This window comes from Chiloscyllium punctatum, chromosome 10 (assembly GCF_047496795.1).
Source record: "Chiloscyllium punctatum isolate Juve2018m chromosome 10, sChiPun1.3, whole genome shotgun sequence".
Lineage (NCBI taxonomy): Eukaryota > Metazoa > Chordata > Chondrichthyes > Orectolobiformes > Hemiscylliidae > Chiloscyllium > Chiloscyllium punctatum.
Window position 1 is genome coordinate 55,868,688 of NC_092748.1, and position 238,609 is coordinate 56,107,296.

At 39.5% G+C, this 238,609-nt stretch overlaps 1 protein-coding gene across 1 annotated transcript; it reads left to right on the top strand.

Annotated features, from left to right (window-relative positions):
* The first annotated feature begins 8,744 nt into the window (after nucleotides 1-8,744).
* ola1 (Obg-like ATPase 1) lies at nucleotides 8,745-225,292 on the top strand. Its single transcript, XM_072579197.1, has 11 exons — nucleotides 8,745-8,869; nucleotides 9,350-9,453; nucleotides 41,559-41,702; nucleotides 63,386-63,513; nucleotides 129,819-129,994; nucleotides 132,141-132,221; nucleotides 132,527-132,624; nucleotides 199,154-199,294; nucleotides 203,976-204,072; nucleotides 209,827-209,949; nucleotides 224,420-225,292. Exons 2-11 carry the CDS (start codon nucleotides 9,353-9,355, stop codon nucleotides 224,519-224,521), a joined length of 1,191 nt encoding a protein of 396 aa, XP_072435298.1. The 5' UTR covers nucleotides 8,745-8,869; nucleotides 9,350-9,352; the 3' UTR covers nucleotides 224,522-225,292.
* The last annotated feature ends 13,317 nt before the right edge of the window (nucleotides 225,293-238,609 follow it).

Sequence of the window (238,609 nt, forward strand, 5' to 3'; positions counted from 1 at the left end):
GAGGAGCAGGAGAATCGATGTTTCGGGCATAAGCCCTTTATCAGGAATGTTGGGGCAAAGGGGGCAGAGAGATTCTTGTGGAGGAAGGAGGAGAACTTCGTCAAGGTGGGCATCCTTGGAAGAAGTTTCTCAGTAAAGTTACAGTGACTAGAATAAAGTGAGAACTGCAGATGCTGGAGATTAGAGTCGAAAAGTGTGGCGCTGGAAAAGCACAGCAAGTTAGGCAGCAAGGTGATCATCCCTTTCTTATTTCTGAGTTCCATCTATATAGCTTCACTGGATGATCCCTCAGAAATATCCTCTCTAAGTACAGCAGTAATGATTTCCTTATTCAAAAACAATACTCCTCTTGCCTCCCTTTCTATCCTTCCTATAGCATCTAAACCCTGAAACACTGAGCTGCTAGTCCTGTTCCTCCCTCAGCCATGTTTCCGCATTAGCTACAAAGTCCCAATGCCATGTTCCCACACATGCCCTGAGTTCATCTGCCTTTCCTGTAAGACTGCTTGCAATGAAATAAATGCAGTTTAATTCATCCGTGTTACCTTGTTCTCTAACTTGCTCTTGCCTGCATTTTCTAATTAACTTGCTCATTTCAAATTCAAAACCATCTTCATCTGTCTTTCTATTCTCACTACTATTTAAGATACCCCTACCCACCCTCCATACTGGTTTAAAGGCTCCTGAATAGCATCAGCAAATCTCCCTGCCAGGATATTGGTCCCCTTCTAGTTCAGGTGAAATCTGTCCCTTTTAAACAGGCCTTTTCTGTCCTGAAAGAGACCCCAATGATCCAAAAATCTTAATCTTTGTCTAGTGCACAACCTATTCAACCAGTCATTTATCTGCTCTATCTTCTTATTCTGACTCTCACTAGCATGTGGCACTTTGAGTAATCCAGAGATTACTATCCTTGAGTTTCTGCTTTTTAACCTTCACCAACTTCCTATATTCTCTGCTGTTCCTTCTCTCTTCAATTCCTTGATCCTTCTTTTCTTGTCATCAATCTCCCTCTCTTTCCTCTTTCACTTGCTCCATTTTTTTATATTGCTGTTTCTCTTCTCATATCATTTGTCTCCCAGAATCTCCCATCCTCACTGATCTCTATTTCCTCCTTTCTTTTCTTGTTCTCTTGTCCCATTCTAATGTCTCTCTTCTTCTCTCCTCCACTACTGTTCCTCCTCAACTTCCCTCTCTCTACTGTCCACCCCTCTTCATCTCCCCCCTTTTTCCCCTCACTATTCCACTTCCTTTCTCTCCCTCACCCCTCTTCCTCCTTCAATCTGCCTGCCTTCTAACCCTGCTTGATATAAAAAGTTACCTTGAGATGGATTTCCTAAAATAAATGATACAGGAGGTACAGTAGCACATTATAAATGCTAGTATTGAGCTAAACATAGTTCTCAAGGGGTTAACTTCATAGGACAGCAGGATTGAAAGATTATACAAACATATAAATTAGGAATAGGAGAAGACCATTATATTACATTTAGATTAAATTAGTTTCAGACAGTGAATTTGAACCAGATTGCTGCAGAGAATAAAAAAAAATTGTTTATCATTTTATCAATCATTTATACTCATTGTTGCTGTGACAATTCTATTTATTTGAACACAGTGGGGATCATTATCAAATTGGGTATGTTGAATTCTGCTTTTGGATGGAAGGCTAGGTAGAACTAGACAGCTTGACTAAACATTGACATTGGATTCAGGCTGAGAAAGAGCAAATGATAAGATACTGTAGGAACTGGAGGCTTTACTTTGACTGAAGGATGGAATGCATACAAGTTATTGGGTTCAAAACAAAGCTTTTTAGTGCTTATCGTCTGATGCTTACAGGTGTCATTCAGGGAATGCATGCACACTTCTGCTATGAATCACTCCAGACATCTTGATGAGGCTTTAATGTGTGCACAACTAACAACTGCCAGAAATATGCAGAGCAGATAACATTAATTAGTTTGAAATGCTGATGTGACACCAGTAGAGCCACTTTGGAGTTTCATGCTGCAGCCATTGCTCGTCTTAACCTTGCGCAGGTGAATACATGTTAATTGGAAGTAAGAATCCCCAACAGCACTACTTCAAAGGATCATCAACTACTTACAGGTTTATGTAGTGGCTGTTGCTGATTCCACAAGTGTTTGGAGCTTTCTATAATTATTTGACATTGAAAAGTCTACAGAGAGTGTTTCAGCAGGTGCTAAGAGAATTTCTGCTGACTTCAAGTAATCTACCCAAACTATTTCTTGCTAGACATAGTGCACCAGTTTGTAGTCACCTTGGAATACATTATGACTGGAAGCATAAACAGGGACCACACAGAGAATGGTAAGCTTGTGGAAGAGTGGGGGCTAGGCTCTCAGTAAGAGGTCATATCTGATCATGATGTTTTAGCAGCAGTACTCCTCTTTGAACATGTGAGAGGAATAATTGGACTTTAATAAATGGGATCGCATTGACATGTGCAACCTTCAGCAGCAGTGGCAATAGCAACCTCAGAGCTGGTCAAGGACCACATTATCAATGGTTTTGAAAGTGACCAAGTTCTGAAACACTTTAGGCTGAAGTTGGATATGTTTTCAACATTTTTTCAACATTTTGCAGTTTACATGAGGAAGGTCACTGATCCTCTCTATACAATCAAAGCTAAATACATTTCATTCTGGCTTGCTAGAAAGCAGGATGTTGGATTGGGGAAGCAACATTGTGAGGATTGCAAGCTTCCCATGGTGCAGGGTGTTGATGACTGCACACTCTGGATGCTGAATGTCAAATGTGCTCAGTACTAGAACCGAAAGAAATCCATCCCCTGAGTACCCAGCTGGTTTGTAAACATTGACAGCGCATCATGCAGATCAATGCCCAGTATCCTAGCAGCAACAATGATGTCTTAATTCTACATCTGCGACATCTACTTCTGGGCAGCTGCAGCAAAAGGATGACAGCTGACGACAAAGGCTATCTGCTGATGACATAGCTCAGGACTCTGATGTGCAATTAATGAATATGTGCACACTTCAACAATGAAATGTATGATGTTACAAAAAATGTAGCACAATGGATCATTGACAAGTTCAAACAATATGTCTACCTTTTGGAAGAGGTCTGCAGTTCTCAGTGGAGTGTCAAGATTAATGGTGGTCTGTTGCAACCAGCCATAAGACAAGCACCTGAGGAGAATAGTATGAGGAGGAGGAAGCAAAGGGAGATGAAAGTAGGAGGCATCTTGGACAATACTTTTCTGCCTAAGCAAAAACGGCATCCCTGATTTTTAAGCTACAACAATTCCCTCTGTCACTCGTGGTATAATGGCTTACTTGCCATCAATACAAGAAAAAATACCACAGTAAAATAAACATTCTGAACAAAATTTATAAAAGAAAGAATGAAATCATGTTGTATTGCACACAAACATAAACTAAATAACTAAATTTGTTCTTTAGTTTCTGTCTTCTGTATATCTTTGCTTGGCTTAGTGCTCTATTGCAGATCTATCCCAGTGGCTGCATGGCTGGTAAAACCTAGCAACCTTTGGTAGTGAAGGCTACAATTAATTTTAATGGCAAGGACACTGGTGGAATGGGAGGGTGTGAGGCTGAATGCTGTCTTCCTGAGAGGACAACTGACTCATGATCCATAGTGTCACTATCACCCTCCTGGGCTATCTGTTGAGGACAGATGTTGGACTGCTGTAATAGTATGTGAGCCATTTTAAGTTGTAATCCACAACTATGATGGCAGAAAGCTGAGCTTGCAAGATCGCAATCTGACCTTACAATGTATCACCCAGGCATTGGAGGAATACTGCCTGTTCCGCAATCAACATGCCATGTAATTCTTTTTTATTGAGGTTGAATGATTTGTTTAAATTTATGGGCCTATTGATTTTTTTTTGTATGGCCATGCATGCGCAGTAACTTGCAGATGATATGTGCATGACCTGCATGGGAATTTTCAGTTTGCTATGCACTATATGACCATGCAACTTACAGGGAATGTTAGCTATAATAGAAGTTGCAACATCAGCTATCATGGTTGGGACCACAAGTGCATGAATGACTGGCAAGTGTTTACATGGTGAAAAGGATGGTCTCCAAATTGTGCATGAATCCTTCTGCCAAGATGGTATTTAAGTTCTTCGAGTTCATTGATATTGGAAGAATTCCGGGGTGGTTTCTATTCTATATTCTGTGAATTTGAGGTAATTCAAAACTTAAGTTCGAGTCTTAAGTGACAGATAGATAGATTCTGGTTGTTAGAGGTCAGGCATTTCAGCTCCAAGATATCTCTGCAAGAGTTCTTCGGGGTAGTGTCTTAGGCTCAATCATCTTAAATTGCCTCAACAATGATCTTTCCTCCAACAGAAGAGGGGTGTTTGCTGAAGATTGCACAATTTTCAGCACCATTCACAACTCTCAATGTACTGAAGCACTCCATGTTTAACTGCGACAAGATCTGGAAAGTTTCCAGGTTTTGGCTGACAAGTGGCAATTAACATTTGCCCCACATAAATGCCAGGTAGTGACCATCTCCAGTAAGAGGCAATCTAACCACCTCACCTTGACATTCAATGGTGTTGTCATCACTGAATCTTCCACTATCAACATTCTGAGGGGTAACCATTGACCAGAAACTCAACTGGCCTCACCATATAAATGCAGTGGCTACATCAGCAGGTCAGAGACTAGGTATACTGTGGCTAATAACTCATCTCCTGACACTCCAAAGCCTGTCCACCATCTACAAGGCACAAAGCGAGAGTGTGATGGAATATACCCCACTTGCCTGGATGGGTGCAGCTCCAACAATATTTATAAGGTTTGATACCATCCAAGACAATGAAGCACACTTGATTGATACCACACTCAGAAGCATCCACTCCCTCCACCACTGACGCGCAGTAGTAGCAGTGTGTAGATTAGATTACATTACATTACAGTGTGGAAACAGGCCTTCGGCCCAACAAGTCCACACCGACCCGCAACCCACCCATACCCCTACATTTACCCCTTACCTAACACTACGGGCAATTTAGCATGGCCAATTCACCTGACCTGCACATCTTTGGACTGTGGAAGGAAACCGGAGCACCTGGAGAAAACCCACGCAGACACGGGGAGAACATGCAAACTCCACACAGTCAGTCGCCTGAGGCGGGAATTGAACCCGGGTCTCTGGCGCTGTGAGGCAGCAGTGCTAACTACTGTGCCGCCCAACACCGTGCCGTGTACTTTTTACAAGATGCACTGCAGAAATTCACCAAATATCTTTCGACAGCACTTTACAAAACCATGACCATTTCCATTTTAGAAGGCCAAGGACTACAGATACATGGGAACACCACCATTTACAGGTTTCCTGCAAGCCACTCATCATTCTGACTTGGAAATATATTGCTATTCCTTCAGTGTCACTTGGTCACAAATATGGAATTCCCCTTCTAAGGATATTGTGGGTCTACCAACAGCACATGGACTATAGCAGTTCAAAATGGCAGCTCACTACTACCTTCTCACGAGCAACTAGGGCAGTCAATGAATGCTGGCCCATCATTCCAGCAGTGAATAAAAAAAACTCCTACCTTGCACCAAATCCTCTTCACCCATCTACACTATGCTCACTGACCTGGTTTAGAGCTTCCTGTTCACTTGTTTTATCCTTCTGCACAGACTGCCAAGGTTTGTGCCTGGCGATGACTTTTGGTTCTAGAAGTCAATGTTGCGAATGGTGTTAGCAGACTAATTCTCATTGTTGGATACTCAGACAGTTGTGCAACTTCGAGGGAACATTGCTGGTTAAGCAAAACTTCACTTTGAAAATTCTCATCTTTTTGTTTTCAAGTTTCTTGTTGGCTTCATCTCACCCTTTCGCTGTAATGCTCCCCAGCCCATAACCCTTCTAGTTATCTGCATTTTTCTAATTGAAGCCTCATTTTCATTTCCTACATCCTAAACTCTGGTTTTTCCTTTCCTAAATCTTTTTTCTCTCTACCTCATTTGCCTCGTTTATGACACTACCAAAAAGCTTCCTTTTTTGATCGTATACCTTAATACCTCCTTATGAAGCTTAGTGTTTTATTCTTTCTTATAATGATATCTTGCCTCGTCTTGGGATACTTTATTATGTTCAAAGTACTATGTAAATACAAGTTATTGTTATTTCTGGTCAGCTTTGCACAGCACCTAGCACTTTGTGGCACACACCCACCAGCAGTCATCTGGTGGCTGATCTGTCAAAATCCTTCTTTTGAGACCTCTGCATCAGAAGACTGTTGTAGTCCCTCTAATATATGGATATCCACAGTGCTGTTAGACAGTTCCAGGACTTTTATTTGTTAACACTGACAGAGCAATGATATACTTCTAAGTCAGGATAGTGAATAGCTCAGAGGGGAAAATTGTGATGATGGCCTTCCCATACATCAGTTTCCCTTGTCATTCTACAAGGTGGAGATGTGGGATGTGGACAAGGCTGATAAAGGTTTGGTCAGATAAGTGGTTTCCAAGGACAATCTTAAACAATTGGACTCTGGTGATAAACAAGCAGGAGACTGTTAAAATAAGATTACACATGTGCTTTTAATCTTGCTTTTCCTAATCATAAACTGCACTTTTGGGCAGGCAAGCATGGCATTCACAGGGAGGAAATTGAGTTGTACTTTCACTTTGTATACAGAATTTGATGATTTCATCAGTATCTGATTTGTAACATTAATTAGAGACGAGTGGCTAGCAAAGATGCACCATCCTCTCTGCCCACTGCCAGGAGCCAGTATAGCGACTCCTTACGTAAGTTCAAATTTTTGTTTTAGATTTTCTTTTGGCCGAGAAGCATTTCTCTGGGCCCTAGAAACATTGTGGCTCCATAGTTCTATGCTACTTCTTACTTTCTTCTTGGTATTTGACACATGCTTCTCACGTATTACTGACCTTTGAGAAAGGTTTCCTCAACTCTTCCTCCTGTTTCCATCTCCTTTGATTTATGACAGAGGCTTCCTTCCACATAACAGCTGGGTCTGGTCCTTCACAGATAGGCAGGAGGATGGAAGAACACAGCAAGTCAGGCAGCATTTTCTTAAGGATAGTGGAATCAAGGGTTATGGGGATAAGGCAGGAAGAGGATACTGATTGAGGATGATCAGCCAAGATCATAATGAATGGTGGTGCTGGCTTGATGGGCAGAATGGCCTACTCCTGCACCTATTGTCTATTATCAGGAGGTGGAGAAGTTGATGGTTTGGGTGTAACCATTCAACTGGAGCATTTCGTCTAGTTCAGGGCACCACACTTTAGGAAAGAATGTGATGGCTTCAGAAAAGGTGCAGAAAAGATTCATGAAAATGGAAAGAGGATGAGAAACTTCAGGATCTGTTTTGGGTCCACTGTTGTTTGTCATTTATATAAATTACTTGGATGAGGGCCAAGAAGGATGGGTTAGTAAATTTGCAGATGACACTAAGGCCGGTAGAGTTGTGGATAGTGACGAAGGATGTTGCAGGTTACAGAGAGGCATAAGCTGCAGAGTTGGACTGAGGGGTGGCAAATGGAGTTTAATGCAGAAAAATGTGACGTGATTCACTTTGGAAGGAGGAACAGGAATACAGAGTACTAGGCTAATAGTAAGATTCTTGGTAGTGTAGATGAGCAGAGAGATCTGTGTCCAGCTACATAGATCCTTGAAAGTTGCCACCCAGGTTGATTGGGTTGATAAGAAGGCACATGGTGTATTAACTTTTATTGGTAGAGAGATTGAGTTTCGGAACCATGAGGTCATGCTGCTGCTGTACAAAACTCTGGTGCGGCCACATTTGAAGTATTGTGTACAGTTCTGGTCACCGCATTATGGGAAGGATGTGGAAGCTTTGGATAGGGTTCAGAGGAGATTTACTAGGATGTTGCCTAGTATGGAGAGAAGGCCTTACAAGGAAAGGCTGAGGGACTTGAGGCCATTTTGTTAGAGAGAAGGTTGAGGGGCGACTTGAGACATATAATCAAAGGGTTAGATTGGTTGGACCATGAGAGCCTTTTTACTCAGATGGTGATGGCTAGCACGAGGCGGCAACCTTTAAACTGAGGGTTGATAGAAATAGGACAGATGTCAGAGGTGGTTTTTTTACTCAGAGAGTAGTAGGGCCGTGGAATGCACTCCCTGCAACAGTAGTTGACTTGCCAATTTCAAGGCATGAGCCCTTCTTCAGGCTCATGCCCGAAACGTCGATTCTCCTGCTCCTTGGATGCTGCCTGACCTGCTGAGCTTTTCCAGCAACACATTTTCAGCTCTGATCTCCAGCATCTGCAGTCCTCACTTTCTCCTTGCCAATTTCAAGGGCATTTAAATGGTCATTGGATAGATATATGAACACGAACTGAGTAGTGTAAGTTAGATCGGCTTCAGATTGGTTTCGTAGGTTGGTGCAACATCAAGGGCTGAAGGGCCTGCACTGTGCTGTAATATTCTATGTTCTACTGAGCACCAACCTGTGTGTCTTTTATGTGCGTGGTAGGGACCAAAAGGAATGAGTCTTTAGTAGCTTACTCACTGAGCCATCAGTGGGGATAGCTTTTGTCCTAATCCCTCACCATTCAATCTATACTCCTGTCCTCTCTCACATCCTCTGACTTTCTCGACTATGTTCTCTTCTTTCACACCAAGTTACTTTTGCCCTGCTCTTTAATTGGCCTGCTGTCAGCCAATGAGTGATTGCGTAATGCGCATGCTCCAGGTTCATTTTTCCATTTCCCCCCCCCCACCCCCCTCCGCGGCTGCTCGGCGCGTGGACTGTGAGGGAGAGTAGTTTTATTGCTGTTCCTGGGCTCTCTCATTACAACATTTATCCCGTCCGCAGGAATCGCGATTTGATCAGGTGAACACCGCACTGTGCTGCTTTCGTGCTTCGTCCACGTCGTTCCTGACAGCCTCACCCAGAAAGCGCTTGTTTTTATTAAAATTCTATTCGGGCCTTCCCTTGTGGTCCTGATGAGTCAGGCCTGCGCATCCATGCGCTTTCAAATAGCTTCTGGTGTATAAAACAAGAATCAAAGTAGATTTCACAGAGTAGTAGTAGTAGCAGCAGTGTCAAAGCTGGATGAGTAAGACGTTCTGTTAAAAAGGGCATGACTGAGCTCCCCCAGTTGTCAGTTTTGATTAGGTTATAAATAGCATATGTGTTTCCTTTTTGAGGCTTCTCAGTTTGTCCAAATGGATTAAAGTTCATGTATTTCTTATTTCATTAGTGTTTTTTCCACATCTCTATGCAAAAGAGATGACATTCTCTGAGTGACTGTAGTATCTGATCTTTTAAAAATTTATAGTACAGTTATTCATTTGCCAGTTTGTGTTTCAGAACATGCCTCCCAAAAAAGGAGATTGTGAACCTAAGTTACCACCCATTATTGGACGATTTGGAACCTCATTAAAGATTGGCATTGTTGGATTGCCAAATGTAGGGTAAGTTAATTAATGTTACACACCAATTATGTATTACGTTAATGTATGAACAACAGAGACCTATTTGTGTTTGTTATGCAGTAATGCTTTTGATCAGTGCCAGTCCAGTGTGATTAGGGCTGGTAATTTCTGAAATACCTGGCTGGCTTTGCATTGCCCTATCTGAGCAAACTCTGCACATTGTTTTGCACAATGGGTGAACCTTTTAATGAGAGAAAAAGGTAAAGGAGTTATATATAAAGTTTAAAAGTGAAGTTTAAAGGCAACTAGGTGAATGTTGAACTAAAAATTCTTGTTCCTTAGATCAAACCTGAACAGCATTTCTGATGTGGATTGCAATTTTGGATTCCCTAACTTGCTGCTTATCTAATATAATCTAATGGTCATCTGCAATGTTATGGATTCTTAATATTGTTTATAATAATAAGTTTATAATTAAACTAAAAACGCAAATGTTTTGATATTGTACAATGTTGCAATGTCATTCTCGTCTAGGTGTATAGATTGTTTGTTTGTTTGCATTATGTTAATGCACATTATTGACAGGAATTGAAAGCAGACAGAAATTTGGAGGATATCTCTTCTACATCTGAATCATTCATATTAGTAGTACAAATGTAGCATAGTAAACAAAATTACAAGTGTTGGTAATGTCTATTGCCTATTGTCATTATGATCCGATAATTATATGCGGAGTGTGTTCTGACTTAGAAATATGGTTTTAAAAACATGTGGGAACAGGCTCTAGGGGTTCGGTGGCCTGTCCCCATTCCAATAAAACAAACTTTTGAGGAAAATAGATAAAAAATATGTGAGATGTCATGGGAGGAGCAGGTGAGCACTTGAAGAGCTTGACATTAGTGTGGAGGAAGGACCTGAGGTAGTGATGGAGGTGGGAATGAATGATCAGAAAAGGAATGGATAATGGGAAGGATGGGTTATCGGTGAATGAGGAAAATAGAAATGAGTGTTTAGAAATGGGTAATGGGAGACGAAATGGTAGGAGGGATGGGAGTGAATGAGAAGGGAACTGTTGATTGCAAGAATTTTCTTCGCTACCCACCTGATATCCTTCTCAATATGGTCTATGAGGAAAAAGTAAAAGATGGACATTTTTTAAGATGATTAAGGAAAGGTGAAAGAAAAATGAAAAGCTTAGCCAGCTAGAAGACAGGCTATTTTCTACCTCACTTGTACATTACTGCAGTCGATCAACTGTGCCAGTAATATATGTTGGAGGGGAATTATTATTTTTAGTTTGGCCTGCTGTCCATTCATAAATCAAAAATAGCCACATTGAGGCATCAGAAGTTATCATACTGTTTGGAATCATTCAACAATGTGAATCAGTCCATTCAAATGGAAAGTAGATGTAATTTTTTTGGCTGGAACCAAATGTAACAACTGATATTGTAGAAAACTTTTGTTCATAGAGGATACCTATAATTAGTCTTTTGTTTACCAGTTAATAACTTTAAGTTTGCTTGGTCACATGCTCAGCCCTTTGGAGGATATTATTTTCCTTTAAATTATTTCTTATATAGCATATCTTGTTTTTCAAAAGCATTTTCAATTTTTACAATTTATTCTAATGCCTGAGAAATTTGATTATTTGCATTTGTGCTTTCTCCTCAGTCACTTGATGCATATTAATGGGGGACTTCAGACTGATCAGGGTTATGATTTGGTGCCATCTATTCACGAGAGATAAAAATTCTACTTGTAAAAGACAGTGACAACTTTCTTGGCTCTGGGGGAGTGGTTTGTATTGGTTACAGGATAAACTTATGTCATGGAAGACTCTTGGCGAGTTATTCATATTAACATTTAAATTTATTCAAGAGACGTTGGCATTATACGTTCGGTCAACATCTATTGCTCTGGGTGGACTTCAGAGTGTAAGCACATCCAAGATTACTGGCAGGACTGGAATTCCAAGATTTTAACTAGGAACCACGATAGAACAGTGATTATTGTTCCAAGTCAGGAGAATGTATGCTTTGGAAGGAAACTTGCTGGTTGTTGTGTTTCTGAACGTTGAGGTGCCTTGTCCTTCCAAATGCTAGCAGTAGTTGCAAGTTTGGAAGTTGATGTTAAGAAAATCCTGGTTGAGTCACTGCAGTGCACCTTGTAGATGATGGACACTGCTGCTGCAGTGTGCTGATGGAGGAACTGAATGTTGAAAGCGGTGAAATGAGATGTTAATCAAACAGATTACTTTGATGTTAAGCTTCTTGAATATTGTTGAAACTGTACCTAACTGGCAAGGGTGGTACGGTGGCTCCATGGTTAGCACTGCTGCCTCACAGTGCAAAGGACCTGGAGACTATATGGAGTTTGCACATTCTTCCTGTGTCTGCTTGGGTTTCCTTTGAGTGCTCTGGTTTCCTCCCACAGTCCAAAAGTGTACAGGTTAGGTGGATTGTCTAGGCTACATTGGCCATAGTGTTCAGGCTAGGTGGATTATCCACGAAGTGCAGAGTTACAGGGATATGGTAGTGGAGTGGGTCTGGATGGGATGCTCTTTGAAGGATCGGTGTAGACTTGATAGGCCAAATGGCCTGCTCTCACACTGTCGGGATTCTGTGATTCAGGGAAGTGGAATGTATTCCATCACATTTCTAACTTCTGCTTTTGTGGATGCTGGACAAACATTGGGAATATTCCTGATGAAGGGCTTTTGCCTGAGACGCGCCCCTCCTGCTCCTTGGATGCTGCCTGACCTGCTGTGCTTTTCCAGCACCACTGTCAACTCTAATCTCCAGCATCTGCAGTCCTCACTTTATCCTAGTAGACAAACATTGTGAGACACATAGAGTTATCCATCTCAGTTTGTAGCTTCTTATTTGCTTTTGTGGCTCCAATATTAAATGGCTGGTCCAGATCAGTTTCTGGTCACTGGTAATCCCTCAAATGTTAACAGGGGAATCAGCAATGATCATACCATTATATGTCAAGGGGAGATGATTAGTATCTCATTTTTTGTTAGAAATGGTCATTAATTGGCATTTGTGTGGTGTGACTTTACTTCCACACCGTAGGGTCCCTACAGTGTGGAAGCAGGCCATTTTGCCCATTGAGTCCACTCAGACCCTCTACACAGCATCCTACCCCCTATCCACCTGATCTACACATCCCTGGGCACTGTGGGTAATTTAGCATGACCACTCCTCCATTAGGCTTCCTGATTTCCTGCTGCACTTGTATCCTAGCTTTGTGTTTTGTGCATGAGTATCTCCGTCCCTTTGTATTGCGGCTTTCTGCAGTTTCTCTCCATTCTGTTCTTTAGTTCTCCCTTTCAAAATTAACAATTTTGCATTTTCCCATATTTTACTCTAGAATCGAGAGTTTTTTTTATCCATTTGTTTAACCTATCAATATCTCTCTCTCTCTGTAAACTGTATTCTTTCACAACCTGCCTTTCCATCTATTTTAGTGTCCTCTGCAAATTTGGCTACAGTGCATTCACTTTATTACTCCAAGGCATTAATGTATATTGTAAACAGTTGCAATGATCCCTGTGGAATGCTGCAGGTTGTGGGTTGCTAACCTGAAAGAGATACCTTTATCCTCACTTGCTGTTTCCTGTCCATTAATCAATTCTGTATCCATGCCAATATCTACCTACAATGCTGTGGGCTCTTACTTTATGTAAGGTACCTTGTTGAATGCCTTCTGGAAGTCTAAATTTAAAACATCTCCTGGTTTGCCTCTATGAACTATGGTTGAGACTTCCTTGAAAAACATGAATAAATTAGACATGATTTCCACTTCATGAAGCTGTGCAGATCCTGCTTGAGTAGATTATGACTTTCCAAACGTTTTGCTATTACTCCCTTAATAATTGATTCCAATACTTTTCCAACAATAGATGCTAGACTACTTGGCCTATATAGTTATCTACTTTTAACTTCCTACCTTTTTGAATAATGGTGTCACATTAGCAGTTTTCTGATTCTCTGGTACTTCTCTAGAATCCAAAGATTTTGGAAAATTGCAACCAATGCATCCCACTGTCTATGTAGCTATCTCTTTTAGTAACCTAAGATGCAAACCATCAGGTCCAAGGAACTTATTTGCCTTTCACACCGTTAGTTAGTCTAATACTACTACTTCATATTTGATCAACTGTTAATGTGTCACATGTAACTGTGTCAAACAGTAAATACTGCTTGCCAATGGTATCTGCAAGCCAAGAATTTTTTTTTAAAAGGAGGAAAAATTTATGTTGGTCAACGTGAGGAAAAAAGAAATGTAAAATTGTATATATATTCAAAACTTATGTTAGAGTTGAGAGAGATATTGGGGAAGAGTATCTTGTATAGAATATACATCAAATATTTCAGGTTGAGTAGTTAGGAATTTGTATATATGAGCAGTAAATGAATTCAGTTGTTGATTAGTTGTTAAACTGAGACATTGAAAAGAACTAGCTACAGATTATGTACATATTCGTGTAATGCTTCAACTAGTGCTTGTTATGAAGTGCTTCCCTTGAGATTCTAAGTCTACTGTTGCTTATTTGATTTGTGATCTGTGGATTTAATGCTTGCCACTACAACGGCAAGTCAAGTGCAACAATTGACTTAGGCCAAGTAAAGGAAAATAAGGTGTAGTTGTACCCACGCCTGATGACTATATACAGTATTCCCTGCTGGAACACCTAAGTGTGCACAACATTAATATCATATCATATCATTAGATGAGAATGTGGTAGGCCAGAGTTGAGGATCTGTAACTCATTAATATCTTACTTGTGACTTTCAATCTTTTCCACTTGAAAGTTATCATCATGAAAACGAGCTGAAAAAAAATTGATGTGAGCTAATAGAAAGCAGACTTAATGGGGATTTACAGGATAGCAACCTGGAACTAGAGGAGTGTCACAGTGCTGGGGGCACAAATATTAAGGACATGTGTTAGTCAAATGGCTGATGGAAATGAATGTAGTATTGCCAAGTTTGCAGATAACAAAATTAGGTGAAAAGGCAAGTACTGAGGATGACAGCATTAGGAGGGATATAGACAAGTTAATTGAGCGGGCAGAAAGGTGGCAGATGGAAGGTAACATGGGAAAATGTGAGGTTATGTATTTTGGCAGGACAAATAGAGGAGCTGAATATTTTAACTGTGGGAAGACTGCAGAAAGCTGCTGAATAAAAGGATTTGGATGTTTTCATCCATGAAGCACACAAAGCTTGTTTCCAAATTCAGCAGGAAATAGGAAAGGCAAATGGACTGTCAACCTTTATTTGAAAGGAAATAGTGTATAAAAATAGGATAGCTCTGCTAAAACTATACTTGGCACTAGTCAGAACACACCTGGTACATTGAACTGTTTTTTTGTATCCTTATCTAAGGAAAGATATACACTGGCATTAAAGGCAGTCCAGAGAAGTTTGATTTGATTTTTTTTTTGAGGGATTTTTTATGAGTAGAGGTTGAGTAGGTTGGATCTGTAGTTATTGGAGTTTAGAAAATTGAGGGGGGACCTTACTGAAACACTTAAAAATATTAGCGGACTTGACAAGGTGGATAGGGAGAGGTTGCTTCCCTTGTGAAGAGTCCACTACCAGAGGCCATAATCTCAGTAGTGTTTTTTCTACTTAAGATTTAGATGAGTAAGAGTTTCTTCTTTGAGCAGAGTAAATATGTGGAGTTCTTTACTGGAGAGGGCTTTGGAGGATTAGTTGTTCAGTGTACTGAAGGCTGAGACTTTTAATTAAATGAAACAGTCGAGGGTTATAGGGGTAAGTGAGGAAAGTGAAATTGAGGGTTCTCTGATAAGCCGTGGTCATAGTGAAAGGTGGAGCAGACTTGATCTCTAATGGCTTACTTTTATTGAGTCCTAGAGCCGTATTGTATGGAAACAGTCCCTTTGATCCAACTCATCCATGCTGACCAGATATATCGGGTGATGAAGGAGCAGCGCTCCGAAAGCTAGTGCTTCGAAATAAACCAGTTGGACTATAACCTGGTGTTGTGATTTTTAATTTTGTACACCCCAGTTCAACACCGGCACCTCCAAATCATGACTTTTAAATGTTGTAATTGTACCAGTCTCCAATACTTCCTCTCGTAGCTCATTCCATACAAACGTCATCCTTTATGTGAAGATGTTACCCCTTACGTCCCTTTTAAATCTTTCCCCACTCACCTTAAACCTATGCACTTTTTTTTCTGGACTTGCCTATACTGGGGAAAAGACCTTGTCCATGCCCCTCATGGTTTTATAAATCTCTATAAGGTAAACACTTAACCTCTGACACTCCAAGGACAGTAGCCCCAGCCTGTTCAGCCTTTTAGAATATCTCAAACACTCTGGCCCTGGCAGGATTCTTGTAAATCTTTTCTGAACCCTTTCAAATTGTTTATACAACAGGGAGACCAGAATTGAACACAATATTCCAAAAGTGGCCTAACCAATGTCCTGTACAGCTGCAACATGACCTCCCAACTCCGATACTGAATGCACTGACCAATAAAGGCAAGCATACCAAATGTCGCCTTCATTATCCTGCCTATATGTGACTCAACTTTCAAGGAACTATAAGCCTGCACTGCAGGACAAAGGTCTCCTTGTTTGGCGACACTCCCCAGGACCTTACCATTAAGCGTATAAGACCTGCTGTGATTTGCCTTTCCAAAATGCAGCACCTCACATTTTGTCTCAATTAAACTCCATCTGCGACGACTCAGCCCATTTGACCATCTGACCAAGGTCCTGTTGAACTCTGACGTGACCTCCTTCACTGTACACTGCGTCACCAATTTTGGTGCCTTCTGCAAACTTACTAGCTATACCTCCTTTGTTCACATTCAAATCATTTATATAAATGTAAAAAGCAGTGCATCCAGCACTGATTCCTGTTGCTCACTGCTGGTCAAAGGCCTCCAGTCTGAAAAGCAACAGTCCCACCACCACCCTCTGTTTTCTACCTTCACGTCGGTTCTGTATCCCAATGGCTGGTTCTCCCTGTGATCTGACCTTGCTGGCCAGTCTACCATGAAGAATCTTGTCAAATGCCTCACTGAAGTCCATATACATCACATCGACCGCTCTACCTTCATTAGTCGTCTTTGTTACTTCTTCAGAAAACTCAATCAAGTTAGTGAGATATGATTTCCCAAGCATGCAGCCATGTTGACTATTCCTACTCAGCCCTTGCCTTTTCAAATACATGTAAATCCTGTCTGTCAGGATCCCCTTCAACAACTTGCCCACCACTGATGTCAGGCTCACTGGTCCATAGTTCCCTGGCTTTTCCTTACCACCTTTCTTAAATAGTGGCACCATGTTAGCCAACCTCCAGTCTTCTGGTACCTCACCTGTGGATATTACATCTACATCTTATGGTCTAAGATGACCAATTAAGGAAACCCAATTTTGTTTTATTGAGATATTCATTTATTGATTTTAAAAAAATGTTTCTACACTGTTGGATGTCAAATAGCATTTGAAGATCATTTTGGAAAATTGTTTTGCCGTTGTGCTCTGGAATTAAAAGTTCAAACCTTAGTGCTTGACTCAATGCCAGAGGAAATGCACTTTTAGAATTCTCCAGGATAAAAGTTATTTAAATTGAAGGCACCTTTTAATATTTAGGTGGTATCCAGGTTCAACTTTAAAAACAAAAGTGCTTTTTATCAATTTATGGGATGTTAAAACTGGGTTTTGTTTGACTTCCATGAATGAATTTTAAAAATTAGGTGGATGTGGAATCACTTCTGGGCAAGCATTTATTGTTCATCCCTAGTTAGCTTTCAGAAAGTGGCGGTGAGCTGCCTTTTCGAACTTCTGAATTCCATTTGGTGTAGATATATCCACTTTGCCATTAGTTGGGGGCATTCCAGGGTTTTGACCAAAGAGACAGTGATATATTTCCCAATTATTATGGTTTTCAGCTTGGAAGGGTAATCCACCTTGAAGGACATCCACCTTTTTAGGTAGTGATGTTTCCATATATTTGCTACTGTGTCCTTCTGGAAGGTAGTGGTTGTGGGATTGGAAAGTGCTGTCAATGGACCCTTGCCGAGTTCTTATAGTACGTTTTGTAGATAGTACACAATGCTATTGAGCATTGGTGGTGAAGGTAGTGAATGTTTCGAGATGTGGTGCTAATAAACTGTTGTTTCATCCTGAATGGTATCAGTCTTCTGAAATGTTGTTGGAGCTGCACTCTTCCAGGCAGGTCAGAGAGTCATATTGTACAGAAACAGACCCTTTGGTCTAACTCGTCCGTACTGACAGACAGCCCAATCTGATCTAGTCTCATTTGCCAGCATTTGGTCCACATCCCTGTAAATTCTTCGTATTCCTATCCTTTTAAATGTTATCTGCTTCCACAGCTTGTCCTATACATGCACCACCCTCTGCGTGGAAATGTTGGTCTTCAGGTCCTTTTCAAGTCTTTCTCCCCTCACCTTAAACCTATGCCCTCCAGTCTTGCATTCCCTCATCCGAGGAAAAAGTCCTAGCCTAGTCGGCCTCTCTGTATCGCTCAAACCCTCCAGTAAAGGCAATATCCTTGTAAATGTTTTCTGCACCTTCTCAGGTTTAAGAATATCTTCCCTATAGAAGGATGCCAGTATTCCGTCACACTCCTAACTCTGACCTTGCATTATGTGGACAATCTTTAAAGAATCAGGAGATGAATTATTCACTGCAAGATTCCTAGCCTCTGATCTGCTTTTGTAGTTGTAATACTTATGTGGCTAGTCCAGTTGAGTTTCTAGTCAGTGGTGACCCCCAGAGTGTTGATTTCAGTGATAGTAATGCCATTGAATATCAAGTGATGATGGTTTGTCAGGCACTTGGGTGGTGGGAATGTTACTTGCTCCTTGTCAACCCAAGCCTGAATTCTGTCCATGTCTTGCTGAATATGGACATGGATTGTTATATTATCTGAGGAATAGTGAAAGGTGTAGAACATTGACTGCATAATGAACGTTCTCACTTTTTACCTTACAATGAAGCAACTGAAGATTTAGATTCCCTACCATGTGGAAACAGGCCCTTCGGCCCAACAAGACCTGCCGAAGTCCATTCCCCTACATTTACCCCTTCACCTAACACTATGGCCAATTCATCTAACCTGCACATTTTTGGACTGTGGGAGGAGACCGGAGCACCTGGAGGAAACCCACGCAGACACTGTGCAAATTCCACACAGTTGCCTGAGGCGGGAATTGAACCCAGGTCTCTGGCACTATGAGCCAGTAGTGCCCACCACTGTGCCACCGTGCTGCCCAAGGTTGGGCCAAGGACATTTCCCTGTGGAACTAGGGGTTTCCTGTGATTCAGTGATAGTGTTCCCACCATGGCTAGAAGGACTGGATTTAAGTCCCACCTACAGTAGGGATAAGAAGCTGAATGGCCCTGGCCATACCCAAATTGGCTGTCAGTGAGTAGATTATTGTTGAGCAGGTGCTGGTGATAGCACTAATGGACTCTCAAACTCTTAACATTCGCCTGTACCTGTGTTTTTGTTTTTGCCACTGTTTACCTATTATTTACTATCTATGCTACTTGTGATTTGCCTATATTGCTTGCAAAACAAAACTTTTCACTGTGCTTCTGTACACGTGACAATAGATTCGATTCGATTCAATTCAAATATATAGAGTTGTCAATACAGTGACAAACCACTAAACTATCACCCTTAAAACAAAAGGTGATGAAGAACACCAGCTAAAAATTGAAAAGACATTCTCCCAACTAAATGGCACATAATCTGATTGACTGTCAGAATCTCGGTCAATTTCTTGTTTTTAATTTTTTTCTTGCGGACTGTAATTCAAAGAACAGAAAATTTACAGCCCAGGAACAAGCCCTTTGACCCTCCAAGTCTGAGCCGATCCAAATGTACTGTCTAAACCTGTCGGTCAACTCCTAAGCATCTGTATCCCCCTGCTCCTCACTTACTCATGCATTTGTCCAGATACATCTTAAATGAATCTACCGTGTCTGCCTCTACCACCTCTGCTGGCAACGCGTTCCAAACGCCGATCACCCTCTATGTGAAGTACTTGCCGCGTGTATCCCCCTTAAACTTTCCACCTCTCAACTTGAAAGCGTGACCTCTCGTTATGGAATTCTTCACCCTGGGAAAAAGCTTGTCTGTATCCACCCGGTCTATACCCTTCATGATTTTGTAAACCTTAATCAGGTCCCCCCTCAATCTCCTTTTTTCTAATAAAAATAAGCCTAACCTACTCCACCTTTCTTCATAGCTAGCACCTTCCATACCAGGCAATATCCTCGTAAACCTTCTCTGCATCCTCTCCAAAGTGTTCACATCCTCTTAATAATGTGGCGACCAGAACTGTATGCAGTATTCTAAATGCGGCCGAACTAATGTCTTGTACAATGTTAACATGACTTGCCAGCTCTTATACTCAATACCCCGTCCAATGAAGGCAAGCATACTATATGCCTTCTTGACCACGTGTGCAGCAACCTTCAGGGTACAATGGACCTGTGTTCCCTGATCTCTCTGCCCATCAACTTTTCACAAGGCTCTTCCGTTCATTGTATAATTCGCTCTAGAATTAGACTTGCCTAAATGCGTCACTTCACATTTGTCTGGATTGAAAGCCATCTGCCACTTTTCCGCCCAACTCTCCAGTCTATGTATATCCTCCTGTATTCTTTGACAGTCCCTTATACTTTCTGCTACTCCACCAATCTTTGTGTCAACTGCAAACTTGCTGATCATATTAACAGTACTTTCTTCCAGATCATTTATGTATATTACAAACAACAGTGGCCCCAACACTGACCCCTGCGGAACACCACTGGTCACCTTTCTCCACTTCGAGAAACTCCCTTCAACCACTTCTTTATCGATCTAGCTAGAACACCCTGCACACCACGTGACTTCACTTTCTCCATTAATCTACCATGGGAAACGTAATCAAACACCTTACAAAAGTCCAGGTATATGACATCAACAGCCCTTCCTTCATCTATCAACTTGGTCACTTCCTCAAAGAACTCTATTAAGTTGGTAAGGCACGATCTCCCCTGCGCAAAACCATGTTACTTATCTCTGATAAGCCCATTCTTTTCTAAATATAAATAGATCCTATCCCTCAGTACCCTCTCCAGCAACTTTCCCACCACTGACATCAGGCTCACTGATCTGTAGTTATCTGGAATACCCCTACTATCCTTCTTGTATAGGGTAACAACATGAGCAAACTTCCAGTCCTCCGGCACCTCACCTGTAATTACGGATGCCACAAAGATATCTGTCAGGGCCCCAGCTATTTGTTCTCCTGCCTCCCTCACTGGACCCTCATCCACACTGTAAGTAATCTAATCTAATCTAATCTAATCAGCAACCTGGGATAGATCCCATCCGGTCCTGGGGACTTGTCCACTTTAATAACCTCTCACATACTCAACACATCTTCCCTACTTACGTCTATGTGATTCAGAATAATCAAACTTCTATCTCTAATTTCAACATTCATCATGTTTCTCTCCTCAGTGAACACTGATGCAAAGTAATCATTCAGAATCTCACCCATTCTCTCCGGTTCGACATACAGCCTTCCTTTACTATCCTTTATTCCTTCGTTCTACCTGTCTGACAGATGAACACAACTCTATTCATACCATAGCTCATGATTTATTGGCTTTGTTATGCACGTTGGAATAGCAGAGTTGCATGCATTAAATCTATTTTGTAGGTTCCTGTAATATTTGAGAGATTTAGCATTTTCTGTGTAATGGATATGATGCTTTTCACTATTTTTGTCGGTTTAGGGAAAATTTCCGTGTTACAAATGATTGTCTGCAGTAAGTGTGTTTGGTTCTGAATCCTATCAAATTGCATGGATTGGTTGGAACAGCAGTTAGAGTCAATGAAGAATTTACAGGAGTTGGAGTGGGTGTGATGGTGGCAGCTACAGGAAGGGAGAAAAACCACAGATACAGTCAGGTAGATGAGTTACCACCAGGAAAGGTAGGAGAGGGAGGTAATGCAGGAGTCTCCTGTGGCTATCCCCTTTGCAAACTAGTATGCTGTTTTGGCAAATGGAGAGGGTAATAGACTCTCAGGGGAACGTAGCACAAACAGCCAAGTTTCTGGTACTGAGACTGGATCTAATGTAACGAGGGATACATCCGGTTCTGAGCGATTGATTGTGATAAGGGGCTCTGTAGTCAGGGGCACAGACAGATGTTTCTGTGGCCGACAGCGAGAAATCAAACTGTTGTGTTCATCCCTGGTACCAGGATCAATGATATCTCTGACAGAATTCTGAATATTTTCAAAGGGGAGTGGGACCAGCAGAATGCTGTTGTACATATTGGGACTAATGACATGGGAAAGGAAAGGCATGAGATTCTGAAGGGAGAATATAAAAAGATAGCCTCTAGGGTAGAAATATCTGGATTACTCCCAGTGCTATGAGCTAGAGAGGGTAGGAATAGGAGGATAGAGCAGATGAATGTGTGGCTCAGGAGTTGAAGGCTTCACATTTTTGATTAGATTTCCTACAGTGTGGAAACAGGCCCTTCGACCCAACGAGTCCACACTGACCCTCCGAAGAGCAACCCATTCCCCTACACCTAACACTATGAGCAATTTAGCATGGCCAGTTCACCTAATCTGTACATCTTTGGACAGTGGGAGGATCCGGAGCACCTGGAGGAAACCCATGCAGACACAGGAAAAATATGCAAACCCCACGCAGACAGTTGCCTGAGTTGGGAATTGAATCCGGGTCCCTGGCGGTGTGAGGCAGCAGTGCTAACCACTGAGCCACCGTGCCACCCGATTCGATCATTTGAATCTCATCTGGGGTAGTAGTGACCTGTATAAGGAGGACGGTTTGCACCTGAATTGGAAGGGGACTAATATTTTGGCTGGGAGATTTGCTAGAGCTGCTTGGGAGGATTTAAGCAAGTAATGTAGGGGGGGGGGGGGAGGAGGTGGTGAGACTCTGGGAGATAATGAGGAAAAAGATCAGTCTGAGACTGGTACAGTTGGGAAAAGGAGCAAGTCAAATAGTCAGGGCAGGCAGTAGCAAAGCAGAGAATGAGGTAAATTAAACTGTGTTTATTTCAGTGTAAGAACTCTAATAGAGAAGGCAGAGGAACTCTGCCTGGTTAGGAATGTGGGATTGGGATATCATAGCAATTAGAGACGTGGCTCAGGAATGGACAAAACTGGCAGCTTAATGTTCCAGGATACAAATGCTATAGGAAGGATAGAAAGGGGGGCAAGAGAGGTTGGGGAGTTGTGCTTTTGATAAGGGATAACATTACACCTGTACTTGAGGAAGTTATTGTAGGGGATTTCAAATTTCCAAACATAGACTGGGACTGTCATAGTATTAAAGATTTAGATGAGGAGGAACTTAAGTGTGTACAAGAAAATTTTCTGATTCAGTATGTGGATGTAGTTATGAGAGAAGGTGCAAAACTTGACTACTCTTGGGGAAATAAGGCACATTGGGGCCAGCGACCATAATTCTATTAGTTTTAAAATAGTGATGAAAAAGGATAGACTGGATCTAAAAGTTGAAGTTCTAAATTGGAGAAAGGCCAATTTTGACAGTATTAGGCAAGAACTTTGAAAAGCTGATTGGGTGCGGATGTACGCAGGCAAAGGGACAGCTGAAAATAGGAAGCCTTCAAAAATGAGATTACAGGAGTCCAGAAATACTATGTTTCTGTGAGGGTGAAAGGCAAGGCATGTAGGTGTTGGGAATGTTGGATGACGAGAGAAATGAGGTTTGGGTCCAGGAAAAAGAAGGAAGCATATGTCAGGTATAGACAGCAGCGATTGAGTGAATCCTTGGAGTATAAAGGCAGTAGGAATTTACTTGAGAGGGAAATAAGGAGGGCAAAAATGGGACATGAGATAACTTTGGCAGATGGGGTTAGGAAGATTCCAAAGGGATTGTGCAAGTACATTAAGGGCAAAAGGGTAACTGGGGAGAGAACGGGACCCCATAAAGATCAGCGTGGCAGCGCGGGAGATAGGGGAGATACTAAACAAGTATTTTGCTTCAATGTTTACTGTGGAGAAGAACATGGAAGATGCAGAATGTGATGAATTAGACAGTGATATTGTAAATAATGTCCATATTACAGTGGAAGAAGTGCTGGATGTCCTAAAATGCATAACAATGGACAAATCCCCAGAGCCTGATCAGGTGAACCTTAGAATTCTGTGGGAAGTTAGGAAAGCGATTGCTCGGCCCCTTGCTGAGATATTTGTATCATTGATAGTCACAGGTGAGGTGCCGAAAGACTGGAGGTTGGTGAACATGCCGCTATTTAAGAAAGATGGTAAGAAAAAGACAGGGAACGAGAGACTGGTGCGTCTGACATCGGTGATGCAAGTTGTCGCAGGGACAGGATTTCCATGTATTTGGAAAGCCACTGATTAGAGATGGTCAACATGGCTGTGTACTTTGGAAATCATGTCTCACTAACTTGATTGAGCTTTTTGAAGAAGTAACAAAGAGGATTGATGAGGGCAGAGCGGTGGATGTGATCTATATGGATTTCAATAAGGTGTTTGACAAGGTTCCCCTTGATAGACTAGTTACCTCATGTGGAATACAGATAGAACTAGGCAATTGGGTACAGAGCTGACTTGAAGGTAGAAGACACTGGTGATGGTGGAGGGTTGCTTTTCAGACTGGAGACCTGTGACCAGTGGTGTGTCACAAGCGTCGATGCTGACTCCACTGTTTTTTGTCATTTATTTAAACGATTTGGATATGAATATAGGAGGTATAGTTAGTAAATTTGCAGATGATACCAAACTTGGAGGTGTGTTGAGTAGTGAAGAAGATTACCTCTGAGTACAACAGGATCTTGATCAGATGGGCCAATGGGTTGAGGAATAGCAGATGGGGTTTAATTTAGATAAATGTGAGTTGCTGAATTTTGGAAAGGCAAATCAGGGCAGGACTTATACATGTAATGGTAAGGTCCTGGGAAGTGTTGCTGGTCAAAGGGACCTTGGACTGCAGGTTCATAGTTCCTTGAGAGTGGATTCGCTGCTAGATAGGATAGTGAAGAAGGCATTTAGTATGCTTTCCTTTATTGGTCAGAGCGTTGAGTATCAGAGTTGGGAGATCATGTTACAATTGTACAGGACATTGATTCAGCCATTTTTGGAATATTGTGTGCAATTCTGGTCTCTCTCCTTTTGGAAGGATGTTGTGAAACTTTAGATTGTTTACAGTGTGGAAACAGGTCCTTCGGTCCAACAAGTCCACACCGACCCTCTGCAGTGAAACCCACCCAGACCCATTCCCCTCTTCACCTAACACTAGCGGCAATTTAGCATGGCCAATTCACCTGACCTGCACATTTTTGGACTGTGGGAGGAAACCGGCGCACCCGGAGGAAACTCCACACAGACAGTTGCCTGAGGCAGGAATTGAACCCGGGTCTCTGGCGCTGTGAGACAGCAGTGCCAACCGCTGTGCCACCTTGCTGCCCACAAACTTGAAAGGGTTCAGAAAAGAATACAAGAATGTTGGAGGGCTTGAGCTTTAGGAAGAGGCTAAATGGGCTTAGGCCGCTTTCCCTGGAGCATCGGAGGCTGAGGGATGACCTTAGAGGTCTATAAAATCACGAGGGGCATGGATAGGGTAAATACACAAGGTGTTTTCCCTGCGGTGGCAAGTCCAGAACTAGAGAGCACAAGTTTAGGGTGTGAGGGGAAAGATTTAAAAGGGACCTATGGACAACTTTTCCATGCAAAGGATGGTGCGTGTATGGAATGAGTTGCTAGAGGAAGTAGTGGAGGCTGGTACAATTGCAACATTTTAAAAGGCAACTTGATTGGTACGTGAATAGGAAGGGTTTAGAGGGATATGGACCCAGTGCTGCTAAATGGGACTGGATTAGCTTAGGATATCTGGTCAGCATGGATGAATTGGACCGAATGGTCTGTTTCCATGCTGTACATATCTCTGACTCTAGTCACAATACTAAATTCATAGCCATTACTATTTGTGTTCTTACGTTTTATGCCAGAAAAGAGACATTCATCTTATTGTGTTTGCAGCTGTACGTTTGGCTAGAACATAGAAACGTTGAAAATAGGAGTAGCAGTTCAGCCCTTCAAACCTGCTTGGACATTCAATATGGTCGTGACTGATCATCCAACTCAGAACCCTATTCCCACTTTCCATATCTTTTGATCCCTTTTAGTTGTAAGACCTACAGTTGTAACTCTTTGAAAATATGTATTGTTTTCACCTCACTTCCTGCAACAGCGAATTCTATATCCTCACCACTCTCGGGTGTAGAAATTACTCCTATCTCAACCCGAAATGGCCTACCCTATGTTCTTGGACTATGATCCCTGATTTTGCAATCCCTGGTCATATGGAGTATCCTGTATTCACTGTGTCTAGTCTTGTTAGCATTTTATAGATTTCTGTGAGATTCTTCCCTCAATCTTCTAAACTTCAATGAATATAGTCCCAACTATCCAGTCTGTCTTCGTGTGTCAGTCTGCAATTCCAGGAATCAGTCTGTTATACATTTGTGTCCATAGCCAATGCATTTATCTATAGATGAGGAGAACGAAACTGCACACAGTACTCTGTGATCTCAACAAGTCCCTGTGGAATTGCAGGAAGTTATCCGCACTCCTATGTTCGAATCTTCTTGCTATGAAAGCCAATTTGCTGCCATCACTGCTTGTTGCCCCGATTGCTTACATTCAATGACTAGTGTCCAAGGACAGCCAGGACTTGTCACACCTCCCACTTTCCCAACCTATTGGCCATTCATATTTTTTTAAAAAATTGTCTTCCTCTTTTTGTTGCCACAGTGGATAAACTCACATTTATCTACATTACACTTCACCTGCTATACATTTGCTCACTTATTTACCTTGCCCAAATTGCCCTGAAGCATCTCTGCATCCTCCTCACAGTTCATCCTCCCACTCAGCTTTATGTTGTCTGCAAAATTGAAGATATTACATTTGATTCCCTGAACTAAATCATTAATATATATTGAGAGTGGCTGGATTCCAAGAACTAAGCCCTGCTGTACTCTGAGTCACTGACTTGCTCTCAAAAAGTGACCATTTATTTCTACTGTTTCCTATTCTGTCAACCAGTCCTCTATCCACATTTGTACAGTAACCCTAACCCCATGGTTTTAATTTTACATTCTAATCTGTTACGTCGGAGCTTACCGAAAACCTTCTGAAAGTCCAAGCAAACCACATCCACTGGCTGTCCCTTAACCACGTTGACTGTTTCTGATAGTTTCACTGTTTTCCAAGTGTCAGACTCTTAAATCTTTTACAATGGACTCTGTCACGGGGTCCAGATGTAACCCAGATTTAATTTTACACAAGTTGATTGGCAAAAAAAAACAGAGGCAACATAACGATTGACATCGGATTGTTATGTTTTGAAATATACTCTCCCTGATATTGTGGGACATACAGATTGAATTTAGTGTTCAAAGGGAAATTGGATAAATACATGGATAAAAGTAGGTAACTAACTGGATTTCTCTTTGAAAGACTGACCCAAACCTTGATGGACTGAATGGCTGCCTTCTTTACTGCACTATTCTGTAGGACTCAAGGTGTATTGTGAAGGTGCTTGACCGAACCTGTCAGGTGCCAGAAACCAGGGCAGTACCAGGGCCCATGATTTCTTTTCCTAGCCCATGGCAAGTTTACATGAGCAGTTTCCATTACAAGCATGTGTATCATTAATGGAATTGACAGGAAATAGAGACTTTTAAGCCTTTTTCATGTGATACACGTTGATTTATTTAAACTATTTTGAGTATCCACATACTTGAGGAATATGGTGATTGGTTATAAAGCAATAGAATTAGCTTTGGATAAAGTTGAGCAATATACAAGTTATCTTCTACCCAGATCTCAAGAAAATTCATGTGCAAAGGACTCTCTTGCTTATTCTTCAAAAGACACTTATTTAAATAGAATTTGTTTAGAGCATCTTTTCTTGCTTAGAACCAAGAATGCATGCTAGATCTGAATGATGAGGCAAGAAAGAAGAAACTTTAGACAGGTCCTTGAATACAGTCAGTTCTGCTATAATGTGGTAGTCGCATTCTTATGCAATCCTGTGCTATAAGAAAATTGAGTAATGGCTGCACCATTTAAACTAATGGGGCTGGAATCGCCTTGTAATCAATACACACTTCATAGGTTCACGCTTTAGAAATAGTGTCCACAGTTGGTCAATTGCGTTATAGCAAAATCATGTTAATGAAATTCAAACTATAGCAGAACAAACTGTATAGCATTTAAGACCATAAGACATAGGAGTAGAAGTAAGGCCATTCGGCCCATCGAGTCCACTCCGCCATTTATTCATGGCTGATGGGCATTACAACTCCACTTACCCGCATTCTCCCCGTAGCCCTTAATTCCTTGTGACATCAAGAATTTATCAATCTCTGACTTGAAGACATTTTAGTGTCCCAGCCTCCACTGCACTCCGCGGCAATAAATTCCACAGGCCCACCACTCTCTGGTTGAAGAAATGTCTCCGCATTTCTGTTCAGAATTGACCCCCTCTAATTTTAAGGCTGTGCCCACGGGTCCTAGTCTCCTCGCCTAATGGAAACAATTTCCTAGCGTCCACCCTTTCCAAGCCATGTATTATCTTGTAAGTTTCTATTAGATCTCCCCTTAACCTTCTAAACTCCAATGAGTACAATCCCAGGATCCTCAGCTGTTCCTCGTATGTTAGACCTACCATTCCAGGGATCATCCGTGTGAATCTCCGCTGGACACGCTCCAGTGCCAGTATGTCCCTCCTGAGGTGTGGGGACCAAAACTGGACACAGTACTCCAAATGGGGCCTAACCAGAGCTTTATAAAGTCTCAGTAGCACAACGGTGCTTTTATATTCCAACCCTCTTGAGATAAATGACAACATAGCATTTGCTTTCTTAATCACGGATTCAATCTGCATGTTTACCTTTAGAGAATCCTCGACTAGCACTCCCAGATCCCTTTGTACTTTGGCTTTATGAATTTTCTCACCGTTTAGAAAGTAGTCCATGCTTGTATTCTTTTTTCCAAAGTGCAAGACCTCACATTTGCCTACATTGAACTTCATCAGCCATTTCCTGGACCACTGTCCCAAACTATCTAGATCCTTCTGCAGCCTGCCTGTCCATCTAACTTCATATCATCGGCAAACTTTGCTAGAATGCCCCCCAGTCCCTTCATCCAGATCATTAATATATAACGTGAACAGCTGCGGCCCCAACACTGAACCCTGCGGGACACCGCTTGTCACCGGCTGCTATTCTGAAAAAGAACCTTTTATCCCAACACTCTGCTTTCTGTCAGACAGCCAATCCTCAATCCATACCAGTCGCTCACCTCGAACACCATGGGCCCTCATCTTACTCAGCAGCCTCCTGTGTGGCACCTTATCAAAGGCCTTTTGTAAGTCTAGATGGACCACATCCACTGGGTTTCCTTGGTCTAACGTACTTGTCACCTCCTCAAAGAATTCTAACAGGTTTGTCAGGCATGACCTCCCCTTACTAAATCCATGTTGACTTGTTCTAATCCGACTCTGCTCTTCCAAGAATTTAGAAACCTCATCCTTAATGGTGGATTCTAGAATTTTACCAACAACCGAGGTTAGGCTAATTGGCCTATAATTTTCCATCTTTTGTCTTGATCCTTGAACAATGGGGTTACAACAGCGATCTTCCAATCATCTGGGACTTTCCCTGACTCCAGTGACTTTTGAAAGATCTCAACCAATGCCTCCGCTATTTCCTCAGTCACCTCCCTCAGAACTCTAGGATGTAGCCCATCGGGGCCAGGAGGTTTGTCAATTTTAAGACCTTTTTAGCTTTACTAGCACTATCTCTTTTGTAATGGCAACCATACTCAACTCAGCCCCCCGACTCACTGTAATTGTTAGGATATTACTTATGTCTTTCACTGTAAAGACTGACGCAAAGTCTTATTAAGTTCTCCAGCTATTTCCTTATCTCCCATCACTAGCCTTCCAGCATCAGTTTGAAGTGGCCCAGTGTCTACTTTTGCCTGTCGTTTGGTTCTTATGTATTGAAAGAAACTTTAGCTATCATTTCTAATATTACTGGCTAGCCTACCTTCATATTTGATCCTCTCCTTCCTTATATCTCTCTTTGTTATCCTCTGTTTATTTTTGTAGCCTTCCCAATCTTCTGATTTCCCACTGCTCTTGGCCACTTTATAGGATCTCTCTTTTTCTTTGATACATTTCCTGACTTCCTTTGTCAGCCATGGCTGTCTAATCCCTGCCTGGATAATCTTTGTTTTCTTGGGGATGATATATATTTTATGGGAATGAAATATATATCATGTCCTGCTTATGTCTTGGTACCTCTTTCTGTCTGACAGTGAAGTCCTCCTTTAGAGCATTGTATTAATATACACTACAGTGAATTTTCTCTGCTCCTGTTGTCCTCAGTCACTTGTTTTTAAAAAAAAATGGACTAGGACTGGTTGAGACTTGAAACAGTTCCTCTCAAAATTGAGAAAATTGGTAAAAATTATAGAAGGATTAATTCTGATTATCTCCTTTTATAGAATATTGTCACATCAAACATTGAAAAGCTTGCTCTGTACTCTGTTTCCAACCCCATAGGAACAGAATGTTTCTTGATTTTGTAATTAGTTTATTACCACAGTTGGGAATCATCATTTTAATTGTTCTTTTGCAGTTTCATGGTTAATTTCCTGTAAATAAACAGTATGCAAGCAATCTCTGTTACACCTTGATCTTTTCAGCTTTGGGCTGGAGAAGGGGTAGTGTGGCGGTGGTGTGGAGGGGTGATGATGGGATGTGTTTGTACTTCTCCAATCTTTTCATAACTAATTCCTAACCCTTGGTAATAACCAGTGAAAATGTACTGCTTTTTTCATTGCTTTTATATTCCTTTTTTAAGGGGAAACATAAAACTATATGTAATATTGCAACTGTGTAATGTTCTAATATTATATTTTGTTCTGTCTATGAGCACTTTACATCAGACAGATGTAGCTAACATTTTCAAGGAAGTGTATTGTGTTTGTGCATTCATCTCACACTTAAAACTGATGTGCTGTGTATAGATATCAAAAATGAATGAGAATAACTACAGATGTCGTGGTTGTTATTCTGATGCAAATCATTAGCCATATTTTCCAGGATGTGGTTGATAGGAACAATGTGGCATCTTGTAAGGGAAAACTCCATCATTGTTCATTACCATTTCACATCAGCAATGGGGAAGGCTTTTGCATTTTATGTGTCATTTCTTGACAACATCATTTCCAAAGTGCCATGGTCCTGACAGTGTTTTGACATTTACACACTTGGTTCTTCTGTTGTTGATGGGTCATATGGTACAATAGTTTACTGGTAAATGAATTGAGAGGTCAAAAGTTCATTTCATTTCCTAAACTGCCACAAAATTATGTGCGTTGATGCATGGATTTCTGATAATCTAGCTCTAGTGTTCTGCTTTTATTTTCAGTTGAAATGTGTGTAGAATATTATCCATCAGGTTTTAGTTAACATTTTAAGGTTTCCAATGTGGATAAGCCATGTGGGAACAATGCATTCCTTATACCTGGCCCTTTTTTAATCAGAATAAAATTGTCCATGATATGACAGGTGTGATAGCAGACAATCCATTACAGACTAAGTGGTTCCCATTAAAGAAAAGGTTGATTGTTAGTGTCCACTGCTAGCCCAATTTGACAGAGTTTTAAATACTTTTGGCTGCAGTATTTAAATAAGATATTTATGAATGAATTTTACTGTACTATCCCCTTTAGGGGCACATGTGGAATGAATTGAATTAATCATTAAAATGAGCAACATCTGAACTATTGGGGCCAAAAATAACTGATGTGGGTGTTGTAATTACTATGATTGCAGCAGATGAAATTACTTACATTAATCTTTTGAGTCTTAAGGGAGTATCTTTAGAATTGTTACATACTATAGTAAATGGTGCAATAGATGCAACACAGTATAAACTGACTGCAGAATGTGATCTTCAGTTCTAAATTCAAATACAGCCACATTTTCTGACATCTTTTGACATCATCATAAATTGTATTCATGAATATAATCATTGGTAATCAAAAACACATGGCCATAAAATTCCATTTTTTTCATATCTTAATTGTAGTTACAGTTGGAGGTATTTGTTTTTTGAGTCCTCCACCGACCTGTTGACAATTCTCCTCATGTCATCATTATACATTTGGAACATCATGGTGTACCTGGAAAGGAGTGAGTATGCACAGCTGCATTAGAAAGTAGTTATGCTCAATAAGTAGACTATTAACAAACCCCTTTGCATTGATTTGGAGGCAGTATTTAAATTGAGGAGTGGGTTTATTTATGAGTGGTTTTATAACATTGAAAAAATCCTTGTGGATTCTTCCTATCCAAATTATATTACTGAAATAATAGACGTAAAAGTGTTGCATAGAATGTATTTTAATAAGTTGAAGTGAACAGCTCTTTGCCATTAATATAAATGATTTGGAGGTGAATATGGGAAGCGTGATTAGTAAGTTTGCAGCTGACACCAACATAGGTGGTGTCATAATAATGAAGATGATTATCTCAGTACAACAGGACTGTGGTCAGATGAGCCAGTAGGCTGAGGAGTGGCAGATGGAGTTTAATTTAGATAAATATGAAGTGCTGCATCTTGTAAGGTAAGCTAGGGCAGGGCTTATACACTTAATAACAGGGTCTGGGTAGTGTTGCTGAGCAAGGAGACCTTGGGATGTAGGTGCATAGTTCCTTGAAAGTCTAGTTGCAGGTAGGCAGGATGTTAAAAAGGTGTTTGGCATTCTTGTCTTCGTTGGTGAGGGCATTGAGTAGTGGAGTTGAGACGTCATGTTGCAGCTATACAGGACATTGGTGAGGCCACTTTTAGAATACGGCATACAATTCTAGTCACCTTTCTATTGCAAGAATGTTGTTAAACTTGAGAGGGTTCAGAAAAGATTTACAAGGATGTTGCTGGGACTGGAGAGTTTGAGTTATAGAGAGAGGCTGAATATTCTGGAGCTTTTTTTCCCTGGAGTGTCAGAGGTTGAGTGGTGACCTTTTAGAGGTTTATAAAATCATGAGGGGCATGAATAGTATGAATAGCCAAGGTCTTTTTCCTTGGGTGAGGGAGTCCACAACTAGAGGGCATGGGTTTAAGGTGAGGGGGGAAAAGATTTAAAAAGAAACTGAGGGTAACTTTTTCATGCAGCGGATGGTCCATGTGTGGAATGAACTGCCAGAGGAAATAATGGAGGCTGGTACAGTTACAATATTTTAAAGACATCTGGATGGATATATGAATAGGAAGTGTTTAGAGGGATATGGGACAAGGTCACATTGGGATGTCTAGTTGATGTGGATGAATTGGATTGAAGGGTCTCTTTCTGTACTGTATGAATATAACTCTTTCTTAAACCAGTATATATTTAAAAATTTATACTGAGAAATAGTGATCTTAATGTGGTTTTCAGTGCTCCATGATGCAAACTTCTCTCTTAAGATAGTTAGCCCACTGTGCACCACAAGTGTGCCAGTGACACTCCACTCTCATCTCCACTCATTCATGAGGCTCGGTTTGCTTGGTGAATGCTTCCACTTTTTATTTTTGAGTACTCTTGGAAAATCTCTGAGGAATCCCAGATCCCTGTTTGAGAATTGCTGTAACATTTCCTGTTGTTTTTAATTGTCCCTTGATATGTCATAACGCAAAGAAAGAGGAAAAGACATGTTTTCTAATAATTTTTGATATAAACTGGTATATCTTATGATATTCTTGTTATGTTGCCAAATGTTTTAGGCTTCTTATTTTCTCTGTTTTATGATCAAATTACACACTTTTTAGCATATTGGTTCAGAGATGAATATTGGAACAAATTTGCCCTCTTGGCAGACTAAAGTAATGTAAAATTTGATGTTGTGTAAGCTAGATTCAAAGTAAAACTCTCTTCACTTGTATCAATGTGAAAAAATGTATTCTATGCGAGGGATTGTGCCAGTTGCATTTTGTGAACTAGTGGAAAATTATTTGACTTTTTCTCACTTTCATCATCACTTCCTCTGTAAGCTTTTACTTTAGTCTGAAGAAGTAAAATTAATTGATTCTATTCACTTTTTGTTTATCATAAGATGCTATTGAGTTGTCAGAAACTAGTGACATGCCTTGATAGGAGACAAACAATAACCTTCACCTGGGTTTAAAACTAAATAGAAGTCTTAATGTTTACCTTTCTCTTACTATTTGATGGTTTGTATCTGATTTTAAAAAACTAACCAAATGGTATTAAAAATGTCCCTAATGTGAGATGAAAATAGTGTTGATTGAAAATAGTCAATTGCTAACATGTCGTAAACAATAATTTGTTTCAAAGTTTTGAGAGTGTCAACTATTGTGAGCCTGATTTGTTGTGTCTATACTAGGAAATTCATGGAATTATGCATGTTTTAAAATATTTTAATCTGTTCCTGAGTTCTACGCTATTTCCTATGTGTTGAATGATAAGGCATAATTAACCACTTGTACAATGCACCAGCACAAACATATGCCATCTTAACGTGCACCTTTGAAAATGGAGTTTAAGAATGCCAGTTTCTCCCATCCCTTGTTTACAAAACTCAAATGGGAAAGTGAAAATTTAGAAATGGGAGCCTATAGGTCATTGTAGAAATTGGTAAATTTACCATTAATTTCTTGTGGATCAAATACATATTCTAATTTTCTAATTTGAACAAACTTTTGGAGATTTATAAATTGGAATAAATTTGAGTAAGTCATTCTCATTATTCTGATTCTGTGTTTTGTTCAGTGTCTCCTATACTTTGCTGAATGTCTTCCTCCTCAGTTTGCATGGTTTTTATCTGCTTAATATCTCTGCTTACCTGTGCTTTTCTTCATGCTGAGTATTTGTTTACTGCAGAAAATAAACACATTTTGTCTTAGTTTTTAAATTTTGAATTCATCAGGGCATTTCCCAAAGGGAAAGCCAATGTTTATGCCACAAGAGAATGCTTCTTGGTTGTGAAGTGGTCTCTGGTAGAATCATTGTCATAGAGAATGAACCAGTTTGTTGATTGACAATTAACTATCAGATTTTGTTTAACTTTTTAAGCCAAGCACATTGACTCTGTTTGATCAGGGTGTAAAAAGACTGATCAGAACATTTCTTCCTGTGTATCGCAGAAATTTGTTAACAGCTTTAAGGCAGTCGTTCTTGAAAGCTACCTTGTCTACCTGGGATTACAGTAATCCATCTCAAGAGTTTGAACAATAGATTTCACTCTACTGCTATGTAATTGTAAGAGGAGTGGTGCTGACTATTAACAGGATGGTGCTATCAAGTCAGCAAAAGCTTCTGCCCATCACACAACTGAGTAATGTGCTATGTGAATTTATTTCAGTGTTGGTCTGAACCCACATATGTAGGCTATTTGTTGAAAGCACTGGTAGATTGTATCAAGGGGTATGTGCCTTCGGTTGTTCATAACATGCAAGGCATTGACTATGCCCAACTAGCCTGTGTTTGCAAATCGTGCACACAGTGCCCACCATTGGATGCAATTCAGCAATTGAATATTGTTTGCTGGATAATCCTGAATGTGTGAGGAATTAGACTGGTAGCCAATTCAGGAATTGGAACATGCAGTGTGGCGCACTTGTCTGGGCTGAAAGCAATATAATATTGCGTTGGACGCTCTTTCTTTATAGACAGAAAGAATGTGTACACACTGTTTCATCTTAGCAAAACAGGGGACAGCCAGTAGCTTTTTAATTTCTCTTGGCAATATGTCATCCCACCTGGTTTAAAATAATGAGAGTCTGCCTGTTAACTATCAATTAGAATGAATTGTTGCATTCTCCATGCAAAGACTTTAACAATCAAAGTTCACTTGCCAACCAATCAGCACTTTCCTGTAATGTGTTGAACTTTTTCCTTGAATTGATGCTCATCGAACCATAGAGATGTAGAGCACGGAAACAGATCCTTCGGTCCAACATGTCCATGCCGACCGTTTCTAAATTGATCAATTCCCATTCACCAGCATTTGGCCAATATAGCTCTAAACTTTTCCTATTTATGTATCCACATAAATGTTGTATTTGTACCAGCATCCACCGTCTCCTCTGGCAGCTTATTCCATACACGCACCACCCTCTGTGTGGAAAATGTTACGTCTCACCTTAAACCTATGCCCTCTAGTTTTGGACTCCCTATCCTGAGGAAAAGACCTTGACTACTCAGCCTAACCATGCCCCTCATGATTTTATTAACCTCGATAAAGTCACCCCTCAGACTCTGATGCTGTAGGGAAAGTAGCCCAGCCTATTCAGCCTCTCCCTATAGCTCAAACCCTGCAATATTGGCAACATCCTTGTAAATCTTTTCTGAATCTTTTCAGTTTTCACAACATCCTTCGTATAGGAGGAAGACCAGAGCTGAATGCAGCGTTCCAAAAGTAGCCTAATTAATATCCTATATAGCTGCAACATGACCTCCCAACTCCTGTTTTCAATGTAAACCAGTAAAGGCAAGTAAACCAATTCTTGTTAAATGTCCTGATGAATGTAAGTCTGAAAGCTTTGAAAACATGTTGTTTTATAGCAGTATTCAAGTTCTGTACTTACAAATGACTACTTGAGTAGCGAATTGCAAATAGATTCAGTTCTGGAGTTCATTCGCAATTTGATTTGTATGTAAGTAGGAACACAATGCTGGACGGTGTAATGCAGCTGTTATAAAGTACAGGATATGTTCATTCATCGAGTCTTCAAAATTACACCCCTGTGAGGGATTGCGTCTGTAAGTCTGAGCTCTCATACTGCGAAGGTTTAGAAATTAGGAACCCCTTTATCGTCCCATTCACCTCTCACTCAAAGAAAGATGCTCAGAGCCACTGTATAGTTTTACCTTCTTCATCTTTATTGCAGGCCCTGGAAGGAGAGAGAACAATCGCCCATGTCCACAGAGGCATGAGTTCACGGTCTTATCTAGAACAGTAGTTTCTCAATGAACTATATAGTCATTTTATAGGGAGGAGCATCCAGATAAGGCAACAAACATATTCATTGGGTGACTGTTACAATCAACGAGTATCAATAGCAGAGGCCAAGCCCCTTACTGTTATACAATGAATGTTCTTAACCTTGTTAACTGGATTCATCCAATGGTTACTTTTCACCTTGTTAGCTGACCTTGTATACTCAATGCTTCCAATATTGTTAAATGGTTGTACATAATGAATGCTTTTCCACCTTGTTAACCCATTACTCTTGCCTCCAGTACCCCCACCATTAACTGTAAGTGCTTACCTGATCGGAGTCATGCTCAGCTGAACTTCTTGTTTCACAAAATTCAGAACGTAACTCTTTCCTTGCCTGCTTATACCCTTACACATTCTCACCTTGTGCTACTTATTCCTTGCCAGCCGCTCTACTATGCTGGACTTGGATCACTTCACTCACTGTCTACCAAGGTAAATTCTGTGCTGAGTTCTGTTCAACATTCCCTTCCCTTTGTCTTTGGAAGAGATCTCTCAATAGAAAAATCACAGATATGCTCTGGATGCTTTATGTAACATGTTAAGCTGCATCATAGGGATATCCTTTATCTCAAATAATAACTGAAGTGGATAAAAAACATGAACCTGCAGTAGAATGTTGAAATTTAAATGCTTTGTTGATTTCTCTAAGACTATGTATATAGAGGATTGCTTCCATAAAGTGCCAAGAATTTACACTATTTTCATAGAATTTATTTTTTCCACAATTTTGTCACAGCTAGGTACGTCTTTGAATGGAACATATTTCTCCTTTTACACCCAATGTAATTTAATTATTTCAGTTTAGCAACAGTCCAACAGTGCCTTGCAACATTCAACAAATGAGACAATGTAGCAAAGAAACTGGAGGCTATTGGCTCTCTTGGAAGTCTCATTACGAGGAAAAACGGAGAAACTTGGATTCTTCCATTTATAAAGAAGTGATCATTTTCTACAAGTGCTGAAGTATAGAAGTAGCAGTTTGTTTTTAGATATGTGATTCTTTAAAAAAATGACTAAGTTTTTTAAATTACTGAAATACAATTTTAAGATAAATGTGTGGATGGTTCCATACATTGATCAGTGCATGCTCTGATAGAGCAGTGGAAGAGGATATTCAAGAGTAATTTAAAAATGAATTTGATAAGCTGAATAGACACACTTATCTCTCATTAGACTGCAGTCTTGAAATTAGCAAACTGATAAGGGCTGTAAGTTCAAGATTATGAAATGCAAGTTTACAAAAACATCCTGGAGGCTATTCTGTTATCTTAGATAATGCCACAAAAGTATACTTTATCAGTTCAAAGTAAATTAGACAAACATGGAAAGGAAGTGCAAACTTCAGTGTATGTCACCAAGACTGGCTTGGTAACATTAGAAGGGTCATATTAACCAGACTGGGTCTGTGGTGAGAGATCCAGTAAGAGTGAAAAACCTACTCCCCCTCGCCAGTCTAACTGTTCAAATGCATCTGTCCATGATAGTATCAATATGAATGAAGCCCACAGAGTCTTTCTGGAGATGAAGCTGTTTTGTTATACTGAGTGCTTTATTGATTGAATCTCTCGGTGGCATCACCTTGGGCAGAAAAGGAGTGGCAGAGTATCTTTCTCCTTTTTAAAATCCTTCACCTCCCTGTTGACCTTTGCATTTCTTCAGAGGGTGTGTTTTAAATGTTTTTTAATGTTGTAATTTTACTGATCAGACAAAAAAAACTTTTTGCTAAGTTTAAATATAAAGGAAAGATGATTTGTTTATTCACACAGCACCAGAATTACAAATGCAATGCAACACTAACTCCCATAAACACATTTGTGTGAGCACATGCAAACTAGTAGATCAGCCTTGGTTCAATGAACAGTGTGTGAGTGTGCATCAGATGTTTGTAACACAGGACGGTGTGTGCTGAACAGTGAAACCTGGATGCTATAGACAGAACTAAGCAATTTCAAACAGATCAGATCAAATCTCTGCAATCCTGCCAAATTCATTTGTCAACAGACAACAGTTAACCTAACTGGAGGAGGAGACTTCACATACACCTGTATTCTTAATGAGTGGGGAGCTAAGCCCATCAGTGAAAATGAAGAGGCTTAATTATTTGCTAACCATCTTCAGCTAGATGTACCCATTAGCTGATTTAATCTTCTCCCTTCTGAGGTCCCCAGCATCATTGATGCCTGAATTCAGCTAATTTGATCACTCCATGATTTAAAGAAATAGCTGAATGCACAGGTCATATGCCTTTGTATCATCCAGTCAAAAGACTGAAGACTTGTGCACCAGAACTAACGACATCCTAACCCAAGCTGTCACAGCACAGCCACAATACTGAGATTGATCTGACATTGTGGGAGACTTCCACATTTTTTTTTGTTGGTCTACAAAAACGGACCATAAGATGTAGAAGCAGAAATAGGCCATTCGGTTCAGCAAGTTTGCTTTGCCTGTTATGGCTGTCCTGATCATGCTGCATTCCTGTCTTTTGCTCTAAACCCTTGAATCCCTTACAGATGAAAGGTCTCTCTGTCTCTCAGCCTTGAATATACTGAATGACCCAGATAGACTACTCTGCTTATTTCTGTTTTAAAAGGGGAACCTCTTACTTTGAGATGATGCCATCTAGTCCTAACTTCTGCCACAATGGAAAGAACTTCTCTGCATTTACCCTGTGAAGTGCCTTCAAAATCTTGTTTGTTTCAACAAGATCTCCTCCTGTTCTCTTAAACACTTATTACGACCCCAACCTACTCAACCTCTCATTAGAAAATCCCTCCATACCCAGAATTAACTTGGTAATCCAGACAAAGTTAATCTGGTTTATTATCGCAAACATCAGCAACGTGTTGGAAAATATTATCAACCCCCAATTAGTATGAATCTGATGTTCAATGCAGAGTTTCTGTTGCACCAGGACAATTGAGATAAGTTTTTGCCCAAAGGTGGGGGAAGAAAAGGTTGCATTTCAGTTGGGACGCATGAAGGAATGCCCCTGACATTTAGGCAGCAATTGAATACGCCATAGCAAATTTGAAATCCATGGGAAAACTGTCCCCAAGTGGAGTCAGATCTCATCAGGATTATTGGAGGTCAGTTATTTGAGACCCAGGACATTGCTGTCCTTCATCCTAGATTCCTAGGTCCATCTTCAGCTCCTTCATAAATGACCTCCCCTCCATTACAGGTTGGGTGGATGTTGATAATTGCTGTGATATGAAGGTGCCAGTGTTGGACTGGGGTGGACAAAGTTACAATCTCTCAACACCAGGTTGCAGTGTTCAGTCCCATTTGCAACTCCTTCATGCCTAAATGGACAACATTCAGATTTGGCAAGTGAGGTTTGTTACCCAACTGCACGCCGCGATCATCTGCAAAAGAGAATGAAACCATTGCCTCATGAGATTGCCATCATCATCAGCACCCTGGTCATTACCATTGACCTGAAACTTCACCAAGCCAGCATTATAAACATTGCAACTACAAGAGCAAGTTAGAGGCAAGGAATGTCTAGTGAGTAACTTGACTCCTAATTTTCCTTATGTCTGTCCACCATTCAAGGTGCAAGTCAGAAGTGCAGTTGAATAGTCAGCACTTGTCTTAGTGTTAATTTATACAACACTTTGCATTCGTCATCTATGGCAAAGCAGCCAGCTTCATTCATATTGTTCACTACCTCCATTAATAGCCCGCAGTAAAGTAGTACGTGTGCCATCGACAAAGTGCACTGTTGGACTTGCCTAAGTCTCTTTGAGTAGCACCTTTCAAACCAGTATGCTCTACCATCAAAATTGAGGGTTGTTAAGATATTGTGATGCTTCCATTTCAAGTATCTCTCCAAGTCTCATACCATCCTGACTTGAAATTATGTTGCTGTTTTGTCATTGCTAAGTCAATATCCTTAAATTCTGTCATAACAGTCTTGTGAGTATACCTTCAGTGCTGGTTCTGCAGCTATTTAAGAAAGTTCCTCAAGGGAAATTAGAGATAGGCATTCCATGAACAAACAAGTAGACCTCCTACCTCTTGTGTTGCAAATGCTATGATCTTTTTGAATGTCCTCACATAAATAATCCTCATGGTTTCTATGATTGCTTGAAAACTTAAACCAAATTCTTAGGGTTAGCTTTCATATTTGTGGCCTGGACTGGTTGTTACAGAATCTACCCAGTTTCATCCTTTTGTTTTTGTTGTTAATGCATTGAAAATTTAGGTACCTCCTGCAGATTATCCCTGTTTCCCTTGTGCTTGTGTTTGCCCTCTACTTCACTCCATACTTTTTAACTGTAAATTAATAGTTCCATTCATAGGATGACTGAATTTGGGGATAAAATTGATTATTGCTTTGGTATAGTACTTTTTAATGCTAGGGTTTAGACATATTATTGGATCAGTGTTGAGGATTTTGTTTTATGCTTCTGACTAGCACTAGACCATCCAGGGAAGTGCTCAGCACTGACATTAAGGGCAGAAAATAAAAAAAACACAGAGGGCATTGATTTAAAGTAAATGACAAAAGAACCAAAGGTGACATGATTATAAAACCTTTTTACACAGCATGTAGTTAGGCTGTGGAATGCATTGCTTGAGAGCGTGGAGGACGGATTCTGTGATGGCTTTCAAAATGGAATCAGATTATCTGAGGAGAAAAAAAATTTATGGCTGTGGGAAATGGGCAGAGGAATGGGACTAGTAATGTTGCTTTTGCAGAAAACTAGCAATGATGTGACAGACCAAATGATCTCATTTTGCTTAAAATAAATCTCTGTTCTCCTCAAATCTCTGCAAATACTTAATTCAGCTTATTATTTTTTGTAATGCTTCAATGCCCCAAACTAGTGCTCTGTTTTTCATGACTGTGACCTGTTCAATATTGCCTAAATATGTCATGTAAAGTTATAGTCCCTTGTCTTTATATATTAGACTTTGCTGTATGTTGGGCAAAATACTATTGTTTCATTGTATCTTTTCTCAGAAATGCTGGTCTTTTAACTATTTTTTTTTTCTTTGTGAAACAGGAAATCTACATTTTTTAACGTTCTAACAAAAAGTCAGGCAGCTGCAGAAAACTTTCCCTTCTGTACCATTGATCCCAATGAAAGCAGAGTGCCAGTTCCAGATGAGCGGTTTGACTTTCTCTGCAAGTACCACAAACCTGCCAGGTATATTGATGTATTTTAATTACACTGTTTTAAATAGGAAGTAGATTTTAGAAAATTGAAGCATTTTTGATTAAAATTTATCATAATCTTAAGAACTATTAACAAGATAAAATAAATTTAACTTTTCTGTGGACATTGAATGGTGAAAATGTTTCAGATTTTATTTTGTTTAACTTTTGAAGTAACTTCCGTAACTGCTGACATTTTATTTGCTTTAGACACTTTGGGATGCCCTGAGTTTAAGAAAGATGCTATAAAATCACAAGTCAAAAATTTGTGCACTGTTTTATAAATTCTTTGGTTGTTTGCAACTTCCAGTTGTTTTGATAGAAAGTTTGAACATTTGAACGCTGATTTGTAAATTGATGTCGGTTTTATCAGCAGTGCTCATTCAGCTATGGCAATTGTTTGCATGATAATTTTAATATAATGCCTGCACCCATTCAATTTCTCAACTCCTGTCCTTCCTCTATTTTTTGTTTTAGATTCTACCCATTCAATATCAATCGTCTCCATATTTCTTCACAAAACTCCTTCTAATGTTTTTTCTCCCCTAAAATCAGTAAAAAGCCATGCTAATTCTGTAATTTCTTCACTTTTTCAGCAACCTCATCATTATCGTTGTCATTACTTTTTAAAATCAGATTTATTTCACTAACCTACGCTGGCTATATTTGCTATATCTACTGTAGGAGCACTCTGGATTGTAGCAGCTATAAAGGATGATTATTGAAGGGTATGTGAAAAGATCATGTTGGTACAATAGGAATCAACCTTGAGTTTAGCTAAGTTGAACTTGCCACACTGAAAAAATAGTTGGCATGTCTTCATTTCCTAAGTTTAGCATTAACAAAAACAGTTATTCATTTAATATTGGGGTGGAATCTTATCAGTGATCTCCATCTCAAAGCACCCTGTAGTCAATGAATGATTTATGAAATATACTTTTGAAACATAGAACAATAACAACTAATTTGTTCACAATGGTTGAAGATGTTTTGTTTCTTTGTAGAGTTCAGTAGCCAATTTTGACTTTTTAGTTAATAAGTATTCTGGCCTTTCTGAAGAATTTCATCTGGTTCATTAACCACTAACCACATGATGAATTGGGAACATAGATGTGGAAAACCACCTTTATGATAAGTTTTTTAAAAAAAATTGGTAAACACATGTGATTTCAATGTTTGTATTTATATAATTTGAATTTTGTTCTCAGATTTTGGGTGTTGGTGCTAGGGAATGAAAATTGACAGTTGATGTAGTCTGAGGCAACTGTCTCATGAGAGAGAGCACAAGAAAAATGAATACTGGTGAGTTTAACTAGAAGGCAACTGCCCCTCCGGCAAGGGGTGATGTTGAGAGGGGTCTTCATGAGGACTTCATCCAGTATGGGAATTGAACCCATATTGTTGGTATCACTTTGTGCCACAGATGAGCTGTTCAGCTAATAGAACTAAGTGTCTTATGATTACTCTGCCTTGTGTTGACAGTGTGCCCTGGGCTATATTAGAATACTTTCTACTGTACCAATGTGACAATTTTCCCTGTTGGTCTCATCCCTCAGAGTTTGGAGATTAGTGTCACATTAGGCTGGTATTATGTTTCATTTGTAAGTATGTTGGCAGTGTCTTTTTGGTACTTCACTCCTTTGGAACTTGCTATGTGATCACCTTCGGTTAAACATTTCCCTCCCTACTGAACCAAAAATTCTGTCTTTCGCTACTAAAGATCCTCTGGCTCAAATAGTTGGTCATTTGAGTCTAGGTTATGAGTTCAAATTTACCAATGTAGAATAAATTTCTCAACTCCTGTCCTTCCTCTATTTTTTTGTTTTAATTGCATGCTCACATTTGACTTCGTGACTCCTGGATTCCTCTGCGATCAGAAGTAGGCTTTTGTAAAAGACTTCGCTAATAAGACTTGGCTGCTGCAAATTCTGTTACTTGCAGTTTCAAGTTTTAATAAACCTATTTGAGCTGACACCCCAATTCTCCACTAGGTGCTATTTCTCCAATTTATTTTAATGCTTAGAGTAATAATTTACTTTGTACTGAATCAAAGTATATTTTTCATTGAGTTCTGGACTTTTCTAGTGACCTTCAACATCAACACATTCTACAGGTACAATTCTCTGATGAATAGCCTCTTTTCTAGTACTTGGCCTTCTCTTACCTTCTCAATTTTCTGCTCCTCTGTAGAGCAGTTTTCACTCACTTCTAAGCTAGATGATCTGTTTTTATTGAATCTCTTGCTGCTGCATTGTTGCCAGATGATCCTTGGAGGCTTATGGAGAGCAAATGCCAGTATTGCTCGGAAGTAACTATTTTGTCTTTGAGTGTGAAAGGTTTGCAGGCTTAAGTTCCATTTCAGAAACTATTGTTTGAAATTTTTAATTGGGGCTTCTGGTGTCTGTTGAGAGGGTGCAGACATTTCATAAATACTGCTTTAAAGATCATTGAAATTATTTTTAATATCTCTCCTAATATTAATCTCATTTAATATAACTAAAATATTATCTGGTTGTTTATTTAATTTCTGATTTTATAATCGGTAGATTGTGTCTTTGGAATCTTTTTCCTTCAAGCACTTTGCCTTATTTCACTTCTCCTCTGTCTCTTCTAAAATCTTAATTCTCTACCTTCTCTCAAGCTCCATTTCAAGGTCTTTGGCGATATCCTCGCCCTTTTTCTTTCCCACCTATGTAATGAGCCGTTTCATCTCTGTAATTTAAAGCCCATCTCAAATTATCTTGCTGTCTGTACTTTGAATTCACTTCTCTCCTTCTGTATAAACTTCCCAACCCATTTAACAGCCATCACCTTGACCATCTCATCTCATCACACTGTGATAAGAACCACAGCCAAAGTAATTTCTGCTCACCTGCATCTACTCAGTCTCCCTTCACTGTTAGACCCTGGCTTTTGCTCAATTCACTCAGAACTGATCCTTTAAGACAGCCTATTATTTAGCTATGATCTCCATGAAATATCCATGTATATAGGAAATGACAAATAGATTTGTACTCTCTCCCTCTTCCTGTCACAGTCTAAGAATCTACCAATAGTTAAGACTAGAATTTGCAAAAAAAAGTAGCAAAAGTATAAAACTAAAGGCTATGTATCTGAATTCATGTCTCATTCAAAACAAAACTGATAAACTGCAAGTGTAAATATTTAGTATGATTTGGTAGCCATGATAGAGACATGTCTGCAGGGTGACATGGACTGGGCTCTGAATCATGAAGTGTACAGGATGTTTAATTAGGAGAAGGTGGAGGGGTGGCTCTAGTATTTAATGATGGCATTAGGGATGATCGAAGTTTAGAAACCCTAATTGTGGGAACTGTTTGGGTAGAGAAGAGAAATGATAAAGGCAAGAAAACACTTGAGTATGGTGAACAGGCTTCCTAACAGTAATCATATGGTTGGGTTGGTGGTGATCATGGGAAATTTTCACCTGCATATAGTCTGGAAAAGTCAGATGGGCAAAGGTGTAGCCTAGATGAGTACTGTACATAGAACACTTTGCACAACATGTTCTGCATCCAGCCAGAGAGTAGGCTATGAAATTGGATAATGTGCAATGAGATAAGCTGTATTAATGATATCAAAGACAACACCCCCAAGTAGCAACCATAATTTAATTGAATTTTACTTTAGTTTAAGAGAGAGGTCAATGGGCCTGAGAATGTTTTAAAACAAAAGGATCATTATGTGAGCATGAAAGTAGAGCTAGCTGAAGTGAATTTGCAAATTAGGTTAAAAGATAGGTTGACAGAGATGCAATGACAGATATTTTAGAGGGGATTTCAGAATATACAGAATGAATGCACTCAAATAGGTAAAAAAAATTCCAAGGATGGATCCTTGGTTAACTAGAAATGCTAAGATATATCAAAGTAAAATAAAAAGTTGTGCAAATAGAAGTGGCATGTCAGAAGATTGTACAGAATATTAAAAAAACAAAAATTAGACTCGGTAAGATGGCAGCGATTCTGTAGGACTGCTGTGGACAGCCAAGGCATACCAGTGTTTTTTTCACCATCCCTGGCCAACTTGTGTGGTGGAAATATTAGTTTAAAACCTTACAGAACACATTTTGTTAATGTTTGGGAGTGGGAAGGATGCCAAAGGGAAAAGGAGCAAGCAAACAGCAGCAGGGAGCAGCCTATCCTGACACCCCCCCCCCCCAAAGCCCTGACAGACTCTCAGGAATTGGCTGCAGCGATGGAGAGACTTAACTTGAAAGTTGTGGCTGCGATTGAGGAAATCCATAGGGAGATTCGTGCCTGGGTGCAACCTATTGCATCCACACTGCAGAAGTACGAGCAGGAGATCCAGGGCCTCGGGGAGAGGCTGGAGGAGGTGGAGGGTCGAACTAAGGCCTCGGAAGCTGCAATGGAGTCCTCATCCAGTCGGATCCAGGTGCTGGAGCGAGAAGTGCGGACCTTGCGAAACCATATATTGACGACCTCGAAAATTGAGGTTGGAAGATAAATCGCCAAATTGTCGGGCTCCCGGAAGGTGAGCAGCCAGCCAGTTTCTTTGAAAACTAGCTGCTGAATTTTTTGTGCCTTCACATTGAGTCCAGCAGACTTCAGATTGAAAGGGCGTATTGGGTTACAGCGCGCAGGTCAGGGCTGGTGCAGCATCCCCGCCTGCTCCTAGTGCACTTCCACTCATATAAGCACAAGCAAAAAGTCATAGAAGCTTCCAGATCCCTGGGAAAAGATCTGCAGGCGCTGCTGTACAAGGGGTCAAAAATCGTGTTTTTCCAGGATTTTTCAGCAGCTGTAATCCGGAAGAGGAAGTCCTTCAATGAAGTTAAAAAGAAGCTGAGGAACCTGGGCATCCAGTTTTCTATGAGATACCCTGCAGTACTTTGTTTCAGCCGTGAGGGCTAAGTTTATACATTTGACTTGGTGGATAAGGCTAAAAACTTTGTGAACGCTTTTAGAATAGATGGATTGTCCTGAAGAATATGGTTAATGTTTGTTCTCTTTTCTATTTTTCCCCATGTTTTCCCTTTTATTCCTTTCTTTCTCCCTAATAATTTCCTTTTTGGAAAGGGGGCAAAAGACTTTGGAATAAGTTGTTCCTTTTTTTTAATAACTGGATTTTCTGATGGAAAATTTTGTGGATGTTCTTTGTTGTCTCTCTCCCTTTTTTTTTTGTTTGTTCTGCTTCTCTTTTAGTCACAAGTAGGGGTGACATGAAGCCAGGGGTGGGTGGAGTGCTCATCCTGACTTTGTCTTCTGATTTAAGGATCATCTCCTTGTTTTTTTTTCCTGGCCTAAGGCTGGGGCACAGTCCAGGTTTGAAGGAGCTGTGAAGGAGGGGTTGGGTAGGGTGAGTGCCCCTTATGGGCAGGAGGAAGAGTCTTCCATTCAAGGTTCTGTAGTTGGTTTTCTTTGTAGTTTTTTGGTAGTAATAGTTGTTTATAGTTATGATAGAATAGTTTTTGTATATGTAGTTTTTTGATTCTGAATCTTTACTTACTTATGCTCGGCGCTTTGTAAGCAGGGTTCTCCCTCCGAGGGGTTCAAGGGTTTCTGAAAGGGGATATGGCTAAGGGTCTTATTAAATGGTGCACCTGGAACATTAAGGGAAGTCATTCGCCTATTAAAAGCAACGAAGTGCTTTCTAGCCTTAAGAGGGAAAGGGTTGATATCGCTTTGTTGCAGGAAACCCATCTTGATGATGGGGAACACGTGAAATTACAACGGGGGGGGGGGGGGGGGTTTATGACTGGGTATTCTTTTCATCCTTTACTACTAAAAGTAGGGGAGTGGTGTTATTTATTCAGAAAAATCTTCCATTCAGATTATTAGAGCAGGTGAAAGATGAGCAGGGATGGTTTGTGATACTTAAAGCCCTGATACATGGGGAGGAATATGGCATTTTAAACGTCTACTGTCCTCTGGCACATTCCCTCAAATTTTTCGTAAGTACTTTCTCTAAGTTGAGTGCTTTTGGAACATGGCACATTATTATAGGGGGGGTTTTATTTGTCTTTTGGATCCGACAGTGGACAGGATACCTTGTGGGCCCCCAACTATTTCTTCGCAGGCCAAGCAGGTTGTTGACTTATGCGAGGAGTTGGGGCTGGTGGATATTTCTTCATCCTACCAGCAGGGACTTCACCTTTTTTTCAAACCCACATAAATGTCACACAAGGATTGACTCTTTCTGGCTGCCTCGGCCCTTCTGGATTCAATTATGGGTTGTAAAATTGGGAATGTAGCTATCTCTGATCATGCGGTAGTATATTTGGAGGTTAAGGCCAAGAGTGAAGGGCTAGATTTGCAGCACTGGCATTTGGCCCCCTTTTCTCCTTAAGGGTTCCAAATTTGTGGGATACTTTTTGAAGGAGTTTCAGGAATTCTTGACTATCAACTCCGGCACGGCTAGTAGTCCGTCCATGCTATGGGAGACTGTTAAGGCCTTTGCTAGGGGATTAGCTATTTCCTGTTTGGCTAGCTGGAAATGACAGAAGGAGGAACAGCAGCGTCTCCATGAGACGCAGTTGAAAGCCGCGGAGGCAGCACATTTTGTGCGGCCTTCGGTGACTAAGTTACAGCGGATCACAGCCCTTTGGGCTGCCTTGAATTCCATACTGACACAAAACGCAAAGAAAGAATTTGCTTTTGCTAGACAGAGGCTGTTTGAATATGGGGATAGGCCAGGGAAGTATTTCCTGACTCGGAAAGAGCGTGCTCCCCAATCTATCTCTGCAATCAGAGACAGCGCCGGGGTCCTTACATTCGATGCTAAAAAGATTGAGGCTTTTCGGAGCATTTACTCCGAATTGTATCGGTCTGAAGGTTGCGAAGACAGGAGTGCTAAAATTGAGACTTTTTTTAAAGAACCTGGACCTCCCAGGGGTAACCTTGGAATGGGCCTCTCTCCTTAATGCCCCCTTGATAGTTCAGGAAATATAGGAGGCAGTTAGGCAACTTCAGAGTGGGTAAGTGCCTGGCTCTGATGGTCTTCTGGGTGAGTTTTATAAGGAATTTATAGGGATTCTGTCAGGGCCGATGTTGGAGATGTACAATCACTCCTATATGCATGAACGCCTACCACTATCTTTGAGAGAAGCTAATATTTCCTTAATTCTTAAGAAGGGGAAGGTTCCTGAGGATTGTGCCTCAGACAGGCGATTTCTCTTTTAAACTCAGACTTCAAGATTTTGTCCAAGGTCCTAGTGCTGAGACTGGAAAGGGTGTTGCCCCATATTTTTAAAGAGGACCAGACAGGCTTTATAAGGGGCTGTAGGTCCTCTGATAATATTAGAAGGTTGCTGAATGTGGTCCACGTTTGTCAGCAACGATCGATTCAGGGGTTGGTGATTTCCTTAGATGTAGAGAAAGCATTTGACCGAGTGGAATGGCCGTATCCTTTTTATGTCTTAGAACAGTTTGGGTTGGGTGGAGTCTTTGCTAGGTGGGTGGAGGTTTTATATCGCGACCCTCTGGCGGCGGTCATCACCAACGGGGTGAAGTCTGGGAATTTTTAGGATTGGTAGGGGTAGTTGGCAAGGTTGTCCCCTCTCACCATTGTTGTTTATGTTGGTGATAGAGCCGCTGGCAGAGGCTATTCGTCAGAACGTCCACATAATCGCTCCGGAAGTGGGATCGAGGGCACACAAGATTACACTGTACACGGATGATGTCCTTCTGTTTTTATCGAACCCGATCATCTCTGTACCCCATTTGATACAATATATCAATTCATTTGGGGCTATTTCAGGATATAAGATTAACTTTGCAAAATCGGAGGCTATGCCTTTGGGGAACCTTAAGGATGTGCCAGAAGTTGAAGGTGGCTCTAAGTTCCCTTTTAAGTGGTCACGGACAGGGTTCCAGTACCTCGGCATTTTTATTACCCCCAAGTTTGATCTGTTAGTTCGGACTAACTATGCTCATTTGCTCGACAATATTAGGCGAGATCTCTAGAGATGGGAGGCTCTTCCAATTTCATGGCTGGGCCGAATATCTCTCATTAAGATGAATGTTCTTCCTCGTTTGCTTTATCCCATGCGTATGCTCCCTATAATGTTTCCCAGGTCAACGCTGTGGAAGCTTATGGGATGGTTTGGTTCCTTTGTCTGGCATTGTGGGCAGCCCCTCATCAAACTTACTAAATTGCAGTTGCCTAAAGGAGGGGGAGGAGTTGATTTCCCAGACATTAGAAGGTATCTGTTGAGTTCCCTGCTGTCCTTTGTCTGCGATTGGTAGGTAACGAACCAAACTCAATATGGCTGGATATTGAGGCCTCCCAAGCAAAGTGCTCTCTTATTAACCTAATGTTCATGGATAAGATGAGGCCAGTTATGGACCATTACTGGAACCCCACTGTTATTAGTACAGTCGAGGCATGGAGGGCGATGCGTCAGAGTTGAGGGTTGTTTATCCAAGACTTCGCCACTTATACCTATAGTTGGCATGCCAGGTTCTGACCAGGGATGATGGACTCAGGGTTCAAACTATGAGCAGTGAGAGGAGTGTCTCGTTTGGGAGACTTGTTTGAGGGGGAGGTTATAATGTCTTTTGAGCTGCAAATATGGGTTGCCCAGCAGAGACCTTTCCGTTTTTTTTCTTGTTAGGGATTTCATCCAGAAGAAGATTACATTTCTCACTAAGCTCTATTAGCCCAATACAGAGAGGTTGTTGCTACGCTCCACAAGTACCCTTTCGGTTAGTGCCCTCTATCGCCTGTTGGGTGGCAGGGCCTGGCAGCACATTAACCGGTTATGAGAGGTCTGGGAGCAAGAGCTGGGAGTGGAGATCCCCTTATGAAACATGGGAGAACATATGGGATAATACTCGCAAGGTCACAATCTGTAGCAGGACATGCGCTACGCAGTTAAAAGTTCTGCACAGGGTTCATCTGGCACCAGACTGTCTGTCAAAGTTTCGAAAAGGGATATCTTCAGTGTGCCCCAAATGTAAACTAAGTGTAGGTACTCTTACCCATTGCTTCTGGACATGCCACAGGCTCCGTGTTTATTGGAGCGCTGTGGCGGGAGAGATAGGGAGGATAGTGAAGTCAAAGTAGACCCGATATCTCTCCTCTTAGGTCTACCGAATTTATCATTTTTGGCCAGGCATGGGAAGAAGCTATTTAATATTCTTGCACACTGTGCATGGAAGAATATTCTGATGATTTGTGTGTCTGAGAACCAGCTGGGCTTGCTGGGATGACAGAAATTAATTATGGAGCACATTCCCTTGGACTTTTTCACAAACATGGTGCACCACACAACAGACAATTTGTATAAGACATGGAAGCCCTATTTGAGCTATTTGGATATAGGTTTGTCAGTTATCTTAACTTGTGGGCGGCACGGTGGCACAGTGGTTAGCACTGCTGCCTCACAGCGCCAGAGACCCGGGTTCAATTCCCGACTCAGGCGACTGACTGTGTGGAGTTTGCACATTCTTCCTGTGTCTGCGTGGGTTTCCTCCAGGTGCTCTGGTTTCCTCTCACAGTCCAAAGATGTGCAGGTCAGGTGAATTGGCCATGCTAAATTGCCTGTAGTGTTAGGTAAAGGGGTAAATGTAGGGGAATGGGTGGGTTACGCTTCGGCGGGTCGGTGTGGACTTGTTGGGCCGAAGGGCCTGTTTCCAGCCACACTGTAAGTAATCTAATGTAAGTAATCTAATCTTAACTAGGGCATTTGTTTAACCAGGATGATTTGGGTGTCTGAGAATCAGCTGGGCTTTCTGGGATGACAGAAATTAATTATGGAGCACATTCCCTTGGACGTTTTCACAAACACGGTGCACCACACAACAGACAATTTGTATAAGACATGGAAGCCCTATTTGAGCTATTTGGATATAGGTTTGTCAAGCCCTTGGCCCTGGATGGGGTCTCCCGAGTTAATATGGGTATGTATACAATGCTCCTGTTCCTTTGTTTGGGAGCCTTGCGCCACGCATAGCTGTTCTGTATTTTGTGTTTGTTTTTTGGTTGTTTTTGCTTTTTTTTTGGTGTTACTTTGCACAGTGTTAGGGTTTGTTTTGTATTATAGAGTAGGTTAGTAGTTGTATTATAATTTGTTTTTTTTCTTTTTATTATACTGATATTTTTGATGTTTTTTTCAATTATTTTATATGTTTGTAAAGTTAAAAAAATTGCTAATAAATATATTTACAAAAAAAAACTTTACAGGTGGAAATATTGGGAGAAAGCTAGCCATAACTATAAAATAATTAGTAAGAGTTTCTAAAATGATCATATAAAAAGTGTGTCTGAGAAATTCATAAAAACGGAGACAGCAGATGCAATGAATCGGCATTTTGTATTGGTCTTCACTAAAGTTACAAGCAACATCTCATAAGCAGAGATAAATCAACTGATGTAAGGGTGGGATGAACTCCTGAAAATCACAATCATCAAAGAGGTACAGAATAAATTGTTGGAACTGCAGGCTGTTAAGCACCTGGTCCTGATGAACTTCACCGTAGGGTCTTAAAAGAAATGGCTCATGAGGTAGTTGATGGTGATTTTAATTTTCTAAAACTTATTGATTTGGGGATGGTTCCTTGAGATTAGAATATAGCAAATATAAAAGTGGAGGGAGACAGAAAGCAGGAAACTACAGGCCAGTTAGTTTAACTGTTATCATAGAGAAAAAGTTGGAAGTTATAGGTTACTTACCAACTTTCAAGGTGTTGGGCAGAGTCAATATGATATTCAGAAAGGGAAATCACATTTGACCGATGCTTTGGGAGTTCTTGGAGGTGATAATGTGCTGAGGATAAAGAGGTGGTGGATGTACTGTACTTTCGACTTCAAGATGGCATTGGATAAAGTACCACATCAAAGGTTATTGCATAAAATAAAAGTTCACAGTATAGGAGGTAGTATATTGGCATGGATATAAGATTGACTGACTGGTTCACAGGAGATATAATTGAGATTTTTCAAGTTAACAACGTGAGTGGTGTGCTGGGAACTCAATATGACTTGGCTGAAAGGACGTAAGATATGGTTGCCAAGTTTGTTGATGACGCAAAGATAAGTAGGAAAGTAAATTGTGAAGAGGACATAGAAAGGTTATGCAAATATATAGTTAGGATGAATGGACTAAAGATGTGGCAAATGGAATATACCGTGGGAAAATGTGAAATTAAAAAAAGCATTTTTAAAATTTACTTGTGGGATGTGGGTGTTGTCTAGGCCAGCATTTATTATGAACCTGTAATAAAAAAATTTGCAGAATTTGTCTTAAATGCACACCCCCAATTCTAGATTCACCCATAATGGGAAACATCTTCTCCACATCTACCTTATCAAGAACCCGCAGGGTCATATACGTTTCAACCAGGTCACCTCTTACTCTTCTAAATTCCAAGAGATTCAAACCTAGCCTGTCCAGCCATACCTCATAAAACAACCTTCTAATTCCAAGTATTAGTCCTTCTCAGAATATTGACATGCTTCCTTAAATAAGATGACTGATACTGTGCGCAGTGGATATTTGCCTTTGGATACAACTGAGTAGATTGTTAGATCGTTTCAGAGGGCAGTTAAGAGTGTGGAGTCACGTGAGCCAACCAGATAAGGATGGAAATTTTGTTCCATAAAGGACATTAGTGAACCACATGGTTACTTATCAAAATTGACAATGGTTTCATGGTTGTCTTTAGACTTGGAATTCTATAAAAATCTGGAATTACATCTCTCCCATCTGCTGTGGTGAGATTCAAATTCTGGTTTCCAGGACATTACAGGTCCCCACATTACCAGTCTAATGGCAATGCCATTCGGCTGTTGTCTCCACTGTGATTATCTAAATGCTGAGACGTATCTAAATGGTAAGAAGTGTAGACTTCTAAAATGCAGAAGGACCACATGTGCCACACTGACTTACTAACCTTATGGTAATTTAAGTAATTATGAAGACTTATAGAATATTGTCATTTATCATGAGTGAAATTGAATGTAAGAGTTTGGGTATCATATCTCCGTTATATAGGGCACTAGTGAGATTGCAGCTGGAGCACTGTTCTCAGTATCAGTCATCTTATTTAAGGAAGCATGTCAATATTCTGAGAAAGACTAATACTTGGAATTAGAAGGTTGTTTTATGAGGTATGGTTGGATAGGCTAGGTTTGAATCTCTTGGAATTTAGAAGAGTAAGAGGTGACCTGGTCGAAACGTATATGACACTGCGGGTTCTTGATAAGGTAGATGTGGAGAAGATGTTTCCCATTATGGGTGAATCTAGAATTGGGGGTGTGCATTTAAAACAAATTCTGCAAATTTTTTAATTACAGGTTCATGAGTCTTTGGAATTGTCATTTTCTGTAAAACGATGTATGCAGTGTCCCAGAATGGCTTTGAGAGAAGTAGACAAATCCTGGTTAAGCGAAAGGGTGAATGGTTATCAGAGATTAATCAGAATGTGGATTTGAGGTCACAATTGAATCAGTCATGATCTTACTGAATAGTCTACTCCCATTCTTAATTTGTATGATCGTATCTCTGCAGCTGTTGATCTGCTTAATCATTTCTTTTCCTTCCTTTTGGACTCCCTTGTTCTTTTTCCTTCCTCCACATCATGTACACTGGTGTGAGAAGCTTGTGTACTTGCTATCACAAAGTGAGCTCACATTTGTTATTGGTTTAATCTCCATAGGCACTGTAATTTTCCATTTCAACCTCTCCTGAAAAACCACAATGATCCCTCTGCCCTTCTCAATACCCCATTTTTAACCTATGTCTCTCTTCAAGTTCTCCAGTGTTTTCAAATTCATGCCAGTTTTCATTTCATTTTCTCAGCCAAGCTTTTATTTTAGTCATAATGTTGAAACCGCCTAAATCAAAGTCATGTTAAATCTTGCATGACTGCTACCATAATAGATTATTCTCTCCCTTCTACCTGTCTGCAGAATTTTTCATGGTGATTGAATGATCCTTTTACAATGCCCCTCCTGTATGACCAGCTGTGAGGGACTAACCTAACTCAATTCCACTCTTGCATATTGAATTGTAGCCATCAATGTTTTGCTACACTGCAGTTTCCCATGATTAAATCTTGGCCTTTTCCAATTATTCCTAGTATTGTTGTTCTCATAATCAAAAGACAGGCTATCAGGTTCCACATTTTCATTGACAAACCCAGCTCTAACTATTCATCACCCCTCTCAACCTCTCCAGTATCTTTTAAGAAGTCTTTCTGCATTTTGGACAACTAGTTATAGATGCGGAGCAATCTCCCTTCAGTTGAACATAGGAAAGATTAATAACATTCTCATCAGGCTCTGCCTTAAGCTCTACTCTCTTGCCATTGATTCCTATTTGATGCTGCTGAGTATCCAAACCCATTTCCTCTCTTCTACTAAGTCAGCCTACTTTCATCTCTCTAACATTGCTCATTTCATTGGCTACCTCCCCTTATTTGCTTTTGAAACTCTGATCATGTTTTTCTTCATTTCCTGATGTACAATACTATTCTAGCCAGATTCACATCCTCAATCTTGTGAAAATGAGCCATTCCAAAGGTTTGCTGTCTGTATCCTAATTTGCAGCAAGTACTATTCACCTATCACTCCTGTGTTTGCTGACCTACATTGACTTTTCGTTAACCAAAACCTTGATTTAAAGAATAGGATCGCAAAGTTGTCAATCTCCTAGATTACCCCCAGAGCTGTGTGCTCATCATTAAAGAAATAAGATAGCAGGGATGAATGCTTGGCTGAAAGTGTGATACTGAAGGAAGAACCTCAGATAGTGAAACTAATTATGGAGTAGGTGATACCTTTGCAAGTCAGAGAGTTTGCACCTGAACTGGGCTAGATCAGTGTCCACATGGAGATGATACTAAGTGCTTTGTGGTGGAATTCAACAGCTCGAAGGGGGGAATCACAATGTAAATGCAGAGCGGAGGGATGGGGTAAATAAAACATTGAGAGGCAAGCATCCATTGAATATATTGCAGATGCACCAAAATTTGATAAAAGAAAAAGAATTGATTAATATATTTGTGTCAAATTTCAGAAATGATAAAAATAATACAGCAGTAATAGGAGATTTTAATTGGCCTAATACAGACTAGGAGATTGCAGTAGATTGGGCAAGGAGGGAGAATAATTTCTAACATCTGCATAGGAGAATATTATTAATTAGTTTTCCTTGACCAAATTAGCCGTGCTGGATCTAGTCCTAGGAAATGAAGTAATGTAAGTGTTTCAGTGGGAGAACATCTGGGTAATCTTGAGCATAATAAACTATAATGAGTATTTACTGTCAGCAAACTTTAATGAGTTTAGGTTTTACATACTAGATATTTTCCTGAAACCATGGTGTTTCGTGTGACCATCAGTCGTATAGTCATAACAACACAGGCGAAAGCCATCGTGACTTTTGGTTTGCAACAGAGACTGTTCCAAGATCAGTGATCGTCTCTACCTTTATGGCCATTTCAATGAAGCACTGTTGTCACTAAGTTCTGGGTTCTTATCACGATTGAAACCAACACATTTGCATCCTATTCTGCGATCTCTTCTAGTGTAAGCTACTGACGGAAACATCTTGATGTAGATTGTGTATAGGATAGTAAATTTCATATTCTCATCAATCGTTTGAGGTAAATAGTATTAATGGATTTAAGAGAGAGCCAGTGAGGGAGAAAGTAACAGAAGGCTTTTTTTCCTTCATTATTTTGATGTGGGTGTCTCTGCCACAGCAAGCATTTGTTGCCAATCCTTAATTTTCCTTCAATTGAATGACTTGCTTGGTCATTTCAGAGGGCAATTAAGAGTCAAATACATTGCTCTTCTCATCCCTAAAAGACATTACAAGGATGGACTTTGACAACAACTGATGACAGTTGACCACTGTTATTAAGACGAGATCGATATTCCAGGTTTTAGATGGTGAGTGTAACTGATTTAATTTGTATTGAGAGTACCTAATAGGTTCTGGTAATGGTTGTTAAATATCCAGTAGTTGAATGTTGTAAGCTGAGCTCATCCTAGGTGTTGATTAGTTAATTATACTTGATGTGTTTATATAATGTGGCTGATGGGCATTGTGAGGGATGAAGTGCTTTATTTCCCCATTAATACTTAAATTGTATTCCCTAATTTTCGAAGTTGCAGTGCCCACTGCCAAAAAAAGAATTGACTGTGTTACTTGGGATGGGTGGGTGGGTGCAGGCAAGAAGGAGGACCTCCTTGTGAGACGACTCCTGGACCTAGACAAAGTGGCTATTAATAGTTGCAGGAACTAGGCCATGGAGGTGGTTGTATTTCCTGATTGCCTACCTGTCTGGTTTTGCTAAAGGGTACTTAGATGTGTGGGTAACTAAGAGACAGTCAGCACTAAGGTGGAATTGTTTAGAGTGCAGAAATAAGCTATGGCAATCAATATTCCCGTTTTGCTGTATTCTTCAAATTCTGACAGTAAATACTCATTATGATTTATTATACTCAAGATTATCCAGATGTTCTCCCACTGAAACGCTTACATTACTTCATTCCCTAGAACTAGATCCAGCATTGCTAGTTTGGTCAAGTAAATACTAATCAAATTGTGTCCTACATTTGAGCAGCAAAGGTGAACGTAGCAGACTCTCTGATCATAATCTTTCAATCCTTTAGATATAGGAGTGGTGGTAAAAGAATGTAAAACTGTAAACATTACATCTTTTCTCAAAAAGGGGAATGATGAGTTTTTGGTAGGCTGTCATGGAGAAACTGACACTGACCATTGATGAGGACAAAGTTAATTCTGACTGAGAAACAAAAGGAAAGAATGATTGTCTGTATGTGGTCTTCTATGATGTCACTAGTAGTTTTGGACAAAAGTGAAGACCTGAGACATTCACATACAGTTAGATATTAAATATTGTATAGTTGAACGCGGGACAAGTACTCCAAAGTTTAATGTTGCTTTAAGATGTATCTGCTTTGTTTGAATATTCATCAAGCAATAACATTGGTAATATTAAACATTTAATCAAGTTGAGTTGTATATTTCTGTAAAATTCCATCTGTGAATTCTCTGATGCTGAAACCGGTGTTTCTCTTCTTGAACTGGAGCACTCTACTGTTGTACTGTCAAGTACCTATGCAAGTGTTTTCCAAACTGTTTTCTGCTATGAGCCCATTTAAACACAGGAAAATTATTGTGAGTCCAGGTGATAGCGAAAAAAAAACACCCAGTAGAATATCACCCATTATACAATCTTTAAAGTCTCTTCTTCTAGGTTTACACATCATAGTTCTGCATAAAAATATGAAAATTTTGTCGTCTTTTAATGGTACTTTGGGGGAGAAAAATGTTCGAGTGTCGACATCCTGAGGTGAAAGCCCCAGAATGTTGACAGTAAGCAACAAACGCGTGAACTGATATGTATTGTTTCGTGTTTAATGTCTCCAAATAATCAGGTGTGCAATTTATTCACATGAAATCAGAGGCAGTTAGTTTTAATTTCAGGTCTTCTCATTTTAAAAAAAAGTTTATCTTCTAACATGGGAAACAATGAAAATCATAATTGCTTTCCTGCATAATCAATCAAAAGTATTTAAAATTATGATGATTGAAATTTTTATTTTTATTTGTGATGAGTACTTCTGGTTAGTCTGGCATTTATTGCACTAATCACCCCAAAACAGTTAAGAGTCAACCACGCTGATTTGATTGGTTGACTCGTTGAGTGGATTTGGAGTCACATAGGCTAGGTCAAGTAAAAGGGGCAGACATTAGTGAATAAGATAGGTTTGATGATGGCGAACAGTGGTTACATGTTAGTTTCTTAATTTCACATTTTTAAAAAATGAATTCAAATTTCAACACCTGCATCACCAGCCCTCATCACCATTCACAATGGGATTTGAACTCATAACTTCAGAACATCAGCCTGGGGTTCTGGATCACCATTGACATGACCACTGTGCCACCTGAATTGCATCAAGGATATCAATAGAAGTCACTCCTTCATATTAACCATATGTATATTAATTTCATGTGATTATCCAGCTTTACAAGTAGTAATGTTCATAAGTCATAGGAGCAGAATTAGGCTATTCAGCCCATCGCGTCTGCTCCACCAATAAATTGTGGCTGATATGCTCCTCACCCCATTTTTCTGCCTTCTCCTCATAACCTTTCAACCCATTACCAGTTAAAAATCAAGGTTCTCCTTAAATTTACTCACTGTCCTGGTATCCACCGCACTTCGGGTGGCAAGAAGAGAGTCTACTGATCATTGATATTATTTTAAAGGCAGAACAAACAGTGAATATCATGATGACAGTTGCTGGAATTACTCAATATACCTTGCCTGTATTTGTACTACATTGGATTTAATTAGTCTAAACTGATCCAATTTTCCTCAACCACTTTAATTTAGTGGGTCTTCATCTAAATTGTTAAGTGTCAATATTTTAATGTTCTAATATGTCTGAGCTGTACAACAAGCAGATAAGAGTATAAATACTTTATGAAGTTTAAAGTAGCCATCCAACTACTTGGCTCAGCTATGTGACCACCTGGATCTTTCTGCAATCAGTCACTGAGTTACACTTATTAACCTAAATCTTTCAGTGTACACAGATCTCAGACCAGCTTCACAGTTGCTACTCCGTGTTTCCTAAGGTTTAGAGAGCACTCTGGGCTTGATCACCTTTACTGTTTGGTGGCAGTAAAGGTGAGCAAACAATAAAGGTGTCCAGAGCTGTCCAACAAGAATTTCTTCTCCATGTTCACTATTGCAAATTTAGAGGAGAGGGAACCTATGACACCCTAAAGCCAAGCCTGTAGTTCCCATGAGGTATCTTTACCTACAGTTTGGTAACTCCTAATTTAAATCATTTCTCTTTCAGTCTATAATTTTCTGCTTATCATGTTTGTTGCAGGTAGGATTTTAGCTCTAAGGCTCTACTTTTATGGTAAAGAATTACTAAAAGGTAAAGAAGTAGTAAATAATCACAATAGATAACATTATTTATTAGAGTAACATAAATCAATTCTCAATACATAATTATGAAAAAATAACTTGACTCATTTTTGAGACCATCTGGACCAGTTGGACTACACCTCAGATCTGAAGGAGAAGGTTAGGGACATTGGTGGTGATCTTTCAGGAATCATTGGGGTCAGAGAAGGTCCCAGAGGGCTTGAAAATGGCTAATTATACCAGTAGTAGGGAAAATTCTACATTCTATTATAAAGGATGATAAATAGACAGCTGATTGATGATAATGATTTGATTAGGCACAGTCAGCATGGATTTGAGAATGGGAATTAATGTTTGAACTTAGAGTTTTTTGAATATGTTATCAAGTGGTTAAAGGAGAGGTAGTAGACGTGGTACAGTTTGATTTTAAAAGGCTTTTGATAAATCCCCCCCCCCCCCCCCCCCCCACCGGACACTGGTTAGAGAAATTATAGCATGTGGGATAGGAGGTAATATACTGACATGAATTCATGATCTGTTAAGAAACAGAAAAGACAGTATAGGAGTAAATAGGTAATTCTCAAACTGGCAGGCTGTGACTTATGGAGTACTGTAAAAGATCAGTACTTGGGGCTTCAGCTTTTTGCAACATATGTCAGTGATTTGGAATTGGGGACCAAATGTGATATTTTCAAATTTGCGAATGATCCAAAGCAAAGTTTGAGGAAGGTGTGGATTTCGACTGACCTATGGAATGGGCTAGAACATGCCAATTGGAATATTAAGTATAGAAACAAAATCTCCTCTTTAGTAGAAGGAACATATGTATGGAGTATTTCTTAAATGGTGGGTGATTGGAAAGTGTAGATGTGCAAAGGGACCTAGCTGCCCTTGTGTATAAATCACTGAAGTTGAAAAATGTGGTGCTGGAAAAACACAGCAGGCCAGGCAGCATCCGAGGAGCAGGAGATTCAACGTTTCGAAATATCGATTCTCCTCCTCGGATGCTGCCTGGCCTGCTGTGTTTTTCCAGCACCACGTTTTTCAACGCTGGTACTCCAGCATCTGCAGTCCTCACTTTCTCCTATAAACCACTGAAGGTTAACATCCAGGTGCAGTAAGCTATTAGGAGAGTTAATGGAATGTTTGCCATTATCACAAGAGGATTTGAGTACAGGAGCAGTAAACTCTTACTTCAGTTATATAGGTGGCTAGATTGACCACATGTGGAGCCATATGTACAGTTTTGGGCTCCTTATCTCAGGAAGTTATCATTGCCACAGGGAGTGTGAAAGTTCATTAAACATGATTGCAGAATAGTGGGAATGTGCTATGAAGAGAGATTGGGCAAACTAGGCCTGTATCCTGTAGTTTTGAAAAATGAGAGGGGATGTCATTGTTCCTTCTAGTATTTTGCAGGTTTCAGACAGGGTAGATGCAGGGAAGATCTTTTCTCTGGTTGGGAAGTCTAGAACTGGGGAACCATATTTAAAAATAAGGGAGATTCCACTTAGGTCTGAGATGAGACTTTTTTTAATTCATGGAGTTGTGAACCTCTGGAATTCTCTGCCAAAGAGGGATGTTGAGGCTCTGCTTTTGAATATGTTTAAGGTAGTGATGGTAGATTTTTTTTTAATACCAGTGGCTTACAAGGTTACGGGGATGGAATGAGTGAAAGGCATTGATGTTTGACCAGCCATAACTACATTGAATGACACAGCAGTCTCAACAGGCTGGATGGTCTCCTCTATTCCTTTGTTCCTATGAACAACATTTTTCTGTTAAAATCAATGTAAAAGCTGTGTTTGGGTCCAGTTGGACCATCCTAATTAAGATTTTTCAAAAACATTATGCCCTGTAAGTTGAAATACTTTGCTAAATCCCTGTATGGTAAATGAAATATATTTATATCCTTATTCTAAAATTTAAAGGAAATAAAAGTATGATAACTTTCTACTTGATCCTTTGCTTGCTGCCGATCGTGCTTCCTGAACCTCACTCGTGCCACACATTCTAATCTTCATGGTTATGACATGGAACCGCACAGTGCAGGAAGGGCCCACAATGTTGTGCTGAACATGATGTCAAATTAAATTAATTCCTTCTGCCTGCCCTTGTTCAATATCCCTCCATTTCATGCATATTCATGTGCTTATCTAAAAGCCCCTATCAAATGTTTCCACCGCCATCCCCGATAACATGTTCCAGACACCTGCCACTCTGCTTTTTTTTAAAAAAAGGCTTGCCCTTTGAACTTCTCCCCTTCTAACCTGAAATGCATGCCTGTCAGAATTAGATATTTCAACTCTGGGAAAAAGATTCTGTCTTATCAACCTGATCTATACATCTCATAATTTTATAGACTTCTATTAAGTCTCCACCTCAGCTTTTGCTGCTCCAGAGAAAACAAACCAGCTTTTCTAGCCTTCTGTTGTAACTCATACTCTCTCTAATCCAGGCAACATTCTGGTAAGCCTCTTCTGCATCCTCTGTAAAATCTACACACCCTTCCTGTAAAGTGGTGACCAGAATTGAGCGCAGTTGTCTAATTGCAGTCTAACCAAAGTCTTAACATGACATTCTGACTCTTGTACTCAATGTGTCCATCAAGGCTAGCAGGCGTAGGTTTCCTTACCACCCTACATAGTTGTACTTTCAGGGAGCTATAGACTTGAACCCACAGATCCCTCTGTACATCAATGCAATTCCGGGTCCTGCCATTAATTGCATACATTTCCTTAACATTTGATCTCCCCAAGTGCAGCACCTCATGCCCAGATTAAAATCCATCTACCATGTTTCAGCTTCTATCTGCAACTGATCTATGTCCTGCTGTATCCTTCTAAGCCCATGCACGATTCCACCAATCTTTATGTTGTCTGCAAACTTATTAACCCAACTATAGAGGTTTTCAGCTAAGGAAGGTTGTGGAAGACTTGTCCTTTGAATCCCATTGCTCCCTAACCAACCCCCATGCTACTAATTATCTGGTTTTATGACTCACTTTGTCAATGATCCTTGCTTTTGTCCAACCTCTAGCTCTCCAACTCTTCGCTTGTTTGTGAACCATCATTGTGAGCAAGGGACTCCAGAGATGAGCAATGAGAAGGAGGAACAACAACGTTGAAATGATCTGTGATTACTTAAGAGTTTGAGTGATCAACAATCTGCATTCATTTCACAAGGCAGCACAAGATGGAGCCATGTGTAACACAATATCATGATAACAAGTCAACATGACTTTGCTAAGACTAAGTTTGTAAGTTGTATGCTCAAGTCCTGCACTAAACAATTGACAGTGTAATCAAGGCCACCACTTACCTGCAGTGTTAAATCAATGTGCATTGTTGGATGTAGTATGAAGCAGAAGTCCAAACTGACCACTGAGCAGGCACTACTTAACTAGAGCAGCAAAATTGCTCTGGTGTTTTGATATAATTTATTTCATAACTAACACAAATAGCCTAACTGGTTACCCATCTTGTTGCGATTTGTGAGACTGCTGTAGAGAAATTGATTACCACATTTGCTGACAATATGACTAGTAAGTGTATTTAACTACTCTCTCTGTCTCTTGTTTTTAGCTTCTATTTCTTCTTGTTTGCCGTCTTTCTCTTTCTCCCGCTGATCTTTTATGAGTTCTGTGACTTGTATTAGAAAATATTTTCAATACATGCATATTTAGGTTTTGGATTTGATGTAGCATTTTTGATGTGAGTCTGAAATATAGATGACAGGAAATTTTGACTTTATTAATTAACTTTTCCAGTAAAGTACCGGCATTTCTTAATGTGGTTGACATCGCAGGACTTGTGAAGGGTGCCCACGCTGGTCAAGGCCTTGGAAATGCCTTCCTCTCTCACATCAGTGCATGTGATGCTATCTTTCATCTTACAAGTATGTATAGCTGCAAGTGAAATTCATTATTACTTGAAATGTCATTGGTAATAGTATTATGTAAGTCTATATTTTATCTTTATTCCTCACCTGTGTAAATTCATGTGTTTACAGGGTAAGATACAGGCAGGACATTGTCCTCGGATTCTAGATTTCCCCCAAACAAGACCGTGTCAGAATAAGGAACTAACCATTTTGGAATATAATGCGGAGCAATTTTATCAAAGTTTGTGAGAAGATTTGTAGCTCGGGTGCTCATTGTTGTGGTTCTGTTCGCCGAGCTGGGAATTTGTGTTGCAGATGTTTCGTCCCCTGTCTAGGTGACATCCTCAGTGCTTAGGAGTCTCCTGTGAAGTGCTTCTGTGTTGTTTCCTCCCGCATTTATAGTGGTTTGTCTGTGCCGCTTCCAGTTGTCCATTCCAGCTGTACGCTGCAGTGGCTGGTATATTGGGTCCAGGTCGATGTGTTTGTTGATCGAATCTCTGGATGAGTGCCATGCCTCTAGGAATTCCCTGGCTGTTCTCTGTTTGACTTGTCCTGTAATAATATAATAGAGGATGGATTGGTACTCGTTAGAATTTAGAAAATTGACAGGCGACCTTTTGAAATATACAAAATTCTGTGGAGATTGACAGGATAGATATTTGGAGGCTGTTTCCCCTTGTAGGAAATCCTAGGACCAGAGGACACAATCTCAGAATAAGTGGTCACACATTTAAGACTGTGTCAAGGAAGAATTTCTGCTCTGAGGGTAGTGAATCGGTGGAATTGATTGCTGCAGAGGGCTGTCAAGGATGGGTCATTTAATATATTTGAGACTGTGACGGAGAGATTTGTGGATTATGAGATCAGCATGATCTCGCTGAATGACCTGCTTCTGCTCCTATGTCTTATGGTTATGGTCTTACAAACAATGTGCACAATGTCATAAATTCATCATACAATCCCTACAGCATGGAAAACAGGCCCATCGGCCGCACAAGTCCACAATAGCCCTCCGAAGAGCAAAGCAGCCAGACCTAGTCCCCCACCCTATCACTTCATATCTATCCCTGACCAATGCACACAACCTACACATCCCTGAATACTATGTGCAATTCAGCATGACCAATTCACCTAACCTGCACACCTTTTGGACTGTGGGAGGAAACCAGAGAACCCGGAGGAAATCCACGCAGACACCAGGATAACATGTAAACTCCACACAGTCACCTGAGGCTGGAATTGAACCTGGGTCCTTGGCGCTGTGAGGCAACAGTGCTAACCACTGAGCCACTGAGCCACTGTGCCGCCCCGTTTGCTCTCTGGGTGAGCTTTCTAAATACTGAGAAGTTTTACCAAATTTGCCACAATATTTATTAGCAACTTGGTGATCATGCAACCACCACGGTGAAATTATTTTAGTAATAAGGGGAAATAAAGGGAACTTGTTAAGCTACATACCTCTATCTATGTTTGGAATAAATACAGCATTAATTTCAGAACATTGCATGAAACTCATCTAAAGACTAAGACTACAATGTCCATGTTCTCACTTAAGTGGCACTTCCACACCCTCTGCACAACCACTCCACTGCCACCATCCCCTCCCCCAGCACAACGTTTAAATTCTAAAAGCATGCTGATCACTTGTCATCCATCAATGGTAGCATGAAAATTACTTGTGGTACAATGCTTGCAAGAAAATCTTTTGTGTGTTAGACATCAGCTTTGTTTTACACAATTAAAGTATTACACGCTAGAATAATTTAAGTTGTATGCGCTAAATGGTGATGTAGTCTTTCTGTAGACTGAATTTGTTTGCTGATGCTGGGCAGCTGTTGAATTATCTTTTGTGTGAAATGGCTTTGAAAGCAGTCATCTTACTTTGTCACTTGTGGTTTGTACTCTAAGCCTACATTTTATATAAAATGATGTTACTTTAAATTTTCAAAAATAAATCCTAATGTCTTTATTTTGTAGTTTCTCAAAGAAGTTCTGAAGCAAAATTACATTTTTGAACTATTAATCAATTTGATTTTAATGCAACTTGACCTATAAATGTTTGGTTAGGTTTCCTTTCTAGAAAAATAAGGATAACGTTCAAAAGAATTAATCAACAATCAGTGAGCTTTAGAGGAATTTTATGTTGTAAGATTTGATGTGTACTAAGTTCAAGTGACATGGGATTTTTATGTTTAACATTCCCATGTACCATGAAGAATGCAATGTATTAAATTGCTAAAAAGGAAAAGGATGTTGTATTTTATGTATTTCTGGAGAGACCCCATTTGGTGAAACAGTATAATTGATGTGATTTCAGAGCTTGGTTTCTCTTGCTTATAACTTATAACTATTGCATTAATTGTGAAGAGATTTGGAAATAATATTGATTTTTTGTTTACCTCTACCAAGTACTCATAAAGAAATACATTTTGACTAGATAGCATCCTTTGGGCAGCACGGTGGCACAGTGGTTAGCACTGCTGCCTCACAGCGCCAGAGACCCGGGTTCAATTCCTGCCTCAGGCGACTGACTATGTGGAGTTTGCACATTCTCCCCGTGCCTGCGTGGGTTTTCTCTGGGTGTTCCGGATTCCTCCCACAGTCCAAAAATGTGCAGGTTAGGTGAATTGGCCATGCTAAATTGCCCGTAGTGTTAGGTGAAGGGGTAAATGTAGGGGAATGGATCTGGGTGGGTTGCGCTTCGGCGGGTCGGTGTGGACTTGTTGGGCCGAAGGGCCTGTTTCCACACTGTAAGTAATCTAATCTTTGTTTGTAATTATCTGAGGGACCTGCAGTGACTATGTCTTGAAGAGCTCCTTTACTCTGCAAAGGCCAACTATTCTCCTTGGCCATTATTTTGCTTCCCATTGCTTTATCCTTAATATTTTCTTTTGTGCTGACTAAAGCCCCACTATTTCTGTCAAGGCAACCTGGCTTAACTATAACAAATTCTCTTATTATTAAATCATGCTTTATGTAAATCAAGGTTGACAATCTCTAATTGATTTCCAGAAAGATGAACTGCCACATTCTGTGACTTGGGATCACAGTCAAAGATGGCTGCACATTTGCATCAGTGTACCTTTTGATATTCCAATCCCATTGAATTGGAGGACATGTGTGCAAAGCCACACTAAGAACAGATTTTTGCCGGAGTTTGAATGGAGACCATCTCCTGTGATTAGCAAATGGTGCAATCACTTGAGTACTTGACTGGGTTGAGACACTGTTAGATATAATGACAGTTGGACAATGAGACTCTGGCTATGAAAGGACTGCGCTTAGACAATCTCAACATGTAAACCAGTCAATTAGATTATCATAGCCATGTCCGTATTTGTGTTGCTTGTCAGTTGGAGAAAGAAGGTTAGCTGACAAACCAACTAGCCGTCAGCATTTAAGTAAATATTCTTTACAGACAAGAATAAAGTGAAATGCTGAAGTAAAATGCTGGCACTGAGGTAATGATGTAAAGATGTAGCCAAAATAGACATGTAGGACCTAGATCTCGGTCTATTTTGGTTACATCTTCACATCATTACCTCAGTGCAAGGATTTTAAAAGTCCTAGAACAGAAGAATTTGGTTACAGCCCTGAAGGAATTACTTGAAGTTGAGAAAGTCTAAGCTCCGTTGCATGAAAACTTCGGGAAGAGCTATCAGATTCTCAAGACAGGAAATTGAAACCACAGTTAAACCCTGCAAATGTGAAAGGCAAGGGCAATTCTGTCTGAAAAGAGTGCAATAATGGATTAATGGATTATATTTCATGATATTTTCAAATTTTAATTTGTTTGAAAATAATTTGCTTTTTTTATTTTAATTTTTTGCATAATCAACTTCTGTTTCATTGTTAAACTCAATCTACAACATTGAATTTTTGTGGAAGATCATCTTTTGTTGAAACAAAAAGATAAACATGATTTATCTAGTCAGGTTTCAGTTTTGGATATAACTCAAAGTAATTGCATCAGCTAAGATCAAAACGGCAGGATTTTGAATTCAGAGGGATCTGTAACTTACATTTAAAGTAATGGGTGCATGTCAGTCTGGAAATAAAATAGAAATTTCTGGAGAAATTCATCAAGTCTGGCAGCATGTGTGGAGAGGAAGCTAGAAAAACGTGGTATTAACATGAAGATAAAAGGTGGAGGGGTAATAAAAATGTATATGTAAGTTTGTTTTTGGTTTGTTGATTTTTGAGTTAGTAACATGGGTTTTCTGTGTGATATGAAGTTAATAAGTAACTTGTAAGTATTTCAGTAGAAATGGTAATTTATTTTAAAATACTTTGAGATTAGCTTTGGTAGTAATAGGTTTTTATGTACATTGGTAGCATTTTATTACTGAATGAGATGAACAATCCCCAGTTCAGAAAGTTAGGAGAAGTTTTTTTAGCTTAAGGGAAAGACCCATAGCTTATTTATATTTTGCATTTTGAGTTGTCCCCTAAATGTTTTATGACCATGCTCCTGAAAAAGATGGAGTGAAACTAAACCTTTTCAGACCAAACGTGTTGGGATAAAACTCTGAAGCGGTTACTTAAATTTGGAAAAGTTTAAGTCCAGGTATGAAACCTATCAAGGTGTTAGAGGCAGCAGTCTTCTGAGAGTACTGTACAAGTGGTGTTGCTGGTATTGTGCTGGGGATATGGTATGAGTACTGCATCTGAAAGATTGTTTTACTTTTCAATTTCTCAAGGATCATTTTGGGATTAATAGGATTATGCTTTCACTGTTTAAAAATCTTTGTATAACAAACTTTTTGTTGATTCTATTTTGTCTTCATTTCTTTTGTTGTTAAATTTTTGTTTTATATGCATTGTGTGCTTATGTTTCAGGGAGACACCACTTTGTTAAAACCAGAACAAAATATGATTTATCAAGCCAGGCTGTCTTGTCCATTACTAATATCAGCTGGAATCGTATTCTTCTTTTCTTATGTTTCACAATACAAGTAGTTCTGCTATTAAGTAGTAGTTGTGCTCCTGTGAGACTCCATGCTATATACAAAAATTATGCAATATAAATACACTTAGTGTTGGTGATGTAATTGCATTATAGCCAACACACATTTTAAAAGTTTGCGTTTTAGAAAAAAGTGTTCCCAATTCACCCAATCACATTACAGTCAATTTGCATTAACAAAAGATTCATTATAGCAGAACTACCTTTTTATAGCTGATATTTTTACCTGTTCTGTCTGAGGGCTACAAATTGTGTTCCTAGCATGTGACTGGTTAAATCACTTGCTGTTGTGAAGCCTCCATCTTCAACCATTGTTTGCAAGATTATCCTGAAGGACAAGACTATGTATTGTTTACTTCCTCCATTATACGGTGTCTCTTCAGCTCCTTAACCTCAACCTCAAACTAAAAGGAAAACTGTGTAGCTGCTTCTGCTTTGTCAAACTGGAGTGTCTCTACCTTGCCTTCTTTGAACTGATCTCTTCTATGAGGCTTATTTCCTGCTTTGAAATATTCCTATCCAACTCCTGATCAGTTATATTTTCTATTGCTCCATTTTCCCTAATATTGTTAATCACTTGTGTTGCCCATCTCTGTTTAAAAATAGAGACTGGTGTTTCATTTGTGCTTTATAGACCTCCAGTATGTTCCCCATGTGTATGTTTATGTGTAATCCTACATGGTGATCTGTAATAGTTTTTATTCAACTACGTTATTAGACCAATCTGATTTCAAACTCCCTGAAGGTATGTTGCCTCCCTGGTGCCGGGATCCGGGATGTTGCTGATTGGGTTTACAGGATTCTGAAGGGGGAGGGTGAACAGCCAGAAATATGGTACATATTGGCATCAGTGATATAGCCAGGAAAGGGATTGAGGATCTTAAAAGTGACTATAGAGAGCTAGGTTGGAAGCTGAAGAGCAGGACGAGTAGAGTAGTGATCTCAGGTTTGCTACGAGTATTACGCGACAATGAGGTGAGGAACAGTCAGCGAGTGCAGCTTAACACGTGGCTGCGAGGCTAGTGTAGGAGGAAGGGCTTCAGATACTTAGACCAATGAGACACCTTCTGGGGAAGGTGGGACCTGTACATGAAAGACTGGTTGCAACTGAACCGGAGGGGCAAAAATGTTCTGGGTGGTAGATATGTTTGTGTGGTTTGGGAGGGTAAAAATTAGTTTGGCAAGGGGGTGGGAACCAGAGCTACATATCTGAGAGGGGGAGGGTAGTTGTAGATGGGGCAGTGACAGGATGTAGTGAATCTATTGGGAAGGTTTTTCATGTGATGAAACAAAGGAATTGATTAAAGTGTGTCTGCTTTAACACAAGGGAGTGTCTTGGGACTATGATGTTGTGGCCATAACAGAGACATGGGTTTCACAGGGGCAGGAATGGTTGCGAGATATTTCAGGGTTTAGAACGTATAAAAAGAACGAGGGTGGTAAAAGAGGAGGGGGTGTAGCATTGCTAATCAGAGAGTGCATCGCAGCTACAGAAACAAAGGTTGTTGAGGAAGGTTTGTCTACTGAGTCAGTATGGGTGGAAGTTAGGAACAGCAAGGGACCAGCCACCTCATTGGGGGTTTTCTACAGACCCCCTAATAGCAGTAGGGAGATTGAAGAACTTATAGGCGGGCAAATTTTGGAAAAATGGAGATCTAGCAGGGTTGTTGTTATGGATGACTTCAACTTTCCCAATATTGACTGGAACCTCCTTAGTGCAGACAGTTTGGATGGAGTTGTTTTTGTCAGGTGTGTTCAGGAGGATTTCCTTACTCAGTATGTAGGCAGACTGACGAGGGAAGAGGCTATTTTGTATTTGGTGCTTGGCAATGAGCCAGGACAGATGTCAGATCTCTTGGTGGCAAAAGACTTTGGTGACAGTGACCACAACTGCCTCCCATTTACCATAGCCTTGGAGAGGGCAAGGCGCAGTTACCAAGGGAAGATATTTAATTGGGGAAAAGGAAATTATGACGCTATCAGACAAGAGTTGGGAAGTCCGATTGGGCGCAGTTGCTCCACAGAAAAGGCACAGCAGACATATGGAGACTGTTTAAGGAGCAATTGTTGCGAGTGATACACAAATTTGCTCCTCTGAGACAGGCAAGAAGGGGTAAGATTAAGGAGCCTTGGATGACGAGAACAGAGGAGCTTCTCGTCAAAAGGAAGAAGGCACCTTATGTAACGTGGAGAAAGCAAGGCTTTAGAGAAAGGAGCTCAGAAGTGGACTGAGGAGGGCCAGGAAGGGCACTAAAAAGGCTTGGCAGGAAGGATTAGGAGTGCCCAAATGCATTTTACCCACACGTGAGGAATAAGAGAATGATCAGGGAGACGGGAGGGCTGGTCAGGGATAGTGTAGGGAACTTGAGCGTGGTGTCTGAGCGGATAGGGGAAGCCCTAAATGAGTTTATTGCTTTGGTTTTCATGAAGGAAAAGGACCTTGTGGTGAATGAGAACTTTGAGGGGCTAGGAAAGAGGCTTGAACAGATCAAGATTGATGAAGTTGATGTGCTGGAAATTTTGGCAAACATTAAGATTGGTAAGTCCCCAGGGCCAGACCAGATTTATCCAAGGTTGCTCCAGGAAGAGGGAAAGGAGGTTGCTAAGCCACTGGCGAAGATCTTTGCTTCCTCACTCTCTACGGGGGTTGACCGGAGGATTGGAGGGAGGCAAATGTTGTTCCTCTTTTTAAGAAGGGGAATAGGGAAATCCCTGGCAATTACAGACCAGTCAGTCTAGCGTCTGTGGTCATTAAGGTTTTGGAAGTAATTCTGAGGGATCGGATTTATGACTATTTGGAAAAGCATAGTGTGATTAAAGACAGTCAGTATGGCTTTGTGAGGGGCAGGTCATGCCTCACAAATCTTGTTGAATTCTTAGAGGAGGTGACGAAGGTCGAGTCGTGGATGTGGTGTATGTGGACTTCAGCAAGACATTTGATAGGGTTCCCCATGGTAGGCTCATTCATAAAGTCAGGAGGTATGGGATACAGGGAGATTTGGCTGTCTGGATTCAGAATTGGTTGGCTGAGAGAAGGCAGAGAGTGGCTGTAGATGGAACGTGCCTGGAAGTCAGTGGTGGGTAGTGTTCCACAGGGCTCTGTTCTTGGGCCTCTGCTCTTTGTAGTTTTAATGAATGACTTGCATGAGAAAGTTGAAGGGTGGGTTAGTAAATTTGCGGATGACACAAAGATTGGAGATACTGTTGATAGTATTGAGGGCGATTGCAGGCTGCACTGTGACATCGACATGATGCAGAGCTGGGCTGAGAAATGGCAGATGGAGTTCAACCTGGATAAATGCGAAGAGATGCATTTTGGAAGGTCGAACTTGAATGCTGAATATAGGATTAAAGATATAATTCTTGGCAGTGTGGAGGAACAGCAGGATCTTGGTATTCAAGTGCTTAGATCCCTCAAAGTTGCCTCCCAAGTGGATTAGGTTGTTAAGAAAGCGTATAGTGTTTTGGCTTTCATTAATAGGGGGATTGAGTTTAAGAGCCACAAGGTTTTGCTGCAGCTCTACAAAACCCTGGTGAGACCACACTTGGAATATTGTGTCCAGTTCTGGTCACCCTATTATAGGAAAGATGCTGAGGCTTTGAAGAGGATGCAAAGAAGAGGATGCTGCCTGGACTGGAGGACTTGTCTTACGAAGATAGGTTGATTGAGTTCTGGAGAGAAGGAGGAAGAGAGGTGACCTGATTGAGGTATATGAGGTAATGAGAGGCAATGATAGAGTCAGTAGCCAGAGACATTTCCCCGGGGCAGGATTGACTGGCACGAGAAGTCATAGCTTTAAGATATTAGGAAGGTATAGAGGAGATATCAGATGTAGGTTCTTTACGTAGAGAGTTGTGAATGCATGGAATATGTTGCCAGCGGTGGTGGTGGAAGCAGAGTCATAAGGCTCATTTAAGAATGAGGTGTGCATAGGTTAGGTTATTTTATTTTAGATTAGGAATAATCCTTGGCACAGCATTGTGGGCCGAACAGCCTGTTCTGTGCTGTACTTTTCTATGTTCTATGTAATGTATTATTCAGATTAGCTTGAGTGGGGCAACAATGTACATATTCCACACTTTGTATCAGATTATCAGAAAAGTAGAATCATCAAGGGGAATTTTAGTAAAACCGAAGGAAGTCTGTCAGTTTACTAAATGCAATCTGATTTCAAACATCAAAGTGATCCCTACTTCTGATTTTATGTATTTTATCTACTTGCAAACCTGAAGACAGCAAGGGTGAAGCTATGCTTCCTCTCGCGCTCAACACAAGTTTGATTACTTAAACCACTGTGGAGTTATATCTTTGGATTTCCTGCCACCATGCAATATATAAAAAGTGAAGAATTTGATGTTTGTTTGGTGCAAAACCAATCATAGTGAGTGTCGCAAACCATATTTATGTGGCAATTTTAGCATTAAGCAAGCTTTTATAACTTTGAACATTTTTATGCACATTACCTTGCAAGAATGCAGCATTGTCACATTTTGCCCCTGAAAATGTACAGAATGTAAACCATGATAGAACTTCGTGAACCAGAACAATCATTGAGGTTTGAGGAGGGGATCACTGGATCCAAAATGTTAACTCTTGATTTCTCACCACGGATGCTGAGCTTTTCCAGCCATTTCTGCTTTTGTTTCTGATTTCCAGCATCCACAGTTCTTTTGGTTTTTATTCATTGTGGCCTGTACTGTTGCAGTGGTTAGCAGACAAGCCTGATGGCTTAAAATATACGGTAATTTATATTGAACCAGTACTGTCCACATTTGCTGACTGCACTAATTAAAAGTTAATTTGCAGCTGAGGATAGAATATGAATTATGTATTTTATCCATTTTGCATGATTTCTTTCAATCTCATTGTGATAATGCAAATGGAATCCTTCCAGATTGCTGTGTATTTGGATGCAGCAAACTAACAATTGTTCTATGTAGCAAACATTCACTGATTATTTGCCATGTACATGAGTTACAATCTTGTACAGCCTTGTTCTCTGTAAACTGAGACGAGTAATATTAGACAATAATTTGTAACTTAATTCAGTGCCGTAGGTTGCTTCACTAAGATCGGAAGGGCAATCTGTACTTCTTTTGAAGCTCTTCCAGAGGTTTTCAGATTATCACAGTGCGTGCAGTCAGCAAGTGATTTTGCATCCATCTGCTGAACATTAGTGATCAATTGTGCAGGTTTAATGAGTCAAGCATGGGAATACTCAAAATCAATCAAACAATCGTATCTGCATCTACGATTTGAATTTAATTATTGTTTTAATCCTGTGTGGTCTGCTATTTCTTTAAAAAAACGTTAATATCTGTTTAGGATGTTGCTTCAAATGGATCTTTCTCTGGATTGCTCCTCATTAGTCTCGTCTCCTCAACCCTAGTTCTGGTCAACTTTTTCAGCCTTTGTAATACTAAATACCAAACTCAACAGAATTACAAGAATAAAGATTTATCTTGTGCATTTATGTGCACAGCTGAAAATGTGAAGTTGAAAGGAGTTGAAGAACTTCAGTAAGATTATAACTCAAAATTCAGATTAAAATCTGTGTTAATAATGAACCATAAGAGTAGAATACAAATCAGAAAAAAATCATGGGTCCAAGTCTTAAGTCCACAGCAGGGAAATCTAGACTCAAGCCTGTATTGTACATCAGGAGCTTGCAGAGGTCTGGATGTGTGCAAATGCACTGTAATTGTCCAGGAGAATTCTTCTGATGGCCTCATTTGCACTGTCCCACACCCTCCGTTAACACCTCCGACAGTGAGCTCTGATGTGGGCCAGGTGCATGGGATTTACTTGAATACTTTAAACTGGTTAATATTGTATCAAACTCTGACTCAGCAGCGCAACAGAACTGAATAAAAAAACCGGAAGAACTGTGGTGCTCACAATCCGAAACAAAAGCAGAAGCTGCTGGAAAAACTCAGCAGGGCTGGCAGCAACTTTGGAGAGAAAACAGAGTTAACGTTTTGGGTCCAGTGACCCTCTCTTAGAACTGATGGTAGCTAGGAATATGTTGGTATTTATGCAGAAGATGGGGTAGGGGGAGGAGAAAGGAGTAAACGATAGGTGGAGATGCAACCCAAAAAGACAAAAATAGTTAGGCAGACAAAGGACTTAGCAAATTTCAGCTTGGGAGAATGAATAGCTGCCAATAGGGACCATTAGTAGCTGCCATTGGGCTGTGAAGACAAGGCCTGGTGTGTTGGAATTGGGGTAAAGACATGGGAAAAAGTGCTTAAGCCCTAAAATGGTTGAACTCTATATATTGAAACTAGAAGGCTGTGGAATTCCCTAGTGGAAAATGGGGTGCTATTCTTCAAACTTGTGCTGACCTTGCTGGAGCAATTCAGCAAGCCTGAGTTAGAGATATTAGCCAGGAACATGATGGTATGTTGATGTGGTAGGCAGCTGAAAGCTCAGGGTCACTCTTGCAGTTGGTACAAAAATTTTCTGCAAAGCAGTCACTCAGACTGTGCTTTGTTTCTCCAATGTAGCGGAGAACACGTTGTGAACAGCACACACAGTAGACTTGATTGAATGAAGTGCAGTGAAGTGCTGCTTCACCTGGCAGGTATGTTTGGGGCTTTGATTGGTGAAGATGGAGGAGATAAATGGGCAGGTGCTACACTTTGTATGATTGCATGGGAAGATGCTGTGGGGGTGTGAGGGCATGTTGGGAGTGAAGGAGGAGTGGACCAAGGTATCCTGGAGGAAACAGTCCCTGAGGAAGACTGACGGGAGGGTAACATAAGTCTGGTGGTGACATCTGTTGGAGATTGTAGAAATCTTAGCTAGCTATCCAATGGATGTGGAGGCTGATAGGTATGGTAGGGGAGGTCAAAGGGAATCCTCGCTATTGTGAAGGGGAGGGGTGAGGGCTTAAGTGTGGGAGATGGGTCGGACCCAGCTGAGGACCCTGTCAACAATTGTGCAGGGGAATCCTAGATAGGGCAAGACGGGAACATTTCAAAGGTCACCTTGTCAAAGATGGCATCGTCAGAACAAATTGAGGTGGTGAATTTCCCAGTGCTGAGGATTCCCTGGCACCATGGTTGACAGGGCCTTCTCTTGCATCTCCTGCACTTTGGCCTGATCCCCTCTCTTCCATCCCACAACAGTGATAGATGCTTGGATGCTTCAACCTTGAAAGAAGACAACTGATTTAGAGAATTAAATTGTGGAAGTATTAAGATGGGAACGTTACAATCTGAAATGTGACAACAGGGAAAATAGATAATCCTTTCATCGAGTGCAAGACAACTTTAGTGCTAATGTCTCAACGCTCTTTTAACAATGACCAAAAATTGGAACCTAATTTTGGGTAGACAAAATTAAGATAAAATCATAATATTTTGGAGCAGAAGTAGGCCATTCATCCTATTAAGTATGTTTTGCCATTCAGTGACATCATGGTTAATTTGATAATCCTCAACTCCACTTTACTGCCTTTTCATGCTCAATTCCCTGACTGTTGAAAAGCATGTCTATCTCAACCTTGAATATACTTATTGATCCAGCCTCTACAACCCTCTGTGGTAAAGAATTTCACTAACCTAAAATAAATTCCTCCTCATTTGTGTCTTATATGAGCAACCGCTTTTGAGATTATACTGTCTGGTCTCAGATCCTCCCAGAAGTGGATACAGTGTCTGTGCTTCCAGTCCTGTCCCTTTAGAATCCTCTTTCATACAAATACACACATTTGAGCAAGGATCAAGAGCAGGCCACTCATGCTTTCAAACCTATTCCACCACTCAATAACATCACGATTGTTTGGATTTTAATCTCAATTGTGAATTTCTGCATATCCCCAATAATCTTTCATCCTTTTGAAAAATAATAATCTGTCTTCCCATGAAAAATATTTAAAAATTCTGTATCTACTGCCTTTTGAGGAACGGCATTTCAAAGATACTCACTGTCAGAATATTTATTTCCTCACCCCCATCTTAAATGAGTGACCCCATATTTTTAAACTAAGACCCCTGGTCAGTTGCCTCAGGATCTTTTATGATACAATCAAGTCACCTCTGACTTTTCTAAACTCCTTTGTTGGAGAAATAAGGCAAGGCAAGTTGCAGAGATGACAGTGGGGAAACCGTTTAGGGCAAGTGACCATAATCTATTAGCTTTAACGTAGCTATGGAAAAGGTTAGCACTGATCAAAAAGTTAAAGTTCTAAATTGGAATAAGGCTAATTTTGATGCTTTCAGACGGGAACTTTCAAAACTTGATGGGGACAGACTATGCACAGGTAAAAGGATGGTTGGGAAGTGGGAGGCTTCTAAAAATGAGATAAACAGAGTTCAGAAACCATATGTTCCTTTTTAAGGTGAAGGGCAAGGCAGGTACGTATAGGGAATACTGACAGAAATTGAGGCTATGGACCCCTGGATCCCCTGTGATATAACTTAGCTAACCAGTCTATCATTGCAAAATCTTGCCAAGAGCTTTGCTGAAGTCCATTTAGACAATGTCTACCGATCTGCCTTCATCACTCTTCGTTGCCACTTCTTCAGGTATAGACAGCTGGGATTGAGTGAATCCTTTGAGGAATATAAGATCAGTAGGAGTATACTCGAGAGAAATCATGAGAGCAGCAAGAAAAGATGAGATAGCTTTGGCAAACAGAGTTAAGGAGAACTCCGAGATTCTGTAAATGCATTCAGTGCAAAAAAGGTAGGGAGAGAATAGGACCCTTTAAAGAACAGCATGACCATTTCAGTGTGGAATAATAGGACATGGGTGAGATTCTAAATGAATATTCACGTCCATATTTATTGTGGAGAAAGATATGGCAGCTAGGGTACTTGAGGAAATAGTGATGTCTTAAAAAGAGTTCATATTACAGAAGAGGAGATGCTGGAGTTTTTAAAACCTATAAAGGTAGATAAATCCGTGGCACCTGATCAGGTGTTTCTCAGAATTTTGTGGGAAGCTCGGAAAATGATTGCTGAGTTCCTTGCTGAGATATTTGTGTCATTATAGCCACAGATGAGATGCCAGAAGTCTAGAGGTTGGCTAATATGGTGCCATTATTTAAGAAAGACTATAAGGAAAAGCCAGGGAACTATAGATTGGTGAGCCTTATGTCAGTGGTTGGTAAGTTATTAGAGGAGATTCTGAAGAGCAGGCTTTACATGCATTTGGAGAGGCAAAGATTAATTAGGGATAGTCAACATAGCTTTGTGCATTGGAAATTGTGTCCCACTAACTTGATTTAAGTATTTTGAAGAGGTGGCAAAAAAGATTGAAGGCAGACCAGTCGATATTGTCTACATGGACTTCAGCAAAGTGTTTAGCAAGGTTCTGCATGATAGTTTGGTTAGCAAGGTTATATCACATGTGATCCAGGAGGAGCTAGTCAATTGGGTGTAAAATTAGCTTGAGTGCAGGATGATAGGTAGGTGTTCATAGAGGGTTGCTTTTCGGACTGGAGGCCTCTGACTAGTGGTGTGCTGCAGAACTCTGTGCTGGGTCCATTATCTTTTGTAATTTATATAAATAATTTGACTATGTATATAAGTGATGTGCTTTGAAAGTTTGCAGATGATACCAAATTAAGTGGTGTAGTGGACAGTGCAGAAGGTTACCTCAGTACAACAGCACCTTGATCAGATGGGCCAATGGGGTGAGGATTGGCAGATGGCGTTTAAGTTAGAGAGATAAGGTGCAAAATTTTGGTAAGGCAATCCAGGGCAGGACTTGTACAGTTAGTTGTAGGGTCCTAGGATGTGTTGCCAAACAAATAGACCTAGGGATGCATTTGTATAGTTCTTTGAAAGTGGAGTTGCAAGTACACGAGGTGGTGAAGGAGGTGTTTGATGTGCTTACCTTCATTGGGCAGAACATTGAGTATAGGAGGTGGGAGGTCATGTAGTGGCTGTACAGGACATTGGTGCGACCACTTTTAAAAAACGTGTTCAATTCTGATTACCCTTCTAGAGGAAGGATGTTGTTAAACCTGAGAGAGTGCAGAAAAGATTTACAAGGGGGTTGCTGGGACCGATTGGTTTGAGTTAAAGTGAGAGCTGAATAAGCTGATGCTTTTCTCCCTGGCCTGTCAAAGGTTGAGTGTGACCTTATATAAGTTCATAAAATCTAGGGTGAATAGCTGAGGTCTTATTCCGAGGGAGTCCAAAACGAGAGGACATAGGTTAGAGTGAGGGAGAAAGATTTCAAAAAGGACCTGAGGGGTAAGTTTTTCCATACACAGGGTAGTGCGTGAATGGAGCAAGCTGCCAGAGAAAGTGGTGGAGGCTGTACAATTACAACATTTTTAAAGGCATCTGAATGGATATATGAATAGGAAGGATTTAGAGGGATATCAAATGGGACTAAGTCCAATTGGAATGAATGGTTGGCTCAGTAAATTGGACCAAAGGATCTGTTTCGGTGCTGTCCTACTCTGACCCTAGAGGATACAGGCCTAGCCTGTATACCATTTTCTCACAAAGTTAAAAATCTCACACCATGCTATAGTCCAGCAGATTTAATTGGAAGCACACGAGCTTTCGGAGCGATGCTCCTTCACCAGGTGATTGTGGAGGGCTCGATTGTAACACAGAATTTATAGCAAAAATTTACAGTGTGATGTAACTGAAATTATACATTGAAAAATTGATTGTCTGTTAAGCCTTTCAGCTGTTAGAATACAGTGATAGTTTCACTTCTTTCATGTGTAAATCACAAAACCCTTTTTTAAAGTTGCATTAGCTGTTAACAATGGTGATAGCTAGACATTATGTTGAAGGTGTTAGACCCCTTTTTTCTCTGTCTATGACCTGATGTTTAGATTGATTCTAATCTAAAAAGTGAGATAACGGAGTTTTACATAAATTCATGCAGTTTTTTGAGCAAAGTGCAATGTAACTCTGCAAGTACAAATTCACCACACAAAATATATGCGTGCATGTGGGTCTTTGTCTGTCTGTGTGTGTGTGTGTGTGTGTGTCTGTCTGTCTAGGGTGAGGGTTGTGAGTGTGAGAATGTGTGTGTGTGTAGTGAGTGCAGTGTCTTAAGTCTGTGAGGGGGTGTATGTGTGGGAGTGTGTATCTATAAGTGTGTGTGTGTGTGTGTGTGTGTGTGTGAATATCTGTGTGTGTGTAGAGCAATGGTGATCACCTGTAATGTGACATGAACCCAAGGTCCCAGTTTATGTAGAACTCTGAGCTCAAAAACTGCATGAATTTATGTAAAACTGTTATCTCACTTTTTACATTAGAATCAATCTAAACATCAGATCATAGACAGAGAACACAGGGGGCTAACACCTTCAACATATTGTCTAGCTATCACCATTGTTAACAGCTAATGCAACTTTAAAAAAGGGTTTTGTGATTTACACATGAAAGAAGTGAAACTATCACTATATTCTAACAGATGAAAGGCTTAACAGACAATCAATTTTTCAATGTATAATTTCAGTTACATCACACTGCAAATTTTTGCTATAAATTCTGTGTTAGAATCGAGCTCTCCACAGTCACCTGGTGAAGGAGCGTTGCTCCGAAAGCTCATGTGCTTCCAATTAAACCTGTTGGACTATAACCTGGTGTTGTGTGATTTTTAACTTTGTACACCCCCGTCCAACACCGGCATCTCCAAATCATTTTCTCAGAAGGCATTCCACATATTAGTCTTGTAAAATTTCCCTGAACGACCAATGCATTAACATCCTTCCATAAGTACAGTACAAAATACTTCAGATGTCATTTCACCAATGCCCTTTCTAACTGAAGTATAACCTCCCACTTCTTGAATTCACTGAAATGAAACATAATCAAGCAAACCTGTAGAATGTTACTTGCATACAAGTATATGCATACGAACATAATTTTGTAATGTATGACCTTGGACACCAAGATCTCTCTCTGTCTTGGCGCTCTGTGACGTCTAACCATTTAGTTAATGTGCTTTTTATTCCTTCTGTCAAAATGTAAAATTTAATAAAGACACTCTCATTTCTTCTAAACTCCAATGAGTACAGGCCCAATCTACTCAGCCTCTCTTCATTAGAGAAGTTTTCCATATCTAGTGTACTTTCTTTAAATTGCCTCCATTGCTAATATATTTTCCCTTTAGATAAGGGACCCAAACACACAGTGGCACAGTGGTTAGCACTGCTGCCTCACAGCGTCAGAGACCTGGGTTCAATTGCCGACTCAGGCGACTGACTGTGTGGCGTTTGCACGTTCTCTCTGTGTCTGCGTGGGTTTCCTCCGGGTGCTCCGGTTTCCTCCCACAGTCCAAAGATGTGCAGGTCAGGTGAATTGGCTATGCTAAATTGCCCGTAGTGTTAGGTAAGGGGTAAATGTAGGGGTATGGGTGGGTTGCGCTTCGGCGGGACGTTGTGGACTTGTTGGGCCGAAGGGTCTGTTTCCACACTGTAAGTAATCTAATCTAATCTAATCAAACTGTTCACAGTATTCCAGGTGTGGTTTAGTTATATCTTAGATAGTTTTATCAAAACATTGCTATATTTATACTCCATTCCCTCTGAAATAAAAGCCAACACTGCATTTATCTTCCAAATTACCAGTTGAACTTGAATGCTAGCTTTTTGTGACTTGTTCATGAGAGTTCCCATATCCCTTTTTGCTGTAGCTTTCTGTAGTCTGTCCATTTTTAAAAAAAAACTCGATCTGTTCTTCTTGCCAAGTGCATTTGCTCACACTTCACCACATTATATTCCATTACTAAGATATTGTCTGCTCTCAACATGTTTATATATCTCCCTTTAGACTCTCATCCTTGCCACTTGCCTTCCCATCTATTTTATGTCATCCACAAACTTGATTCACTTTCCTCATCAAAGTCACTAATTTATATTGTAAATAATTGTGGCTGCAGCACTGATCTCTGTCACATTTCACTACTCATTGATTGCCATCCTGAAAGTGCTCCCCCTGTCCCAACACTGTCTTTTGTTCATTAGCCAATCCTTGATCCATGCTAAACACTACCAAAAGTTCGATGGGCTCTTATGATGTGATGCTGATGTTGGACTAAGTCAAAAATCACATGACACCAGGTTATAGTCCAACAAGTTTATTTGATATCACAAACTTTTGGAGTGCTGCCCCTTCATCAGGTGAAGAGAAAACGGCACCCAGGCACATGTCATGTTACATGTGACCCTACCATACTGTTCTGTTAAAATCTACCTTATTGTCCTTTTTTTTGAAGCCTTGATAACTTATGATCTCTCTACCTTAATTTGTTTGTACAGTTTTGGATTACTTGTTACTTTGTTTAGACCCTCTACATGTGACTCTTATACCTAGCAAGTTATTCCAGTCATTTGGTTTGTCTCCAGCACCATCTTATTTTTAACTTTTGTCTTGCTGCCTCAAATAATCAGATTCTAAGTCATCCCTTCACTTGTCATTCAGCTGATGACACTTTGCTCACACTGTCCAACACTCTTGATCACCTGCAGAGACCTATCATTCGGCCTGTCGACACTCCACTCACATTATTTGTATGATCTTTTAATCTCTCTTATTATGAAGTCTGTGCTTGGGTGCTCTCATTACTTCACAGTGTAGGAGTTGGGAGGACATGTTGTGGTTGTACAGGACATTGGTTAGGCCACTTTTGGACTATTGTGTGCATTTCTGGTCTCCCCCCTATTGGAAGGATGTTTTGGAACTTGAAAGGGCTCAGAAAAGATTTACAAGGATGTTGCCTGGGTTGGAGGATTTGAGCTGTGGGGAGAGACTGACTAGGCTGGGGCCGTTTTCCCTGGAGTGTTGGAAGCTGAGGGGTGACCTTCTAGAAGTTCATAAAATCATGAGAGATGTGGATAGGATAAATAGACAAAGTCTTTTCCTTGGGGTGTGGGAGTCCAGAAGTAGAGGGCATAGGTTTAGGGTGAGAAGGAAAAAACTTAAAAGGGACCTAAGGGGCAACTTTTTCACAGTGTGCTATGTGTATGGAATGAGCTCCAGAGGAAGTGGTTGAGGCTGGTACAATTACAACATTCAAAAAGGCATGTGGATGGGTATTTGGATAGGAAGGGTTCAGAGGCATATGGGTCAAGTGCAAGCAAGCGGGACTAGATTAGCATGGGTGAGTTGGACCAAAAGGTCTGTTTCTGTATGTCTCTATGATTGTCTAACCTGATGAAGGGACAGCACTTCAAAAGCTTGTGATTTCAAATAAACTGGTTGAACTATAACCTGGTGTTATGTGACTTTTGATCTTAAGTAGGGTCGAGTGTGTGTTGCTGGAAAAGCACAGCAGGTCAGGCAGCATCCGAGGAGTGGGAGAATTGACATTTTGGGCAAAAGCCCTTCATCAGGAAATACTTCTCTTAAGTAGCCTCATGCATGGTACTTTTGTCTCCCCTTTTGTATAAATGTGTCAAATTGATGGTTTTCTAATCCTTTGGCATGCTTCCAAAATCTAAGGATTCTTGAAAGATTAATACCAGTAGCTACTACTTTTAATCTACTAGGATGTCTGGCATCACATCTAGGGGTCATAATGGTCTTCAGCCCCATTAGTTTCTCTGTCATTTTTTCTGTACTGATAGTTATTGCATTTGCTTTTTCTCTCCTTTTTGCTTCTTGATAATTTAGCTGATTTTTGTTGGTGAGGGGAGTGAATGAGGAAACTGATAATTGTGGAGTTGTGAATTAGGATGGGTTAAATGTCTTTTCTTGCCTGAATTGTCACAATACAGAGGCAAAAGAAATAATAATAGATTTTCTTTTTAAAAAGAAAAGGCAGTTGTTCTGCTGCCTGAAAGCTCCTTGCAGATTCATTTATAAAACTCTGAATACAGTCATGTAGCATTTTGTCTGCGCACATAGTTCTCTGACCAGGATTTATAAGTAAAGTAGTATTACAGAGTCTGAAAATATGTAACTTTGGTAAACAAAAAGCATTTTGTGTTCTTCAGTGATTCCATGGAAATTTTAATTTTGCACTACTCTCTTGCATTTCTCCTTGGGAATAATGTAAAATGGGCCATAGTACATAATAGACTTGAATGGTAGGTGTGGTTTAGTTTGAAAATATTGAATGAATAAAGCCAAAAATTTGAATTACTACAGTACTGAGACAGTTAAAACATCCACTAACAAGTAAGACAGCTCAAAATGCACCTTCATAAATGATCTGATTTGTCTTAAAAAAAAAAGTTAAATATAGTCTGTGCCTGCGTGGGTTTTCTCTGGGTACTCTGGATTCCTCCCACAGTCCAAAAATGTGCAGGTTAGGTGAATTGGCCATGCTAAATTGCCCGTAGTGTTAGGTGAAGGGGTAAATGTAGGAGAATGGGTCTGGGTGGGTTGCGCTTCGGTGGGTCGGTGTGGACTTGTTGGGCCGAAGGGCCTGTTTCCACACTGTAAGTAATCTAATCTTTGTTTGTAATTATAGTTCTGCCTCAGGATAGGTATTTTAATTGACCTGTTCAGAGATGTTTATAACATACTTCTGACGCAGGTATGATTTGAATCCTGGCCTCTAGGCCCAGAGATGGGGACATTACCACAATAGCTCCACAAATGCCCTACTTCATCAGGGTAATCAACCAGTTCAAAAATGTTGTTGTACACATCTGGATCAGGTGGGAGTTCAACGTGGGCCTTCTGGCTCAGAGATAAGGGTGCTATTATTGCACCACAAGTGCCCTGTTCCTTAGAGTATTGTCCTTGGCCCAACCATCTTCAACTGCTTTACCAATGATCTTCCCTCCAGTATATGGTTAGAAATAGGGATATTCACTGATGTTTTCATGATGTTCAGCACCATTCACTTCATCTCAGATAATGTAGTGATTAGTGACATATGCAGCAAAACTTGGACAGCATTCAGGCATGAACTGAAAATGGCAAGTAACATTCATGCCACTCAAGTGTCAGGTAGACCAACTTTAACAAGAAAAAATTTAACCTCACACCTTTTTATATTCAATGCTGTTAGTGTCTCCAACAGCACTGAAGCATGTCAAAACCATCCAAGTTACAACAGTCTACTTGACTTGCATCCCATCCAACAATGTTTGCTCCCTTCATTACTGATGCACAGAGATACCAATATGTTTTGCAGAAGGTTCCTACATGAGTACATTCCAAACCTGTAACCTTCTCCACCGAGAAGGACATGTTAGGAGCTGCATCGGAACACCTCCACTTAGAAGGGAAATTCTAAGTCACATACTGTAGTGACTTGGAACTATGTTTCCTTTACTGTTGCTGGGCCAAAATTCTTCCTTCCTAACACCACTGATGGTGTCCCTCCACCTCTGGGATTGTAACGGTGAGCTGCCTATCAAACTATCAACTTCTCCAGGACAATTAGGAATAAGTAATAAATGCTAGCCTAGCCATTGGTGCCCAAATCCCATGAATACATAAAGGCAAAATATAAATTTCTTTATATATTGTACATATTACATTCTGCTCAATTGCCAAGTATAATTGGCAATAAATTGATGTTAATGCAATGGTTATTATCATGCCAGTTCACTTTATAGTTTTTAAAACTGAAAATAAAAAAGAACTTTGTAGTATGGCCCTTTTACATGAAGGAAGCATGAGATCTGCAGGAACATTCTCCTTGAAATTTCTTTTTAGCTAGCTTCACAAAATCTATCTCTTAAATGTTATTCTGGTGAAGGAGGGATATTGACATTGCAACTTTGAGACTTCTAGTAGCATAGATTGCATCTGGTGTTTTTGCAATCTTCACTTCTAAAAAAAGGCAGTAACTGTGACTTTTCAGGTATCTACAGTTCCAAACTACCTGCTTCAAGATTTACACTGTTACTTCAGGGTTGGTTCTGATACATTTTTTCCACTTTATAGAAGTAGACTACGGCTTCTACTGAATGGTTTCTCATGATTGAGCTCAGAATCTATCATGGAGTGGAGCCTCATCTTCTGTTTCCAAATCATCTAATTTACAATTAATTGGTAAAAGAATACATTTGTGATTAAATAAGTCCAAAATTCAAATAATGCTGCAAGTCTGTATGACTGCTGTTAAAATTTTCACTGACATGTGAGTTACCAGGGATTTGTGGAGTGAACAAACTTGTATTCTGACTGTCTTTTGAATTTGAAATATGTTGACAAATTAAAGTCATTTCAGACTGGCAATTATTTAAGTAAAATAAGAATTGACTTTCTATAGTCCTGTAAAATGAATGGTTCTAAGATCAACTAACTTCAGTCATTTGGGATTAACATTTTCTTATTTGTGGATAAAAATGCTTATTTTCACAAAAATAACTACTCTGCTGTGGGAGGGCATTCAGGATTTGGTGCTGAGGGGCCTCTGCTTTGACACCAATTGGGAATTCTGCTTTATTATTCTGCAACCTTTTTAACCTTGAATATATCTAGGTTGAGTAAATGGAAATTTACGCTATAGACTGTCAAGAATTGCACGACGCAAACCTTCCAATGTCAGGTTTCAGAATTCATATTTGCTTTTGGCAGAAGCTTCAAATAAAATAGTACATGGTGTGTTTTCATTGCCTGTTGAAAGACTTTCATGCAGTTAAAATAAGCATTTTGATACTGGTTGAATTACAAGATTTTGTCAGTCTGTTCTCATCATGGATGATTAGACTAAAAGGTCTGCTTGTCTTGACTTGAGATCACCACAGCTTCAGATAACATGCTTCGTGATTGAAGGTCGAAATATTTTGAATTCTAATAGGCTGCCAGATGAATTGCCTGAAATAGACTGTAAAATTTCAAGGCTTCCTTTTCCATCTGCTGTGAAAAGAACCGTTGGGAATGGCTGAGCTTGATGATCATAGAATTACTAGATGGTGATTCTAAGACCCTCAAAGAGAAGTTGCTATGGAGATCAGTTCCAAACTGTGAAGTGATTCACCTCTGAAAGGCTTGAGGGTTTGAGAAGCTGCATACATCTTTGTTCAGGTGGTCATTGGTTAGGAAATTGCTGTTGCCTTTGTAATCTGTGCTCCTGTGATGGTTAAAGATCTAAAAAGGTTTGTTCTTCGAATGATGTGGGACAACCGGAATGTACATAAGATGGCTTATTTCTTTCATTGCTGAAAGAAGTACAGACATAACCTCTCTGATAAGTAAATTTGAAAAAAAAAAGATTGTGAATTTAAAGTGTATCCTCTGAAATTATATTTCTAAAAATTCTAAAGTTGCATCATATATTTGAATTGTTGTAAATGCATTTGTACTTGATTTAGATTCTTGAAGCCCTTATATTTGTTAAATGGTATTTTCCATTGAAAAGCTACAAATGTTACTCATTTAGAAATTAATATTTCAGCAGCATTACTATTTGTTTATCTGAACACTTCATAGATCTGACAACTTAAAAATAATCAATATAGTAATCTGTTAGTTCTGTGTCTAATATCCTTAATACTTGAAGAATAATTCAGTTTCTTAACGTATTTGGGGGAACAGTTTGTGGTATTGCCACTTCTCACCAAAAAAAGTGTGTGTTTTTGACTGCTTGCAATTTGCTGCATATACAATTAACACGTGGAGCATTTTTTAAACAAATAATTCAAAATAATGTTTGCACTGAGTAATTAATCAACAGCACAAACTTAGAATCTTGCACAAAGTGAATTGTCAGATAATTGTGGAATAAACAATTTTGCATTTAGTCATTATGACGTTTGTATTACTCGATAAAGTACTGCTTTGTTGCCCACACATTTGAGGGACATCAGATATGCAGGATTAAGTTTTTTTTGTGCTGAGCATTTCTGTTGCATCTCTTTTTGTTCTATCTAGGAGAAATGAGGGTTCAATTAAAAGGAAACAGAAATGACAGATCTTTTGTATTAGAATGTTAATAATTATTCTAATATTAACAACTAGAATATGAACAATAAGTTTTTTTTGATACCAATGATCTGCTTGCAGTTTTTAATCTTCAATTGTGAGACCAACTAACAATAGTACATTCCTAAGGATTATCTGTCTTAATTTCTGAAAAATGTTGCCAACTACCTAAAGCGAATTAGTGTTATCGTTTGAAGAATACAATTTTAATCAGTATTTCTGAGAATAAATAATGTTAAAAGTACACAAAAATATTGACTTCTGGAGATGACTGGGCAGAAGTCTCAAGGACATGGGGACTTCCTGTGATCTCCCACAAACCTATTGCTTGTGGGGTTGCAAACTTGAAAATCTGTGTTTGGTTTCTATTTTTTATTTCCTTTTGTCTGTGAATGAAAATGAATGGAATTCAATTGTAAAAATATTTTCGAAGATTTAAACTTAATGGCTAAAGAAATGAGAATTCAGGAATAAAAATTAATACATTTGTATGGCAGTTCCTCAACTATTCCAAATTTTATGTTGACACCGTCTCACATATTACTAATTTCTTTTCAAGGTAAAGATCTCTTCATAGTTCAAATATTCTAGCTGGAATTAGAGCCAGGTGTCTTGTATTAACAAAATGTAAATGTTTGGCAAAATCTATTTCTTCAGACAAAGCCATCTAGACCTTCGAAGAGAGACTGGGATGACTTTGTGAAAGTGAGGATATGCTTTGTGGTATTCTGAATTAAGCTGGTTAATGCATAGGTTAAGAGAAATGTATGGTAATTTCACAGGCAGTTGTTTAAGAGATGGGATTGTCAATGGACAAGTGTTGTACAAGTAGATGATTATGTTATTGAGTGTGAGGAAAGGGAACCCAAGATTTCAAATGCCCATTCAGCGCTAGTAGCTGGGTGGTTGATGCATTGAAGAACAGGGGCATATAGCTGTTTCTTGGAACCAAAAGTATGATTTTAAGTTGAAAGAGATATAAGATGGGTAATCAATTTGGCAAAAACTGTTGCTCTGATGGAATGGGCAGAAGGTAATATACAAGTGGAAGTTAATCATCTGTATTTGGATGAGTGTCATAAATTTTACTTTTAAGAGTGGAAAAATATGATGAGGACTAAAAGCTGGCCCTTTGGCACATTTGATGGCGATAATTGCAGACAGCAAAGGAGAAACTATTGGAAGCAGTCGAAGGTACTGCAATATCTGTTCTGCAACTGTAGCAAGGGAAGATTGGGTTACAAAAGTGGATTCCAGGTAATGGGCACTGGAGGCAGATAAATTGGTTAAGAGTTTGTGGCATAGAGACTAAAGAGATTGAGGAAAAGCAGAGTTTACCTTAATCCAGAAGTCGAATTGGATGAGCCATGTAAATATTACGTCTATAAGAGCAGGTCAGAGGTTAGGAATCTGTCAAAAAGTAATTCACCACCTGACTCTCCAAAACATCTCCCCTGTCTGCAAGGCACAAGTCAGGAGTGTGATGAAGTATTTGACAATTGCTTGGTCGAGTGCAGCTCCAACAACAGTCAAGAAGCTTGATACCACCCAGGATAAAGCAGCAGATTGATTGATTGGTACCACATCTACAAACTTTTAACCCATCCTCCATCAACATTCAATAGCAACAATGTGCTTCATCTACCAGATGCACTGCAACAACTTGCCAAGACTCCTGCAGCACCTTCCAAACCCATAATTATTACGATCAAGAAAGAAAGACAGCAGGTACATGGGGTACTACAATCTGAAAGTTTTGCATCCAAGCCACTAATCATCTTGATTTGGAAAATATCGCTGTTCCTTCAGTGTTGTTGGTTCAATATCCTGAAATTCCCTTCCTAATAATATTGTGGGTCTGCCTACACCAAATGGATTGCAATGGAATAAGAAGACAGCTCACCATCACCTCAAAAGCAACAAGGGTGAACAATAAATTGGCCTATGCACTGCCCACTTCCTTACTGAGCAAGTAAATAAATAAAGCAGAATACAAGCAGAGGAAGAGATGTAAGTGAATAGGTGAAAGGCTTGCAAAGATCCTTTGTATATTTAATTCTGGTTATAAATTCCCATCCACGTTACTGCTTTGAGACCAGTCTGACTCTTTTATAATAATATTGTTGAACAGCAGGGGGGGAAAGAAACTAAAAATCAATTAATTATCTTCAATCAACCTGTTTGGATATGCCATGGCATACCTGCAGGGCAGGTGGAACTTGAACTTCTGGCCCAGAGGTAACATGAATTGTATCTTTGCTACATCAGGAATTTCTTTATGTAAGATGGAAATCTAGAAGCACTTTTAATTTTGCAAGCTGTTTGTTATGTACTTTAATAGGCATAGCAGCTAAAGCATTGACGTGAAATCAGATAAATAAGGGAAACTTAATACAAATGTAACGATTAATTAAAGTGACGTTTTTGACAATTGTAGTGTAGAGTGTGTTGTCCAGTGGAAAACCATATTGCAAGTATTTTAATTTAGTGAATTATTTGCGGTATGCTTACTATATACTTGGAAAGGAAAACCTTGCAAGAATATGGAGAAAGAGCAGGAAAGTTGCATTAATTGCATTATTCCAAAAAGCCAGAATAGGCTTTGGGCTGACTGGGCACCTTCTCCATTTTGTGGTTCTGTGATTGCTCTACATCTCTGAATGTGGTTTATTTCATTTCCAATCTGACAACTTCAAGATTTGCCAAAATACATAGAACTGTTATTGGATGAACATTTAATAATATGCTTTGATTTAGGTTGGACTCTCAACAGCACTCATTTTAAACGAGAAATGTGTGATGGCTGTATTTTAAATAATTTATTAAAAAAATTGTGTTCTTTAGCCATTTCCTCATTGTGGGAATGAAGTATGGCAGTATTAACTGTTAAATCTAAATGATTGTCGCGTTAGTTTTATGAATCAAAATTCTCAAGTGAGGAGCGACCCAGGTTGTCTCATTTGGTGTTCACTATGTGGCGCATTGAAACATATTCCAGTTTATAACGTGGGATATGTGCCATACTGGTTGTCAGTAATAATACAATAATGATGACTTCTGATTTATTAGAAGTCATTCAAGGATCTATGTTATCAGATGCTTTGAGGATTGGATTATGTAACCATGATTTTTAGATTAAAAGGCTTTATTTTGCTCTTAATCTTTTTAACACCGTATAATTTCATTTTTATTCTTTCGTTAAAGCTGAGAATGAAGAAAAGCAATTGGCAAAAAGATATCCTCATTTTGCAATTATGGCCATTTGGGTTATTGTGTTTTCTAGTGCTGTGGGTTAGTCCTAGGATTTGGCAGCTTTTGAATGTCTATTTATGAGCTTGGATTTTGGTGAACGTCCTCTGTTCTGGTCAGACTTTGGAGATTGAATTCGATATTTGGCGAACCTAAAACTGGGGTACATCAGCTTTGAAAAAAGGTTAGATATTCTGGATCATAACTGATGGTAACTGAAGATAATAATGTCCAAGCTGGTTTATACATTTCTAATGAAATTCCTTAAATAATTATGAAGAGATCAGCAAGGAAAAGTAATATTTTCTTTGGATAAATGCTTCATATTCAAATCCAGTGCCTCTCCAAATAATGAGCATATAGCTGCTTAAGATGAACACAGGACTGCTTTAAATTTTTTTGTCTTTTAGTTTTCAGTTGTCAAAACCTGACTAATAAATGTTTTTTATTTGTTGGAATGTAGGTGAGAGTTACTTGTGCATGCAATCCACATCCTTTGTAATAACTAGTGTTCCTGTAAATGAGAAAGATGCATAGATTCAAAACTTTTGATACTATGTGCTAATAGGACTATTCTGTTACTTATGACTAGTTGGAGGAATTTATGCTTTTATAATAATACGGATTATTATATGGATCGTGTGACAGCAATTAAGCATGACAGTGGTATGTGCTGTATGCAAGACTTAGAAAACATTATGCTAATATACAACAAAGTGTGTCTAATACGTGCACAACTGTTTTTAAACCATTTACAGATCACAGGTTTTATTTTCTCAGCTTGAGTATAGGGAGATACTGTTTTATAAGGGGGACCTTTTATATTATGCAAGTCCTTCCACTGGGGTCGTTGAATTGCAAATACTTGAATAAATCATGACAATTTTCACCGGTGTCAGATTCTGTGCTTTTGTTGATAAATATGGAATTTAAAAAGAAGTATGTCTATATTCATTTACAGAATAAAGAACATAGGACATGGAGCAAAAATTAGGCCATTCAGCCCATTGAATCTGCTGTGCCATTCAATCCTGGCTGATAAGTTCTTCAACCCCATTTTCCCGCTTTCTCCTCATAGCCCTTGATCCCCTTGATGATCAAGAACCTATCTATCCCCGCCTTAAATATACTCAATGACCTGGCCTCCGCATTCCATAGATTCACTACTCTCTGGCTACCAAGAATCTTACCATTAGCCCAGTATTCTCCATTCCTCCCAGCGCTGAGCCTTGTGGAAAACTGCTTTGTCACCGGCTACCATCCTGAGAAGGACCCTTTTATCCCCTCTCTGTGCTTTCTGCCAGACAGTCAATCTTCTATCCATGCTAGCACCTTGCCTCCAACACTATGGGTCCTTATCTTACTCAGCAGCCTCCTGTGCAGCATCTTGTCAAAGCCCTTCTTGAAATCCAGGTAGATAGCATCCATTGGCTCTCCTTGGTCTAACTTCTCATTACTTTCTTGAAGATTTCCAGCAGATTTGTCAGGCATGACGTTCCCTTGATAAAACTGTGCTGACTTTGCCCTATTTTATCATACACTTCCAAGCATTCAGAAATCTCATCCTTCACAATGGACTCCAAAACCTTACCCACGACTGAGGTTAGGCTAATTGGTCTGTAATTTTCTGTTTAATTATTACTGATCATTTTGACGCTCAGCGTAAATTAGAAAATGATGTTAAATTAAAAAGTTTAAAGTATGTATCTGATATTAATTTGGGAGAGGACAGTTTAGCTCAACTGAGTTTATTCTCAACTTTTAGTCTGTGCTCCTGGAGTTTAGTAGAAGTGACATGGGATATCAGGCTTCAAAATTCCTTTGGCTAAATACTACTGCAGTATAGAAATTTGGGACTGACTAGACGAATGAACTAGGGTGCATGGATTGGGTGCAATTATTTTTTTTAGATTAGATTACTGAGTGTGGAAACAGGCCCTTCGGCCCAACAAGTCCACACCGACCCGCCGAAGCGTATACCACCCAGACCCATACTCCTACATTTACCCCTTCACCTAACACTACGGACAATTTAGCATGGTCAATTCACCTAACCTGCACATTTTTGTATTGTGGGAGGAAACCGGAGCACCCGGAAGAAACCCACGCAGACACTGGGAGAATGTGCAAACTCCACACAGAGAGTCGCCTGAGGCGGGAATTGAACCTGGGTCTCTGGCGCTGTGAGGCAGCAGTGCTAACCACTGTGCCACGTGCCGCCCACGGAGAGAATTATGGAGAGAAATCCGAGATTTAGAAGAGTTGGGATAGGTAGAATATGAGATTAGCTCCATCATGTGTGAAATAACTCCACAAAGTTTGGTATCCTGTCACTCAGTCACCCTTATTTATATTTATGTGTTTCTGGATGTAAGTTTGCTTGCTGAGCAAGAAAGTTTGTTTTCAGGTGTTTTGTTTCAGATGTTTTCAGATACTAGGTAACATCATTAGTGAGCCTCCAGTGAAGCGCTGGAGTTATTATCCGCCTTCTATTTCTGTTTTTAAGTTTCTTTGTGTTGGTGATGTCATTTTCCTGTGGTAATGTCATTTCCTGTTCTTTTTCTCAGGGTGTAGTAAATGGGGTTCAAGTCGATGAGTTTGTTGAGTGTTCCAGTTGGAATGCCATGCTTCTAGGAATTCTCGTGCGTGTCTCTGTTTGGCTTGTCCTAGGATGGATGTGTTGTTCCAGTCGAAGTGGTGTCCTTCCTCGTCCATATGTAAGGGTACTAGTGATCATTGGTCATGTCTTTTTGTGGCTATTTGATGTTCATATGTCCTGGTGGCTAGTTTTCTGTCTGTTTGTCCAATGTAGTGTTTGTTACAGTTCTTGCAAGGTATTTTGTAAATAGCATTCGTTTTGCTTGTTGTCTGTATAATACAAGGCACTAATTAAGCTAGCACAGAGTGGACGGAAGTCCTGACACTCCTGTTTATATGTCAGCTAGGGGTCTTTGATTGGATCAGGTTAACAGCCCCAATGAGAAATCATAGTCTGAGATCCATCTGGCTGACATTGGTCCAATCACTACAATGTGTTTTGATGCTGGTCAACAGTAAAGAGAGAACAGAAAAGTCCAAGGCACTTCAGTTAACCTGGTCTCAAAGCTGCTGGTTCTGAGAGGTATTTGTGTGTATTGGTTTTGCTGATCCTCAATAGTGTTGAATAATTGTTTCTACCTCCTTTTTTTTGTCTCATGCTTCTCCTTTCTAACATTTTCTTTTGCCTCTATCCTTTTTCTCTTATACAAGTATTGCTAAAGGTTCAAGTACCACCTTTGTTGGAGGAGTATTTCAAATTCAGTTGTGTATATTTTCTGTTTCCACCTCTTGGTTTCATTCTCTCTTTTAATAATGTAAATAATGGTGTGACCTTTGCGGGTAGGCCTGCATTTATTGTTCTTGAAAAGATCGTGAATTCCAGAATTTTGACCCAGCAACACTGAAGGAACAATGATTAGGATGGTGAGTGACTTGGAGGGGAACTTGCAGCTCATATTATTTCCCTGTATTTGCTTCCTTTCTCCTTCTAGATCTAGGTGCTGAATTTGGAAGATATTGGTCTGAGGGTCATTTGGTTCACATTTTCTTGTGTTAAGATTAGATTAGATTCCCTCCAGTATTGAAACAGACCTTTCGGTCCTACAAGCCCTCACTGACCCTCTGAAAAGTAACCCACCCAGACCCATTCCCCTACCCTATATTTACCCTTGACTAATACACCTAACACTATAGGAAATTTAGCATGGCCAATTCACCTGACCTGCGCATCTTAGGATTGTGGGAGGAAACCGGAACACCCAGAGGAAACTCACGCAGACACGGAGAATGTGCAAACTCCACACACAGTCGCCCGAGGAGGGAATCGAACCCTGGTCCCTGATGTTGTTAGGCAGCAGTGCTAATGACTGAGTCACTGTGCTGCCCTAAAATTAATCTGTCACTTCCACAGATGCCTTTCTTTAAAAAATAGTACACATCTTGCCAGAAAACAAATTTGGAAGTCATCCACTAGCTTTGTTTTTAAAAGCTGGATGGCAATCATTGTGTTGGTTGCACTGATGAAGACCTGAGGTATCCTCCTATAGTCTCACACTATAAATACTTAAAATTTCAAAATGTGTCTCCATAGTCACAACTGTAAATAAAAATATTAATGTCAAACTCTGGTTTTAGGGTGAGATCTGAGGTCTTAAAGTAAAAACATGGGTGTTTTAAAATACAAGAAGCTATTTTAGTGGTTACTTTGTTTTATTGTAAAATGCAATTGCTTGCTACTTTTGTTTTCTAAGACCTTATCGGATATTTGAAATGTTAGCTATGAAGAGGAAAGGGAAAATTGAAGACTTTCAAAATTGCTTTGTGATTCGATTAGTTCACCTTTTTAAAAAATGGCTGGTGAGTGGTCAATCAGTATCGGTTGCTCGCAAGTTTGTAGGTCCTGATTGAGCCATTGGAAACCTGACACCTTGCTTTTCATGTACTCTTTGCAACATTGTGGTTCTGATTTGCTGCTGCTTTTCTTTGAGCAATGTGAAATGTTATTCCCAATGTCGTTCTTTTCCAGTGTGTGTCAAACTTAAAGTTCATTCTGGTGAAAGATTATTAATAATCTATTATTGGTAACAATTGAAATAATTTGGACTAATATTCTAATATTGTTTTGGAAGCGGTTTTAGAAGAAACACTCGTGGATATTGAATTATAGAGTTATCAAAATTGAGTGGCTTATAAATAAAGGTTTTAGAAGAAGATTGAGATTCCTTTTTAAAAATAAGCTTTTAATAAACTACTATTGGCAAATGATCTTGTTGAAAATAAAATTCAGCTCAAGTTGTATAATGTTAAATGTCGTGATAATTTACTTTTGAAGCTAGTATTTTTATAATTTTTGTTCCTGCTTTGTTTTGTACCATGGTCTTTTAACTTCTTTTTTATTGGCCAGCTAGATGCAATCATTGGAGATCTAATTGTAGTGATTTACCTTGTATTATATATGGAACAGAGCTATTCAGGTTGAATGAAAATTGTAAGAAGGATGGGTTCTATTTGCTAGAATTAAAGTAAATTACACTGGAATGTGCAAGTCTCAAAATAGAAACCGTCAATATGTTATAAGCTGCTTTGCATTCAGCTGCTCATTAGAATTCCCTAAAGTGAGATTTTAATTATTTTAAGAAAAGAATAAATCTTGTGGTTCTGGGAATGTGAATAAAGGAATGGTTTGTTTGCCATTTCCAATTATTGGATTTGAAACTTGGAACAAAGTAATTCTGTAACAAAAATATATGAATTTTTAAAATCAGAGTTATAGGGTGTACTGTACATAAATTGAGGCATAGTAGAAATTTACTATTAATTATTTTAATGATCACTGCAGCTTTTATTTAAAACTTTTTACTAGGATGTATTGCAAGAAGAGTAGGATTCAGTAAACAGTTTAGTTAAGGATCAAGAACATACAAAATGTCTGAGATTTTATAGGAGAAAGTGAGGACTGCAGATGCTGGAGATCAGAGCTGAAAATGTGTTGCTGGAAAAGCGCAGCAGGTCAGGCAGCATCCAAGGAACAGGAGAATCGACGTTTCGGGCAGAAGCCCTTTTTCAGGAAGAAGGGCTGATGCCCGAAAAGTCGATTCTCCTGTTCCTTAGACGCTGCCTGACCTGCTGCACTTTTCCAGCAACACATTTTCAGCTGAGATTTTATAGGCTAAGGATAATTAATTTCATCCTTCTGCATTGTAAAACATAGTTTTCTCTTCTAAAGTCTCCAGTTATTTTATCTGTTATCAACATAATATATGCACACTTCTTAATCTGCTAGTGAAAAATCATAATGCCCATCTTTATACTTTCAGAAGTGTATTGCAGTTTTTCACTTGGCAATTCCTGAATAGATCATTTAGTCTACTAGCTTTTGAATTCATGCTTATAAATAGAATTAGGATTTTCCTACAATGGTTTGCAAGTGTGGTACTTCGATATCAATCTAATCTTTCATATTTTTACTATAAGCACTTGCACAAAAAGGGCAAAGATGTATTAATGTCCCCGATCACTCCGTTTAGAAGCCTGTGCTGACTTCTTATGTGAAAGAAGTATAAAGTTACCTGCAAGTCTTATATGCAGTCTAAAGCATTGGTCACAGAAGTGTACCAATTCAGGATTTGTTTTCTGGGAAGTATTTTTATCTGCCTTTTTGCTCCATATGCTGAAGCAGTGACTCTTTGCTGGCGTATGAATCTGCATTCTTGGCTTCTAAAAGAGGTAACTATAAAGAGTTAGCTATACTTGTAGAAATTGTCTCAATCTAACGATGTAATGTTGTGGATAGCAGTTTGGCTGTTAAACGAGTATTTACTTCCAATCAATTACAGTATATAATTAACTAGCTATTTTAACTTGTTTGAGTTAGTGAAGCTTCTACATGTGAGAGACTCTTACCAATCCTCAGTGTGAAGTTAAAAGTGCTGGTTAAGAGTTTCAAAATGAATAACATGGTTAGTGTTGTTTCCTAATACGTGGTACAAAAAGTTAATGCTTTTAAAAAAAAGGCATGTTGTTGAAGGTTTTTGTTTTTACACAAATGTCAATTGATGCTGCAGCATCAATGTCAACTTTAATTCCTTCTTACCAGCTTGTGAAGCCGCAATGCCCAGATTGTATTTTGACAATCTTAGGAAAAACAAAAACATTTTATTCCAGTATTCTAGTGAAAGCAGTTGTTCAAAGGTTGTCTCTCCTTTCAGCAGTAAGTGCTGCTGAAACTTTTTTTCTTGCACTCATTTGGCATTCTGGCATTTGCCATTGTAAAACAAGCCTAATAATTTATCCTAAAGGAGAAAATGTTGCTGATTGGTTGGCAGTAGAGTCTGGCCATGGCAGTGGAGAAAGCAACAGGAAACAATAGGTTCCCCAAATTCCTGGGTAATTCAAAATGGCAAAAGCTTTGAACATGTATATATTTTAAATATGGGACTGGGATATCATAGCTTTTACAGAAGCATGATTGAGGGAGGGACAGGACTGACGATTCAATGTTCTAGAATATAGATGCAGTAGCAAGGACAGAAAGAGAGGCAAGAAACCTCATTGCTGTACTTAGTGAGGAAATTCCTTCAGGGTTGTCCAGTGAAGTGATATGGGTGGAACTGAGAAATAAGGGTATGATCACTTTGGGACTGAACTATAAGCCCCACAATAGTCAGTGAGAAACTGAGGAGCAAACATGTAAGGAGATCTTGAATATCTGTGAAAATAATAAAGTTGTAGTAGTTGGGGATTATAACTTTCCAAGCATCGATTGGGACTGCCATAGTGTCAAGGGCTTGGATGGGGAGACCTTTGTTATATGTATGTTCAAGAAATGTTTCTTTATCAATATATAGATGTATCTACTGGAGAAGGAGCAAAATTGTATCTGCTCTTGGGGAATAAGGAAGTGCAATGACTGAGGTGTTAGTGGGGGAGCACTTTAGGACTAGTAATCATAATTCTATTTGTTTAAAACAGTTAAGGCAATCCTTTTCCATATGTAAAAGTTAAAATTCTGAATTAGAGCAAAGTCAGTTTGACAGGATCAGGAACTTTCAAAAGTTGATTGGGGTAGGCAGTTCGCAGGTAAACAGGCAACTGACAAGTGGGAGGCTTTCGAAAGTGAGATAACCAGAGTTCAGAGACGTTATGTTCCTGTTAGAGTGAAGGACAAGGCTGGTAGGAGTCGAGAACACTGGATGACTAGAAATATTGAGGCAGTGTCAAGAATAAGGAGGAAGCATATATCAAATATAGGCAACTGGGATCCAGTGAATCTCTTAAGGCGTATAGGGGATTCCTGAAGAAGGGCTTATGCCTGAAACGTCAATTCTCCTGTTCCTTGGATGCTGCCTGACCTGCTGTGCTTTTCCAGCAACACATTTTCAGCTCTGATCTCCAGCATCTGCAGTCCTCACTTTCTCCTAGGGGAGTAGGAAATCAGGGAGGGTAGCAAAAAGGGAATATGAGATAGCTTTGGCAGATAAGGTTTGGGGAATCCAACTACAGTATATGCTTCAAGTACATTAAGAACAAAAGAGTAACCGGGGAGAGAGTAGACCGTCTTAACAAGGCTTTCTCTATGTGGAACCACAGGAAATGGGTGAGATATTAATTTAATGTTTTGTTGTTGTGGTTCTGTTCGCCGAGCTGGGAATTTGTCTTGCAAACATTTCGTCCCCTGTCTAGGTGACATCCTCAGTGCTTGGGAGCCTCCTGTGAAGCGCTTCTGTGCTGTTTCCTCCGGCATTTATAGTGGCCTGTCTCTGCCGCTTCCGGTTGTCAGTTCGAGCTGTCCGCTGTAGTGGCCGGTATATTGGGTCCAGGTCGGTGTGTTTGTTGACAGTCTGTGGATGAGTGCCATGCCTCTAGGAATTCCCTGGCTGTTCTCTGTTTGGCTTGCCCTATAACGGTAGTGTTGTCCCAGTCGAATTCATGTTGCTTGTCGTCTGTGTGTGTGGCTACTAGTAGGTTGTGTGGCTACTGGAGGTTGTAAAGGCATAAAGGCAGATACATCACTGGGATCTGATCAGGTGTATCCTAGGACATTGTGGGAAGATGGGGAAGAAATTACAGGGCCTCTGGCGAGAATTTTGTATCTTTACAGCCACTGGTGAGGTGATTGAAGACTTGGAGGGTGACTAACGTACCTTTATTTAGGAACAGCTGTGAAGAAAAGTCAGGAAACTAGATCAGTGATTCTGATGTCAATGGTTGTTAAGTTGTTGGATGGGATTCTGGGAGACAGGATTTACATGCCTTTGGAAAGGCAAGGATTGATTAGGGCTACTCAGCATGACTTTGTGTGGGAGTTTGTGTCTTTCAAATTTGACTGAGTTTTTTGAGGATGTGACTAAGTAGATAGATGAGGGTAGAGCAGCAGAAATTGTCTTCATGGACTTTAGTAAGGCCTTTGTCAATGTTCCACATGGTAGACTGGTTAGTAAGGTTAGATCACATGGGAAACAGGGAGAGCTAGCCAATTGGATACAAAGTCGTTTGATGGTAGGAGACAGAGGGTAGTGGTAGATGTTTGGTTGTTTTTCAGCCTGTGACCAACAGTGTTCTGCAGGGATCTGTGCGGATCTGCTGTTTTGTCATTTATGCAAATGATTTGGATGAGAATATAGGAAGCGTGATGAGTCAGTTTGCGAATGACACTAAAATTATTGGTACAGTTGAAAGTGAAGAAAGTTATCTAAGAGTACAGCAGGTTCTTGATCAGCTGGGCCACTTGGCTGAGAAGTAGCAGATGGAGTTTAATTTAGATAAATGCGAGGTGTTGCATTTTGGAAAGGCGAGCCAGCGCAGGACTTAGACAGTTAATTGTAGGGACCTAGAGAGTATTGTCGAACAGAGAAGGGTGCAGATACATACTTCATCCACAGTGACGTCGCAGGTAGACAGGGTAGTAAAGAAGACATTTAGAACAATTGCCTACATTGGTCAGGTCATTGAGTTGGTACATCATCTTGTGGCTGGCAGGAAATTGGTGAGGCTTCTTTTGGAGTACTACATAAAGTTCTATCGGAAGGATATTATTAAATTGGAAAGAGTACAGGAGGGTTTGAGATATCCAAGAGTGAGTGAGTGAGTGAGTGTGTGTGTGTGTGTGTGTGTGTGTGTAGTGGTGGGGGGGGGGGGGGGGTGAACTTTTATGGAGGTTTATAAAATCATGAGGGGCATTGATAAAATGAACAACAAAGGTTGTTTCCCATGGGTAGGGGAGTTCAAACTAGAGCACTGGTTTAAGGTGAGAGAAGAAAGATTAAAAGGGACATGAGATGCAACTTTTTCACACAGATGGTGGTGCAGATATGGAATGAACTGTCTGAGGAACTGGTATCTGCAGGTACAATTACATTATTTATAAGAGATTTTGACTGGTATATGAATGGGGAAGATTTAGAGGGATGGGGCAAAGAGCAAGCAAATGGGACTGGTTAGGAAAGCCGGTTGGACTGGACAAGTCATACAGGTTGTTTGACTCAATGTACTCCATTTGTTTGTAGAGTACAGGCACACTCTATTAATGTATGTTGCTTCTGACCAGCATAAATTATAATACATTATGAGTGTGACCTGATGCTAAGTGTCTCAGTTTCTCCAAGTTGTAATTTGGTTTGTGAAAGATAATTGTGAATTTTTTTCCAAAACCTTTATTTTTTTTTATTGCATTCGTTGAGTCATTTCATGAGTAATTTAAATGGCGATTTGTGACTTATGGAGATTATTGCTTCATCAATGTATAGTGCAGTCAGTTCTTCTGTAACACGATGGTTGCGTTCTTGTGCGACCCTGCATTATAGGAAAATCGTGCTTTAGAAACAGTGCTGAGTGTTAGTGCTGTAATTGTGTTACACCTAACAATTTTAAAAAGTTTGCACTGTAGAATCAGCATCCTCAATTTGTCAACTGCATTCCAGTGAATTTGTTAACGAAAAGCGTTATCACAGAACAACCTGTATGTTTAAGATTCTGCTTAACTTTTAAAGTTTAAAGTCCATCCAGTACAAAGCAGCCAGTTTAATTGGCATTACATCCACAAATATTCATTCACTTCACTGCTGATGTTCAGTAGCAGCAGAATATATTATCTACAAGATGCACTTCAGAAATTCACCAAAAGTCCTGAGACAGCGCCTTCCAAACCCACAGCCGTTTTCATCTAGAAGGACAAGAGCCACAGATACGTGGAAACACTACCATGTTCAAGCTGTCCTCCAAGCCAGTCACCATCCTGACTTGGAAATACATCACTGTTCTTCACTGTCACTGGGTCAAAATCCTGGAATTCCCTCCTTAAGGGCATTGTGAGTCAACCCGCAGCAGGTGGCTGTAGTGATTCAAGAAGGCAGCGCACCACTACCTTCTCAAGAGCAACTAGGGAAGGCAATAAATACTGGCCAGCCAGCAATGTCACATCCCACAAATGAATACATTTCTTAAACAATGGTATGGGCACTTGTTAGACTTGAAACTTGATTATTTAAATGAAAAGCGGTTTTGTTTTGTGGAAGGCTGTTGAATTCAAAAACTGTTGTAAATGACGTGGAATCGTGAAGTAATTTGTTGAATCCATGTACATTTTTAATTGCTACATGAGCGTTTTCATGAAAATGCGTGATCCTCCATAATATTTTATGCTGACTGCAGCTGTTTAACTGAATTTATAGTAAAACCATTCTAATATTTGAATTTGTTGTCTGCTGCATTTTGAATGTTTTTTTGATCTCCCCACCTTGGCTATTATCTTGTGTTTCCAATTAGTCCCTGTATCGAGCTGTCCTCCTTTTGAAAGAAAAAAGCCCAGCTTGCTGACACCTCCACAGAAGCCAGTACTAGTTGCTTCTTGGTGAACTTGCTAGGAACTGCACTTGAACTGTATAGGTAGGGAACCAGTTTTCCCTCGCTGTGTTCAACAGCTGGCCTCTCTGACACAAGTGATTTTTTTTTGATTAAGCCTTGATTAGAACTAAGTGTCACTGTTTTATTTCCCTACTTATATAGTTGTAAGGTAAGCTCAGCACGTCACAGAATAATGAATAGCTACGTTATATAATATGAAGTTGTGCTAGGCTCTTTGGCTTTCTTTGAACGTTTGAACACATGTTACATAAACCTGTTTGCTTTGTTATTTTCTTTGGGTGAGAGAGTAAATCTATCAAACAAAAATAGAAATCATATTTGTAGGTATGTATAAAACAGATAGATGCATGTCACAGTATTGATGACAATATGTTGTGACTCCTTTTGGATTCTGAAGTGTTGTTGACTTGAATTACAATATGAATTCCTTGTTTATTTCTTGTGGTTCATGTGATTTGTTTATATCAGTTAAAAGTATTTTTTGAATTAAAATCAACAGACAGTGTATATTTAAATTATACATTTAAAATAAAATGTCCTTTGACAATATCAAGACAAGTAATCAAAAAGGTAATCAAAAAGAGAGATTTTACTTGACTATAAAAAGAAAAGGAGCAGAGAGGTTTCTGGAAGAATTTCCAGAGCTAAATTTGACAATGATGGGGCAATGGGGTGAATTCTGAATTGGAGGAACACTGCGCTCCCCCTTAGCTGTAGGGATGGAGGTAATTACAGATTTAGAAAGGATCAAGACTTGGAAAGTTTGAACTGGAGGATTTTGAGAGGTGACTGGGCACCAGTAATGGTCACCAAGTAGAGGAGTTGAAATAGACTGGGCTAATGTGAGAAAGAATGCAGATAAGTTAGCTTTGGATAAGATCAGTTTTATGGAAGCCTGCTAGGAGAGCATTGGAATAGATGGGTCTAGTGGTAAGAGAAGGAGAAACTGAAGATGAGTGACATTAAAAGCCTCAGTGATTGGTCTTGCTGATGGAGAGAATGTCACTGGGTCAGTCAGACTGTCTGTCTGGTACAGTTAGTCAGTGCCAAAAGGAGGTGATAGATTTGCTGGATGGGGACTGATATTTGTGGCAGGGCCAGAAGGCAATAGTTTTGCAGGCATTGGAGGTTCCATTTGTTTGCTGCCCTTTCCCTTCATGGTAGTACAGGCTACGGGTTTAGAAAGTGCTGTCACCAGAGGCTTCATACATTTCTGCAATTTGCCATCATAGTTAATTACAAAGGTGATGCTGAAAGAAGTGAAGAAAGGATGTGATTGCACTTGAGAGGGTTCAGAGGGGACTCACCAGAATTTTGGCCTGGGTTAGAGCTTTTTAGCTAAGAATAGAGGTCAGATGGGCTGGGGTTAGCTTGCTTAGAGCAGGGATGGCTAAGTAGGTACTTGACTGAGGTGTACAAAAACGAGGGCACAGTCAGTAGATAGGAAGAAACTCTTCCCCTTATTGGGACCAACAAAGATGTAGATTTAAGGTAAAGGGCAGGAAGTTTAGAAGAGAATTAAAGAAGGATTTTATTCATTTGGGGATAATGAGCATGTGGAATTCACTTCTGAAACAATTGTAGAGGTGGAAACCAACACAATAGTACACAGTATTTGGTGGTAACTTGAAGTGCCATACACCACAAGACCAAATATGTGCTGGAAGATAGAATTAAAGTAACTAGGTCCTTAATGTCTGACATGGACAAAGTTGGGTGAAGGGCCTCTTTCCTTGCTGTAAAAATCGATCATTCAAATGCACCCACAATCTCTGCATCAACATTTTTTTAAGAGTCTGGATGTAGGTTTGCTTGCTGAGCTAGAACATTCATTTTCAGATGTTTCGTCACCATACTGGGTAACATCTTCAGTGAGCCTCCGGATGAAGCACTGGCAGTGTGGCCTGCTATCTATTTGTGTGTTTGGGTTTCCTTGGGTTGGTGATATCATTTCCTATGGTGTTGTCATTTCCTGTTCTTTTTCTCCGGGCATGGTAAATGGGATCCAAGTCAATGTGTTTGTTGATAGAGCTTCGGTTGGAATTCCTTGCTTGGAGGCATTCTTGTGCATGTGTCTGTTTGGCTTGTCCTAGGATGGATATGTTGTCCCAGTCAAAGTGGTGTCCTTCCTCATCGGTATGTGGGTCATGACTTGTTTGTGTTCTGTGAATGCTATTATCTCCAGAAGATGTATCAGCTTTTAGTCCCACTTCACTGCTGTGTACTACGACATTAATAATAATTGAAATTTCTTGCTTCCAATTATACCCTTGATTTCCTGCTATTTCTCTTATAACTTGTGTGTCTTTACAGTGAATTTGGACAAAACATATTAATTTGACACCTGTGCCAGTTTCTTCTTTCCCATTATAATTTATCCTATTTAAGCCTCTGATTTTGTTCCTTTCTGCAGTACTTGTGCAAGAGTATAAAGGCAGTAGGAGTATACTTAAGAGGGAAATCAGGAGGGCAGAAAGCTTTGGCAAATACAGTTAAGGAGAATCCAAAGGAATTCTACATTAAGGATAAAAGGGTGACTCGGGAGAGAATAGGACCCCTCAAAGATCAGCAAGGCAGCCTGTGTGTCAAACTGAAGGAGGTAAGGGAGATACAAAATGAGTATTGACAGTGGAGAAGGACATGGAAGGTAGAGAATATGGGGAAATAGATGGTGACATCTCGAAAAATGTCTATATAACAGTGGAAGAGGTGCTGGATGTCTTAAAGCACTCAAAGGTGGATAAATCCCCAGGACCTGATCAGGTGTATCCGAGAGCTCTGTGGGAAGCGAGGGAAATGTTTGCTGGGCCCGTTTCTGAGATATTTGTATCATGGATAGTCACAAGTGAAGTGCTGGAAGACTGGAGGTTGGCTGACATGGTGCCATTATTTAAGAAAGGTGGTAAGGACAAGCCAGAGAACTGTAGACCAGTGAGCCTGTTGGAGGGAATCCTGAGAGACAGGATTTACACCTATTTGGAAAGGCAAGGATTGATTAGGGAGAATCAACGTGGCTTTGTGTGTGGGAAATCATGTCTCAAGTGTTTGATTGAGTTTCTTTGAAGAAGCAACAAAGGGGATTGATGAGGGCAGAGTGGTGGACGTGATCTATATGGACTTCAGTAAGGCATTCGACAAAATTTCACATGGTAGACGGGTTAGCAAAGTTAGATCACATGGAATACAGGGAGAACTAGCTATTTGGATACAGAACTGGCTCGAAGGTAGAAGACAAGAGTGGTGGTGGTGGAGCGTTGCCTTTTGAGCGTGGAGGCCTGTGACCGAAGGACTTAAGTGTGTCATAAGGATCAGTGCTGGGACCACTCCTTTTCGTCATTAAATAAATGATTTGGATGTAAACATAGGAGGTATAGTTAGTAAGATTGCAACTGGTACCAAAATTGGATGTGTAGTGGACAGTGAAGAAGGTTACTTCAGTACAACAGGATCTTGATCAGATGGGCCAATGGGCTGAGCAGTGGCAGATGGACTTTAATCTAGATAAATGAGAGGTGCTGCACTTTGGAAAGGCAAATAGGGAGCAAAACTTATACACTTAAGGTCTTTAGGAGTGTTGCTGAACAAAAAGACCTTGGAGTGCAGGTTCATAGTTTCTTGAAAGTGGAGTTGCAGGTAGAAAGGATAGTGAAGAAGGCGTTTGGTATGCTTTCCTTTATGGATTAGAGCATTGAGTAAATTAGTTGGGAGGTTGTTTTATCGCTGTACAGGACATTAGTTAGGCCACTTTTGGAATATTGTGTGCAATTCTGGTCTCCCTCCTATCGGAAGGATGTTGTGAAACTTGAAAGGGTTCAGAAAATATTTTACAAGGGACCTTAGGAGTCTTTTTCATGCAGAGCATTGTGCACGTATAGAATGAGCTGCCAGAGGAAGTGGTGGAAGCTGGTACAATTACAACATTTAAGAGGCATCGAATGGATGTATGAATAGGAAGGGTTTAGAGGAATATGGGTCAAGTGCTGTCAAATGGGACTAGATTAGGATAGGATATCTGGTCGGCATGGACGAGTTGGACCGAAGGATCTGTTTCCGTACTGTACATCTCTATGACTCTAAATCGTACTTGGTTCTCATCCTCTATCTGCTCATCCTTTGCTTGGTGTTGATACTAGACCTGCTACCTTTCTCAATCCATGTAATCAGCCCAAGGGGAAAAATCTTGTCAACTGTTTATAACAATGTGTAGAGAATGCCTTTCCAAATAATTTGTGAAAAAGGCAGATTTAAATATGTATATTCTGTTTAACTTTATATTTCATACTTTTACAGTGTGGCGGTATGCATTTGGGAAAGAGCAAATGAAAAACCCTCTTTAAACTACTTTTTGTCCTGATTATTTAGGCTGTGGCAGTTTTTGTTAGAATTCCAAATGCTTGTTTTCAAATTGTGTCTTTCTGCAAAACATTGTCAGCTGAGTATTTTAAAAAAAAATTGATAGTAGTTTGGATGACATTATGCATATTCAACACTTATGCCCAAATATGGGGCAACATTAAAAGATTGTATACACTTCAGAAGTGTTTAATTGGCTATACAGTACTCCAGGATTTCTAGAGATCAGGGAAAGCATTACATCAACGCAAACCCTTTCCTTTACTTGCACTCATGAACCTTCCACATGGTGATCTAGGCTAACATTAGTTTAAATGCCCAGGGCTGCTGCACAATATGATGTCATCTTTTGGATAAGGTTTGGATGCCCCATCAGGCAAAAGATCCCATGACACTAATTTCAAGAGGAATACTTGAGTTCTCTTGACCAACATTTATTACCGACCAACACTTAACCACCGACCAACACTTAACCACCAACCAACATGGAACAGATTATCAATTTATTATTATTATAATTGCAGTTTATATGAAGATGCTATGCTCAACTTAGCTGTTTCCCGTTTTACAAGAGTGACTATATGCTTCAGAAATACATAACAAAAACCGAAGAATTGTGGATGCTGAAAATCAGAAACAAAAATAAAAATTGCTGGTAAAACTCAGTAGGTCAGGCAGCATCTGTGGAGAGAAAACAGAGTTAATTTCTCTCCACAGATGCTGCCAGACCTGCTGAACGTTGCCAGCAGTTTCTGTTTTGCTTCAGAAGTACATAATTGGCTGTAAGTTGCATTGGAATGACCTGTATTTGTGAAAGGTGCTATAGAAGTGCAAGTTTATTCATGAGTATGGATGCTAAAAATAATAGATTGTACACCCAGCTAAGTGGTTTCACAACCAACGAATGAGAGCAAATTTCTTGCCCCACTACAGGCAATAAAAATCATAACAATTAGACAACTGGATGCAGTGAATGTAGCTCAATGAATATATTCACCCTCAACTGTATCAATGGACAAATTGAGTTGAGGTGTCTTTAGCTAAAAGTGTAAGTGGGCAGTCCACTTGGCTTTATTCTAGAATCTTTTATGGTGTTCAGCATTCTGCTAGTTTGGCTCACTCCAAGAAAAGCCTGATTTGCACTGGCGCAAATTATGTTAGAATGATTCCCGTTGTTACCAAAGCGTTCTTGGTACAGATCTGAGATTGGTGATTGCCAGATAATGTGGAAAATTGCACAAGTCTGTCCAATCCACAAATGAAAGACAAATGCAAACCAACCAGTTCCTGCTTTATTAGTTTTCACTCAATCAGCAACAAAGGGATAGAAAGACTCCTGAATAGTGTTATCAAGGAACACCTATTCATCAATCTTCTTTCTATTGTTCAGGTTATCTCTTCTCTTAGTACTATGTAACGCTGCTGGAGCTGAGTGACTATCTAGAGATGGCTGAATATCAGAAGAGAAGTCAGAGTAGGTTCCCTTGACAGGGTTATTTTCAATCAAGGGTGGCACCAGTAAGCCCTCAAGAAAATAAAATAACTGCCTCAAGAAGGAAAGTAAGTAGTTGAAGTCAAATATGTGTAAAGATATTCATTGTGGCAGCCAATTATTAAAGACCCAGTACAATACTGTAGATTTCTCAAGAGAACAATTTTTAGTCATAGTGGACAGTGAAGATGATTACCTTCGAGGACACCGGGATCTTGGTTGAATGGGTCGAGGAGTGGTGAATGGAGTTTAACGTAGATAAACGTGAGGTGCTCCATTTTGGAAAGGCCAAATCTGGGCAGGTAAGGTCCTGGGCAATGTTGTTGAACAAAGACACCTTGGAATGCAGTCTCATAATTCCTTGAATGTGGAGACCCAAGTAGGCATGATAGTGAGGAAGGGATTTGATATGCTGCCTTTATTGGTTAGTGCATTGATATAGGTGCTGGGAGGTCATGTTGCAGCTGTCCAGGACATTGGCTAGACCATTTTTGGAATACTGCGTTCAGTTCTGGTCTCCCTGCTTTAGGAAACTTGAAAGGGTTCAGAAAAGATTTACAAGGGTGATGGACGATTTGAGCTACAGGGAGAGGCTGGAATAGGCTACTATCCCTGGAGTGTCGGAGGCTGAAAGGTGACCTTATAGGGTTTATAAAATCAAGAGGGACATGGACAAGGTCTTTTCCCCAGGATGGGGGGAATGCAAAACGAGAGAGCACAGGCTTAAGGTGAAAGGGGAAGATTTAAAATGGATCGAAGAGGCAACGTTTTTACCTAGAGGGTGGCGCATGTATGGAATGAGCTGCCAGAGGAAGTGGCAGTGGTTGGTACAATTACAACATTTAAAAGGCACCTGGATGGGTATGTGAATAGGAAGGGTTTGGAGGGATATGGGTCAAATGCTGGCAAATGGGACTAGGTTTATTTAAGATACCTGGTTGGCCTGGATGAGTTGGACTGAAGGGTCTGTTTCCATGCTGTACATTTAACTCTGAGTCTAATTCATCTACCATCAACTGAATTTTCAAGGTCCTTAACTTTATGAATTCAGGATGGAACTTGCACCTCTAGAGTTTGGTTGCATTTAGAAATTATCATTTGTAACATGTCATAAGAGTGGATAAATCTCCAGGACCTGATCAGGTGTACCTTAGAAATCTGTGGTAAGCTAGGGAAGTGATTGCTGGGCCCTGTGCTGAGATATTTTTATCATCAACTGGTGGTGATACATCTCACCATAGGTGAGGTGCCGGAAGACTGGAGGTTGGCCAACGTGGTGCTATGATTTAAGAAAGGTGGTAAGGATAAGCCAAGTACTATAGACCAGTGAGCCTGACATTAATGGTGGGCAAGTTGCTGGAGGGAATCCTGAGGGACAGGATTTACATGTATTTGGAAAGGCAAGGACTGATTAGGGATTGTCAGCATGATGTTGTACGTGGGAAATCAAATCTCTCAATCTTGATTGAGTTTTTTTGAAAAAGTAATGAAGAGAATTGATGAGGGCAGAGTGGTGGACGCAAACTATATGGATTTCAGTAAGACGTTCGACAAGGTTCCTCGTGGTAGACTGGTTAGCAAGATTTCTTATCCATTTGGATATAGAACTGGCGTGAAGGTAGAAGACAGGGTGACGGTGGAGGGTTGCTTTTCAGACTGGAGGCCTATGCCACAAGCATCGGTGCTGGGTTCACTGCTTTTTGTCATTGTGTAAATGATTTGATGTGAACATGGGAGGTATAGTTAGTAAGTTTGTAGACGACACCAAAATTGGAGGTGTAGTGGATAGCAAAGAAGGTTACCTCAAGAGTACAACAGGAATGTGATTAGATGAGCCAGTGGGCGGAGGAGTGGCAGATAGAGTTTAATTTAGATAAATGTGAGGTGCTGCATTTTGGAAGAGCAAATCAGAGCAGGATTTACACACTTAATGGTAAGGCCCTAGGGAGTGTTACTGAACAGAGGGACCTTTGAGTGCAGGTTCATAGTTCCTTGAAAGTGGAGTCGCAGGTAGACAGGATAGTGAAAAAGGTGTTTGGTATGTTTTCCTTTATTGGACTTGGGAGGTTATGTTGCAGTTGTACAGGACTTTGATTAGGCCACCTAGGAGTACTGCGTGCAATTCTGGTCTCCTTCCTGTTGGAAGGATATTGTGAAACTTTAAAGGGTTCAGAAATGTAACCTTGCTGTAAGTCCACAGTAGTGAGTAGAGTGGGTTCTTTCTTTATTATATGTTATATTGAGATCTGTCTCTTGATTAAATTTAAAAAATATGAACCATAAGTACTACATTAGTCTGGAGCAACTTTTTTAAAGAGCAACAAGATTGTGCTATTTTCTGGGTCTGTAGATTGTGAAGAAGCAAAGATGGCCTTTAGTAGAGTGATGTGTTCTTCCTGTCAGATGTGGGAGTTTAGGGAGAGTTTCCATGTTACTGATGATTGTGTGTTCAGGAAGTGTCTTTGGTTGCGAATCCTATCAGATCACATGGATCGGTTGGAGCGGCAGTTAGAGGCAATGAGGAATTTACAAAAGCTGGGGATGTGATGGGTGGCAGTTATAGAAAGGGAGAAAAGCTGCAGATACAATTCGGTAGGTGGGTTAACTCCAGGAAAGGTAGGAGGGGTAGGCACTTAGTGCAAGATGGTAAAAACAATGACTGCAGATGCTGAAAACCAAATACTGGATTAGTGGTGCTAATCCAGTATTTTTATTCCTGATGAAGGGCTTTTGCCCGAAACGTCGATTTCGCTGCTCGTTGGATGCTGCCACTTAGTGTAAGACTCTGCTGTGGCTATCCCCACCTCAAATAAATACGCTGTTTTGGAAAATTTAGAGGTGATGGACTCTCGGGAATGTAGCTCGAACAGCCAGGTTTTTGGTATTGGGACTGACTCTAATATAATGAGGGCTGGTTGGGTTCCAAGCGATCAATTGTGATAGGGGACTCTGAAGGCAGAGACACAGACGTTTCTGCGGCCTATACAAAAAAACTCCCGGCAGTGACACCTGTCCTCTCCTGTTTCTAATCTCAGCCATACTACCTCAGTAGACGAGTCCTTGTCAAAGGTTCTTTCAGCCGGGTGGCATTGTGGCTCAGTGGTTAGCACTGCTGCCTCTCACCACCAGGGTCCCAGGTTTGATTCTGGCCTCTGGTGACTGTCTGTGTGGAGTTTGCACATTCTCCCTGTGTCTGCATGGGTTTCCTCTGGGTGCTCCGGTTTCCTCCCACAGTCCAAAGATGTGCAGGTCAGGTGAATTGGCCATGCTAAATTGCCCATAGTGTTAGGTGCATTAGTCAGAGGAAAATGGGTCTGGGTGGGTTACTCTTCGGAGGGTCAGTGTGGACTGGTTGGGCCGAAGGGCCTGTTTCCGCACTGTAGGGAATCTAATAAAAAGCCACTGTTATACTGTCCTTGACTAACCTCTTGTCCCGCCTTCCCTGTTCTTAATGAAACATCTAAACCCTGGGACCTGCAACATCCATTCCTCACCCTGTCCTATCCATGTCTCTGAAATGGCCACAACATCGACATCCCAGGTACCTATCCATGCTGCAAGCTCACCTATCTTATTCCCGAAACCCCTGGCATTGAAGTAGACACAATTCAAATCAGCTTGCTGTTTGCCAGCACATTCCTGTGACCATGAAATCCTGTCCATGCCCTCCCTACTCTCATCCTTCTGTGCACTGGAACTACACCTCAGGTTCCCATCCCCCCGTTGAGCTAGTTTAAAACCACCCAAATAGCACCAGCAAATTTCCCACCCAGGATATTAGTACCCCTCTGGTTCAAGTGAAGACTCCTGTTTGTAGAGATTCCACCTTCCCCAGAATGAGCCCCAATTATCCATGTACCTGAAACCCTGCGCCATCCCTGCAGCCACGTGTTCAGCTGATATCTCTCCCTGTTCCTTGCCTCGCGATCACATGGCACGGGTAACAAACCAGAGATAACAACTCTATTTGTGCTGGTTCTCAGCTTCCACCCTCGCTCCCTGAAATCCTGCCTTACATCCCTATCCCTCTTTCTAGCTATGTTGTTGGTACTTGTGTGGACCACGATTTGGGGCTGGTCACCCTCTCCCTTCAGGAGCTCAAAGACATGATCTGCGACATCACAGACCCTGGTATTTGGGAGGCAAGCACCAACCATGAGTCTCTTTCGTTCCCAAGAAACCTTCTATCTGACCCTCTAAGCATTGAGTCCCCGATAACTAACACTCTCCTCCTTTCCCTCCTTCCCTTCTGTGCAACAGTGACAGACTGTGTGCCAGAGACCTGCACCTCTCTGCATGTCCCTGGAAGTCGTCCTCCCCAACAGTGGATCCCTGCACTGACTTTTTCTACGCCCCCCCCCCCCACCACCTTCAAACAATTACCCAGCTTTCTTCGTACCTAGGAACAACTACTTCCCTGTAACTCTGATCAATCACAGCCTTTGCCTCCTAAATGATCCGAAGTTCATCCAGCTCCCGCCCCAGTACCATAACGTGGTCTTGGAGGAGCGAGAGTTGGGTGCACTTCCTGCAGATGTACTTGGATGGGACACTAATAGCATCCCTCATGTCCAGCGTCATGCAGGAGGAACATTCCTCTCCCTGCACTGTCATCCCTGCTAGTCCCCTTATCATAATGTAAAAAATAAGAGAAACTTACCTGATGGGTCCCTGCTGTTTGAGGTTACAGGAGATGGTTGGGTCGGTGGCCCTACAAAGAAAGGGGCTCTGGTTTAGAAAGCACTGACTTGCATAGCTGGAGGGAAATAAAGTCCCTCCTTTCCGGTAGTCACAGGTGAGGGGCCGGAAGAGTGGAGTTGGTTAATGTGGTACCACTATTTAAGAAAGGTGGAAAGGAAAAGCCAGGGAATTATAGACAGATGAGCCTGATGTTGGTGGTGGTCATGTTGTTAGAGGGAATCCTGAGGGACAGGCTTTACATGTGTTTAGAAAGGCAAGGACTGATTAAGGATAGTCACCATAGCATTGTGCATGGAAAATCATGTTTCACGAACTTGATTGAGTTTGTTGAAGTAACAAAGAGGATTGATGAGGGCAGAGCGGTGGCTATGATCTATGTGGACTTCATTAAAGTGTTCGACAAGGTTCCCCGTGGTAGACAGGTTAGCAAGGTTAGATGGCATGTAATACAGGGAGAACTAGCTATTTGCATACAGAACTGGCTCGAATATAGAAGACAGAGGGTCGTGGTTAGGGTAACTTTTCTGATTGGAGGCTTGTGCCACAAGAATTGGTGCTGGGTCCACTGCTTTTAATCATTTATTTAAATGATGAAATTAGTAAGTTTAATTAATAAGTTTGCATATTACACTAAAATTGGAGGTGTAGTGGACAGTGAAGAAGGTTACCTGAGAGTACCACGGGATCGTGATCAGTTAGGCCAGTGGGCTGAGGAATGGCAGATGGAGTTTTGCTGAACAAAGAGACCTTGGAGTGCAGGTTCACAGCTCCTTGAAAGTGGAGTTGCAGGTGGATTGGATAGTGAAGAAGGCGTTTGGTATGCTTTCCTTTATTGGTCAGAGCGTTGAGTATTGGTGTTGGGAGGTCATGTTGCAGCTGAACAGGACATTGTTTATGCCGTTTTTGGAATATTGCAATTCTGGTTTCCTTCCTGTCTGAAAGATGTTGTGAAACTTGAAAGGGTTCAAAAAAGGTTTACAAGGATGTTGCCAGGATTGGATGACTTGACTTATAGGGAGAAGCTGAAAAGGCTGGGGCTTTTTTCCCTGGAGCATCAGAGGCTGAGGGGTGACCTTTATAGAGGTTTATTAAATCATGAGGGGCAAGGATAGGATAAATAGACATCTTTAAGACTATCTGTTGTTCAGTCCAACCATGTGTTGACTCAAAGTTTCTTCATTTGAATTCTGGATTGGATCAGTGTTTTTGTTAAACTGAGATTCTGTTTAATTTTCATGTTATTAATATTCTTTGATTCTTGCAATGCTTTTATATTTTCTCAAATTTAATTGACTAATTGGTCCTCATACAACCCTCATTGCTATTAATATAGGAATTAATACTATCAAATTAAGTAGATTGTGGCTATCATGAGTGCATGTTAACAACCTTTGTGTGTTTGTGTTTTGTGTTAGAAACGCCACTTTTTTTGGGAAGTTGTGTAATTGTTTTCTTAAAAAATGAATGTTATAACTTGTGTTTTTTTTTAACCCTCATTTGATGTCCCTTGACTCTTGGTTCTGTTCTGTATTGAGACTGTTTTCTCGGCTAATAAATCTTGATAACTTTTTTGATTTTAAGCTTTGAATTTTTTAATTAAGTTATTCATGGGATGTGGATGTCAGCTTAGCCAGTGTTTATTGACAAGAGGTCAGTTAGGAGTCAATTGGATTGCTGTGGGTCTGGAGTTGCATGTATACCAAAACCAAATAAGGAAGGCATTTTCCTTTCCTAAAGGATATTAGTGAACTAGATAAGTTTTCCTGACAGTATTTTTGTGGCCCTTGTTAGACTCTTGATTTTGAATTTTCAGCAAGTTCAAATTCCACCATCTGCTACAGTGGGATTGAAATCCAGGTCCCCAGAACATTAAAACCAAAGGTCTGAAGGTGCTCAAAATCTGAAACTAAAACAGAAATTGCTGGAAATACTCAGCAGGTCTGGCACATCTGTGGAGAGAGAAATGGAGTTAGTGTTTTGGATCCACAGAGCTGCCTTCAGAACTAATTGTAGCTGGGGAAAAAGTTGATATGTATGCTGGAGGTGGGGGTAGGAGGCAAGAGTAAATGATAGGTAAAAGTGGAGCTCAGAGAGAGTGAATACAGTTGAGCAGACAAAGGTATGTGTAAAGGTCAGCTTGGGAGAATGAATAGCTACTAATGGGGACCATTAGTGGCTGACAATATGGCTGCTACCACAAACAATCTATCATCAGCCACTAAAGGTCTCTGTTAGTAGTAGTTTATTGCCACTATTGCGCAACCTGTCACAAATGTGTAACTAATCAATAACTACAAGGATAGTCTATTTCCCTGATGAACATTTATTTAGGACAATGCAATTCAGATCAGGTTTTATTATTAATAGGAAAGTAACTTTATTGTGAGCAAATTTAATCATTAACAAATATCAAAAATAGATTATTAATTGCCACAATGTGACATAAGCTATATCCTTTGAAAAAGTTCAAACATACAGTCGGTTCTGCAATAGCGATTGTTCCGTTCTCGTGCAACCCCGCGTTATAAGAAACATGTGCGATAGCAGCACAATTTAAACTAATGGGGCTGGAATTGCATTATAATCAATATATGCTTTAAAATTTCACACTATAGAGCCAGTGTCCCCCAGTTTGTCAAAAGTGTAAAAGCAAATTTGCATTAACGAAACACATTATAGCAGAACGACGTGAATGTACACATTCATGGTTAAGGCAGACCAAAATAGATGGTTTGACAAAAATCTCATGGTTGGAAAAATATATGCAGGGAAAAACATGTTGTGTAGATCAAAGGCTTGGCCACAAGGTGGGAATGAGTTGTTTCTCAGTATTTTGATTTGTAGTAACGAAGACATGTTGTCGTCCACAGAATAACCGTTCAATTCAGTCAGCAATCATGTGGACCTGGATCTTTTCATGTATCAGAAACTTTCTTTTCAGACTCTTCAAGCTTTTTTTCGGTTTTACTCAGAGATGCTCTCTGATTTCAGGCTTCTGTATGTCTCTGGGTGTACTACTTTGCAACTTTATGAAATTGCAAGTTAAAACGCAAATCCAGAAGCTTGTTGCTAGGCATTTTTCCTTAGTTTTGAAACTCCCTGCTGCAGCAAAAAATTTACAAGGACTTGTTGGGACTAGAGGTTTTGAGTTATAATGAGAGGTTGGTAGGCTGGGATTTCTTTAGATTTATTAGTGTCAAATGTACCTAGTACACTGAAAAGTTTTCTTTTGCACGCAGTACAAGCAGATCATGCAATAGAAAATGCACAGGGTAATAGAACAGAGCGAAGAATGCAATTGATGATTACAGAGAAATGTACAGAGAGTGAGATCAACATCAACTTTAAAGTTTGAGAGGTCCATTCAGAAGTCTAATTACGCAGGGAAGAAGCTGTTCTTTAATCTAACTGTACATGAACACAAATTTTTATATCTTCTGCCCTATGGAAGACAATGGGAGAGGTCTTTGATTGTGTTGGTTGCTTTCCCGAGGCAGTGAGAATTATAGGTGGAGTTAATGGATGGAAGGGTGATTTGCATTATGGACTGGCCTGAGTTCATGACACTCCACTGTTTCTTGTGATCTGAGGAAGAGCAGTTGCCAAACCATGCTCTGATGCATCCAGATAACATGGTTTCTATGGTGCATCTTTAAAAATTGGTAAAAGTCCTTGTGGACATGCTGGATTTCCTTAGCCTCCTGAGGAAGTAAAGACGTTGTTGTGCTTTCTTGGCCATTGTGCTGACATGAGTGAACCAGGACAGATTGTTGGTGATCAACACTCTCAGGAACTTGATTTCTCGACCACCTCCACCTGAGTTCTATGAATGCAGATGCATCGTGCCCTTCCCTTTGCTTCCTGAAGTCAGTAACCAATTTCCTCATTTTGCTGATGTTGATGGAGAGATTGTCTTTGCACAATGCCACTAAGCACTCGATCTTTTTCCTGTATTGTGCCTCATTGTTTGAAATCTGACCAATGATGTCATCAGCAAACCTGTAAATGGAGTTGTGGTGGAATTTGACCGCACAGTTGTGAAGGGGTAAGGAGTATGGTAGGAAGCAGAGTATGCAGCTTGGCGAGGCACTGGTGGAGATGTTGTCACCTATTCTTACTGATTGCAGTCTAAGGATCATAAAATCAAGCATCCAGTTACAGATGTGGCAGCCGAGACCTAGGTCTCAGAATTTAGAGATGAATTTGTTTGTATGGAGCTTTTACCTGGAGCATAAATGGTTTATAATATGAAAAGTTTAGATACGATGAATAACCAAAATCTTTTTACAAGGGAAAAGGAGATCAAAATGAGTGTAACTTTTTCACGTAGAGTGTGTTGCATGTATGGAATGAGCTGCAATGGACAAGGCCTGTGATAGGGATGAAGAAGAAAACCTACGAATGACAGAAGAGTTGATGGTGGAGGGCAAAAGGTATCTGTCATTGGACGAGTGAAGAAGGAAAAAGGTGTTCTGAAACAGTGTGAATGACAATAATGAGCAGCTGTTGTCCAAAAATAAAAATGAGATAAACTGGATTAAGGCTGGTTTATGCAAAGAAAAGGAAACCAAATGACTGAGCTCACCGAGTTCAGAAGGCTGAGTAGACTCTGATTGAAAGATGAGTTGTTGTTCTTCAATTTTGTAATGAGTTTCATTGGAATACTACAGTAGTCTGAGGACCTAGATGTCACCATAGGACTAAGGTAGAGAATTGAAATGACAAACGACTGGAAACTCAGGATATGCTAGTGACCTGAATGCAGACTTTCCTCAAAGCAGTCACCAAGTCTGCATTTGGTCTCCCCAGTCTAGTGGTGACCACATTTTAAGACAATTGTTCAAATTGAAAGAAATACACATTGCTGGTTGAAAAGAATTTTTAGAGCCTTGGAGAGAGGAGTTAAAGGGTGGTTGTTGCATCTCCAGTGCTTGCATGGAAAGTTACTGTGGGCATTGGATGAGGTGTAGGGTTAATTAAAGAGTGAGCCAATCACAGAGACTGGTTCCTTTGCAATGCTGAAAGAAATCATATATTTGAATAACCTTTGGCTAATTTCACCAGGGTTGCCAATCCTACAAACCTGAGCTAATCATTAAATATAATTCTGTTTAAAACAACAACTGTAGGTGCTAGAAATCTGAAACAAAAACAAATTGCTGGAGAAACCCAGCAGGTCTGACAGTATCTGTGGGGAGAGAGAAAGCAGCATTACCATTTCGGGTCCAGTGACCATTCTTCAGAATGGGTTCTGCAATGTCTGTTTTTGTCTTGTTTGTTTCCTTTGTCTGCTTTTTATAGCTTTCGAGAGATCTGAATGAATGTTGATAAATTTTGTGGTAAATTAGCAATGCTCAGTTAACAGTTTGTGACTCTGAATACAAATAATCTTTTTTTAAACATTCTTGTGACTTGTTTAAGAGAAACTAAAACTAAATTAATGGATAACAGCCTTCAAATTTAACCTAGAATGATATTCTGTTTTAAAAACAATTTTGAGTGAATCCTTGGGCTACAGGTTTATTTTTCTTTATTACACTGGTTATTTCTGCTAATTTGTGGTCATGAGATGTGGAGTGAATTAAGTGAATGAATCTGGCCAAATTTTAAGATTTGCTTAGGTAGTATTTGTCATGCATTTGTTGTGTCTTTTCTGGTGACTAGCTAAGAGAGCCATTCCAAGAGACTTGAGAACGCTGCATATAGCATGGAATGGTATATATCCTTTCAAACCTGCTCCATCATTCATTAGGATCATGGCTGATTTTCAGCTTCACCTTCTGTCGACGCTCTGTCACCCTTGATTCCTTGTGATAGTAGAAATCTGGTTGTCTGAGCTATCCTTTCAACAGTGAAGCATCTCCAACTCTCTAGGATAGAAATTCCAAAGATTCACAATCCTTTTGAAGCGATTTCTCCTCCTCTTGGTCCCAAATAATTGGCCCTTAGCCTAAGATTGTGACCACATTATCTAGATTTCCCAGTGTATGCTATGTCAAGTGTCATGCCTCATTAGGAAATCTGTTGTTCCCAGAGTCGTCACAAAAGTTAAACATTTTATGAAAGTTCACGAAATTACTGAAGTTACGTGTCTTTTGTAACCAAGCTGTCAGTACTGACAATGTTTCTGTACTTACAGGAATGACTTTTTATTACAAATATTAATAGATTCTAGCTAGAGGTAAACAGTTATAAACCATCAACTTCTAACTCAAGTAGATGAGATTCCAACCCCATTGTACAACTTCCCCATACACACTTGAAGACAGACAAACATAAAAGAAATTAGTGTTATAGGTGGGAAAAAAATTGAAGGCAGGTCAGTTGTCTTTGTTTGCAGGGTTCATTGAAATGATCTGTTTGGGTTGCCAGGACTTGCTATTCAGCAATTTCTCTCTTCTCCAGGTACTTTCACTTGCCTGCAGGAGGCATAGGATGGTTTGTTCACAACTTATAAAGTCTCTGACTTTTGGTTAAAAGCAAGTGACAGCAACTGATGAGGGAAAATAAACTGTTAAGGAAAAGTAATTGTCTTTTTTTTTTCAGGCTTTGGGTGTTTCTTACTACGGCGGTAAAGACAACATCTTCCTTTCCAGCCCACAAACTGAACGATTACCTGGGAGTGAATTACACAGTTGTCGACAGGCCCTTGTCGTTGGTCTTTTAAGTAAAGACCATTGACAATCAGATCCTTGTTGCTGGTCAAATCTCTGATTGTACGCTTAACGGTGTTCCAGTTTGTCTACAAATAAATACTCCCACTGGCTGAACCACCAGCGGTGTAAACAGCACTTTGAGAGGTGGTAGTTTGCTTTAGTGATTTTTGTTTTAGAGTTCTCTACTTTCTTACAGTTTGGTGTCTTGTATTGTATCATAGAAGTATTTGGCAGCATTCAAGTGAGGTTGAAGACCTGCTGTACCGGCGAGTAAGCGATCTCCTCAAGAAACATAAGTTGATTCTTCTGTTTATTATGTCATTGTACATTTTAGCTCCGTTTTCTCTCCTGATTCTGATTCCCATTCAGAAAGAGATGACTTTTGTTAGACTATGTGGTATTATAAGTGCTGGCAGCCGATTGGCACTTGTCCCACATTTAATTCTGAACTTCTATAATTAGTAGCAAGGAAATTTCAATGAATTGTATGATTATGTATACAACTTAGCAGAGAATTAATGGAAAAAAGTTGAGTGGAAATCTGATAGATTTCTCTGTTATCCAGGGCAGTTGACCAATTGGAGTGGCCCCATTACCTTTGCAGAGGCCAACAATTTCAGTACATATTTTCTAATCCGTTTTCTTTTTATGCTGTGCTGACAGTATGTTTACTTTTTCACTGGGAGAGCCTGCTGTCATATTTAACAAACCCAGCTGAATGAGCACTATATATATCAAATAATCAGAATGATTTCTATGAGCAGGTTTGGTTAGATTTTTAAACACCTTTCTGTTAAACCCTCAAACCATTCACAATTATAAACAGGAAAGGAAATATCTTTGTTTAAAAGAAACTGGAATAACCGAAACCCTGTTAATTGTGTAAGCATATGCAGTACATAATAGAGTGATCAAGATTATTGTTCTATGTTGGCTGGTGGTTGAAACAAAGCTTTTGGTTTCAATGCATTTGTTAGAAGGTAAGGAAAATCAGCAAGGATCCTTGTTCTTTGTCTGTGTGCATCTGTAGACATAAGTCACAGAATTAGATCTACTCTGCAACGGTAGCACCAGTTGATGTGCAGATGTGTAAGTTTACGTCTCGCTAATAGTTTATTAGATGAAATCTAAGAGTCACAGAGCTATATCTCAGTGAATTATTTGTTCCAGTAGAGGTAGGTAAAATAAGGATAGTGGTGGCAGTGAAAGAATATGAACATAAATCAGCAGTGTTTTGGATACTATTCAGTAGCAGCAATGTGTAATATTTACAAGATGCACTTCAGAAAATTCACTAAAGATCCTCAGGCAGCACCTTCCAAACCCTTGACCATTTCCATCCAGAAGGACAAGGGCAACAAATATATGGGAACATCACCACCTTTAAGTTCCCCTCCAAGTCACTCACCATCCTGACTTGGAAATATACAGTTTTTGTTGTTGTGCAACCCTGCATCATAGAAAAATCGTACTTTAGAAACAGCACTTGTGTTAGTGCTGTAAATGTGTTGTAGCCAACACATGTTTTAAATTTGCGCTTTAGAAACAGTGTCCCAATTTGTCAATCATGTTACAGCAAGTTTGCATTAACAAAATGCATGTTATAGGAGAATGACCTGTATCGCCATTTCTTCACTGTTGCTGGATCAAAATTCTGGAATTCCCTCCCTAATGACATTGTGGGTCAATCTTCAGCAGGTGGACTGCAGCGGTTCAAGGAGGCTCACAACCACCTTCTCAAGGGCAACTAAGGACAGTCAATAAATACTGGCCCAACAGCGGCATCCATATACCACTAAATGAACAAATTTATAAAAAAGCCTTTTGTAGTTTCTGGAGCAAATGCTGTTGAATCTGAAAATCTGTTTCATATTTGTATGCACCACCATTTTCGTTTCCAAGAATTGCCCTGCAAGACACAGTATCTGATAATATCACACTGCTGCATTTCTCAAAATAAAAGAATAACTGATAACAGTCATGTTGTCATCCAGTACTGCATCCTTTTTGTAATTAGGTTACCATATAATTTGCAGATAGTTTGCAAATTTTTCGTGTGAAGTCATAGAAACAAACAATACAGAAACAGACCTTTTGGTCCAACCAGTCCATTTCAAACATAAATCCAAACTATACTAGTCCCACCTGCCTGCTCCTGGTCCATACCAAACCTTTCCTATTCGTGTATCTATCCAAATGTTTTTTAAATATTGTAGTTGTACCCACATCCACCACTTCCTCAGGAAGTTCATTCCATGTGCGAACAACCCTCTATCTTTTTTTTAAAAGATTGCCTCTCAAGTCCTTCAAAAATGGATGTGCTATGGTTGTGGTTACTTGCTAAATGAACGCACCACACAGAAAATCATTAACGTATTGTCTTTTATTTTGGTTGATGCAAGGTACTTCCCATTGTTGTAAAAATGTCCAACTTCAGGTTTCATATGTTTTAGGAGCATACCTTTTAGTTAGCTTAGGAATTCAATTGAATTTGAAGTGCATGAAACAGCCTCAGTTTGAAAGTATGATAGACAGACCTAAAGTAATTTCAGTTCATGGGTTGTCCTGTGTTCAGTTAATATGATGACAGTTAGAAATATGGGAAAATGCAACTCTCTTTGAATTATTTATCTTTCAATTCCTTGGAGAAGAGATGTAAACAGGTGCCTTCACAATTGGCTTAAATTCTAATATAGAGGCAGGTATCCTGTCACCAAGTCATTCTTTATTTACACATACATAGTACATGGACTCTGACCAGATGTCTTCGAGGCACTATGTCAGCCATGGCTCCCTGACTCGCCCAGGTTAACAACTCCAATCTTATTCCAATCACTACAAATTCTTAATGCAATTTCCCAGCTCAGAGAGGAATTGAGAAGCAAATCAAAGTATTCAAATGTCTACATAATTTTCTGATCAAATGCATGTTTGGAAGATTAAGAAATTAAGTGAAATTTCTAACTTAAACATTCTAAATAACCTACATTGTCACAGAGATTAGAGAGGGGGTAATTTTTTTTGGTTTTAGGTTTATCTGGGTGCTTTCACACAAACAACACAAATTTAATTCTGATGCGGAAACAGCTTGGAAGTGGACCGAGAGGGGCTACAGACAGTAGTTAGAGACCACCAAGCAAGAAGACAGTGAAGGCCTTGCTTGTGTACGGGTGTGTGTGCAAACATTAAAGGTAGAGGTTTACTTAGTTAAATGCTGATGGAAGGACCCCAAGAACACTCAAACTTCAAAGAGTAACAGAAACACAGAGGCAAATCAAAGTAAATGTTTTGCACATATGGATTGCTCCCAGGGGAAGTGAAAAAGCCTTAAGGATCCAGGAAAGTTCAAAATAAGTTGTTTGTGGATAAAATGGAATGGGGAGTGATCTATTGAGACTTTTGGTTTAAGGAATGAATACTTTGTAAATTAGTATTTACTTTGTTTAAGTCTTAGACAGTAAAAGCTTTGGTTTAAAATAGGAAGCCTTGTAGTGTTATTCTTTAAGATAATGTCTGGGAGTTTGATTGTTTATTGACATTAATATTCTCCCTCACCATTCGCATTGCCTTTATACCTTTCTCCTTCAAATATTTGTTCAAATGATGATGTGATCTGTGTTTTGACTCATCGATCTTTGCTAAAGCATTTAATTCTCTGAAAAACCTGGTATTTTGGTTTATGGTATGCAAAGCATAACAAAGAAAGCAGCTACTAATTTTAATAAGAGCCCCTTGACATAGAGATGTACAGCATGGAAACAGACCCTTCGGTCCATGCCGACCAGATATCCCAACCCAATCTAGTCCCACCTGCCAGCACCCGGCCCATATCCCTACAAATCCTTCCTATTCATATACCCATCCAAGTGCCTCTTAAATGTTGCAATTGTACCAGCCTCCACCACATCCTCTGGCAGCTCATGCCATACGCATACCACTCTGTGTGAAAAAGTTGCCCCTTAGGTCTCTTTTATATCTTTCCCCTCTCACCCTAAATCTATGCTCTCTAGTTCTGGACTCCCCCACCCCAGGGAAAAGATTTTGTCTATTTATCCTATCCATGCTACTCATGATTTTATAAACCTCTATAAGGTCACCTCTCAGTCTCCAACACTCCAGGTAAAACAGCCCCGGCCTGTGCAATGCCCCCCCCCCCCCCCCCCCCCCCCCCCCAACCCACCCCCACCACCACCAAAATAGCTCAAATTCTCCAACCCTGGTAACAACCTAGTAAATCTTTTCTGAACCCTTTCAAGTTTCACAACATCTTTCCGATAAGAAGGACACCAGAATTGCATGCAGTATTCCAACAGTGGCCTAATCAATGTCCTGTACAGCCGCAACATGATCTCCCAACTCCTGTAATCAATACCCTGACCAATAAAGGAAAGCATACCAAACGTCGCCTTCACTTTCCTATCTATCTGTGACTCCACTTTCAAGGAACTATGAACCTGCACTCCAAGGTCTCTTTGTTCAGTGACATTCCATAGGACCTTACTGTTAAGTGTATAAGTCCTACTAAGATTTGCTTTCCCAAAATGCAGCACCTCGCATTTATCTGAATTAAATTCCATCTGCCACTTCTCAGCCCATTGGCCCATCTGGTCCAGATCCTGTTGTAATCTGAGGTAACCCTCTTCGCTGTCCACTATACCTCCAATTTTGGTGTAATCTGCAAACTTACTAATTGTACCTCTTTTATGTTCGCATCCAAATCATTTATGTAAATGACAAAAAGTAGAGGGCCCAGCACCGATCCTTGTGGCACTCCACTGGTCACAGGCTTCCAGCCTGAAAAACAACCCTCCACCATCACCACCCTCTGTCTTCTACCTTGGAGCCAGTTCTGTATCCAAATCGCTAGTTCTCCCTGTATTTCATGAGATCTAACCTTGCTAACCAATCTCCCATGAGGAACCTTGTCAAACGCCTTACTGAAGTCCATATAGATCACATCTAGCGCTCTACCCTCATCAATCCTCTTTGTTACTTCAAAAAACTCAAAGTTTGTGAGACATAATTTGCCATGCACAAACCCATGTTGACTATCCCTAATCAGTCCTTGCCTTTCCAAATACATGTACATCCTGTCCCTCAGGTTTCCCTCCAACAACTTTCTCACCACCGATGTCCTGCTCACTGGTCTGTAGTTCCCTGGCTTGTCCTTACCACCCTTTTTAAGCAGTGGCACCATGTTAGCCAACCTCCAGTCTTCTGGCATCTCACCTGTGGCTATCGATGATACAAATATCTCAGCAAGAGGCCCAGCAATCACTTCTCTAGCTTCCCACAGAGTTCTCGGGTACACCTGAATCAGGTCCTGGGGATTTATCTACCTTTGTGTTTCAAGACATCCAGCACTTCCTCCTCTGTAATCTGGACATTTTGCAAGATGTCACCATCTATTTCCCTACATTCTATATCTTCCTCAGATATACTGTGGATACAGTATATCCACAGTAAATACTGATGCAAAATACTCATTTACTATCTCCCCATTTTCTGTGTCTGAAACGTTCCGCAAGTAGGCGGCCTGTCTCCCCAATATAGACGAGACCACATCGGGTGCAGCGGATGATGTTTGTGGAGGTGCAGGTGAATTTGTGGCGGATATGGAAGTGTCCCTTGGGGCCTTGGAGGGAGGTAAGGGGGGAGGTGTGGGTGCAAGTTTCGCATTTCTTGCGGTTGCAGGGGAAGGTGCCGGGAATGGAGGTTGGCTTGATCGGGGGGTGTGGACCTGACGAGGGAGTCACGGAGGGAGTGGTCTTTTCGGAACGCTGATAGGGGAGGAGAGGGAAATATGTCCTTGGTGGTGGGGTCTGTTTGGAGGTGGCGGAAATGACGGCGGATGATACGTTGGACATGGAGGTTGGTGGGGTGGTAGGTGAGGACCAGTGGAGTTCTGTCCTGGTGGCGGTTGGACGGGCGGGGCTCAAGGGCGGAGGAGCGGGAAGTGGAAGAGATGCGGTGGAGGGCTTCGTCGACTACGTCTGGGGGAAATTGCAGTCCTTGAAGAAGGAGGCCATCTGGGTTGTACAGTTTTGGAACTGGTCTTCCTGGGAGCAGATGCGGCGGAGACGAAGGAATTGGGAATATGGGATGGCATTTTTACAGGGGGCAGGGTGGGAGGAGGTGTAGTCTAGGTAGCTGTGTGAGTCGGTTGGTTTATAATAAATGTCCGTGTCGATTCGGTCACCCGAGATGGAAATGGAAAGGTCTAGGAAGGGGAGGGAGGAGTCTGAGACGGTCCAGGTGAATTTGAGGTCGGGATGGAAAGTATTGGTAAAGTGGATGAACTGTTCAGCTTCCTCGTGGGAGCACGAGGCAGCGCCGATACAGTCATCGATGTAGCAGAGGAAAAGGTGGGGGGTGGGGCCAGTGTAGCTGCGGAAGATGGACTGTTCCACATATCCTACGAAGAGGCAGGCATAGCTGGGGCCCATGCGGGTGCCCATGGCTACTCCTTTGGTTTGGAGGAAGTGGGAAGATTGGAAAGAGAAGTTGTTCACGGTGAGGACCAGTTCAGTCAGTATCATCCGCCGTCATTTCTGCCACCTCCAAACGGACCCCACCACCAGGGACATATTTCCCTCCCCTATCAGCGTTCCGAAAAGACCACTCCCTCAGTGACTCCCTCGTTAGGTCCATACACCCCACCAACCCAACCTCCACTCCCGGCACCTTCCCCTGCAACCGCAAGAAATGCAAAACTTGCACCCACACCTACCCCCCCCCCCCCCCCCGCCACCCCTTACCTCCCTCCAAGGCCCCAAGGGACACTTCCATATCCACCCCAAATTCACCTGCACCTCCACACATATCATCTATTGCATCCGCTGCACCCGATGTGGTCTCGTCTATATTGGGGAGACAGGCCGCCTACTTGCGGAACGTTTCAGAGAACACCTCTGGGACACCCGGACCAACCAACCCAACCACCCCGTAGCCCAACACTTCAACTCCCCCTCCCACTCCACCAAGGACATGCAGGTCCTTGAACTCCTCCATCGCCAGACCATGGCAACACGACGGTTGGAGGAAGAGTGCCTCATCTTCCGCCTGGGAACCCTCCAACCACAAGGGATGCACTCAGATTTCTCCAGATTCCTCATTTCCCCTCCCCCCACCTTGTCTCAGTGCCCAACCCTCGAACTCAGCACCACCTTCCAAACCTGCAATCTTCTTCCTGACCTCTCCGCCCCCACCCCGACTCCGGCCTATCACCCTCACCTTGACCTCCTTCCACCTATCGCATTCCCAACACCCCTCCCCCAAATCCCTCCTCCCTACCTTTTTTCTTAGCCTGCTGGACACACTTTCCTCATTCCTGAAGAAGGGCTGATGCCCGAATCGTCGATTCTCCTGTTCCTTGGATGCTGCCTGAACTTCTGCACTTTTCCAGCAACACATTTTCAGCTCTGATCTCCAGCATCTGCAGTCCTCACTTTCTCCACACTATTTCTTCAGTCATTCCCTATACCTACCAGCCTTTCCTTTCACCCTAACAGGAATATACTTTCTCTGGATTCTCGTTATCTCATTTCTTCCCATTTTCCAGCCATCCTTTTATTTGCGAACGTCTGCCTCCAATCAGCTTTTGAAAGTTCTTGCCTAATACTGTCATTCATTTCGCAGAAGTCTTTTCCTGTTGTCACTACCTAAAATATGTATAGTTTTAGAGATGTTATTAAATGCTCATCACTGAAAATAGCATTCTTGATTTTCCAATTCTGGATATTTTTCTGAAAAATGTAAGCCATATGTTCTTTAATGTCCTTTCTACGTTAGTGTACTAAGAATTGTATAGTATTCCTGATTGCAGCTTTTGCCACGTTTTGTGCAAATGTCACAATGTGCCCTTATTTATCAAATGAAAGACGTTATCCAATTTTTGTTAATGTCATCAACTACCTTTAACTTGCTTTCCAATGCATTAGATACTTGAAACCCTCGAGTATCTTTGGTTAAGTAACTCTTAAGTGCCTTTTCTTTAAAGGTTAGTCCCACTGTTTGTTCTGTATTACTTCTCAGATCTCTTCCATCACTTTTGAAGTTTTCATTTATCTGCTTTTTCTGACATGTTAATACTTTCCTGCCACATATTATAAACTTACCAAACTATTTTCAATTAGCCATAAATTTTAGATTTTATTCTTATGCCTTAATCTAAATTAGCTGAAATGATCATAATGCTAACTCATAGGTTACAATATTTCTGGGTATTTTCCAGGCTGAGCAATACCATTTAACGTAACTTGATTTTTTTTTGTTATCTATGAATTGACAAACTTTTTATCCATTTCTGACACATTTCCCCATATAACACATGCTTCCTTTTTGGCTGTGTTGTGAAATCTGTGACACATCTCTTCATCCAGTTGTTTACATCCTCAGGGAAAAAAGACTTAAACGTGTCAGATGTAATTTGCCTCCAGCAAATCTATCCTGACCATGAGCTAACACATGCATTCCTGTAGTCTCACTAATTTTAAGGTGCTGCCTACAACTAATACACCTGGTCTAGCTCCGCCCACCTTTTTAAAACGATGTTGTTGCATTTGCTTCTCTGCAGGCACAATTTGCACATATAAGAAGGATCGATGTGTTATAACAATGGCCTGTCGCTTATTGCTCTTTTTTTTCCCAGCTGTAAAGACTACATGTTGTTATGGGCTACCTACTTATCCCTGTGTTTCAATGTTTTTTCCAGTACTAAGATTATTTCTGTATTTATATCTAATATCTACTATGTTATAATCTAATGTCCATTTAGAATATGGGCATCATAAACAATCCATCCTCTTAAGTTGCATGGATGTGGTATGCCATTGTCAATTTTAGACATGGAACAATTAATGCCATGTATTTATGGCAGCTTCTTTAGGGTGTAACTTTTCATTCTGCCTCTGTGTTTGTGTGTAGGTTGTATAGCTTTTGTACCCATTCTCTGTTACCCACCTGGCTTGAAGCATAAATGTCCTCTAGAAAATGTGCTGTGAAATGCCAGGCAAAGTGCCCCTTCTAGCAATCACCTCTATAATCACAGATGCACTTGATAAGCCATCGATAAGTGAGATTGCTTCTTTCCCATCTGAATACTTATTTTGCCCCTAGAAACATTACTAAATTATTTCTAAACTAGGAACATCGATGATCAACCTAAAGATTGACTGAACTTTTAATAGTAGTCCTTTTGAAGGCTGTGTAAATGCAATTTTTTATTCTTGTGTTTTTTTGTGCAAGTTCGGCTCCAAGTTCAATATCGATCAGGACCTTTACATCAGTTATCATTAGGAATGATCAACAATAGTCTGAAGTTGCTGAATGAAACTTGCTGTGTCATGCCCCAGACTTAAAAATTATTAACACTAGAAAATATACTCTGTTATGCCTCTATTCAGAAATACAAATTTTCTGCACATTAATCATTTATGCTTAGATGGTTACATATAGTAAAGTTGCGAAGTAAATGCTGAATTTGTATTCTATAGGCAAATATGTAATTTATTTTGCCTAATTACTTCATCATAAAAGCCAACTTATTTGGCTTATCAGTTATCTTCCATACGTGGTTGTGACCTTCTACTATCTCATTAATCACGTGAACATGACTGTCTGTAGCCATTTCACCAGCATATTAACAAAACTGCAAATGAACTGTTAATACATGTATTCCTATGAAATTATAGGCTTGTTCTGCTAAAGCTAATGGTTTTTTAAAAATTGAGAATGACAGTTTTCTACTCGAGATTTTGACTCTAATTCTCAAAAACGTACAACAGTGAAAGTCAACTGTAGAAAAAAAAATAAGGCAGTGATGTTCCACTCTTATCAATTGCAACTGACTTAGAAAAATCCATAATATGCGGTAACCTTTTGTAGTAATGAATCATTATACTTGACTTGTGAGGGTGGCCTTTATGTTCTCTGCAGTCTATTCTTTTCAGAATAACTGTCCAGCAATTGCTGTCTATATTAAACTGATATTTCATTGCTTGATAGTTGCCTGATTTTTATGGCTTTCTTTGACTGTGGTAATTTATAGTTGCGGCTCTTTGGAATCACATTCATGCAGTTTGTTTTGCATAAGCTGAATAAAAATGACATGGAAGGGCATGAGTCAGTACACATACTCCAGTAATATCTGGTTGTTTTACCCTTATGTTTCCAGTTGGCAATTTAAAATTATGGCCCTAACTGTACTTTAAATATGTGATAATAGCATGTGTACCTAATAAGGGCCAGTACCATTTCTTCAAACTGTGTGAATAGTTGTCACTCACATATGACAAATGCGCCTTCATCTGCTCTTTTCATGGCCCCCTAAAATCTATACCCTGGAATCAGGACGATGAAATTAGCTGCTGTGTAAATTGTGTGTCTGAGTGGTTCATTATCTAATCACCGTCGGAGCCCGAATGATAAAATAGATTGATTCTGAGAAGAGCTGTGGCAGATGAATTCAGCTATTTTGAAATTTGTACTTAATTTCTCATTGAAACAAGAATGGTTGAGTTCAGAATTAAAAGCGATATTCAATATGCTGCATACATACCATTGCTTTCTTCAATTTGTTAGCAATTTCTGTCACTGCAGTCTAGATAGAATTGAGAGATTCCGTTCAATAGAGTATCTTTAACTTTTTAATAACAAATCATATTTTAAAATTTCACAATGTCTCTTTCAGGAGCTTTTGAAGATGATGAAATTGTTCACATTGAAGGGAATGTGGATCCTGTTCGGGATATTGAAATTATTCATGAAGAACTGAGACTAAAGGATGAAGAGCTAATTACACCCATCATTGACAAACTAGAGAAAGTGGCAGTAAGGGGGGGTGACAAAAAACTAAAACCTGAATATGTAAGTATTTTTTTAAAAAATGTTTCCCTATAACCTCGTGAAGTATTTGAAACTTACTGTTGAAGTCTCCTTTCTGCTGGTTATCCTTGGACTGTTCACTGACAAATATATTAAAGGGCTGAGTTTAATGTGATATTTTGGTATATAAATTATAAGTCTGATGCCAAGAATTGTAGACATCATTAGCACTGAGTAATTCATTCAGTAGCTAACCTAGGGTCAGAATGCTAGACGAATGGAAGTACTTGCACAGCCTTTTCATATGTCTTGAACACGACAGAAATCTTTAAACGCATTGCTTAGATCCATGATGTGATAGGAAAACTAATATCAATTTCTGATTTTTTTTTAATGCAAGATGATTATGTCTGTTTGTTAGACAGGCCAAAACTTTAGCAGACTTTATTATTTTGTCTGCCATCTGTTTTGGCGAAACTGTTGTGCCTATTTGTTGTATTAACCATCTGGGCAATTTCACCTGCTGAAACCATTAACGGACTCGGTGTTTTCTTAGATTAATCCTCCTGACATTGGTTTTTGCAATGATGGCTGGAGCAGGCATTCAGAATTTGCAGGTGGCCAGTGACGCACATAATTGCTGACAATTTTAGGCAATGAATAAAAATGGGCTACATCACTTGTCAAAGGTTGATGTAAAGATGCCAAGTGAAATCTCCTGAAAGCCTTTTTAAGGTTTAAATAATAGTTTGTAAACATTATGTCCAACATTTTTACATTCTTATGCATGCATGATTGCTTTGTGTCATGTTATTAAGTTTAAAAAAAGTAGAAATTTTAATTCTTAAACTCAATTAATTAGGCATGTAATTCTTGTGAAAAGGGACTGAGAGAGCAAAGAAAATCTATTAGGTTTTGTAGACATACATTTTCTCTTGTTAACTACCATAATCTTGGTTGATGGTAAAGGAGTCTGTCTTTTTTCTTGAAACTGAATTGGATTTTGCTTGTTGTGATAAAATGATAATGAATTTTTACATCAACTCAGTCTTGATGGAGACCTGTCTGCAAGTGATTGACTTTGCATTTACTTTTTCCATTTTTTGGATGCTGAAAAATGCAATAATTGTCCTTTCCATATTGGTGTAGTTTTCATGAGCCACAATGACATCTTATAGTTTTGAAACTCATTATTACACTATTGTGCAATCTCTGATATTTTTGTAAGAGAAACCACGTGTAAGGGAGCATTGTCGACTTCTTATAGAATTTACCTTAGAATGTGTCCATAAATTGGCCATCATAAATTTTCATGTTTGGTGTAGTTTGTATTTTCGTTTGGCTAAAGGTTTTAAGTTTAAAATTGTGTTTAAGGAAAGCAGACCATGCATCCTTCTAAATGCAAGAATTGAGTTTGACCTTTTAGGCTGGTGTGTCTTTTATTAACACCTGCCTGTGAAGAGAATCATGCCACACGCAGCTCCTGATTCAGAGCAATGAAATGGATAAGGAAAAGCTTGAAGGGTTCAGTTTGTGTCACTTGCTGTTTGCCGTTTCCATTTCACAGATGATTAATCTTTCTTTAAGGAAAGGACAGAGAAACAAAGCAAGTTGTCTCTTCCTGCAGTTGCTCCTTCTGAATGCACACAAGCTTGATGACTAGAAACCCTTTAGAATTCCTGTTGAGAAAGATGTTCTGAAACTGAATGCAGCTGGTTGGAGGTCACCAGCATGATTCTGTTACTATTGTGGAATTGAAGCGGTTTTTTTTCCCCCCCGTTCATTTTTTGGAAGGGGGAGGTGTTGGCAAAAACACAAAAATAGAGGAGATGCTTTGCACCCGTTTGACTCATTTGTAAGGTTAGATAAATATATTAATGTTTTATTTAAAATAAACTTCTTGCTTTACTTTCCTCACTCCTTTTTCTGGTTCCTGTGTGGCTTTCTTATACAATCAGTATTAATGGCATATTTCAGGGCAAGAAGCACATAATATGATGTTTATATAATCTAAAAATTAACATTAGCTGTAAGTTGTGTTTTTTTCCCCCGTTCTTAAAATTTCTGTTTTAAAATGAATTGCACTTGGCTGCTTTTTAACAACTTGATTAACTATCCAGTTCCTATTGTGTCGATTTACCTTTTTAAAATATTGTAATGCCCCTGCTTTTCTCTTGAATCTTTACAGGACATAATGTGCAAAGTCAAGAATTGGGTTATCGATGAAACGAAACATGTACGCTTCTATCATGACTGGAATGACAAAGAGGTAAGACTTTGATGTACACTTGGATTTATTAATATCTGTTGCCTTGTTTCTTTAATCTCTTAGATGTCACTTTACCATGTAGAAATCTTGTAATTAGGTTGTAAAGACTGTTGCATAATTCAACATTTTTCTTTGGGTCAGAGGGAGCCATTCAGTCTCTTGATTATTTGAGATGGCTCGCGTTTCTGTGGAGTGAGGTTAAAGCTGCTTAAATTGAAAGGCATTTTGGTTTCTGCCAATTTTTAAGAATACCCAAACTACATACAATTTTTGTTCTAATGTTGAGCTTTTGCATTCTTTCTCAGATTGATGTATTGAATAAACATTTACTTTTGACATCAAAACCAATGATTTATTTGGTTAACCTGTCTGAGAAAGACTACATCAGAAAGAAGAATAAATGGTGAGTCTCTTACAGATCTCTTGTGTAGAAGAAATTGGAATTTCAAAAATAAGTCTCAATCTGATTATTGGTCTTTGTAAAACCTAATCACAAATGTTCCTCATATAGAATTTTGAATTGTACTTTGCCTTATGTCATACTATATCTCAAATAATTTTTAAAAGGTCTGATTAAATGTATATAAATGTAAGTGTATCATACTGATTTACTTGAGTAAGAATTATATTATTTTCTGGTCCATTAATTTCATGAAGTTTCTTCTTCCACTTTTTCCATTAAAGGAATCCAGAATAATGAAGAATAAAAGTACTCTCATCTACATAATTTATTCATTTGTGCCTGAATGTATGAATATTTAGAATGTGCATCTGGAGAGACTATCTAATTATGATTAAAATAAATGAAAACTATAGAAATATGTAGGACCATAGAATATTTCTTAATTGCACGCTTGCTTGAAATAATGAAAAGTAATTGCTATAGTTTAGAATATAGTACACAAATGGTAGAGTAAGCTGCCTACCCACAAGAGGAGCAGTGTTAAATAAGTGAATATGTATTAATCTACCTATCTGCTCTTCAGTGTTCATAATTTAACCGACATATAAGAACCTATTGTTACCTGGCCTCAATTGATATATTGTAAGCTGTGTTGTTGCAGTACCTTTTTCCGTGTTTTGGTGCTTTTTTTATGTTTTTATATGGATATGAAAGAGATATTTATAAACATACATCGGTCTATCTCAGGTAATGAGACAGATTCCTTTTACTGAAAGCATCTCGCACCTGTGTAGAGATGATTACTGGTGGAAATTGCTGGCTGTAATTGTGCAGCAATACTACTTCCAGACCCTAATAGTAGGCAGACTTTCAGAAGATGCCGTCTATGATTTGCTTGTTGCAGATGCCCCATCTTTACTTTGGACCAGTTATAGTGCCGATTAGCTTATGGCCGATTCAAAAGAAATTATCAATAAAAATTAAACATGAATTTCACTAAAATAACTACTGATCTTAACTACGACAAAACAAGCTTAGTTTGTGAAATCTGTTGTGGTTTGTTCAATCGGAGCATTAAAAAATACTACTCTGTACTGTTGTCTGTGTTTGTCAAAAGATCAAAGCCAATACAGGCGAGTGATGTTCCAAAAGCAGATTTACCACATGGCCATTTTTCTCAATGGCTTGCTGCCTGCTGTTCTTATTTTCCCTCCAGCAAGTCACTGGCTACCTCCTGCACATCCCTTCCCATAAAAAAATTATTAAAGAAGTATTTCTCATAGATTTATGAGTGGAAGCATTTCATGATAAGGAATGGCAAACACTGAAATGGGTCAGAAGCAAGGTGATTGCCCTTTTTAATATACATTATGCCAGAGCTTTAATTCTTATTTATGCAGCTTGGTTTTTGTTTCTGGGTTTGTGAAAAAAACTTGTAAAAGTAGCAAAACAGTAGTCTGTGCGTTTGAGGTAGTATAATGAGCAAAGTCAGCCCTTTAGTTCAGGATCTTAATTTCCAGATGTGAATAGTTAGTGTAGATTGAATTCATGCCATCTCTTCCTTAATTAGCGTCTTGACTATTGCATCTTGGTTTTCAGAAGTGTTTGGAAGCAGTTTACTTAACAAAATTATGTTTGATTGGAATTTATAGTATTTGTTAAGTGAAGAATAAAAGATTGTGTAGGCAACTGAACAAAGTATTGGTGTGTTAATTGACTATTGCTTGAAGCCCCTTAACAATTCAAATGTAATGCATCTTTAGTCTGTGATGAAGAGTGCAGAAAAAGAAACTTGCAAAAGAAGCAAGTTCATTTACTTGTTTTTCTGTTTTCAGTATTACAGTACATAAATGAGTGTTGATAAATATTTGAAAACTATCAAAAATGAAGTATATTTAATACTATGCAAATTAATTGGTTTCTTTCTACATCTATTGATCCATTTTAGTTGGAGGAATTATCATTGTTTCAAGGGAAGATGCTGTAAGTTTAGTAGAACTCAAGTATTTCATTTCATTTATGAATGTCCCGTGTAGAACAATGAAGAACAGATGTGTTGGAGGCTCAAAGGCTGTTTGAAAAAAGTGGTATTGATAAGCGAGTAAGTGATTTTACAGAAAAGAAAATATTGCAAAGAAAAACAGATTTCTGTTGGCTTATTTCTTTTCTCTGGCAATGATATAAGGTTTGTAGTATGATTAAAAACTATGCTTTTTGGAAGAACTGTATTGCTGATGATGTGCAAAGTACAACAAGCTTAGTTCAACAGTCAAATCTCCTGGTATAGCACGTAAGAAATTTCTATTTTCCAAATAAGCTGTTAACACCGGAGATTGCTGAGGTCTATTCCTCCTATTTAACTGCACTTTCAAAAGATCTCATCTGAATGGAGCCAGCTAATCTTACAAGTATAGTTTTCTGTGAATCTTGTTGCTATAGATCAAAATAACAGAACCTGTTGGATCATGGAGGACTAAGATGGTTGGTTTGTAAACTGCTATTTTGTTTCAGGGTTGTAACAGCATGAGAAAGTGGGATCTGCAAGTTATCTAGTTTCTGGTAGTAAAAACTATGTACTAAAGTAATATGAGCTGTTTCTTTCCCATTTTTCATAATCATTGACCCAAGCTAGTCCGTAGTTTGACCCAGCCTTTGAAAGGCCACACATGCCGTTGAAGTAGAAAAATTTGCATTATGCATAATAACAGTTGCCATTGAATGTTGGACGAATGGCACGTTGTGAGGAGCTTGTACTTAATTACCTGTTTCTTGAAATGGCAAAAATATTCCATTCCCAATATATGCCTCTCTCTCCTTATGCATTTTGTAATTGTCAAACAGTATTTCTTGGACATTCAACATCTCCACTTATCTTACAAAGAATAAAATCCGCACAGCAAGAGTTTGGATTATTGTTGAACCTCTAAATTATGTTCCAAATAGTTTTTGAGGAACTGTCAGCTAACCAACTTGTGCCAGATTACATTTCCTGTCACTTGGCCATGTTGAAGAAAATGTGATTTAAAAGTAAAATGGAAAAGCCATGATTGTATTTTATATGCTCATGTTGGTTATTTTTTCCTTTTTTTTGTGTTCGTTTTCAGTCTTTTGAATCAGTACAATTCTCCGCAAACATTGTCGGACTGTAGCACCTTCCCATTCTAGTGGATGCCACGATTCAAGTTTTTAATTGTGGATCCCATGTATTACAGACAATTTCTAGATAAATGATCACATTTATCTTTAATCATAATTACTATGTGGATTTTAACCTGGAATTGTGTTTATAACAAAGACTACTGTTTCTAAATTAACTTAATTCAAAGTTTTATATTATGTTGGTAATAGTCAAGATTGGAAGCACTTCTATATTATTTTCCTCTTGACATGAAGGCTGATTGCTAAATTTCAGATCAGTGATTTATATGTCTGACTTTTCCATCTAGATTATGAGTCCACTTTGTGGGTTTTATAGTAACTGAGTTTTGGGGGTACTTTTTTGCTGAAATGAATATGACCTGTCAACAAAGCAGTAAGAGGTATACTTCAGAAAATTGAGCACATTTCTTGGTTTGAATCTGTGCCACCTCAACCTGTTCAGTTTTTTTTTTAAAAAGTACCTAAATACCTACTTGATGCACTGTGACCTGCAGGACATTGGACCCAGTGTAGGAAGGCATGTTTAACGTGAGTAGCTCTTCATCTGTTGTAAATGTTTCATTATTTCTGAGTATAATACATAGATTACTACATTGCAGAAATGTATCTAACTTTTAACCTCCTCATTTAAACAAATAATCTGATTATTGTATTATGCTACTTGTGTATGAAAATTGTCAAATGAAACTTTCAGCAAGGATCAAATACCAAAGTTGAAATACAAAGTGGGACATATCCATGATAATGTATCGTTGGCAAAGTCACTTTACTGAAGGCTGTTTTGCTAGTACAGTTTTGGTCCGCATTCTTGAAAGGATATGCTCATATGAGAGCCACTTCAAAAGAGATTCACTATACTGATTCTTGGGATGGAGGAAGGCCTTTATTTATTAGCGTTTTAGATGAATGAGGAGTGTTCTTATTGAAACGTACAACATTTTTAAGGACCTTGACTGGGGGATTTGTTGAGAAGTCTTTACTAGTTGGGAAATATTCAACCATGAAACCTAATTATAGAATAAGGGTATATTCATTTAAAGATGAGATGAAAATGAATTTCTTCTCTGAGGATAATGAATGTTTGGAATTCTGTACTGCATAGAATTGTGGAGGTTAGGTTGCTGAATGCATTGAAAGAGGAGGGAGAGCTTTTTTCTTGAAATATCAAGGAGTTTAGAGCTATGAGGAGCTGGCATGAAAGAGTTGAGGACTGGGACAGATCAGCCATAATCTTATAGATTGGTAGGGCTGACTTAAGGGATCGATTGCCCTACTCCCACTCAGAGGTCCTATGTTATTTTACAGTAAGGATGAGCATTGTCGAAGTTGATGTGAAGCTTTACAAATGGCGAATTTATCTGATTGGAATACTGGTTAATTTGAGTTTATGGGAGCTCAAGCACCCTCATGCCTTTTTAGCATTTCTTTTATTGGGTCAATAAGAGTGAAATAACTTTATTGGAAATTTGAAATCCAATAATTTTAACTCTGCATACATTATTGATTAAAGTTTGGTTCACACTTCTGAACTATACTTTTGCCTGAAGTACCTGACTGTCCCAGTGCTGTGTATTGGCATCTTTTCCTATTTACTGATTATCCCTGAGAACACTACCCAACTTTGGGTGGAGTATTCCTGGAGATCTGTCGACATTATGATCTGACCTAACGTGTGAAAATGTTACTGCATTTATCCTAAAAAGGTTATCCTAGTAACATATGGCGATACTTCTCTTTTTTTTTGAAAATTCCTGTTATAAGGATTGTGTACAGTGGTGCATATGGACATCTGAACCTGTTTTTCTTTTGTTGTGAGTGATGAGAAGAACAGCAGGACATACCACACTCAAATTGATTAATTGTTAAGTGAATTAAATGAGATTTAAATTAATTGCGTGGGTCTATATATATAGGAAATCCACTTACCTGGATTTATGGCTGTCTGGAGTTATATTTTGTTTGTAAATTGTTCGGATTCCCAGTTGTCACAGCGTGATGAGAGAAAGCAACCCAGCTTGTTGAGAAACCCTCATTCACTTCACTGTAAGAACTGAAATCCTGATCCAGTTGTTCTCCTGAAATGCATCTGAAAGAATTCTATTAGACATTTCTGAACAACCATAATCATAAAAATCTCAGAATCGGGTGTCTGTGTTTTGTGATGCCCACCTGCATGTGCCACAATGCTAACTGAAAGATGTCTTGAATGATTTTTAGTTTATTGATTGGATGAATGCAGCTCCAACACTCAAGAAGCTTGACACTATCCAGGACAAACTAGCTGTCTTGATTGGCACTCTACTCACCACATTGAATATAAATGTTAGGGGAGGCAGTAGCATAATGTCACTGTTACTGGTCTAGTAACCCATAACCCCTGGCTATTGCTTTGGGGTCGTGGGTTTGAATCTCTCAATGGCATATGATGAAATTTGAATTCAGTAAATCCTGGAATTAAAAGCTAGTCTAGTGGTGACAATGTACTCATTATCGATTCTTTTAGAAATCCAGATAATTATCCTTTGGGAAGGAATCTGTAATCCTCACCTGATCAGGCTTACATGTGACTCCAGATCCGCAACAATGTGGTTGACTCTTAACTGCCCTCTGAGAGATCAGAGTTGGGCAGTAAATGCTGATGCCCACATCCCTTGAATGGAAATGTTACAATATATACTGCTACCCCATGATATATATTAGCAAACACCGATGCATCGCAGTAACCCACCAACATGCCTCCTTTCAAATGCATGACCTCTACCATCTGGAAGGAAAAGGGTATTCATGAAGAAGCCAAGAAGAGAACACCACAACCTGCAAGTTCTCCCACAAGTCACAACCATTGTGACTTAGAAGTATACCACTGTTCCTCCAGTTTTGCTGGGTCAGAATTATGAAACTCCCTCCCAAGCAACACTGTTGGTATCCTTGTACCCAAGGACAACAGTGGTTCAAGAAGGCAACTCAACGCCTCAAGGGATGGGCAATAAATGTTGTTTTGAGGCAGTAACATCCACATCCCATGAATGAATAAAAAAATCAAAGAAATTGCTACAGCGTTGGTACCATCTGTGGAACATCTTAATATGCAAGTGTTGAAGGACACCTAGATTCACTAGCTGTTCTTCATTTGACAAGAGTTATCATTGTCTACAGTCTGACAGCCAACTATTGCCCTATGACAGGAATGCTAATATCTGTCAAGATTCCTGCTTGTCTTCCGAATTTTGCCTTCAGCTTGTTCAACAGTGATATAGAACATCAACAGTTTTTGAGAAGATTTGTAACTCTGGGATAAGTATGCAAGTTCGTTCGCTGAGCTGGAAGGTTTGTTTTCAGACATTTTGTCACCACGATTAGGTAACATTAGTGAGAGTCTCTGGTGAAGCGCTGGTGTTATGTCCCGCCTCTGTTTATAGTTCTTGGTTTCTTAAGGTGGGTGATGTCATTTCCAGTTCTTTTTCTCAAGGGAAGGTAGATAGGATCAAATCAATGTATTTGTTGATGGAGTTCTGGTTAGAATGCCATTCCTCTAAGAATTCTCGTGTGTGTCTTTGTTTCACCTGTCCTAGGATTTGTGTGTTGTCCCTCTCAAAGTGGTGTCCTTCTTTGACTCTACGTGTGGAAACTAGTGATAGTGGGTCATGTCTTTTGGCGGCTAGTTGGTGTTCATGTATCCTGGGCATGTTTCCTGCTAGTTTGTCCAATGTAGTGTTTTTTACATTTCTTGCATGGTATCTTGTGAATGACGTTAGTTTTACTGGTAGTATCTAATGGATCCTTTAGGTTCGCTAGTTGATGTTCAAGTGTGTTGGTAGGTTTGTGGGCTACCATGATGCCAAGGAGTCTAATTAGTCTAGAAGTCATTTCTGATATCCCTTTGATGTAAGGTAATGTGGCTATATATTTTGGTTGCGTTGTGTCTGCTTGTTTGAGTTTGTTTCTGCAGTTCAAACCAATGAAAGAGATGGCAGCGTCTGGGGCAAGAAACGTTTCGGGTCCAGTTACCCTTCCTCACAACAGTTCTAAGGAAGGGTATCTGGACCCAAACATTAACTCTGATTTCTGTCCATAGATGCTGCCAGACATGTTGAGCTTTTCCAGCAATTTCTGTTTTTGTTTCTGATTTCCAGTAACTGCAGTTCTTTCTGTTTTTAGGAAAGAGATGACTTTTGTTTAGCAAAGCACGTAATTTCACTACTTTCTCCATTTGGAAGACAACAGGAGAATAAGAAACTATGCAATCTTTTTTCAGCTATATTGGTGCTGCTTTTTCACATGCTTGCATGTTCTAAGCCCAATCATTCTTGATCACACCCATGTAGCTATTCCACTAAAACAGAAATTGTTGGATAAACTCAGCGGGTCTGGTAGCTTGTTTGGAGACAAAGCAAAGTTCACACTTAAGATACAGTGACCTTTCAGAATTCATTGTAGCTTGGAAAAAGTTGGTACCAGGATTTGGTGTCGGGAGCAGGTGGGGCTGCAGCTTTCAGGTTTCGCTATCAAATTCAACAATTTTAGGGCCTGAGTATCATCATCCACGTTCTTCCTTTCACTCTGTTATGGCACTGGATAAACCCTCCTGCTTAATTTAAAACCAGCAACACAGAAAAGATTTATCCCATGCAGTAATCTGTAAAAATTCGAGTGGCTAAGGACTATTTTAACTAAAAATTAACAACTTTATTTCTTAAAGTATAACAGAGAATAACTAACGAAAACTATTTACCATTCCTTACTGTAACCAATCTGTTACCTTCCCTTCTATAATACTAGTCTGATAAAACTCCCAATTAAGATTTACAAAATAAGACTTCTTATCTCAAAACTAGGCAGCTTTCGTTCTTCTGTTCAGATCTTGCTGTGTTGTCTTTTCTTCTTAGGAATTTCTTCATCAAGGTTACTGATCAAAAAGGTACTTTTAAGAGAGCTACTTTCAGGCAGTCTGTTTACATGCTGAACTTGTCAGTTCTCCTCTCAACTGGTCAATTTTCCCTGATCTTATACCCCCAAAGCATTGGATTGTGTCAATGGCTTTTAAGATTGTCAATATACTCAATTCAAGCTTGATTGGAGTTTGATATTTTTAGTGTATAATTTAAACTGATTGCCTGGAGATGACAAACAAATTTGAATTCCGTCAATGAGCTAATTAAGTTGTTTGACCAAGTGTTACATTGTTGCCTTATTGACAATACTTTGTGCTGTGTCTAGTAGTTCTGCTTCTTTTAACTCTCTTAAAGTACGCCCACATCTTCATAACTCTCATTCTCATTCTCACACTCACACTGGCTGCTTTCACCATAGCCAACCCATTTTCATCCACTAATGGTCTCTATTAGCAGCTTTTCTTTTTCCCCAGCTCAATGTTCCATTCCTTTGTGCATCCTGCTGTTATTCTTTGTCTGGGCTTCATACCCCCCAAACGACTTCAGCCTAGTTACAGTGAATTCTGAAGAAGAGACTTTGGACCCGAAATGTTGACTTTTTCTCCACAGGTGCTGATTAGATGTAGTGAGTTTCTCCAGCTATTTCTGTTTTTGTTTCAGTTTCCAGCACCTTGTTTTGTTTTCTTTCAGGTTTCCACTCCTTTAGGTTATAGTAGCTTGTAACCACTAAATAAGATTGTGCAAAACGATACTTCCCTGCAAATAATTCTGATACCTTCACTTTCAGTCAGTCACTCCTCCAGCATTAATTTAAAAATAACAGTGGATGGCAATGATGGCTTCTTCAAGACTAATTTTTTCATTGCAGTCCTGGCTCATTACGTCATTGAGATGACCATAAAGAGTAGTGAAACACAGATACACTGAGGCCCACGGACCCATCAAATTATTCAAAGTATTAGACATTTTGAAGCAGTGTTTTGGATATTGGGATGGATCAAAAGATAGCATACACCACAGACCCACCAGGATGACTCAGAACATTGTAATATATTGGGAAATAGGAAATTCCCCAATTCTTCTCATACATGTAGTTTGTGTATTCCAATACAGCAACAGCATTGAGTGCTTGCGGAAAGATACTTGCATACAGTAAGATGAATATAAGCCAAAAGGCTGTTCCTCCTTATTGAGTATAACAAGTGCCATCCGGCAGGCTCTGACTAGCATTTGAAGGAACATGGGAATAAAACAATACGGGAACATGGCAGATAAACATGCTTAGGTTTGTGTAGAAGATAAATAGACATTATCTCAGCCAATTTCCATTTTGTAATTACTGCCCAATTTTATGAAGAAGTATTGATCACTGATAAGCTAGTAATTGAGCTATGGTCTCTTTTAACGTAAGCCACATGATTAAGGAATGAGTATGTATGACCATGTGGGCTTCGTAGCATTTTCTACATTACAACATTTTGAAAGTGATTTTGAGATATTTTCTCACTGTGGAAAATGCTATACAAACAAGCATTTTTGACCCATGAATAATCCAACCATTTATTTAAATTTCACATCCCCATAATATTAATGTTAGGTGTCTCGACTGGACCTTGTGAACTGACTTGCTTCAACAAAGAAGCATCAGTTATTTATCTTGTGCATCAGTGTCTTGCATTTCATTATGACAAGAAATAAACTCGATTAGTTACACCTTATAATGTTTACAAAGCCATCGACCTGATTGAAATGCCTCTGGACACTGTATTCAGTCCCTCTGCCATTAATTCACTGCAATATGCTGTACTTTCAGAATACACTGCAGCAACTCAGCTAGCTTATTTCCTCAGGCCCTCCCATTCTATGACCTTTACCACCACAAAAGAACAGCTGCAATTGCATGGATTTGCCATTGCCACAAAAACTGGCATTTCAAGAAAATGGGCCATTGTCACTATTATAGCAACACACTATTGGCAGCAAATTGGGCCAGTGCTGTGCACATCCAACGAAGAAGTTAAAACAAAACTGTGTGGACAGATGGGCAGCAGTGTTAGATGCCTGGAGTGAGTATGGCAATGAAATACAGTATGGTGATTACCTTAATAATGGGTAGTGCATGTGTTGGAGACAGTCTGCAGTTTGCACTGAGACATCACATGGTTATGAAAAACGTCCAATGATTTTCAATGCAGAATGTGGCACAAGTCATAGAATACTCACCATGCCCAACTCTTTGGTAAGTTTTATATGTGAGGGAGATAGGACACATGGATCCTACTGTTTGAGGATCACAGAGTGGCTGCAAGTGCTGTTGAACAGCTTTTGTTTTCCTCCTGCACTACTACATGCAAAACAATAAAAGGGCTATCATTAATGGGAATAGCATGATAAGCAGGGGGATTCAGTGAACAGCTTTTAATATTCAAAAACAAGTCAAATGAGTATGATCTTCAAGCATAAGTTACACAAGAAACGAACAAGTAAATTGTTGCACTGCAACGAAGTATCTGCCCCAATAGTATAGTACTTACAGCCTTTGGGACATTAGTAATGATTATACTTTGAGTCTTTTGGCCTAGCATTAGGAATATTTATGTGTGCACACATGCCAATGTTCCACATTTCAGGCACAAATTGAAATGAAATATGGAAAATTAGGTCCACTATGAAACTGTTATATCCTTTTAAGCCAGCAGGTAGGCAGTTTATTGCACCTTAAAATAATAACAGGCAGCATAAGTACTTGTGTAGCAGAAGTAGGCCATTCAGCCCATTGGTAATATTCCACCATTCAGTGAGGTCATGCCTTACCTGAGAATTCAAGTTCGCTTTCCTGCCTTTACTCTTAATCCTTGATTCCGTTACTGTTTAAAAATCAGCTGTTCCTGTCAGTCTTGAATATACTTAATCACATAGCGTCTACAACATTCTACACTAAAGAATTCCATAGACTTATGACCCTCTGAGAAGAAAGTTGTCCTCCTCTGCCTTAAATGGACAACCGTCTAGCCTTGTAATGTCTGACAAGAGGAAAATTACCTGCCCCCTTGCATCTACCATGCAAGTTCCCTAAGAAACTTTATATGTCTCATTAAGGGCACTTCTCATTCTTCTAATTTCCAATATATACAGGCTCAACATATGCAACTTCTCCTTGTAAAGAAACACTCCATATCAAGGATCAACTACATGAGACTTTAGGCAGTATATCAGTGGTGGGGGATCTTCTAGAAACAGTTATTTGGGATGGAATTATTAGTCACACAGAAATAGGTTGATAAGGAAGAGTCAGCATGCATTTTTAAAGGGAAATCATGTTTAACTAACTTGCTATAATTTTTTGAAGAGGTGACTGTCTCAATCAGGGCAAAACTGATGTAGCTTTAAAGTGTTAAATACAACACACAACATTCTTGTGTGGTGAATTATAGGTCATGGCATAAAAGCGACAGTAATAACACAAACACAAAGTTGGCTGAGAGACAGGACACAAAGTAATGGTCAATGGATATTTCTCAGGCTGGCGGAAGGTTTGTAGTCCCCAGGGTTAGCATCTGGATTCTTGATTTTTCTGATATAAATTAATGATCTGAATCTTGGTGTACAATGCACAAATTCAAAACTTTGAAGAACTGTATACTGAGAGGTGGACAGTGTGGAACTCCAAAAAGATATTTACAAGTTGGTGGATTTGGCAGATAGGTGACAGATTATATTCAATGCAGAGAAGTGGGAGGTGATGCACGTTTGCAGAGGGAACTTTGAATACAATTCTAAAGTGGATGCAGGATCAAAGGGACCTGGGTGTATATGTGCACGGATCTTTGAAGGTGCAGGACAGGTGGAGGGAGCAGTTATTAAAGCATATAATGTTATTGGCTTTATTAATGGGATAGAGTGTGCGAGAGCAAGGAGATGCTGAAATTTATAACATACTTATTAGCTCTCAGCTGGAGTATTGTGTACAGTTGTGAATGCTGCATTATGGGCCTCCTTTGGTGTTGTAACAATTCTCTGCTCTTTCCTTAGATAAGGAGACAAAAAAAGCATTTCACAGTATTCTGATGTGGTCTAACTAATGCCTTGATTAAATCAGCAAGACTATTTCAATACTCCATTCCCTTTTTAAAAAATGTTTTCCAGTCCTCTGGTGCTTTCCAAAAATCAAAGGATTCTTGAAAGATTAGTAGCATAGCATCCACTATCTCTGTGGTTGCTTCCGTTAATATCTGCTGATGCAACCCATCAGGTTCCGGGTGCTTACTAACCTTTAGCCCCACAAGTATCCCTAAAACATTTTGCTATTGATAATTATTGTATTTAATACTATCTGTGTGTTCTACCCTGTGACTGAAAAGTATTTATTCAACTTTTCCCCCTTATCTGCCATTTCCACTTTGGCTGCAAAAGCCAAAGTATGCCTTGAGGTCTTAACATGACCTGGCACAAATTTTGAGCAAGTACTGTATTCCTTTTGCTTTTGCAATGCAATTCCACATCTCAGCAGATTTCACTGGATGTGTTTTGAGAAACAGCCCATTCTTAAACTAACTTAAGAAAGAGAATTTGTTGATCTGGTTAATTTTGTTTCTCTTCATCCAAAGCTCTCTTTTTTTTTTATGTCCATCTAACATGGAGTACCATGACTTAACAATCCTCCATAGTATTTCTTCTGCAATCTATGTAAAATCATAACATTTGAGATTGATACCACTTGCTTTATCCAACACCTGCCAAGTTGGTTTTAATTTACCTGGCATCTGCTAACCTTGTTTGAATTCAGCCTTTAAAGTCCCCTTATTCCCGGTGAAGCTGTTCCTTCTCTAACTCACCCATCAGATTGATTCCAGAGATGAGGAGTTTGTCTTACGAAGAGAGGTTCGGTTTAAGCCCATATTCTCTACAGTTTAGAACAATGAGAGGCATCTAATTGAGATGTACAAGGTTTTAAAGGTAGACGGAGAGCATATGTTTTCCCCTTGTGTACAATCTAGTTTAAGAGATCATGGTTTAGGGCAAGAGGTAGCAGATTTAAAAGAGAAGAGGAAGAATTGCTTCTCTCAAAGGGTTGTGAATCTGTGGAATTCAGTACCCCAGAGTCCAGTAGATTCCAAGACATTGAGTAAAATTAAGGAGAGCTGGAAGGATGTGATGTTGAGGCTGAGATGAGATAAGATCAGCCATGTTTGTATTGAAGATTGTATTGAGAGATCACAGTTTAGGGTTAGAGGTAGCAGATTTGAAATAGAGATGAGAAGTCATGCGTCATCCATTAATATTTCATTCCAAGCTTGGATATTCTTTTAACCATAATGGCTAAAAGATCATACTCCTTTCTGCTGTTAATACATTTATTTTCTTATGAATACTATGTGCATTCAAGTAAAGAGCTATTAGTTTTGCTTTTTTATTTGTTTTTGCCTTTGATTCATATTTTCTGCTTTTAATTATGTTTGTGCATTCTGCCCCTTTTCTTCCCAACCTGGATATCATACCAAATAACTGCCCAACAATGCTGTCTTTCTTTACAAGTCAATTTTTTCCCCCTCCAGAACCGTCGCCCTTCTATTCAGCCCTCTCCACAACACTGGATATTCATTTAATCAGGGTTCAAGTATGATTCAAGTGAATCCTAATCCATCATAACAAAACCCATCTGCACCAATACTGGTGCCAGTCTAGTGAATTGAAACCCATTTTTTTCGCACTAACCTTTGAGCCACACATTTAATTCCTTGACTTTATTGACCTGAGTCAGTTTGCCCGGGGCTGAAGAAGTAATTCTAAAATCTTGGAGATTTTGCTTTCTAATTTAATTTCTAATTGTTCACATTTTTTCAGCAGAACCTCTTGGGAAAAATACTTCTCAATGTCATTGTTACCAATGTGGATGATGACTGTTGGATCATTCTCTGCCCACTCCAAGTTCCTCTCCAGCCCTGAGAAGATGTCCTTAACCTGGTACTGGTTAGGAATACAGATTTCAGGACGTGCACTCATGGTTGCAGAGGACAGTATCTATCACACTAATTCTGCTATTCCCTGCCACTACTATGTTCCTGTTTCCTTGAATGGCTCCATGTCCATAGTGCTGTGGTCAATTCTCTCATTATCCTGCATTCCCTTCTCTCTCGTCTGCACAGCTCGCAAGGAACTCATAAATGTTATCAATTGCTGGGGCTGAAACTCCTTGAACTTTACCCCTGAATCCATATATGTGCTTCTTCTGCCATCACACACCCATGTTCCTGATCACAAACCAAATTTGATCGCCTAACTTTGAGGGGTGTAACCATTACCTGATGTGATGCAGTGTTTGCAGCTTGAATTCCAACTCCTCAACTCTGATCTGAAGTTCCTTGAACTGCAAACACTTTGTATAGATGTATTTTACCTGGATCACTCTGGTGTCCAGCAGCAACACATCACCTGTCCTGCCATCACTATCTGATTTTATTTATCAGTTAAATATTCTAGGATCCCTACTGTTTACACTTGAAGAATCCCCTGACTCTTTACACTTCATTTTACTTAATTCTTCTCATACTGTACTTAACCATTCTTACCTGTAAGAAAAGGGAGGAAAAGAAAATATGAGACACCTAAGCACAAACGAAAGACCGTACATTTACTTTAAAGACTAGAAATACTCAGCAGTCACCTGCTTTCCCTGCACTTGTTACGTTGTGGTTCATGATGTCATTCTGCAGCTGTTCTCTCTGTAGGTAGGCCTCTTGATACAGATCTTTTATCTTCTTTTGCTCGCTTCTTGCTCTATTCACAGGTCTCTTGATCCACACCTTTTAACCTCTCCTGCTCCCCCTCACTCTGGAGACTCCCTGCTTTAAACCTTACTTTGAGCCAAACTCCCAGATATACTCTCAGCCTCTGTCTCATTCAGACATATCATTTTACATTCGAGGCCTACAGGCCAGCATTGAGGATTAATTCTCTTATTTGTTGCCATATTTAATCTGAACTGACTCTGATGCAGTTATCTGTAAGCCATACATGGATGTAGTTATTTTTGATCGGCTTTATATTTGTATGATACACTGACAATTTGTTATATAGTTGAAGTCATAGCAATATTTTTAGAAGTTAGTGTAGAGAATACAATTAAATACAAAGACCAGCTCATGTACACCCATATAAATATCTAGCAACAGATTATTTGCTCGCTTTCAATCAAACTTCTATCTCTGCATCTCCGGCAACTTCATCCTTTTAAATGGCCGCTTTGTTCCATGAAAAAGATTCTAAATTTTTTTTTCTTTGAAAAATTTAGAGATGAAAAGTAATTTTGATTTCATTCTTCTTGTACACTTTTAACATGGCATCAAAAACCCCTTAATAGGATATTTTATTGTACTTTTCAAGTGGCAACATTGTTTTGATCTATTTGAACAACAGTGGGTGGGATCAGTTAACTTCTCATGCTACAAATCCAGTTATTTTATCCTATCATCAGGACATCTCTTATTTTCTGTTACATCAGTTCCATGCATAAAATGAACTTGAGATTTGGTAGATAAAACTACCTCGAATGCAACCATTATGCATCAAATCTGTAGAAATCAATTCATTACTGAATAGGTAAATTAATTGTTGTGTTTTCAATTCCATAAATTGAGTCTTTTCCCTCAAAAGAACATAGACCAGGCAATGTTTTCTTAATTTTTGACATGTCAATTTTAACAGGTAATAAAATCACTTAATGTGCGGATTGCAGTACCAAATTTCAATTGCCAGTAGCTGCTTATGTACTGCTAGACTTTTTTTTATATATATGCAATTTAAGCTGCATATAATGTTGTAAAGTTTTGTATTTGACTTTTTAAATACTGAAACCATGCACAGATGCAACAAATAATAACCTCAAAGGAAATCTCTTTGTGCAGTGTGAAATGAGTTCCTGCTGAATGTCTTAATGCATCTTATTGTGAATCTTCTACAAATAAAACTGCATCTATGAGCTCATGATGTGAAGTGGCAGTAGAAAGTCAAAGGCACTGTGGGAAGCTTTTTATCTTCCCAGCAGTCAGATTTCTAGGAACGTCAGTGCAGCCACCGTAGTTACCTGTAGATTACTTGTATATTCCTCCTTCTGAGTCCTGCAATCTAAGTCACGATGAAGCATCATTAGGGGGCTGAGAAGAGAATGGGAAGGATTGGACAATTTGGTCAGGAAAGCTACATGTTGTGAACTCCCAACACATCATTTCAAACTGTATGAATACATTCTTATACAGTAACAATTACCTGCTGAAGAGTATATTCATAGAATATAATCATGGAAGAATGTAATTGAAAAAGCTACAGTTCTGCATATTTGGTACATAAGTAAAAGCTATTTTTCTGTTATTTCACAATGTTTGTAAGTTATAAATAAACTGAGCAATTTTTTTTTACCCATTTCCCCTCTCTTGGAGGACGTAATACAACCTCATATAATTTAAATGATCTGTTCACACTCACAGGTCAAAATATGCCAAAATCGACAGAAATTACCAGTGTAATTGCATCTAGGTGACAATAAAGCTACCTCCCTAGGGAACCTTGACAGACCGTTGACAACTGTGCAGTTGATCTTGGTTAGCTGTACTGTTGAAACTAGTTTGTTCCAATATGATGATATGGACTGGTCTAAGCCAACAATGGAGATTTGCATGTTGTTTTATATACTTAGAAAATACCCAGAATTTGACATTGATCAAATTCTTAAAGGAAGTTATAAAACTAAAATTATTATAGTTCTAATGCAATGTGTATACTTTAATAAAATGGCAAAGCTTACGCACACACATAATTTCTTTACATAGGAGAACATGACTAGAAGATGTTAGATATGTTGAGCAAAAGTACTTAATTGTTGCTCGGTTATCCTTCATGGATTGCATTCTTTTGAGTTTACTTTTAAAAGTTTTTTTTATAGGCGGTGCACATTAAAGGTAACTATCGGGTAAGTACATAAGAGCATAAGATATAGAAGCAGGAATGTGACATTTGATCCCTCAAGCCTGCCTTGCCAATCCATAAATTATTACTAATTTACTCAGACCTCAACTCTCTTCTTCTGTGCCAGCTCCTCATAGCCTTCTACTGCTTTATATTTCAAAACTCTGATTCCCAGCTCTTTAAATCCTTTGTGATCTAGCCCTCATAACTCTGTGGAGTAGAGAATTTCACAGACATTCACTATCATCTGAGAAAAGAAAACCCTTCGCGCCTCCATTTCAAATGAGTGTCCCTTTATTCTGAAAAAACTTCCCCAAGTTTGATATTCTCCCCTTTGTGGGAGCGTCTTCTAAACATCTAGCCTGTGAATCCCCTCAAAGTTTTGAATGTTTCAATAAAGTAACCCTTCATTGTTCTAAATTTTAGTGAATAAAGATTAAACATTTTGGTCATTCTTGATAAGTCAACCCATTCATCTGAGGAATCATCCTATTGAATCTCTTCAACTGCCTTCAGTGCCATTGTATCCTTCATTATATACAGGAACCAAAATTGCACACACTACTTGAGATGTGGCCTTGCCAGCACCATGCTCAGTTGTAACAAGGTTATTATAATTTTAGATTCCAATCCCTTCACAATATAGGCCAAAGTTCCATTACTTTCTTAATTACTTGTTGCACCTGGATGAACATATTTTATTACAGCACAAGGACTCACAGACACCTGTGGTACTTCTTGCTGTTTGTTTTTGTATGTTGCCAATTTACACTCATATTGATCTTCTCCCTTTTTCTTGGCTTTTTGGTCTTCTGCTGGTCGTTCCTCAAAAAGAAATTCCAATCTTTTGGCTCATCTCTAGGTTTTGTCACTTCTTGTGCCTTAGACTTTGATTAGATACCCTTCTTGACCACTCTTGTTAGCATTAGGTTGTTCATTGTTCTTAATGAGTTATTTTTGACCAGAATAAATTATTGCTGGTTGTTATGAAATATCTGCTTAAATATATGCCACTATTCATCTACTGACCGTTTGTTAATTTTACTTCTCAGTTTGTTTTAAGCAATCGTCTTCATATATTATAATTGCCCTTTTTTAAGCTGAGGCCTTTGGCTTACAATTCAAATTGCTTTCCTTCACATTTGAAATTTCACCATGTGGTGATTGCTAGCCCTTAGAGGATCATTATCTACAAGATTCTTATTAATCCTACCTCATTACACATGACCAAATCTAAAATAGCCTGTGCCCAGACAGTTTGTGTAACATCATGTTCTAAGAAACAATTCCTGATGAATTATATAAATTTGTCTACTTTATTAACTTTGGGCAAATCTGATGAACAATCTGCAGGTTAAAATCCCCATTGACCTTTGTAGTGTCCTTCTTCCGTGTCTCTATTACTTCCTGGTTTTTAGTTTGTTCTACAGTGGAGTAACTGTTGAATTTGACAGAGTTAATTCTGTTAATGTTCAAATATCTGACGTATGTAGTAAAATGTACATATTTTACTATGTATATAATGATGGTTGATTGGTTAATGAAAGGTAAAAACAAATTGTTCTTTTCTCTCATTCTGCATGAATGTAACCAAACACGTCCTTATTTGTTGAGAAAGTGAGGACTGCAGATGCTGGAGATCAGAGCTGAAAATGTGTTGCTGGAAAAGCGCAGCAGGTCAGGCAGTCCTTATTTGTTATCTCGCAATCAAATTTCAATAAGAATTTCCAGATTAAGAAAACTGAATTTTTGACATACTTGATCTCCTATTTTTCATGTTAACGGGAAGTAGTTCAATGGCTATGCTGTTTGAAGTGGAGATTAGCCAGGATATTTAACACATGCCACCAAATTTGAAAAATATGCAATAGACGACGACAACTTTAACACAAACATTCAAGGAATTTTTTTTTTTAGTTCTTTGTAAGCATTGTTGTGAGTAATAACTTAATATGTTCCACATGAAATATTTATTCCTTTTCCACATCAAACTCTCATTGATGCTGAGAGTGTACCAAAACCATCATTTAAGATAAAAGCAAAAGCAAAGAGATGAAGGGCACGTGTATCGTGAAGCAAGGATGTTCTCTTCCAACATTCATTTTCATTCATCAAAATATAGGAACTTCATTGACACTGGTAACTATTCTGATAAAACAGTATGAACTCAAAGTAATAGTAGTCATTTTGTTTGGGTTTTCTGTTGTATGTTTTGTTGTCGGGTTCTTTTCTATTTATATTTATGATCCACTTTTTTGTATAAAGGTGAAAAAATGTATATTTATTTTAACATTAAAGTAGTCTAATTTAAAGAAACGGGAAAAATAATTAATTAAAGATGCCCAATTTATGGAAACAGATCCAGGTACAGGGTGAAGAATAAAGAGGGGCAGTTCATGTAAAATAAATAATTGAATGTCAAATATTCAATGGATACTTAATTTTAATTAATTAATTTTAGAAACTTTAAATTAACTGTTGCTGATCTCATGCCAGCACCATAACTGCCACTGCTGACAACCTAATTAACCCCAATTTATTTTTCTATTTTTTTTGTGTCTGCCTCTTATTTTTCTCAATTATTTTTCTATTTTCATCTTGCTCTATTTTAAGATTTTCTTATCTTTTTATCTTTATGCTTGCTATATATACCCAGATGATGGATAGTCATTGTCCATTGGACCAATGTGAATACAACATAATCCTGTCATGGTCTGAGGTTTGGATAGCCCTTAGTTATCCTTTGACTTAATGCTTCGACTCTCAGGGAATGAAAGACATCAGATATCAGTGGAAACAAAGTAGCTCCATGTGTTGTTTTTGACATGAGGATTATGGAGATTGTGGGAGGTTGTGTGTTATATTTCATGGAAATATCACTGTGGCACTAAAGAGGAAGTGGTGAGTCTTAACGCAGTATCAAGAACCCTTAGAATGGTGGTCCCACCCACTGAAACTTGACGACCATTTGGAACTGTCAGATTTTCATGGAGTCACAGTTGAGGTTGATGCTTGTAGATTGCCCCAAGTCTAAGTGAGTATTGGGAGGCTGACTGTGGAGTGGATTTTGCAGGGAAGATTGGTTGGCAGCAAAGGAAGGACATATCTTTGTGAGCCTCTCCTTTGCTGCTGCTGCTTCCCTAGATTAGGAAGGAATGCCTTTGAATGAGGACACCTCCATCACCAGGAACTTGTAACTTTGATTATTTGGCCCTCTGTGATATTTCCACTGTTCTTTACAGCTGGCATATCAGTCGCAGTGAAATGAGGCCCTTAAATGAGTAGTAATGCCTTCCTACCATAGACTTAATTGGTATGGAGCAAGGAAGGTGATGGGGACCCGACAGCATGCCTCCTCTCTGATTTAATGCCACCACACCACCAAATTTACTACTGTGAAAAGGATGAAGTTCCCTCTCCATCTTCCTGTTTGATATAATTGCTGGATGCTTTCTTTTTAAGTAATAGAAGGTTTTTTTTATTGAATTGGAATCAACATCTGTAATAGCATTTTCATGGACAGGTCATGAAGTTAAAATGTTTCTTCTAGAAACTGGACATTTCAATGAAATCCCCTGCCCCACCTCCATTTGCTATCCACTTTCTTATTCATTCTGCTGTCCAATAATGGGATATTGACTATCATGAAATACACTCAGTTATATTAAAAAAAAGACTTTTTTAAAAAAAATTGTTATTTGAAATAGCATTTGAGAACTGTGTGCAAGTTGTCTGAATAAAATTCCCAATTGGACCTGGTGTGACTGTAACCTGATCACAGAAAGCTAATAAGACTGCTCTATTCTGTAATCTAATAAATAAAACCATGGTTTGGAGTGGGGTGGTTGACAGTAGAAATACCTAGAAGTACATAGTCAGTGGGTGGAGTCACCCCCAAAATCTCCAAATTGCTCACGTAAAGTCATTCGTGAAGCTGACCCTTGGAGAAAATGTTGCACCCTTAAAGAGAATGGACAGAAGTGGTGAGGAGCCACACTCTAGGAAGGAAGCAGTTTATGATTGGAGGAGCAAAGAATCTTTAGCAAAGCCAGGGCTGATGTTGAGGGAATTGGCATGAGAGCTGTGAGATGAGAAACAACTGAGTGGGTCAAGATCCCGGTGATGGATGGCAGCCAAGAGCCACCTGATGTGATATCTCACCATGATGAGATGTGGCATGATATTACTAATGCTCTGCCACGATCATGCTGTGATACTCATAATTACCTCCTGTTATGTATGGGAAAGGTGTAGGTCATGTGAGAAAGAAAAACTTGGTGGACTTCCATTATCTCATCTGGTGTCTACTTAGGTAAACTGCAGTTCCAAGCTTTTGAGCCTGGCTCAAGCTCCATAGTTCGGATGAACTGTAGTATGCTCCCTTCAGTGTCTAATGCTTCAGGAGAACAGAACTCGTTAAGAGGGACACTGCGAACTGTGTACTATTACGCCCCACACATTAATGCCCTGATAACATCATCAACATGCTGCTTGAAGATATATTGCATATCAGCTGCAGGACATAAAACAATGGTGTCATTGATTGGGATGTGCAGTCTTTTGTTTGGCCTTTTTCTACATTTGGGCATTCCACCTTTAGGTTCCAGGGTGGAAATATCAACCAAATGAGGGCAGGGATAGGAGCACAGGCAGTTATAGGATGCTGTGGGAAGTGCAAAGGAGCCTGTAAGAATGGCATGGTGCGGGTGTGCAAATATCTGCAGGAGAGCAGGCGTGAAACAATGCCGCAGGAGGGTGGAGCTGACCAGGATTCTGGAAAGGGAGAATGGTTTGAAAGCTGTCAACACAAGTACTGAACAAACTGGGATCCAAGAAAACTTCATATCACTGAGCTAATGAATGTGGAATGAAATTTTAGGGTTATGAAGGTTCAGGAGCTAATATATTTATGTAAAAGAAGTGGATCTGACTGTAATGGACACCATCACTTGTGTTTAAATCTGAGATTGAGATCCAGTATGCACTAAATAAGGTTGTAACTGCCTGGTTAAAATGTTCCAGTTCTGTGCTTATGAAATGGAAATGCATTAAGTTGTGACCTCACCAGCGTTCAGATTTTGTATTCAGAGCGATGTCTTTGTGTGTAGGAAAATGAGTAGTTATTTTGGCGGAGTTATTTACTAACTTACATACCTTTTATACAATACCAATTTAAATATAGTGGTGTCAAGGAATTTAATGTTTTCCTTGTGTGCTGTAGTTTTAAGTTCAATAATTATCAACTCTCCATTAAAGATATTGATTCTGCATATGTGAACATAAATTCAGAGGAGTAGACGTTATGTGACACCGTTACCTAGTGACTGAATTAGTGAGAGTGAAAAGTTGTTAACCCTCGAGCAAATCTCAAGAGGAGCTCTTGACAGAGAAAAAGTGTTTTGAACTCTTAAGATGGGCTATTCACTGAGTGCCAGAATATGTCGTTTGTAAATTGTACTTTTTGTACACTCTGCTAGCTGAGAGAGAACTGCAGTGAAAATCAAGAAAAGCTTTTACATGTAGCAGTGAATAAAAGTAGCTTTTGTCTTAGTATGAAACACCAAGGCAAGCTTTTCAGCACTGAGTTAATTATATTCAAGAGTTTGCTTATGCAACTGCAGCCATTATTTGCAGATATTTATTTATTAATGTAAAAGATAATGAGGGATGGTACATTATCTGAGTACATTAGATAACAGAAACATGACTTTTGAAAAGATTAAAAATAATTTTGTTTCCGAATTTGATAGGATTGTGTTCTCTTTTTCTACTCCATCTCTTCCCAAAAACAGTGTTGCTTTCACTTCATTTGGTATGACATCACGGTGGAAGAGAAATATTCTTGGTATTTTGTTTCTTAATTTTTTTTTCAATAAATGACATTCTGCTTACATTATGCGAATGTAGTGCATAATTGAAATGTTATGAATAACTAAAAATAAACTTTCCTTTATCTTTAAGCAAGTTTTTCCAAAACCTTATACTTTAAAAAAAAATCATAACAAAGATGTTATGACTCACCTCTAGAGCAAGGTGAGACTTGAAAACATGCCTTCTGGCTCAGAGGAGGGGCGCTGTCAATGCATGACAAGAACCCTCTCTTTATATTTTTTTCAAAAACCTAATGTAAATAGAAGTAACTGTGGGCCACTTGCCCTTTGAAGCAGTTCTGCAATTTGATAAGATTATACTTCATCTCAGCCTCATCTTTCTACATTGTTGCCATATGTATTGATTCTCAAAGTTTCTTAGATAACGTCAGTTTCAGCTTGAACATATTCAACGACAGCTTCAAAGTCCTCTGATGCAGACAATTCCAAAAAGTCAATGACTGGCTCTTATTAGAGAAGAAATTTGCCCTAATCCCAGTCCCGAATGGTGGACACCTTAGCTGTGATTACTTCTCTGGTTTTAGTCTCCCCAATCAGGGGGAGCATCCTCCCAACATCTAGTCTGTGATGCTGCTAAGAATTTACATGCTTCAATGAGATCTACTCTTTCATTTAAACTCTAGAAGATGTAGTAATGGTATGAACTTTATTATAAATGATTGAGGGATAAGTAATTCTTTGGTGTGAATTATTTCTAAAACTATCAACATATACTTTACTTTTTAATAATAAAGCAGCTGTAAATTTATTTATGTAATTTTTAACCTAAACACGCAAGTATTTCCCTTTATCTGCAAAATCTGTGAAATTACAAGGCTGTTGACTTTCCTGTATTTGGGTATTGTCATGGCAAGAAATTGAACTTGCGATCCAAGTCAATGTCATTCAGTTTATGTACATTGATACATTCATTGTAGCGTTGAGATTTTCTAACTCTTAATAGTGAAAATTACTGATTACTGGATGAATTCTGCCAGTCACATGAAATTTAATGGACAGACAGACTCTAAAATTAAGTGAATTAAATGTCTTTTTCATGCAAAAATAATTATTTATTCAACCTACCAACAATTTATGCACCTTACGCAGTGTAACAATTGTGTAGTGTGTTTGTCACCACCAAAAGGAAATGTTAATTTGCCATTTCAGGTCTATTGAAAAGGTTTTACAAAAGCCATGATAAACTAATTACTGGAAATTGATTTATAGGAGCATTTTGGAGTTATTTAAAATAAAAGCTATTGGTGTTTTGCTTTGGAGTAGTGTGTTTTCTCTCTGCATGGATAATTAATTCTGGCAATCAAAGCAAAAATAATTTATATCACATACTGTCAAAGGATGGCTGTGCATTTCTTTGATAGTTACTATGTTTTAGTTTACATTGAGTAAGAAATTGAAATGAGTACAATGTTGGTTACCATTTGTTTAAGTGTTTTAAACTGATAAATGATTAGCAGAAATAATGATCTCATTTGCCATAATTGCATTAAAATGTGGTTAACATTTAATTTTTGTACTTAATATGCAAAACTTTCCACTAGATTTGCAGTAGAAGCCATTGAGGTGCCATCATTACAAGAATAAAAATTGCAAGCACCATTTATTCAGGGAAGAAAAGGACCTGGTATAGATCACAACTCAGTGTGTTTTTGAATAATGGGACATCAAGCCTCACTATGCCATTCACCATTAGTGTCTTTGTCTGAATAATTATTGCAGTCAACTACAAATTTAAATGTTGAATTATAAGGCCTTGGATGCTTTTGCAAAGTGATTTATGAGAAATGTTAGACTTCAGAATGTGATGGGAAGTTGTCTACGGATAATGCAGTTACAAACATCTTTGAATAAGTTATGTGCATATTAGAAGATGTTTTCCCAATGGTACAGTGTGAAGATTTAGCCTGCTGACCTCTATCCTTTTCACAGTCCAAGTTCAACAGAAGGATGTAAAAACTGTTAAAGAATTACCACAATGCAGGGCCATAATTAGGGAGTTCATATTACATAATGAAAAATGATACACATGCATCATTTGAATCTACCTATTCTATAGTTGAGCCCAAGAATACAGAGGATTATGAATGGAGTATGCATTATACTTGCTTTGCAGTGAATTGAAAAGTCAAATTAAATTTTATTAGATTATTATAGAAGATTGGTTAAAGTTGATGTGAGAAATATGCAGAAACTGCCTTTTACAGTTACATGTTAGTTTCACTACACACTTTAAAGCTTTCATAGATTGTTTTACCATTTTATACCACAGAAAACAAACAAGTTGATGGAATGTATGTTCAGTGAACAGACCGGTAGGAAGTAGGTTAGAACTGAAAGTTGCAGTAGTGATGTGTTGAGGGTTTGTAGCTGTTAGGAAGATTGCCAGAAAGTTTGAGAATGGTAGCAATGGAATAGACATCAAAATTTGAAGGGTAGTAGGGATATGGGAACTCTGAGGGTTAATCAAGATATTTAAGAAGACTTGGGAAAAGTGTGGACAGGAATTTGAAGGACTGGTAAAGATACTTTTAGTAAAGTCACACAAAAGATTGGCATGAAAGTATAGAAAGTAATTATGGAGAGAAATGGCCCTTACCCTTTATTGCAGGTTATTGGAACATAAGAGTAAGTTATATTTTGTTGCAACATATAGGATTTTCATTTCCAAACCTAAGGGAGGATACATTTGCCTTGGAGGCAGAACAGTGAAGATTCACGAAATTGGATCTCAGCATGAGAGCATTGTCCTTTGAGAGGCTAAGTTAATGGGGTCTGTTGTTATTTAAGAGGGTTATTAGGAAATAATTTCATTGAAACATACAAAGTCAGAAGGGGGTTTGTCAGAGTAGGTAAGAGAGGTTGTATCTCCTGCCTGGGGATTTCAGAGTACAATTAGAGCCTTAGATTAAGGGTTGATCGCTTAGGACTGGAAAGAGAAATATCTCTTCCAAGAAGGCTTGTGCATGTTCCACTGCTCAATATATTTAAAGCTGCGATTGTCAAATTTTTGGTGTCTTCAAATTGAATAATTTGGCAAAGTGGACAGGAAAGTGAAGTGAAGTGTAGTTGAAATATCCAACATGAGCAATTGACTAGTGGAGCAAGTTCAAGAGGCCACATGAACTAATATGATATCAAGTGGTTTGCTATGATCTGTGACATCCATATGACCTACTATCGCAACTGACCTGATGATGTGGAGTACAACCTAAAATCATAGAATGATTGCAGCATAGAAGGAGGTCATTTGCAATATTGAATCATAAAGACTGTCCACAAAAGCACCTTCACTAATCTGCTCCCTGCCCATTCTCCAGAATACTAACTTTTTTAACCTAGAGGGGTTAGCCATTTTTTCTTCTCTTTTCAAAACAGTGAGTGATTTCAAGTTTCTACTTTTTTTACAGTATTTTTGGTTCTTTGGAGGTACCCTCCCACAAGAATGAAAGATAGGACAAACAAATCCAAAGCCACTTCAGTGATGACTGTGATAGGAAAAAAAGATAAAAAAAGAAAAAAATGGTGCACGTGACACATGTTGGGTAGACAGTAAGTTCAGAGAAAATGTGGAAAAAGAAATTAAGTGAGTTACGAGAAGAGACAAGTAGCTAATATGAAAGGAATCCAGTACTCTTTTATCGGCATATAAATAGTAAAAAGAACGGGGTTGATTAGGGATCGAAGCAGGGACATTGCACTGTCAGAGATGTTGTATTTTGAATGAGACATTAGATTGGGGCCCTATCTACCTGCTGAACTGATGTAAATGATCCCCAGTACATGATCAGTTATAAAGCGCTTTGAGACATCTAGCGGCCTTGAAAAGGGCTACATAAATGCAAATATTTTACTTTGTTTTGTATCACGATGATTCCTGGGTATAAGATTCTTAGCGAAGCATTGCAGTAGGCCTTTGGATAAAACTGGAATAAAAAAGTGTAAAGGAAAGAATATTTTGTAGATGACCATGTGTCTTGGTAGTTTGCTGAAGACATTAACTTCAAGCTTGACAATAAATGGGCATTAATTATTCTTGAAGTCAGCTGAAGTGTGCCTGAGAAAATTACAATTGCATTTCAGTTAAAAAGCTAAGGCACAATTACATTAATGGATATTAGATTAGATTAGATTAGATTACTTACAGTGTGGAAACAGGCCCTTCGGCCCAACAAGTCCACACCGCCCCGCCGAAGCGCAACCCACCCATACCCCTACATCTACCCCTTACCTAACACTATGGGCAATTTAGCATGGCCAATTCGCCTAACCTGCACATCTTTGGAGTGTGGGAGGAAACCGGAGCACCCGGAGGAAACCCACGCAGACACGGGGAGAATGTGCAAACTCCACACAGAGAGTCGCCTGAGGCGGGAATTGAACCCGGGTCTCTGGCGCTGTGAGGCAGCAGTGCTAACCACTGTGCCACCGTGCCGCCCCAAATACCACATTTTGCAATAATTTTGAATGGAGGAATTAACAGTAATAATGTATTTGTAAGAATCTTTATTAAAATGTTTAATTGTTTGAAAATTGTTGTAGGTTGAGAATACTGTGCATTGCTATGGCGTTTAGTATAGCATCAAAGAAAATCTTATCTATTAATACTTGGACATTTTGCATGTATATCCAGTACATTGCACATTTGGACACACTTCATTTATTACTATTTTGTCACTCCTCAATTACTAACTTATCACCTAAACTTCTCATAGTCAGACAGCACAGAAGAGGTCCTTTGGTATATTGAATCTGTGCCGACCTATTTGCATCACTCAACAGGTTAGCCTTGAATGTCGTGACATTTCCACATACTTTTTCAAGGTTGCGTGGTTTCCAGCATAAGTTATCCTCCTAGATAGTGCATTCCAGATCCTCACCACCCTCTGGGCGAAAAATGTTTTCTTCAGATCTTCTCCAAAGCTTTTTGTGAAGATCTGTAGCTCACGTTATGTTTGAAGTTGTTGGTCGGTTTGCCGAACGGGTTGATTTTTTATTTTTGCAAACATTTTGTCTCCCTCCTGAGTGACTTCTTCAGTGCTGTGTAGCCTCTGGATGAAGTGCTGTCATTGTGATCTGCCCTGAATTTATACAGTTCTTTGCAAGGTTTGTGAAGGTTTGTAGCTCAGGTTGAGGTTTAGGGTGTAGGTTTGCTCGCTGAGCTGTAGGTCTGATATCCAGGCGTTTCATTATCTGGCTAGATAACATCATTAGTGGCGACCTCCAAGTGAAGCGAAGCTGTTGTCTCCTGCTTTCTATTTATATGTTTGTCCTGGATGGGGTTCCTGGGGTTGGTGGTGATGTTATTTCCTGTTCGTTTTCTGAGGGGTTGATAGATGGCATCTAGATCTATGTGTTTGTTTATGGTGTTGTGGTTGGAGTGCCAGGCGTCTAGGAATTCTCTGGCATGTCTTTGCTTAGCCTGTCCCAGGATAGGTGTGTTGTCCCAGTCGAACTGGTTGTTTTTTTCATCCCTGTGTAGGACTATGAGGGAGAGAGAGTCGTGTCTTTTTGTGGCTAGCTGGTGCTCGTGTATCCTAGTGGCTAACTTTCTTCCTGTTTGTCCTACGAAGTGTTTGTGGCAGTCCTTGCATGGAATTTTGTAGATGACATTTGTTTTGTCCATGGGTTGTACTGGGTCTTTTAAGTTTGTTAGTTTTTGTTTGAGAGTGTTGGTGGGTTTGTGTGCTACTAGGATTCCAAGGGGTCTTAGTAGTCTGGCTGTCATTTCTGAGACTTCTTTGATGTATGGTAAGGTGGTTAGGGTTTCTGACTGTTAGGTCTGCTTGTGGTGGTTTGTTCCTGAGGAATCTGCAGATTGTATTTTTTGAGTATCCGTTCTTCTTGAATACATTGTATAGGTGGTTCTCCTCTGTTTTCTGAAGTTCGTCTGTGCTGCAGTGTGTGGTGGCTCGTTGGAATAGTGTTCTGATACAGTTTCATTTGTGTGTGTTGGGATGGTTGCTGGAGTAGTTAAGTATTTGCCAGAGAATTCCCAGAGGCCTGGCACTCCAACCACAATGCCATAAACAAACACATAGATCTTGATACCATCTATCAACCCCTCTGAAAACGAACAGGAAATGACATCACCACAAACCCCAGGAACCCCATCCAGGACAAACGTATAAATAAGAAGCAGGAGACAACAGCTTCGCTTCACTTGGAAGTCGCCACTGATGATGTTACCTAGCCAGGTAATGAAACGTCTGGATATCAAACCTACAGCTCAACGAGCAAACCTACACCCTTATACAGTTCTATCTGTTGTGATGGGTTGTTCTACTTCCGGTTTTGTATTTCGTGGTCTGTAGGTGGCGTCCAATTCAATGTGTTGGTTTATGGAGCCAGTGGATGAATAACAGGCCTTTGACTTTGGTTAGCCGGTCCCAGTTGAATTGGTATCTTTCATTGTCAGTCTGTATTGATATGAAGGAGGACTGGTCATGTCATTTTATTGTAAGCTGATGGTCTTGTATTCAGGTGGTGAGTTTCCTACCCGTTTGTCCTATGTAATCTTCCTTGCAGTTGCCGCATGCTATTTTATACAACACATTCATCCTGCGTGGGGGGAATGGGGTCTTTTGTCCTGGTTAGTAGCTGGTGAAGTGTGGCTGTTTATTTGTGTGCTGTTATTATTCCCAGACGATGTGGAAGTCTCGTTGTTAGTTCTGAGACATTTCTAATATAGAGTAGGGTGGCCAGTGTGTTGGGGAGCACAGTGTCTTTCTGTTGTTGTTTGTAAGTCAGACATTGGCGAATGAAACTGACAGGGTACTTTTTATTGATAAAGACTTTGCATAAGTGTTCTTTTTTGCGGAGTTCTGGGGTGTTCGTGTGCTATGGTTCGTTTAAACAGGGTCTTGACACAGTGACAGCGCTTCACCCAGAGGCTACACAGCACGGAAGATGTCATTCAGGAATGAGCCGAAGCATTTACAAGAAAATCAACCAGTTTCTTCTCTAAAATTCCTGTCTTTTTTGTGCAAGAAAGAAAATAATTGGAGCCCATCCTGCCTCTCTTCATAGCTAAAATATTCTGTCCTATGCAGTATCCTGATGAGTCTTCTCTGCACCCTGACTAATACAATCACTTTCTTCCTATTCTGCATCTGTTCATCACACTTATTCAATTTTGCCACTTTTGTAAATCCTGACGTGTGACCAAGATGTTCTTTAACTTGTATTACATAAATGATTTTGAGGGAGCTATAGGTGGTATGATTAGCAAGCTTGCAGATTATGCTAAGATTGGTGAAGTGGCAGATAGTGAAGGAGACTGTCAGAGAATAAGCAGAATATAGATAGATTGGGGAGTTGGGCAGAGAAATGGCAGGTGGAGTTCAATCCAGGCAAATGCGAGTTGATGCATTTTGGAAGATTGAATTCATGAATGAACTATACAGTAAATGGAAAGGTCCTAGGGAAAATTGATGTACAGAGGGATCTGGGTGTTCAGGTCCATTGTACCCTGAATATGGCAATGCAGGTCAATAAAGTGGTCAAAAAGGAGTGCATTCCTTCATTGGACGTGGCACTGAGTTCAATAGTTGGCAGGTCATCTTACAGTTGTATAAGACTTTGGTTCAGCCACATTTGGAATACTGCATACAGTTCTGGTCACCACATTACTAAAAGGATGCTGATGCTTTGGAGAGGGTGCAGAGGTGGTTCACCAGGATGTCGCCTGGTATGGAGGGCGCTAGCTATGAAGAGAGTTTGAGTAGATTATGATTATTGTCATTAGAAAAACAGAGGTTGAGTTGGGACCTGATTGAGGTCGACAAAATCATGAGAGGTATAGACAGGGTGGATAACAAACTTTTTCCCAAAGTGGGGACTCAATTACTAGGGGTCACAATTACTAGGGATCACAAGTTCCAAATGAAAGGGGAAAAGTTTTGGGGAGATATGCATGGAAAGTTCTTTACGTAGAGGGTGGTGGGTGCCTGGAACGCTAGCAGAGGTGGTAGTGGCAGGTACAATAGCATCATTTAAGATGTATCTAGACAGATATGTGAATGGGCAGGGAGCAGAGGGATCCAGGCCTTTAGAAAATAGGCAACAGGTTTAGATAGAGGATCTGGATTGGTACAGGCTTGGAGGGCCGAAGGGCCTGTTCCTGTGCTGTAATTTGTTTTGTTCTTTACAGCTCTCAACTTGATTCAAGCTTGACTTTGGCCAACTGAGCAGTAAACAAAAATGTGACCCACCTCTGATTCTAACTAATGACCCAAATATCTTAATAAATGAATTGTTCTGCTATTTTTCTTTTTAGTTTGTTCCTACTTTACCATATTGTAATTCTGCAGCTGATGATCTAAATCACCTACAATATTCTGAGTGCCTTCTCTCCCTTTGCTTTATGTTCTTGTTATTTCCTTCACGATGAGTATTATTTTCTTCCTTTTCTTGTCCATCAATTCTCTGTAGCTAATGAAAATTGTATTATGTAACATACAAACAAATATGACGTTATAAAGTTTAAGATTTAATTTTCCACAATAATATTAGGGAACCTATTTAAAATTATCTTTGCAATCATTTTGTTACTCAGTCAGCCTTCTGTAAATATGAGCTATGGTTTGATATCTTTGTCTGGAATAGTCAATAATCTTAAGTGAAGATTAATCTGTGATCTGAGCACTTGTATATAGTTTCTGTAGGTGCATCAGTAGCATTTAATTACTCAGAGCTGTCAGGATATTATTTTCTTCGGTGTCTCACTTTTTCTACTTAGATTGTGCTTGTTTTTATGGAAATAGAAGTAAGTGAATAAATTTTAAAAGTTTTTAAATTTATTAAATCTTGTGTTTAAGCAACGGCTTACTCTATGACGATGTAAAAATAGTCAAAGCTATCAGATCCACTTTAGATGACAGCATTGTTTTCAAAACTGTAGTAGCTTTTTTGCATGAATTATAAATATTTTCTTTAGAAACATACAATATAGGAGTAGGCCATTTGGTCCCATGACCCTGCTCCGCCATTTGTTTTGATAATGGCTGATCCTCCAATTCAAAAGCCCTTCCTGATGAAGGGCTTTTGCTCGAAACGTCAATTTTACTGCTCCTCTGATGCTGCCTGAACTGCTGTGCTCTTCCAGCACCACTAATCCAGAATCTGGTTTCCAGCATCTGCAGTCATTGTTTGTACCTCCAACTCAATAGCCTGTTCCTGTTTTTCCCTCATTCTTTGATCCCTCTAGCCTTTCTAGTGTTATGTCCAACTCTGTTTTGAAATCATACAATGTTTTAATTTCGACTGCTTTCTGTGGTGGCGAATTCTGTAGGCCTCACCACTGGGTGAAGAAATTTCACCTTGTCTCAGTCCTAAATGGTTGACCATGTATCCTTAGACTGTGGTCCTTGGTTCTGTATTTCTCTGCCATCAGGGATATCTTTTCTGCATCTACCCTTTCTCGTCCTGTTAGAATTTTACTGGTTGCTATGAAATCCACTCTCATTCTTCTGAACTCCAGCAAACATAATCCTAACAGTCTCAACCACTCCTCACATGTCAGTCCTGCCATCCCAGGAGGCAGTCTGGTAAAGCTTTGTTGCAGTCCTATAGAAAGAACATTGATCCTTAGATAAGGAGACCAAAACTGCACACATTATTCCAGGCATGTTCTCAGAAGACCTTGTATAATTGCAGCAAGACATCCCTGCTCCTGTGCTCTAATCTTCTGGCTATGAAGGCCAACATACCAATTTGCTGCCTTGCTGATCCACTTACCTTCAACGACTGGTGTATGAGGACCGCCAGGTCTAATTGCATATTATTTGCTTTGAACTTACCTGCCGCCTCGCTTTTTCCCCAAAGTGAATAACTTCACATTCATCCACATTCTGCTGCATCTGCCATGCGTTTGTCCACTCACTCAGCTTGTCCAAATTACACTGAAGTATCTCTGTACCTTCCTCAAATGTCACCCTTGCACATAGTTTTGTATTATTTGCAGATCTAAAACAGTAATACAGAACAGAGAATACTTCAGAACAGTACAGGCCGTTCAGTCCTTGATGTTGTGCTGACCTTTTATCCTACTCTAAGATGAAACTAACCTACACACCCTACATGTGCCTATCCAAGAGTCGCTTAGATGTCCTTAATGTATCTGACTCTGCTGGCAGTGCATTCCACGCATTCACCACTCTGTGTAAAGAACTTACCTGTGACATTTCCCCTAAACCTTCCTCCAATCACCTTAAAATTATGCCCCTTCATGATAGCCATTTCTGCCCTGGAAAGAAGTGTCTGGCTATCCACTCCATCTATGCCTCTCATCTTGTACACCTCTATTAAGTCACTTCTCATCCTTCTTTGCTCTAGTGAGAAAAGCTCTAGCTCCTTCAACCTTTCTTCTTAAGGCATGCCCTCCAGTCCAGGCAGCATCCTGGTAAATCTCCTCTGCACCCTCTCTTAAGCTTCCACATCTTTCCTATAATGAGGCAACCAGAAGTGGACACAATATTCCAAGTGTGGTCTAAACAGGGCTTTGCAGAACTGCAGCATAACCTAGTGACTTTTAAACTCAATCCCCCTGCTAATGGAAACCAATACACCATATGCCGTCCTATCAACTTGGGTAGCAACTTTGAGGGATCTATGGGCATGGACATGTTCTTCCATACTGCCAAGAATCCTGCCTTTAACCCTATATTCTGCATTCAAATTCGACCTTCCAAAATGAATTACTTCACACTTTTCCAGGTTGAACTCCATCTGCCACTTCTCAGCCCAACTCTACATCCTGTTAATATCCAGTTGCAACCTACAGCAGCCCTCTATACTCCCCACAACAACACCAACCTTCGTGTCATCAGCAAACTTACCAATCCACCGTTCCACTTCCTCACCAAGTCATTTATAAAAATCACAAGGAGAAATATATATTGTGTAAATCTGGGGTCCCTGCTCTGATCCATGCAGTTCCCCAATAGTCATTGTCTATCATTTGGAGAAAGGCCCATTCACTTCCTACCTGCCAACCTGCTTTCTATCCATCTCAAAATACTACCCCAATTCCATGTGTTCTAATTTTACACACTAACCGCTTATTTGTCTATACCCTTCTGTAAATCCAAATAAGCCACGTTCACTCATTCCTCCACCTTAACTTTATGAATTACCATCCTCAAAATTACAGCAGATTTGTCAAGCTTGATTTCCCTTCTGTAAAGCCATGTCTGTCTGATTCTGTCATTGTCTTCCAAGTGCTCAGCTGTTAAGACTTTTATAATGGACTCTAACTTTCTCCTCATCTCGATGTCAAGCTGGTCTCTTTGTGTCCCTTTTCAAATTTAGAGATTACATTAGCTACCCTCCAGTCTGTAAGAACTGGTTCAGAACTTTAGAACCTTGGAAGATGACCACCAATGCATCCACTAGTTCTTGGTCCACTTCCTTAAGTTTTCTGATTATTGAGTCATGAGGTTTCACTTGCCTTCAATCCTATCGATCTCCCCCAATAGCATTTCCATATTTATATTGGTTACCTTCCTTTCAGTGAACCATATATTGCCCAACATTTCTGCTATGTTATTTGTGTCCTCATTTGTGAACACCAAACAAAGATATGCATTTAGTTGGTCAGTAATTTCTTTGTTCCTCATTATAAACTTCCTTGTTTCTGACTGGTTGGGATCTACTTTTGTCTTCTTCATTTTCCTCTTCATATCTATATAGAAGGTTTTAGTCAGGTTTTTTGTTGTTTCCTACAAGCTTACTCTATTTTTTTCCTTTCTTAATCAATCCTTTTGTCCTCCTTTGCTGAATTCTAAACTGCTCCCACCCCTCAGGTCTGTTGCTTCTTTCTGGCCAATTTGTATGTCTTTTCCTTGGATATAATGCTATCTCTAATTTCCTTTGTAAGCCATTAGTATGGCCACCTTTTCCATTTACTTTTGCACCAGACAATGTCCCCCAGTGTCATGCCTCCTTTTGCCTCATGTAATCTCTATTTGGATCCAGGATCCTAGTCTCAATCAGCCATGCCACTCTCCACTTTAAAGAGGAATTCTATCATACAATGGTTGTTCATCCCCAAGGGGTCCCATGTGACTTGATTGGCAAATATACCTTTTTAATTACATGATACCTCGTCTGGGATGGCCAGTTCTCTAATTGGTTCCTCAACGCATTGGTCCAGAAAACCATCCCATGTACACTCCAGAAATTCTGCCTTGATGGTATTGTTGTGAATTTGATTTGCTAAATCAATGTGCAGGTTAAAGCCACCTATAATTACAGGTGATTCTTTATTTCAGTTTGGGGAGAGGAATCTGTACAACCCCCCACTATTATTTCTTTTCCCTTGGAGTTTCTTAGTTCTACCCATACAGATTCAACAACATCAGAACTAATATTCTTCCTCACTATTGAGTTAATTTCCTCCTTAACCAGCAATGTAACTCTACTGTCTTCTCATTTTTGTCTGTCATTACCAAATACTGAATATCTCTGGATATTTAGTTCCCATCCTTTATCACGCTGCAGCCATGCCTCTATAATCATAACCTGTTTGATCCTGGCCTTTGATTTCTCTGCCTATCACTTTTCGTGTTATAATTCTGAATTTTATTCTTTCCTCTTACTCCTTGCAGTGTATATTTACAATAAGTTGTAATGACTTGGAAGAAGGAATGGAATGTACTGTAGCCAAATTTGCAGATGACACAAAAATGGATGGAAAGCCAAGTGGTGAGAGGGATGCAAATGGTTTAGAGAGATAGTGACATTTAAGGCAGCAAAAAGTTGGAAAATGGACCTTAATGAGGGAAAGTGTGAAGTTGTTCATTTTGGAAGGAAGAACAAAAGAACAGTATCATTTAAATGGAGAGAAGCTGCAGATAGCTGAACGCAAAGGGATTTGGGCATGCTTGTGCATGAAACACAAAGTTAGCAGACCAGTGCAGCAGGTAATCAGGAAGGCCAATGGAATGCCGGCCTTTGTTTCAAGGGGATTGGAGTATAACAGCAGGGACGTCTTACTGCAACAAGTTAAGATGCTGATGACACCACATCTAGAGTACTGTGAGCAGTTTTGGGCCCCTTTTTAAGGAAAGATATTTAATTGGACACCATTCTGAGAAAGTTCACTAGAATTCTCTCTGGTATAGAGGGATAATCTTACGAGCAAAGATTAAAGTGGGTTGAGATTGGAATGTAGAAAAATGGGGGGGTGATCTCATTGAAATATATAGGATTCTAAGGGGTTTGACAGGATAAACGCTGAAATGATGTTTCCCCTCATGAGAGAGTCTAGGACCAGAGGGCATAGCCTTAGAAAAAAAAGGGGTACCAAATTAAGATTGAGATCAGAATTTTCTTCTGAGGGTTGAGTGTCTTTCAAACTTCGTGCCACAAGAGCTATGGGGACAGAATCCTTGTGTATTTTAAGGCTGAGTTAGATTCTTGATTACTATAGGAATTAAGGGTTATATGGAAAGGCAGGAAAGTGGGCATGAGTATTGGATTAGCCATGATCCTTTTGCATGGTGGAGCAGGCTTGAGGGGCCAAAAGGCCTACTCCTGTTTCTATTCCTTTTGGTAATTTGATCTTATGCGTAGGTTTCTGTCCCTCCTGCTATTTTAGTTTAAAGGCTCCTCAACCACTCCAGCAAATGCTCCCCATCGGACATCAGTCCTTCATTGCATTAGGCACTATTTACCTTGTTTGAAGTTGAAGGTAAGCTTAAGTAAGTTGAAATGAAATCTATTTATATGAGTTACTCTTTCCATTCTGAAAAAGATTTTGTAAGGGCTATCTTCTGTTGAGGAAAATATTTCCTTCTGTCCCGGGAATTCCTTGGGCTCTGAGGAGTACACACACCCTATACAGGGGTGTGGACAAGTTAAGTGAGTCTGAGACCAATGATAATATTCCCTGTCCTTCATATTCTCCTTTTGTGTTGCATTCCTCATTCAGCTTCCCATATCTCCATTTCTGTGTTTCTGTTCATCCACTTCAAGTTAATTTTCTCAATTTTTTCTCTTAAGCCCGAGGCTTGGTGATTTTTGTCATGCCCTTGTTGAACATGTAATCTCATGTGAGGCCAGAGTGACGGTGATTTGTGAGAATCCCCTGTCTTGCAGCTTCCTGACCCCTCAAGTTTCACAAACCCTACTGTTCGATCATGAATTGCTCCCTTTCACTACAGTCATTCCCTCAGCAACCCAAACCAGTTAATCTCATGCCCAAATTTGAGCTGCTTGATTTCTGCTGGATTCCGTGGACAGTCTCTTGACCACAAATGTTCAAACTCCCAGGACTGAATGTGGCCCACTCCGTGGGCTAACTTCACAGAACATCCCAACCCTCAGATGTTTGGCCCCACATGCTTGACATATTCAACACCCAACTAACGTATTGGACCTGTTCCTGAGAATCATACCATACCTGATCCCGAGATGCAAGCAGTGAGTTTTTGCTGTGAGGAACTCCTCCTGACTACCATGACAGAAATAGGGACCACCTAGTTTTTTTAGTGAAGGAGGGGAGATATGTAGAAATGAGGTGAGATTAGCTAATAACAAGATGCAAATGCATGGACTTATGGTAGCCGCTGCACATTAGTGAGATTCACAACTCTGCTTTGACCTTCAGGAGAAAATTAGAATTTTTTTTATGTTGGGGGTCTGATTTTTTTAATTCTTAGTAAATTTCTTGATGTTATTGCTGTTATCCACATCGCTCAAGCAGTGGAAAATTCCATCTCTTATCTCTCTGGGAATACAGTATTTTAGTTGAAAGCTGAAGTTTTTAAAATGAAGCTTGTAAATTGAATCATAAATTTGAATATATTTTAAGTTGGAAATTTAAATAAAAGCCTTCAACTTAATGTAATTGGCTGAACTGAAATTAATATTTTCTTCAGTTTTGCTGAAACACCAGAAGACAAATCTCTTTTTCCTCTCTTAATTATGCATTGGATCTTACTTTTAAGGAAAAATCTTGCTTCATCTAAACCCATCATATACCCCCTCGCACATAGCACTGTTAAAAGCTGGTACACTTTTTAAATATCCTCAACTGTAAGAATGATGAGTGATGCAAAATAATTATATTTAAGTATAGTAATATATACGGTGGCTACTCAGTTGCCATTGCTGTGAATAATAGATCTTCAGAATTGAAAAGACAGCGCTAATAGTTTATTTTAATACTGCGGATTAAGAACAAAATTTTATTTATTTTGGTACCAATGTATTTTGTAAGATGTACTGAATTAACCTTGAGGTAGATTGGATTGATTCCTGCAGGAATGCAATAATTGGTGTAAAAGGCATTTTGTGAAAAGCTACTACTGGATAATGTGGTATATTTCATATCAACTAGATTTTAAATGTAGATTTTTGGTGATTTTGTTCAATTAATTACAATTTAGGTAGCATTTCACTGACAAATTGTATGATTTTTCCCAACATGTTTCTTAATCCTTCTGCACTATTTTTGCTATCAGTGTACAGTTTCAGCCCTCTAGTCTATTCCCCAAGTAGCCAGTATTCATGTGTGAGCCTCATTATTGAGTTTTGGCTCATTATTTGTTTGCAAAAGGTACCATTGTGACTCCTGATTCTATCCTCACTCATTGACTACATAGGTAGCTATTAAAGTTGATTTCTGTTTTGTTTCTTCAATGGTTTTTTTTTGCCAAAGTAATGGAAATCTTGTGTGTGATGATGCCGTGAGCAGATCCATAGCGATAAATGATAATTACGTAAAGAGTATGTTAACATAGGTTTCTATGACATGCTCAGGTATGCTTTTTAGAGCAGTGAATTTTTAGTCCAACCAGAAGTCATAAATTTAAACAAAAACTAGGGGGACATGGGAAATTTTCTGAATTATTAAGATCAGAGACATTACCTGAAAAGCTAGTAGAAGCTGATTTCAGAAATAAGTTTAATAGCTGGTTGTACAGGTAGTTGAGGATGAGGATCCTATAAGATTATGGACAAAAAACAGGGATGTGGGACTAAGCACAATAGCTCTTTCAGAGAGCCTTTGCAGGCACAATGGGCCTTTTGTGTATCTTTCTCTCCTTTTTTTTTAAAGGAAAAGCTATTTCTGGATTTAGTTTTAGAAAATGAAGTTGGAAGAGAAGATAATATACAGGCAAGTAATTCAGAAAATAATGACAATGCTGCAATTAGTTTCAAAATAAAACTCAAAAGTGGAATGAATAGGTAATTTTTATTTTAAAAATGGATCAAGAGCTGACCCCCAACAAGAGAACAAATGAAAATTAAAACAAAATTTGCACAAGCAAACATAAAAATAATCAAGAAATTCAGCATAATGCAGGTGATACTAGCCTCCTTGATCAGGACCCTGCTGCTATTTTAAATGCTCACTTCTTTTACCACTGGCTGCAGTGTGCACAATCTAAATAATGCGCAGCAGAAACTTGCAAAGCCTCCTCCTGTACCATCTACTAATATACTTATATGGTGACTTATAATGCTTAGAAGGACATAACATTGCAAGTCTTAGTAACATTTGACAATGGTAATCTTTCTGGATTAGTGGTGCTGGAAAAACACAGCAGTTCAGGCAGCATCCGAGGAGCAGATTTTACTGCTCCTCGGATGCTGCCTGAACTGCTGTGCTTTTCCAGCACCACTAGTCCAGAATCTGGTTTCCAGCATCTGTAGTCATTGTTTTTACCTACTGTCAAATCTTTAACAATATTAACTTGTAGATACATTGCAGTTCCTTGCTGGGTCAAATTCCTGGAATGCAGAATAAAAGTACCATCACATCACAAACTGCAGCAATTCAAAAAGGCAGTGCATCATTACCTTCTGGCAACCAGTTAAAGACCACTAAATGCTGACATTGCCAGTATTGTTTGCAGCAAATAAATGAATCACAAGACTAGTTGGATGACTGATTAAACGTATGGTCACTCTTTTCTGAAATCAAAAAGGAGCAGATTGGATCCCATGTTTTACGAAAGCATTGCAGTAACACTTAACCTTTTATACCCTTTTTTAAGTTGTGTATGCATTTTCCACATTTTTGTGGAAATGTACCATATTAAACCAGAATAGTGTTGTAAAAACATGCAGCAATGCTGTTGCTTCTTCTGGCTTTACGTCAAGTAATTTTGATTTTAATTACTCAGGTTGTTTCTAGCGAACTCCATTGATGCCTTTCTAGGTTAGGCTGGAGGAGACCTAGTTCATGTTTAGCACCTCTGGACTGACCATTTTCCAGTGGGGGACCTTTAAACAAGTATTGGCTCCCACATCAGAATATTAAGAAGCTTTGAGTGTTTCAGACAATGCATCCTATGAATGAATGAATAAATAAAACACCAGATTATAAATGAACAATATTAAAAAAACCATATTGCAAGTTCTGGACCATAGCTCCCACTCGCTATAAAAGTTAAATGAAATAGAAGAGATATGTAGGCAACTTTCAAAGAACTGTAAAAGGGAACAGGGTAGTGCAGGATTTCAACTTGCCCAATATTTACTGGGGTAGTCATTGTGTAAAAGGTTTAGAGAGAGCAGAATTCTTAAATTGCATCAGGAGAGTTTTTAAAGCCACAGAAAGGTGCCAGAAAATTGGACGACAGCTGATGTGATATTTTTGTTTGAGGAAGACCAGTCAGTCTAACCTCTGTGGTGGGGGAACTGTTAGAAGCAATTCTGAGGGGCAGAATTAATCAGCACTTGGAGAGGCAGAGATTAATCAAGAACAGTCAGCATGGTTTTGTTAAGGGGAGGTTTTGTCTGATCAACTTGATTAAAATAAAATTTTTTTAAAGACTTAGCCAGTTGCGTCGATGAGAGCAATGCATTCAACATAGTCTACTTGGACTTCAGCAAGGCTTTTGCTAAGGTAAGAGCCCTTGGGGATTCAAAGAAATTTAGCTAATTGAATCCAGAATTGGCTATGTGGCAGGAAACAGAGGGTGATGATTGAGGGGTTTATTTTTTACTTTTGTATTCAGTGAAGTTTCACAAGGATCAGTGTTGGAGTCCTTGCTGTTTGTGGTACATATAAATGATTTAGACTTGAATGTAGGAGGGCTGTGGATAATTAGTAGATGGCAGTACATTTGTGGATGATGTGAAAATTTAGTGTAGGGTAAATAATGAAGAAGAATAGCCTTAGATTATAGGAGGATATAAGTGGGCTGATCAGTGGTGAATGGAATTCAGTCCAGATAAGTATGAGGTGATGCTCTTGTGTAGGGCAAACAAAACAAGGGAATACACAATAAATGGCCGTATCCTGGGAAGCATCGAGGATCAGCGGGACCTTGCTGTGCATATTGTCACGGACATTGAATTAATCACCCAGACAAACACAAAATGTAGCCACAGTTCTGTAACATGATGAAACTTTTGTGAAGTTATCACAATAACTGCACCTAAATGTCGTGTCCATCAGTTTACAGCGCCCAAGTTATTCATATCGTGAAGACTTCTGACACCGTTTTATGTAAAATAGGAATAACTATTTATTACTAACGAAAGTACTTTAGAAAATTCTGGGAATGGAAACAACGCATGTTTTTGAAACCACTGCTAAATACCCCAATTATAATCGCAAAACCCCCTAAACTGGCATTTAAACCTGACGAACAACATAAAAGGTTAGAATTAGAGGTAGATATTGGGTTAAAGAGAGGAGGATGATATCCGTGTGGCTGGACTCAGAGTATTTGAATCTCAGGCTAGTAGTTCTGATCTCTAAATATGCTAAATTCCTGTGAGCAGCTGTACGAAGTTCAGTGAGAAAAGAACTTCAAAAGAGTTGAGTTGGTTTCTTCTGGGCAATGTATTCATGGTATCCCACCAATCAGACAGTCATGATATGGCTCCTCACTGAAAATGGTCTTCCAATTTGAACTTTACTGTTCCAGTCAGTTTTCTGTTCTTTGCTTCAGTCAGTATCCCCGTGGTTCCCTCCCAAGCAGGCACTCGTGGTGTGGCTTCTCTCCGGGAGCAATCCTTTTTCAGATCTCGCTGATCAAGCTCTAGCTATCAGTTAAAAGCATGGGATTTTGCTTAACATCTGTGACCCATGATTTTTCCCTCCAGATTGGGTCATCACAGTGGCTCAGTCGTTAGCACTGCTGCCTCACAGCACCTGGGTTCAGTTCCACCCTCGGGACTGTCTGTGTGGAGTTTGCACATTTTCCCAGTGTCTGCGTGGGTTTTCTCTGGGTGCTCCGGTTTCCTCCCAAAGTCCAAAGATGTGCAAGTTAGGTGGATTGGCCATACTAAATTGCCCATAGTGTCCAGGGATGTGCAGGCTATTTAGATTAGTAATGGGAAAGGCAGGGTTGCAGAGATAGAGTAAGTCTGAGTGGAATGCTCTTCGGAGGGTCAGTGTGGACTCGATGGACCAAATGGCCTGCTTTTGCACTGTCAGGATTCTATGGTTGTAACTTGTCTTACCGATTTGCTTTTGCGGACTTGCTGCTGGGTCATAGGGTTAAAGTTCCTCTTTGCTTTAGTTAACTTTCTGCAGTGTGGAGGTGACCAATCAGTGGCCAAGCCTAATCCATGCTGATATGTGCTATCTCCAAGGTTGATTCTATACCGTATCCTAGTCTTGTTTGCTAAATTTTTAAAATGAACATTAGAAGTTAATTGTAGAAGGAAAAGTTAGAACAGATAGGGTTACAACTAAGTCTGCTGAATCCTGTGATCTTAATTCTAAAACTCACTTTACAAACAAGATGATACAAGTTCAAATTTTCAAACTGAGATTCCGTAATGAGCAGTGTTTTTTTTCATACAACTGTTTAAATTGTTAATCTATGGACTATTTGAAAGTTAATTTTATATTATTTCTTAGTAATTATAAATGCAAGTAATTTATATTTATCAGAAGAAATCCCATTGTGTAACTTTGTAAGGTTCAAGTTGATTGTAGATAATGAATTTTCTATGTGCACTGTAGACAACTGAATTTTACATTTGTGTTCAATTGTGTGTTAAGTATAGGAGAAAGTGAGGACTGCAGATGCTGGAGATCAGAGCTGAAAAATGTGTTGCTGGAAAAGCACAGCAGGTCAGGCAGCATCCAATTCCTGAAGAAGGGCTTATGCTCGAAACGTCGATTCTCCTGCTCCTTGGATGCTGCCTGACCTGCGCTTTTCCAGAAACGCATATTTCAGCTGTGTTATCTATAAGCTATTAATATATTGGCCCTTTCTACAAATAAATTGTTCCTGACACCTGTACGGCATTTGAAAATTTGTATTTGTGTGCATTAGTGCTTAAAGTGACTTTCTTGTCACTATTATCATTGTTGGCATCATTTGGAATATTTGCCATTGACATATCCATCTATGTTTTCAATATTGCCTGCAGACTTTAGATTAATTCAATGCAACAATTATGTAATTTACAAAGCCATTGATTCCTATAGGCCCTATTATTGTTTTAAATTTTAAACTTATTTTCTTTGCCTTTATTACATCGATCTGTTGGCTTTTTAAACAAAAGTTTCAAGAATCAAGATTTCATGTTAGTTCTGAAACAAATTAAGTAACTATTACTAAGAATAATCAATGAAGTCAACAGAATAGTTAATAACACAGTTATTAATATTTTACAATGATTCTGATATGATTTCAGACTTGTGTCTAACTCAATGGTAATAGTCACCTAAGAGATGATGTCAAATCAGCCAGAAGGTATTTTCCATCTCACTTGAAAGCTGGAGACACAAGTATGACACTATGCCTGTGGAATTGACTGTTTGCACCCAACACAGTGCCTCTTAATAGTTTTTTCTCTAAGTCAGTCTTTGTCAGATTTGATGTCACTCATTGAAGGGACCTTGAGACCTTAATGCTCATTTACTGGGTAAAATGTATCTGCTCTGCTTCTGCATTATGAAGATGGGCTGTCGACAGTTTGAAATGCCGTCTTTTGTTGCTCACCTTGTGATACTCAGCATTGTCATGGTTGCACCAATTATGGTTTACAGTGAAGTAGCATGTTCACTGATCAAAGTCTTGCATTTGTACAGGAAAGATTGATTCTATAAATTTATATTCATAGGAACAGTTACATAAAAATCTTAAGGAACTCAAGTCTGTGCAGTGAAGGGTGTTCATAAAGCCCCTAAAGTGAAAATAAATTAAAGTCATTATACAGAATTTGAACTCTAGCCAAAAATTGAAGTAATTATATTCTTTCCTGTGTCAAAAGTTATTGACTAAAGTCACAGCAAGATCCTTCCCTAATTAATGTAGCTCTTCAAAAATGCTGTAGAGTAATTAGGAAAAGTGAACACTGTATCATGAATGATTTTTGAGGGTTAGGTTGCCACTTCAAAAGTTTACACAGTGAAATTCAACAATATCAGATTGTGACCTCTGCTCCCTTTTCTCCGGATGGCAGCTATTAATTATTCTATTTTCATTTACACCTCCTTTGACCCATTCTTTGTTGCTTTACTTGTCCCAATGCCATCTCCTTTTGCCTAATATCACAATTCCTTTTGTCTCACAATCTCTTTTGCCTTCCACCCTATCGTATCTTTTCTTTGTCTACCATCCCTTTACTCTGCCTCTGTATTTGTTAAATCCTGTTATAAAGCTTTCATCTGTTCCTGTTCTGATGAGAGATTCTCAAACTGAAAATTCAACACTTTTGTGTGCAAGCATAATCCCATCTATCTGTCGTGATGAACAGTTAGCTTGTGCATCGCTTTTACAAAATTGCAAAGTGCTTTTCATTGCAGTTTCAATCAGAGTATTAACATTTGTGCAATGAGAAAAATAAAACAGTGCAGCAATTGATCCAATAAACTCCTTGTTTGTAAAAGTAGGAGCCACCACTGACCAGTTTGCACATAGTGGAGTAATGTGCTTCCCATGTGTCCTTGGAGGTTGAAAGAAAGACTTCATGACAAGCTGATGAAATGCATGAATAATACAACTGGTCAGTTACTAAGCAGAACACAGTTTTCACTCCCTTTTGAAATATGAGGTTTTAAGCAAGCAAAATTGACTTAGTTCTGTAGTTCACTCAACTTTATCCAGCACACAGTAACGATACAAAAAGAACCTAATATCTATTCTCTTAATACCTACATTTTGGTGCTTCTCTTAATTGAGTGCTGCTATGCGATGGTGATAGCATGTCTGGTGGAGTCTGCTGAGTAGCTTCATACTTTGAGGACCCAGCTGCAGACTGCAGCGTCTTAGCATGTGTGGTGACAGTTTTAGCTGGCAGATTCAAAGGCACTGCTGGCATGATAGTGGCAGGAACTCAAATGCTGTCATCCTGAGAGGATAATGGATATCTGTGGTCTGTATTACCACTGTCATTCCCATGGCACAACACCTCAGCTCTTTCAGTCATCTGCTGCACAGCACATTGCAGAACTGCTGTGACAATCTGTGTGTCCAGATGAGCACTGAAATCTGCACCCATCATGGCAACTGATGGTAACAGCCTGCATGGCAGCAACCAGAGATCTCCTGAAATCTGTCTAAGCTTTCATTGCAGCAATCAGCAGGCCTCTGTGGGGAAGTGGCTGTCAGACACTGCACATGTTTGTTGGTGCCCACCGCATTTTCCACAGAATTCCGTGTGACATGCTGGAACTGGATTCCACCATGCACCTCGCCAGAGACTGAAGACCATCTCTTAGCCTTGCCAGTGTCCAAGCATCATGGGTGTATGTTCATTCATCATGGGTGTATGTTCATTAGTGGTCTGTAATCTGCCCCCAGTGTGATTTTCATCTGAGTCAACTGCAGCTGAACTAGTGTGTGAGCTTTCCCTCGGGCGTTTGCAGATGAGATGTTTAATCCTCCTGTCCTGGCAGCAGCTCCGTCATTCTGGTGACTCATCTCATGCATATCTCGATTTTCAACCAAAACAATTCATGCATGGCAGTGTGAGAGCTGTTTGTTGCAAGTGTTGGGTCAAATGATGGTGTTTCTTCCAAGCTATCATCTTCCTTGTGCCATTTTGCGTATGCTTTCTGGCTGTCTTACAGCACAGAAGAATTATAGACAGCTAAATGAAGTAGGGTGGGTAGTAAATTAAGAGGCCCCAAAACTCACCATTTGTGGCTTCTATTTCATGGCACTTTTCAGGATGACAATCAAGGGATGGCACAGAAAGCTGTAACTTACTACTATCTGGGATGGCCTCCATTGGACCAGATACTACAAGTTCTCTGCCACTGCTGTCTGTTATTGCATGGACCATTTCCACCACAGCATTCAGAATTAGAGAAGGATCAGGTTATCTGGCTTTCTCTTCTGCTGTGTGATGCTTTTTTCAAGAGAGAGCACAGATTATTTTTGACTAGGTGTTTGGATGATGCCTATCATATCTAGAAATGTGTGGAACCAGTGAGTTGTAGTTGTGTGTCTGGAATGGCTTGAAGATTTAGTGATGCAAATAAAAAGGGTGAACACAATTGAAGCAATAAACCATTGATTCTTTATTAACTGCAATGTAGAGTAGTCAACAAACGTCAGTGTAAAGGTGAGCTTCTGGATGAGAACAAAAAGCAATACATTTTCAACAGGAAAATTCAGTGAACTAAATAAAGTTTTATAGGTAGTGCAAAGATTTTACTTGACCTGAGTTAGAAATGTAACTAATGGGGGGATCTAAGATGGTGGTGATCTGAGAAGATCACACTGCAGAGCTTCGCATCGCAGCAGGAGCAGGACAGTCCTTTAACCCACCCAACCCAGGTCATCAGGATTTCTTGAGGTGTTGGAAAGATCGTGGAGCCCAAGAAACATTTTAAAAATTGACTTACCTGTATTTTCAGCTGTCCAGAAATGGCTAAAAAGGGAGGAGGAGCATCCGAGGCCAGGCCTGCAGCAGCCTCAGAGCAGATTACTCTCCAGGACCTAGTAAACCAGCTCTCGAAATCTCGCGAGATGTTGGGGAAACAGATTGAAGAGAAGCTGGCTCCAGTCTCTCTCATGCTGCAGAAGCATGAGCAGCAGCTGGGAGACCTGGAGAAGAGGACGGATGAGGTGGAGCACAGGGTCACAGTGGTGGAAGCTGATGCCAGTTCATTCAAGGAAGAGATTCAAGCCCTGAAGACGCAGGTTCGTAATTTGTGTGACCAAGTGGATGATCTTGAAAACAGGGGCAGGAGAAAAAACATTCGGATCATCGGTCTGCCTGAGGGTAAGGAAGGTGAGCAGCCTGCGGAATTTGTTAAAGACTGGCTTCCGAAATTCCTTGACTTGGAGACTGGCACGAGAGGATTGAAGATAGAGAGGGCTCACTGGGTAACAGCACGGAGGTCGGGTCTGGGTCAACGCCCTCATCCTTTCCTGGTGCGGTTCCATCATTACCGGGGTAAGGAGAGAGTCATGGAGGCTTCCAGACTCCAGGGGAAGGATCCAAAGGTCTTAATTTACGAGGGTTCTAAGATCATGACTTTTCAGCAGCGGTGATCCAGAAATGAAAATTGTATGATGGTGTCAGGAGAAGATTGAAGGAGCTTGGGATTCAGTACTCCCTGAGATGTCCGGCAGTGCTTCGGATCACCTTAGATGGATCCATGCATCTCTTTGACACATCGGAAAAGGCAAGAGACTTTGTGGACAAACTAACCTAATTTAAACAATTGTAGTATGTATAAATATTGTTGCTTGGGTATGCATTTATCATTCTGTAAAAGAAATGGAGGAAATCCGGTTGGAGCTTTGTTTTTCCCCCCTTTTTTTCCTCTATTGATGATAATTTGGTTCAAACTATCTCTGGTGGTGGTTAAGATGTACATTTTAAATTTCTAAGTTAGGACATACTAAAGGATGGGTGGGGTATTTATTCCCCCTTTTTTAATAAAAGAATGTTTTTTTTATTCATATTGATATTCTATGGGGTGTTTATTCTTTTTAGCTTGTGCTTGCGATGGGGCTGTAGCTGGGAGAAGTGAAGGTGGTTGAGATGGTTAGATGCCTATTTATGGGCAGTTCGGAACAGGTAGTTGCCCCCTCCGGGCAGGGGGTTAGTTCCCCGACTCGGCGCTATTGGTGCTTTATATGTTGGTTTGTTTTCTGTTTTTTTTTATTTTTAATAATTTTGTATGTTTGTTTAAATGCAGTGGTTTTAGTTTATGTAGTTTTTATATTTGATGGATCATGCGATGCTAGGGCTCAGCAATTTGTGGTTTGGGTTCCTCCTCTCTGGAATTTAAACGTAATTGCAGAAGATTATGGCTAATGATTTGATTAAATGGTGTACCTGGAATATCAAGGGAAGTCACTCACCAATTAAGAGGAAGAAGGTACTCTTGAGTCTTGGAAAGGAGAAGGTGCGTATTGCTTTGTTACAAGAGACACATTTGGATGACAAGGAGCATCTGAAATTACAGCAGAATGGCTTTGACCAAGTTTATTTTTCATTATTTAATACCAGAAGTAGGGGAGTGGCTATATTGGTAAGGAAAAATCTCTCATTTAAATTGTTGGAATGTGTTAAAGACACATATGGGAGGTTTGTAATTCTTAAAGCCTTGATAAATGGGGAAGAATATGGCATTTTAAATGTTTATTGTCCCCCAGCTCATCCTCTGAAATTCTTGGTAGATGCATTTTCTAAACTGATAAGTCTCAAGTCTCGGCACATCATTATAGGGGGAGATTATAACTGCCTCATGGACCCCACAGTAGACAGGTTGCCTAAAGGTCCCTCGATATCCTCTGCACAAACTAAACAGGTATTGGGTTTGTGTGGGGAATTAGGATTGGTGGATGTCTGGAGGTGTCTCCACCCTACAGGTAGGGATTTCACGTTTTCTCCAATCCGCACAGATGTCACACGAGGATTGATTTAAATTTGACTGGGACAACACTACTATTATAGGGCAAGCCAAACAGAGAACAGCCAGGGAATTCCTAGAGGCATGGCACTCATCCACAAATTCTATCAACAAACACACCGACCTGGACCCAATATACCGGCCACTGCAGCAGACAGCTGGAACTGACAACCGGAAGCGGCAGAGACAAGCCACTATAAATGCCGGAGGAAACATCACAGAAGCGCTTCACAGGAGGCTCCCAAGCACTGAGGATGTCACCCAGAGAGGGGACGAAACGCTTGCAACACAAATTCCCAGCTCGGCGAACAGAACCATAACAACAAGCACCCAAGCTACAAATCTTCTCCCAAACTTTGATTTTTTTTTCTGACCCCTACGGTAATCCTGGATCTGGTGGCATCCTGTACGATTGGTAATATTGCCATCTCTAATCATTGTCCAGTGTACCTCATGGTTGAAGTTAAGGATGTTACAGTGGATTCAGGGTACTGGCGAATGGACCGCTTTATTCTCATGGACAGCGAGTTTGTGGAGTGTTCCTTGAGGGAATTTCAGGCATTCCTAGACATCAACATAGGGTTGGTTGATAGCTCATCTGTTCTCTGGGAAACTGCCAAAGCTTATGCCAGAGGGTTAGTTATTTCATATTCCACAAGTAGGAAGCGGTAGAAGGGCGAGCAGCAACGTCTCCTTGAAGCACGATTGAAGGCAGCCGAGAAGGCCTATTTTGACAGACCCTCGTTGGTCAAACTACAGAGGATTTACGGCACTGCGGTCTGCACTAAATTCTATGCTCACGTAGACGGCAAAGAAGGAAAGCAAAGGTTATATGAGCATGGTGACAAGCCAGGCAAATACTTAGCATACCTTGCCAGAAAGAGAAGTGCCCCACAAACCATTACAGCGATTAGGAAAGGGTCTGGGAACCTAATATGTGATTCTAAAAAGATTAATGTGGCGTTCCAGAGATTCTACTCTAAGTTATATCAGTCTGAGAATTGTGAGGAGGGGCAGGCCAAAATGGAATCCTTTTTTAGAGATCTGAAGCACCCGGGTGTGACTCCCGAACAACAGACCTTTCTCAATGCCCCATTATCAGAGCAAGAAGTGCAGGAAGCTGTGAGGCAGCTTCAGAGTGGAAAGGCGCCCGGTCCTGATGGACTTCCCAGTGAATTCTATACGGAATTTATAAGTATACTGTCAGGCCCGATGCTGAATATGTTTAATGATTCATACAGTCATGTTTGTCTCTCACCATCTCTGAGAGGCGCCAATATTTCACTTATCCTTAAAAAAGGGAAGGATCCAGAAGACTGTGCTTCATACAGGCCCATCTCACTCTTAAATGTGGACCTTAAGATCCTTTCTAAGGCTCTTGCATTATGGCTGGAGACTGTGTTACCTTCTATTATTAAAGAGGATCAGACTGGCTTCATAAAGGGTCGCAGATCCTCCAATAACATTAGGAGGCTGCTTAACGTAATTCAAGCATGCCGACAGCAGTCAATACAGGGATTGGTGATTTTCTTTAGATGCAGAGAAGGCATTTGACAGAGTTGAGTGGCCGTACCTTTTCTATACTCTAGACTGGTTTGGTCTGTGCAAAGTTTTCATAAGATGGGTAAAGGTTCTCTACAGTGTACCTCTCGCTGCGATCATTACCAACTGGGTACGATCAAGCAATTTTAATATTTCTAGAGGCAGCCGGCAGGGCTGTCCCCTTTCACCATTACTTTTTACGTTGGTGATTGAACCGTTGGTAGAGGCCATTCGTGGGGATCTCAATATATCAGCTCCAAAAGTGGGGTCAAAATTACAGAAGATCTCGCTGTACGCAGATGAGGTTCTAATTTTTCTTGACAAATCCAGAAGTTTCAGTGCCTTGCCTGATACAATGCGTTCACGCGTTTGGCGCTTTTTCAGGGTATAAGACGAATTTTGCTAAATCAGAGACTATGCCTATAGGTGGTCTTACGAAAGAGTTGGCTCTTGAGAGTGACTATAGATTCCCATTTAGGTGGTCACAGGGGGGTTTTGTGTATTTGGGCATATTCATTACTCCAGTTCTGGATTGGCTGTTCAAAGCCAATTTTACTCAATTATTTGAAAAGATTAAACAAGATCTCCAAAGCTGGGAGGCACTTCCAGTCTCCTGGTTGGGTCGGATAGGGCTTATTAAGGTGAATATCTTCCCTCGTTTGCTATACCCTATACGGATGCTCCCCCTGATTTTCAATAAACAAACACTCAGGAGACTGAGTGGTTCAGCTCCTTTATCTGGCACCATAAACGGCCCCTCATTAAATTAGCCAAACTGCAGTTGCCTCACAGATTGGGGGGAGTAGACCTTCCAGGCATTAAAAATTACCAATTAAGCTCACTTTTGACCTACGTAAGTGATTGGGTTTGTGGGGACCTCTTTCAATATGGCTAGATATGGAAGCCTCCCAGGCAAGGTGCCCTCTTACCAGTTTGCTGTTTTTGGACAAGGTGAGGACAGTTAGGGAATATTGCCATAACCCAATAGTCATCAATTCTGTTAAAGCATGGAGGGCAATTCGGCAGAGGGAAGGTAATATTGGCAAAACATCATTGTTTACACCTTTAGTGGGTATGCAGAGTTTTCAACTGGGCATGATAGATTCAGGATTTAAACGTTGGGCAGCTAGGGGTATATCTTGCATGGGTGATTTATTTGAGGGAGATGTAATGATGTCCTTCGATCAGTTAGTACGGAAGTACGAGTTACCTAATAGAATCCTCTTTTGTTTTTTCAAGTTAGGGATTTTATTCAAAAAAGGGCCACACTTTTGACTGATCCCTACAAATCTGACATAGAAAGAGGGGTACTAAGGGCTAAGCGTACACTCTCTCTGTATTCTATATCACCAAGTGGGGGTGCTACCTCAGATGAGTCTGATTGACTCTGCAAGATGTGGGAAAGAGAGCTGGGTGCTGAAGTTTCTTCAGAGGCACGGGAGGATATTTGGGAGAATGCAAGGAAGATATCAATTTGCAATAGGACCCATGCTTTACAGTTGAAGATTCTCCACAGGGTCCACTTAGCCCCAGACTGTTTGTCAAAATTTAAACCAGGGGTATCTTCAGCATGCCCCAAGTGCAAGGTCTGTACGGGTACTCTTACCCATTGTCTTTGGTCTTGTGACAGGCTTCAAACATATTGTAGCCCTGTGGTGGGTGCAATGGAGAGGATTTTAGGTGTAGGGGTGGAGAAAGACCCTATTTCGCTCCTTTTGGGCCTACCCATTGTATTTCCTGCAGACTCGCATAAGGCAAAACTTTTCAATATTCTTATATCCTGTGCAAGGAAGAATATCTTGCTAGGTTGGATATCAGAAAACCCCCCAGACCTGTTGGGTTGGCGGAAGATTGTTATGGAGCATATTCCCCTGGATTTGCTCACAAATATGGTACACCACAAAACTGAGAATTTTTACAAGACATGGCAACCCTTTTTGAAATACCTGGACACAGATTTATCTGCCACACTAACAAGGGCTTTTATATAGCTGTAACAATTGTGTTTCCTGAGTCCAATATCCAGGGAGGAGGAACTGTGAATGTATGAGTGTTTTGTTTGGCTGGGCTGAGTTATTACTATTTATTTGTTTGTTGTTAGGTATTTATTTAGTCAGTTAAATAGCTAGTTTAGGTTTTTTTAAAATTTTATATTTCTCTATATATGTTTATACATTTGTATAGGAGGGTGCGTTGGGGAATTTTTTTTATTATTTAGGTTTAGTTTTGTACTATTTTTGTACTGCTTTGAATTGCATTGTTTTGTATTTGTTGTAATATTTAAAAATCTATTTTTTCTTAATGAAAATATTTTATAAAAAAAGAAATGTAACTAACAGTACTAAGTATTTACCACATTGTTGAGGATAGTTAAGTTGAGGATGGACCACAAGATAATTTGTAAGGTGTACCAATTGAGAAGTGTTGAATGAGCTTGGGCTTAAGTTGCACTGTTTTATTCAATGGAATTTGTCTGAAATCAGACAAATCAGTGCAACGAATTTAGCTAAAAAAATCGCACCTGGTACAAAGAGTTTCTGTAATCTTTTGTATTGGTTTGATCAACTTCAGATAAATCACATTGACAAAAGCTGAAATTTAATGCTTATTAACTTAATTTGGACTGTGGCCAATTTTGGGAGCAGTGCCAATATCTAGCGCAATGTTTCTACAACAGCACAAAAGACTGTAGGGTAAAAATGATCTCCAACACAAATAGAGTTTGAGATCTTTTGCACTGGTTTAGAAGCAGTGTGTTGAATAATGGTGCTATCCCCCAAAATTGGCCGCAGTCCAAATCAAATTAATTGCCATTATGGGTTCCACTAATTGCACTCATTTGAGAGATTTCAAGGAGGTTCTTAAAATTAAGCTGGTTCTTTTGGCTGCACACAATTGGACATGCTTTAAAAGCTTTTGAACTTTAATTTATGAACAAACTGATTTTATCATTTTATCTTAATCATTCAGGAATTATTTTCAGTTTTTTCATGGATGTTGGGCAGGGCTGGTTAGGTCAGCGTTTATTCACACTCTAGATGTCCTTGAAAAGGTGGTGGTGAGTTGCCTTCTTGAACCACTGCAGTCCACGGAGAAGGAGATGCACTCTGTTGTTTGGAAAGGAATTCCAGGATTGTTATCATATGTGCTCAATGATTTATTATTAATTCTATTCTAGCTACTTTTTTGGTTCCCTATCTATTCCTTTCTGGTTTAATATTTTAAATTAACAAAGTTACAGTATGTTGGACAAGAGGTGTACACCGGGGCAAGATTATGTCAAAAGGAAATCAGGACTAATTCTGTTGAGGATAGAAGGGTGGAACAGCTGGACTAAAGTTGTGAAATGCTGAGAAGGAAAAATGACAGGATGGGTCAGAGGATAAGGCAAAGGATATGAACAGAAGGATACTGGGAAAAGTGAGGAAAAGAAAAATATTTGCAAAGGTAGAAAGAAGTCTAAAGCAATGCCATCAGTTGGAAATAATACCTATAAGAGACATTAACTGTTATGGCCCGGTCTAAATCCCCTCAAAACATATTTGGAAATATTAGATTAAATCCCCTCAAAAAAATTTTAGACCCAATGTATTCTTACTTTAAAGGTAAGTGTAGTGTGTTGTGTTCCAGATGCAATTAAATTGCTCAAACTACAGTTAAAATACAGACAATATAGAAAGAAAAGAATTGGCTTAGCTGTAACTATTGAAATGCTTAGGAAAATAATATATTAACTACTACTAATTAACCATTCCAATATAATAACATCCTCTAAACACACTTGGCAAATTCAATAAAAAAGATGGTCTCACATGCAATTCTAGCAGCAGGAAGAGAGCCCCAGCTTTAAGCTAGAAGAATAAAAGCTTCCACATCTAGCTTCAAGACCTCAGCAACTGAAGAAAGCTAAAACAAAAAATCTGCGTTCTGTGGAAGTTTTACCCCACCCATGCAGGCTGCTTCTATTGTTCCAACTGTTTTTTAAAAAGCCTCATAAGCTGTTTACTTTATTGCCTTGAGCAAACTGCTCAGTACCTCTCTCTCTCAACTTTCCTTCATTAAGTGAAAAGGACAAAATACACCTCTTAAAGCCGTCGTATCATCACATAACATAATGGTGATGAATTCAAGACCAGAAAAGAGTCTTCCTTGCTGTGTTTTCATTTTGTCATTTGGTTGTATTGGAATCTCCTCCCGTGAGTTGGAATTCTAGTCTTTGGGGATGCTTCTAGTATGTGAAAATGCACCTTTATGGGAGAGGCCTTCAAAGGGTCCTTCAGTAGACCTGGATGAGACCTAAAATGTCTTTTAGTAAAGGATTGGGTTGGTCTGAAAAATGCTTCTGTATGAAACACAAGACTGTGGGTACCAAAATTGTAGCAGTATTGGTAAAAAGTTGGTTAGACTGGAAGTTGAGGCTGACTCATGCCTCAGCGTATAAATTGGTTTCTGGACATTTGTCTTGCTGTCAAGTGACATAGACAGACATTTATTATTCACTGCCACCTAGTGGAACAATAGCAGAGTTGCTTGCTGATTGAAAATTCAGTTCCAGTGCTAGGTTTGGAGCTAATGTTACATTCCTTTCCAAATATTATCAATTCTCATTTATTCTGTTATCTACAAGTGCAATGAGCAAGTGATCCTTTTAAGATCCACTTTTCCCATTGGCATGGACTTTCAGTTATATTGCAGAGTCTTGCCTCTCTCTGCTACCATCTCGTTTCTTGCATTAATTTTCCCTCTTTCCTGCCTGCTTGCATTTACATGAGATGCACAGGCACCGAATCAGCCCATTTGCACCAATGTTCAGAATTACTGGCAACTCCTCAGATATTGAAGCAGTCCCTTTACATTCCACCTGGACAATATCTAAATTTGTACTGATGTGTGGCACTAAGTTTACTTGCACTTAAGTGCCAGGAGAGAATCTGAGAATTTCCACTTGACAATCAAAGGCATACCATCACTAAATCTGCCACAATTAACATACCATTCATCAAATACTGAACCAGACCAGCCATATAAATACATTGGCTACAAGATCAGATCAGGCCAGGAATTTTGTGGTAAGTTCTTGACTCAGTACCATCTACAAAATACAGGTCAGTAGTGTGATAGAAAACTTTCCATTCGTTGAGATGAGTGCAGTTCTAACAATATTCTTGAGGCATGACATCATCCAGGACATCATCCACCCCATCCACCATTCATTCCTTCAGTAGTGATTCGCAGAGCCTACATTGTGTACTATCTACAAGATACAATGTAGCAGTTCACCAAGATGCATTTAGAACCTAGGACCTTTAAAACCTATAGGGACAGGGAAAGCAAATGCAGGGTGCACCATCACCTGCAAGTTCCCCTTACACCATCCTGACTCAGAATTATGTTGCTTTGCTTTCTCTTCACTTCTGGCTGAATCAAAATCCTGACAATCCCTTCCTATGGTGTACTACCCACCATGGAATTCAACAGTTTAAGAAACCTGTGCATCATTACCTTTTCAAGGGCAATTAGGGATGGCCAATAAATGTCCACACCTTGTAAATAAGTAAGTTTATGCTGTACTGTTTTTCTTCCTTTCAAATTTCTTCCTCTAAATTATCATCATAACTCCTTTATTTCTTTCTTGCTCTTAGCATCTGTTTAACAGTTGGAACTTCCACTCATTCTTTCCTCTAAACTATCATTGTAATCCTCTATATCCTTCTCTCTCCTATGTTTGTCATGTTCCATTCAAATGTATCAATACTATTTACTTCAACTCTTATCTATCAGAACCATTTACACTTACCCACCGCTCTTTTTGGGTAAAGAAGTTTCTTCTGAATTCCATATTAGAATTATTGGTGACTATTTTGTATTGATAGCATCTGGGTGCATCTTTCCCATGAGTGGAAGTATTCTGTGCATGTTCCATCAAAACCTTTCAAATAATTGAAGACATCTAATAGGTCATTTGTTCAAACTCAGCCTGTTGATACTTTCTTTTTGTCTCATCCTCATAATTCTTGTTTTTGTCCTTTTCTGTGCCTCTTTTTTTTTAATGTGGTATGAAGACCATTATGGAATGCAGTACTAAATATCGTTTCAAATCAGTACTTGGGGCCCAGCTGCTCATATTATGCATCAATGATTTGGATATTGAGATAAAGTGTAATATTTCTGAATTTGTGGAAGTTAAAAAGCTAAGTGGAAATGTATGTTTTGAGGATGATGTACAGCAGCTTCAGAGGGTGGCATGGTGGCATAGTGGTTAGCACTGCTGTCTCTGTGCCAGAGACCCGGGTTCAATTCCCGCCTCAGGCAACTGTCTGTGTGGAGTTTGCACATTCTCCCCGTGTCTGCGAGGGTTTCCTCCGGGTGCTCTGGTTTCCTCCTACAGTCCAAAGCTGTGCAAGTTAAGCCATGCTAAATTGCCAGTAGTGTTAGGTGAAAGGGTAAATGTAGGGGAATGGGTCTGGATGGGTTGCTCTTCGGAGGGTCGTGGTGGACTTGTTGGGCCAAAGGGCCTGTGTCCACATTGTAAGTAGTCTAATCTAGTATTGGCCAGGTGCAGTGGGTGGGCAAGAACATGACAAATAAAATGTGTGGGAAAATGAGAAGTTATCTGCGTTGGAAGAAGGAACAGATATATCGAGTGTTCCTTTAAATTTAAAAGGTTGGAAAGACTGTAGATGTACAAAAGACATCTAGGTGCCCTTGTTGATTAATCACTGAAGGATAAGATGCAGTTGCTGCAAGTTACTAGGAAGTCTAATGGAATGACGGCTTTTGTTGCAAGAGGATTTCAGTACAGGAGTGGTGAAATGTTGCTTCAATTGTAAAGATGCTTGGTTGGACCACACATAGAGGAATGTAACCTCCCGAAAGATTACTATTGCCATAGAGAGAGTGCAATGAAGGTTCTTCAGATTCGATCTCAGAATGATGGGACTGTCCTCTGAAGAAAGGTTGGACAAACTGGGCCTGTAGTTTTGAGGAATGAGGTGATCTCCGTTAAATTCACAAAATGTCTAAATAAATAGACACAATAAATGCAGGTAAGACATTTCCTCTAGTTGTAGTGCCCAGAACCAAAGGGCACAATTTAAAAATAAGGTGAGGACTACTTAGGATCGAGACGAGGAGTATCTTTTACTCAGGTGGTTGTAGGTGTTTGGAATTCTCTATCACAAAGGCCTGTGGAAGCTCAGTCTTTTGAGTATGCTTAAGGTAGAAATTGATAGATTGATACATTAGGAAAGAAAAATATTGCTCGAGTCCTAGGAACCCTGTGTGTCGGAGGAATTTACATGATTGGCTGAGGAAAAGAAGGGAGATATCAAGGGCTAAAGACAAAGACTTGGATGAGTATAGAAAATACATGGGAGGAAACTAGGAGAGTGTAGAGGGCGCATAAATATACATTTCTGGGTAAAATAAAGGAAAATTGGAAGGTACTTTGAGTAGATTTGGGGAAAGAGGTAACCAGGGAAAGAACAGGGATGATTAGGGACCAAAATGGGAATCTGTGTGTGGAAGCAGAAGATGTAGGTGATGTTTTGAATGAGCGCTCGCATTTGTATTCGCTAGTGCAAAAGTAGGTGTGGAAATTAGGGAAGGAGACTGTGATAAACTTGAATAAATTGGCTTTGGGAGGAAGGTATTATTAACTGTTTTAGTGGGTGAAAATTCCCCAGATTTGTATGTTATCTAGAAGATGATGCTGATGCGCTGGTCAGAAAGATGCTTGGAGTTTAACCCTGAGAAGTGAGGGGTGATATGTTTTGGGAAGACTAACAAGAAAAGAGGTATGTAATGAATGGTAGGACATTAGGATGTACAGAGTATCAGAGTGACCTTGATATGCATGTGCAGAGATCTCTGAAGGCAACAGGCAGGTTATTGCATAGTTCAGGCATATGGGATATCTGCATTTATTAATTGAAGCACTAAGTACAAGAGCAAGAAGGTTGTGATGGAGCTATATGAAATGATAGTTAGGTCACAGCAAGAAAATTGTGTAGTTCTGACCATTGCATGAAAAGGAAGCACATGATTGCACTTGAGAAGGTGTAGAGAAGATGCTTCAGGATGTTGCCCGGGCTGGAACATTTCAGCTATAAAGAGAGGCTAAGGTTAATTGCCTTGGAGCAGAGAAGGCTGAGAGTGTACAAAATCATGAGTGGTATAGATGGTTTAGATATGAAGAAGCTTTCCCCCTTGATGAAATGTTATTACTGAGGGCTTAGATTTAGGTAAGGGGCACAGGTTTAGAGGGGATTTAAAGGATCCAGTGCATCATGGACATGTGGAACTTATTGCCTGAAAGGATGATAGAACTGGGAATCATCACAACATTCAAGTCGCATTTGGATGTACACTTTGAAATATCATGCACACAATACTTTGAGCTAAGTGCTGCGAAATGGAATTGAAGTAGATAAATATTTGATAACCAGTGTTAACATGATGTAGAAAAATGCCTTTTTCTGTGCATCATTCTCTGACTGTATGATGTACATGAATGGTAAACCTAGTTCCATGTGCAGAATTCTCTTTGCATCCAAAACTATGTGGTAGAAGATGATGTAAGTGACAGCAAGCACTGACGACAGACTGGAGTGTTCCCTCCCAGTTGGGGAACACTTCAGCAGTCCAGGACATTCGACCTCGGACCTTCGGGTGACCATCCTCCAAGACGGACTTCAGGATAGGCATCAGTGAAAAGTGGCCGAGCAGAGGCTGATAGCTAAGTTCCATACCCATAGGGAGGGCCTTAGGTTCATGTCACACTACAGGTGACCACCATTACACTATACACCAGTTTTAGTCCAACAGGTTTAATTGGAAGTGCACAAGCTTTCAGAGCGACACTCCTTCACCAGGTGATCACCTGATGAAGGAGCGTCGCTCCGAAAGTTAGTGTGCTTCCAATTAAATCAGTTGGACTATAACCTGGTGTTGTGAATTTTAACTTTGTACACCCCAGTCCAATACCGGCATCTCCAAATCATGACTACTATGTACACACACACAGATGCTCCTACACACAGACACTCATACACACCCTTACAGACAGACAGGTGCACACTCTCACAGGCATCCTCTCAGAGACTTAGACAGCTCTACACTCATGCACACACATATACGCTCTCTCTCACAGACACTCACAACCCCCCACCCCAGACACACACACACACACTCACCTGCACACCCTCACAGACTTAAGACACTCTACACTCACTACACACACATATACACTCAACCCCCAACCCAGACAGACACACATACACACCCACATGCGCACACATATTCTGTGGGGTGAATTTATACTTAACAGAGTTACATTGTATTTTGGTGAAAAACTGCACAAATTCATGTAAAACTCTGTATCTCACTTTTTAGATTAGAATCAATCTAAACATCATAGCACAGACAGAACACGGGGGCTAACACTTTCAATATATCGTCTAGCTAGCACCAATTGTTACAGTTAACCTGAGAATGCAGCTTTTTAAAAAAAAAGGTTTTGTGATTTACACATGAAAGAAGCGAAACTATCATGGTATTCGAACAGATGAAAGACTCACCAGAGTGTCAAGGTATTTTTCGATGTATAATTTCAGTTACATCACACGGTAAATTTTTGCTATAAATTCTGTGCCTTACAATTGTGTCCTCCACAACCATCTGATGAAGGAGCGTCACTCCGAAAGCTTGTGTGCTTCCAATTAAACCTGTTGGACTATAACCTGGTGTTGTGATTTTTAACTTTGCACACTCCAGCCCAACACTGGCATCTCCAAGTCATGACTGACAACCAGTGTATACTTGCACAGCGTTCTTGGATAATGTGCTTTGTTCCTAATACACATGATAATCTGACTGGAGAGCTCTGATAATTCTGTTGACCATTTGAAGTCAACAAAGAAATCCTGCAGGAGGTATTCAACAGAAGATTGGAAAGCAAATCAAAGGGTTTGCAGAGCTTCTTTCACACTTAATTATATCAGTTACCATGTAGATTTTATATATATAAATTTGCAAGATATAAATAGAAAGCAGGAGTCAACAGCTTCGCTTCACTTGGAGGGTGCCACTGATGATGTTACCTAGCCAGGTAATGAAACATCTGAATATCAAACCTACAGCTCAGCGAGCAAACCTACACCCTATATATAAATTTAAAAACCCTTTGCCAAGTCACTCATCACATTGCAGGAATCCAACAAGATAGGCATCAGTTTATTCTGTGGTAGTTTATGCTTGTTAAATATAGTTAATCCAAGAAAGACTTTACAGAAAATAAAGACTATCATACAAAATGGTTAGCGAAAACTCCACCCTTGTGTTGGCACTGTGTGTTGACTCAGTTATTCAGGTTTGGAGAAAGGAAACAAGTCCTCAGGGCTTAATTCAACTTTATTTGAACCAACATCCCATTATCAAACCTCAGCTTATACAAAGAACATAAAAACATAGGAGTAAGCCATTTGGCTATGAAGCCTGCCTGTTAGTCAGTAATATCATGGCCGATTTGCCCCAGGCTTTAACTCCTCCTTTACGCTAGCTTCTCATAGCCTGAACTTCCTGAGATTTCAAAAATGTATATTACCACCTCTTTAAATACTTTCATTGATTTAGCCTCCACAACTCTGGGATAGAATATTCCAGCCATTCACTACACTCTGCAAGAAATACTTTTTACATATGTCAGTTTTAAATGAGTATTCCCTTATTCGGTAACTATGATCCACTGTTAAGAGTTCCATTACAAGTGAAAACATTCTTTTAACGTCTAACCGGTCAAGCCCCTTCAGAATCTTATGTCTTAGTAAGATCACCGCTCATTCTTCTAAACTCTAATGCTTAAACATCTAATTTGTTTAGCCATTCTTGATGAGTCTACCTCGTCATCAAAAGAATCAGTCTGAATCCAATGCCAATATATCCTTCCTTAAATTCAGGGACCAAAATTCTACACAGTACTCCGGGTGCAGTCTCACCAGTACCCTGTAGTGACAAATTTAATTTTAAGTTTCACCCCCTAACACTATATGTTAGAAGTCAGACGACACCAGGTTATGATCCAACAGGTTTATTTGAAATAGCAAGCTTTTGAACGCTGTTTCTTTGTCAGGTGAAGGAGCAGTTCTCTGAAAACTTGGGGTTTCAAGTAAAACTGTTGGACTATAACCTCGTGTCTTGTGACTTCTAGCCTTGTTCACCCTAGTCCATCACCGGCACCTCCACATTATCCCTAACAATAAAGGCCAAAATTGAATTTGCCTTAATTATGTGCTATACCTGCATGCTAACTTTTGTGTTTAATGCATAAGAAGACCCAGAATGTTCTGTTCATTTTTGATTTTTTTTTCCCTCCACATCTCGCTTTCCTACATTAAACTCCATTTTCCAGGTTTGTGCTCAGCCGTTCAACTTATCTATACCTTGCAGGTTCTTTATATCCTCATAACAGAATACAGTCCCACCTATTTTTCTATCATGAGCAAATGTGTAGATTTTATACTCTACCTTCCTCGAAATCGATAATATAGACAGTAAATAATTGAGGCCCTAGGACTGATCTTTGTGGCATTCCACTAGATTCATCTTTACGACCTGAAAAAGAGCTTTTAATCCTGACTCTTGTCTTCCATGTATTAAACAATTTTAATTTATACTAATACATTACCCCCAATACGGCGAGCTCCTATCTTGTGCAAAGCTTTTTGTATGGCGCCTTTATTGAATGCCATCCAGAAATCCAAATACATGACATTTACAAATTTCAGCTTTATCAATTCTGCATATTATATCCTCAAAGAGTTCTCACAAATTTGATAAATTTGCTTTTCACAAGCCACGTTGACTCTGTTTGAGTTAATTTCTTCTAAATGTGCTGCTATTTCTTAATAATCAACTCGAGCAGTTTTATAACAACAGATTTTAGGCTAATTGGCCCATGGCTTACTGTTTTCTATATCCCTTCCTTCTTGAGCAGGTGTATGTCATTTCTCCAATCAGCTAGAACCCTGTAGTATATTATGATCAATGCCTCCACTGTCTCTGTAGTATATTATGATCAATGCCTCCACTGTCTCTATAGCCATTTCCTTTAAATTTGGTGGATGCAGGTCATCAGGTGTTGGTGACGTATCTACCTTTCATTCCATTCATTTATCAGATATTTTTGTCCCTTAAGATAGATACAATTATATGATCTTTCCTCCATTAGCGCCTTGCTTATCTGTTATATTTGGAATTTAGTGTCCTCCACTGTGAAGACCAATAAAAAATATTGTTATAAGTTATTTGACATTTCCCTGTACAGTTATTATTTTCCCAGTTGCATTCTCTGAGTCCCACATTTACTTTAGCTACTCTCTTTTTATATACTCGGAGAAGTTCTTGCTGTTTGTTTTTATATTTATTGCTTTTTTTTTACTTTCATGATGACTTCTTTCCCCCCTCTTAGCTTATTCATTCATCTGCTGGTTTCTAAAATGGAAAGCAATTTGATGGCCTACCATTAGTATTTGCTTCTTCACAATTATTAGTTTTTGATCAGATACTCTCCTTCAAGCCTTAGATAACCAAGTGATTCATCCTTTATTTTGCCTGGAATAAATTCTTGTGAACATTATGAACTATCTGCTTCAATGTCTGCCACTGCTCATCACTAACTATCCACTTGGTCTCATTCCCAGCCTGCTTTGGACAACTTTTTATTCATACGTCTGTAATTGCCCTTATTTAAGTTGAGGACACTGCTTTAAGACCTAGTTTCTGTCCCTCAAACTAAATTTAAAGTTCCATCACATTTGATTGCCACCCTCTAGAGGATCATTAATCTTATCTCATTACACATTACTAGATCTAAAGCAGCTGATCTAAAATAGGTAGGTTGAGTATCATACTGCTCCAAGAAGTAATCCCTGGCTGCATTCTACAATTCTTCTTCCACGTTATTCTTGTCCATCTGATTTGACCAGTCAATATACAGATTAAACCCATGCATAACAATTGTAGTACCCTTCTTACGTGTCTCCATTATTTCTCAATTTATACCTTGCCCTGTAGGGAGACAGCTCTTTGTGGTCCTATTGATGATTTCCACCCATGACTTCTTGCCCCCGATTACTTAGTTCCATTTTTGTGGCACCTATATTACTACTCACTACTGTACTGAAACCTTCCTTTATTAATACTACTACCCACCTCCTTTTCCTTTATTACCGATTTTTCCACAGCGTCAAATATCCTTGAATGTTGAATTCCCAGTGTTGGTCTCCCTAAATCCATGTCTTTGCAATAGTATCAACTCATTCATTTTATTTGTGTCAGCAAGTCCTCTACCTACTTAAAAATGCAGTGTGCATTCAGATAGAGAGCCTTTAGCCTTGACTTCTATTATTTCTGATTTCTGCTACACTACTGTGTGTATTCTCTGCCCCTTCTTGTCACACATTGATTATTGTTCATATTTTCTCAACCCTGCACCCATACCCTTCCTTTTCTTTTTGATCATTTTTATTTTGATTATCTTCAATTGAACTGTCCTGTCAACTAATCAGTTTGAGGCCTAGTTATACAATTCACCAGCACATCAGGCCCAGTATGATTCAAATGAAGCCCATCCAAACAGAACTGATCTGTCTTTTCCCCAGTTCTGGCGTCAATGCCCCATGAATTGGAGTCCATTTCTCCACAACAGTATCTGAGTGATGCAATGACCTTTGCTCTTTTCTACCAATTTGCACATGATCTGGTAATAATTCAGAAGTTATTATATTTTTGGTTCTGTGCTTTAAATGAACCCCAAGCTGCTTGTAATCCCACGTCAGAACCTCTTCCCTATTCCACCTTGTTATGTAGCACACAAGTGGATCCTTCTCCTCCCAATCCAAGTTGCCCTACAGCCCAGCAAGATATCCTGAACATTGGCATCAAGTTGACAATATCATTACCTTTTGAGACATTTTGTCTTTGCTGCAGAGAGCTATATCCATTGCTCCAACTATGCTATCCTCTGATACTGCTAAATTTTACCTCCCCCAACTTGAATGGACCTCTGGACCACTGTGCTGTGGTCAGTTCACTCATCTTCCCTGCAGTCTGTCTGTCTCATCCATACCAGGAGCAAGAACCTCATACCTATTTTACTGAGACTTCTCTGAAACTAAATACTGGATATCTATACCTGTCTCATGAAACAGTGTCCAGGTTTCTTTTCCCCTCTCTAATGTGTCACAGTGTCTGTTGCTGTCACACTAGCTCATCAACTCCATTCCAAAGTTCCTCAAACAGCCAGCAGTTACTGCAGATGAGAACACTGTGTTATCATACTGGCATCTACCAGCTCTGAACTGCGACAGGAGCTACTATTTCTGTTCTCCCCTGCACATTACAAACTTGTGCTGTTTCAGAAGCTGCTCAAGTAGGACATAGTTCTGAGAACTAAAGGGATCAAAGGTGGAGAAAACGGGAACAGGGTACTGAATTGAATGATCACCTGTGATTATGTTGAATAACAGAGCAGTCCTAAAGGGCTGAATGGCCTATTCCTACTCCTATTTTTCCTGTTATCTATGCTAAGTGCTAAATTGTTCTGAGCGAGAAAACAAAGAATCTGACTTCAAAATTTAAAAATTGGTATTTTCGTGGTACAGATGACTTTGGTGAGGTTGTGGGAACTTGACATTCAAAGCAGTAGTCTTGAAAAATTTTGAGCATGTGGACATTTTCAATAAGCTTGACTGGAATTTCTCAGCAGAAAAGCTGTTCATTGATGCAAAAAGAAATAATATCCTCTTAGTTTGAAAGTAGTTATATACTTATGAAGCAGACTGGCTGGTTAATGATAACAGTTAATTTCAAACAATTTTGCATTTGCCATAATTAAAGACCTACAGATCATTTAGCTTTCTGCCCTTTAGAAAGTAGTAATGTTATTTTTGCTGTGCTATGAATACAATTTCATGAAACTTATCTGACAGTTGATAATCAGTAAAATTGAACTCTGCACTTGTGATTTATGAGGATTTTAGTAGTTTATTCCTTCCTCATGCATCATGGTGTATTTCTCAATTACATCACAAGCACAATGCTTTGCTTGGTTGCCAAATCTTTCAAAGGACCTCAGCAAGCAGTTCACCACCAGCTTTTGCTTCCAGCAAATCATAGTGCTACTCTTCAATCCTTTGTTGACTTCAATCCTCTCATTTCTACCTCCATGATCAAAATACCTGTCATGTGGCTTGTAATGTTACATGTTTTAATTCACTAGTGGAAAGCATGGTTGAAATAAATCGACAGCCATAGGTTGAAAAGAAGCTCTCAGTTCAGTGTATGTTGAGCCAATCACAAATATGCTTGCAAACCAAGGTTGATTCATTAAGAACCTCCAAAAATGGAGGACACCTCTTAGACTGTGTGTATTGCTCGCAAATAATTTGAAACTCAACAATGGTGACACAAAGTCAGAAATTTCAAAGGGTATTGATACGATGGAAAAACCAATCAATCCACTGAAGATACCATTTAACAACTCATGAGTCTAGCTCACACGCAAAAAGATGTTTAGCTGTTTTTACTGCAGTCATGCAGTGGTTGGGAGCTGCATTATCTATTATCTCCATGCTGTAAATTGGTTTCAGGTCAAGATATCAAAGCTGTCTGCTCGAAAGACAGAACTCCTAACTGGGTAATGATTTAAATTCTGCAACTATACAAGTTGATTCACTGCATTTTATTTGCATTCTGATTGCTGGCTGCCTACACATTTGATCAAAGAACTTAGCATTGTTGCCAACTGATTCCCTCTTGATTAGCTTTGCTGTACCCTCCGTTGCCCTTGCTGTTTAATGTCCTCTTGCCCTGTATCTATGTAGCTAACATCAACCTATATATGTGTGTGCATTGACCCTAACAAGCTGGCAGATTTGCAAACAGAATGCCGGGTACTGTGTTGGCAAGACAAATGGCATTGAATAATTTATTTGTGTTGTTGTGTATCCTTTCCAATTTAAATCCAGATTTTAAAAAATATTAGTAATGGTTCCATATAAAGAACATAATGTGTAACTGCAACTTGAGATTAAGTAAAAGCTAACTGCAACTTCAGTAGTATTTCAGATTATTAGCATAACATTAGTTGACAACTAATGGAAGGCACATACAGAAAAACAACATCTTAAAAACCACACATTGCTAATGAATATGAATGTTGTATTGGATAATGAATATGATACAATGATGCATGCAGCTCATGATAATGTTTTTGTGCCTTTTGTGTACAGGTTGGTAAAAATTAAAGAATGGGTAGACAAGCATGACCCAAGAGCAATGGTCATACCTTTCAGTGGAGTACTTGAACTAAAGTTACAGGAGATGGGTGAAGAAGAAATGAAGAAATACCTGGAAGAAAACAAAACACAAAGGTTAATAGATATACTTTTTCTGAAAACTTCTGTTTTTAAACCATGAGTGACAGAACTTGTTTTTAAACTAAGTACTTGTGAAAACAAACATTATTTGCATCCATCTGTGCTATGTAAGGCAGCAGCCGATGAATATTGTAACATTCAATGCACAGTCTTCCAGTGGTTGCTACACTTGATTTCACTTTGGAACAGTGGGGCTCTTTTGGAATGTGTTAAGAGGGTATACTTACAGTAATCGTTTGGACAGTTTGTCAGAGAAGGTGGCTCCATGTTGCTATAATACTGCAGGTGGCTGAACGTGAAGCCCAATGGGATTCAGTCTTGGAAAAAAAGTTGGAATGCTGAGAAGTGAATGTTTCTGGTCCTGAGGAGCAATTGGTACCTGAGTGGGAGAGAGTAAAACTCTTAAGTACTATTTGTTTAGTGTAACTGAGGAAAGAAAATGAGGCTTAGAGAAACTCGGGGGCAGCAGCAAGTCAACGAAGTCTAGTGAAAAGCTGAAGTTGTGCTAGTAATTGAGTGTTTGTCAGCAGTCTTGCAAATTCTGAGGATTGTTAACTTAAGACAAAATATTGAGCTATCAGTACGTAGTTCATGGCAGAATGACCTGGAAGGACTGTCAGAGGTAAATCTTCAAATGTGAAGAATTGGGATCCTTCGTAAAGGAGGCAAAGCTTTAAGATTGGTGACCCATAGCATCAGTAATATCTGGGAGTGGATAACAGAAAAATTTGGGGGATCTGTCTCAACTGCATCTAATATTTAGGGTGCTGCATGGTGTATTATAAATATGTTCACCCATATTTATCTCATATATTAAATCTGAATATTAAAGTATAACTTCCATGTGTATATTTGTGTTTGTAGCAAGTTGTTTCACTTTTCTAATGATGTAAAGTTTATTTTGTTCAAAATTGTGAAATCTTAGTTTTATTTACTTTGCATGTACCTGGAATTTCTAGTGTTGCCTACTTTAAACAAAACAAGCTATTGTTGCTAAATTTGGTGGTCTTGCCTGGAATGAGAACAGACTTTACAGAAGTATTGGGCTATTTGTTTTCTTGGTGCTTGTTAGAGGAGTACACAGTTGAACTTGTTTGTTTGGTCTGGAAACTTTGTATTTAAAGCAAAGGTATACGTAATTTGTTATAGACATTCCTAACCAATCTCTGTTCAGAGCTGTTATTCTGGAACAGGTGAGACTTCATTCCAGGCCTCCTGGTCCAGAGGCAGAGATAATGCTATTTGTATTGCTGAATTAGTTCGCTTTTTTTTAAAAAGTGATTTTCTTTTAAGTTCATAGAGTTCAGATGAATTGGATGTGGTTCTAAGCCATTTATGCTCTTGTTTATGGGCTCGCTCCTTGTTAATAAGTTGTTGTTGACTCATTCCCCTCCTAAGCTGATCCATTTTCTGCTCTTAAGTGTTTAGGCATTCAGAAATAAGTGATAAGTTGTATTCAGTAGGTTTTCAATGATGGGGTCAAATTGTTTGGTATTCCCTTGTTTGGTCATTCCACCTTCATACATCTTTTCTTCCCACTTCCTCAACGCATATAATCCTACTTTTCTAAGAAGCCGTACAGAAGGTATTTCTTAAATTATGAAATATTGAACTGAAAACCGAAGTCAACTTTCATCACGAGAAGCTTCTACATGTTGTTTGCGTCTTCACTATTTTAAAATGAAATATTTCTTGCAACAATGATATTTGGTGAATTCAGAGCAGCAGAAGTCTGCTACACCTCAAAAAGTAGTAATGTGCCTCATCAAATTGTGATGATAATGGTGTAGACTTGTAATTGAGTTTGATTTATTGTTGTCACGTGTACCAAGTACAGTGAAATATGTAGGTTTGCATGCTATACGGGCAAATCATACCGTACAAAATGCATCAGGGTAGCTGAACAGAGTGCTGAACACAATGTTATACCTGCAGAGAGAGTGTGATCAGAATTAACATTTTGAGAGTTCTGTTCAAAAATCTGATAACAGCAGGGAAGAATCTGTTTGAACATGTATTCAAACTTCTATATCTTCTGCCTGATAGAAGAAGGTGGAAGAGAGTTTAACCAGAGTGGAAGTGAACTTTGATTATTTTGGTTGCTTTCCTAAGGCAGTGGGAAGCATAGATGGAGCCAGTAGATTGAAGGCTGGTTTGTGTGATGAACTGGGTCAAGTAGTTCCTTGTGTTGGGAAGAGCAGTTGCGATACCACACTGTGATGCATCCATAAAAATTGGTAAGAGTCCTTGTCAACAAGCTGAATTTCCTTAGCCTCCTGAAGAAGTAGAGACGTTGTGCTTTCTTGACTGTCACATTGATATGGGTGGATCAAGATAGATTGTTGGTGATCATCACTCCCAGGAACTTGACAGTCTCAACTATCTCCACCTTAGCCATTTTTGCAGAAAGAGGCGTACCCTCCACTCCACTTCCTGAACTCAATGACCACTCCTTTGTTTTGCATGCTGCTAAGCACTAAATCTCTTTCGTGTATTCTGTGGCATTGTAGGTCGGATCTCAAACAACAATAGTGATGTCGTCAGCAAGCTTGTAAATGGAGTTGGGGTGGTATGTGGCCATACAGTTGTGAGGGGATAACAAGCATAGTAGGGGGCTGAGTATATAGCCTTGCAGGGCACTGGTGCGAAGGAGGTGTTGTCGCCTATTCTTACTGATTGTGGCCTATGGGTCAGGTAGCCGAGGATCCAGTTACAGAGGGGAAGCTGAGACTTGGGTCTCAGAGTTTAGAGATGAGTTTGTTTGGAATTTAGGTGTTGAAGGCAGTGCTGCAGTCAATAAGTAGAAGACTGACGTAGGTATCCTTGTTACCCAGATGTTCCAGAGATGAGTGTAGGCTTGGGGGGATGTTGTCTACTGTGGATCTGTTGCTCCAGTTAGCAAGTTGCAAAGAATCGAGACAATTTTGTAGGCTGGAATTGATGTGAGCCATCTCTAACCTCTCGAAGGACCTCATAATTATGAAGGTCAGAGCCACTAGGTGATAGTCATTGAAGCACAAGGCGTGATTTTTCTTTTTCTAACGAAGGCAGTGTTGAAGTGTGCATTTCTGTTGGTATAACCCATATGATATATAGTTGTACTATGCATTGCTCAAGCTCATATTAATTTTATTAAATCTTATTTGTGTTGGTACCCGATTCAGTTCTTATTTAGAAATATTGTGTAAGCCTGCAATTATATTTGTTATCACCAAGTGATTGGTAGTTGATGATCAGGTTAGAGATTCGCAAGGTTTGTGAATGTTAGAGATGTTGGGTGGTTCAAATCAGATCATGGGTAGAATCCTAACAGTGTGGAAATAGGCACTTTGGCATAACAAGTCCACACTGACCCTCCAAAGAGTAGCCCACTTACCCAACCTATTGTCCCACATTAACCCTGGCTAATGCACCTCACCTACACACCCCTGAAGACTATGGGCAATTTAGCATGGTCAATTCACCTAAGCTGCACATCTTTGGAATGGGAGGAAACTGGAGCACCCGGAGGAAACCCACGTAGAGTGTGCAAATTCCACACATTCGCCCAAGGTTGGAATCGAACCCATGTCCCTGGTGCTGCGAGGCAGCAGTGCTAACCACTGAGCCACCATGCCATGCCCTACCATAACATACCACCCAGGTTACAATATAAAAAAAAATTTTGCAAGGGTATGTGCTGTGACATGGAAGAGGGTCTTTAGAGAATCAAACATTAAAACAAAAACTGATGGAGGTACTCAAGCCAAATGAATTCTTCAGAACTCTTTAGAGTATGTCACAAAACTGGTCCTTTTTCTCAAAGTTACTATGTCTTTGATTTTTTTTCAGAGATTGTAAAACAGCTCAAGCTCCAAAACAGCTGAGTTGGTGCAGAGATGGGAGGTTTATTGGGCCCTTTTTGTTTATCCCGAAACAGATGATACCTCAGTCAAAAGGCTTTCATGTTTTAGAAGTAACTTGTGTAATGAAAGGGGAGTAGCCAGTCCTTCCAGATGAAGTTTTTTTTGGTTCAGTTCAGCAGTTTTGTGTATGTAAAGAAAGGCTGGGTACTCTCTCTCATCTGCCCTTCTGATTTCGAACTGAGAGTTGCCTGTGCATGTCTTACTGTTTGTGCTAAGGGATGTATGTGTTTTCGGAACAGCATTAAGTTGGGTTTGGAAAGGATAATTTATCGGGTTTTCTATTTTCTGTTCTTTGTGTTTCATTTTGTAACTTTGTAAATAAATTTTGTTTGTTTAAAATTTGGCAGTCAACCCAGCTAATTTACACCTGGAATATCTACTATACATCTAGCTAAACAAATAGCAAAGTTATAGTTTGGGCTACCTGCTTAGAGGTTTTGAAGGGTCTGGCCTAGTCCATAACAAGTATCATGTGTGTTCATGGTATAACTTCAAATGCACACTGCTTGAAGAATTTCAGTGTGCATGTTTTCTGACAATATATGAATTTATGGTTACTATACCCATGCCTTGATAATAGACAATGAAACATTTGGAAAATACAATTTGGCATTTGATAGCTTTATGAAAGACAATATTTGTGTTATATGAAATTAGTATTTAGGAATACACATTTACACAATGCCAAAATGTTAAATAGCTTTAAACTATTTGCAATGAAATAACTTTGATATACTTTGAAAGAAACACTAGTATGCTTGTGATTTCAGTGCGTTGCCCAAGATCATCAAGACTGGATTCTCATCTCTGCTGCTTGAATATTTTTTTACTGCAGGGCCAGATGAAGTGCGAGCATGGACCATAAAGGTATGTTTCACAGTCTGTTGTCAGCTGTACACAGTTCCACACTGTTGAATTCAGATTGATATCATCGACTTTTAAGTTTGTCATGGCAGTGGTTAGCTAGTCATTATAGATGGGGTTTTGTTCGTGTTAACTTTAATTATTTGTGAGCTGTTGAACAGTGAAAGTGGGGTGCATTGATTGAGGCAGGTAGCAATTGATTCTGCCTATTACATAGTATGAATTTCTTCATCCTGCAGAATCTATCTTCCCTCCTCCTGTGGTCAGAGATAAGGCACCTCAGTATTGTGCTTGCTTAATCTGTGTGACTGGGTTTGTCGCCAGTGAAATTGATGTTGCTTTTCATTTGGTATTTGCTAAGTTTGTTTGGGTTGTCCGTGGCCTCTTCTCTTGCTTGAGTAACATGAAGTTTTTAAGCAATGTATTATGTAATCTGTTGTTAGTATGTAAAGTGATTTCTTTTCAGCCATATTCATGAATGTACTTTGAATTTCCAATTTTTAATGCTGATCTCTTGCAGGTTAATGTTTGTAGCACACAGTTGAGCTTTGTGACAATTTAGTTCTGAATGTGAACAGTATACAATACAAAATTGTTCTTCTTTTCTCTATTTGGTTATTGTCTCAATTTATTTGCAAAATTTGAAATATACAGATTAAAATTTAACGAAGACTGGCAATTTGACCTAAGCTGTTTACCTAGGTAGTTGAATTTATATACTTGATTGACTACATTAAATTATTTGAGTATATGGCAGCTGTTAGATTGTTACAAATGTTCTACTTGGAAACTTGCATTGTAATCATGAGTTGCTCTCTGCTTAATGATGCAGCTTGCAAAAATAAAGATTCCAAATTACTTGGCAAGCTGTTCTACTCTCTTTAAATGTGAACATAAAAGCTCAATGACACTTGTTATAAATTGTGATGTTGGGAACTCTATAAAGTGAATTGTGATTCGGACTTCTTCCTGGTTTTATATCTCATGTGATAGTGATTAAAAATTTCTGATCCGTTAGAAGTATTTATTTGTGAATTTTTTTATTTCTGAAATGAAGCCCCAGTTTGTATTAGAAAGAGTCCTTCACAATTATCGTGCACTTCATAATTGTGCTGTGGAAAGAAGGATTGACATCTGTTTAATTGTTATTTATTTCTGAAAAGCTGAAATTTAGTTTTCAGCCCATTAGAGGCTAATGATATGGACAGCAGCCGATGTTAACAGAGCACATTCTTTTCATTAGAAGAAAAACAAAATGCTAAATTTCTTTGGATGTTCCATGCACACACCTTTTAAAGGAAATGGCGTTGAAAGGGAATTAGTTGAAGGGCAAGAACAGGAGAATGCCATTCAGTTCCTTGAGCTATTTCTGTCTGTTTGATTTGCCACAGTTTTACCAAACCGGGAGTGCAAAATTTTTAAAAGCATTAAAGATGACTTTGGTAATTTAATTATATACTGTGATATTAAGTTAGTATTTATCTCTAGTTTAATGTAAAAACTTGTATTTAAATTATATTTTGAGTAACCACATATTTTGTGGTAATAAAATATAATTTTTACATGAAGAAGTTAATTTATTTACCACTACAACTACAGTAATCTTTCACTCTCCCCAGGATGTTTGAAGTGCAATGTAATATTGACTCTGTTGTCCACTTATTGTACATATGCTGATTGAAAAGTCAAGTTAGATGGTGAGAAATGAGTTCCTTTGGAGATGCATGGTAGCATGCAGTGAACAAAGTTTGTTTTTTTTTGTTTGAGACAATTCTGAGTAGGATCATAATGTTAAAGCATATAGCTGTAAGGTGGTAAAAGTACTGTATATTAGTTTTTTCTGAAATCTTGAAGGTCTGATACAATGTAGCTGCTGTTTGGAGCTGTAACTGTGTTTGGTGACTAAATTCTAATTGTAAATAGTAATTTTCTGTTCAACTGAATAATAATAGATAAAAAGCTCCCATATCATATTAAACTAATAACCTTTAATTCTGGCAGATTTGCCTTTTAATGACTAAATGCACCAACCAAAATGTTTTATATTCAGTGTTATGGGGACAAATTAAATTCAGGGGGTGAAAACTTGTCTTTGCTTGTCCTCAACATAACTAAGACAATCGTCGGTGAATGCACTGAGTGGTCACCTGCCATTGGACCTATTGGGGGCACAAGGGGCAGTTTAAAGGCCTCCTCTTGCCTTGATTAAGGAGCCAGTCTTTAAGAATTCATTGTGCCAATTAATGGTGTTGATGGCGTCTGTCTAGGTTGCTGGGGCTATTGGAGGCACTTGCTTGCCAGAAAGTGTAAAGAGCCTCACGTTGTCTTATCCTCTCAAGCCTGCATGCCTCCCGCTTCCCCAAAAATTACCAACCCAAATACTTTCAAAGCTCTGATTCTTTGCAGTTTTGCATCCTCATTATTTTAGCAGTACCAGCATTGGCCTCTGCTTAAAGATGGTGAGGACTGAAGATGCTGGGAAGTCAGTTGATAAATTATGGAGCTGGAAAAAGCATAGCAGGCCAGGCAGCATCAGAGGAGCAGGGGACTCAATGTTTCAGATCGGAGGGTCCTGATGAAAGGTTCTGATCTGAAACATTGACTCCCCTGCTCCTCTGACGCTGCTTGACCTGCTGTGCTTTTTCCAGCTCCACACTTTACCGACTCTGTCATTGCTACTAGTGCATCTTAAGCTGTCAACCTTTTGCTGGCAGAAAACCTCGAAGGGTAACTTCATGCCAGTGGTCAGAAATCCAGCCTATTGCTTCTAATTAAATGATTAGAGAGCTGTTATAGAGACATAGTCATAAAGTCATGGAGATGTACAGCATGGAAACAGACCCTTCGGTCCTACCCGTCCATGCCAACCACATATTCCAGTCCAATCTAGTCGCACCTGCCAGCCCCCGACCCATATCCCTCCAAATCCTTCCTATTCATATACCCATCCAAATACCTCTTAAATGTTGCAATTGTACCAGCCTCCACCACTTCCTCTGGCAGCTCATTCCATATATGTACCATCCTCTGCATGAGAAAGTTACCCCGTAGGTCTCTTTTAAATTTCTCCCCTCTCACTCTAAACCTATGACCTCTAGTTCTGGACTTCACCAACCCAGGGAAAAGACCTTGGAGGGAGACCAGAACTGCACAGACTATTCCAAAAGTGGCCTAACCAATGTCCTGTACAGCTGAAGCATGACTTCCTAACTCTTGTACTCAGTGCTCTGACCAATAAACAAAAGCATATTAAATACCTTCTTCACTATCCTATCTAACTGCAACTCCACTTTCAAGGAACTATGAACCTGCACTCAAGGTCTCTTTGTTCAGCAACACTCCCCAGGACCCTACCATTAAGTGTATAAGTCCTACTTTAATTTGCTTTTCCAAAATGCAGCACCTTGCATTTGTCTTAAGCTCATCTGCCACTCCTCACCCCATTGGCTCACCTGATCAAGTGTGCTGTTCACCACACTTCCAATCTGCAACTGTACCTCCTGTGTTCACATCCAAATCATTTATATAAATGATAAAAAGCATTGGACCTAACACCGATCCTTGTGGTACACTGCTGGTGACAGGCCTCCAGTCTGAAAGGCACCTCACTACCATCACCCTCCTCTTCTACCTTCAAGCCAGTCCTGTATCCAAATGGATGGTTCTCCCTGGATTCCATGAGATCTAACCTTTCTATCCAGTCTACCATGAGGAACCTTGTTGAACGTCTTACTGAAGTCCATATAGATCACGTCCACTGCTCTGCACTTATCAATCCTCTTCTTGTCCTGAATCAGCTCTGCTCTGACCTTTAATCCAGTGGAAAGCCCATTGTGCCTCTTACAATTCAGCCCATAGTATCAATATGGAGAGCTTATGATGTAAAACTTGTATGTGCAATAAAATAATCTTGTGGTCAGGAAGGAAGTGTTGAATAATCTATCTGGCTCTATTAACTATGGGCACATTTTACTCAGATCCTCTTATTAACTTTGAATGTTTCAGGATATTTTTAGTCAATTAAGTGGGTTGCCTCGGGGTGCTTTGGTTTCCTCCAACTGTCCGAAGATGTGCAAGTTAGGTTGATTCGCTAAGCTAAATTGCCCATAGTCGGGGTAAATATAGCGTCAGTAAATAATGGGTCTGGGTGGGTTATTCTTTGGAGGGTTGGTGTGGACTTGTTGGGCCGAAGGGCCTGTTGCCATACTGTAGGGAATCTAACCTAATCATCAATGAGTAGCCATATTGATACAAAAATATTTTCATTTATGAAAACTAAATTTTCTAATGCCTAACACTTTTATGTGTTCTGATAAACATCTTTGAAGTTAACATTTCGGGGCCAGTGACCCTTCCTCTGGCTTTTCTTCACAGATACTGCCAGACCTGGGCTTTTCCAGCAGCTTCTCTTTGTGTTCCATGTCATTCCACTCATTCGGTTTGTCTCCTGCACCACCTTATTTTTAATTTCTTGTAATTATCTCTGTTCCTCATTTAATCAGATTATTGGTCATCCCTTCAGTTGTTATTCAGCTGTTGACACTTTATTCACACTGTCTAACGCTCTTGGTCACTTGCAGAGACTTAATATTCGACACTCCGCTCCCACCATTTGTATGATCTCTCTGCCTTTGAACTCCTTGCCCATAAATTCTGTCTTCTGTGTGCTTTCCTCTCACTTCACCTGACAAAGGGGCTACTCTTTGAAAGCTTGTGATTTCAAATAAACCTGGGGTTGTGTGATTTCTGACTTTGCCCACCCCAGTCCAACACCTGCACATCATGATCATCATGTGTCGCATTGCCTGGCATGGCCATGTTTGGCATTGTAGATCTTTTGTAATTCAGCATATGGGTAATCATGTAATATTATATGCTTGTCCTCCTACATAAATGTAACCGTAATAAATTAGATTTTACTTTGAGTGCTCTGTCAAGAAAAATTACTTTGTTTACAATAGGTTATTGTTAACAAATGAGCACTGAATGTTGGCATATTTCTCTTTATTTTGAGCTAGGTGGTTTTGAGTACTCAAAATTTAAATTCAAGCTTATTTTCACTAATTTCCTGAATTACACCTTGTTGAATAAGGCAAGAATACTAGAAAAATTACCATGGAAAACATCCTTTCAAATAAATAATATATCTGAACGTTGAAAATGTTTTATTTTAAATATTTCATTTTAAGATTAGTATAGTCATTTGTATAAGTAATATGGTATATATTCCTTTTTTTTTTCAGTCATTCCGACAAACCTGAATCTCGTGAAAAGAATTTTAAGATCTGAAAACATTTAATTGATTTTTGAATTGAAAGCTTGAGTACCAATGTACATACTGTGAAAATGTCATGAGCAAAGCTTGTCTAGCGTTTTGAAAAATGCTGGTTGTGCCCTTTTGGGTCAATAAATTCAATTATATTCTCAGATCATGTAACCAAAATGTTGCCTCAGACATCCTAAATGAGAAGAGATGTCGTTGGGCTCACAGTGACAAGATTGCTTCATCTAAAATCAATACCACCTTCAAAATCTGTATCAAAAATTGCTGCTTTGCATTGATAACAGGGGTTACTTTATCTCTGGTTTCCTAAATGGGTATCCAATATCAGGATAAGGTTGATTGTATATGTGACATGTCAAGTGATATGAAGCGAAGTTTCTCTGAAGCCTGATACTGTATCAAAGGAATGTGAATCTCTCCTGTAATCCATCTTCTTAAAAACAATTAATTTTCCTTTGGTCTTCTACTGACAGAAAGGCACGAAGGCACCTCAGGCTGCTGGCAAGATCCACACAGATTTCGAGAAGGGCTTCATTATGGCCGATGTAATGAAATTTGAAGATTTTAAAGCAGAAGGCAGTGAAACTGCTGTCAAGGTGAGAGTACTATTGCAGCTTTTTTAGACATTTCTTTGAATTAAGAGAAGTCTGCAGTGATAAGTGACCATGGCAGTCACATTCACTTTTAGAATGGCTGTTGATACAAGTGTGTTGTGGATTTACACTGGGGAAAGAATTATCCTCGTTCTCTTATAAAAGACATGACAGGGTAACAGAGTCCAAGAATGAATGACGGTTAAAAAACACAGGTATTGTGCTGCAAAATCACAGCAAAAGCTTTAAGAGTAGCCTGTATTTTACAGTAGTTTGATAATTTTGTTGAATTAAAATGATAAATTGTCCTTTTTTTGACTGAAAAATCCAATGTCAAGTTCAGAAACAAGTCAACATTGTACATAAATAAGTATTTTACAATGTGATATTTTCAATATGTCAGTATTTTTTTCAATGACAATTGAAAGCATTGAAGTATGTACGATTTTGAGCCTTGAGAGGGTAGATGCAGTGAGAATGTTTCCCTTCAGGGGGAAATTGAAGACTGAGGAGGCATGGTTTTAAAATAAGATGTCTCCCATTTTGAGATGGAGATGAAGAAGAATTTCTAATGAGGATTTTTAATCTTGCCTCTGGGGTAGAGAATTCCATGAAGACAGAGTATTTGAATATATTTGAGGTTTAGTTAAAGAGATTTTGATTTACAAGGAAGCCAAGGGATATGGAGGGCAGGCAGGAAAGTGGAGTTCAGGACATAGTCAGATCAGCCATGATCTTATTGAATGGCAGAGTAGGTATGAGGGGTTAAATGACCTACTCCTCCTATTTTACATGTTCTCATTTTCCTTTACTTTGGTGAATTGATAATTTTTAAAATTTGTTTAAATGATTGTTTATTACCTAACCTGGTATCTTGCTACTTACATGGTCTATAAAGTAACACTTTTTTGCTTTATTACATCAACAGAAATAATACACATTCATGCTAGGGTACTGAATCAATTTGATTATATTTCTTCCAGAGTAGGTCATTGCACTATAAATGTTTAGAAACCAAAACATCTTTGTCTCAAAATTTGGTCATGCATTAATGAAACCAAAGAATGGCTTCCAACAATTATTTTACTCATTGGGGTAGTGTGAAGGAAAGCGACAAGCATCTCTCTCAAACTAGGAATTAATATTTTTATTGGAGATTAGATGGGCCACTGGGCTGAGCAGTGGCAGATGGAGTTTAATTTAGATAAGTGCGAGGTGCTGCATTTTGGGAAAGCAAATCTTAGCAAGACTTATACACTTCATGATAAGGTACTAGGGAGTATTGCTGAACAAAGAGACCTTGGACTGTAGGTTCATAGCTTCTTGAAAGTGGAGTCACAGGTAGGTAGGATAGTGAAGAAGGCTATTGGTATGCTTTCCTTTATCAGTCAGAGGATTGAGTACAGGGGTTGGGCGGTCACGTTGCGGCTGTATAGGACATTGGTTAGGCCACTGTTGGAATATTGCGTGCTATTCTCGTCTCCTTCCTATCGGAAAGACATTGTGAAACTTGAAAGGGTTCAGAAAAGATTTACAAGGATGTTGCCAGGGTTGGAGGATTTGAGCTATAGGGAGAGGCTAAACAGGCTGGGGCTGTTTTCTCTGGAGCATCAGAGGCTGAGGGGTGACCTTACAGAGGTTTACAAAATTATGAGAGGCATGGATAGGATAAATAGACAAAGTCGTTTCCCTGGGGTGGTGGAGTCGAGAGCTAGAGGGCATGGGTTTAGGGTGAGAAGGAAGAGATATAAAAGAGACCTAAGGGGCAACTTTTTCACGTAGAGGGTGATACGTGTATGGAATGAGCTGCCAGAGGAAGTAGTTGAGGCTAGTAAAATTGTAACAGTTAAAAGGCATCAAGATGGGTATATGAATAGGAAGAGTTTGGAAGGATATGGGCTGGGTGCTGGCAGGTGGGACTAGATTGGGTTTGGATAACTGGTCGGCATGGACGGGTTGGACTGAAGGTTCTGTTTCCATGCTGTATATCACTACGACTCTAGCGTTTAAAGAATTAAGACCCCATTAAATTGCAATATGCTTTAAGACAATGGATACCAAGTAGTTAACCTGATTTCTAAACACTAGGTGGCAGTTTCAGTACAAAGACATTGATTATTTTCCCCCTTAAAGCTACTAATGATACCTGCATGGTTCATTTCTATTAATTGATAAAAGATATTTCAATGTACAAAGTAATCAAATTTTATTTTTAAAAATTTATTACTTTATTACAAATTTCATTACATCATTGAAATTCAATTTCTACATTAAAAATAATAAATTATACCATAATTATACCATAGTCTTCCAGTTGCATGGAAGACTATGGTAAATATTAAAGGGGGGAGGGCTCAGCAGAGGTTGTTAAAGTTTCCACAACAAGTAATAGGACAGAGAGTACGGATAGAGTCAGGAATCTAACTTCAGGCACAACAGATGAAGAAACACCTATGAGAAGTGGGCAGTCAACACAGGTCTGAGGGTGTGTGCTTAAATGCACACAGTATACAAAATAAAAGACCGATCAGCTTGGTGGGTACGATGTTGCGGGTATCACGTTGACATGGCTGCAAGAGGATCAGGGCTAGAAACTAAATAACGAATGGTGTGTATCCTCTCGAAAGAAAATGCAGATGGGCAGAGAGAATGCAGTTACCTTATTAGTAAGAAATGAAATTAAGTCAGTACCAAGACATGATACAGAGTCAGGACACACAGAATCTGTGTGGGTAGATTTGAGGAACAGCAAAGGAAATAAGGTCCTGATGGACCTTACGTACAGGCTTCCTAGCAATAACCAGGATGTGAGGAAGAAAATAAAGCAGGAGATAGAAAAGGTACATAAGAAAGGTGCTATTACAATAAGCATGGAGACTTCAAAATGTTAGGTGGACTAGGTAAGTCAGGTTGGGAGCAGGGTTCACCAAAAGCAATTTATGGAATGTCTACGTAACTTTTTTTTTGGAGCATTGTTGTAGAGCCCACATGGGATTAAGCAGTTCTGGATTTGGTGATGCGTAGTGAGGCAGACTTGATTAGGGAGCTTGGGGTGAAGGAGCCCCAAGGGGGATGTGACTGTAATATGATAGAATTCACTCTGCAGTTTGAGAAGGAGAAGCTGGAAGCAGATATTACAATTGAGTAAAAGTAACTACAAAGGCATGACAGAAGAGCTGACCAGAGTGAAATGGAAGGAGAGCCGAGTAGGGAAAACTGTGGAGCCATCCCCCCTAACCCCCTTTATCTCTCCACCCTGAAGGCTTCCTGCCTCAATTCCTGATGAAGGGCTTTTGCCCAAAACATCGATTTTCCTGCTCCTCTGATGCTGCCTGACCTGCTGTGCTTTTCTAGCACCACTCTGATCCAAACTCTGGTTTCCAGCATCTGCAGTCCTCACTTTTGCCTATTAAATACAGGAGTTAGGTGGTCATGTTGCAGCTGTACAGGACATTGGTTAGGCCACTTTTGGAATATTGCGTGCATTTCTGGTCTCCTTCCTATTGGAAAGACGTTCTGAAACTTGAAAGGGTTCAGAAAAGGTTTACAAGGATGTTGTCAGAGTTGGAGGATTTGAGCTATAGGGAGATGTTGAATAGGCTGGGGCTGTTTTCCCTGGAGCATCGGAGGGTGAGGGGTGACCTTAATAAAGGTTTATAAAATCATGAGGGGCATAGATAGGATAAATAGACAAAGTCTTTTTCCTGGTGTGGGGGAGTCCACAACGAGAGGGCATAGGTTTAGGGTGAGAGGGGAAAGATATAAAAGAGACCTAAGGGACAGCATTTTCACACAGAGGGTGGTGCGTGTGTGGAATGGGCTGCCAGAGGAAGTTGTGGAGGTTAGTACAATTGCAACATCTAAGAGGCATTTGGATGGGTATATGAATAGGGAGGGTTTGGAGGGATATGGACTGAGTGCTGGCAGGTGGGACTAGGATGGGTTGGGGTATCAGGTCAGCATGGACGGTCGGACCGAAGGGTCTGTTTCTGTGCTGTACATCACTATGACTCTAACTACATCCCAGAGTTCGGAAGGAGATAGTTGAAGAGACTATCGAGGCTTTGGTGGTGATCTTTCACAAATCACTGGAATCGGGGAGTATTTCAGAGGACTGGAAAATGGCTAATGTAACACCCCTATTTAAGAAGGGAGGAGAGCAGAAGACCAGAAACTACAGGCCACTCAGACTGACCTCTGTTATTAGTAAGATTTTAGAGTTCATTATTAAGGATGGAATGCTTGGAAGTGCATTGTGAAATAGGGCTGAATCAACATGGCTTTGTCAAGGGAAGGTCATACCTGACAAATGTTCGAATTCCTTGAGGTATTGAGCAAGTTAGACAAAGGAGAGCCAATGGGTGTGATCTATTTTGATTTCGATCGGTCTTTGACAAAAAGTACTGCAAAGAAGGCTGTGGAAGATAAGAGGCCATGGTGTTAGGGGCAAGTGATGAGGAAATTACATTTGGTTCTCACTGCTAATTGGAATAGAAGTAGGTGGACAATGAGAATTTGAAGTGTTCAGAATTGTGGAAGGAGGGGAAGGTGCAGAGAAGATGACAAAAGAGTACAGTTATATCTGACATTGGAAGAACATGTTGGAGCATTAATCATTTTGTGGAGCTACAGCCATATTCTGCAGATGCTCTTCAGATATCTTCTGTAAATGGACCACACTCTCAGGTAGGCAGTCAAGACCTCAAGGATGAAAAGTACAGCTTCTTACTGGTTCAGTCAAACCATAGAGGGCAGTATCTTAAAAACTTTAGCATCCATGTCTGTACCTTAACATGCTTTCATGATCAAGGACAATAGAAAACCCAATATCTTTTAACAGATTGCATCATAAGATTCTGAGGTATGCTCAGCATCAACTCTTGAGAGTGGGTGCAGCTCAAAATATGATCAACCTGATTAAAAAGTTGGGAATTTTTCCACTGTCTGTGATCATTGAGAGTTGAAAATGAAGGTCTAATATGGCACAGACATGGATGCTAAAATTTACAATTTCCTGAATTCTTTCCCCAGTTGTTACATTCCTTGGGGTTAATATATGTTTGTAATTTGAGAAATGCTGCTATACTAAAAGTTCTTCTCTCTCGAAAGTAGTGTTCTTTAGGTAGTATCTTTTCTGGTTTATTACTTTTAAAAGTTGTATATGGCCAGCCTAGAAAGTAGCAATTATGTGTCACCACTGACTGAGAAACCAGACATAGGACCTGCCTCTTGACTGTCTTGATCTATTGTGAGTCATTTAGAAGTAAAAGAGGCTAGGATTGTTTGCAGTTTGATAACTTTCACACTCTGTATCCTGTTTGCATGATATTGCTCTGAGTAAGATGTCTCCATGTTTTTCTACATTGCAATAGTGATGAGACTTCATAACTACTTCACCTTCTGGAATATCCTTTAGAATGTCCTGAGTGTAAGAAAGGAATAGAGAACTTAGGAACAAGAGAATACAGAGGAACCTCGATTATCCGAAAGAGGTGGATGGGCTGGATTTCGTTCGGATAATTGATTAATCGGTTAATTGATTCAATGCCTCTCCTCTGGGGCTCGGAGTTTTCTGAAGTTTCCTTTTTTCTGACTCTGTCTGCCTTGCTCCCTCTCTCTGTCTCAGGGTTTGTTTCTGAGCAGAGACACACTTGGGTGTGAGGGATCTGCAGCATTGATGAAGCCTGCTTCTCTCTCCCCCACCCCCACCAAATAAAAATCAGTTCAATGGGATTAACACAGTGAGCACTTGCTAAGTCCGCTTCCCATTCAGGAGACTTGGCAGCAGCACACCACGCACAAGTCCCTCACCCCATCTGCAGCCTGCTTTCCACCCCCTCCCAATCCAATCCATCCTCTCTGGGGCAGCTGGGCTGGACAGCAACAGTAAGACTGCTGCTGCCTTTGTAAGGGGGGCGGGGGGTGGGGTGGGTGGGGGTGAGTCTCAAAATAACACACGCACATTCACAGACGCACACCTTTTTGACAAGTTCTAACCTGCCCTGTACAGGACAATGTTGGAGGGATTATCTGGGGGAAGGGGTGTAGAATACTGTGTAGAAATCCAGGGAAAGTGTGGGGAGAGAGAGGACAGGCAGTCACTCATTTGGAGATGGTGCCTGGGCTCCCATCGATGTCCAGGACTGTTCTCGACAGCATTTCAGTAAGCAGAGTTCATTTTTAATCATTCTAAACAAAAGACGCGATCAGTGTTGTAAACACTTCCTTGATGTAATGTTTCTCTTGGGACTTTGAGATCATCTTCGGGTAATCCAAAATCCGGATAATCAAGGTTCCTCTGTACTGTGAAGTTTACGTCAACTGTTTTCTGGGGAAGAGACTTCCGCAGTCTTAACAACCCTCTGAAAGAAATACAATCTTCTCACCGTCTGAAAAGCAAGATCAATTGTTCCTAAATTGTCCTTTCGTTCTATACTTTCCTGCAAAGGGAAACATTCTCTCAGAATCCATTATGTCAGGTCCCCTCAGGATTTTTTATATTTCAACAGGATTACCTCTCATTCCAATTATCTACTCTTTTTCTGTCCAAATGTTTTTCTGTCTCTTTTTGGGCTCGATCGTTTACTCTCACCCCTCCCTCCACAGTTGTATCCTTTTTCAAAGGAGACCAAAATTGGATGCAATTCTCTAGATGTGGTCTCTCCATGGTCCTGTACAACTGCAGTAAAATCCCCCAACACTTATATTCCACTCCCTCATGTAGTAAACACTGCATTTGTCATTCTAATCACCTGTACCTGCGAACTAACATTTTGTGATTCATGTACCAGAGCATCCAGATCCTACTGTACCCACAAGTTTGCAGTTTCTTTCCATTTAAGTGGTATACTACTTTTCTATTTGTCCTACCAAATTGGACAAGTTCACATTATGCTCTATCTGCCAAATGTTTACGCACTTAACAACTTATTTATGCTTGGTAGTACATAACCTAACTACTGCTAGAAAAAAAACAAAGTTGAACTCTTTCGCTATTCACTCGTAAGGATTAAAACTTTTTTAAAATGTTGGTAAGGGAAGAACAGTTTATAGACTTGAGAAGGGGATGCTTATTGATTGAACTATTTCCAGCATGGCAATGTAGCAGGAACTGAATTAAATTCAGAGATGGCAACTATTCCCTTGGCAATGTCCTGACCATGCTGCAGTGATTGGCTATCTCTTGAACCTTTTCTGAAAGGGAGAAATATGTAAACATATTCTTCAGGCATGGTGGCTTAGTGGTTAGCACTGCTGCCTCCCAGAACCAGGGACCAAGATTTGATTCTAGTCCTGGGTGACTGTATGGAGTTTGCACATTCTCCCTGTGTCTGCATGGGTTTCCACCAGGGACTCCAGTTTCCTCCCACAGTCCAAAGATGTGGGGGTTAGGTGAATTAGCCATGGGAAATGTGGCATCACAGGGTTAGGGTTGAGGGTTGCATCTGGGTGGGATGCTCTTCACAGGGTTGATACAGGCCCAATGGGCCAAATCGCATGTTTCTGTGTTGTAGGGATTCCATGATTGTATTCTGTCATTCTGGGTCAATAACAAATAGGCCTCTGTGTATGAATAAATGTAACTTCTAGTACTTTGCATTTAAATGAATCACATTGGAAGATTAAATGATACAGTAATCTTAAATTGTTTTTCTGTAATTCTTAAGACAATGTAATTTTATATTTACTAAATAATTCACATCTAACGTTGGACATTGTGTTCTGAGTTTTCCAAGCATAAGCTAGATGATTATAAACTGAATACTGCCCACATTGGAAAGTCAAAAGGATGCATTGTTTGACAGCTTGTCTGTTATTATGATATGTAGCCTGCATACCTGACACCAGATTTATATTGAATCTCTCATACCATATTACTGTACTAAATTGTGTGGTAGGCTGAACGCCTTTTTGACTTCATCATACAGCATGGAAACAGACCCTTCAGTTGAATCAATCTATGCCGACCGTAATTTGAAACTAAACTAATCTCACCTGCCTGGTCCTGGCCCATAATCCCTCCGAACCTTTTCTACTCATGTCCTTACCTAAAATGTCTTTTAAGCACTCTAATTGTACTCTCATCCACCACTTCCTCAGGAAGTTCATTCCATATATGAATCACCTTCTTTGTAAACAAAAAAATTGCCCCTCATGTCATCTTTAAATCTCTCTCCTCTCACCTTAAAAATGTGCCCCCTAGCCTTGAAATCCATCATCTTAGAGAAAACACAAGTACCATTAACTCTATCTATACCACTTGTTTGCGTCTCAACCTCCTATGCTCCAGTGGAAAGCATCGTAGCCTATCCATCCTTTCTTTACAACTCAAATCTTACATATCCAACAACATCCTGGTGAATCACTTCTAAACCCTCTCCAGCTTAATAATATCCTTCCTATGACTGGGCTTGATAGCAACATTGATTCCGAAAACTTGTGTGTTTTCTGCAGATTAGCTTCATCTTTTGCGTGAATCTTTGAGACACCTCACTTCTCCTCAGGCAACAAATATAAACATGATATATATCAGTGCCAAATCATTTGAAAGATTTGCTGGTTCCTCTTGACCACTTACCATGGCATGCTCTACAAATTTAGCTATAATACATTTGGTCTCCATGTTCAAGTCATTGATATAATTGTAAGCAGTTAAGGCCCCAGTTTTGCACCCTTTGGAACTTTTACTAATTAGAGATTGACATCTGAAATAGACTTCTCTTTCCCAACTCTCCAGTATCTGATGTCGATATCCTTTATTCCTGCTAATAATGTTACTACATAAATCATTAACTCTTATTTTGTGTAGTAACCTTTGATAGGCAGCTTGTCATGTGCATTTTGATAATACAAGTACATCACAACTGCAGTTTTCCCGCTACTATTACTTCCTCAGAACAATACAAATCAGCTAAACACAATTTTTGTTTAACAAAATCATGTTGACTCTTCCTGAGCACATTGATTTTTCTGCCGTAACTCCTTAACAATGGATTCTAGCAATTTCCCAATAACAGATGTTAGGTTTGCTGGCCTATAGTTTCCTGATTTCTATCTCCCTTCTTTCTCGAAGAATTAGTTATTTTTTCAAACTGCTGTGACCCTTCCAAAATCAGTGATATTTTTCAAATTGCAAATCAATGCATCTACCATCTCTGCATTGGTTTGTACAAGGTTAGGATGCATGCCACCTGGCGACTTGTCAAATTTTGGCCTAATAGTTTCTCAGCAGATTTTACCGGGTAATGGTATGTACAAGGCAAGTTCTATCCTTTGGTGAAATAATGAGGGAGATGATGTCCTTGTGGTATTATCGCTGGACTGTTAATTCAGAGACTTGTGTAATGTTCTGGGGATCTGTGTTCAAATACCTCCATGGCAGATGGTGAATTTGAATTCAATAGAAATCTGGAATGAAGAATCTAATGATGACATGAAATCACTGTTGATTGGTGGGAAATCCCACCTGATTCATGAGTGTCCTTTAGGAAAGTAAGTCTAGCTTGGGTAGCATGGTGGCTCTGGTTAGCACTGCTGTCTCACAGCATCAGTAACCCAAGTTTGATTCCACCCTCTGGTGACTATTTGTGTGGATAGTCTGAGTTCATTCTCCCTGTGTTTGTGTAGGCTTCCTCTGGTTGCTCCAGTTTCCTCCCACAATCCAAAGGTGTACAGTTTAAGTGGGTTGGCCATGTTAAATTTCCCATAGTGTCTCGGAATTCGCAGCCTAGTTGGATTAGCCATGGTAAATGCGGCGTTGATTACAAGGATAGGGTAGGGGGTGTGTCAGGGTGGGATGCTGTACGGAGGGTCAGTGTGGACTCACTGGGCCGAATGGCCTGCTTCCACACTGTAGCGATTCTGTGATTCTATGATCATTCTGTGAATTCACCTATATTGGTATACAGTATTTGGTATCTGTGCATGCATTTTAAAAGGTTTAATTTAGTAGCAGATTCAATTTCTGTAATCCTGTGCTGGCTTTATTTAACAATTGGCTTTTGAATTCATGAATGCATAATTTTGATTTATAATGTAATTACATAAAAATGTGGGATTAACTTTTCTTTATGTCCTTATGAAATGCTTTTTGCTACTTGGTAAATTGATTTTGAAAATTATTTTGTGGTGATATCCAGACTGTTTGAAATATATATAACAGGCATTTAAACTGATAAAAGCTTTTGTAGTTGGTAGTTGCCTGACAGTGATAAGCTTCCAGTACTGCTTGAGTAAAGCTAAAGGAGCTGCTGACAACAAATGTATGAATTGCTTCTTGGGGTAGGGGTGTATATAAAGGATTTGCTAAACTTTTCATCGGAAAATGTTAAATTAAATCACACTTTTACTTTAAATTGATATGTTCAAAGGAATGCAGATTTTATATTAATCGGTGTTAAGTTTATAATTTTCTACTGCATGGCTTAATTAACAGCTCAAGCTTTCTGAATGCTTTAGCAAGCTTCCCTAACACACACCTAAGTGTTTCTAGATTTTATTTGTATTTTACAGTCTTTAATTTGAACTTTTCTCTCAGTTGCCTGTCCTTTTGTTTCACTTGAGCTTCCTGCACCTTTCTGTGCAATGCTCATTTCTACCAGATCTGCAATACTTGAATGTCAAGAGAAGAGCTAGTGTAGCAGTAATTTAGTCAATCCCTTACAATTCCAATGTGCGGCTAGCAATACTCCTAAATCACACAGTTCAAGGAATGCCCAGGGTTTAATACCTGCTTCATTCAAACATGTAAATTTTGGATAATAGCGTTGCAAACTTAGTAACACAATTGCCAGTTTAAGTTTAATTTGATTTTTCATTTCATTTTTAGGAATTGAATTACCTGATCCCAATAATACTGTTTTCTTGACTTTTCAAAACTATCTCTTACTCTGGGTCATTTGATTCTGCTGTGCAATTTCAGCAGTCATCTTGTCAAACAGATAATAATGTATAGTCAGTCGTTTATTTGGATGTGAAGAACATGTGACTCTATCAAGTTTTTCCAAGTTTATTGAAGAAAATTTGCTGAAACAGATTATTCTACTAAAGGCCTACAAAGCAAAGCAGTATTAGACGAATAAAGCTGAAGAAAGGAACTTGTGCTTTTGCATTTTGGAATAAATTTAATCAAAATTATGTAACATAATACTATTTTTAAAACAATTTAGCTTTACTTAATAGCTTTCGTGTAATGTATTATACCTTTAACTGCACTAATGACTTAACAAATCCTGATTGTTTGAATTATTTGTTGACTTTAGCAACAATTATCTATTTTTTATTATTCAGTCCCTTATTTCTGTCAATAACATTTGCTGCCATGATTCTAGCTTCCTATGGTTCCTACCGTTTCTTCATTCAATAATTAGCTGCAGTCTGGTTATGCCTTGGCAATATTCAGCCTAGGTCCATGACCTTGCTTCCTCCTTCTCTTCAAAAGCATCCTCAAAACCTACTTCTACAATCTAGCTTCTGTCACAACCCATAATCTTTCATGAATTTCATCTTTTTATTTCCTGTCTGTTAATCACTTTGAAATTTTCTATTGAATTTAAGGTGTTTTAAAATATATTTATATTGACACACATTATAGAAAATAATTTATACAGGAGAAATGTACTTTCGAAAGATATCATAAGAGCCATTTAAAGAGACTTACATTTATGGAGAAGATAGAATATAAGGCTATCTGGAAAAATCAATAGAGGAAAGCATTTTGTGCTACTGGTTTGACTAATAATACTTAATGTTTGGTCTATGTACTTCACATTGAATGGCTTTGGTAGGGCTTTGTAGTCAACAGGGACGTTGCATTATTAGCACTCATATCTGATTGTGAAATGCTGGCCTTTCCAGATGGCTGCTTTCAAGTGCAAATGAACTGGTTACACGCCATTTAGCTTAATACATATTTAGGATTCACAAATAGTCATTAGTTTTTAAAAAAAATACTTTTCTCCATGTAAAAGGAATAGAATAAATGCCTTCTTGAATATTAGGACAGTTGGACAAAAGACCACACAGTATACATATTAAGAAATAGTATCCAAGTAATGCCAGTTGCACTTTACACGACATTTTAATACATATTGATCTGCTACTTAAAATATAGTTTCCTTTAATGTGTACTTACTATTCGATATATTGAATGTCATATTTCTACATCTTAATATGCTTTTGTAGATTTTTACTTGAAATTACTTTGAACTATATGTTTGTTATGCATAATTTTTTGTCATTTGTATGCATGTAATTTGAATGTCACATTGAAGAGAGTTGTGCTTATCAGAATCACAAGTGCGCAAACAATTTTGTTATTAAAGCAACGTGAAACTCGTGTATTTCTTGTGGTTTGTGCATTTGAATCCATTGAGTTATTTTCAGCTAGTAAGTGAGGACTGAAAATTACAATTTTTCATTTGAACATTAAACATTGTTGGATCAATCTTTCCTAAAAGGAATGGGTAAGATGAGCACTAAGTATAATGTGAAGTGGAAAACTCTAATTGGCATCTCTGATTCTAAGCAATGATTTTTCTGTCTTTGTATTGCCATTTGGTTGTTGCCAGACATGTTTTGGGGAAAGTAGGTGAAAAATATTGGAAAAGTTAGCTTAAACTCCTTCTTAGACTAATGATTTAAGATCGCCTGCAGCAGAAATTGTAGATGTCTGATGTCTACAACCAAGTTAAGGGTTTTTTTCCAATATAGTAACCCTCATACAGAGAATATTCATGCATGAGATGAAAGTGTCACTGGCTAGGTTAACATGTATTGCCCATCGGGCAGTTAAGAGTCAACCGCATTCCTGTGGATCTGGAGTCACATGCAGGTCAGACAAGGTGTTATGAACCAGGCCACACTTCCTCAAAATATTTTAAGAAAATATCCTAGACCCTAACTTTTTCTTATTTTAAAGACAGATGTGGAGTGGATATTCCAAGTGTGATGTAGCTGGTAAAACCACTCAGCTATGAGCAAAACAGAGTTTATTTATACACTAGAATTTGGAATAACAACTATTTGAAAACCCAACAGCCTCGATATGGCAACTTAACTAAAGAGCTGTTCCAATTCCCGTAACATCCCATTAAACACACCCCTTGGCAAAAGATAAATTCGAACACAAGTTCTTACAGGCTGGAGAGACTTCAGAGAGAAAGGCAGTCAGTAACCATCTGCTAAAGATTGGAACCTTTCTCTGGACTGCAGCAGCTTCTCTGTTATAGCTAAAGGAAACTAGAAAAAACTGAACTTTTGAGAACTGGCCACTACCCTGACATTGTTAAAATAGGCTGTTGCCCAGACATTTTAGGACCTCTGCCTTTATGACCTCTCTTGGAAAAAAGACCAAGGACAAACTAACCTTGTTAAAGTGATAGCATCGTCACACTAGGTAAGGATAACAATTTCCTTCCCTAAAGGTCATTCATGAACCAGATGAGCTTTTCCCGACAATCACCAGTGGTTTCGTGGTGATTTTCGATTCCAGAATTTTTATTGAGTTCAAATTCCACCAGCTGCTGTATAGGATTAGAACCCGGGATGTTAGGATATTACCAGAGTTTCTGGATTAACACAATACCACAAGGCTGTTGCCTCCCACAGATCCTAACTGTACATTGTGATGTAACTTTGAGGAGAATGTGTATTATTAAACCTCCATTAAGATAATACAGTGTAAGCCATAATTCAGTCATTGATATTCTTGCCTGAGTCACAAGGTTCTGGATTCAGTCCCATTCCTCCAGTGCTTGAGCACAAAGATAAAGGATGACAGACCCATGCAGTACTGAAAGAGTGCTGCACTGTTGGAAGTGTTACCTTTCAGATGAGTCAGTAAACCGTGGTCCTGTCTGCCACCTCAGGTGGATGAAAAGGACTCTGTGCCACTACTTTGAAGAAGAGCAGGGAATTATTCCTCGTGTTTTGGCTAATTATTTATACCTCAATCATTCATTACAACAACAGAATATCTTGTCATTGAAGTTGATGGCTGTGCAGAAATTGGCTGTGACTTACATTTCCTCTCTTGTAATAACTGCAGTCCAAAATTACTTACTTCACTGTAAACCACTTTGAGATGTCCAGTGGTGTGATAGATGCTACAAAAATGCAAACCTTTTTCCCTTATTTCAGAAGTGTCTTTCATAATGTTTTCATTTTGTTCCTGAGTATCTTCCTAACAGACAAATTGCTGCATTTTCCGAGTCGCTTATTTGATTGTAAAACTGATAATTTCAACAGAACAAAGGAAAAATCATCTCAAAGTACATGCCTTTTATAAAATCTCTTATGCCTTCTGTTTGTTCATTTCAGATCTTGGAAACTAATTGTAGAATAGGAAATGAATAAAATTGCTGCTTGATTTTTTTTGGGGATAAAGCTGAAACTGAATTATGAAAACAATATATATTTGTACCTAATCTATATTGTGATTGTTTAACCATATCCATTTTGTACTTGTTTTCAGAGTGCTGGAAAGTACAGACAACAAGGCAGAAATTACATTGTTGAAGATGGAGACATTATCTTTTTCAAATTCAATACTCCCCAGCAAGCAAAAAAGAAGTGAATTTAATGTACAGCTGACTCCTGTCATAAGCAATAGAACATAATGGTGAAGAAGTTGCAGACATTCAGACATGCAAATAAAAGACCTTAACTGTATCAGGGACTATATAAGGACAGTTTGTTAACTGGCAACAATTTGCATAAATTGGGACTTTGACAGGATTCTGCTTATTAATATTACATTTGTGGATTTAACTATGTTCTCAAGCAACTGAACTATTATTGAATCTTCTGTTAATTCTTTTTTGGATACATTTTGCTGTAAATCATGGTTCAGACCTGTCTAGGGACAGCCTGTTCTTCCTTTAATTATATCCCTCATGTTTGTTCTGGGTTGAGATAATGTTATTCCAATGAAAATGTAGGTTCGCTAAATGTCGACAGCTTTAATTTAAGATTAGAGCTCTACTCTAAATTGGAACATTTCAAGAACCATATTACTCTCATGATACTTCATTAATCTCCATCACTAGATGCCAAATCTGACATATTTGACAGAAAAGACAATACCACTTGCTCTATTCCAAATCTACAGATAATGCATGTTTTACAGTACTCCAGATGTTTACAGTCAATAAAACATTTGACAAAAACAGTCTTGGTGTGTTTGGGGATGTCTGTATTGACTGACTGTGGTGTGTTGAATGTGATATGGCACCTGGTGGTTGCTGATTACAGAATTTAAAGACGTGTGTATGATACAGTAACTGTCACTGTGGGCAGCTTTTATTATAATTCAGAAATGGTTCTTTTCATTAAAAGATAAAGATTAGGTTACTGTGATTTATTGAAAGCATGAATAGGTGGACATTTGTTGTAAGAATAAGTAGTTTCATGTCTGTATTATGAGAGTTCATGATCTGGATGGGTGTGATGCAGAAGCACAAATGTATGCTTTTTGGCAGAATTTTGATTTTTGTGCACAACCAGGAGATCCACCTCAGTGGTTGCTTTTATTCTTTTACAGTTGACCTCTTTAGATATTTATAAATGCATTTTGCAGTGCTAGTGATTAACGCTCCTTTCTACTACAATAATACATTTGTCACTGGATATACTTTGCATATTCCTTTGCTGATTTCCTAAGATAGTGTTAAATATTAACTTCTGACTCTTGCAAATATTTATAATATACCCTTCACTAAATTAGAATGAATTTGCTGTTATAATTTCTTTTGTATGGTATCAGCCAAAAACCAAAAGATTAAAACTCAGAATCCAGGTTAGTTAGCATCTGAAAAAGAAAGAAATCAATGAAGGTTCATATTCAAGCATTATCATATGCTTTTCTCTTTTAAGATGCTAACTGATCTATACATTTCTGCCATTTGCAATTCAAGTATGCTGCTAGTGGACGTTAAGAAACTGTTTTAAGCTCTGTAAATGGATGAATTATGACTAAGTTAAAATCTCTTTAGCTCCTGTAACGGCACTGGAAACCCATTTGGAACCTCTGCTCTTCATCCAACATTAAACTTTTATTGAAATTTGCAAGGGAACAATAATAGAAACAATTTTATGCTGTAGTTGCTGATGGAAACAAGGCATGTGTCACTGAAATGAATTTTACCTCCTGCTCTGGAAGAAGGTTCTCTTGTTGCTATAGCTTTGCAGGTTCGACAGAATATGTATTCAAAACATTACTTGTACATATGGCATGCCATCAAATAAATATGAAGATAGTTGCATTTTTTCTCCTACAAAAAAAGGCAATGATTTTGATGCTCATGCTGAACTGTATAAAGAAAGAAATCTAGGGCTAAATTTTACCAAAAATCGGCTAAGGGACAAATTTGGAGAATTTCATGGAAGATTTCTCTGAGCTCTAACAAGTTATCTCATGCAATTATCTGCTACCAACTTCATTTTATATACTGACCACACCACACACACTCTATTTTGCACTTGCTGGCAGTGGAAGCATTTACTGTTGTTGGGACCTTCCATGATTTGTGCTGCCCCAATATTTAAAGGTCAGATGCACATCAGTTTAAATGCTGTGACCAATAGTAGACATTCACAGTACAAACACTGGTAGAGAAATGAATAAGAAAAGCTTCTGAGAGCAAATAGGTGGCACTTTATTTGAATTAGAATCGCAGTCATGTAAATTTAATGCTACTTTACATCACCTATCTGATCAGTTATTATAGTAACTGCAGCTGCAAGAATTGTGACATACCATGCAAGAAGCCTGATTGAAAATGTGCAACTCTTTTCCAAATACCTGTAATAGCATCATATCATCTTGTTCAATGTGGGGAAAAATCATAAGTTGGAAGGCCTCCAAGCAGTTGATAATTTTTATTGAGACACAAGAAGAATGATGACAAAGAAACCAGAAAAGCTGCATTTGCTTTTGGTATTAATCTGGGACTATTTGACTTTCAACCAGTAACAAATTTACAGTTACAAATGATGATCTCACCCACCTCACATCTGTTGGAATTGGGTGTTAGTTCAGTCATAGTGAAGGGTATGTTCTATTACTCAATGACCTCATCTTCCTCCTTAGAGGATTGCTGCCAGTACAACATCTAAGGATTATGTGACACACTCGAGCATAGTGTAAGCAGTTGAGCGACAGTATCTCAGGACAACTCAGTCTGGATTAACAATATGCCTCACTGATCTAGAAGAAATTACATCAAAGATTATAGACTTTGGGCTTTCTCCATTTCCTGAGGCGACTTTCAGCTGTGACTTCTTCCTGTCGAGACTATCCTGCAGCCACTGGAGGTTGTTAATGGCACTAGACTTGTTGCACATTTGTTCCTCAGTTTATTTTGCCTGTGCACTACTACTGCAGTGACAAATAACATTGTTTCTGAATCAATTTGTCACTGTTCCAATGAACCTGGGTGGGGAATATCAGAAGTAGAACAGGTCCTCTGTAATGTGAACAGACAGTAGCTGACTCTCTTTCAAATTACAGTTTGGCATAGTCATTGATACAGTGAGATGTTGAAGGCTCTGACAAGAAAGGCCGAGGAATGCCGCCTCCAGTGGACTTTATTCCAGTGAATGCAACACATGTCATGTGATAAATGTCTTAAACAACTGTGTAACTGTCTGATTAATGCATTCGCTATTTGAAAAGCCTCACATAACTCACATGCAAAGTCCACATCCTCAGCCAGAAAAAAACCCACTTACTCCTCCCACTGCAGGTGTGGTGGCAGCTGTTTTTCACTTCCTTTGCATATTTTTTTAATTTGGATGAGAACGGAATGCATTACAGAACATATTTTGCAGAGTGAACCACAGGCTCAGTCTGTAAATCTAGGTAACACTCCAAATCTTCATTGCACTCTCTATCAACCCCATCAGTTCAGAGCTTGGTAAGTCTTCATCTTCCCACATTACCCTCTGAGCTCTGGGCATACAGTTTAGTAGTGCCAAGCCCTATTATGATACACTGTCACCAATCCCCCGCCTGCACCCACATTGAAGCCAAGGTGGTGTTGATTGTTGATGACCTCCCCTCTTCCACAGTATGCTATGACCTCTAATGACTAACATCTCCCACCCTTCTGTTCAGTTGCCCCAATCACAATTATTATCTCCTCTATATCTCAGCATTCCACCTCCAAACCCCAAAATTGACTTTCCCAATTTGCCCACCATAGCAGTGACCCTGACCCTCACTGAATAGATAGGAATGATTGTTGTAGTCCAGATCCATGACTGATTATCTCTACTCCCTGAACTGGTTGCTCTGGACCTACAAGGCTGACATGATGCAGGGTCCAGTCTGCACTGAGATGGAACTCATGACCCTAAACATTCTCAAGTTCCTGAACTGAGATCAAAACTGCCCTTGACTGAGTATGGTGGGACGCCGTGACTGATACCCATTCCCCTTGATCGAGGACAGGTCTTAAACTTTGTGCTATGGTCATTTGGTTGAAGCTCACTTAATGTTTTTGCCACATAAGCTCCTAATATGTGCTGTAATCGTGACAATGTAAATACAGCAATATGTCCATCCTTGACTGGGTCATTGTTGGCAAACATGACAAACAATTTGGCTTTGTGTCTGCACTAAAGAGCAAGGCAAGACAAAGTGCTGTGGAGGTATAAGTTATGAATGAGATGGCAATGAGCAAAAGACAGGCACAGTAGAGATGCAGTGAGTACCTTAGTAAGCGCAAAATGTGAGAGTGCTGAGAAAATAAGCTAACAGCTCTGAGATGCAGCCTATCCTAGTGGATAAGATGCGTGCCTATCTCTATGTGCGAAGTGGCTTAGCAGCAGCATTGCAAAGAAAGGTGTTGGTGCTCTCAAGTGGTGAACTGTATAATAGTGAATCTGAGATGTGTCAGGAGGATGTGATGAGACTGGCGCATGTACAGTTCCAACCTTAGCAGATGAAGGATACCCATTAATATTGAGGATTGGAGGCCCAAAAGAGGATGATGTGAGCTGGAACCCCTAGGAATCTGTTCAGAATTTTGTGTTGAGAATTGTCATCTAGTTTCTCCTTACCACCTGGTAAATCAGCAACCTATAATTAAATGAGATGAGAATAGGTAATAATAATGAGCAGCTATATGTAAATGAGTTGCAAATAGGTTTCTCATTGAATACTTGTGATTCTCATCTTTCTGTTAAAATCTTGAGTGGAAATGGAGTTCTTGTCTCTATCAAGAATTCTTTTCGTTCCAATCTTGCCATATTTTTCCAATTGACTCGCAATTGTCCACATCATGCAGGAGTTGGGAAGATTCTGTCCATTGTCGTCATTGTATAGTGAAATGTGTTCCTGGTATGGATGGGAGGATAATTCTTGCAGTAAGATATCTTCTGTACTGTACATGGAATAATCAGACATGTTTCTGATCTCTGGTTGCTAGTTATTCTGAAATTGGCAGCTAAAATAGTTCTTTACATGCAGTAGTCCCATCACTAATTACCCTTTATTTACAAATGTTAGGCCTAAATGCAAATTCAATAATTTATTGCTGTCTCGAAAATGCAAATGCAATAGTTGTGCTTTTCAAAAATGAATACCTGTATATTAATCCAAATCTCTAATACCCATCAACTCTGTGCTCTTTCAACCTGGTCCAGCAATGTCTCTCAATGTTACCATATTTATGTTCAAATTTTTCAGTGACTTGTCCCATCCTATCTCTTTAACTTCCTCCAACTCTACTGCTTGCCAAGAACTTTGAATTCCTGTAGTTATAGCCTATAATGCATTTCTGCTGCCTGATCATTGGCTTTTGTCCAGTCAGATGCCTAGAACTCAGGCATTGGACTTTTCTTCCTGAACCCACACTTCTCCTTGTTTTCAAGATAGTATGTGGAAATTATTTTTTACACGAGTGGTTCGAATCTAGAATGAACTGCCTGAATACAGTGGAGGTAGATTCAATTACGGCTTTCAAAGGGTAGTTGGGTAATTATCTGAACAGAATATTTGCAAGGCTATGCGGCAATGGCAGAAGGCTGCAGAGGTGAACTAGCCTAAGTGTCTCTTGTAGACAGCTGTATAATCAGGGTGGGCTAAATCCCATGTAAATCACTGAACTGGTGAGAACTTCTACTCAAATGCCCCTTGGTTTGCTGGTTAAAAATTATTGAAAAATTGTGCATTATTGATTGATGTGTTGTTGTTGGCTGTACCTTGATTTGAAGATGATGTCTATTCATAGTTGCAAATTTTTGCTATGTGTCTCTATGTGTCTGAAAAGGTGAATTCTCAACTTTATCAATCTTTAGGCAAATGGAGCAGCACATCTCACCTAGGTACTGGGATTCAGACCACAAGATTTGCTTCCTTTCCTTGAGTCACTGCTCCGCCTCATCATTAAGATATTGCAACTCAATAATGCAGAAGATGGTAGTGAGCCACCTTCCAAATGTCTTTGTAGATGTGGTGTATGTAGCTTTCCAAAAGACCTTTGACAAGGTGCTGCGCAAGAGGCTGCTGCATAAGATAAAGATGCATAGTGCTATGGGTAAAGTATTAGCATGGATAGAGGATTGGTTGACTAACAGGATGCAAAAAGTGGCGATAAATGAGTGCTATTCTGGTTAGCAATCAGTAACTAGTGGTGTGCGTCAGGGATCAGTGTTGGGACCGTAACTATTCACAACTTACATAGATGATTTGGAGTTGGGGACCATGTGTAGTGTGTCAAAGTTTGCAGATAACACCAAGATGAATGGCAGAGCAAGGTGTGCAGAGGACTGTGAGACTTTGCAGAGCAACATAGATAGTTTAAGTGAGTGGGCAAAGATCTGGCAGATGGGATACAATATTAATAAATGTGAAGTCATCCATTTTGGTTGGGGTAACAGCAAAAAGGACTATTAATCGAATGGTAAAACATTTGCAGTATGCTGCTATGTAGAAGAACTTGAATGTCCTTGTGCATGAATCACGGAAGGTTGGTCTGCAGGTACAACAGGTAATTAGGAAGGCAAATGGAATTTTGTGCTTCATTGCAAAGGGGATTGAATTTAAAAGCAGGAAGCTTATGTTGTTGCTGTACAAGGTGCTGGTGAGGCCACACTTGGAGTACTGTGTGCAGTTTTGGTCTCTTTACTTGAGAAAGGATGTACTAGCACTGGATGGGGTGCAGAGGAGGTTCAGTCGGTTGATTCCAGAGTTGAGGGGGTTGGCCCATGAGGAGAGACTGAGTGGACTGGGATTATATACATTGGAATTTGAAGATTGGGGGCGGGGAGGCGGAATCTTATTTATTCCCTTCATAACTTTATATGTTTCTAGAAGATAGACAGAGAAGATGCTTTCACTGGCAGGTGAAACTAGGACAAGAGGACATAGTCTCAAAATTAGGGGGAGCAGATTTAGGACTGAATTGAGAAGGAACTTCTTCACCCAGAGGGTTGTGCATCCATGGAATTCCCTGTCCAGTGAAGTGGTTGATGCGACTTCAGTAAATGTTTTAAAGCTAAGATAGATTTTTTTTGAACAATTAAGGAATTAAGGGTTACAGTGAGAGGGTGTTAAGTGGAGCTAAGGCCACAAAATGATCAGTCATAATCTTATTGAATGGCAGAGCAGGCTCGAAGGGCCAGATTGCCTACTCGTCTTCCTAGTTCTTATGTTCTCAATGTTGGAAGTTCATGTGGTCTAGGTACATATACAGTGCTGTTAGGAGGGGAGATAGAGTCATAGAGATATACAGCATGGAAACAGATCCTTCGGTCCAACCCGTCTGTGCCAACTAGATATCCCAACCCAATCTAGTCCCACCTGCCAGCACCCGGCCCATATCCCTGCAAGTCCTTCCTATTCATATACCTATCTAAATGCCTCTTAAATGTTGCAATTTTACCAGCCTCCACCACTTCCTCTGGCAGCTCGTTCCATACATGATCCGCTCTGTGTGAAAAAGTTGCCCCGTAGGTCTCTTTTATATCTTTCCCCTCTCACCCTAAACCTATGCCCTCTAGTTGTGGACTCCCCAACCCAAGGGTAAAGACTTTGTCTATTTACCCCATCCATGCCCCTCATGATTTTGTAAACCTCTATAAGGTCACCCCTCAGCCTCCGACACTCCAGAGAAAACAGCCCCAGCCTGTTCAGCCTCTCCCTAAAGCTCAAATTCTCCAACCCGGGCAACACTCTTCTAAATCTTTTCTGAACCCTTTCAAATTTCAGAGCATCTTTCCAATAGGAAGGAGACCAGAATTGCACGCAGTATTCCAACAGTGGCCTAACCAATGTCCTGTACAGCTGCAACATGACCTCCCAACCCCTGTACTCTATCCTCTGACCAATAAAGGAAAGCATACCAAACGCCGCCTTCGCTATCCTATCTACCTGCGACTCCACTTTCAAGGAGCTATGAACCTGTACTCCAAGGTCTCTTTGTTCAGCAACATTCCCAAGGACCTTACCATTAAGTATATAAGTCCTGCTAAGATTTGCTTTCCCAAAATGCAGCACCTCGCATTTATCTGAAATAAACTCCATCTGCCACTTCTCAGCCCATTTGCCCACCTGGTCAAGATCCTGTGGTAATCTAAGGTAACCCTCTTCGCTGTCCACTACACCTCCAATTTTGGTGTCATCTGCAAATTTACTAACTGTGTACCTCTTATGCTCGCATCCAAATCATTTACGTAAATGACAAAAAGTAGAGGACACTGCACTGATCCGTGGCACTCCACTGGTCACAGGCCTCCAGTCTGAAAAACAATCCTCCACCACCACCACCAGCACCACCTTTTCAGCCAGTTCTGTATCCAAATGACTAGTTCTCCCTGTATTCCATGAGATCTATCCTTGCTAATCAATCTTCCATGGGGAACCTTGTCGAACGCCTTACTGACGTCCATATAGCTCACATCTACCGTTCTGGCCTCATCAATCTTCTTTGTTGCTTCCTCTAAAAACTCAATCAAGTTTGGGAGACATGATTTCTCACACACAAAGCCATGTTGACTATCCCTAACACACTATTGATCTAACTCAAGATATTATGAGACTTGGAGGGGAACTTGTTCTCCTATGTTACTGCGTTGTCCTTCTAGGTGGTAGAGGTCATGTATTTAGAAGCTACAGTTGAAGGGCCCAAAGTGAGTTGCTGCAGAATATCATGTAGATGCTACCACACCTCTGCCATTGTGTCATTGGTGAGGAAATGAATATTTAGGTAGATAAAATGTCAGTTGAGCTGGCTGCTTTTCGCTGGATGGTGTGAAGCCACATGCATCTAGACAAGTGAAGAGTATTCTGTTACATTCTTAACTTATACCTTGAAACCTTGAAGATGGCAAAAGGGTTTTTGGGGAGCTTGGAGGTGAGTTACCTGCAGAATCTATGTTATGTACTTGTAGCCACAGTTTAGGTTTATTTAGGTTGTCCATTTCATTTATTTGGTCAGTGCGAACCTCAGGCTGTTGATAATGAGGTGTTCAACAATGGTAATACCACTGAGTATTAAGGGGTGATAATTAGATTCTCCCTTGTCGGAGATGGTCCTTATTGATGGTAATGTTACTCACTGCTTGGGGCTCAAAATAATTACTTCCCCTCCAAGGACTACTCTTTGGTTTTCAGTGGCTTCTTTTGCTGTCTAACTAATTCCTTCACTTGATGCTGCAATCACTTATTTTTGTTCATTTCACAGGATCTGGGCATGAATTGCCTAATTGCCCAGAAGGCAGTTATGAGTCACCTACACCGCTGTGGGTCTGAAGTCACATGTAGGCCAGATGAGGTAAGGATGGCAGTTTCCTTCCCTAAATGACATCAGTGAACCCTGTTAGCTTCTTAAGTCCAGATTTGTTTTGTAATTGAATTAAAATTCTATGATTCAAACCTGCGTTCTAAGGATTTTACTTGGGTTTCTGGATTAATAGTCTAGCTATGATACCACTGGGCCATCACTGCCCATTAGTAACAATACCTTCTGTATTCGTACTTATGTATAGGGGTTTCCTACTCACCCAGGGTAGCATGAGAAGAATGCATCTATATCCTCAATAATCATCACCGCTCCATTAAACTCAAAGCTAAAGTACATAAGGAATTTAATTTCCTGGGCACAGTATTTAAATCAACACAAAACGATGATCATCACCTAGCAACAAATGTTGCTTTTAGAAAAGAGCTGACACACTTCGATATACAAAAAGCCATCGCTGTAAACACATGCTTGTTAGGTCACAACCAAACTGTTGTATGTATGTTTCCAAAACAGTCACTGCACAAAATTACACAATTGACATTGTATTTATTGCAATCACATCCACTACATTCCCTCCTTTTAGTAGGTTCTGAAACTCTTTCAGCGTTAATCTAGAAATTCTACATTAATTTGCAAGGAATTCATTATTTCAACTTTCTTGTTTCCAGTTAGCTAAGTTTTGTCCTCATTTAAAAGATTAAAATTGTTTATGCCCCTGCCTTCACACCCTTCCCACGCTTTCAGATCTTCATTGCCCCATTGTAACTTTTCTTTCCCCTTTCTCCTCCACAGCTTCTCTTTCTCTTTCCCTCCATCTCCAGCCCTAACTCCCTCCCATAAGTCTTCTTGCCTCAGTTTGTAACTTCACATACCCATCACCAGGCACTTGGCCTTATTTCCCAGTCTTGTCTCGTCAATTTTGGTTCCTGTTTTCCTTGCCCCCACTTATTTTGACGTTGCTTCACTCACCTTAATCCTTACCAATTTCTTCCAACCTTTCTGTGGTTGCTCCCGTGAAAGGATTTTGCAAAGTCATTTGAGATTTTAGGGATGGGTGAGACTGCTACCTCCATCTGCTTTGAATGCTTTTTACACTTATTGCCCAAGACTGAATGCTGTCCGGGTCTTATTGCAAATGGATATTGACTGCCTCAATATCTGAGGAATCGCAAATCATGCTGAACTATGTGTGATCAGCGTCCCCACTTCTCACTGTATGATAAAGGGAAGGTCACTCACTAAACAGTAGGGCTGAAGGAATAACGCAACCAAAGTACGGTTTGGACTACACTGGTTTAAAATGTTTCCCTCAGTGATGCTTTTTTAAAAAATCTCTCAATTGAGTTCCTGTGGAAGTGTGGATTTGTGAAGTATTTCTATAATGCTGCAGGAAGTATTTGGCAATAATTACTATGGTAACATATCAGTTGTATGACCCTGTATTTTTATTATTTTAACCTACAGGCAGATAAACTGTATTCAGAAGTATGAGTTTTTGCTACAGAGAAATGTTTTTCACTAATACTTATTTGTTGCTATGTACTGGCTGTGACACGGAGGATATTATTATCAGCATTTAGAACAGTCCTTTTTCCTGTCAATTATCTGGTCGGCAGGGATGAGTTGGACAAAAGCATCTATTGCCATGCTGTATAATTCTATGACTTTAATTGAGACTAAACAGCTTTTCAAAAAGCTGCAGAGTGTAAATATGCTCTTCAGTGCCCCAATCCACTGTGAAATATCACTAATGAGTGGATTCTAAGATACACAAACCCTCTACCTCTGGCACACAATCACTGGTCTCTTACCATTGTAGACCAGTTATCACCAATGTGGCTGCCTCTAATATATCTTTCAACTCCCTGACAGCAGTAGAGGAAAATGCAAGACCTCTAAAAGCAGAAAAATAAGAAAATGGGGAAGAAATTAGGAAACTGAAAGAACATTGAAACACAGAAAGGAAGGTGGTCAGAGGTAGGAAAGAAGGTAGCTAAAATAATGTAATCATTTGCAACCAACTCACAGCTGGTAGAATATGAATATATTATCTACTACATTCAGTGTACACCATTTGTGAGGTACAAGGATGTATAATTACAGTGGTGTTTTCCCCAGTTTATATGGTGGGGTAATATGTTAACAGTTATGGATTGTATTAAAGATAGCTAGTATACAAGAAATGTAAGTATATTTGTAGTAGGATAGGCACTTATGTAATGCCTTTCACTGCCTCAAGATAACTCGAAGCACGTTATAGCTAATGTATTAGTTTTGAAATGTAGTTATTGTTGTCATTGAGAAAACAAAGTCAGTTAACCATGTAGCACTGTAATCCTAAATTCCTAACGTGTTTTTCAACAATAAATATTGGCAGATTACGTTGCTCTTAAAACATGAAAAAGCTAAAGACTTCAGTAGGTCTGGCAGCACCTGTGACGAGTGGAAGAGTCAACATTTCAGTTGAATACCATTTGTCATTCAGCAGCTCTTTGGGTATTGCAATGGGATCTTTTAGATTCAACCCAGTTTAATGTCTCATTTGAGACTGTAATTCCAACAAAGCAGGACTCCTTCAGAATTTTACTGGAGTGTCCGCTTAAGTTTTGGACTTGCGTTTCTTTGTGTGAGACTTGTATCCAAAACATTTCTGTGTCAGAGGCTGTTAATCAAATAAGCAATGAGGGAGGCTGGAAGACCACAGCATGCCAGACAGCATCAGGAGGTAGAGAAGTTGACATTTCGGGTGTAACCCTTCTTCAGGACTGGGGCTGACGAGGTCACGGCATTGTAGCAATAAGAAAGGGACTCACTGAGTGCATGTCTGAGGTAGGCAGAAAACTTCTTCAAAGTCGATATCCTTTGAAAAGTCTTCGCAGTGGAATAAACTTGGTTAGAGACAAAGAAGTCAACGTTTGGGTGAAACATCAATTTCTCCACCTCCTGATGCTGCCTGGCTTGCTGTGTTCTTCCAGCCTCCTACCTGTCTACTTTGGATTCCAGCATCTGCAGTTTTTTTTTGTCTGTAATGAATAATCCATAGCTGACTTGACCTGTTCATAAGCGAAATGATTTTGCTCAGGGTTTTACTTTACAAAGCTAACAATACACGACCAAAGTTTAAAATATAAAATGACTGAGTGTTAATTAATGTCTCTTTTTCTCCCCATTATGGAAATTGAAGCACCAAATTAAACCAAGGGAAGCAAGAGGTCCATTACAAATCTGAAAGATTAACTTCAAATTTTTCTCTCCACAGATGATATCAAACCTATTTAATATTTCTAGCATTTACTATTCTTCAAAGTTTGTGAGAAGATTTGTAGCTCGGGTGCTCGTTGTGGTTCTGTTCGCCGAGCTGGGAATTTGTGTTGCAGACGTTTCGTCCCCTGTCTAGGTGACATCCTCAGTGCTTGGGAGCCTCCTGTGAAGCGCTTCTGTGATCTTTCATCCACAGATTCAATCAATAAACACATCGATCTGGACCCAATATACCGACCACTGCAACGGACAGCTGGAACTGACAACCGGAAGCGGCAGATTCAAACCACTACAAATGCCAGAGGAAAGATCACAGAAGTGCTTCACAGGAGGCTCCCAAGCACTGAGGATGTCACCTAGACAAGGGATGAAACGTCTGCAACACAAATTCCCAGCTCGGCGAACACAACCACAACAATTTACTATTCTTATTCCAGTCCAACAAAATTAATTTTAACCAAGGACAGTTACGATTTTGAGGAGTATAATGCAACATTTACAGTACCGAACTTCATCTAATTTTATGGAAATGGCTACGTAGACGAGATAGCATATCAGTGTGTGAGAAAAGTTTTTTTTTAAATGTTGCTTTTGTCCACTCATTTTGAGCTGGTCATAGTGACTTGGTACTTGTAATAATAAGCATGACTCGAGAGCAAACGTTATGAAAGGAGGAGATATGAAGAATCACCTCCCCTCAGTAGACAAATAAATAACTGGAGGCATACATTTAAGGTAGTGGGCAGGAAGATTAGAGGGAATTTAGGGAAGAATGTTTTCACTCGGAGGCTAGTGGGTACCTGGAATTTGCTACCTGAAAGGATGGTAGAGATGGGAACTGTCACAACAATTAAGTATTTGGAGGATCACCAAAGTATGTTAACATATGAGGCTATAGGCCAAAGGCCTCTTTCTATACTGCAAAACTCTCGCCCTGTAGCATTTCAAACATACAGCATTGGACACATGGACATAATCATGTCCAAGTTGCACATATTTTTTGATTTATAAGGGAGTTAATGTTCTGATGGAGGAATAGTCGAGCTAAGGCCGCAATCAGGCATTTTCTAAGTATATGAGGGACAAGAAGATAAGAAGGGAGAGAGTACAGCCCATTAGCAACCAGAGTTGTAATTCGTGATTGGAGCTGGGAAACAGCTGAGATCTTAAATAAGTACTTTGCACCTGTATTCACTAGAGAGAAGAATGATGTATAGGGCCTGACAGGATAAATGCAAAGATAATGTTCCCCTCATGGTCTAGGACCAGAAGGCATTGTCTCAGAAATAAGGGGTGCCAATTTAAGGCTGAGATCATAGATCCCGACAGTATGGAAGGAAACCATTCCGTAATCTGCCCAACAAGTCCACACTAACCCTACAGAAAGCATCCCACCCAAACCCACCATATCCCTGTAACCCTGCATTCCCCATAGCTAATTCATTGAGCCTGCACATCCCTGGACACTATGGGCAATTTAAGCATGGCCATTACACCTAACCCGCAGATCTTTAGATTGTGGGAGGAAACCCATGCAGACATGAGGAGAATGTACAAACTCCACACACAGTCGCCCGAGAGTGGAACTGAACCTGAATCCCTGGCACTGTGAGGAAACAATACTAAGCTCTGAGCCACCATGCTGCCCCACGAGA

Coding starts and splice junctions, on each gene's coding strand:
- ola1 (XM_072579197.1), top strand. CDS start 9,353: ATGCCTCCCAAAAAAGGAGATTGTGAACCTAAGTTACCACCCATTATT. Junction 132,222..132,526: donor ATGACTGGAATGACAAAGAG/GTAAGACTTTGA, acceptor ATTCTTTCTCAG/ATTGATGTATTGAATAAACA. Junction 199,295..203,975: donor GAAGAAAACAAAACACAAAG/GTTAATAGATAT, acceptor TTGTGATTTCAG/TGCGTTGCCCAAGATCATCA.